The sequence below is a fragment of the Myotis daubentonii genome, chromosome 2 (genome assembly GCF_963259705.1).
Source record: "Myotis daubentonii chromosome 2, mMyoDau2.1, whole genome shotgun sequence".
NCBI lineage: Eukaryota > Metazoa > Chordata > Mammalia > Chiroptera > Vespertilionidae > Myotis > Myotis daubentonii.
This window is the reverse complement of record NC_081841.1, coordinates 161913508-162201865: the sequence shown is the minus strand read 5'-3', so window position 1 is coordinate 162201865 and position 288358 is coordinate 161913508. Positions and strand designations below refer to the sequence as shown.

The 288358-nt window shown below is 41.5% G+C and overlaps 1 protein-coding gene and 2 pseudogenes across 16 annotated transcripts; 2 read left to right on the top strand and 1 right to left on the bottom strand.

The window, feature by feature from the left end:
• Positions 1 to 45910: 45910 nt before the first annotated feature.
• On the bottom strand, positions 45911 to 272047 carry LMO7 (LIM domain 7). Of its 16 annotated transcripts, none has more exons than XM_059684851.1 (32): positions 271746 to 272047; positions 192642 to 192712; positions 176048 to 176117; positions 150525 to 150631; positions 108114 to 108144; positions 107127 to 107240; positions 102829 to 103027; positions 97482 to 97734; positions 96253 to 96531; positions 95775 to 95966; positions 93955 to 94674; positions 92917 to 92946; positions 85414 to 85531; positions 83219 to 83361; positions 81492 to 81924; positions 79351 to 79461; positions 69915 to 70029; positions 68741 to 68902; positions 67651 to 67838; positions 66453 to 66513; positions 64640 to 64696; positions 62725 to 62750; positions 62410 to 62514; positions 60913 to 61005; positions 60033 to 60535; positions 59081 to 59146; positions 56935 to 56987; positions 54398 to 54611; positions 51083 to 51358; positions 49169 to 49277; positions 47973 to 48075; positions 45911 to 46654 (listed from the first exon to the last, which is right to left on the bottom strand). In XM_059684851.1, the coding sequence occupies exons 1-32, from the start codon at positions 271803 to 271805 to the stop codon at positions 46632 to 46634; spliced, it is 5085 nt and encodes a 1694-aa protein (XP_059540834.1). In that variant the 5' UTR covers positions 271806 to 272047; the 3' UTR covers positions 45911 to 46631. The 16 variants fall into 16 exon arrangements, with proteins under 16 accessions (XP_059540834.1, XP_059540828.1, XP_059540831.1 ...); XM_059684845.1 differs by having other exon boundaries at positions 79351 to 79659; positions 271746 to 272046; XM_059684848.1 differs by having other exon boundaries at positions 67651 to 67757; positions 79351 to 79659; positions 271746 to 272045.
• On the top strand, positions 119684 to 119784 carry LOC132228898 (U6 spliceosomal RNA; annotated as a pseudogene).
• Positions 156202 to 160058, top strand: LOC132225912 (elongation of very long chain fatty acids protein 6-like; annotated as a pseudogene).
• Positions 272048 to 288358: the final 16311 nt, after the last annotated feature.

Sequence of the window (288358 nt, the reverse complement as noted above, 5' to 3'; positions counted from 1 at the left end):
ACCTAGTCCTGACAAAGGTGCAGCTGGAGATCCAGCAGAGCCAGCCATGTCCAGAGTTTCCATTCCATGTTGTCCAGAGTTTCTGTTCCATGTTGTCCAGAGTTTCTGTTCCATGTTGCAGCCAGGTCCAGTTCAGCATCAGGCAGATTCAGTCTATTAATCCATTGTGTAGTGTCCACATGGCTGGGGGCCACATGGGCAAATACAAGGGAATGTGCCCCCTGCAACAGGAGTCCCAAGAGAATTAGAGGGCCAAGAGCAAAGAGAGAGAAACATCCTTTGTCTAGGAGTTTAAATATTTAGATTTCACATGCTCACAGTGGCCACGCCTATTCTGGCCACTGACTTGTTCCCAGGTGTAACTGACAGGCTCCTTCCATGTCACCCAGCTTACTGGGCATGCATCCACTGTCCAGTCCCTTCCCCCAGCAATTTGCAGGGAGCAGTCCTAGAGAGGGTTAACTGCAGCTTCCTGGCAAAGCTGTATAAACGGCATGCCTATATTATCTAGTCTCCTCTTTGCTCCTTTCCTGTTAAATGATAACAAGATTATTACAACAGTATCAGAATCATGCAGTCTATACCACCGTACACATGCCCCATCTCATCCAATTGTTTTTCTTTTATTTGCTTAATTTAATTCATGTCTGGTTTTATGTCTAAAGTCTGACTATTAAAACACAGGGCACAGGGCACATCTGCCTCACCAAGCTTACAATGCACCCAGTGTCATTTGTAAAAGAAATATTGCCAACTGCAGAGACACATTTGGAAGCATCCAAGCCCCACAGGTAGCCACAGGCCCCATCCTAGCCAGGCTTTCCATTTCACTCCCATGGCATTGTGCCCCAGAGCCCCTTCTAACTCAGGCTCCAGGAGGAACATTGGGAAATGAACGCATCTCCCTGGGGGGCCTTAGGTACAAAGGTGCCAGGGATATCTGCAATCTCATGGCCCAGTTAGACCATAATTTTATGCCCATGAGGGTTTAAAGTCAGAATCCAATCTTATCCAGAGAGTAAATCAGCCCTGCTGAATGGGCAGTGGTGTGAAGGGTAATTATAGTGAAAGGCAGCAGCTCTCCTTGGGCCCTGGAAGCCAGGGCGATTTTGAACAACTCACCTCACACCCATTTGTCCCGGGAAGAACAGAGGAGCAGGGAGCTAGTAGGGATGATCCTGAGCCTGCACTTCCCTCTGCACAGCTGCTGCCTGCACCATTTGGGAGACCAGCTGGGGAAAGGACTCTGATACTTTCTGTTAGCTGCTCTGGCCTTGCAACCCTGCCAGGTTAGTCTCTGTGGGAGCCAGAGTGCAGAGAGCCTCCCAGCACAAAGCAGGCATTATGCGCGCATCTGTTTCACCAACTCAGCAAGGCAGCATGGTTGGAGATAAATATATTTGGCAAACAGTATAACAACGGCTGCTACCACATATGGACAGAGTACAGGAGTACCCCCTTATCCACGGGGCATACGTTCCAAGATCCCCAGTGGATGTCAGAAACCACTGATAGTATGAAACCCAATATGTGTGTGTTTTTTTCCTACACATACCTATAATATAGTTTAATACCTTTTCCACCTTAACTACGCACTTATCACGCACTGTAGCCATAATTTCGTAGGTTGAGGTACGATAGCAAAACTAAAACAATTTTTTTCCTTCTTCACACTTTCACAGATAAAAGATGTTCTTACCATAGATCTTAGCAACCTCAGCACACAATTCTTTTCTTTCCCAATTAAGTTGAGAACTTTCACCCTTTCACCTAATGAAAGCACTTTCTGGCTTCTCTGTGGCATATCCAATTTGTCAGTATCACTACTCGTACACTGTGAGGCCATTATTAAGTAAAATAAGGGTGACTTACAAGCGCTGACACCTCAACAATCTGATAACACCTTTGGCTACTAAGTAACTAATGGGTGGGGTGAGTAGCATGGAGACATCTGACAAAGGGATGAGTTATGTCTCCTGCTGCTGGAGCTGGATGTTTCAAGATTTCATGGTGCTACTCAAAATGTGTGCAATTTGAAACGTATGAATTGTTCATTTCTTGACTGTTCCATTTAATATTTTTGACTGCAGTTGCCCCCAGGTAACTGAAGTCTCAGAGAGTGAAACCAAGGGTAAGGGGGAACTACTGAAGTGTTTGAGCAACACGTATAAATGACTTGGACTTTGAAAAAGAAGATTCTTAACTGCAAAGAGGCTGGTCCTGTGAAGATGGATGGAGGCAGTGAATGAGCTGAGCTGGTGGCTTATATTTTGCAGTGCAGGACGAGGCTCCGTTCCTCCTGGGAAGCTTTGAAGAAGTGGAGCCACCGCACCCTGACTGGTGTGACTCAGTTGGTTGAGCATTGTCCCAGGTACCCAGAGGTCACCTGTTCTATTCCCAGTCAGGGCACATGCTCAGGTCTCAGGCTTGATCCTCAGTAGGGGGCACACAGGAGGCAGCCAGTCAATGTTTCTCTCTCCCTCTCCCTTCCTCTATCTCTAAAATCAATAAAAACATATTTTTTAAAACAGAAAGAAAGAAGTGGAGCCACAGGAGAGCCAAGGTCTTTGCTCTGGACCCACAGCAGGTGCCAGGGTACCTGGGTGAGGCAGAGAGAGGGGGCTTCCCTCCTCAAGCCCAAAAATCAGCTTTTGCATTCAAGGTGCAATGCATTTCGCAAAATCATTTCTTCTGAACGTTTGCTTTTCATTTCAAGTCAGCTCCCATGACCTGTGCAGAATTTCACAATCTCTTTGAAGAGCAGAATTCACACATATTGAGAAGAAACCTTCAACTTGGGCAGACCTAGGGAGTTCTCTCCTCAGACAGAGGCCAACTAAATATATTGGTGGAATTTGGACCCACAAACTGAAAAGATCAAGAGGTGTGTGTGTGTGTGTGTGTGTGTGTGTGTGTGTGTGTGTGTGTGTGTGTAGGTATGTGAGCATGTGTCTAGGTATGTGAATGTGTTTATGTGTGAGTGTGTACATGCGAATGAGTGTGAGTGTGTATGTATACCCCCCTCTTCTTATTGAAACAAAAGAGACACTTATCTATTCAGATCTCTGACAAAGTATTGAAGCTGTCTTGCTGAGAGCAGTGACTGTTGACTCCATTTATTATAGATGAAACTAACTGCGCATGTTTTGAGTTTCAGAATGGAAAGTCCTGACAGAAGCCCATCAGTCTGTCCAGTGCCCCACAAAAGGACTTCAAAGACATGCCTCAGGCTACTCCAGTTCTCTCCCTGAAAGTCTCTTTTTCAAGACTGACCACTTTTCTCCTCGGAAATGATACTGCTGTTGCCAGGACACCTCCAAACCTTCTGTTCATGATTCCAGTTTGCAAAAGTGAGCTACTAATTATCTGGAATGTCCATTAACCTCTTGTCTCTTCATTTTTCCTGAAATTTCACCTCCTTGTCATGGTGATTTGAAAGTCAACAGTTTACCTGACTTCTCCATGCCTTGACTTCATATACCAATGAGACCATTTCTCCAGAACAGCCTTATTCTTTGACATATACTAGTTGCTGTGAGACACATGAAGTGTTTATTTCTAATCCTCTGAATTAAACAGACAATAGAGCAAAGAGGTTAAGAACACATGAGTTTCCAAAGTTTCATAATCCCAAGTTCTCCATTAGTCATGTGGATTTGAACTAGTAACTTCATGTGTCTGTGCCTCAGTTTCTTTATCTGTAAAATGGGAATAATAGCAGTACCTATGTCATCAAATTTTTGTGGAAATTCAGTGAATTAACATAATTTAAAATGCTTAGAAACGGCTGGGCACATAGTAAGCATTCAATAGCTGTTACCACTTATTACCCACATAACAACTTTGCAAGGTGGGTGTTATTCCAATATTCAAAATGAGGAAGCCGAGCCTGGAGAAGTGATGAGGCCACACAGTAAATACTAAAGCTGTATTTTAAATTCAGAAATGTCAATCTCCAGAGCTTATGCTCTTGCCACACCCTCCCAGCTCAGGTACACTTGTTCTGAGCATTTGTTCCAAGCCTTGGTCCTCTTGGGCATCATTAAAGGTAGGCAAAGTAACAGCAACCGTGGATGATAATAATTATGGTTATAAAGCCTTTTTCTCTGCTTTAATGACAGCACCCTGCACACCTCTCCATCACAAGCCTTTCCAACAAGAAAGATCCCATTTTTCATGACTTCTGCATAGAGGGGGAAAAGAACAAAGTAATAAAAGTGAGTTAGGAAGTAAAAGACAGTTTGTAGAGAAGAAAACTCATGTTCTTAAGAGAAAAATGTCTTATACTTTAAAAAAATCTTTTCCTATGTGGTCATTTTCTTTTCCGTTTAGTTTTGTCCCTAATTTTTTTCTGAAATTTTGGAAGAATTTTCCCTAGTTATATACATATCTATGACTTTACATAGTATATTTTATCTTCTGTTTCTTTTAAGGAATAAAAGTTTTTCAGATTTATCACAGGTTATAAATAATTCCTTTATGGTTTGTGCTGTGGGATCCTTTTGAAGTCACAGAGGTATTTACTTTTCCCCAATTATGGAGTTCATTGGTGCATCAACTATTTGTTTTGTTCTCAGAACAAAGTCAAGCAGAGGGTGAACTTCCATGCCAGCCAGTGAACCTTGTTTCCGGTTTTCTAACAAAGACTTTGGTCTTACACCTCAAGGTGAGGCCTTACCTTAGAAAAGCACACAGACTTCTGGGATCTACCTGCATGGATATCTTCTCTCTAATTCCTCCCATCCCTCTGTTTGATCACCACCATATTAATACTACTTCACCTACTTTGTTGTTTACAATGTATGCTATCTCCCACTTTTATTGAAGACAGATTATGTTTCCATTTCTCATTCCTTTTGTTGTTGTTGCTTTTGAATAAGCCAAAAGGAGAAGAAAGAAATGCCAACTTCATATCATTATTTAAAAAATAGAAATCACTAGTTCTCCTCATCTGAACACTAATTTTGCACCTAAAGTGATTTTGCACCATCAATCAATAACTCCTCATTTCTCCCTACCAACATCCCCTGGCCACCACCATTGTGTTCTCTGCTTCTATGAGTTAAAATCTATGGCAATGCTATCGGATATCTAGCATCTGTTGCAATGACAGGTGTCTGGGACTGGAGATAACCTCTTTATTATCAAACTATGCCAAAAAGATGATTTAGTCATGGTGTTATTGATTGATGGTACAAAGTTCAGTTGTGCAAAATGATTAATTTCTACATATTTGCTGTATGATATACTGCCTATAGTTAATACAGTATTGTGTGCTATAAAATATGAGGATAGATTTCATGTTACAAGTTCTTACTACAAAACACACTCACGTGAGGACATTTTTGGAGGATATATTTAGTGCCTTGGTTGTGGTTCTAGTATCACAGGTACATGCATTGTCCAAATTCATCAAGATGTATAGATTTTTTTGTTTTATCAATTATAACCCAGTAAGGCTTTTAAAAAAGCTTTTTAAAATAGCTGGTATAGTATTGAATATATTGATTTTTTAAATAAAATTATAAAGTAAGAACACCAAATTATTTAAGAGGGCAGGGGGAGCTAGTTTATACCCATTTACAGGTGTGTGTTTTTATTTGTTGGTGGCAGAAAAACTGGTGAGATGAGAATTTTCACTGCAGAAAGCGTTACAAAATTAGCTGTCACACTTGACATGTTAATTGTGGACAAACTGAATTTTCTGACAGATTCTCTGCAGCCGATACTTTAGTAAAAGTGCTCTGCTTTGGAAAGTCAAGAATGTCAGCTAAAGGTCGTCTCCCAGGGCATTGAAATGCCCCCTTTCTGTAACAAGATGTTAAAATTGGACTATTCCTGCTTCCGTTGAGTACTGGAGAAAGCAAACAAAAGATACTAAAATGCCCTTACATTATACAGTACAGGGCAAGACCACCTCTGCAGAATTTGCAAAGGAAATGATAAGAAATCAGTTTTGCCACAATTCACTCATCCACCAAAAAAGGATTAAAGATAAAGGGATTCAAGAACAAAATTACTGCAGCAAGTTCTAGGGGCGGGGCGGGGGGCGGGGAAGCTTCCATTTTCTCATCCCATCATAGAGGAAAAGAAGAGGGCAAGTAAAAGAAGTTTCTAGTGAATGGCTAAGAGAATTTGACCTTGATTTCCTGGCATATGTGGGGTCCAAGACTGATGTTAGTTAGACCGTGCCTGAAACAATTCTGAGGCAAGATGCGAACGCTCACAGCTCCACAGTAACACCTCCACTGGGAGCAATCTGCGAATCTTTGTGGGACGATTACTTGTGTCTTTCTGTGGTGACATGTGTGCCATATGGGGAAGAAAGCTGACCTGTTGCTGCCTTAAAGTGGACTTTGCTTAGGCGACCCTCCTGACGGTGTGATGGAACCTCAAAAGAGAGGATGAGCACAGGGTGGACTGCAGGATATACAGACTGAGGCTCAAATCATGAGAATGACAGAGAGCTCCAGCAAAAGTATTGCCATAATAGCACTGGAAAGAAAAAGAATCAGCATTGGGAACCTGCCATGAATAGAGGGCATCAGTGCCAGAATTTCATCCCTGTGCGCATGAATATCACCATAAATTACTTGTACCTGTTCTAGACCTTGATATAAATAAATTCATACAATATGTACTCTTTTGTTTCTGGCTTATTTCACTCTGAATAATGTTTCTGAGATACATGATGTTGCATGTATCAGTGTGTTATTTTTTTATTCTTTTTTAAATTTATTTTTTGTTTGTTTGTTTTAATTTTATTGTTTAAAGTATTGCAAATAGTAGTACATATGTCTCCTTTTTTTCCCCAATGACCTTCCCCTGGCCTCCCCTACTACCTTCCCCTGCTCCCAGCACATGCCTTCACCCCCCACCCCTAGTATCTTGCGTCCATTGGTTTTGCTTCTTATATACATGCATACAAGTCCTTCGGTTGATTTCTTACCCACCCCTCCCCTGCCTTCCTGCTGTAGTTTGACAGTCTGTTCGATGCTTTTTTGCCTCTGTATCTATTTTTGTTCATCAGTTTATAATGGTCTTTATTATCCATAAATGAGTGAGATCATGTGGTATTTATCTTTCACTGACTGGCTTATTTCACAGCATATTCCATTGTGTAAATATAAAATTTCCAGGTGTTTATCTGGAGGCTCTATACATTCTGTTTTACATTTAAGTCTATCCTCCAACCTGAACTAATGTTTTATAATGGTACAAAATATGAATTGAAGTTTTGTTTTCTTTTTTATTTTTCTTACAGATATCCAGTTGTTCCTGCACCATTTTTTCAGACTCATTTTTCCCCATTACATTATAGAGTTACTTTCGCTGCACAGCAAACTGCCACAGAATTTAGTGGCTTAGAACAAGTCTTTTATTTTGTGGGTCAGGAATTTGGGAAAGCTCTGCTGGGCAGTTCTGAACTTGGAATTTCTCATGTGGATACATTCAGATGTTGCATGGGACTGCCGTAATCCGAAAGCTCCACTAGGCTGGATGTCAACTATGGCTTCCCACATGACTGGCATGCTGGCTGGCTGTTAGCCCAGCTGACATTATCAACCAGAATATCTACACGTGACCGTCCCAGGATGGCAATCACAGGGTAGTCTTACGTAGTGACTGGCTTCTCCCAAAAGGACTGTCCCTAGAGAACATGGCAGATGGCGCATAGCCTTTTATGACTGACTTTCAGGAATTACAGAGTACATCATGTTCTTTTGGTCACAGGACCATCCAGAGTCAAGACAGCACCACATGCTGGTGGAACATGCATCTAAGAATTTGTAGTCATCTTTAAACCAAAACACCATATAGGTATGGGACTATTTATGGACCTTTTTTTTCTGTGTTATTGAACATGTGCAACCTCCCATCTAAAAATATTTTGATTAGAATAATTTAAAGTAGTCTTGAAATCAAGTAGTATATGTTCTTTATTTTTTAAATTGATTTGGCTACTCTAAATCCTTCACATTTCCATATATATTATCTTATCAGTTGTTACTAAAAAAACACACACACACACACACGCACACAACTCTGCTTAGATTTCGGTTGCCATTGTATTGAATCTAGAGAAAAATTTGGTGAAAGTTGATTTCTTAATAATATTAATTTTGCAATCCATAAATGGTTAATTTTTCCATGTTCTTAGGTCTTCTTTCATTCTTTTCAGCAATATTTTGTGGTGTTTCTTATAGAAATCTTGCACATCTTTCATTAAAGTTAAAACATATTTCCATGTATATTGTATTTTTATGTTATTAGCAATGAAACTGACTTTTTAATTTCATTTTCCAATTGTTTCTTCCATGTATATAAAAATGCAATTGTTTTTAAATACTGAGCTTGAATCCTGCAACCTCACTAAATTCACTTATCATACCTTATTATAGTGTATACCTCCAGTACAATGTTGAAAAGAAGTTTTAAGAGTAAACATCCTTGTCTTGTTCCAAAATTTAGGGATCAAATTTGAATTTTTAGTAAATATTTCTTTTTTTCTTTTCTGCTTCAATCTCACTCTTCCTTCTTGCAGGCTCTCCAATTACACACAAGTTAGACTGAGTGTTGTAGCCACACAGATCTCTGAGGCTATTCCTTTTTTCAGGCTCTCTTCCTCTGATTCAATTTGAACAGTTCGCTGATCTTTTCTTTGCTTCTATAGTGTTCACTCTTCTGTTAAACTCATCCAGGCAATTTTCTATATAGATATGTCCTAGTGTTTTTATTTAATTTTTTTTTATAATTTCAGTTTCTCTACTGAGATTACTTATCTGTTTATTAAGCACTAGGGGCCCAGTGCATGAATTCGTGCACCTTGAAAGGAACTGTGGGCCACAAGGCTGTGGTGGGCACAGGGGCGGGTCTCAGCCCACCCTCCGTGCACCCTCCCAGCCCCTCCTACTGTGGCCCCCAGTCCCCTGTCTGCTGGCAGCCCCACTCCCACCACCACCGCTCCCACACACTGATGGCACCGGCCCTGCTCACACCCGCTGGCAGTGCAGAGTGATTGGGGCTGGCGCCAGCAGTGGGTATAACCAGCAGCTGCTGCCCAGATTGCCTCTCAAAAGCAGGGGGAGATGGAGAAGCCCTCACAGGCAATCGGGGCTGGCAGGTGCCGCTCGCACCCACTGACTGCGCTGGCCCCAATCACTCTGCGCCAGCAGTCAGTGCAAGTGGGGCCATCACCCGCAGCAGGTGCAAGAGGTGGCTGCTGGCCCTGATGGCCCCTCAGGAGCAGGGGGAGGTAGAGAAGCACTGAGGGGCTATCGGGGCCAGCAGCTGTCGATCACACCCACTGATAGCACTGAGTGATCGGGGCCAGTGCCAGGTGCCAGCAGCAGGTGCAAGCGCTGGGCAGGCCCGCCATGCACTGGAGCAGAGGCTCACCCCAATGACAGTGACCAGCACCCTGCCTTGGTCTGGCGCCCCCGCTCACCTGCTCCACCATCCCGCCATGGCTGATGCCCACCATGTTCCATACACGCACCCTGGTGGTCAGCACACATCATAGCGACCAGTTCAGTTGTTCTGCTATTCGGTCTATTTGCATATTAGCCTTTTATTATATAGGATGACAATCTTCTCCTTTAAATCATTAATATACTTATAATAGCTGTTTAAGTTCTTTCCTGCTAATTCCAAAATCTCTATCATCTCTGAGTCTGTTTCCATTGATTATTTTTTTTATTGATTATAGGGCACAATTTCCTACTTCTTTCTCTAAGGATAGAAGAGCCCAACATCTGAGTTGTGGCCGCTCAGAGATTTCAACTGAATGCCTTAAGTTTCAGAAAGGTCTCTCCACCTTGGCTAGTTAGAATTCTATTGCCACCCTGAGCTATGTGATCTCCAAAATCTCAGGCAGCTCCTACTTCCTTAAGTACCTTTTTGCTATCCAACCTTACAGGGTCTCTCCATAGGCATGTAGCTTAGTATTTGGCCAAAGATTAAAGGGGACCTCTATGTAGATTTCTGAAACTCCTTTTCTGTCCAGCTGTCTCCTTTCAGATATCCATCCTGGAAAGTTCCAGCCTCAGCAGCCCCAAACTCTGCTTCCTCGACTCAGTGAAACTGCTGTGCTTTGTCTGGGTTTTGAATTCCTGAGCTATGACCTGAAAGTGCCTCCAGTGAGAAATCTGGGGTAATCATGGGGCTCATGTGTTTTCCTGCTCTCGGGAATTACATAGTCCATTGCTACCTGTTGTCTATCACCTGAAAACCATTGCCCCATATACATTTGTCTATAGCTTTATAGTTATTCATATTGAAAGAGCTAGTCAAGTACCAGTTACCATCATGGCAAAAAGGTCATGTTAACATTTTATTCTCTAAGATTTCCTGGAGACATCAGAAGCTGGCTAAGATTTCATCCCAGTTACAGAAATAAAATATACACACTGTTTGAAAGGATAATAATAAATTGGTTTTCTACTTGCACCTATAGAATTCAACTATTTCAACATATCCATTACATTACCATTCCAGAAATGTATACATTATATCTATATGTGTGTGTATGTGTATGTGTATATAGATATATATACATATATATGACTAGAGGCCCAGTGCACAAAAATTTGTGCACTCGGAGGTCCCTCAGCCCAGCCTATGCCCTCTTTCAGTCTGGGACCCCTCAGAGGATGTCCACCTGCTGGCTTAGGCTGCTCCCTGGGGGGATCAGGCCCAAACTGGCAGTCAGACATCCCTCTGGCAGCCCAGCAGCCCTCGGGGAATGTTCACTTACCAGCAGGGAGCAGACCTAAGCTGTAGTCGGACATCCTTAGCACTGCTGAGGAGGCGGGAGAGGCTCCCGCCACCACTGCTGTGCTGGCAGCCATCAGCCTGGCTTGTGGCGGAGCAGAGCTCACCCTGTGGGAGCACACTGACCACCAGCGGGGCAGCTTCTGCATTGACATCTGCCCCCTGATGGTCAGTGTGTGTCATAGTGACCAGTCATTCCCAGTCGTTCTGCTATTAGGGTCAATTTGCATATTACCCTTTTATTATATAGGATAGAGGCCTGGTGCATGAGTAGGGGCCAGTTGGTTTGCCCTGAAGGGTGTCCCAGGTCAGGGTGGGAGTCCCGCTGGGGTGCCTGGCCAGCCTGGGTGAGGGGCTGATGGGTGTGTGCAGGCTAGTCACATCCCCTTCAGGGTGGGGTTCCCCACTGGGGTGCCTGGCCAGCCTGGGTGAGGGGCTAATGGCTGTTTGCAGGCTGGTGACACCCCCTTCAGGGTGGGGGTACCCACTGGGGGGCCTGGCCAGCCTAGGTGAGGGGCTGATGGCTGTTTGCAGGCTGGCCAAGCCCCACCCCCAGTGGGGACCCTCACCCCATGGAGGTTTGGCCAGTCTGGGTGAGGGGCTTAGGGCTATTTGCAGGCTGGCCAAGCCCCCCGGCAACAGAAGCTCCCAGCCACTCCTTTTTTTCTTTTTCTTTTTTATTCTGGGATTTATTTACCTTCTATAATTGAAACTTTGTAGCCTTGAGTGGAGCTCAGAGCTGGCCAGGGTGGGCGGGAAGATTGGCTTCCTCCATCGCCAGGGGCAACCCAAGCTTCCTGCTCGCTCCAGCTCCATGGCCATGGCCGGCTGAAAGCAGATATCTGGGGTTTATTTATCTTCTATAATTGAAACGTTGTTGCCTTGAGTGGAGCTCAGAGCCGGCCGTGGCAGGTGGGAAGCTTGGCTTCCTCCATTACTGGGCAACCAAGCCTCCTGCTCACTCCAGCTTCGTGGCTGCCGGCTGCCATCTTGGTTGGGTTAATTTGCATGTAGTAGCTCTGATTGGCTGGTGGGCATGGCTTAAGGCATAGTGCAGGTACAGTCAATTTGCATGTTTGTCTTTTATTAGTGTAAATATGTATATATACATATATATGGAATAAGAAAGAGAATAGGTTTAGAGTACATAAACACTGTCCTTTAATTAGGTAATGGAGGAAATGGTGATGTGTGAAACATTGATTATCTATCTATCTGTATATATATGACCATTATGACCAAACGACTGATCAGTTGACCAGTCGCTATGACATGCACTGACCACCAGGGGGCAGATGTTCAATGCAGGAGCTGCCCCTGGTGGTCAGTGTGCTCCCACAGCCAACCTCGGGCAACCAGCCAACCTCCTGCAGTCCCTCCCTCCAGCCGGCCCCAATCTCTGGCCAGGTCAAGGGACCCCACCCATGCACAAATTTGTGTACTGGGCCTCTGGTAAAGAAATAAAGTTGGAGTACTTTGGAACAGGAGGAGCCCTGAGTTCAGATTCAGTCCCAGCTCTGTTCCTTATTAACATTATTGAGCAAGTCCTTTCACCTCTCAAATCAATGTCCCCTACTATTACAGCTGGATTATAATATGGGCCCCTCATTTTTGTCATGAGTAGCAGATGTGAAAGTGTTTGAAAACTCTCTATAAGTGCTCATTTTAATTAATATCAACTTGATTTAGGCATTATAAGAGGTAGAACAACAAAACCTGTATCCTAGAATGTAGATACAGATTCTGTTTTTAACTCTGTCTTCTGCAAGCATATATAATAATATGAGAAGCCCTTATTTATTCAGTGCCTACTCCACACTTGGCACTGTTTTGGAGATTTTAGCTTATTTACTGTCTACAATAAACTTTAATAACAGGCATTAACATTGTGATTTTGCAAATCAAAAAACCAAGGCAAAACCAAGTTAAGAAACTTACTGCAGGTCAAATGGCAAATCAAGAACTCAAACTTAGCCCAGCTGGTGTGGCTCAGTGGTTGAGCATCAACCTATGAACCAGGAGGTCATGGTTTGATTCCCAGTCAGGGCACATGCCCAGGTGGTGGGTTCCATCCCAGTGTGGGGTGTGCAGGAGGCAGTCAATCAATGCTTCTCCCTCATCATTAATGTTTCTATCTCTTTCTCCCTCTCCCTTCCTCTCTGAAATCAATAAAAAAGTTTTTTAGAAAGAACTTAAACTCTTGTGTGTACAAAGCCTACGTTTTTGCTACTGCACCACCCTGACCATGGACAATTGTCATTTCTCTACGCCTCAGATCTCTCCTCCACGAAATGAGGACTTTGAGCCAATTAATAAGTATTACAATCTCTTCACATCTAAACATGCACAACTGAAGCATGATTTTCTAATCTTATTTAACCTCCAGCATAAAGAAGACTTATCTAATTCCAAGTCCATATAACTTGGAAATGTTGAATTTGAGGAGTATGTTTGGTCTGGTTTTCATACTCAGCTTCCGATCTGAATATGAAAACTTCAAACTGAACAATGATTCTCTTGTCTTATTCTAATCAAACACACAAGATGTGGTTGTCAACTTTTCTCCCCTCTATGCTGGTCTTATACACTGCATTTCTAGCTGTATCCACTGTCACTGCTTGTCATGGAGGTGGAAGAAATGCACCCTAGGTAGGTATATTTGAAGAAGAGTTCTGTACTTATTCTGATATGCCCTCTGTCGACCTGAAACCCTTGTTGTACATCTGTTTGTGCACAGCTCAGCTCACATTGCAGACATATATTATTTCACGCTATGCTCTTTAATACTAATCATCATTTTATCTCTTTATTTTTAATGCATACAATCCAGGGCACTAAGATTACCACTTGGCAGAGTTGGCCTGAAAAGTGAGAAAAGAGAAAAAAAGCTTTATCTCTATGTTTTCTTTGATAAGATTTGAAATGGGAACATGGTGGGAGGAAAAACACACTTCTGCCCCCCACGCAGAAGCAGGGAGCCCGGGCCTGTGACAGCGAGGTCATTCCACAAGCATCTGTGGACTGAGGGCACATTTGAATACGCACATCAAATAGACACATCAAAGAGACATTCCTCGCCTCCCATCACCACTCTGACAGATGGTACGGCTGGATTTGCATTGTGTATGTGAAATGCACTGACGTAAACACTGAGCACTGAGGCCAGTGAGGTTGGTTGTATGATGGGATCAGAAAGAAGAGGAAGCCGCTTCCAAATATTTATGCTATGCATAGAGAAATAAAAAAATTACTACCGGGATCCTTAGGGCAGATTTCTCCTACCGCCCATGGATCCAATGGGGATCTAAACCCCCAGGATTTTCTTGTCCACTCAGTTCTTGACATTCTTTAGCTTTAGCTCCAAAAGGGGATGAGAAACCGACCAGTAGTGGTGCGCTAACTTAGATGTCATTTCCAAATTAGTAACTTCTCTTCCTAAATACCAGTTACAAGGGTCACTTACAAATCATCTGGCTGAAATGCAAGCTTTTAAGGTGTTCTGCCTCCTACAGAATCAGTCTCCAGCTCCAAGTTGACATCCTTTTCAATCTCTTGAATTTCAAATTAATGCAGCATCACTGTTGACTGCATGATTGAAAATTCCAAACTCTGAAATGTAATCATATGCAAAATGTTAGCAGGGCAAAAGATCAAGGGCGTGTATAAGACAATTTGACACATGCAGAGGCCAAGTCAGAAAGGCCAAATCAGAAAATAAATTGTGACTAGCAAGGGCATGAAAGAGCAGCAGGGCCAGGCTTTATAAATACATTAGCACTGTACTCAAAGGGTAGGCTCCTTAATTATTGTGGTGGGGAGGGAAATAGAACAAGAGATAACAACGAAATGGTATTAAGCATCTCTACCGTCATATGATGTCTATCAAGTGCTTGGAAAGTATTCGTTTGATTTCAGTTTTGAAGTTAAAAACAACAATAAAAAACTCCAATAATCAGAAGCCTAATTTTTACAGTACTTGAAAGAAAAAGGAAAGTCGGCCTGATTAGAAAGTGTTTTATCAACTGCTCACTGAACATTCCTGGATGTTTCAAGTCACTGCAACAGAGCCCATCCAAAACAAAATTCATCACATTCCCATCAAAGAGCTTCCCTCTCCCCAAATGCTTGCTGTCCCTGCCCATGGTGCTACCATTCATCTCCCCAGATCTTCAAGCCTTGAAACTTCTGAGTTATCTTTGACTCATCTCCATCCCATCCTTAGTGTTTATTGTCACCAACTTTAGTTGTTCTTTTTCCCTCTAAGCATCCTTTGTCTGTTCCTTTCTCCTCACTCACTGCTTCCTTTTGATTTCCATCTCACAATTTAACTCTTACATCATCTGTGCTCGCCTCTCAGGATCCGTTCATTTGGATGCCCCACATTTATCATGGCAGTTCTTTACCAAACCACGAAGTTCCATGTTTTCTGTCTCACCAATTCTTCACCCACCGGAATAGTTTACACAAGATGTGAAATCTTGTGTCATGTGATTTGCCACCTCAGTTCTCTTATCTCTTCTCTAGTCAACACCAGCCCTCTCAGAATTTCAATCCTCTCTCCCCATCCACAGTGTACCATTCTTTCAACGATCCAAACAGGCACACACACTGAACATGAGCTGTGCTTTGACCTGTACCCAGGGAGCCTGTGCTTCAGCACTTGCTCTGGTGTCCTGGTTTTGATTATCATTAACAATTTAAACACCTTTAGGTTCTGGTATTGAAAATAAAGGGGAGAAGCAGGGGAAACAGCAGCAGCAGCACTGACACCTTGAGCAGAATTTAACTTGAGCTCTGGTGCGTGCTTTTCTTTGAGGATAAGTAACCTTGGCTTATGTAACCAAAAGCTCGCATTCTCAGTGACAACACAGGGGTTTATTTCTCTCTCATGCTATAGTTCAACATAAGTCACAAGGCAGGTTGAGGAGTGGGGAGCAAAGAGCAGTGGATAATAGGGGGACCCAGGCACCCAGACTCCATTAGTTTTGAAGTGCCACAGACTGCCAAAGTGGCAAAACAGAAAAGGGGTCATAAAGAAGAGCTTGTTATGGGGCAGGTTGGGAAAAGGCAGAAGTCCCTTCCACCCATATTCTATTAGACCAGTGGTTCTTAACCTTCTGGCCCTTTAAATACAGTTCCTCATGTTGTGACCCAACCATAAAATAATTTTCGTTGCTACTTCGTAACTGTAATGTTGCTACTGTTATAAATTGTAATGTAAATATCTGATATGCAGGATAGTCTTAGGTGACCCCCTGTGAAAGGCTCATTCGACTGCTAAAGGGGTCGCGACCCACAGGTTGAGAACCACTGTATTAGACAGACCTTACTCAAATGGCCCCAAATTAACTGCAAAGGATCCGGGAAATGTAGTTCAGGTGTAAGCCCAGGAAGAAGAATAAAAGAATAGATATTATTGAAGACTAGAGGCTTGGTGCACAAAAATTCGTGTACTCATGGGGAGGGGGGGTCTCTCGTCCCAGCCTGCATGCTCTCACAATCCAGGACCCCTCGGGTAGGGTCAAGTCCCATCGCAGCATGGGTCTGGTTCCCCAGGCCTGTGGGCCGGTGGGGAAGGACCAAGATTCCCAAATCGCAGCATGGCTCTGGTTCCCCAGAGCCTGTGAGCAGGAGGAGGGACCAAGAGGCCAGTCTGATGGCAGCATGGCTTCGTTCCTACAGCTCCCTCCCACCACCATGCTGTGGGTGGCCAGGACCCAGGACTGACTTCCGGCGCACCGGACGGGATCCTAGCCTGGTGGTCGGTCATCCGTTTGGACGTTTAGGTCATGACGAACCCTGGCTCTTTATATATTAGGACTAGAGGCCCAGTGCCCAAAAATTTGTGCACTCAGGGGGGTCCCTCAGCCACCTGTGTCTGGGGTCCCTCGGGGGATTACCACCTGCTGGCTTAGGCCTGCTCCCCCGGGTATTGGGCCTAAACTGGCAGTCAGACATCCCTCTGGCAGCCCAGGAGCCCTCAGGGGATGTTCACTTGCCAGCGGGGAACAGGCCTAAGCTGCAGTCGGACATCCTTAGCACTGCTGAGGAGGTGGGAGAGGCTCCCACCACCACCGCTACACTGGCAGCCATCAACCTGGCTTGTGGCTGAGCAGAGGTCCCCCATGTGGGAGCACACTGACCACCAGGGGGCATCTCCTGCATTGAGCATTTGCCCCCAGGTGGTCAGTGTGTGTCATAGTGACCAGTGATTCCCGGTCGCTCTGCTGTTAGGGTCAATTTGCATATTACCCTTTTATTATATAGGATAGAGGCCTGGTGCATGGGTGGGAGCCAGCTGGTTTGCCCTGAAGGGTGTCCTGGATCAGGGTAGGGGTCCCGCTGGGGTGCCTGGCCAGCCTGGGTGAGGGGCTGAGGGCCATTTTCAGGCTGGCCACAGCCCCTTCAGGGTGGGTGTCCCCACTGGGGTGCCTGGCCAGCCTGGGTGAGGGGCTGATAGCTATTTGCAGGCTGACCAAGCCCCCAAGCGGGGACCCTCACCCCATGAGGGTGTGACCAGCCTGGGTAAGGGGCTGATGGCAGTTTGCAGGCTGGCCACAGTCCCTTCAGGGTGGGGGTCCCCCCTGGGGTGCCTGGCCAGCCTGGGTGAGGGGCTGAGGGCTGTTTGCAGGCTGGCCAAGCCCCCCAGCAGGAACCCTCACCCCATGAGGGTGTGGCCATCCTGGGTGAGGGGCTGATGGCTGTTTTCAGGCTGGCCACGGCCCCCAGCCACCCAAGCTCCCAGTAGAGGCTGGCTGGAAGCAGGTATCTGGGATTTATTTATCTTCTATAATTGAAACTTTGTTGCCTTGTGCAGTGGCCTCAGCTGGCCAGGGCAGGAGGGAAGCTTGGCTTCCTCCATTGCCGGGGCAACCAAGCCTCCTGCTTACTCCAGCTCCGTGGCTGCTGGCCACCATCTTGGTTGGGTTAATTTGCATATATTCATTCTGATTGGCTGGTGGGCGTGGCTTTGGGTGCAGTCAATTTGCATGTTTCTCTTTTATTAGATTAGATGAGCACTTTCTACCCATTTCCAAGTCTCCACTCTTTTCTGGCTGCCTGGAACCTTTTCTTTGATTTGCCCTAAAACCCATATTTTCTTTCTCTCAGCTGAAATTGCTAATTCCTGCAAAGGAACCGATCCTTTGAACCATTTTTATTCATTTTATTTGATCACATGTGTTACACTATTTCATCTTCTGGATTTTGCCACCTCTGTTTGGCTTTAATTACTTTAGCTAAATACTGTGACATCTTGTGACCACATGGGGGCAGCCAGCTTGTGACCACATGAGGGTGACCATCTTGTGACCACATGGGAGCAGCCAGCTTATGACCACATGGGTGCGGCCATCTTGTGCGAGGGTGTGACGGTCAATTTGCATATTATGTCTTTATTATATAGGATTGCCTACATAAAATGTCTAATAGAACAGGCTTTGCACTCAGGGAGAACTGGGTTCAAATCCCATAGGGCTCTGCTACAAGGTGACCTCACAGGGGTATTGACCTTCCCAAGCTTCAGTTTCCTTATATCTAGAATGGAAATATTAATGTCTACTTTCTAAATTATAATTTCTCTGTTTGAACCCTGGCTGATACAGGTATTATGATTTTAAAGAACGTCAGCTTGGTAGGGCTTAGGACAGGGGTGGGCAAACTTTTTGACTCGAGGGCCACAATGGGTTCTTAAAGTGGACCGGAGGGCTGGAACAAAAGCATGGATGGAGTGTTTGTGTGAACTAACATAAATTCAAAGTAAACATCGTTACATAAAAGGGTACGGTCTTTTTTTTCAATAGTTTTATTCATTTCAAACGGGCCGGATCCAGCCTGCGGGCCATAGTTTGCCCACGGCTGGCTTAGGAGCAGGTTGTTTTCAATAGGATTGTCAAATAAGTCTCTCCAAGGAGGTAACATCTGAGCAGAGACCTGATGAGGTAGTTAATGAGGCCTGAGAATACCTGGAGGGAAATTATTTCAGCAGAGGGAACAGCAAGTGCAAAGGCACTGCATCAAGAATAAAAGCCAGCATGTTGGAGACACAGGAAGGCCCATGTCACTGGGTCAGAGGAGGAAATGACAGCCTAGGCAGTTAGACAGGCATAAGCAGAGCATGAATGATAGGCCAGGTGTGTACATACGGAATGTCACCAAGGGACCAAGAAGGGGGGGGGGGGGGGGGGGCAGAGTCCTAGCAAGGGGCAAAACTACAGAAAACAAAGGTGGCCTTTCCTCCCCAGCATGTTGTTAGTCACATGATACAGAACCCCTGAGAGGAGAAGCCAGAGGGCTGGAGAATAGCCTCATAAGATTCCCGTACAAGCCCTTGCACAGCACTTTCTTACGCATTAAGCCCTTGGGACAATGAGGTTCTGACCTGCATCAAACAATCTTAGGGATTTGGTCAAACTAGAGGTAACATCTAGGCCCCAGTTGTGTTTCAGCTCCAGGCCCAGAAAAGCAGCAAAACCAGCTGAAACAATGCCATGGCTGACCTCCAGGCCAGATTCGATAAATAATGACCCCCTATCCTAGCACCAACCAGTCAGGAGAGAACACAAGCCTGAAGAGACACACCTGAAAAGCTGATGACTCTTTTATTGAGGTTCGCCCATAAGACCTCCCCTAATTTTCCTGCCTTTAGAAAACAGATAAAAACCCTTAAGGCAGTGGTTCTCAACCTTAGCTGCACATTAGAATCACCTGGGAATCTTTTTAAAATCCTGATTTCTGGGCCTCATCCTCCGGAAATTCTGTTTCTTTGTTACTAATGTTGTGGCCCCACCTCATAACAAAGAAACAGAATTTCCAGAGGATGAGGCCCAGAAATCAGGATTTTAAAAAGATTCCCAAGTGATTTCTACTGTGCAGCCAAGGTTGAGGACCACTGCCTTAAGGCAAGGGACCCTGTGCATGTGCTCTCTCTCTCTCTCTTATGAGCACCCCCATGACTTTCCCCCACTCTTCTTCCCTCAGGTGTGTACCTTGCTTTACTGCTTTTAAATGCCAACGGCCCTTCTTTTGCCTCTGTAACTTGTTTGCTGAGTCCACACAGCCCAGCTGGCTCACTCCTCCCTGTGACTTTCTAACTCCAGGGTGGGGAACATCCAGTCCACAGGCCATAGAAAGCCGCAAAAACATTTGGTCTGGCCCTGCCCCGGCATCAGAGGTGAGTTAATTAAATGTTTGACCAAATATAGCAGGCTAATTTTTAAGTTGGTAATCTTGTATGGCCTGCGAATGATGTTATAAATATCCAAATAGCCCTTGAAAGAAACAAGGTTCCCCACCCCTGTTCTTCCTTCATTAGACTTCTTGGCTCTGAATTCTTTCTGAGCCGAACTCAAGAAGTGAGGTCTAACACTGCTGCTAACAGGAACACTCTGGCTACTGGGTGGAAATTGACTGGAGAGAATGAGTTGGAAATGGGAAGTCTGGCCAGGGGCTTGAACTACGTGGTGTTGGTAAAAGTGGTAAGATGAGTCCTGATTTAATACATATTTTGCATGTAGCACTGATGGGAACTGTAGATGAAATGGGTGTGGGTGTGAGGAAAAAAGAGAAATTAATAATGATTCTTTGTGTTTTCCAGTGAGAAACCATATGCTAAGCCTAGGAGGATCCAAAAATAAGGCATTCACTATCCTCCAGGAAACAGTCTGCACACAGCCCACATTCAGCATTTCCTTCCTCTCCAAACTCTTCCCAACTCCTCATTTGAATAATTGTGTGTCTTCCATCCTCACCCAACCGTGAGCTCCACAGGAGCACGGATTATATTATTAGATTGTTCTTATTCAACTTTCTTTTCCCCAGTGCAGTGATTTGTGGAGAATAGAGTTTATTTAAAGTTTTTTGCTTATGTTAATTTTGTTTGAAAAATATCTAAAACACATAAACTGTCATAAGCTGCCCTAATTCCTTGAAATCATATCACAAAGTGGCTTTAAGACTTGCTTTTTTGAAAAACCAACATCTGCATTTATTTGCATGTATTAATTTTTTTTTTGGGGGGGGGGGGCAAACTTCAGGGATTTCAAATATATGCCAGGAATCAAAGATTACAAAAGAGGAAATCCTTTTATTCCTGCCATTTACTTGACAAAAGAATTAGAATTTCCTTTACAAAGTACATTCATTTATTAGACAGATTTTAGGCAACTAAATTCTCATCGAGCCAACCAAAGCCAACTCAATATCTTAAACATGCTGGGTATTAATTAACAAAGTTAATTAAAGCAATTTAAAATCTCCCTTTTCTGATTCCATTAGCAGTGGATTTTTCAAATAAAGAACCTTTCTTAAGTATTATAAATTATTATGGAAATCACAAATTGCAGAGGCATTTATGGAGGAAAAATAATTTAATCATTAGTTACTAAAATTCACTGACCATAAATTTCTCACCAAAATAAAACTGTGGCACTTATCCCCAGATGCACTCATAAACAACTAAATAATTAAACTCACAGCCTCTGAACAAAGCCACACAATGGGCACAATGAAATCCAAATAAGTATCTCACAGGACAAAATTAGAACATGTAATAAAAATTATGTTAATCTATAATGACCCCTCCGGAGCTTTTATGCTAGGAGTTTCCAGAAATTTCTCTTTGTTTTTCACAACTTATTTGTTCACTGTCAAATAAGTTGACAGTTAAGAGTGACAAAGTGTTTGGAGCATCCCAAGGCAGATATTGTCCCTGTCAACACGGTATAGGTTTTGAGAATGAGGATTGGGGTCTTCCAGTTCTCAAAGGACATCCTCCACTGGGCATAAAACCTCCTCTACTGGGCATGAAGCCAGGGAATAGAAAGAGGGAGAGAGGAGGACCATCATTTATTGAGCACCTACTATTCAGTAACAGCTGCCCTCACTACCTGGTTCAAATACACTTATTTATTTTGCCCCATTCTAATTTTTTCTCTATTTTCAAAAAACAAAATTGATACTGGAGCATTTAATTAGATTGCTCAAAATCACCCAGGACAAGATGTTTTGTACTCAACTCCTGACTCTGAAGCACTTCAAGTCTCTAATTTGCACCCAAGCTCTGAAGCATCCTACGCAGACAGTCCTGGTGCGGCCTGCAGCTCTGTGTTGATGTCACCTGGATGCACCAGCCAGCTCAGAAGGCAGCAGCTCCCTTTTGCATCAAGCTGTTCTCCTTGGCAACTTCTTTTCTTTGGAACGAAAATTAATGTATTCATAGCAAAACAAAGACCTCTGGCATATTGGAAACATTTTGACTATTAGATATTACATGCATGTACTATGTTCTTTACTGTTGCATGAAAATATGGGGACAGCATCAATCAGAATCAGTGGAGGAGCTTGGATGATGAGTCAGATATGAGAAGAGTGAATAAATGCCCCCAAAATGAACAAATTCCTGGGTCTTCCTACCCCACTAGTTTTCTATCAAAATAACTGGGCTGGAGTCCATAGAACTTTAATTCCTCATCCTTGCCCTCCCAATTACTAGCAAGCTAAGTTCCTTGCCCAAAACGTTTACCTCATAGAGCCTCTGTCTTCTCATTTTCAAAATGGTGTCAATAAAGTCAACTTCAAATAGTTGCTAGAAGCTCAAATGAGTCTGTGTGTATCTGAAAAGGAGTCAATAGGGTAAGTGTAGCCCACATATATATTTCATTTAAATAGAAGAACAGTTTTTTAAAAAATATATATGAATTTGGATTTAAGAGGGTAATGCATGTCCCAGTTGGCCACAGTCCCCACCATACCCTATTGTCTTATTCCAGGCAGCACCACCCATTGGCACTATCTGCCTGACCCCTGAGATATTTAAGTTTGTATCTGATATAGTCCTCTCTGAACTATAAGGAAATATATGAATAACGTAAACATTATGTATTTCTCCTAGGACAACAATCATATCTCAATATCTTCATGTCATGATAATATACAACAGAATGCCAGGCAGATACTGAACTCTAAACAGAAGTTTCTGGAAACACAATCTTATTGGTGGTGTCTTGGTAGAAGTTGTGGCACTCTCTACAGAGAATTCGTCCTCACAAACATGATCAAACTGCAAACACCGATTTCAAAGGACCAAGACACTAACCAGCCTTCTTTTTTGCTTTTCGGACAACACTCAGATTCTTCTAAAGAAAGAATGTTTGGTTTGGATTGAAACTTGTATTTGTATTCTGCTGCAATGGCTCAGGTCATGGACACTTTTCAAGGAAATCAAATAAGTAAATCAATAGTACAGCAACTGTTTACCCCAGGGCCCATCTGCTACCCTGTGGTTCATTCCAGTACTTAATGTTGCCATGATTAGAGTTTCTCCCTTGTGAGTTCAAGGAATAAGCAGTATTTTGAATGTATGAAAAGTTATTATGCATTCATCTAAACCACTTCCAAAGAATCTTTACACTCCACTGAGTCTTGGGTATTGCATGGCACTGAGGCAGGGTGGGGAGAAAGGGGGAGGACGGGGGAGGAGGGGCTCAGCCAAAGCCTGAAGCTGAATTACAGGTCAGGCTAGCTACTGGAAAGGAAAACAAAAGGAATCGCTATTTCAGTCCCAACTTTCTCTTGCAGGCTAGGTGTCTTTATTTCTGCCTACTAACAAAAAAATAAAACATATGTAAGAAAATTTATGTACTGGTCCTCTTATGATTAAATTGTGTAAATGGGGAAAACCCCACAAGTTTACATCAGTTCTACTTCTTTATCCATAATTGGACAGTTTTCTCTAATGGCTTAAATAATACCACTCAGCCAGAGCGTTCAGATTGTTGCTTCTTATTAACTTTATTCCTCTCAGTCCCATTTGAGCTGGGTTAATTACAGGAGCACTGACGTCTTTATGTTGCACATAAAAAGGGAGACAAAATGATTAACCCCAAGTCCCAATCCAGCCCTAAAAACTGGCCACTCTCCCCCGGTTCTCTTTTAGCCTCACATCATATTGTTGAGATACATGCTAGGATTTCCAAAGACCACAGGCGGCAAGTTTGGCTCCACCAGGTGTAAATAGTGGTCAACACAGACATAAGTAGGATAGAATACATTTCAGCCAGGAGACTCTGCACAGTGCATCTCTGGGAGAGGTTAATAAATCACCTATTATTTTTGCTTTTCCTCTATAAAGTAGTAATCCCAATTAGGGATCACCCAGAGATTTAAAGAGCTAATTAAAAGAGGGGTGGAAGAATCTATATTTTCAAAGCATATATCCTCAAACATTGTCTGTAGATGGCATAAGGTTTTTGTACATATGGCTTCTATTATTTTTTAATGTTTCATTTATATGTGCTGTTCTGATTTATGACATGCCAATGACTTGAAGTGCTATTAAATTCATTGTGGTCTTGTAGTTATGCATTGCCACAATTATATGATAAAAATACAAATACTATTAGGGGAAAAAGGGAAGTTTGGGGACATTTAAAACATTGAGGTCCACTACCTGAAGGATATGCTCCAGCCTATGTTACAAAATAATTGATACAAGAAACTTTGTTTCTTTTTGAGTAATGAATAACTTGAAGCAAAATTTTCACCCTTTTATTCTTTCTACATTTTATTATTTCTAGTCATACCTTCATGTGCCCATTCTTAAAAAGTGTTGCTTCCCAAGAAACATCTATTAAATAATTCCTTATTTGATATTTTCATAGCAGACATATGCTCTTTATATTAGGACTAGAGGCCCGGTGCACGGATTCATGCACAGGTGGGGTCTGGCCAGCCCGCCTTAATTGGGGCCAATCGGGCTGGGCCAGCCAACGGGAGAGGATGCCCCCAATTGGAATGGGGAGGTGGTGATCAGGGGCAGGGCCAGCAGTGGGGGAGGGGCCTCATGTGGTTGGCCAGCAGGCCCCAAGCCCCGGTCGAGCTCCCAGTTGGTCCAACTCCCACCCGAGGGAACAATTTGCATATTAGCCTTTTATTATATAGGATTCTTTTTAAAAAATATATATTTTATTGATTTTTTTACAGAGAGGAAGGGAGAGGGCTAGAGAGTTAGAAATATCGATGAGAAAGAAACATCAATCAGCTGCCTCCTGCACACCCTCTACTGGGGATGTGCCTGCAACCAAGGTACATGCCCTTGACTGGAATCAAACCTGGGACCCTTCAGTCCGCAGGCCGGCGCTCTATCCACTGAGCCAAACTGGTCAGGGCATATAGGATTCTTTTTTAAGTTCAGTCTCTTTTCCCTATTCATTTTCAATTTAGAGACTCCTCGTTAGAAATTGCAGCTTTGACATTTTGTTTTATTTTGATACTATTTTTATATTGATCACAGAATGTCCAGCAGTGTTTTCTCTGCTTTGGAGTCTCTGATAAACACATGTGCATCTAATCACCATATCTATTTTCAGCACTTTCTGACATTCTGCATCACTTAGTTTAGTAATAGTACTATAACCAGTGACAAGGTCTTTGTTTTGGAACTGGCCCCAAGCCCGGTAAGTATGATTTATTCCTCTGCAGAAAGAGTTTTATTTACCAGGATTACAGAGGTAATACCCCAGCAAACTTACAGGCAATACTGATTCAGTATAGACCTCCCACTGGCCCACCTGTTGACTAAAACACTGCTGCCTTCCAACAGAGAACCTGGAAAAGGGGCAATTGTCATGAAAAGAATTGTATGTTTTTTTCTATTGTTGGGAAGTCTGTGAGAGACTAAAAGCTCAGAAAAGAAAAAAATCACAACTCTCATAACCTAGAAGAATAAAAATATACCTGAGGCTGACTGTGGGATTAGGTAAATGCCTACCTACAGCAGCCATGGACTTGGCAGTGATGGGCAATTGACAATGTTGGGGTGGTTGACATGTATCATCATCATTATTATAATCATTACCATTGTAGAAAAAATGAAACCAAGGCTTAAAATATCACATGTTCATTGGGCTTCATTATAAACATAAAGACATTTCAAATGCATTACACACACACACTCTCACACATACACACACACACACACTGTAAACACATGCTGTAAATCCTACTGAACTCCTTATTCACTTGTCCTTTTGCTCGGATAATTGACATTTGTAAACAGGGGAAGAGTCCTGGATCTCAACCAGGAAATGAGGGAGAAGTCTCAAGAAAACGTCAAGAACAATAATAGAACATTCCCTCAAATAAGTAATTTCTCAAACATTATTAAAATCACCCGGGAAATTTTTACTTTGTAAACGCAGCTTCTAACCCTCTCTGATGAAAAGTTCAATGGGCCTGGGGCAGAGCCTAGCATCTGTATTTCTTTAACCCACGAGGTAAATCCAATAATCATCCAGGTCTGGATACCCATCACCTGACCTTCTGTTCTTGGGATGTCTTATATCATTTCATGGCCCCTAGTTATTCCTCAGCACCCACCCATAGCCCATGTGGCCATCAATCCCAGTCTTCCCTGCACCTACAGCCCTTCCCCAAGTGACATCACCACCTCTTCCTTGGCTGCTGCAAAGACACAGTGAAGTACACGCTTGGACTAACCATATCTAATATTTGACACTTGCCCTCTACACGAGTTGTGTATAAAGATCAACTGTGCTGATGGTCCCTACATGCGCCCGTCCAGTTGTACAAAATTGTCAATGTCAACACCAATGCCAACCAAGTGAGGAGCTTGGGGCCATTTTGAGTAGTAAGCTTGTTAATAAAATAGAACATAAGGACTAAGCAAAGGCATGTTCAGAGTTGAGTAGTGATATTTAAGGAAAACATTTTGGAGGAGATATTTTGAACTTGACATTAAAAATGAGAAGTAACCTATACGTGGTGAGTAAGAGAGAAGGGTATTTCAAATGCTAGGTAGCATTAGGAAACATATATTGATTTTCATGCTTGGAAATAGCAAGTCCATGCAAAACCCTAGCTATGAGAGTAGGGCGGGTGCAGAACGGTGAAGGTTGGATGGGAGAATTTGTGATGAATCCTCCTCTGGGCATAGGCAGCTAGGCTCAACTCTCCCTTGGGCACCAGGACAAGAGCTGGAGAAGCGGCAGCCTGTGTGGGAATGTGGGGTGGGCCTCAGAGCTACCTGGGATGCATGGAGACAGAGCCGGTGAATACAGTAATGTTCCATAAATACTGTCATGCCTTAATCTCTTATATACTAGTGATTTCAATGATTCAATGAGATCAGAATCGCTCATACAGAGAGAAACGTGACCCCGTGACTCTCTGCCTCTGGGTGACCTCCGTGAGGAGTGGGCTCTGTGCACACACTCATGAGGCTGGGAGAGGAGGGAGCCGTGGGAACACGCATGAAATAAAATCAGGGTGTGGCTTTCCAGAGTTATATTGAATCCTAGTGTTGCCAGCTGAGTGATCTTGGCCAGATTACCTAACCTTGCTGAGTTTCAGGGTCCTTCTGGGAAGGCGTGTACAATACCCACTTTAAAAAGTTAGTTGTACAAGTTAAAGGTAACATGTTCATCACAGTGCCTTGCACATATTAAGCACTTAGTAAACGCTAGAACTTACTGTGATATACGGTACAGGCAACTGAACCCAAATAACATGAAGTGTGTAACCCAGAGTTGAGAGTCCGCAACGACCCTGAAACCCTGTATTTTATTTTATTTTTAATAATTTAAAATTTATTTACATTAAAACTTTTTATTGTTGACTCCTGAGTGACAAATATGCACACACCTCAGGGGTTGTATTTGCCTGCCCCCTAGTGGTCACACAAACCCACTTCAGGCATGAGGCAAAATATTTCATTTTATTGTTAAGAAACCAGAACCTGGAGAGGTCAAGGTTCCCAAGGTCACAAGGTTTTAAAAGGCAGAATTCAAATCCAGGTCTCCCCATGCCTCTTCATGACTTTTCTAACCTCCGCAGGACTGGAGAGAGCTGATGCAAAGTACTGGTCTCCCTATATTGCTCTTTTCCTTTGATCACAAAGGGGTTTATGTTGCTTGACCGCCTATAAAGCCAGGTGTAAATGATGGTTGAAAAACAGCAGGAGGCCTGCCATGCTAGCGGTCAGGTAGGGCTGGGCTCCCAAGGACAAAAGGAGCCAAGTCAAAGTGAGGAGACACAGGGAAGCGAGGTAGTCAGGAATTGGGACCGTGGGGGTGGGGTGGGGGAGGAAATAGAACCCGAAAACCCAGCTGGACAGAATTACTAGGACAACCCAGCTGGTGGGGAAGGAAGGGTGCATGCAGGAACCAAACTTTAAAATGTATAGCTGTTGCTAAGACAGGCAGCTTGCAGATAACCAATCACAAGACAGCGAGGCATATAACCAATCCCAAGGATGTTATTAAGGCAGAATTCTTTGAGAGGACCAATCAGGAGCTAGCAAGACTGTACCCACTCCCTAAATTAAAAGGCTGTGCTTCCTTTCACTCTCGCTCCTCTCCCTGCAGGCATGATGTTCCTGATGTTCATTCCTGTGGCGGGGAGCACAGCCCTGCACCCACGTGGCGTAAGGCCATGCGGGCCTCCACACATGGACCATTAGACTTTAATTAGCTTGGATGCTAAACTACTCCCGACTGTCACATGGAAAGGAAGCTCCTGGAACCCCAGATGCTCCTTTTCCAGGACTGGCTTCTCCCAGTAAACTTTGGTTCCATTCATCGTTTTTGTCCGAGACGTCATTCTTCAATTTCGCAGACAAGAACTCAGACAAACAAACACCCACATTTTTTGGTATCAAAAGCATATGAAGAAAATTCTGATTTAAGAGCCACCAAGAGTATTTTCTACCAGGAAACTGTGGGGTGGGGCCGAGGGCTAAAAGCCCCCTCACCTGGGGAGGTGTTTGGCTGAGGATGGCATGATGGGCTTGCAGCCAGATGAACTGGTTGAAATCCTGCTCATGTCTCTTATTTGCTCTTTGGTCTTAAACTAATCTTCAGAGACTAGAGTTTGTCATCTGTAAAAGCCTGGTCTGAGAACCAGTCATTGGGAAAGTTAAAAAAGAACTATATCTGATTACTGAAGGGGTTCAGAACAGGCCACCCCTTGCAGTGCCACTTGGGCATGTGGATTATTTTGAAATGAAGGCAATTGAGACCCCCCAGGCTCTTGAGAAACTTTTACCTCTCAAAGAATCTAAATTGGGGACCATGTCCATAATTAGCATTATTACCAGAGATAATATTCTATGACCTATCTCAAGGGCAGGCCAAGCGTCTAATTACTGAATATCTGCTCTTCTCATCATCCTGCAGTGACCTTCCTGCCCTCCAAAGCCCCAAGGCACCTTACCTCATCCTTAGCTCAGAACACTGTGTCCACCTCATCTTAACTTTCTGTCTCTGAACCTCTCCTGTACGTGGGGTCCCCAGACATATGCATGTAATTAAATTCTGCTATTTATTTTCTCTTGTTAATCTGTCTCATGTTGACTTAATCATTAGCCCAAAATGGCATCTCTCGATACCATGATACCAAATCTTGACTTCATACCTGACCTAACGGCAGTTTTGACCTTCCCCAGAAATGTAATCTTAGTCAACCAGTCTGGAATTTTCTGGTCAACACCAGTGAGGTAATTAATGTGTCACTTGGACCCTGTCCATCCTTCAGGGAAAGAAGAGGCAATCCGCATGACAAAGCCCTCGCTGTTCCCTTCCCCCTTGCTGTTGCCTTCCCCACCAAAGATCTCTTGGTCTAAATCAAATTATTTCTTTTCTTTTGTCAATAGCTCCCCTGCCCCACCTTCTCCCTATAAAAAAGCCTTCAACCTCTCAAAGTACCTTTCTAGTTTCTAGATGGGATGCTATCTGTCTGATTCATGAACCCTTAATAAAGCCAGTTCAATCTTGAAATTGATTGTTTGCATTTTTGTTTTGTTAACAGTAGCATAATGTCTAGATGTTCAATAAATATTAGTTGAAGCTAAAATGAAAAGAGGCAACCCTCAGTTTTTTTTTCCCCTGTCATCATCCACCCTAAAACCATAAAATACACCAGGCAGGAACTGTGGTAGGCAGTTAGACATGAGCAGAGCAAGGACGATGGGCCAGGCACAGAAGGTCACCAGGGTGGAAAGCCCTGGGTGCCTAGCAAAGGATAACTATAGGGTGGGACTCACCCCCAGAGTGGCCTTTCCTCCCCTAGCCTATCGCTGGTCACTCGGTTTGGACCTTCTGCCCTTTCCTCCCTAGAGATAATATGTAGTTCTTAGTTGTATTTCAGCTCCAGGCCCAGAAGAGGCCAGCTGCTTAGATAATGACCCTTTGCACTGGGGCCGGCCAAACAATCAGTGGAGACCATAACCCTGAAAGGACACACCCAGAAAACTGCAGAATATGCTATTGAGATCTTCCCTGGGGCCTCCCCTAAAATCTCCACCCTTAAAGCCCTTAGGACAGAGGACACAGGGTGCTTCTCCCTTCAGAGAGCACATACTGGGACCTTCATGTGCAGGGGTTTTAAAGGCTGGGTGTTTAGGGGAGGTCTTAGGGGCAGATCAATAGAATATTCATCAGCTTTATGCTGATGGGCCAACATGAGATTTATTTTCTTAATTTGTCTTCTCCTTGGCTATGGTTGGCAAATGGCATTTAATTGGATTTTTGTTATCTGTCTCCCTGAGCAGGGTGATTTAAGCTATTTACCCTCCGGTTGGGGAGAAGTGCAAATCATTTACTCTTAAATGTCCTTGGTTTAGGGAAGATAGGATTTACTAGGTGAACCCAAACTGCTGTTTAACTGTCTGTCTCAGCTTCCCTATTCCGTTTGTCCTGGAATTTTCCTAGCTTCTTACTATTCTATAACAGAACCAGAGAGGAAACTCTGATCAGTCCATTTGACAATTTGGTCAGAAGTTTGGTTGACACAAAGATTATGATCCTGTGGGTTTACAGATACTAGTAAATAAATCACCCTCAGTAAACCTGGCCCCAGCAACATGACAAGGTGGCATGGCTCTATTTAGAAAAATCTGCCTTTCCTTTTGAAATTTAGGAAAGAGAATTTGATGAATTTCCAAACTGTGTTCTATGAAAGTATAAGATTTGGAAGGGTTCCCAGGTCCCTGGAATAGAGGGATAATAATATATAAGGGGGACATATATTGGGGCTTCTGGGCCCCCACTCTGGTTCAACACGAGCAGTCATATTTTATATGATATTATTTGGAGGGAAAAGTTTCTGCCATAAGACACTTAAAAGTATGACAGGATTAGACCATGGCTCTCAGGAGGTCTGGTGGCAATCCCTTCCTGATTCATTGGCCTCCGGACAGGTTCCAGGAGGGGCACTGTGAATGCCAATGACTTGTCTTACCAGAGGGGATGGATGATGGCAGAGGAAAGAGGCTGAATAGGAGGCAAATGGAGAGATCATTCAAGTAGCTGACATGTACTGCTCACTTACTCTGTGCCAAGCACTGACTTACACCAAAAATTAATTCAGTTAATGCTCATTACAACTGCATGATTTATATGCTTTCATGATCCCCATTTTATACAGGAGTGTGGAAGGCAGTTAAACAGACATGAGCAGAGCAAGGATAGTGGGTGAGATACAGAAGGTCACCAGGGTGAAATGCCCCAGGTGCCTGGCAAAGGACGACTGTAGGGTGGGACTTCGCCCCCAAGGTGACCTTCCCTCCCCTCGCATATCGCTGGTCAAGCGGTTTGGACCCCTGACCTTTTCTCCCTAGAGATACGTCTAGTTCTCAGTTGTATTTCAGCTCCAGGCTCAGAAAAGCAACAAAACCAGCCATGGCTGACCTCAGGACCAGCCGCACGGAATGAATGACCCCCTGCCCTGGGGCTGACCAATCAATCGGGGAGACCTAGACCCTGATAGAACACACCAGAAAAGCTGCTGAATATTCTACTGAGACCTTCCCCTGGGACCTCCCCTAAGATCTCCACCCTTAAAGCCCTTAGGAGGGAGGACCCAGTATGGTCTCCCTCCCAGAAGGGGCACTGTGAATGCACGCGGAGCCTTTCCCTCCCCCAGGTGCATTACCATTAGCTTCCTCATTCCCAAGCTCCAAGAGCCCTTCTTTTAGCTCTATAACTTGTTTCCTAAGCCCATGTCTTCTACAAATTACTTCTTTGACCTCTGTACTTTTCCAAATAAATGTTCTCTTATAGTTTGAGTCTTGACTCTGAATTCTTTCCTAGCCAGAACTCAAGTACCAAGTTTGCTGAACCCAAGTCTGGTCTGACCCCACCAGTCTAACACCTGGTGCCAGTTCCTGCCACCCAGAGCAGGAAGAAACAGAACCATTAACCGACCAGAAAGTGAGTGGTGCATCCAGGTAAAAGGCACAGTTTGGCATCAAAACCTGCACTCTTAACCTCTGTGCTATAATGCTTACCCACACACAATCAGGTGAATAACCATAACTGAGAAGAAAAACAATCAACTCCAGTGTTGTCAGGAGTGTCCCACAAGGGAGCACAGGATATTACAGGATTGCCGGAGTCCAACCCCAGCAGGTCCAGGGGTTCCCAAAGGTGTAGACGGAGTCGGCGAAGAAGGAAGGACACGGAGACAGTGTTCAGTTGATCAGCAGCCTAGCCAGGATCTCCAGCCAGGATCTCCAGCCAAGTTCTGGTCTGGATCTCCAGCGAAGTTCTGGTCTGGATCTCCAGCGAAGTTCTGGTTAGGATCTCCAGCGAGGTTCTGTCCAGGTTCTCCAGCCAGGTTCAGTCACCAGGTTCTAGTCAGGTTCTCTTGCCATGTTCTATAGTCAGGTTCAGTCCAGGATCTTTTGCCATGTTCTCTCGCTAGGTTCTGTCTCTAGGTTCTGTTGCCAGTTTCTGCCCAGGATCTTTTGCCATGTTCTCTCCAGCAAAGTTCTTCTGTCTCTAGAGAACGTTCTGTGTAGGTTCTGTGCCTAGGTTCTGTCTCCTAAGTTCTGTCTCTTGCTGTCTTGTTACATCTATATTTATACCAGTTGATTCAATCCTATCAATCTCTATTACAAAGGTTAGGGCGTTTCTTATATCCATTCCAGGGAGTAAAGATTATGTAGCTTAAGCATGATTGTTTGTAGTTAAAGTGATTAATTACCCACCTGGCACTTAGTTGAGGGGTTTTATTCCCTCCCTAACTTCAGGGGAAAATCCCTACCTGGGGAAACAACCTTTCTCAGAGAGGAGACCTTGGTTAAAACACATAGTGCCAAGAAGGTGAGCAAACATTTTAAGAACAGTATGCCATATATGCCAGGTCCCTTGAAACAGCAAGGATGGACCGGCTCCCGGCACAGGATGAAACTTTTAGTCTAAATACACTTCCCTAAGTGTCCTACTGGGGAAGTCCTACAACAACAAGGCTGTATGGTGATGTCCATTTAGCAGTCAAGGGAGAAATTCTTCTGGAAGCTTGTTTAGCCTAAAAGTTCACATGCGATCAGCATCTATAATAATAAAAGCGTAATATGCTAATTAGACTGGATGTCCTTCCTTTAGGACAAAGCCGTGGCAGGCGGGGGCTGAGGCAGAGGCAGCCGCTGCCTCGGCGGGGGCCAAGGCCCTTGCATGAATTTCATGCATCAGGCCTCTAGTACTTTATAAATGGGTTTTACATAATTTAAAAATATTTCAAAATTGAAATGACTAGTAACTTAGTAAAATGACCTAGTCCCCACTTTCCCTTCACTGACCACCACCACACACCCAGTAAAGTCACCATCCCCAAAGCTGCCAAGTTTATCCCGGGGTCTCATCTGACCCTGTTGCTGAAGCACAGAACACAAGATGAGAACACTGTCTGACACAGCCTGTTGAGTATGTTTTGAGTTTGATTATATTAAATTATTCTCCCAAACAAATCCCACACTCCTGGACCTCCTTTTCCTTCAATGACCGAACAGTAGGGCAGGTATATCTTCCAAATCGGGAAGAGGTGGACTTACCATGGACTTCGTGAAGCTTGAGGTCCGGGCACCTTACTTGTACAGTAATGCATTGACATCGTCATAAGATTTTTGTAGTTTGAAAAAAATACTTTAATCAGAATAAGTTTAAGTCCTCTTATCTCTTTCCATTTTTCCTTTTTCCTCTTGTCAGAAGGCAACGGAGGGGCCCTGAGCATTTCTGGGAGCTGGCTAAGGGGAAGTTGACTCAAGGAAATGTTCTTTGTGTGCGATGTACCCGTGTGGCATGCAGTCACTTCTGTGTGTTGTTCGCTATCTTAGCACAGGAAGGCCTTCCAGGAAACGCCTGCCCTGCTCCGAACTGACCCTCCCTAATGTCATGATATGAAGCTAGGAGGGCAAAAGTCAACTGAGAGGAGAATGTGGTCCCCTGGCACCCAGCTTCAGAAGTGTTTGGTAGTAGGAAAAAAACAGGGTTGACAATGAACCAAAACAATGATCTCTGTGGAAAATCCTTTCCAATCTTACAGCTCATATTTGAAAGAAATTTTTGAGGTTTTTCCAATTTTGAGATTCTTAGAAATTTACATGACATAACCAAAAAGAAGTGTGAAGCTGAAAATTTATAAACTGTCAATATTTTGCTTAAGCATAGTAAAGACTAAATTATCTTTCTATTATCTCTGTAAAAATGTATTATACCATCAGTCACATGAAGAAGCAATCAAGAGTAAGCAGCCAAGCCCTAGCCAGTTTTGGTCAGTGGTTAGAGTGTTGGCCCATGGACCAAAGGGTCCTGAGTTCAATTCCTGGTCAAGGGCAGGTGCCTGGGTTGCAGGTTTGATCCCCTGCATGCCCAACCCCAGCATAGGAGAGGCAACCAACTAATGTCTCTCTCACATTGATGTTTCTCTCTCTCTCTCTCTCTCTCTCTCAAAATCAATGGAAAAAATATCCTCAGTAAGGATTAACAAAAACAATATTTGTGGGTTGAATGAACAAGAATGTGTGTGTGTCTGTAGAGGTAGAGAGATATATGCTCAGATTTAGAGAAGAGTTGATCTGCCTCATGGGAACTCTTTTGGCTCAATTAACACTTTCAAAATCCTGTTCAGAGGAGAAGCTGGAGCAGTCAGTCACCTCCCTGTAGGCTCTAGGTAGTAGGCCTTTGTCCCTGCAGGTCAGTTGCCTTTTATTTTTTCATTTTAACCGTTATGACTCCAGCAATCTACTCTCATCTTTCTCAGAGAAACCCCCAGTAAAAATCTTAAAACAATAAAAAAAAAATTCTTTTTAAACTGCCGGTTTTTAAAGTCAGGACATAAATGTTGTGGCAAACACTTGCCTCTCCTACAGTCAGTCAGAAATGACTGCAGCAAAATCCCACCGCAAAGTGTAGTTGGCTCATTAGCTGAGGAAAGGGGGGGGGGAGATGGGGATCCTGAAACAGGACAGCCTCCCAAAGCTGCAGCAGCGCGCTTCCTTACATCTACTGCAGTGCAGAAGCCCTAAGGCCCTGTAACCACCTGAGAGAAATAAGGCCCCGCTTCTCCACGGTGCAACAGCCCGGATTTACTCCGTCCCAGGCAATGATCATTTAACGTTCCTGTTAATCCTTCAGCCTCTTTCCTGTAGGACTCAGCGCTGGGAGTGCCCAGACTACTAATATTGAGCTGATCCGTGATTCAAAACTTATCTAGAAAGTTATAAAACAGGAAGGGGAAAAGGAAACACTGGTGGGGTGTTGTTTTTTCAATCTTGTGCCAACAGTGCCACCTAGTGTTCCACATACATAAAAGGAGCGCCGCGAGTAAATCCGTGCAAAGAACTGCAGGGCTAGGAACACAATTGCATTCCATGCTATTTACGGTCTATTTTTCTAAAAATCATCTTTTTCTCAAATCAGCTTTTTCTGAAAAGCTGAAATGCCGTTTTTAGACGATAGCTTATTTTTTTAAAACTCCGCATTCACCATTCAGCTCAGAGTTAACATGCATCGTTCGGTTCTATTTGCCAGACATTTTCCAAGAGCTTTTTCCATGAATTGACTCTGTTCCTGGTCACAAGAAGCTTATGAGATCTATAAGCCCCGTATTAACTGTGTCTTACACATAAGTGAGGCACGGAGAGGAAAAGCAAGGTTACACATGTAGTAAGCAGCGAGCCACAGACCATGTGACTCTCAACACTCATTAAACCAAACTGCGCCTCATTCTAAGCACTAATTGCCATTAACAAAATAATTAGAAAACAGAATTACCAAACTTTTCCATTAACAAAATAATTACAAAACTTGAAGTCAACCACCAAGGAATTGGGGAACAAATACAGCTCTTCATGGAAAATGCAAAATTCAGGGTGAGACCAAGGGTTTTTATCTGATTAACCACAGCTTTTCACTTGGAGATTTGCATCTCTGGAAGTTCAAGTTTCTACCCAGGTGTATTATAACCAAACTAACAATAGAATGAGATCCACTGCTAACGTTCCAATTCTCCAACAGGTGTAAAGGCGTTTTAGCGCAATACCCTTCACCTAGAGCAGTGGTTCTCATCCTTGGCTGCACATTAGAATCACCTGGGAATCTTTTTAAAATCCTGATTTCTGGGCCTCATCCTCCGGAAATTCTGTTTCTTTGTTACTAATGTTGTGGCCCCACCCCATAACAAAGAAACAGAATTTCCGGAGGATGAGGCCCAGAAATCAGGATTTTAAAAAGATTCCCAGGTGATTCTAATGTGCAGCCAAGGTTGAGAACCACTGACCTAGAGTAATAAAAACACATTAAACGGATGTAAGATAGGAAAAGCCCAAACAAGGAAAAACCTAAGTTCTGGTCTGAGATGCTTTCATCAATTCACTTCACTTCATTGGGTTCAGTTGCCAGGGCTGTAAACATTTTTAATTCCACCTTTAAATAATGTATGACCTCAGTTTAGAAAACTTAAAATGAAAGAGAAGCACATAGCCCCCGATATTAATATTTAGGTATAAATCATATAAAGCAATATAATAACCTGTGTACTTACTAAAATATGCTAAAAAATAGAAGGTAAAAAAGATGTATGAAAGGCAGTATTTTAAATTATTGGTATAAAAAACTGTCCTCATAATTTTTTCTAGATATTTTTTGTGAGCACAGTATAATTGAATATCCTCTAATTTTCAAAAAATCTTGGTGACAAAATGATTGGAAGGTTTGATTGGAACGAGTGTACGGGCGTCTTTGGATTGCATGGCTGTCACAAAGGGACGGTGGGAAGAGTTTGTGCTGGGCTGCTTTAGGTCATGGCACTCACGGCTCAACGCCATCTCCCATGCAGACAGACCCTGTGTTCACAATAAGCCGGTAAATTTCCATCCCACTACAGTCACTCACGGACTCTTCCTTCTGTGTATAATTAAACAAATCGGTTCAAACTCTGCTAAAATATATCATTTGAAAATATTTTTCAACATATTTGTTTCCAGTGAGAATTATGTGTGAAATATTGTTGTTTTGTAACAAAACCATATAACCATGGAAACTTTTTAATCATGAATTTTCAAAATATTCTCTCTACAGCATGTATCTCTTGCAAGGAGCAATTCTTTATTCATTTTTAAATTATCGCCTTTATTGTACAATATTGTTAAGTTTATGTTTTTGTACTTTAAATGTCTACTAGGAAAACTATAGCTAGCCACTTATAAGGGAAAAGGTCAACAAATTTAGAACCCTTTTTAAAATTTTTTTCCCTTTATTGATTATTAAGATATGACAAATGTGTCCTTATCCCCCCAATGTCCCCTCATCCCCCCAATCCTGCCCTCACCCTCACCCCCTGTTGTCCACATCCATCACTTTTTTTTTTTTTTGCAAGGAAAATAATGCATAAAATCTTCAAGTTCAACTACTGGCAAACAAAATAATGAAAGCAAAACCATCAAACTGTGTTGCCATCAAGTGTAACAAAAAAAAAGAGACTTTCATGGTAATTCCCTATCTCATTACAAAGTTATTCTACTCTAGTAAAGGTCTGGTTTTTATAGCATAAAAAGTGTTTGCTAGGGGTTGGGGAGTGGGAAAACAGGGAGAGGTTGATAAACGTTATACATGTTCAGTTGTAAGATGAATAACACCTGAGGACCTAATGTATAACATGGTGATTATAGTTAATAATACTGTATTGTACAACTGAAATTTGCTAACAGAATAGAGCTTAAATGTTCTCACTAAAAAAAAGGGATAAATATGTGGGGTGATGAATGTATTAATTTATCCAATTAGGATATCCTTTCACAATGTATACATGAATCAAATCATCACATTATATACTTTAAACATTTTCTAATTTTTTAAAATATATCTTTATTGATTTCAGAAAGGGAGAGGGAGAGAGAGATAGAAACATCAATGATGAGAGAGAATCATTGATCAGCTGCCTCCTGCACGTCCCCCCACTTGGGATTGAGCCCACAACCTGGGCATATGCCCTTGACTGGAATCAAACCCTGGACCCTTCAGTCCGCAGGCTGAACAGGCCACTGAGCCACACCGGCCAGGGCTAAACAGTTTCTAATTTTTAAGCTGAAAAAAAAGATCTTCTTTTTATAAAAGTAACCACATTTGTACTAGTAAATATCTGGCTATAATTTCTTTGAGGCTAAACTTGCAATAAATGATACATAAAAATAGTTTAATGATAATGATAATATAAGACTCTGTAACCATATTCTAGAATGTTTTTTATTCTAAAACTAGAGGCCCCATGCATGAATTAGTGCACCAGTGGCGTCCCTTGGCCTGGCCTGCGGGATCAGGCCAAAACTGGCTCTCCAACATCCCCTGAGGGGTCCTGGATTGCAAGAGGGCACAGGCCAGGCTGAGGGACCCCACCAGAGCACTATCAGGGTGGGGAGGGACACGGGAGGTTGGCCAGCCGGGGAGGAACGGCAGGAGGGCTCCAGGGCAGGTCCAGCCCATTTCGCTCAGTCCCTATTGGCCAGACCCCAGCAGCAAGCTAACTACCAGTCAGAGTGTCTGCCCCCTGGTGGTCAGTGCACATCACAGCGAGCAGTTGAGCGTCCTTAGCATATCATTAGCATATTACACTTTGATTGGTTGAACAGATGACCAGACACCATATTAGGCTTTTATCTATCCTATCTAATAAAAGAGAAACATGGTAATTAGCCATACCTCCGCTACCCTTCCCATTGGCTAATCAGGGAGATATGCAAATTAACTGCCAGCCAAGATGGCAGCCAGCAGCCAGGCAGCTTGAAGCAAACATGAGGCTTGCTTGCTTCAGTGACCGAGGAAGCCAACATTCCCCGCCTGCCGCTGCCGGCCTCTGAGCTTGCAGTTTGAACATTGTTACAAATATAGAAGCTAAACAAAACCCCAGAAACCTGCTTTCAGCCAGCCGGGATATCAGAGCTGGAGTTGAAACAGTGTTTCGATTATAGAACCCAAACAAACCAGATACCTGCTTTCAGCAGCGGAGGCCTCAGAGCTGGAGCCAAGCCTCAGAGCTAAAGCTGGCCCAGAATAAAAAAGAAAAAAGAAAAAAAGGAGCCGTTGGGAGCTTCAGTCACCCGCCAGCCTAAAAACAGCCCTCAGTCCCTCACCCAGATTGGCCAGGCACCCCAGTGGGGACCCCCACCCTGAAGGGTGTGTGACCAGCTGCAAACAGCCATCATCCCCTGACCCAGGCTGGCCAGGCACCCAGCAGGACCCCCACCCTGATCCAGGACACCCTTCAGGGAAGACCAGCCGGCCCCCACCCATGCACCAGGCCTCTATCCTATATAGTAAAAGGGTAATATGCCTCCCAGCACCGGGATCAGCATGACAGGGGGCAGCGCCCAAACCCCTGATCGCCCTGCGGCTCTGTGTGTGTGACAGGGGTCGGGGCCACAACCTCCCTATCTGCCCTGCTCTGTTCGTGACAGGGGGTGGTGCCCCAACTCCCCAATCAGCCCTGTTCTGTGCCTGATAGGGGGGAGCTCCCCAACCCCCTGATCGGCCCTGCTCTGTGGGTGATAGAGGGTGGCGCCCCAACCCACACCCCCCACGGGCCCTGCTCTGTGTGTGACAGGGTAGAGCTATAACCTCCCCATCGGCCCTTCCCTGAGTGTGACAGGGTGTGACGCCCCAACCCCCTGATCCACCCTGCTCTGTGTGTGACAGGGGGCAGTGCCCCAACTCCCCTATCGGCCCTACTCTGTGCGTGACAGGGGGGAGCTCCCCAACTCCCTGATGGGCCCTGCTCTGTGCGTGACAGGGGGCAGCACCCCAACCTCCTGATTGGCCCTGCTCTGTGCGTGACAGGGGGTGGCGCCGCAACCTCCCCATCGACCCTGCCTTGAGTGTGACAGGGGGCAGTGCCCCAACCCCCCAATCGGCCCTACCCTGAGCGTGACTGAGGGTGGCATCGCAACCTCCCGATCCGCCCTGCTCTGTGCATGACAGGGGGTGGTGCCCCAACTCCCCATTCAGCCCTGCTCTGAGCCCGACCAGGGGCTGCACCTAGGGATTGGGCCTGCCCTCTGCCACCTGGGAGCAGTCCTAAGCCAGCAGGTCATTATCTCCCGAGGGGTCCCAGACTGCTAGAGGGCACAGGCCGGGCTGAGGGACCCCCCCTCTCCCCCCCCCCCCAAGTGCACAAATTTTTGTGCACCGGGCCTCTAGTATATATATAAAGAGATAATATGCAAATTTGTCTGGGATGCCTTAACAGTCATGACCAGCTCCAAGCCTTAATAGTCACAACCGGAGCAGCAGACACACACAGGGCTGGGGGCCTGCTCCCAGCGGCCGCAGTGTGGCTCAGAGCACACCCCCAGCAGACACACACAAGGGGGCCTCTGCGTGTGAGCTGCAGAGGAAACACCTTTTCTGACTGCTCATTGGCTAAGCTCACTGTACACCGCCACTAGCAGTGTTCTTGGTAACTTGGGTAATAAGAATCCAAAAGGTGATCTAGGGTTTTTCCCCACACTCCTGGAGGAAAAAATGAAGGTCCACTGCTGGAGGGGCTAAGAAATGTCATATCCTGCCCTAGCCGGTTTGGCTCAGTGGATAATGCCTTGGCCTGAGAACCGCAGGGTTCGGGTTTGATTCTGACCAAGGGCATGTACCTAGGTTTCCGGCTCCTCCCTGGCCCGGGGCCCAAGTCAGGGCTCATGCAGGAGGCAATCAATCGAAGTGTCCCTCTCACATATGTTTCTCTCTGTCTTTCCCTCTCTCTTCCATACTCTCTAAAAATCAATGGAAAAATATCCTCAGGTGAGGATAAAAAAAAAAAAAAAAAAAAAAAAAAGGAAGAAATGTCATATCCTATGAAAGACACATCATGAAAATGCCTAAAGAAAGTTGTCATTTTTTTCGTGGTGAAGGGACTGGAGTCCGTGTTGATGAAAACACCTTGGTGGCCGGCAGTGATCAGCAGCAGTGGGGTGATGGGGGTGGCACCTTCCCCTGATCAGCCCAGTCACCTCCTGCAGAGGGAGGCCAGACTGCGGCTTAGGCCCGCTCCCCATAAGCCGTCAGTAGGACATCCCCTGAGGGCTCCCAGACTCTGTGAGGGGGCAGGCTGGGCTGAGGGAACCCCCACCCCAGTGCATGAATTTCATGCACCGGGCCTCTAGTTATATAGAATAGCTGTTCCGTCAGTGGGTAAACATACATAGTTTAGCCATAAGTTACTATTTTTAGTAAAAGTAATTTTCTGTTCTATTTGATGGTTCATAAAGAAATAGTTCTTGTATTTCATCACTAAAACCACTTAGCAAATACAATAAGCTGAGATGTGATGGAGATACCTAGACTAAGTAGCCAACCTCCCACACTGTATTACTTGTTCTCATACTTATTTCTTCTTAACTTCAGTGATGTTTCTTGTGCCGCTTCCAGGAATATTTGCTGATAAAGGAATACACTTGTATCAGTTTCCATGTTATTTTCAGTATATTATTTCAACCATTTTCAACCTCAATAGGAAGAACAAGGGTATTTGCCTTTCTACTATCTACAAAAGATGCTTATAAATATTTACCATTGTATGTAGTATGTAAAAGATGGGTTAATTCTTACTTGACTTTAAACATCACTGGAAAAAATTGTAGAGGTTCTTCATGCTCTTCATACCTAGTTTTTAAATCTGACTTGCAAGGTGATGCCACAAGAAAATTGTATTACATCACAACATGCAAAACAAGGGCACCACTGTCACCCTCCATAGTGTGAAACTCTTCAGCCCTCAGGAGGTCTCATGGTGTCTGTGCTACATGTGACTAATTTAGCCATAAAGACAGGCATGTTTGTGTCAACCCTTCCATGATATATTAGAATAGCTTAATTTTTTTTCAAACATAAAAACATAAATAAATGTTCTAATATGTTCTTCCTACATGCACCTCATTTTAGAGACCACACATAAGAAATGAGTTACACACTGGCAAAACAGGCAATGTAGAGGTCATTGGAGCAACCACTATCTCATTGAAAATCAAGTAGGCTTGATATTATAAATGCCATTCGTTTAGTGATGAGCACACATTTATAAATGCAATTTAAGTACTTTAATATTTTTAATCAGAAATATCCTAGTGTACTTCCTTTATTTATTTATTTAGTTAGTTAGTTATTCCTCCCTGGATTGATACTTTTTCCATTGATTTTTTTTTTAAGAGAGATTGGAAGGGAGGGGGAGAAACAGAGAGAGAAACATTGATCTGAGAGAAACACATGGGTTGGTCGCCTCTCACACGCTCCCCAACTGGGGCTGGGAACCGAGGTTGCCATCGAGGTACGTGCCCTTGTCCAGAATCAAATTCGAGACCCTTTAGTCCATAGGCCTATGCTCTAACCCAGCCGTGGGCAAACTACGGCCCGCGGGCCGGATCCGGCCCATTTGAAATGAATAAAACTAAAAAGAAAAAAAAGACCGTACCCTTTTATGTAATGATGTTTACTTTGAATTTATATTAGTTCACCCAAACACTCCATCCATGCTTTTGTTCCGGCCCTCCGGTCCAGTTTAAGAACCCATTGTGGCCCTCGAGTCAAAAAGTTTGTCCACCCCTGCTCTAACCAGTAAGCCAAACTGGCCAGGGCCTAGTATACTTTCTCTAAGTAAACAGAGGCATGAGGGCAGGCTATTAATTTCCGTTTTTAGTTGGTAAATATCAAAGTAACTGTCTTGTGCTGAATAATGTCCCCATCCTAATCCCTGGAACTATAAATATGTTACCTTATCTGAAAAAGGGGCTTTGCAGATGTGATAAAGGACCCAGGGACAGAGATGACCTTTGGCTGACAGAGCAGGCCCGATGACCCGAAGGAGTGCCAGGTTTGAGGTGTAGGGATGGATGCCGAAGCTGAACACTGGACAGGCTGTGCTGCACAGATCTTCCAGGCGCTGACCAACTGGAAGGTGGACACCCCAGTGGATGCCATCACAAAGGGCTAACGAGTACAAAGACCAGACAATAGATGCTCCAGTGAGCCAGGGAGAAACCAGGGAGAGCAACGCGCTCCGCAATGACCCCCCACAGGGCCATGACTCCATCACTGTGTAAACAAAGGCCAAAGGTCAGATGCCAACTTCAGGGAAGAAGAGGGGCTAGGGAAAATCCTGATTTGACTGTTTGTATTTTCTTTCAACTATAAAAATGTTAATTTTCATAGTTGAACTTTATAGTATGAAAATACCACACTTGTTACTGTGTCCCTAATAAACCTGGCACACAGCCAGTACCCAATAAATACTTGTCCTACCTTCTCTCTCCCATCCACTTTCATCTGGCCTCCTCTCCCGCTATGAGCTATATTCCTGAGACTAGAATTTAAACATATTCAGAATGGAGGCCTCATGGCCATCCCAGACCTCATTATACTTCTGAACTTGAATGTATGACTAAGGGATTCTGAGAAGCTAGTCTGATTTGGAGGTAGAAATAAATTTAAGAGCACATGACTTGCAAGCTTGACCCGGGCGTTCTGGCATCTTTGATGGATGTTTTCCTGCTGCCAGAGAACAGGCTGAAAGGGAGAATGAGCTTCTGACAAATGTTAACAGGAACTCTCTATTTAGCCTGAAATGGCAACAGACAGATCAATGCCTCACATGCAGGTCTGTGACAGTGAATTCATTATAGATCTTATAAAGCATTTAGCTACAAAAAAAAAAAAAAAAAAGGTAACAGCAAGTAGCATGCGAAAATATGTAAGTTACAAGCCTGAATGGAACCTAGAAAACACTGCTGCACCATTTTTCAGGTTCTAATAGTCCTTTCCTATGGAAATGCTGTTTTTCCTCCAGTCTAATTTTAAGAACAAGAAGTTTTGATAATCTCCCACAGGATTGTGTTATAAAATTGAAAAATACTATCCATGAAGCGCTTTGAGGATATTTATAGTGTAAGCATTAACAGTTGTCAAGCAGAAATCATCAAGAGAGCTACTGAGTCCCCTTAACTGTGTTCAAAGGTGTCTTGGGATTACAGTGTATAAACTCCATCATCTTAAATTTAAAATTTAATTATTAAAAGGTGAGTATTTAGCACATGATTTCCTTTCATGAATTTTTATGTAAGAAACTTGAAAAAGCATGAGACTATTTTTCATACTTTACATTCACAAAGTGTTCACGGGTATTCTCAAATTATTCAGGTCCCTGGTTTGATTGTTTTTTTTTTTTACTTCAGCACCACCATGAGCTGAGCTTTCTTTTACATTTGCTTGAACAGATCAAATTTTCTACCAACTTTTTTCCCTCAGGTAATCCCTGTTGGGTACAATTAAAGGAAATATTCTTGTCCACTCTCCTGTTCTTTCTATATTGTTCCTTAAGAAACCCACTAACTTACAAGGTTTTAATTATGAAAGCACTGGGTCTAGAAGAGTGCAAATAATGTTTGAGAATTCATTAAGGCTAACTATGATAAGCATTGTGGTTGACTCTCCAACCCTGACTCCATCAGACTCCCATTAATTATCAATAGCACGATTTGGAAGTTTATTTCCATTAAGGAGGTTCTGATTGCCAAGAGATGAGATTACCCTTGGTTCAAAAATGGGAAAATCACCCAAGTTTGGCAAATGTGAAAAGAAGGGTTTTGCTAATGGCTTCTGGGAAAGTTCCCTTACACATATAAGAGCCATGAGAAATCAGTCTTGCAACCATGGTAGTGACAAGCCTTTGGATCAGGCCACAGCTGTAGGTGGCCAAACTGCCTGAGATAAATGACACAGGTCTTCAATCACATTATTGAACTGCTAGATGAACCGACCTTCTTGACTTCCTCTCAGGTGGTAAAATAAACTTTCATTGAAGTCAATTCAAACATGCAAACAAACATTAATAGATGCCATTTCTTTCTCCTGCGTATACTCAAACACTTCTCTCCAGTTACTGTTAGGCACTTCTTATATGGCAACCCTGCAATATATCCAGAACAGAGCTCATCTCCCTCCTCAACAATATCAGTCTCTAAACTACCTAAACTTGAAGTTCCAGAGTTACTCTTTCACTTCTGTTCAGGTACCATCATGGTTTCGAGTCATGATCTCATATCATCTACTATAGTTCTAACCTATTCCAATACAGTTCTCATATCCTGAAATTATCCATCCACTCCACTCTCATTATAATAGAATCAAGCAAGTTTATATTTTTCTCAAAGCATGCTTCAGTGTTTTATTCTTTAATTCCCACTCCAGATTACAAAACATTAGAGATATCAGTATTTTTACTGTACACATTTTCTAAACTCATTGTTATATATTTTTTAAGAGAGAGAGATAGAGAGAGAGAGAGAGAGAGAGAGAACATCAATGAGGAGAGAGAATCATTGATTGACAGCCTCCTGCATACCCTCTATAGGGGATCGAGCCCGCAACCAAACCCTGAGATTCTGGCTCATAGGTCAATGCTCAACCACTGAGCCATGCCAGCTGGGCTCATTTTTATCACTGAGGAAGCAAAAGAATAAAGATTTTATGCAAATGATCCAACAATTCACCATTCACTTCACCTCTTACCATAAAAATGTACTGCATTCAAAAACAGCTTCCCATAAAAAATAAAGTTCCTTGTTAAAATTTTTTCTATAAAAACAATATCAAGAGTGTGGTGATAGTTTCAGAGGTATACATTTATGCCCAAACTTGTCATATTGTACAGTTTATATATGCAATTTATTATGTCAATTTATACCTCAGTAAAGATGGTAAATAAAACATATCACAAAAAGTCACATACTGAAATATGACTAAAGTACTTGGAAGGTAGACACACAAAAAACACACACAAGAAAAATAAATAAAAAAAGAACCACTCCTTAAATGCATCAGCAATTTTATTTACAAATACAGTTGGACAGAAAGGCTCACTACTTCCTGGTATACAATTTTTGGTATACAAACTATAGTGATTTTTCATTAATGAAAAGCAGCAGCTTTCTATTGAAAACTGGCTAGTGACAATTCTAAAGAAAACAGGGCTCCCCTCATCAAGCAAATAGCATTTCATATAAGCTAATTGTTTTCAAATCATTATAGCTGAAAAGAAGGATACAGAAAGCAAATTTGGGGGTGCATTTTAGTGACATTTTCCATATGGTTCTGTATTAATTTAGCATACGTTACAATAAACAGCAAATGCAATTATATATTTATATTAACTATTTCAAATAATGTTTTAGAACCTTTAAAAAAAAAACAATAAAATAACCCTCTTCAAAACCCCACTGATCATTATCAGCCTCAAAAATATTTTGAAGTTCTTTTTACCCTTGTGCTGTTAGGATGCTGAACTCAGAAAGTAAATACTGCACTTTTCCCCACACATAATTACCTCCTTATAAATAAACAACAACAAAAATACAGGTTCTACCAAGTCTATACTGCTCTGATGTAATCTACAGAGGTAAAAAAAAAAAAAGTGTTATTCTTTAAAAAAAGAGAAAGAGAGAAAGACATACAACATATATTTATAGATCTACATCAGCAGCAACCAACTCTTCTTCTATCTGCAACAGTGCTTTCGTATGGAGGCTTACATCACATGGCGGTTGGCCGTCCAGCTGATCAGGCAGGGAGAGAAGAAAGAACAGCGCTTAGATTCAGAAACTCTGGAATATTGCCATTTGGGATGCATAGCAGTAATCACTCAGAGAATGGCCTCTCGAGGCAGAAAGTCACCTTGTCACTCACTGAGGATAAAGCGAGGCAAATCACAGCCTCTGGACACTAGAAGTCTTGGAACTGCTGGTATAGAAGTAAGTTACACTCAACTCTCTTTTATTTGTGTTGGAGAAAAGGCATGGGTACTTTTTCCATGGTGAGTCCCCCAAATATAAATTCTATTTGGCTTTGAAATTTGATTGAAGAGAGAAAAGCACACACACATATACACACTCCCCCCCCCCCCCCCATTGCACACCCAGCCTTGACATTCTCCAAGCTCAGTGGCAGCATCCAGAGAAGGACTGGGCTGCTGGGGTAAGAAGACTCAGACCCCGCTGACAGATAAAAGAGAGTTGACTGGGCTGAAACCATTTCCAAAGCACTCTTCACATAACGGGCCATATAAATACCTCTGAGTTCAAAAGCAAAGGGATTTGCTGATACCACTTGTAACACCCTTTCACATTGGGAAGAAACACATGTTACCAGCATCAAGGTTCAAAACATACACGGCAGTAATGGCTGTCTTCGTGGAGCTATAAGCAATACGCAACCTAATCACGCTACCCGCAGTTTCATAGCACACTTAGAAACAAAAACATGATTAGACGCAAAATAGCATGTGACGTTGAAAAACTCAACTTTTCCGAAAATAACAAGGAAATGCCATATAATCAGACTTCATGCTCTCCTTTTAAAAATGTGTATGTTGATATCTGGTTACGTAATAATGAAGGATAAACTGACTATTCTCTATGACCTTTCAAACCACAGTTTTTAAAACTGATCATATTCTAAATCACATAATCAGAGCCCCTTGTTAAATAATAGAAATCAGCTAACGGCTAATGATGAGAGAACACTTGATGACAGTCTACACCAAAAATTCATGTTCACTGTGTTTCGGTTTGTTCAGATCCTCAGGTCATTGGCAGTTTCTCCAGACGGAGCAGACCCCACAGGACATCGTCCTGACTTGGGCACACGCCCCTCTCCAGTTCCTCAGCCCCACACCCACCCTGTGTGGCTGCACTCCTGAGCTCTGACCCACCCACCGTACCCTCTTGGAATGGGTGGGCCACACTAAGGTTCCTGAGACCTGGAGTTCTAAGGCAGGGAGCTCGAGGGGGAGATGGACGCAGGTTCAGGGAAATGCATGGGAACGCGCGGTTTCCTTAAAAGATTAGAAATTTTCTCCCTGATTTGCTCTCTTACATTTGAATCGGAGATAGCAGTTGTTGCAGTAGAGTTGGTTGTTTCGGATTCTGACTTCGGCTCCTGAGGAAGAGCCTCCGAGGTCACACTCACAGGCAACACACTGAGAACAAAAAAAATGCACATGCGATGAGCTCAAGAAAGGTTGGGACGCTCCTGGAAAAAACAACTGAGCAAAATGCAGCTAATAAGCTCTTAGATATATTTCAGGGGGAAAAAAGCCAAAAGATAATTAGTAGATTAAAATCAAGCCTGCTAGATGAGACATTAAAGAATTCATAGAGCCAATTTTAAGAGCCAAGATGATCATTCTAAATATACCAAAAGAGCAAAAACAATTCATTGACTGGCTTACAGAAAGCGAGTCTTCTCTTCTCACTGGGGAATGAGAGAGGATAAAGCACCACATGAAAGAACCGTGGGAGTGAATGGATGCTGGGGGTCTGGCACTCGGCTCTGGCGTGGGACTCGCCCAGGGCTCCCACTGCACCAGCCTGGCAAGTGTTCGCACCTCAAGGCTGGGCATTTTGGTTCCAAGTGCTCCAACACTAATAATTGTGACTCATTCTGCTTTCCCTAGAAACAGCCCACGCCAGCAATATACAAGCTTAAACAAGCTGTGGTCTGTGGGACTCTGGGATCAACAACTGGAATCACTCTATGGCCCAACACAAGATCAAGAATCAAATAGATGTGTCTCTAAAGACAGTTACCGCAAAATAAAGTCATTACAGCCTTAGTTCTTTCTCATGTGTAAGCAACCATCAAGTGCAAGCAGCTGTGCAACTGTAAAAATATTTCCCATGCTTTTCCTTAGTCAAAGCTAGGCTTTTAGATACTTTTATAATTGCACGTCCCATCCCCATGCTGTTAATGACATTATTAAATTACATTTCAAATATGCCGAGGACCGCATGACAGAGAAAGCATTTATGCACTGTAAATTTTACTAATGGAATCTTCACAGATTGGAGATGGGGAGTGCAGAGCATTTCTACAACTTTTGAAGCCAGGTTCAGGATTTGAGAACTAAGTAGTAGCAAGCCATTTGCAAATGATTCCAAATGCAGCACAGATCGACAAATACAGCAGCACCTAGCTCGCTAACGGCACGTCCATCCCCAGGGCGCAAAGCAGCCATGCGCTCTCCAAGCAAAGCTTTGCAGGGCAGCAGCGGCTGTTTATCTTAATCTCACCTTAAAACAATATAAATGATAACAAAGACCCAGGGACTCGATGATCATGGCGGCTCCTTTGCCCAGAATGTTATTACAGTAGGAGCACATGCGCTTCCCACTGACTGACCTAGATGCAGAACGAGAGTGGAATGGAGGCTTTCATCTGTGCAGCTCAAGGTTATTATTTTACAATCACACTCGGGTGTTAACAGTAACAATTTGGGAAAGTCTCTAATCTGTGGGAGGAAAAGTTTCACCAGCCAATCAAAATGTGCCCTGATTCTATTATACCTTGAAGGATCTCTGTGATGGTTCAGAAATCCTTGATGCCTATTCAATAAATGAACAATTTTGGTGTAATTAGTGCACTCTGCATTTCGAGAGGCTACCCTCCTTAGATCAACTTGTATTCAGCGGTCGTCTCCCCTCTTCCAAAGCACAAGTCTAATCATGTCATCTCTCACCAAAAGAGCAGCCCACCACTTCTTCCGAAAGGCCTTGGAAGCTACCCCCCCAACCTTAGTTTCCCATCCTCTTTTTCATTCGCCCAATATTTCATTTAAACAGAAGTAGCTGCTTTCCTTACTGTGCCTCTGGCTTGAGGACTGCCTCTGGAGAGAATGAAATGGAAAATGCCTGTCAGCTACCGTTTAGATACGTAAGGAGAGTTTCTACCTCCCTTTGGATACAAGTCTCACCTTTTCTCCAAGGCGGGAAGGGGTAGGCCACTTCTTACCTCTGGATGCCACAGTACTAGCCTAGCACTTCGGTGGCACTGAAAGTGCACAGCTGTGGAGTGCCTCATGTCACAGCACCACCTCCCAGACACAGGCCTTTTCAGGCAGAAAAGCCCTTGCCCGTCTCCTGTGTGTTCTCCCGGGGGGGGCTCTCAGGAAATGGGTACTGTCTCCCCCACACATGGCCTTCATCTTCCTTTATAATTGACCATAAATTCTCACCCCACCTTCTCTCAACTCAAACTCCCTGACACATTTTATAGATCCTGGTACAAGCAACATTTTTAGATGCATCTAAAATATATTCTCTTAAGAAAAACCCCTTATTTAATGGGTAAAAAAATCCCAATATAAATCATTGTGTTTCTACTTTTCAGTATTTCATTTGCACGAGGAGCAGTATACTGGTACGCTAGCAGCACTACCTTTGGGTAACACTAGAAACACTGCTGTGTGTGGCTTCATGAAGCCTCAGTGATCAGTGGAGAAGCTACGCAGATCTAAACACCCAATGCCTGCTGCTATCTGAGCTTTCCTCCATAGCAAAAGGCAAGTTTTTATTCAAGACCTATGGTTATAACTCCTCCACAGTTCCCATGGCATATGATCCACAGAATCAGTTGATGTCGTCTGAACAAAATGTCAGCAAACCAGTAAGAGGCAGGCAATACTTTTGAAAATCAAGAGCCAAAAAAACAAAAAACAAACAACAAAAAAACAGTATCTAACTGCTTAAAAGTTCCATAGACAATGGAGCTTGGTTACAATGCTTTCCTTTTACACTCAGTTTCTATAAAATGAGTTTGTATTGTCTCATTAAAGCAGTCAACCCTTTTACAAGACTACTTTTGCTCATAAATTTCAAATGCATTCATAGGCTACTGTGTATCTGTATGATTGCATATTGAGAACGATCCAGGTACATCTGCACCCAAGTCACTGACCACAGCACTGGCCAATGAGACAGCGGCAATGATGCTGGTATTTGAGAGGTCACCAAGGGCTTCGGGAGACATCCATCAATGCTCTTAGAAAGCTATGAGGAAAGCCCTTTGAACTGATCTGACAAAAGAACACAACTTGATACATTCAAAAAGGCATGGCTTTCTTTGGGAAGCTTGGACCAGATTTGGAGGGAATTTTAATGAAAAAGTACCCCTGAAATTAAGAAAAGGAGAAACCCAAAGGGCCTCACCTGTTGCGTGGCTGCGATGGGGAAGCGGAAGGGCAATGGCTGCGTGGAGTGGGCGACGGTGCGGGGCTGGTCTTCACGGGCCCCGCCGCAGGCGGGGGTACGCTGGAGGACGGATTTCGCATGTAGGCACGGTTGGACGTGGACACCAGCTGAGGGGGTGGGCGGCTGAAGTCTTGGACAGAGGAAGAAGCATAGACCCCAGTGGACTGACTGAGCCAAGGGGACTGTCTCCAAGAATTGGACCTTGGGGACTCCAGGTTATCTAGAGATTCGCCTCTGAAACAGAAAGGATTAGCCACAATTACATAACACAGTCAACCAGAAATTATTTAACATTACAGTCACTAAAACATCACTTTTATATATTTTATAAGCAGGTGTTAATCTAACAAGTCCAAGTATATATAAATCTACTTTTAAAACTGAAGTTTCTCTTCATCAGAGGCATCCTGGTGTTTCATATTCAGTTAACCTTCATTGATTTCTATTTTTATTTACTTGGTGCTTAGGTTAAAGAATAAATACCAAAGTAGAAAGGAAAAGACAAAGAAAAGTATTTTTAAATAAAATACTCAAAGACCACATATATTTGCCCTTTAAATCTTTAACTGTTTAGACATACCAATCTTCATTTTTAGACCCCAAACAAATGAAACCACACACATCTTTTTAAACACCTAGATATGTCCAGTATTAGACTAAACACTGTCACAAAAATATTGAATTTTTTAATCTTCACAATACTATGTACAAATATATATATAATCTCATAGAAGTTAACTTGTCCATAATAAAAAGAGCAAGCCAGTGGTCGACTGGCTTTCAAACCAAAGTCTCCCTGATTCCAAAGTAATCCAGGCCATTGCTACTGTGTAGCCCTCATTCATTCACCACCAAAACCTCATGCAAATACAAAGTTTGGGAAATCCCTCTTAAATGAAGTAATATACTTACATTAATTCTTATCTATTAAAAAAATGACTCCAAATTATGAGGGTATGTTTCTACCTAGTCAATTTTGTTATTATTTTTAAAACTTTATCTCTTATCCCAAATTTTAAAAATATATATTTTTTCTTTTGAAGTTATATAAGTACTACATCATCATGATGAGAAAGACCCACGCAGTAGACAAGGGTATCTGAAGGAATAAGGTTTTCCCCTCTCTCACCACAATTTACTTGTGCTAATCCCAAAAGTTACCATCATTAACTGTGTATCCTTCTACAAATTGACATATGTGAGTATAGCAATGTCTATAGTCATATGCAATATATGTGATATGTTTACCATTCTTAAACAAATAGGATTATTCTACAATGCATATTCTTCATTACTTTATTCCATATAATATATATGGTCTTAGAACTATCTTCATGTCAGTTCATGTGATATGACACTTTCGTGGCGCCCCCCAATGAACCCTCCCTCCTGGCATCTGTGCCCTTGTGTAGTCCCCTCTCACTGATTCTGGGCTTGGCCATGTGACATGTAGACATTTGGGACATGAGCAAGCATGATACAAATGGAGGTTTGCTAATAAGCATTAGGGCTTATCCTCTTGCAAGGTTTCCTCTTTGAATCCAGGTGCTGTGTCATGAGGCTGCCCAAGCAGCTATGTGGAGAGCCCACATGGAGAAAAGAGGCTCCCAGCCGAGTTCTCAGTGGAGCCTCTCCCTCAGGGGCCAGCAAATCACAGCCACGGCCAGCCTATGGACAACTTGTGGGCGAAAGGTATTTCATATTTTCAGTCATAAAACAACCAGAACAAAGAAAATCTGACAAAGACTTATGTGGCCTACAATGTAAATTATTCACTATCTGTCTTCATACAAAAAAAATTTGCCAGCCCGGCTCTGAATGACTACAGCTGTCCAGGTTCCCTGACCAACACCATGTAAAGAACTGCCCAGTTGACCCTCAGAACTGTGAGATGCGAATCATTATTTTAACCCACGAAGTTCTGAGCAGCAATATGCTGCTTTCTATTCTTTAATAGTTGTATCATATTCTACCTAATCTGTGAGCCATCATTTATTTAATGAGTACTAGGGACACTTTTTTTTTTAAATTGTATATTTAATAATATTTAAGTACTAGAGGCCCAGTGCATGAAATTCTTGCCGGGGGTTTGGGGTGGGGGGGGGCTGACCCTCAGCCCAGCTTGCACCCTCTCCAATCTGAGATCCCTTCACAATCCAGGACTGCTGGCTCCCAACCGCTCACCTGCCTGCCTGATGGCCCCAACCGCTTTTGCCTATCAGCCTGATCACCTCCTAACCACTCCCCTGCCAGCCTGATCGACGCCTAACTGCTCCCCTGCTGGCCCAATTGCCCCTAACTGCCCTCCCCTGCTGGCCTGGTCACCCCTAACTGCCCTCCCCTGCTGGCCTAGTCACCCCTAACTGCCCTGCCTTGCTGGCCTGGTTGTCCCTGACTGCCCTCTCCTGCCGGCCTGACCCCACAACTGCCTTCCCCTGCAGGCCTGGTCCCTCCCAACTGCCCTCCCCTGCAGGCCTGGTTCCCCCCAACTGCCCTCCCCTGCGCCCCCAACTGCCCTCCCCTGCTGGCCTGATCGCCCACAACTTCCCTCCCCTGCCAGCCATCTTGTGTCCACATGGGGGTGGCCATCTTGTGTGTTGGAGTGATGGTCAATTTTCATATTACTCTTTTATTAGATAGGCGAGGCCCTGGATAGGTAGCTCAGTTGGTTAGTTGGTTAGAGTGTTGCCCCAGTGAGTCAAGATTGCAGGTTCAATCCCCAGTCAGAGTACACACAAGAATTAACCAGTAAATGCATAAATGGGTGGAACAACAAATCTCTCTCTCTCTCTCTTCCCCCCACTGAAAATCAATAAAGTAATAATAATAATAAAGTATATATTCTTTGATTCATTATCTCATTATAAACAAATAAACAGAAGCTTAATTTTAAGTCCAGCATCCAAGGAAGCACCAAGAACTGCATGAATTATTTAAGTGCCCAAATCACACTTCAGACTTTTACATCCAGCTCTGAAACCTATTAGTCATTTGGTTTTGTCCACATGTATTCCCTGCTGGAGCCACAGTCTCCTCATGTGGAAAACAGGGAGCTTATCCCTGCCTCAAAACATTTTCCCCAGACAAAGCAACTGGTACGGGTCTGGCACCTGAGTGCCCAATGACATTTGCTTTACTTCCCTCTCTCCCACTACATCTTGGATTAAGAGAAGAAATTATGACATCTCTTCACCCAAAGTAGCCAGCATGTCTAGAAATTAAATATTTGCCTCGCAGCACAGAAGAGGAAGTAATTCCTAAAATGTCTCGCACCTTCTCATAATCCCAGGCAGACAAATGGGATCTTTATTGACGCTGGAACTGCGCTGACGGATCCAGCTGCTGTCGGTGTGAAGGGATGTTTTCTTCCTCATTTCTTGAAGGATCTGTTGCCTCTCCAACTCTGCTCCTGATGGACCTGGCTCCTTCTTGGCGCTCCTCTGTGTTGAGCTACCGTTCCCAACTCGGTCTAAATATTTATGGCTTCCTAAATTAAAAACACACCCAAAGCTGCAGGGTTAGCACATTAAAAAAGGAAGAGTGGATGCATCTCCAAATAGAAGGTAGCAAAAAATGTGCCATTGTGCACATATGCTAACATTATCAATTCTCAATGAGGCTGCTGCCTGGGAACCTACTCCTGGAAATTCCAATTCCACACCCAGAGGCACATCACAGAGCGCACTCAGGAAAACTAAGGAGGCTGCCTGAAAAGGAGACAACCACACTGATTTCGGCGATAGGGAGTTACTAAATGCTCATCCAGAGGCGGTTTCTCTTCCACTTTTCCCTTCCTTACTAAATTAAGTCCATTGAGCTCATGCTCACTGAATGTTTGCTGTGACAACTCTACAGGGAGCTGGGTGTTCTCTCAAAAAACTTACACGTCCCCTGGGGAGAGAGTGAAGACATACAAGCATGCATCTGTAGATGCCATGACTAGAGCCTCCATGGTATAAGTCTATGACTTTAAGTCACGACCAAATTGAAGAAATAAGAGCATATTCAATCACTCCACTGGCTTTTGTGAAACTGGAAAATAGCCACGTCGCCCGAAGGATAACCAAGGGATGTTATGAGACTTGTTTCTCTTCTAAGAAACTGACAAAGCGACAAGACAAATTTACGAATGAAAATTAAGTCAAGTTTTATCCTGAAGGCTTTGTCTCATTGGGTTTGCTGGTTACTTTCTGGTTTGGTTAGAACATCCATAACTTTGAAATCCTCCCCACCTTGATTTGGATTAGGAAATTTCACCTAATGATATATTTTATTTTCTTTCCAGATTCACTGCTATTGACATTCTTTCGAAATTCATGATGTGTCTCTGCCTTAGTTCATCTTCAAGTAAGCCATGAATAAGGCAGCCAAAGGTTCCTTATGTACATCTATGTTTTTATTTGTGTATCACACAACTCACCAATTTTGTCAGATTTGAAATGAAAGGTTTTCTATTTTAAAAGTACCTTATTGGCATAACCAAGTTTTTTAGTAAAATATTTGATAACTTCCACTACCTGCGATTCATTTAGTTAAGGGGAGAAGACATACATGCCAGAATAATCAGGTTAACACCAGCCACAGATACCAATGAGTCAATTTCAGAGAGTCACACTTGCCATTACTAACACGTCATGTGTTTAAGTTCAGGAGAGAAAATGATCAATGCAGGTTAACAATGTTTCACAGCAGACAGAAGTACTTAAAACTTCATTTCCAGGGTGGTTAGTGGCAAATTCAGGGGAGAAGAAACTAGAAATCCAAATAGGTGAGACCAGGAGAACCAGGTCAGAAAGCATCTGGTAAGTTGGAGGCTGAGAGAGAGAACACTTAGGTTATAGTTAAGCGTTCCTAATGGGAACAACAGCAAAAGAGGCTGGAAAGATAAACTAGGGCCAGATGATGAAAAGGAAAGGGGTGATCATAGAACCTAATAAAAACTGTACATTCTACAAGTTTCAACAAGAAGTGACAAACTGACCATTCGGACCTGTACATGTGGTTTGGCTCACAGAGGGTTTTACATTTTTAAATTCCTTGTCAGTGCTTAAAATATAACACGAAAATCCAGAGTTTGTGTGTTTGTCTTACTTCTCTTGCAACAGAAATGGTCAGTGATCACAGGCTTGCACTCTCCCACTTGGCAGTAACAGGCTGGAGCGGGTAGGAGTGGCTGTCCACTTAGATGGGTGTGTTCATGTTCACCAAGCTCACCTCAACCCTCACCTGGACCTCCATTCGTTTACATAACTGACCAAAGCCCTGCTTCCACAAAGCCTGGTATGCAAACCTTGCTTAAAATGATGCCTTTCTCTTAGTTTTTTTCTTAGTTGTATAACATCAGCTACATGTGTGCCTAGCAAGGCACTCTATACTAGCAATATCAGGTTCCAAATTGTTTTTGCCAAGTTAGTAAAATCATTACCACTTTGGGTTTTTTGACATCTAAATGGTACAATTTCTACTTCATATGCAATTTTTAAGTCCTCTAGGATTCTGCAGAAAACTTTTCTGCCATTCCTTTAGCTACAAGGTGAAATCTACTATACAAACCTCTATCAGCAGCACTTGTCAAAATTCCCACATATTTCATTAGCTGTTTAAAACCATTTTAAGCTCCCAGTACTCCCCCCCTTATAAAGTAAAGCCAAAATAAGCAAAAGATAGTTTTGTTTTTAAACACAAATGCTAAGAATATTCGGTATTTTAACTATGTAATCTTAATGAACCGGAAATATCTTGACCTTAAAAATACTGATCGTAGCGTGTGATAGCATAAATAAACAATTTTGGAAAAACTTCACATTTACCATTTTTATTTGTGGGGAAATCATCCAGCTCGGTAGTGGACCTGGATTTATTCCTAGAACACAGAACACAGTGTATTACACATGTCTCATTAAGAACATCCCTTTCATATTTATGAAGAACCAAAAATATAACTTTTTAAAGACGCAATTTATTTTCTATGTCTGTTGAGAACATTTATTTTTATATCAAGGATTTTTCATGTTGCACAAACTAGCAGGAAACAGTGACATCTCTAGAGGAGAGAAGAGCTTGATGCTAGAAATATATAATCATGTGAAAATCTCCTGCATCTTGTATGATGACTAAGCTTACGATTTGACCCAATTATGTACTTCAACTCTCTTCTAGACCCCAGTCTTACCGGATGTACAAAGCTTTTGTCATCAGGGTTCCTAACATCAGACGGTCCTACTTGCTTCATACTGTCCAAGGGTCAAGAAGTCAACTTTTGGGGCACTAGGGTGCTACTCTGAAAGAGCAACTCACCAAATGCTATCCTAGCATTCTAAAGAGGCACTGAAGTGCGCTGGCAGAAGCAACTTCCGAAAATGCCTGACTTGGTAATGCCAACTGTAGGTCTGCATAGCAATACTTGCTGACCTCATTCTCATTCTACTAGGCACTTTAACTTCAAATAATAGTAATAAAAATGAGTGATGATATATGTTACCATACATATGTACGCTTGTGTATGTATACATTTAATAGTGGATAATACATAATAATGTAACATGACTGTTAGCAACATTTATGAATGGTTTCATTAGTATTCACACAGAAGAAAATACTTTTATGACACACTCCTTAATTCCTTGAGGGCATGCTACATCACAAATGCCTAAGTATTTCATATTTTTGAGGATTCCTTAAGTTTCCTATCTCTGCAATCTAATTATTTTCTCCAGGTAATGAGCTATATAATTAAAGCTTACTTAATTATACAAAGAAACCCATGGCTTTAAAAAGGAGATATACATATTTTAATCATCTACAGGTACCCAGAATCACGTATTATAAGTCAGGTGATTCACCACTAGAGCTTTTTCCTGCTGACTATCAGCCTGTCATTACCTGTATAGTCCTCTTCTTTTCCTATCTACTCTGAGTCCTAGTCAGTCTCCTGACTGCCTATACAGATGAGTCTTTCCTTATCTAGAAGGCAAACTTCCTAAAGAAATTTCAGCTCTGAAAACACAAATCAATGGTCATACACTGGATATTTTTATTCTGTGTAATGATTTCAAAAGTGCAACTCATTTTTTAAATTATTTAAAAAACATTAAATTTAATGATTTAGGAAATTTTGAAGAAGCACATATAACTTTTCAGATATCTGAAATCCTATCTGTATTCCCCCAAAACTGACCAGTAGTTCTAATCAAATTAAGAGAGGGGCCACATTTCTCATTTCAGATGTCCTCATGTAACTTCATTTTGGGCAAGCCTATGCCATGGCTTATAATTGCTTTTTAAAAAATTGTTAAGGTAGATTGCAAAAAATGAACACAATTCTCCCCCTGTGCCCATTCCCCATGCATTATGGCCCCTCCCACAAAGAGGCAGAGTTCTTCTCCTCTCTGTGAACTTGGGCTGGCCCTGTGACTTTACTTGAAATAGTAGAATGAGGCAGAAGCAATGGTGTGCCAGGTCAGAGCTGAGACTGGGAGGTGCCCGGCATGCTTAATTCTCCTTAATTCTCCTTAACACACTCTCTCTCTCTCTCTCTCTCTCTCTCTCTCTCTCTCTCTCTCTCTCTCTCTCTCTCTCGGCTCTCCCAGCCACCACGTATGCAAGGCTGCACTGCTTTGCTGCATGTTGAAAGCACACGGCCCAGTTGGGCTCATCGCTCCAGCTGACAACCAGCCAACTCCCCAAAAGTTACCTAGTAAACTGGCAGTAGACACATGATGAGTGCAATCAACTAAAAGAACTGTCAACTGAGTTCAGCCCAAAAAGCTGACCCACAAAATCACAAATTAAGTTACTACGTTGAGGGGTAGTTTTACATATCAACCAGCAAGTTCTCTTTGCATCCCACAAAAGATCAAGAGCTATAGTAGTTCTACAAAAACACCTAGGCAAGCCCTCAGAAATTCATATGAAGTCAATTACTCCTACCAAATTACAAGGAAATGTTCTACACACCTGTCACTAGGAAGCAAACCTGAAGATTCTTCCTCTCCCTTTGGTATATCATAGGAATCAACAGGCCTGAAAGATGGAAAAGGTTTATGATAAAAATAAAACTTTGATGCCTTCCCTGGGTTTAAGAAATAGATAACAAAATTATGTTATTCTAGCACCTGTATGAGAATGCTCTCTTGTTTGAAAACTAAACACACAGAAGTATTTCAATCAATCATTGAAGAAAACAGACCTACAGCTACCAACAGACATTTGCAATTCATTCCACAAATACATGCTGTGTGCCTGCTATGACCCCGTAGGGTTCTAGGGAAACAAAACAAACTTATTGGCCTCCTAATGCTTACATTTTAAAGGGGCATGCAGGCCAACCACAAGCGAATAAATGCATATTATAAAGCAGAGAAGGGCACACGGAGGAAAGGGGTAGGGAGAGCCGTGTTTCTTAGATGAGGCATTTTAGAAAGCCTGAGAAGGTGACATTGCATCGGAGACTTAAACAAAATGAGTAAGACAACAAACATGTGAGGGAACACTTCTCCAGGCACAGGAACTAGAAAATGCAAAAATCCAAGGGGCAGAATACGTTGTGCATTCTCCAGATAGGAAAGGGATGATAGTGCAGCTATGACACACCAAGTGAGGGGAAGTCAGAGGAAGGTAGGTAGACCAAAGGGCCAAGACACTTCATACAAGCCTTCTCAGGCCCCAGAGAGGAGTTCAGGTGGTATTCTAATGTGAGGGAAGCCATTTGGAGACACTGAGCAGGAAAGTAAGGTGATAGGCTCAGATTTACAATGGGATCGGTTCACTCTGGCTGCTTGTGTTCACTTGTGTAGAGAATGGATGGTAGGGAGCAGGAAAACCAATTAGGTGCCTTCGAAGTGAGGAATGGATACAGCTAAGCCAAGACAACTGAAAATCACATGTACCCATTGGCAAGGGAACAGACCTTCTATACTGGTATATTCTGACTGACGTCTCCCGCTCTCTCTCTGCCTGGTGCATCTGTTCTTCTGTGCGACGCTTCTGCTCCTCTGCCTGGAGCCTCTGCTCCTCGGCCTGGCGCCTCTGCTCCTCGGCCTGGCGCTTCTGTTCTTCTGCGTAGCGCTTCTGCTCCTCTGCCTGGCGCTTCTGCTCCTCAGCCTGGCGCTTCTGTTCTTCTGCGTAGCGCTTCTGCTCCTCGGCCACAGCCTGACGCCGCACCTCCTCCTGCTCTTCCTCATATTGTTGCTCCTTCAGTTCCCTCTCTTTCTCAATAGTGAGTTGTTCCTGCAGCTTCTTTCTTTGGTCCTCAATCATCCCTTCCTCGTGCCACTGTCTCCTCTCCTCTTCTCCTGCTCGGGTTCCTTCCCTGTCAGAAGACTTGGACCCTTCATCCCAGGTGGCTTCCAAGGTGGCAACAGTAGGCTCCCGTGTGGTCAGAGCTATGTTTGAGTTCAGGACCATCAGCTCCTGCACAACCAGGGGGTGAAATTTGATTAAGATATGTCTATATTCAGTTTTTTATTATATCTATTGTAGTTGGCCCAGAATTCTATTGAAATAATGTTAAATTTTATCACTAACAAAGCCACACATGGGTGATGGAGATGTAACTTAGAAGAAGAAGATACACCTAGAGTCTGTAGATAAAATAATTTAATTATTGAGTAGAGAAACTAGGAGAAATGTTGAAACATCAAAGCAAAGTTCTGATAAATCAGAGCTCATTATATTTTTCAAAGAGATATGTTGGCGAGTGTGTGACAAAAGCCAAGTGAAATGGACAGTCTTCCATTTTTCAGCAGATTTCATCAAGACAGAGAAGGAAGAACATGTTCTAACATTACCTCATTCAAGAACTTGTCATTCTCTCTCTCAGCCTCCTGCTGAGCTCTTTGCCACTCTTCCCTTAGTTTCTCCTGCTCACGTTGGTATTTTTCCTATAAAAAAATGACAGCATATTGATTAATTAGCTAATTACTAGCCTGATGTTAATCTTTTTCATTAGCAGTTTTGTTAGCCCCACCTTTCACCTCAATCTTTAAAGACAGAGATATTTATTTTAACCAATCAGATTTTAGTCCTCAAAATAGAAAATACCATATATTGAAGTAAAATGCAGGTGCTGAGAAAGGGTAGACATTCAGAATTATACCCAAATGCACCCTTTACCATGGTTGTAATTCATTAAAGACCCTAAAGCTAACTGTAAGGGGGACTGAATTTCTCTGCAATAAACTGGCAGTAAGCCTCACAAAGCCTCTTACTCATACAAGAATCTTATGTTCACTGCAGCATTATACACTATGGCCAAAACATGGAAATGTCCTTCGATGGATGATTTGATAAAGAAGATGTGAACATATATTTACTTGAATACTACTTAGCTATAAGAAAGGATAGAATATTACCATTTGCAACAGTATGGATGGATCTTAAGAGTACTGTACTAAATTAAATAAGTCAGAAAGAAAATGACAAGAACCATATGGTTTCACCCATATGTGGGATATAAAACAGAAAACAACAAACAAACTAAAGATACAAACTCATAGACACAGACAACAGAATGGTGGTTAACAGAGAGGAAAGGGATGGGGGGAGGAGGAAGAGAGTAAAGGAGGCCAAATATATGGTGATGGAAGGAGACCAGACTTTGGGTGGTGAGTACACAATGGAATATACAGATGATGTATTATAAAACTGTACACACAAAAATTATAAAATGTTATTGACCAGTGTCACCCAAATAAATTTAATTTAAAAAATAGTACATAGAAAAAAAAAGAAATCCAAACTAGAGTGCCTCATATTTTCTAAAAATAAACACAAGGATTAATAAATGATTTTAAAAGGAGGATTCTGGAAATCGTCAAATGAAAGGTAACTGTCTTTGCGTTTTAATAGAAAATTATTTTTAATACAAAAAAATAATAATTGTATGTTAATACAAAATGCAATACCTATCAAAGTATTTGTTAATTATCAGGTTACTGGCTTTTTAAATTTATATATATATAAATTTATATATATTTTTATTTATATATATATTTATATTTTTTTTTTATTGATTTAAGAGAGGAAGGGAGAGGGGGAGAGAGAGAAACATCAATAATGAGAGAGAATCATTGACTGATTGCCTCCTGCACACCCGCTGCTGGGAATCTAGCCCACAACCCTGGCATATGCCCTGACCAGGAATCAAACCATGACCTCCTGATTCATAGGTCGATACTGAGCCACATGGGCCAGGCGAATTTCTTTTTTAATTTGCTTCTCAGTACTAGTGGCATTTACAGTAACAACAGGCCTACTTCCTGTTGCTCCATGTTATTCTGCTCTACCTGCAGCAGGCGGTCCTGCTCCTTCTGCCACCTCTCCTGCCGCTTTCGCTCCTCCTCTTGATCCCACGCCCAGCGACTCGGGGCACTGATAGTTGGAACTGGAAGCTAACCAGTTATGAGAGAAGAGGTGCAAACAAAGAATATGTTACATCATTAAGTCACCTATGGAAGCATATTTGCATACATAAGTTATTCATATCACCCTGTGTCTAAGCTCTACTAAAGGACAGTTGGCTTTATATTTCAAAGTAGGTCGTTTCAACTTAAAGAGACTGGTCACCTTATTTATTCCAAAAACAAGTGAATGCTACTTACATCAGGAACCACAGAATCAGAGCTTCCTGTACGGCAGCATATGGGTAAGGAAGAAAAAAACACAGTATAAGACTTTCCATGTCTACGAAATAATTCCTTTCAGAGAGTTATGTCACTAGCTGTTTCTATGCCAGTATACTAAGTGACATCATTTTTTTTAAACAACAGGAGTAAATCCTCCTTTTCATCTTAAATTCCATCTGTTTGTTATCCATCTTCCAAATTCAAAGTCAGTTTAAAAGAAAAAGAAAAGAAGAAAGGGTCAATCATGGGTGCTAAGAGTACAACCAATTCTAGGTACAAGCGCTGGATCAATCGTGTATTTATGAATAAGTTAGAGGGTTTGTTTATTAATAGACTGGGGTGCTATCTCATAGTTTGGCCTACTTAAAAAAAAGAATTTCAAATGTTACAATATCTACCAAATCTAATTTTTACTTGTCACTATTCAATTATAATGTGAGAACTCTAAGCTAATTTTCTTAAATAAGCCATCACATCAAACATGTTCAAGAAACCTTTCCTTTTCCTCTACTATTATTTGAAACATAAATATTCAAACTTCATATGTATGGCATAGTGTTATTCTTTTACTTTTTCACGGTGTTATTCTATTTAGTCTTAGGGGGGTCTACATAAGTGTGTGTCTGTCTGTAGTACAATGAATATAAACAAGTAAGCAAATTTCATAAAATACGTATCATATAGTACCTTTAAATTTTCCTGAAACCTCAGCTGTCAAATAAATTATTCACTTACACAATTATATTTTTAAGAAAACTGTTTTGAGACTTAGGAAAATATTCTTCCCTAAAATAGCGTGCTGAAGAAAAGTGAGTAAAAATTAGGATAAAGGAGGAAAAAGATTTGCTTTATTTTAGTCAATCTGAGCTAGAAGTATCATACTGCATCAATTAAATTACCAGGAAAAACAGAAGTTTAACAAAAATATATCGAAACCACTAAGAATACTGACACAAGTAAACCTTGCACATGCATAGCTGGTGAACTATTTCTATGTGTGGTCAAGAGACCGTAATTCAACAAAGGAAGACTACTAGGAGATTGACAAAATATAAAAGTCCAGTAAACATCGTGTTACAAGGCAAGTTTGTAAATCTTTGATCATCTTAAAAGTAAGAAACCATAACATTTTAGACACCAACAGCACACACTCCCCACTGACCGTGCCATTGCATCTCAAATGTTTGGATATTACTTTTAAGTTCTTGACAGTGAAACACAGAGCTCAAACTGCATTCATGAGACAGAGCATCAGGCAAACGTGAGAGGGAAGAAGATGCCACATGCATAGCACATCGTAAGGGAGCATTGCCCAACTACACCAACACAGAGAACCTCAAAATTCACTTGTTCACAAACGTCACCAAAATTTATTTACTTTTAATTTACTTCTAAGTCAACAGAGCAGTACTATCAATACACCAAAACTGCCATCCCAATAATAATAAACCACTCTGCTTTTTTCTTGGGAACATTTTCCAGAACCAAAAAGCAGAGGTCTTTAGAAAGTTAGCCAATGATATGTTGGTGTAATCTAAGATTATGCAATTTGTAGGAAGTAGTAAGGCTTAAATGAAATGCCTCATTTCTTACTGTCACCCAGTGGGGAAAAAAGTGTGTGTTTAATAGCATCTCAATTTTTTAATTAAAAAAGAAAAAAGAAACTTCAGAGGTGCAAGGGACACGCAAAGACCCATTACCACAGAGGTAGACCCATGAGCTGTAAGAAAAGCCTGATGACCCTAGGGAAAGAATGGAAATGGGTTATGTCGTTGGTCACGATGACAGCGAAACCGAAGAGGCTCAGTGCCCAGCACCACAGACCATCAGGAAAGGTGGAGGGTGGGAACAATTCCATGAAAATGCATGAATTGTTAGCTTGGTGGTTTACCTTGTTCAAAAAATTGTGATCGCCTTTTTAAGTTTTTCAAAGAAATAGGTTCAGATGCTAGTTGAAAAATACAAAAAAAAAAAAAAAATCAATAAGATGTCATTCATTTTAATTTCTCACCACTGGAAAACTAAATGATACTTGCTATATATATATATTCCTCATCTATAGCAATATTATTTTTTAATAATAAAAATGACAAAACTGATAGCCACAGAAGACATGTATTATTTCAATGCACAGAGACACACATATTTTTAGTAGTCTATGCTATATTCAAATTAGTAAAAGGAACTAATATTTTGATTAATAAATTTTAGCAGATAAGCAGTCTAATTTCACAAAAGTCAAAACAGCTTTAGGAAAGTAGAAATTAAATATTTTTGCTTAGGTCAGTAAAAAATCTCTTCTAGTACAAGGAAAATTGTTTGTAACTAAGAGTCTTCACAATAGGAGCTCCAGTGGCGCAATCGGTTAGCGCGCGGTACTTATAAGAGTCTTCACAATACAGGTGAGTAAAATAGAAACTAAAGAATAATGGGGAAGAGGACAAGAAAATAAATAATAACCAGAGAAAGAGAAAATAAAAGCAAGTGCTAAACCTAAATCATTCTCTTCTAACTAGAATGCTTTGCCCTCATTTTCAAGATCTTTCAGCCTCCAACTTTAAGTAAAACAAATGGAGTCCTGTCAAATAGAAATGAAAAGAAAAAATTCTGACTTCTCTTATGGGTTTCTCGCGAGATTATGGCAAATGATTATCATACTTCAATATATTCATAAAATATAAATGCAGTTATTACTTGATACTCATTATTGTTTACTTATCTAAAGAAAAAACTGAAATGACAGACCTGTGTAGTGCCACAGTCACTAAGGAGTTAAGTGTCTTATCAGTTTGCTTTGCCTGAGTCACTGGCAGAACAGGACCCGGATGACTTATATTTAAGATCATGAAGAAAAATAAGCCATGCTTTAAAAACTCCTTTGATAAAGAATGCAGTATCAAACAAAACATAGTCACTTCTGATGGTCAGAAACTAAGTACAAAGATAAATAATCAATAAAGAGAGGGAAATTTATAAACTTAGTTTGGCTTTGACATTGGACTATGAACTGGCAAATGCAGATTCAAAGCCACCAGCCTGCTGAGAAAACCCAGGCCGATTCCTGGCAGTCTAGTTTCATGTTAAAAGAAATTGCACCTTCTGTGGGTCGCTTTCCCGGCCTATTTCTTTTGTATGCCTATGGAAACATGTGGCAGCTAAATTATTTATAGGCCAGCAGAAGGAGGAAGAGAATGATAACTCCATAAAGCAAAATTATCCTCGATACTATGCCTGCTTTTTTATTACAAATGGGTACTTTTGCTAACAACTGTTTTTTGCCCTTGGCATTTCCCTATTAATACTAGCCGCCTCCAAGCTTGTCCCTTTCACAACACTAAAGGGAGAAAGGAAACCTCATTCATTGTTTTGTATTTAACCAAGATTCCCTTTGGCAGCATCCCATAGCAAGAAGGCTGATGGCCTGGGCAAAACCAGTCTTTCTTCATTGGCTCAGGCACACAGGCACTCAAAGCTCCTGGACATGCTGCCAAAGCTTTGTTTGCAGTGCCTGCACCATTCTACACGGGAGCCCAGAGAGAGCCCTTCCACATGGCTGCAATCCGATCTGGGTGCTAACCTTTTAGTTTCAACTTGCAGCGGATCAGTTTTTCTTTCACTCACAGGTATTAATGTTTATATTAACAGAACTGCGGTGCTATGACTTTTCTTACACTATAAATGTAAGTTATAATGGTGATGTTTACCTTTTAATTCAAAAGTACTGCTTTCATCACGAATTCCATTGATTTCCTTGGACTCGGTATTCTGGAAGGAATACAAATGCCAGTTAACAACATTCTCTCCAACTGGACTTTGGGCTTAAATAATGCATTTCCTGTTAATGCAAATATCTTTTAGTCAAATGAATTGTTGAGGATATTAATGTATTCTTTACAGCCTTTTACATATACAGTGGGGCCTTGACTTACGAGTTTAATTCGTTCCAAGACCGAGCTCCTTAAGGAGCTCGTTAACTCAAATTACTCTATCAACTCAATGCAAAAACTCGGAGGAGAGACAGCTGGTATCTCAAAACACTCGTTAGTCGGGACACTCCTAAGTCAAGGCTCCACTGTAATAGTTACTTTTTTTTTACTCTTTAAAATTTGGAAGGATTAATGACCAGCTGCAAGCATGGATGCCTTTAAGTTCAATCAGTCATTAATTTTCTAAGAAACAAATAATGATTAGTCCATTTGGCTTGTATTTATGAGTAAGCAACATAGTTATATAGGATTCTCTAACATTTATACTTGTCTTACACGATGTAGCAGGACCTCCTTATTAGATAAAAGAGGGTATCATAGGATAACAACAATACATCTAGGGAGTCAATATAAACGTTTATTTGAAAGTTTAAATCTAAGTATTCCTCTGATACTTAGAAAACTTTCTACATTATAATTATTTTAATCAATTAATGTAACAGGGTATCTTTTAACCACATACATAAATCTACCCAGCAAATTCACCTACTCAAGATTAAATATGCTTCATGGGGTTTTAAATTGCACACAATTACTATACTTATTTTACCAGTAAAGACCAAAGAAAGCATAGAAAAGCCATAGTATATAATTTTACATAATTAATACTTCACATTCACAAAGATCTGAGAAATGGGTATAATGATGAAAGATTGGTAAGAAACACCTGCAAAACACCAGTATGGGATCTTTTGATTTTACCATTATATAACTCATTATTACTCTAATTATTAATGAGTAATGCTCATGATGTTTAAAAATACATTTTACTCTCATTACTATAAATGATCTTATTTAATTATGTGGTTTTTAAAGTAGCATCAAAATTGTTCAGACAAAATAAATTCTTCTCCCCCAACACACATTTCCTACAGTTGCTTTGCTCTAAAAAAATATTCCTCCTCAAAATACTTACAGAATTCTGAAGGCTTTCTGAGAAATCAGTCATTATTGATAGATTTGAAGATCTGTCTGAGTTGTAAATTCCAGAAGTTGCATCAATCCACTTTGTTTCAGGTGAACCTATAATTTTGGTAGCCATACTGGTGAGATTGAGGGTTTTATGCCGTATAAATGGCAGGGAAGGCTGGTCTTTGCCCCAATCTGATTGGCACGTGAAGATCAAGAAATGAGTACACATAAATGTTGAAGTGGAAAGAACAAAGTTACTGAATGCACACATACAATATGCACATACACAAGATAGACAAACAAATCAGGCAGTGTGTGAAAGAAATGAAAAGTTTAAGGATTGTTACCAAGAGACCACCTTCCGAAAACACAAGGGTTAGATCATGTTAATAATGAAAAGACTAGCAAATTTGCTGAATCTTTCTGTAAACCAGGGCTGGAAATTAGTTTTTTTATATCAAAAGTTGGTAGGTCTGTGGTGGTTGAATGTCCACTCCCATCTAACTTCTGTAACTAAGAAACACAATAATGAAGTGTATTTTGAAAGTTTCTTGAGAATGAAAGGCCATCCCCATTTCACTTCTATAAATAAGAAATATAATAATGGAATGTATTTTGAAGGTTTCCTGAGAATGAACAACAGGAATATGGCCTACCATGTTCTCTCTTACACCGGTTACAGTTTTGGTGCTGTAGAGAAAGTCGAGTCGTAGTCTAATTCTTAATACTCAACATAATTACATGACTCCCCAATGCAGATACAATTACAATAGCCTTCAAAAAACATGAGATATTTGAACGAATTTTTAAAAAACAATAATCTTCAGTTGATATATGCATTCAAAGTCAGCCAAGCATATAAGTCAGTCACTAAATAATGTAGAATTCAGTAAATTTGCTAGTGAAAAGTTTTCAGACAGACTATTCAAGGAAGTATTACTCATGATTTGTCTTGACATAACCAAAAAAATATCTTTAAGCAAAAAATTCAAAAAACTAAAAGAAAAAATTGTTATTGAAGCAAATTGTTATAACCACTTGCCAAAGACCAGTTCCCAATTTAAAAAGCCAGACACGATGATAAACCAACTCACCAGACTTTCCATACCGCCTAATATCCATTACTAGGTTTCCAGTTTCTTGAGCATTAGCCATGGCTTCTTCCCACTCTTTTGTGTCCTTATATGAAAACTTGGTATTGTTGATGGCAATAATTTCATCATCTACCTGTAGCTGAGAAAATTCTGCTGGGCTACCTAAATAGAGCAAAATAAACAACCAATTTAAAAATTAAAGGTCCTACAGCCATTGATTATTTAAATTAAAGAATAAATGACTTTTTAACCTCAACTAACCATTTCTCATAATTTTTTAGGTGAAAAGGAGTCACAAAATTTCTTAGTTATCAAACATTTGAGTATCAACAACACACAAAGCACCAGAGGCATATTTTATTATATAGTATATGTCATCTTCATTAACATTTAAAGGACAAATGATAAGTTCATCTGTTCAAAAAAAATTTTTATTAACCTCCTAAGAAAAGAGAAAATGTTTATTTTAAAAATTTAAATGTGTAATAAACTGCATTTTAGTTGAGCTTCCAAATCCATATGTATTTTGGAACAGAAGAAAAGAGGGCCACTTAAAACTGATGAAAATTACTACTTACCATTATCTCATTGGAGAAGTCTAGAAATTTCAAAGGAAAAGCAATTTAGCATGCAATTTTATGTAGTTAAAATATGCAAATGAGGAACTCCTCTTAAATACCATAGTTTCCTTTTTATTTTTAGGCCCTGTGGTAAGAGTTCAGGGCTTGACTTGGCATAGTCCTGGGTGGGGGTGGGGCAATCCTTTTGTAAAAGTCCCTGAGCATCCTGAGGTCTCCATAGGCCCTAGCTGTATTAGGACGCTCAGAAAACACCATTTAATTATACAGCACAGAGAGATCTACCACATACACAGATGATTGGGTTCTATTAGCATTTTCAAATATTAAGCCTAACATTTTGACAAATAAATTCTGTAAAAGTCACAAAAATAAGACTCTTCAAAACTACAATTAGTTAGGCAAGGAGAACAAACAACATGTAGTTTGTAACTCAACTATCAGTCTCAGGGAAGAGGATGTATCTTCTCGTTTTACTGCTGCATTTTCCACATGTGTGCTCTCCTGTATCAAATAAACCAGTGTCTGGGGGTTGGGGGGACAGCATAGGGTAGCAAAGGAGAAGAAATTTCAGTAAAGCAAAATCTATAAATTACCTGCTTCCACTGATGCTATGAAGATCCCGGAAATATCCCATTTTACTGTAAACCCAAAGTCAAGGCTGTTCCCAGGCGTCTGGTTTATGCTGATTCTCATATCACTGAACTGATCCTGAAAACAAACATGAAACGGTGTGATCAGGTGTCCCTGGCACCCACGTGGAGGAAAGTCTATCCATGAAAGAAGGGAGGCTGCAGGCAAGGGACACTTCAATTATTTCATGATCAACTGGGAGCTTCATTCTTTTTCCTGTGTTTGGAAAAACTTTCATTTATATAAATATTACCAAGTTTATTATTTTTCTTCTAAATTAGGGGAAATTTATATCAACAGATGTTTTTCTTCACATTAATATAATAAATCAGTTGGCCATTGATAAAGCTTATGCTTTTGCTCACCATATAATTGGGTCTAATGTAAAGACTATTTGTTTATACCCAGGAATGCAGTTGAGAGAGAAAATGTGTGTGTGTGTGTGTGTGTGTGTGTGTGTGTGTAATGGAATATTCTTAAGTCCTGAGAAAAGGAACATTCTGCCGTTTGCAACAACATGGATGAATGAACCTGAGTGTACGGTGCTAAGTGAGATAAGTCATGCAGAGAAAGACAAGTACTGTATGATACCATGTATGTGTAAAATATAAAAACACCCAACTTGTAAAAATAGAAAATGGTGTTTACCAGGAGATGGAGTTGGGAAGGATAGGACAGATGTCGTTAAGGGTACGCACTTACACAAAGTCATTAATAAGCCCTAGAGATATAATGCACAGTAAAGTGAACATAGACAACATATTGTATTAAAATCATCACACTTGTTAGAGAATAGAACTTAATGATTCTAACCTCTAAAGAGAAAGAGTAATTATGTAATGTGATAGAGGTGCTAATTAACACTACATTTATATAGATATAAATGTATCAAATTAACATGTGGTACACATTAAATTTACAGTGTTATGTCAAATTCAATAAAATGTCAGTTTTGAAAATGCAAACAAATATGTAAATAATTTATTTTGAAAATGTCATTATGCTTATAAAAAAAAAACTTCCAACATTGAATTTAGCTGAATCATTTCAAGGGGTTTACAGACACATAATTCAGCGACCAGCAGCATGCTTATCTAGGACAGGTACCACCCCTAAAGAGCATTTGAAATTTGGCAGGGCATTTCTGCTTGCCCCACTGCCACATGAAGACAGAGCTGCTAGACAGCTGCAAGATGCTGAACTATGTGATCTCTGAGGAACCATCAGTAAGATGCCAAAACACCCACTCTGAGACACCCTGAGCTGTAGGCCACCACTTCCTTGAAGTGACATTAGCTCAATAGCCACTTCGACAATAGACAGAATTTTATTTCTGTGTCCATCATTATACTACACAGCAACAAATTCTAAGTTGCACAGACTTTCTTAAAGCCATCTTCTAAAACAAACATTTTAAGTTTTACAGTATCCTATGCCTGTGGAAATTTAACTATACTTCATCATTTGTTTTGGGTACACAGCAGACATGAAGTTTAGCATAATGAGTTTTCTGGACTAGTGTTTTAGTTCTTTGATTCATAATCTTAAAGAACTTAGACTTAAGAGTTTAAGATATATATTAAAGCCACTGTATTTTCCAGAAAAATACCTACAACTTCTCCATTATAATTTGGCAGTTAAACTGAAACTTAGGTCCTACTGAGCAATTGCTAAAGCCTTATGTTTAATTTTTTTTAACCTCTAAAACAGGTTTAAAATCCAAGTGACAATATTCTGAGAAAAAATTTCTCATTATCTAAGAATTAGAAGGAAGACAGTAAATAAAGGATTGAGAGCATATTATGTAATATGGGCACAAAAGTTAGGTGCTATAACAATACTCACTTATTCATTTGCTCAACATTCATTATTGTACATCTTATTCTGTATATGACACAGTGCTTAGCATGCTAGGAAATACAGATGGATTAGGCATGGCTCTTGCTCTTGAGAAATAATTACTGACTCTTCAACAGTGGGTACGGAATTTTTTAAGAAAAAGTTTGTCACCAATAACATAAAAAGATTTCATCAGAAAGCTTGTAAAGCAGTTCAAATGTGGGAACTCAGATGCAGCTAGTGAGAACACTCATTAATAATCAGCCTAAACACCAATCCCCAGAATAAAACTCTGCTATGAATAGACAAAATTACTGGTTAGTTCTACTCCTTAACTAAAACCACCATACACTTAGAGATGACTCAACAAAAATAATTGGTCATCTTCACCATTCTTACCCTCCCAAATTCCAACTTAAACCCAATTAAAATGCAGAATCTATTGCTATATAAGGGCAGAGAGGCAAATGATAGGTTAGATATTCAAGGCACTAACTGAGGTTTTTATCATGAAGAATAAAAGACAGGATGGAGACTTAATAAATAGTCTCAAACTACATAAAGAACACTTTGTGGGAGACAGCAAGTGAATATTATCATTTTCTGGCAAATATAGGACAAAAGTGAACAAGTTTAAGCCACAGACCGAAGTCTCCCAATTATATTAGACTAGAAGAATTATCTCACAAAGGGCTGCTCTTACCTTGGAAATAAATCTCTACTTGAACATATTCAACAAAAGGGCAGATCACCACCTCCCCGGAAGTTAACAGAGGACAGCCCCACTGTGGCTACACCTGGCAGACTGTTGTGTGTGGATCCTTGGGACTGTACACAGGCAAAGAAGAAGAACGAACCACCTGGACAACTACAGTCCATTCTGTCAATAACCAGGTGACCTCAGGCATGTCACTGCGCCTGACAGAGCCTTCTCTCTCACAAATACATTGATTTTCAAGTTTTTGTTTTTTAAAACCCTATTTTCAAGTGAAATCCTGATGCATAGCATGTCCCTTGGAAAGCAATTCATAGAAAGGATTAAAGTGGGTGGTTATAGTTTCAGGTTAGGGGCCTCAGAGCCCCACCTGCATGGCCTCCTCATGGCAATCCCTCAAGCAGCTCTGTGGAGGTCAAGGTTATTAAACTAGGTTATCCCTGAGACTTCTTACAGGGCAATAAAGCTATAATTATAGTCAAGCATAAACTATTCAGCAATGATTTCACTTAGAATTTCTACTTCCATGTTTTTCTCTGCATGATGCATGTCACATGAGTATTCTACAAAGGATCCATGCTTCAGAAGATAATGGAGAATTACCTTTTGAATTGGATGGAACTATGAATATAAATTATGGGGGGGAAATCTAGATTCTTGATGGCTGACAAACTACTATCCCAAGTAGTTTAAGTACTCTATGCCAAGAACGGTAAAATATAGTTATTAACATATCAGCACTTAAAAATGAAAATAATTTCCTTCAAATCAGGTATAATTTGAACAGAAATATATACTGGAAACTGTGATTTTTAAACAAAAACATGATGATCTGGAGTAGTAATAATAATATTTATTTTTATGAGATCTAGTGAACTAAGATTCTCATATATCACCACAGATGGGAATTAATGAAAAACAGGGTCAATCTTTCAAAATAACAAGAGTTATTCTCCCCAACTTTTCCAATTAGATAAATGTTTACTTAAGGGAAGCTACTTAAATTGATAAAATTAAACACTAAAAGTAGATTCAGACTATAAAGTGAGAAATGCCAGAGGACATCAATAATCTTGGGTTTCTGTACACATGGCATTTGCGTGTCTTTTTTTTCCAGGGTCTAAGGTGAGCCTTCAAATCATGGATCTGATCCGGCACTGGACTAACCTCCTTCACCAACGAGACTGTATACCTCCTTCCTCCACTTCCCCATTCCAAAGACTCAGGGCACTTCCAGCTCTGCCACTTACTCAACCCTTTCCAAGCTTATCTCCTACACGCCCCACACTGGGGATCAAGCCCACAACCTGAGCATGTGCCCTGACTGGGAATCAAACCCTGACTCCTGGTTCATGGTTCAATGCTCAACCTCTGAGCCACACTGCTGGACACCAACAACTATTTTTGCTTCTAGGAAATAGTCTTCCAAGTCATCCATTATTTCACTTTGTCTTGCCTTTCTCCTCCATCTCTCTGGACACATCAGTTTCATTAGTGTTCTTCTCTCCATTTTCATTTTGTTGTTCCCTCCGTAGTCCCCCATCTTTGTGACTACAGGCTTTCCAGAGTAACCTCCTTCACTGCTATATCTTCAGCTACTAACTAAACCCAACATTTCCAAAACTACATTCATTAGCTTCCTCCCCTCACCTGCTCTTCCACCTCTTGTTTTTTATATATTGGTTAATTACATCACTATCTAACCAGATGCCTATGTTAGAGACACCAGCTTCTTTCTGGGGCTCTTCCTCTTTTCTTCTCCTAACTGCCCCCCCGTCCCAACTCCACTCAATGATCCTCACCTGCACTATCCACCACACACACATGCATTTAATAGTGTGGTCAAGTCCACAATCCATAATTCCACCTGGAGCCACCCCGTCCTTCCATCTTCCTTCAGGTTATCGTCTTAGTTTGGTGTCCCCTCTACACTACTGTGGTCGCCTCCCAATAGGCCTCCAGTTTACTTTTCCCCATCTTCCACACAGCTGCCAGAACTTGAGTAAAGAACATGGCAATTCTTATATTACACCTTATTTAAATGCGCAGAGCTCCTTACTGTCTACTGCAGTGATGGCGAACCTTTTGAGCTTGGCGTGTCAGCATTTTGAAAAACCCTAACTTAACTCTGGTGCCATGTCACATATAGAAATTTTTTGATATTTGCAACCATAGTAAAACAAAGACTTATATTTCTGGTATTTATTTTATATATTTAAATGCCATTTAACAAAGAAAAATCAACCAAAAAAATGAGTGTGCGTGTCACCTCTGACACGCATGTCCTAGGTTCGCCATCACTGGACTCTACTGGGTAGATTTTAAACTCTACAATTCAGAAATAATTCAGCTCTGATACATATATACCTTTCTCAAAACAATCTTAAGAACTATTTTATCTTTATAAACCAGAAGGTATTTCCGTCCCTGTGGGCTCCAAAATTGTAAAGACAGGGCAAAGTTAAAATAAGTCAACATTTGGTGTTTTTCCTTAAGGCAGTTCTCAAATTTGAGCCTGTCATATTTCATAAACATTAAGGTCAGGGAAATCATAATTGTGGCCTGATCATTTAACTGGCCTGGAGCATGAATATAACTTTCAAATCTAAAGAATTTCACTGGTAATAATGTGGATGATACCACCTACTTTGCAAGGTTATTGAGAGGAACAAATGAAACATTTAAAAGGTGCCAAGGCAGGTGGTTGATGCTTAGTAATTACCTTCTTTTTCCCATGGAAACAATGTTGTCCATTACATATATGCTGGTTAAGCAATTAGAGAAAAATCCTATTAACACTCACAAACATAGCTATGAAGCCAACAGCACTCACAGCATTCAGCAAATACAGATCCAGGCACTGTGGCAATAGCGAGCAAGAACGGCTTGTTTCCTGCCTTCACACAAAGTCAGCTCTAGTGAAGGTGACAAGCAAATAAAATGCATGGTAGAAGCTGTGATAAGAGAAGCCCTGGGTGTTATTAAAAGGGGCATTTAATAGGCTCGGGGGTAAGGAAATGGACATGTAAAAAGCTTCCTTCCTGCCCTAACCGGTTTGGCTCAGTGGACAGAGCGTCGGCCTGCAGACTCAAAGGTCCTGGGTTCGATTTTGGTCAAGGGCATGTACCTTGGTTGCGGGCACATCCCCAGTAGGGGGTGTGCAGGAGGCAGCTGATCGATGTTTCTCTCTCATCAATGTTTCTAACTCTCTATCTCTCTCCCTTCCTCTCTGCAAAAAATCAATAAAATATATTTTTTTTAAATCTTCTTTCATTCCATACCTATCATCCTACATCTGGGTACTGATTTAAAATAAAAAAAAATCTGGGGAACAGATTCCAAAATGTGGGCTTGGATGGGATTTGAGAATTCAGGGCTCTGACTGGACAAAATAACGTGAAAACGTGTAGGTAACACCAATTTGGGGGGAAAAATGAAAGCCACATCTGTGGGAGGTTTGAAGAGGATGAAGGACTCTCTCCCCTTGCTCAGGGTCACCCCCAGAATTGTCCCAGCAGCCTGGACTGGCAATGGAAGCAGGCGACGGAGCAACACAAAAAGAGAAATAGGGAGAAAAGGAACAGAGAGGACATAAACCCCAGAGCTCAGCAAAGGAGATAGGAAAGAAACCCCTGTAGGCAGGAAATAAGGTCATATTAATTTCTTCCCTTCATTATGCCTTTTCTTTTTTATGGCATAAACCCACAATTCTGTGATAGGTTCCTAACCAGTCTCTGCCCCAGACTTCATTTCCTTAAAATAGTTCTATGCAACATCACAGTGCTTACGTTCCTAAAACACCCATTAACCTTAAAATTCCCACATTAAAGATCCTATAAGGACCTAAGTTACCTGCTGGATCAAGTTTATACTTCAGTCTAGTAATCAGGGCCATAAATGCAAATAAAGTCAGTAAACACTTCCAACACTGTGCAAAGGCTATGGAGGGTATAAAGAATACCAGTGACGAGACACAGTGAATGCATGGAACAGGAAGAATTCAGCAGATGAAGCTTTCAAGGGTGGAAAATTCAATTCCGACTTGGGGAAGAAGATATTTGTATTCGCAAAGGAAATGACCCTCCTGGGCTGAAAAGAACAGGAGGACTTCTTTAAAAGACAGAAATGGGTGAAATAAACAATTTCAAATGAGGTGACAATAAAAACAAATATTTGATGTGTTCAAGAAAAAGGAAGCAGTCTCATTTGGTTAGGTCACCTACTTCCTTTCTCTTTCCCACAACATAGTGTGCTATAGGTAGGTAGCTTGAGTCAGACCGCCTGGGTTCAAATCCTGACACCACCACTCAGTACCTTGCACGGCCTTGGGCAAGTACTATGCTCACTCCGTGCCTCAATTTCCACAACTATAAAGCAGTGATCCCAAGGTCACTGAGGACTAACTAAGATAATGCCCTGAGACACCTGGGGTTGGCACATGGTAATCCCTCAATAAACAGCTGCTAACTGCAGTACTAAAGGAGTTTGAGATCAGTGACGAGGGACCTCAATACTCCCCCTGAATGCCCTGAACTTCACTGCACAGATCACTGAGGCTTTGCAGCTGAGAGATTAGTCCAACCTGGCACCACACGGGTGCCTCCGATGCCAGCCTCTGTGGAATGCACAAACACACATGACTATTTACAAAGCATCTGCATTAGTGGGGACAGGCCTGAACTTCCACTGAAGCAGGGAGAGAAAAATATAACATCAAGGAAGATTCTGGAAGAAGAAAGAAAAGGACATTACTAGCAAAAGTGCAAGTAAAGAACAAGAATGAAGGCCCGAAGAACAGCTATAAAACTACCAAGACATCAAGTTCAGCCACGCACTATGCTTTTATTTTTCCATTCTCTGAACTTCTGGAATTATAGTTTGGCCAAGAGCTTGGAGGAGTGTTCCATATGCCTTGACATATTAATGACCAACTGTTTTAGGCCTTCACAATGTTTTCCCCAAGGCAGTGAGCCCCATTTCAGTGACAAGGGCAGGGGGATGCTACATAAGCTACTTTCCTCAGAGCGCAGAAGTGACACACCAGGCATCTTGGTGATGGGCAAGTGGCCATATGACACATACCTATGTTCAAGAATTCTAATGGTCCCACTTGTTAAATGAAGCCTAATTTTGCTTGGGAGAAGATCATTTCAAGTTTGGTGACAAAGAAGCCTAAACCCATTAAGGGTGAAACCTGACACCATGCCATGTTAATTCAGGTTCCTCTGACCTGCACTAACCTGGACACACCCACTCACCACACTTAGCCTCTTTTTCTTAATCCGTGGATGCAGCTAGTCAACTGTCGCCCTGAGGGAGTTGGGTGCACCTAGCGCCAACACACTAATCAGGCTGCTTGTTTGGATTTGCTGTTTGAAAGGGGGAGGCTTACATGCAAGTCCATAAAACAAAAGACACCTGGCTGCTGTTTCTATTATTCATCTACTAGTACCTTATGTTCCCCAAGTATAACACAGGCTATTGTTCTCATCTGAAACTCATAATGCTAATTAATATTTCCAATTCTTTAAAAATGAAGTTAAACACCTGAAACTGATACAAAATTTCATTAAATGTAAACTGTAATTGAAAAATAAAATTTTAAAAATAGAACAAAATAAAAATAAAAAGTTATAAAAGTAACTTACAAGTAATGATTTTAGCAAGCTGCAAAAATTTCTTTTAGATATAGGTTTGTAAATATGCATGGGAAAAGCTGAAAGAAATATACCTAAATACTAACAAAGGTTACCCATTAATGATGGAATTACTTTCCTGCATTTCCAAATTTATGCAACTACATAGTACTTTATAACCAGAAGAAAAAGCTTAAAGCTGGAAAACTTTATAGAACTAATAAAAATCCAATATACCAAATAAATATGTTATTTCGAATTATTTCACATGAAGTCACTTCATGAATATAACTTAGGCCAAGTTGTATACTTCATGTTGTACCTTGGAAGACAAATAGGAAGGAACCAGAGAAATCTACACTAAGCTAAAGAACCACAAAAACTCCTCCATGCAAAGAGATTAATATATTAAAGTGCTTACGAAGGGTTTTTTTTCTAAAAGAGAAAAGCTTGATCCAGACAACCAATAGCTATATAGCCTGCATGTAAAACATACTAAAAGAACAGTCATTACTTAATAATTCCGTTGTCATCTTTGGGGATTTGAAGAAGGAAAAACTACAAATACCTTTAGTCATTCTTCATCTGATGGTATATTTGTTTGGATTCCAAATGTTAAGGAACACAATTGTCATACTATAACTAAACCTCAATATTACCATTAGGAGACAGTGAGTGGTTCAAAATTCTAGACTTTCTAAAGTATAAATGAGCATTGAAAGTCACTAGAAGGTTAATATGATAGAGGAAGAAATGCCATGTCCCTAGAGGCCCGTACCTCTCGTGTGCACCAATTTCTCCTTGAGGTCAGTTAATGTCCCTGAAAAGGGGCCTTTATTACCCATTTATCTATTAGACCTGCATCTAAAGCTTCCTGAGCGAGTCCTGCACCTGAATCCAGGACTGCTGTGCAGCGTAAAGGCAGCAGCTGCTGAAATGGGCGGTAGAACTAACACCCAGATAAACCCCAAGGAGACTGGCCAATGGTCTCAATACACCCAAGTCACAGGGTCATCTGAATCCATAAACTCAGAGTTGAAAGAGACCTACTTCCTCCCAGATCTGCTCAAAATAAATGCAATCTCACATTCCACATTATCAGCCCACGTAACCAATTACAACGCCTAGAAACATGGGCTAGAGGTATGGGTTCCAGTTTAAATACTTGTGTTTCTGAGCCTGGATGATTAAACGCCTTCCCAAACTCACCTTTGATCGTGACACCTCTGTCTGTGGTGAGCTTCTCCCTTCTCCAAGATCAGACATTGAATTGGGGCCAGATACTGAAGACCAGGTAGCATTAGAAGTGGCAGCCCAGTCCTGGGAGAGAGATGAGAAGGGGGGTGTAGGAGAGGGCAACCTCATCACACCCTCTCCTGATGTCACTGCCTCTTTTTCACCAAAGGAGCTGGAAGCCAGCTGGCTTGGGTCAGATTTTTGCACAGAGGTGCTGACCGAACTGTACTGAGTTCTCTTAACGCCTTCTACATCTCCATTATACTTCCAAACGTCATCCATCTAAATAGGAAACATCATTTTAAACTTGGTATTGTTAGATTTCTGTTTTAAAATGTGTACAGTAATATTTTAGTAAAAATTACTAAAAGCTTGGAGCACATTCTTTCATACCAGCGTAGGAGGAGGAGGTGTTGTTTTCATAAGTGTTTATATTATAAACAGACCTCTAAAATTTGCTTTGCTCATTTACATTAGTCCAGGTCAGTAGATAGAACTCTACTCTTTTTAACTGTTGAATACTCTGTAGTATGGGTATCTACAATTTATTTATGTGACATGCATTCAAAGCTGTTCAAAGTTTTCTGTAACTTCCAAAAACATTGCAACAGATACCCATATATCTTTATAATCAGAATATTCTTATAGCACAGATTTCCAAAGGTGGACTTGCTAGACCACCGGATATTTATATATAAATATAAATTATATATAATATCTTTTAAAAATTATAGCAAAGCAATGTATAAAAACGTCTGTTTCACCTGGCCAGTATGGTTCAGTGGTTTAGCATCAACCCATGCACCAGGAGTTCACTGGTTCGATTCCCAGTCAGGACACATGCCTGGGGTTTGGACTTGATCCCCAGAGGTGGTGTGCAGGAAGTAGCAGATTGATGTTTCTCTCTCATCAATGTTTCTAACTCTCCCTTCTCCCTCTCCCTCCCTTTCCCTCTAAAAATCAATAAGAATATTTTTTTTAAAAAAAAGAATGTTTGTTTTTCTGTATCCTTGACAACACTAGACATTTTGAATCTGATGAATGAAAAGTTGTACACCTCATGCTTGTTCTAATGAGGTTGAACATGCACCTGAGTCCTTTATGTTATCAACCATTTAAATCCCCTCTCTCTTGAATTGGCTATTCATTTCTATACCCATTTTCCTACTGATTTATCTTTTCCCTACCAATCTGTAGGGCCATTTTAAACCTTAGGGATATTGACCCTATATTTATAATACATTCTACTAATATCTTTCCAAGTCTATAAATTATCTCTTGACTATGATAAAAATGTCTGTCACATAAATTTAATTTTTGTGTTGTCAAATTAAGATAATGATCAGGAGTTCTTCCTGACTATTTAGACAAGTTTTCCTCACTTCAATTTTTTTTAAATCATATTTTTTCTCCTTTAGATTTTAAGATTCCACATTGGCAGAGAAAAAAGAAACTTGAATATTGATAGTAAGAAGTGAATTGCTTCCTTTTACATAATGAAACTTAGTAAACCTACTTTCAAGTTTGTGATACTGCTTTATTCTCAGGGCAAATGATACCATGTTTTTAAAAATACTAATAGGAATAAATATGCAATTTTTGAACATAAGATACATTTTAATAACTACACTCAAACATATCAAGTTCTAATGAAGTAGAAAATGGGGGGAAATAAACATTTGTACATAAGAACTGAAAATATTTATGTCAAACCATATGAAACTGCTGTTTTGTAAGTCTAAAAGAACTGACAACTGGCAACTTCATATAGTTCAATCTAATACTTTACAAAAGCTATACCTGAGAAAATTTGATGTTAAAAAATAAATTCTCTGCCTTAGAATGTAGCTTATTCATTCTTCAAAATGTATCAGTTCTCTTTTCTTTTTTTTTTTCCATTGAATTTAAAACTTAATCAATTCTGCATCACTGCTATATTTTAAGCATTAAGTAGCATTAAATATCTATGGGATCTACATTGGCTAAAATAAAAATTGCGTTATATATGTTATGTACGTTTTACATATTAAATATACATAACTCAAACTTCTGCACAAGCACACCAACAGTTTGCTCATGAGAATAGAGTATATGAACTGAGAACACGTTTTTACCGTGTAGGATCTCGGGAGCGATGAGATTCCCCTTGAGTGAGAGCCAAAAGGTCTCGGTGTGACCACAGATGTCAACCTAGCTGTATCAGTTTTCTGGTAACTTCTGGGGAGAGAAGCTGAAACTCGAGTCGACTCCATTTGTGTAGTCAGTGAACGCTGGGAAGACAAAGAGGCTGGGTGTTGTTCTTCCGTGGGGCTTTTCGAGGGAAGCCGAATTTCAGCTGGTAGAGGGGCCTCTCTTTTCACAACAGTTGTAGAATCTTGTTTAGGAATTTCTGTAGGAAAAGTTGTTCCTTTCTCTTCTACTCTCTCACCCTGGTGACTTGCTTCTGACATAGTTAGTGTCAGGGGAAGCTTGTCTTCATTCAATACATCATCAGAAGAATATATTCTACTCCTCGATGTAATTGTAGACGTCTCGTTTCGGGATTCCCTTAGCAGAAACACACCATAGCCGCAAAGTTATGCATTTGGCATTCAAAGGTTGGGAGACAGATCTCATTTTGGTAATTAGCATACAAAATGAGCTGGGAATAATGTGCAATATAGTACTAACTTCACACAATGTGCAATATAATACTAACAGAATATGAGGATAAATACATCCAGTTGTTTTATGCCACACTAAGAAATATTGTAAGAGCTCGACTTTTCAGAGAGGCTCTCAAATATTTCACAGAGATTTTTTTTTTAAGTTGTAAAGATAAATAAGGAAATGAAATTTTAATAAGGAATTATTCACCAAACTTGTATCCACAAGTTTGTAACTCTTCCAAAATTGACACACTATACATATAACTGCCTGACAACCAATTTGAACCCTCCAAAGATGTAGATTCCTTATCAGCCCTGTATTTCCTGTACATGATTTACAATAATTTAGTAAAAATAAAAGACTGCAAAAGACACAGACTTCCATTAAGTTCAAGTTATTACCTAGTTTCATACAGTTTCATAGAATTTGCACAGACAGTTATTACAGATTAAAAGTCACCATTCATACGTATGGAGAAAATGATGAAATAGCCTCATCTCTAGCATTTAGTAAGGAGTGCCTCTGAAGCTGACAGTTGCATTTAAGTGAATGAAACTGTGTTTGCAGTTGGCTTCTGGGGCATAAAGGAGCTTTGTGTAATTTCACCTGACAGCACATTTCCTTTTCGACATTCTCCTTAAAGCATATTTGCCGTTTCCCTGAGCTGTACATATCCCAAGGTTTCACAGAGTAACTGCTCTAACAGGAAATTTTAATTTGACCTTTATTCTGTTATGTTTCAATGCAAAAATAAACCCTCACGATTTCTTTTTATATAGTCTTCCTTTAAAATATAATGTTAATTGTACCACTGAAACATGAAAAATAACTTATATTTTATACAATTTAGTTGAGTGTGAGAGCTGGTTTTATTTGACTATTCCATTCCTAAATTCATTTTAAAAGGAGAAAAAATAGTTCCTTTTCTGTGCCAAATATAGCCAACACCACCCAATTCTGCATATGAATACTCAATGTAAAATGAAGAAATAATGTATATCTATTTAGTACAAATTTCTTTTGTCAATCCAAGCCACTATTTATCATAGCAATACTTTGCTTTTTCACAGCTAAGCAAAATGCCGAACGTTTCATTGCATATTTGGTTATAGTTTAATCACCCTGCACATGCATAAAATGTCCATTTCTAACCCTGATCTCTCTGACCAGGAGATCTATCCAGCCTATTTACCTGTCCTGCAGCATTTCCTTAAATGTCTTAGAGCTTTTCTCAGATTTCTCCAGTGCCTGCTTTTCAATTTCTTCCCTCTCTTCTTTTTTCTTCTGCAAGTCTGAAGTGTAGCTTTTTCGACGATCTTTCCATTTTGCAAGGTCCTAACAGAAGAAAATCACATCAGCACAGGCGTACCTGAATTGCTACACACACTTTCTAGCAGAGCAAGCATGCCAGCGGATCCCATTACATCGCTGAAACTATTCACTCCCACTTGATGCCAAGGTGCCCTAATTTTGCTTTTTATAGCCAGCGTTTCTGTACCAAGCCTGTATCTCATGTGTCTGCCTAAAAAACCTGACCTAATAAGATAGACCCCATTTTTGTTTTCCTGCCTCGTTGCCCATTTCACAAAGAATGCTAAATGCTTGTAATTAGGTGCCAGGTCAGAAAGAGCAGGAACTGTTTCAAGTTCATTTTCATCTCACTCCAAGAATCTGGCTGCTGTATGAAATGGCATGTCTTCACCAGTAAAACTGGAAAAGAAGATGACTATTAAATGGTTAAGTGTGGGTGCACACGGGGTCTTCCATTGAATGAACCCTGAGCTCAGTCCCCGCTTGGAGGCAAAGGGTGAATAAACACAGATAAATCTGATGTGCTCCCCCCTCCCAGGAACTCTCAGCCTAGAAGGGGAAGACAGGCATGTAAATAAAAATTCAGCAATGAGTGCGATAGGGTTGCTGAGAGAGTCGGGGTCCAAAGGAGAGCATGGCCTACCTCAGGCAGGGGTTTCAAAAGGCTTTACTGGGGAGGCCAGCCTCGAGTACTGACTTCTTCAGAGTGGAAAGACTTTACATAAGGACAGGGCAATAAGGAAGATCAAACAGAACAAGGGGACACCTGTTCCCATATTCCTAGGAAGGGAAGTCTCTCCCAGCCAGGTGAACCCAGGACAATCAACCTAGTTCACCTTGACATTCACCCTGGAAGTCTAAGCTGGTTCTGACACCCAGGGTTTCGAGGCATTTTCAGTGGTACAACCTTTTCTATGTCTCCCAAACAGAGAAGTCCCATACTAAGACCTGCTAGTCATTCCAGCCCAAGTAGGAGCCTCTCCAAGTTCTCAGACTAAATGGAATCTCACCCCTAGGACGTGCAACGTTAAGTTTGGTTTAAACCCTCTGGGAGCAGACCAAGCTACTCTGCTTTAAAAACAGCCTGAAACCTATATGAACTATTTGCAGAAAGAGCAAAAACAGTGTGCATTTCGTCCTACAGGATCACAAGCATGCATTTTTATCTCACCTAACTTAATTGATAACTCCTCAATACTTACTATTTTCACACCCAAACAGTTACCATGTATGTTGGCAAAATGACATTGAATTCCTGTTTCCTGACAATTAAACTGAGTCCCCCAACTCAAAGAGGCACTGGAATTTTGAAATGTGGCCACAGCAGGGGGTTTCTCCTTCATGAATTAGACCTTAATTCCTTTGAAAAATTAAGATTTACTCTCTCTGGGCCTTTTGTTCATGCTACCACTCAACTCTATCACCATAAAGATGTCCTCAAACATCTTTGGGTTTGCTTTCTATAGCTTATCATACTTATACACTGCTTTGGTTTATAACAATTACCCCTTTCAAAATAGGCCAAGCTCCTTTCTGTAGGAACAAAACTATGACAGTTCTGTGAAAACACCTAACTTTGATTCAGATTATATGATTACATTTTCAACCAAACTATTTCTTCTTAAATCTCCTCTACTAACTCTAAGAACCAGTTCATCTCTCCATGCTGATGCCCAGACTCTACTGAGCCCCTGCCCCTTTGCTTCCCAGACCCTGAGCAAAGCTTCTTCCTTTCACAAGCATCAGTCCCACCCGAATTCAACTACCAACGCACGTCAACAAGTTAGCAACACTGCCAGGAAGGAGCTTCTCCTATAGGAGAATTCAGAGAATATTAGAAGATAAACAGCCTGTTGCGTTTTGCACAATGGCCTTTAAAATATACAACAGTAATGGACCAAGAAGGTTTGAAAATCTTCTTAAAGGAAGATGGTCACATTTTCTACAAGCCTGAATTCTTTTATAGCAAGGAAAATCACCTCTTGAGTACACTGACTTGCTTTGCAGGGAAGCAAAGAAAAGTCAAACCCACACACCTGCCCAGTCTTCCCATCTCCCAATACAAAGCATACTCACATCCTGCCATTTCTGATCTTGCTCTTTTAATTGGGATTTCATCTTCTGCATCTCCTCGTAACGCAGCTGCCGCAGGTTCTGAACATCCTCGGCGCTGACATCGCTCATGGACTTGCTCCTACAACAAAAATACCCGCGGTAACCAAGGTTCACATGACTGGATGTAGAGTTAAAACTGGGAGGTTGGGCTTAGACTTGGAAATTCCATCTAAATTTCTGCCGTACTACCTAGATGCTTTAGAGATAATATCACAGAAATAGCACTACAGAGATAAATGGTGTTTTTCCAAAACGCAGAAACAAGAGCCTTGCATGCAACTTAAGTGTGAATTCTTTCACAAAATGGCTAAATGAAACCTCCTAAGTCTGAAAAAAAAAATCCAGTGCTCATATTTAGAGTGATCTCTGCATAAAAGAATTGTTTCAGAAAAAAAGTAATTATTATTAGTCACTAGAATCATTTGTCTTTTTCTATCTCTCCCCAAGATAATCTTTTAAGGTTTGGCTGCCTTTTCTGGACACTTATTAAATAATTTAATGATTACCTGATATTTTCTCCTCAAGTTCAATAGCATGAATAAGTGTGCTGCCTTTTCTCAAAGATTGTATACCACCTGCCCACCACTGCACTGGACTTGTTCTCAAAGCACCACAGGTAGTTTCTAATACCCAGTTATAAGATAGCCTCCATAACTTTCTTTTTATTAAGGCAGCTCTCATGTCTTCCATGGGTGCCCCCTGCCATGAGGATGCACTGAGAGTTAGCTCTCACAGAGCTCAATCTAGAGTAGAAACCAATGAACAAAGTTGGGTGTCGGACACAAGGCACATGTGTGCTACATACATGCACCCATAAAAAGTTGGGGTAAACTGCCCCCAGAGATGGTGAAACTGAGGGGGGAAAAAGAGTGGAGTCAGGTTTAATATTGAATAGCAGGTAGGAATGAGTGAAGAGAGAGAGAGACAGAGCTACCTTTATTCATTTAAGTAACACAACACCTCCTTCTTGGGCCCCTAAACTTTGCCTTCCCCTAGATCTTGCCATCACCACATTACTTAGCTCAGGAATTCAATTATAATCTATATAAATGACTCCCAAATCCACAGACAAGGACTAGTCCTCTCCTTAGACTCAATTCTAATTGCTCATTAAATAAATATCTCTGCATGGACATTCCCTAACCATCTAAATTGTAAAAGGACCAAATGAAATAATATCAAAAAGGATTCTGTAAACAGTAACGCACTAAACACATGGTTATTGTTAATGTAGCCAAACTCAATTCTGTCCACAACCCTGCTTTTCCTACTATAGCTGTTAGTAGTGTTACCTGCCCTCCAATCGTCCACATCTGAAACCAAAGAACCATTTTTCACCTTTGCCTCTCCCTTCTCCTTACTTTCAATTAGTTATCAAGTCCTCTTACTCAGTCTCTCTTTCTTTCCATTTCTATTGCCAACACCCTAGATCAGAGCACAGTCAACTCTTAACTAGACTTTTTAAAAAGCTTCTTAAATTATCACCCAGTCTCCAGATCCCATGATGGTCTTTCCTGAACTGTTCCCTCCACTCAAAAGCCCTTCCCCAGTATATATGCCTTTTCAAATGCCCCTCTGTCCTCAGGAATCCTGCTAGACTAAACTCCAGATGGGTGTAAGCGATGTCCACTTGGAAGTCTAACAGGTTACTCAAAGTTGTCACAGACCAAAACCATGATTGTTCATTCTACTATCTGCTCAACACCCATCTTTCTCATCCCAATAAAAGTCAACACAACGTTCCAGATTGTAGGCCAAAACTCTTGGAGTCATCCCAGACCCCTCTCTTTCTCTCATACTTGTCACTGATCTCCTTAGTAAAACCTGTCACTCTACCTTCTAAATATATCTAGGCTACAACCACTCCTCATCACCTCCTTGCTCCAGGCTATCATATCTCCTGCTGTATTATCACAATAATTTGTCTCCCTACTTCCACCTCTTCCTGCCCAACAGCGTATTCTCAACATAGCAGACAGAGGAGTCTCAAAATTGCACTCAGATCATGCATCTATTCAACACCCCAATTCCTTCCCATCTCACTCGAGTTTAAAACAGGTCCTACCAAGAATTACAAGGTCCAACCATGACCTGGTCCCCACCTACATCTCTGCATCCTGAAATGTTCTCCTCCACTCACTCGGCTACTGCCAACTGGCTTCCTTGTGCATGCTCACATATAAGCTCTTCACCCAAATATCCATATGGCTTACCTCTCACTCCCAGTCACCTGCTTAAATGTTATCTCAGTGTTTCCTTGCAAACATAGCATATGTCCCTCTCCCCTGGCCCACCTTTCTCCATAGCATATATTGCCATCTGAAATGTATGCTTATGTCAACATCACCTGCCTTGTCCTATAAGATTACAAAGCAGGAGTTTTATCCGGTTTGTTTACGGCTATATCATCTGTGCCTCAAAGAGAGCCCAGTCCATGCATGTGATCATAAATGTATTAATGATCTAGATAATATTCTGCCACTTTGATAAAGTCTTCCTAGCTCCTCCATGCCAAAAATGGTCTGTCTGTCTCTTCTCCCAACTTCTCTAGGGCTTTAGTTCTACCTTTCTCATGGTATCTAACAATCAGCATATCATGTGCATAGTGTGTGCACAAGCATGCACAAGCATGTTTGGCTTAGCTCCCTCACAGGTTCACACGTTGCCTGGGCGGAAAACATAGCACAAGGTATGCAGGATACATGCATTTAACATCTGTGAGAAGAATAAGTAATGTTTTATCACATTAATCAAGCAAAATAAACTTGAAATGTTTCTAATATTCTGTAAGAATGTATAAGTCCTCCCCAAAGTTTTATAAAGAAAGCTTTATAGCACTTATTAAGGAATACTAAAGAATTACATACAGGAAATACATGAATTTACATATGAAATTATATATTGCTCTAGGAATGTAATATTACTTAACTAGGTATGACTATATAAAACTGATCTGTGTAAATTTGAGGATATAAATTTACTTAACTCACAAACTGCAAAGAATTAGGCTATTTCAGCTAATACTATAACAGACTCACCAAAAAGAGGCAAGGAAAAGTGTTCACGATCAAGACATGAAGGGAATCTGGATACTTAAAACACAAGGTTACGAAAATTTCAGAACAAAAATGGAAATGCAAATATGATAGTAATATTATGGTGGGGGGACAGCTGGCTGGTCTCAACTGGCCCAGACTTCTACACCGGAGCTCTTTGAGACCTCACCTCCTGCAATGCAGAACCTGAACTTGTGCCTTTTCAAAAAACATACTCATCATGGGCAGGGCAGCCTCCTGAGAGCCCACGCACAGAACCTGGCACACAGGCAGTGCCCAACGTGAACAAAGTGCGCCAAACACTATCAGGAGCTGACAAGTCCCTGCACAGGGCAGGAATGTGAGCGCCTTCTGTTCCCTGGGGAGCATAAAGTTTCCTACATAAGCCTGAGCACTTTCCATACAGGCTGAGCCAGGCACTGGAATGAGACAGGAGGTGGGGGCTCCGGGCCTGCCCGTGGCAACAATTTTCACCCCATCCTAACATCGTTTCACTTCTCTGAGCCTCAGTTCCCCATTCAAGAAAGGGATTTTTATGAGACTTGGGTAGGTTATGTGGACTGCATGTCAACAACCATCTCGTGCTATACACCAACTCTTCTTATGAAGACAAATGTAACTGTGTGGGATCTTCTGAAAACTAACTCCCAAAGCAGTTTCAAATTAGAGAGGTCATCCCAGGCCACACTGATAAAATCTAGAACTTTTGGAGTGCGGGAGTGTTCTAGCCAGATCATGAAGAATTCTTTCTTTCCTTATCAGAGTTGACAGCATAATAAACTTCTGAGGGCTTACTGTGAGCCAAGCAGCCTAACCAGGATTATCTCATCAGACAAAACCTCAGTCCGGTTCTGCCACTCGCTAGCTGGACGACCTTGGGAAAGCTGCTTCCCTTTCTCCATGTTTCTAAAATGCATATAATACCCACCTGTCTACCTTACAGAAATGAGATGAGCACCAGAGATAGTCTCAGGAAAACTGCTTGGGAAACCATAAAAGGCTGCGCGCGCTACGTTCACTAGCCAATCCCAATCCTTACAATTCATTTATCTGCCGCCCTTAAATCTGGAGAGGCTTCCATTTAGAACTGCTTTGGATTTTTTACAAAAATGAAAATACAGTTCTAATACGTGGCATTTTTAGCTGAATCGACTTTTCTTTAACAGCACTTGGGGTGAAGAGAGAAAGAAGGGGAAAGGAAAAGGAAAAAGGTATAGATTATAAAACAGTATTACTAAAATCTTAACTCTCTTCTCCCATGATACTGATCAACTGCTACTCTCCTGGCACTTTATGACTAGTTTTATGATGCATATTATTTTAGAACTCAATTTCAGAAAACTTATAAATGAATATCTAAGGAGTGAGGGATCAAAAAGGACCAGTATATAGCAAAATTTCCTTACTATAAAAATCACTGATAGCCTCATGGGGCAAATAGAACTTCTATGACACTAAGTTAGGGGGCCCCAACCTTCAGAGGAAGATATAAATATACTTATTAATGCACCTCCAAATACAGAGTGGGCGAAAGTAGGTCTGCAGTTGTATGTGAGGCACAGAGTTTATTCTTGTACTATTATTATTGTATTATTTTCCATATGAACAACTGTAAACCTACTTTTGCCTTACCCTGTATACCTCCATTAGATGTTGCAGGAATTCACTAAACTAAAGGGTAATCAATACTAAAACCAGGGTAAGAGGCGCTAGAGCTGCCACAAACTAGATTGATAAACAATATAAAGGAAACTTTTCATATATAGGTTTATAGTCTAAGTCAGGGTTTCTCCACAGCAGTGCTATTGACATCTGGGGGCCAGAAAATTATCTGTGGTTGGGGGCTATCCTGCCTTCTGAAGGACATTCAGCAGCATCCCTGCTGTAAAGGAACTAGATGCCAGTAGCAATGCCTGCCTCCCCCGCCCCTCCAAAGGCTCACCCAGTATGACCGTCAAAAAGTCTGCAGATATTGTCAAATATTCCCTGGGAGCATAATCCCCAGAAAGTAATTCACATCAACATTATTTTCCCTTCCTTTTTGTTGTCTTGGCAATAAAAAGATAATTGGCAGCAGATTCAATGGCTTAATCATATTGCAAAATTATAACTGTATGTCCTTACATATTTGTCCTTAGAGCGTCCACCAAGAGCATAAAGGCATAAGTCCATGCAACACAAAAGCACACATGTGAGAAATGACTGCCACACACAAAGCGTCTTACTAAAAATACACAAGTGACAAGTGTTAAATGCCAAATAAAAAGCAAGCCAAAAATTAATCTAAGATTTCAAAATCTAATACACATTTCTCTTTAACCTGGTTCTTACCAAAAAAAAAAAAAAAAAAAAAAAAAAAAGCATTCATTATTTTTCAACCATAGGATGTTGAACAATAATGATTTTCTAGGTAACATATTATGTCCAGAGAACTATCACCCAGGAATATCAGTTGTTTTATCCTTATAAACACTTATGAACATCTTTATAAACATGAAATAAATTCCAGATTAAAAGCCTATATTCAATCCAATTTTTTGTTTTCATTGCAGATCAATTTAAGAAAAATATCAGTAACTGACAGAATGGGGGGGGGGGGAATACCATATAATAGATTTTTTATTGCAAATGGCCTAAAATGCACTTGAGTTTTGTGAGAACATATTTGTATTTGTGTTACTTTCCATTATTTGGCAAGGCAAGCATTACTAGTATTCATCAGTCTCAATTTACAGACAATCTTTATTTGTGTTGTTCCCTTGCCACTAAATTGCCTTTATAACAAACATTATACTAGGCAAACAACAGTCTTGAAATAATCTACAGGAGGCATTCGCTCCTGCTAGTGACAGCCCAGAAAAATCCTTTGCTTTCTGAGTCTTGGCATTTGGGTTTCTCTCTTTTCTTAACCCAGTTATATAACGTATCCTTTGAAATAGCTGTACATGTTTCCATCCCTCACATGACTTGTACTCAGGATACTTGTATCCACTTTAAGAAAAACAACCTATTTACATTATAAAGTCTTATTTACCAATGAAAATTCTTCTGAAAATTATCACTCAAAATGCTTGAAGCTGCAAAAAGATTTTTCATCAAGTTACAACAGCTTTGCCTTGATGAATCAAGATGAGCAGGTGCTTAAGCATCTTGTTGAAGTTGCCGTGTTCATCCTCCCTGATGAGAAGGCTTTAACACCTGAGGAGCTGGGGCGGGAACAACGTGTCCTTGCATGGCATATTCAAAACAGGCTGGGAGCCTGATTTTTAAAATCAACAACTGAGAAGTACTTGCAATGATGTGCCTGTGGTTCAGTTACACCTTTGACATCCAGAATAGTTATATTGCTTTAAACAGCAATTTTAGCAACTTTCAAGACCTCTACACTATCAAATTATCAAAACTAGAGAATCTTCGAGATGAATTAAATCTTAGAGACGAATTAAGTAGGGAAAGATACTTAGCTACTCAATCTTAGGCCTTAAATTTAAGATACTTGATTAAAGATTAAAATATTTAAGTTTTCTTCTTGCTCAAAAATGTTAGCAGTTAGATTCACAACATCAAAGAAAGTTTGATGGAAAATATTTATATGTAGCCACCTGGTTATTTTTTACTAAGAATAAATGATTCTATACAGTTAGTATGTAGTAAAAAGTGAAAGTAGTATTTACTTTTAACTCTACTATTCTGGAAATGGAAAATATTTCCGAAAGTTATTTTTATAATATTTATGTCTATCGGGAGACTAAAATTAAAAAAAAAAACAGACAAAAATTAAGAATTAGTTATAAATACAGTCTTTGCAATAATACTGGAAACTACCAAGATTTTAATTTGTGCAAGTTTTGGAAGGCTAATTTGACTCTATAACATAGAATGTTTCCAAATCCTACTAAGGGAACATTAATGGCATTCACCAACCAAACTAAGAAAGCCCCCATATGTAGGAGTATTTAGACAATGCCAACCACATGTATTCCAACCTCAAAGTAAATGCTAATGTCCTCTTTCCATCACAGATTTTTCTAAAATGCAATTATGCAGTATCCCACATCCAGAAAGGAGAATTTAGATCTATATAATAATCAAATGCCAAAATAAATATACCCAATCTCAGGTAAGTGTTTTTGTTACTTTTAATCAACTCCTTAAAAAAAAAAAAAACACCTGAATTTTGAACCATTAAAACAATTCTATTGTTGTGATATAGCAGTTCATGCACTGAGCACTCAGACACACTACCATTAGGTTGCTAAATTAAGAAAAATCTCCCATTTTAATATCTCATGCATAGCACGCAGCATCCACGTTTAGTCACATGCCAGGATAGAAGTGCAATGACACATTACACAAAGGACAAACAACGTGCAGAGATTTCTTTTTTGCTGCAAACCACAACACTTACCCATTCTCACCATAAATCTTTTGAAAGAGTCTAAGAAATCAGAAAACCAAAAATTAAAAGTCACTTCTTCCAGTGTGTTATTTTTTAAATGTTCGACATTTTTAATTTGTGTCTAACAAGAGATGGACAAATCTCAAAAGGTTGCTTTTCCAGTCACATTCTTGATCATGTCTCAAATTCTCATTGATCTCATATCTCAAGGAATTCACATTAAGCAAGATCAAGAGTTTCCAGATTTAGCTTGAACTAACAAATCCAAAAGAAAAAAGCTTTATTAGTTGCCAGGAACTAATAAAAAAGTTAGATTTGCATCTACTAAGTTTATTCAACCTAATCACATTTGCCCATCCCAAAGTTCAACAAACTGAACATTCATTCATCAAACATCAAGTTGCATAACACATAAATGTGTTCATTATTCTAAAAATGGTCATAATTACATACATGTAAAATTTAGCAGGCAGCAAATAATATTCATGCATTTTAATCAAGTTTGCACTACACTTTGAAACTATAAATTTAGAAATTCACACACTTATAGTCCAAGAAACCTAGGTCAAAAACAAAAGTCAAAAGCAAGTTAAATGAAATTTGCAATGCCATATTTTCAGGGAAATTTTTACACAAAAATCACACACTCCAAAATGAGAAACACATAAAACCACACTACAACCGGACTGTTTCAGAAACGCCTGGACACGAGAATAAAAGTCTGTAAATGTAATCAGAAAACATTTTCATGAAACACCATGTCGCAGAACAGTACCACAGTCTCTCCGTAAGGCCCAAGGCAATGACTGTGTACACACTTTCTTAAACAGGCCTCGAATAGGCGATTCAGTGATGTGCAAATATGGAATTGCACTTTTTCCATGAAATGTGCAAAGGTTTCTCAAAGCAAAATAAATGTTTAGAGGATGCTTCAAAATGGCTCATGACATGCGGTTGGACAATATGATGCCGCTTTCTCACACAAGAAAAGTAACACAAGACCATCCATTCAGTACAAGCAAAGTCCTTGCAGAAACACACTCTGACCTCTCAACCATCAGCCGTTTCCTGTGCCTAAGCCTGCTGGCCTCCCGGATGGCCTCCCACTTCCGTAAGTCCGCCTCACTGCAGGGACCAGGGATGAAACTGATGGGAGGCACAGAAGTTCCCAGCTTCCAATACTGGATCTTACGGGTCAACATGTCGTCTGTCTTCCGCCGATACGAAGGAACTAGTCCTCTACAGCTATTACTTTTCTCTTTGGGTGGGCGCGTCCTTTCCAGTACACAGAGAAACTTTGCTTGAATTTCTGGAGGAAGAGCCCAGGGCTCGGGGAAAGGGATTGGTTGGTATCTATCTGGGGCCCCCGAGAGGGGCACCTCTTTCTTCTGCGCTGGAATTCGGCGGACAATCATATCATCTTTCTCTAGATCTGGAAGTACGAGTTCACCTTCTCTGCACTGCAGAATTATATCCCGCTCTACAGGATCATCTCGCCCAGAAAACCTTCTGCAGTCTTCGAAAGCTCGGAGGACACATGGATTGGCATGGAAAGCCCCAGTCTTTCTGACAAAGAAATCGTCATTCTCTAAGTCAGGATCGAGGGCTGACATCTCAAGGTCACCTCTTCTATACCCTGGTGCATAGGAGAGATGCCTCCTGCGAGTTATGAGCCTTGGGCCAGCAGTGGGATCAAGTTTGATATTTGTTTCAGAAGATAAGATGTCATCAGAATATGTTTGGAGGGCCTGAAGTAATAAAAACGGACTGAAGCACAGAAAAGAAAAAGGAAGGGAGAATCTTATTAAGTGCATTAAGGAGAACAGGTAATTAGGTAGCAGACCAACTAGCCATTATTGTTTAATTATAGGAGGCATGGGAAGGACTCTTGTGTGGAAGAAAGACTGGCATTGAATGCCACCACCTGTGCCTTTCCTGGGTACCACTTAAAGAAACAAGAGCAGAGGATACAGCTCAGGAAAGGTGGGCACCAAGCAGGCCAAGTGACAGGGCTCGAACTGGGAAGAGTACAGCTCCCTGAGATACAATGCAACTCTTGCTGTCACCTCTTCCTCATTCCATGAGCCACAATGACCTCATTCTCATCCCAGAGATGCCGGAATGATCTTGAAAGGTTTTAGAGTTGGTCATGAAGCACTGTATGCAATAGGCACCGGTAGGAAGCAGACATTTAAAAACGACAATGCTCTGAAGCTGTACAAAAGACCCTGATGACTCTTCTCTTTGCATTTTCCCACCAGACTTGCCTGTCCTCCTGTCCATCTGAAAGTTATTTCCTTTATATCTCCACACATAGCACAACTGTAAAACTAGGTCCACTTTTCTTTTTCTTTTTTTAACATATTTTTATTGATTTCAGAGAGGAAGGGAGAGGGAGAGAGAGATAGAAACATCAATGATGAGAGAAAATCATTGATTGGCTGCCTCCTGCATGCCCCCTACTGGGGAGCAGGCCCGCAACCCAGGCATGTGCCCTTGGCCGGAATTAAATCTGGTACCCTTCAGTCTGCAGGCAGATGCTCTATCCACTGAGCCAAACCAGCTAGGGCGATCCACTTTTCCAAAGGCCTTTTAGAAATGGTTTTCCAAAAGAACTGGCTATGCCACATGTAACTCCATACTATTTTATACATGACTATGCTAAAGAATACTTAATCCTATAGACTTCCAAGCTTACATGTCTGCACAGAAAGCAATATGCTATACATTAGGCTTTTATACTAAATATTAAGTAAGTATAGTTTCATGATTCAACGCATCATGGTGAGAGGTTAATGGCGCAGCAGAAGCCGGCTGGGTGTTGCATGCCAGACTCCAAGCAGGAAGGCTCATGCAGGCAGGTACACCTGGGCTCCTCCGAAGCACCACTGGTTCTCCTGGCTGCATGGGTGTCCCATGTGCTCCTGGCTACTTCCATCAGGAGTGAACGTCTTTGGCAGGTGCCGTCTAGCCTACGCTCTGCTTTCTGCATCCTACTAAGAATGGCAGAGCTTCTGTCAGAGCCTGAATCCTCATCCTCAAAGTCTGGGCTCCATCTACTGTGAAATGAGGCAGAGAAAGGAAGGAGAGAGGGAAGAAGACAAAGAATTGGAGAAAAACATAACTAAATAGTGCCAAGCTCTGACTATGTATAGAGGAGGATGTGTTAGGATCCAGATCCCAACTTTTAAATTTAAATGATTTTTTTTTTTTTTTCAGTTACAGAGGTTCTATAGGTGTTGGAAGGAAATCAATCTGTCTCTTTCATAAAAAGCACACACAGAATGCACCCAGCCAGGGCACTGAATGAACACTAGACTGACAGAAACAGGCATAAAGACAAACCTGAATCCCTGAAATTCTTTATACCATGGCTTATAAGTTTCCCTTTTTATTCTTTTCCAGTTCACATCTTCTGGGATCCAACATTTGGGAAGAAACTGATCAAAAGTGTTCCCTGGGGTTGGCATGATGGGGCTTAGCTTTCGCACATAAAGGTCATCCTTTACAGTGTCGGGGATGCTTGTCCTTTCTTCTTCCTCCTCCAAGTAACAGAAGGAGTCTGAAGTTCCTTGTACTGCTGTCCAGTTCTCCACATGTGTGCCCCAAGTTCTCCTCTCGTTACTGTTCAAAACATCCAACCAATTAAGATACTGCATGATCAACGTGTGACAGAGAACACAAAAGGCATGCTTCCTGGCTCACAAAGTCTATACCACTGTGAATGAAGCAAATTAGTGGCCCTTCTCATCATTATCGCTCCTAGAACAAAATTACGGCAGCATCACAGCACCTCATTTTAATTAGACAATAGCTTGATACACGAGGGCCGAAGATAACAATCAGTGCTAAAAGGAGACAAACTGCAAACAGTTTGGGGGATTACTTTATGTAGCACAATCAACAGGATAGACATGTGGCCCCAGGAGAAATTTTTCTGACCTCGTCAGTTCGCATAGCCCGGTGGCTACCAGGTCAGCAGGAGAAAACAAGTGTGAACAAGAGTTAGGAGAGAGAGTTTTTGAGATGAAACTCTCTGGGCTCTTTCTCACCTGGAATCTAGGGTTGGCTAAGTCATCCAAAACTACAGGAAGGCAAAAAAAAACAACAACTACAGGAAGGCAACCTTTGCTCATCCTCGGCATCCGATCTACTTTCGGGACCGAATGCCCCCTTCTGATAGGAAGCTGGATTTAAAAAGTCACACTCTGCTCTGCTAACCTGATGAGAAATCAACAGGGGGGTGGGGGCGGGGGTGGAAGCAGCTGCACAGCCGAGCTCCCAAGGAATAATGTAAGTCACCCAGTAAGCTGCAAGATACCAATAATGCTAAAGGCAGGCATCTAAAAAAAGAACCAGCAAATCATATGCTGACATTTTTAAATGGAAGAGATAGCTTCAAGATATGAATGACTAAAAATATAGGGGGGGAGAAACATTTTCATTAATGAAGTTTAAAATATTATCTATGAAATACAGGTTAAGGACCATTCCTTTTACCACATTTAAATATCCCAGCACATTTGCAAACACAGGAAATTTTAAAGCTCAAGCATCAGATCGCATCCCAGTACCTTGGAAAGGTCCCATCAGCTTCTGTGCCGACCGGGCTTGCCCAGCTTCTTCTGTTATCCTCATGTCTGTCCGGCTTCTTCTTCCTCAAGGGCGCCGGCACGTAGGAAGGCTGTCGACTCTTGTTGGGTAAGAAACGATTGAATGGTAAAGCAGACTTTGGTTCAATGGCCGAAATCCTTCGATAGGACATATCATCTTTATTATATTCCTGCATTTTGAAGGTAAATTCAGAATCTGTGTCGCTTTCGCAACCTGTAAAAATAAAAAGGCACAAGAACTGGCTTTATTCTCCAGATTACTCGTCTCGCTGAAACCCACACGGCATGCCTGCTTCGTCTTTCCCTACTGCTAACTGCGGGAAATATTTTTAGAAATTTGTCATGAAGTTGCGATAAGATCCATTAGGAGGAACTGGCTTTGCCTACTGGAGGCGCCTGCGGTACATTCTTTCACTGTTGCACATTCTACGCAGAAAAAGTCCCAAATTACAGCTGAAACCCTTTTCTTCTTGACTCTCCTTGCCCATATAATTTTTTCATCAAATTTGTTGATGGAATACACGTCAATAAAACCTAACAATACATGTCCATAAAACACACTTAAAATGAGATATAAAAATAATTCTTGAGAGACAGTAGTTTAAAATAAAGCATGCAACCATCTAAAATTTGTGTGAGGTAAGAGATAAGGGAGGACACAGAAAAAGTAGAAAGCACAGAAGATCTTAAAGGGGGTCGGTAGACCATTCTGAGACCCCTATCAGCAAGAATCACACATTAGGTCTGAGACAGGACCAAATGTCTTCTAACGTCCCATAGGAATGTCAAGTCTCATACCTTAATGAGAACACAGAAGTCAGGCTTTTTCTAAGGGTGGCCGTGGGAGTTACATTTTTGATACAAAGTCATTTAAACACAAATTCAAAAGACTACACCTCAAAGTCAGATCCATACAAATACACTCCGCTCTCTTAAAACTAACTAAATAGATGTGCTCTTTTAAAGATGGGAGAAGAGGTACAGAACACTGCTATAGATCCGGGCCAAGTTGTCACCGGCTCCTGCCCTTTTTTCCTTCCTGCCTCTGCGTATTTCTACTAGTAAAGGAAGTTTGCTAATGTGGCTTGCTTCCCACCCAGGCTGACTACCTGAGCACTGCACTCTCTCAGCACACAGAGCAGAGCGCCTGCAGGGTTAACCTGAGCTACAGGCGGTCTTCTCTCCTCCCTCCTGCCTGGCAGGAATCTACAGTAAATAACAGGGAGACTGGCCTACAGGAAGTGGTTTAACACACAGCTATGTAAGCAGGAGACCTGAACAGGGTGAAGGAGAGGAACAGCAAAATGGGAGACATTTAACCAGCTCTCACCAGGAGGATTTATGGTCAATCATCTGGTGCTCCGTTTGCTTTTACCACCTCCTACATAAACAGTACATTTTTTTGGAAATGAGAGAAATGTCTTAATTCTTGCCAAAATTTGTACATGTGAAATCTTAAATGCACAAAAAGATTGTGCTACTCGGAAATATTTTCCCCATCTTTATTGAGATATAATTGACATATAATAGTGTATATGTTTTTGTTTTAATATATTTTTATTTATTTCAGAGAGGGAGGGAGGGAGGGAGGGAGAGAGAGAGAGAGAGAGAGAGAGAGAGAGAGAGAGAGAGAGAGAGATTGAGAGAGAAATTGAGAGAGAAGCATCACTGATGAGAGAGAATCATCGATTGGCTGCCTCCTTCACACCCCCCACTGGGGATCGAGCCCGCAACCTGGGCATTTGCCCTGACTGGGGAATGAACCATGACCTCCTGGTTCATAGGTCAATGCTCAACCACTGAGCCATGCCAGCCGGTCAATAGTGTATGTGTTTAAGGTATCCAGTATGATTTGATTTAAATATATTATAAAACAATTACTACAATAAGTTTAGATAATGATGGATAAGTTTAGTTATCCATCATTCTTATACAGATACAAAAAAAGACCAAAAAAAAAATTCTTGTGATGAGAACTCTTAGGATCTATTTTCTTTTTTTTAATATATTTTTATTGATTTCAGAGAGAAAGGGAGAGGGAGGGAGAGATAGAAACACCAATGATGAGAGAGAATCATTGATCAGCTGCCTCATGCACACCCTCTACTGGTGATAGAGCCTGCAACCGGGGCATGTGCCCTTGACAGGAATCGAAACCTGGAACCCTTCAGTCCACAGGCCGGCGCTCTATCCACTGAGCCTAACCGGCTAGGGCAGGATCTACTTTCTTAACAACTTTCAGGTATATAACAGTGTTAATTAACTATAGTCATCATGTTGTTCATTTTATGAATTTTTAAAGTTATCTTTTTATTTTTGAGTCCAGTACAATGCTCTATAGCAGTGATGGCGAACCAATGACATGCATGTCAGAGGTGACACATGAACTCATTTTTTTGGTTGATTTTTCTTTGTTAAATGGCATTTAAATATACAAAATAAATATCAAAAATATAAGTCTTTGTTTTACTATGGCTGCAAATATCAAAAAATTTCTGTATGTGACACGGCACCAGAGTTAAGTTAGGGTTTTTCAAAATGCTGACACACCATGGTTTGTCATCACTGCTCTATAGAGTAGGCAAATATATTCTTGATATAGGGAGTTTCATATAAACCTAAGGAATTTGACCTTGCAATTCTGTTAACCTAAAAACATTATCCTAAGTTGTGGTGATCATCAATTTTGGACTATAACCTGGTGGGTAGCAGAATTTTAATATACTAATCACAAAAAACAAACAAACAAAAAAAAAACGTTTATCATCCTGGTGGCCCCCAGGCTCTTTTATGACCCCCTAGTTATAATTACCAAGTCTTCACTTCCACACCCTTTAACAAGGTCTGTAACTCCTTTTCCGAGATCAGGAAGCTGTGTGACAGTGGCCTCTGCTCTTGGTCACACGGGCAGGCACCAGTCCGATGAGAATCGGAGAAGACTTGGAGTCCACACCACAGGACCACTGCATCTGAACTGTCTCAAGTCTGCGTATTCCCACAGTGCCTCAATCTTCCTCTCTTTCATTGTTTGCTGGCCAGATATAAATTTAAACTTTAAATGTTTTCACTTCTCTGGTCAGGACAGAGTAATATAATGAGTTCAGAATTTCAGCCTGTTTTTACAGCTTTAAATTAAAAATCAGATTCCATTTCTTTAAAACTATTATAATACTCATCTAGACTATAAAAGTGTCACACCTAAATAGCAAACAGCCAACAACTGCAGCAGTAATTATAAAGGTTAACTCTTCCCTAGCCATTCACATTTTTTACTGTTAGTTTTTAAATGCCATTTTTTGTGACCATGCTTGACACTTTGCTGATTTTTATTTTTGAAAGACAAATTCATCGTACTTTGCATTTATGTAAATTTACCTAAGAACAACAAATAAAGATTGAACTCTAGTTAATGACCTGCATGCTAAAGTATTTAGGACAAGCGTAATGTGCTCTGAAATGCCTCCAAAAAATAAGATGGATAAATTAATGCAGGGAGAGGCGGGATAGGTATGTGATGAAGCAGATATAATAAAATGTTATGGTAGAATTATGTGGTGGGTACATGGGTGTTCACTGGAAAATTCTTCCAAACTTTGATGATGTTTGAAATTTTTTATAATAAAAATGTTAGAAAAGCCACTTAATATTAAAATAATAATCAAAATGAACAAGTAAAATTCCTAGCAATCTAGTACAAACTCACAACCTGAACGCTCAATTTTTTTCACATTAATGGTAGAAGCACAAAAATACTTGAAGCAACTTTACTCATGGTTCCAATCTAGTCCAATTTGAATTGCTAGAGGTATACATTTAGGAATTTCTCAGACCACCCAACATTCACAGGAGTAAGACTTAGCATTTAATTAACTGATCTGACCAGGACACTGACATTTTGAAAGAAGTCTCCTCCCCAAAACAGGATGACTTTCATTAACATGCTCCTTTCACACTTACTCTGTCCTGGATTAGCTCTGACCCTTACAGAATCAAAAGATGTTTTTTAACACCATGCTTATATTGTTATTTAATCAAAGTTTAGCACAATGTTGTATCATGATAGATATCAATCATTTCTTCTCTTAGAAATCATTAAAAAGATGTCTGTCTTGTTCTTTTTCTTGATAATTTTCTAAAATCTTTTTTGGGGGGGAGTAAGAGAAGGGAAATAAGAAATTAACTCAGGAATTAGAACAAACTTTTTAGGATCTTTTTTATGTTTAGATATACCAGTCAATAGGCCTCATAGGCACAGATTATTAACCCTGAATCTGGAGAGAAAATAATCAAAATACATTATCACTGATAAAACAGATCACAGTTAACTGTTCCTCTTGTCTCCTCTGAAAATGGGAAGAAGGAAAAATTGAAACCACTGCCCCTCTAGTGGTGATACAATGAGGAAGGAAAAAAAATTTGTTTTCAATTACACTTCAGTCCAGCCGGTGTAGCTCAGTGGTTGAACGTCAGTTCATTAACCAGGAGGTCGTGGTTCAATTCCCAGTTGGGGCACATGCCCGGGTTGCAGGCTCGATCCCAGTGTGGGGCATGCAGGAGGCAGCCAATCAATGATTCTCATCATTGATGTTTCTCTCTCTCTCTCCCTCTCCCTTCCTCTCCAAAAAAATCAATGAAAACATATTTTTAAAAATTAAAAATTACAATTTAGTCTCTATTTTCTTGGTGAAATTTTTGCCCTCAATAGTTCTCACCTCATTTTTCTACTTTCTCCCATTCCCAATTTTTTCTTTTTTTTTTTTCTTTTTTTAAAAAATATTTTATTGATTTTTTACAGAGAGGAAGGGAGAGGGACAGAGAGTCAGAAACATCGATGAGAGAGAAACATTGATCAGCTGCCTTCTGCACACTCCTCACTGGGTATGTGCCCGCAACCAAGGTACATGCCCTTAACCAGAATCGAACCTGGGACCCCTGAGTCCGCAGGCCGACGCTTTATCCACCAAGCCAAACCGGCCAGGGCTCAATTTTTTCTTAACATGCAAACAAATTCAAATAAACTGCCAGTCAAAACTACAACTCACTTTACCTAGCAGGTTTTGCTCAGTGGATAGAGCATAGGCCTGCGGACCAAAGGGTCCCTGGATTTGATTCCGGACCAGGGTGTGTACCTTGGTTACAGGCTCCTCCCCAAACTGGGCCCTGGCCATAGCTCATGCAGGAGGCAACTAATCTATGTGTTTCTCTCACATGGCTCTTTCTCTGTCTTTCCCTCTCTCTTTCACTCTCCCTAAAAATCAATGGAAAAATATCCTCGGGTGAGGATTAACCAAAAAAAAATGCAACTCACCTTCACGCCCACCCCTCAGCGTGATATCAGAGGAGCAGCTTGTGAAGGACCTAGAGCCCAGAGAGTCCAAGCTTTCAAATGAATCTTCTCTCCTATGGCTGCCTGGGGGCACAGGGAACTCTCCCCGGTCAGCACACCAGATGTCTCCGTACCCACTGTCCCTGCCACTTCGTTTCAGGCAGCTGGAGTCTTCAAGTGCCTAAAAAAATTTTTTAGAGAATAAGTTAGCATAAAATCCCAAACTGCAGTCAGTCATTACTTGTTTGTTTGCATAGCTCAAGTTGTGCTTCATTTGATAGGTGAGGCAACAAGGTCTCCTGTTAATCACAAAAATCTGATTTTAAAAAATCAGAAAATAAATCTGCGTTCCCACAACTAATAGTTGGTCCTCATATAACAACAAAGAGGTATTCATTATTATTTAATAAAGTAGTACAATCTATATAAAATTAAGGGAGGGGAGACATTTTAATACGAAAAGCTACTGACTAAATTAATATACTAAAATCAATTATTATCTAGAGTTATTTGGCAATAAATATGGAGTTAAATAGAAAAATCAAACTGGACTTTGATATCCAAAAGAAGACAAACAAATTAATCATAACCATCCTACATTCTGCAAATAGTTGAGGAGATATATGTTAAATAAAAAAAGTAGTTAAATTTTTTAACAAAAAGTTTAAAACAGAGAGGAGCAAGTACAGCAGGTATACACGTCACAGAATTTATCACTTTCATTGATTAAGAAACCTAGATCTGAACCAAGAAAAGCAGACTTGTTGGCTGACATACAAAATATTTTCCCTGAATCTAAATTAAATATTTGTTTGGCTCATGTAAGAGGTGCACAAAAACATGGCAAATGTCAATAACTATAGGTTTATAAATCACATAGCATTTACACAAAATCCGTATTTCTAATTAGCATTTCTCTATGAAAGTACATAGCAAAATACAACTGGATTTTTTAAAATTAGGATTTAAGTAAATGTATAAAGCCCTTAGCAGAGTCATGATACAGAGTAATAATTAATTAATGAATTAATACAGAGTAATAAACTCTTAATGTTTTAATATGGTGAATGTAACTCTGTCATTATAGTAAAAGTCAGGAATGTTAGCTTCAGGTGACTTCACTAAAACAGAGATGGTTTAAAGAACCTAGGGATTCCCAACAACCAAACGTAAGATGTGGGCCTTAATTAAATCATGATCCTCACAAAAAAGCTATGAAACAGAGTTGGGAGATAACTGGGAAGATTTGAATATGGACTGAATATTAGATAATGGGGTATATTTATGAATTTTCTTAAGTATAATAGATATTGTGGCTATATGGGAGAATTTCCATATACCAAAAATAAAAACTCTTATTCTTAAGACACGCATACTAAGTATTTAGGGGTGAGATCTCTGCAGTTTACTTTAAAATGATTAAGTAAATAAAACATAGATGGATGAACAGATACATAAATAAAGTCAATACGGGAAATTTTTAATAATTGAATCTGATGACATATTTGTTGTACTCTAACTATGAGCATATTATAAACATTCTCAACATATGAAACAATCGACAAAAGAACATTTACAATGAATAACCAGCAGCTCCATCAGGCATACTTTTGGCTAAGGCTGGATTTGTCAATCTGTAGTTGAATTTTTGGACAAGTGTTTGAAGAACCAATAAAGTCGAGTAGAACTAGATTTTTACATGCTTTGGATGCCAGACAAACTGGTGTTAGAATTAACATCCTGTCATGAAAATGTAAGCACCTACCTTGTACCTTATTTCTAAGCAGATGGGGAAGCTGGGCCTAATGCTGGTATCACCTAGATATGTCTCATAATATAAAATGATTAAAAATTTTAAGTAAATCTTTTTTTTAATTGATTTCAGAAAGGAAGGGAGAGGGAGAGAGAGATAGAACATCAATGGTGAAAGAGAATCGTTGATCAGCTTCCTCCTGCACACCTCACACTGGGGATTGAGCCTGCAACCCAGACATGTGTCCTTGACCGGAATCAAACCCGGGACCCTTCAGTCTAAAGGACAACCCTCTATCCACTGAGCCAAACCAGGTAGAGCGTAAGTAAATCTTTTGATCCATCAGGCTTCTATAGACATACTGTTGTAAACATAGGGTCCTCTCACTACACAGCGAGATGACTTTTGACCTCATAAATGTTAAAGTATTTATAACAGGCCACCACAGTTATAAAAGAACCTGAGTCTGACCCTGGTGCCTGGTTATGTAGGACTTCTCTCTGACAAGTCACCTGAGTCACCTCCAACTTACAGGGTAACTCAGGTGCAACAGCTTATCCCAAGTGTTTTTTTTTTAACTGATATCTTGGATTGGCCATTAATCATTATCTACTTAAGTTGGAAAGTTTGATGAACACAATGGTTTTGATTTTTAACAAAACAGATGCCAAACAAGTTACAGATCCACACTCCTCTTATGGCTATTCCCACTCTATAATAATGAAATAAAACCACAACTATAGTTTTTAAGTATCAAAAAAAAAATTTAACTGACGAAAAATGTTTACCTACTTCTGGTGACAGGAAACAGCCTGTAGAGCATTCCCAGCACATGCACTGCACCAGCCTGATTCAGCCTGAGTCAGACTGCCATAAAAAGGACCAAGGGCTGTTGAGAACACTAACACAGGGGCCAAAGTCCCATATTGTTTTTAACTGGATGTTTTTTTAGCTGAAATAACTGAGGCAAAGCTATGATCATGCCCAAAGCCCCCTGCATATTCCTCCATCAATCTTACCCTCCTCTACCCTCTTCCACTGCAGTGACTTATCTGCTCATCTGTCTCCAACAGACAAAGATGGATTCTTTGTCTTGTGCATTGTCCCAACACCTGCTACAAGGCTTGTGCATGATAATATCTCAAATATTACCTAAATTAACTGTTTCAAGGAATTTGAATAGAGTGCTATAAACTCTTTACAATTCAAAAATAACAAAAATAAGCTCTGGCTGGTGTGCTCAATCGTTAGAGCATTGGTCCATGCACCAAAGGGTCTTGGATGCAATTCCCGGTCAAGGGGATGTACCTGGGTTGCAGGTTCAATCCCCAGCCCTGGTCGGCTCATGCAGGTGGCAACAATGTACCACTCTCACATTGATGCTTTTCTCCCCCCCGCCCCCCCCACCACTCCCTTCCACTCTCTCTAAAAATCAATGAAAAAAATATATATCCTTGGATGAGGATTAAAAATCATCATCATCAAAAAGGAAGACCTTCTAAACTATATAATCCCATCTTTCTATAATGTAGATGGCTAAACTTGGGCAAAACTAAAGATTAGGGTACATATAAGGCCTGGTAATCATTTTCACCTTGGTCTAAAATTACTATCTTCCATTCATGATAACTATTTTCATCCTGATCTACAATTCCTATCTTCCATTCATGACAACTAACATTTATTACATCTTTACAATGTGCTCGAGACTAATACTGAATGCCTTTTTGGTAAAGTATCACTTCATCATCATCCATCAAAACCTATGGAGCAACTACAATTAATTAGACGGTGATATATTATTTTGACTACCTATTTTCTTCTGAGCATTGCAAACTCCCCTAGACATATATCCCCTAAGAGAAGTTAATTTTCCCATTTGGATCTTATAAATGAAGATTTGGCAGAACTACAGTCAGACCTGGCACTCAACTCTCCTCAAACTGTCCTTAAACAATCAAAAGCATTACAATAAGCATTCTAATTTTAAAAAGCCATATCATGTTTCATGTAACAGCATTCACTACTCCTTAGGAAACAGAAGCAGTATGTAGAATTGTGGAGATACAGAAATATAGGCATTAGAGGTAATCCTCCATGAATAAAAGATACCAAAAATTTTTAAAAATTGCGTAGCTTCCATACATTTTAATAACCCTGAAGAACCTTTCAGGGTTGATTGAATTCATAATGAACATAGAAAGATTTAAGTATACAAAGTATCTAAGAAAGGAAACGAATGCCCATTGTGGAGTTAGCTAGAATTAAGAGATAAATGCCTATACCCTGGACACTGTTCTGAAATAGACTCACTCACTCCCTAGTGGTGGCATACAAAGCCAGCCAATGAGCAACAATCCTCTCTACCCATCCCAACCTAGACCAGAGCAAAGATAGTCAGACCTTCCACATTTGCTATAGAGAAGGAGAAGAATGAAATGGAAGGAAAACCGAAAGGGGGAGGGAGAGAAGAAGAGAAAATAGTATTAGTTATAGTGATCATCTCATACAGATATAGTTTCCTTACCTTGGTCAGAGCTTGTCCCAAAAGATTCTCAAATGCTTTCAAATTAAGATATGGACCATTATAGTAGGGGTTACTTTGTGCTTTTCTTCCCAGCCAGTACAATGTTATCAAAACCTTTCAAAAAAGTCCATAAAACAAAAAGATCAGTCTATTTATAGCAACTAACTGCAATCTCAAATGCATGTGAGCACTCCGGATAAAAGAGCATATCTATCTATAGCTGAAAGATTTTTCTTTTAAATTATGGAAAGGAAAAGAGTCTTTAAAAATGTGATTCATTCTTCCTAGATTTCACAGTTAGATTCCTGGTCAGGGCACATGCCTAGGTTGCGGGCTCAGTCCCTCAGGTGGGGGCATTCAGGCATTCTCTGAGCACATTCTCAGACCAAAAGCCCAGATCCCAACTTCATATGTATAGTAGAATTCATTCATGCATTCTACTAGTACATATGAAGGGGGGGGGGGATTAAACCTTTAAAGCAATAAATATTTTTCTAACAACAAACTTAGTAAATGGACACTTAAAATCAATAAGTCTCAGCTTTCCTAAAGGTACTGAGCTCTTATGTTTTTAATAAGCTGTCACATCAGAAATTCTTCTAATACATTAGAATATTATAGATATTATATAAGTCCACATTGAATAATCAGCTAGAGTTCTTAAACATTCAGTGTTGTTCCTTAAAGTCTGATTTGATGGTTTCTGACTTACTCCCCTAAAAATCCTAACATGTGTTTATTTGCCTTTACCACATTGCTAACATATGAAAAACCACTTTCTAAGTTTAAACTATCCTCTTATTACCATGAAGATAGACAATATGTTTTAACCATATTATAACATATTTAGAGTTTGTGACTGGTTGGTTTCTAGCAAAAATTTCATTGAAAAAAATACAACAGAGAATATCAGATATTTTTAGATCCCACTGCCTTATTACATAAAAAGTAAAAAAAATCTATAATATTCCATTAAACATATCTTACATTTTTCACTCTCCTATCGGTCTCTTCTTGCCTGCAAAGAAAAAAGAGAAAATATCTATTAATATCTAAGAACTTTAAATTATTAATTATTAACTGCAGCTCATTCCTATGAATATTAATACCACCTGGAAGTTCAAAAACTTCAGAAAAAAATTTCCTGCATTCATTGATTTCATGAAATATAAGCGTCAGTTTCTGTTAAAAAGGTTGTATTTTCTCATTTTATTCATTACAATCTGGTTTCTAAAACGCAGTATTTGCATTTTTTGTATTTATTTTAAACAATGCTTAAACCGAGAATCCTCCAGCTATGCAGTCAGTGTCATGGTTCTCCACCAGGTCTGAGATCTGAGCCCCTACCAACCCTGTCACAGCAGGTGAGTTACCGACCTCAGCTAAGGCAACTGAACTCACAGTGCCAAGAAGCTTAACGTGGACAGAGAGATTTCCCTTTCTTTTTTTTTTTTTTACAGACAAGCATATTAAAGGGGTTGATTTTGCCTCTCAGTGTAGTTTTGGCTGAATTTCTAACATTTGGATTCGTGGTTTGGTTTATTTTTAAATGTCTAACCAAGCTGATTTCCTGACCAACCCCCACTTACTAATGAAAACATCTTAACCTTGTTTTTATTTCTGGAAATTTTAAATATTCAGTTTGTATCTCTTGATTGGTCTGAAACTCTTCCCCAAAAAAGGCGGCAGTCAGCTATCATGCTCCTGAGTAACTACTTCCCAGTGAGACTGGAATGAAAGATATGGGTGCTTCTGAGATGCTTGTCCTAGAGCAGTGATGGCGAACCTTTTGAGCTCAGCATGTCAGCATTTTGAAAAACCATAACTTAACTCTGGTGCCGTGTCACACATAAAAATTTTTTGATATTTGCAACCATAGTAAAAAAGAGATCTATATTTTTGATATTTATTTTATATATCTGGATGCCATTTAACGAAGAAAAATCAACCAAAACGATGAGTTCGCGTGTCACCTCTGACACGTGTGTCCTAAGTTCGCCATCACTGTCCTAGGGCCTGCAGGGGAAAGCTACGGCTCTGTGGTCACTGAATGAAGGTCCTGGGTTCCATTTCAGTCAAGGTCATATACTGGTTGGGGGAATGAGCCCTGGCCCTGGTCTGGGTACTTGGGAAGGCAACCAATTAATGTGTCTCTTTCAATAGAAGTTTCTCCCTGTCTCTTCTCCTACTTTCCAATCTCTCTAAATATCAATGGAAAATATATCCTCGAGTGAGGATTAGCACCAACAACAAAAAAAAAAAGTTAAAATAAAATAAAAATTAAAAGGCATGAAAAAAAAATTGTCTAAGAGCCAGGGCAGGATGTCCCTTGGAAAATCTCCACTGTCAGCACCACCATCCAGGACAGGTGCCCGAGGTGGGTACTAACCATCACACCTGCTCATAGAAGAGGAACAGGCCTGGGGGTGACTGACCCAAGGTCACACAGGGAATGAGTCCTGAGCTGGGATTTGAAACGAAGTAGGGTGCCCTGGGCATGCCTGCTCGGCCCTGGTTCAAAACTGCCTCTCCCTTCCAGGAAACGCCAGCAGAAGCCCAGCTCAGAACTCACTGGGCACGTCTGCGTCTACAGTGCATTTGGCTCATGGGCCCACATGTGTGTGGTTATGGTGAATTTGTACTGCAGACAAATTCCATGATTCCTCGTGGAGGCAGCCTGGGCTTGTGCTGTCCCTTTCCAGGACACCACTGGCTCCAGACGTCAGCACTCACCAGGGGCCTCCACTCATCACTCCAGAGTCTGTTCAGTGGTGTTGTCTTCTCTACGTGACTCAGAGCTCCCCAGAGTCAGAACCTGGCACACACACTGGGTGCTCAGGGGTGTCTGTGGGGTGAGTGACTGACAGAGAGGAATGGAAGCCTAAAGAAGGCAGTGCAGGCCAAGAGCTCCACATGGAGCCGAGGGCTGGCCCCAGTTGGCCTCCCTCACACTGACAATGGCCACCCATTCCTTCCACAGAGATCTAAGGAGCCATGATTGCTCCCTGGCTTCAAAGAGCCTCTGGTCCAGCAGACAACAGGCTGTCAGACAAATACAAAACAGAGTGATATTGGGGAACAGGCTTACTGAAGAAGGGACCTGAGGGTCGATGGTCATAAGGGAAATCATTGGGGGTGTGGTGAAGTGAAGGGGTGTCATGAGGGCAGAAATGGGGCCATGGAAACACTATGTAGTGAGGGAAGGCACTTGCTACCTGGGAAGGGTTCTCTGTGGAAGAACCCTGACCCACAGATAAACGTCACCTCGTTGCAGCTGCCATGATGTGACAGGGTTACGTGTGATTGGCCCATGTTTATTTCTCTCCCGGCTCCAAGACCCCAAAAAAGTCCATGCATCTGCCTTCAGTGCCTCTCAGGCTTGAAAATGTCTAACTCCCAGGCCTGACCTCTTTCCCTCTAATCACATTCTTAGATTTAATCTTCTCCATCCAGTTGCTGAGCTAATCTCATCTTGCCCAGAGGAGACCCACCCTTTTCCTCCTGGGAGGGACAGAAGATGGAATCCCTCCCTGTGCCCTCTAGGATGGCACTGTCTGCCCTCCAGCTTGTCTCCTTTTAAATTCTAAATTCACCCAGAGAAGAGTCTTTCCATCTCTCGGGTTCCATTAGCATGGCTCAGCCCCACACTGCACAGCCCTGACCCCTGCTTCTCATGGTGATTCCGTCCTGACCTCCCTCAGAGAAGCCTTGTGGTCTGAAGGGCCCCCACATCCTCAAACAACCACTGCTTGATCCCTGAAGGAGCTCATGATCTGCTGTGTCACCTGACATAAAACCTAAGTGACAACTAGATGCATGGACACATTTCTTTTTTTCTTGGGAATGCCACCATTGTCTTCTCACCTGTTTTAATTGTGGATAATTTGGTTTACTCTAATGTGGCTAAAGATCCCAGCAACCATGCTCTCAGGTTGTGTTTTTTTCCTTTCTAACGTCAGGAATGCATTTCACCCTTCACTCTCCCACACCAAGTATGATAACTATGGGCCATCCATCAACCTTAGTCAGTGCCTTTGGAAGGAATCAATGAGCCAGTCTTCAACCTTGCCCTTCCCTAACTTTCTCTTTCCTAAACAGATATCTGGATCAATCAGTTAATAGGGAGAAACACAGAAATCCCATTAGGATTATGGGATTTAGACCAGGGGTTCTGACTGGATGTTAGCATTTGAGAAGGTGTATAAAAACCTCAGGCACCAGAGGAGAGATTCAGAGTTCTCCAGCTCTGCAGTCAGTGCCATGGTTCTGTACCAGGTCTGAGATCTGAGCCCCAGCCAACCCAGTCACAGCAGACGTTTCTGCAGGATTCCTTTCTGAGCACCTTGAAGATGAGCATCCGGACGCCACCCACACTCCTGGAGCTGGCAGCAAAGCGCCTGCTGAGGGACCAGGCCTCGGCCATCGCAGCTCTGGAGTACCTGCCCGCCGAGCTCTTCCCGTACCTGTTCGTCTCGGCCTACCGGGGTGGACACCACCGCCAGCTCCTGAAGGCTTTGGCCCAAGCCTGGCCCTTCACTGTCCTCCCTCTGGGGGTCCTGATGCATCTGCCCCCTGATCATGCCCCAACCAGAGCCGTGGGCTTAAAAGCCGTGTTTGACGCGCTTGACGTTCTGCTTGCCCAGGAAGTTCAGCCCAGGAGGTGCAAACTGCGGGTGCTGGATTTAAGGAACACGGGTGCCAACTTCTGGGATATGTGGCTTGGAGTCAGCACGGAGAATTGCTCACCGACGGGACCAGTGACTGTGCACAGCTCCAGCCCCAATAGGAAGCATTCCCTGGCTCCCTTGGAGGTGTTCCTAGGCCTTAACTTCAATGAAAGGGACCGGGATAAGTTTTTCATGCACATCATCCAATGGGCCCAGCAGAGGAAAGGGTTGCTACACCTGTGCTGCAAGGCACTGAGGATTTCTGAGGTGCCCTTCCAGAGGGTCAGGAGGGTCCTGGATAGGGTGCAGCTGGACTGCATCCAGGAGGTGGAAGTGAACTGCACCTGGGACCTGCCCACCCTGGGGACATTTGCTCTCTACCTGGGTCAGATGAGTAACCTGCAGAGACTCTTTCTCCCCTACATCGATGTGTTGGCTGAGGAGGATGAGGAGGAAGAAGACGAAGAGGAGGAGGGGGAGGAAGGAGAACAACAGGAAGAGGAGCAGGAGTTGAGGGAGGAAGAGGAGCAGGAGTGGGAGGAAGAGGAGTTGGAGGGGGAGGAGCAGGAGAGGGAGGAGGCAGAGGAGCAGGAGGAAGAGGAGCAGGAGTGGGAGGAAGAGGAGTTGGAGAGGGAGGAGCAGGAGAGGGAGGAGGCAGAGGAGCAGGAGGAAGAGGAGCAGGAGTGGGAGGAAGAGGAGTTGGAGAGGGAGGAGCAGGAGAGGGAGGAGGAAGAGGAGCAGGAGTGGGAGGAAGAGGAGTTGGAGAGGGAGGAGGAGTGGGAGGAAGCAGAGGAGCAGGAGGAAGGGGAGCAGGAGTGGGAAAGGCAGGAGCAGCGATCCTTTTCCCAATTCCCCTCTCAGATGCTCAGGCTGCGGCACCTCCAGGAGCTCCACATGCATTCCTCCCTCCTTCCTCCGAGACCGCCTGGACCAGATGCTCAGGTGCCTGCAGACTCCCTTGGACCTACTCTGCCTAGCATATTGCAAGTGGCTGACGCATTCAGACCTGACACACCTGTTCCAGTGCCCGAACCTCAGGCAGCTGAAGATCCTGCATCTATGTGGCCTCAGCCTTGCGGATTTCAGTCCCGAGCCCCTCTGAGCTCTCCTGGAGGCAGTGGCACCCACACTCCAGGGCCTGAGTCTGAATAACTGTGGGATGGTGGACTCCCAAGTCGAGGCCATCCTGCCTGTCCTGAGCCGCTGCCACCAGCTCAGGGACTTCACCATCTATATGAACAACTTCCCCGTGGCCACCATTGAGAAGCTGCTGCGCCACACAACTGGGCTGCGCAGTTTAGAGATCGAGGTGTACCCCGTCCCCCTGGAGTGTTACGGGACCCAGGGGACTGTCGACCAGGAGAGACTTGCCCTGATCCAGGCTGAGCTGACAGGGACCCTGAGGGAGTTAGGACAGCCCAGGACCATCCATCTTGCTACCAAGCACTTTAGACATAGGAAGTTTTATAAGGTGGCATTTTCATGACATGGAGCCCGTGATGGGCCCCTGTAGTGCCCTGCTCACTGGGTGCACCAGCAAAGGCTTCTTTCTGGGCCTTTGGAAGCTGAAACCTCGGACCGGGGTGCAGTATGCAGATGCCACTCACATTTCAGGTTCATGCTCAGTGTGAATGGGGAAAGGAAGGGACCAGCCCGGGTACAGGATTGCAGGGGCAAAGGTTGGGGAGTTCATGGGACCTCAAAGGCAAAGTGTCCTACAATCAGAAACATGAATCTGATTTGCTTGGAGACGGGGAGAGGTATTTGGCCTCCAGCTGCATGTGTGGGAGTCAATCCTGGGTGGATAGTTGTGAAGGAATGTTCAGAAATAAAGACAATTTCAAAGGCAAAAAAAAAACAAAACAATGCTTAAACCCTATCAAAAGGGGGAAATGTGCTCATGGCAGGGGCATCAGGACACAGGAGAAAGAAAAGCTATTTTGCACTGAGTTCTTATCTTCATCGTCCACATGAGTTTTCTCACCCAAATTCCCCAGAGCAAACTGCTGAGACCACAACCCTGCAGATGTTGGAAGCAACATTTAAAAAATAACTGTGAGACTAGCCAGCATGGCTCAGTGGTTGAGCATCGACCTAGAAACCAAGAGGTCATGGTTACATTCCTGGTCAGGTCCATGCCAACGTTTCAGGCTCGGTCCTCACTGGGGAGCATTCAGGAGGCAGCCAGTCAATGAATCTCTCTCATCATTGATGTTTCTATCTCTCTCTCCCTCTCCCTTCCTCTCTGAAATAAATAAATAAATAAATAAATAAATAAATAAATAAATAAATAAAATATATATAAATATAAGTATAAATATAAATATAAATGTAAATGTAAATATAAATATAAATATAAATATATATATTTAAATAGCCATGAATCTCCCCCTGAAGAGATTTTGCTCTATTACAAGAATCATGGGTGTTTTTTATGGGGGAAGTTAAAAATAGGCTGATGTCACCACAATGTTGAAGAAGCAACAATATGAATGAATTAATAAAAGGAACTTAGGTTGCCCTAAAATAATGTGTTTTCAGTCGTTAGAGACACTTCAGCAGGATCAATGTGAGTTCAGAGAGACTTTAGAAGCCTGAGCTGGATGACTTCTAAGGTGGCTTTTCAGTCTAAGAATCTATAAGGAGTACATTTGTAAGATAAAATATATATACAAACACATTATGTGTTTAAGTCATACATAAAACATATATAAGACATAGGAAGACAGAAAGAAAAGAGGGAAAAAATGAGTGCACACATATTTAATTTAGCTTTCCAAGACTCAATGAGACAGCTATGACCATTCCTTTCCATAAAACAAACTTGAAATGAAATGAACCTAAGAACCACATTATACCTCCCATCTACCCCCAAAACACCATATCAAAAATAACATTTACAAGCTTTCACACTATTGTGAAAACAGAAATTGGTACAACTACTTTAACTTTTAGCCCACTCAGAAGTATCTATTCAAGCTGAATATATTCATATTCTATGACCTAATAATTCCACTCCTAGGCATATACCCAACAGAAATGCATACATATATTCACCTTAAGTCATATATAACAATGTTTGTAGAAGCACCGCTTACAATAAGCTGGAAGCTACACAGAATTCTTTAACAGTAGAATGAATAAATTGTGGAATATCCACACAATGAAATATTATATAGCAATTAGAACAAATAACCCACAATTGCATTCAACCATATGGTTCAGCTTCACAAATGGAAAACAAAAGAATCCAGACACAGAGAGTATATATATTGTTACCAATCATTCATGCCAAGTGCAAGAATAGGCAAAACAAAGACATGATGTTAAAAGTCAGGACAGTGGTTACCCGGGTTGGAGAAGATGTTGCAAGTGATTGAAAATGTGGGGGTTTCTAGGATAATTTCTTGTACTTTGATCTTGAAGCTGACTACTTAAGTGTGTTCCATCTCTACAGTCTTTGAATTGTACACTTATACATCCTTTCTGTATGTATATTATCTATAATAATACAAGTGTAATATGCTAATTAGGCCGGTCAGCGGAACGACCTCCCAGGCGTCCTTCCAGATGACCTTCTGGACGAAGCCAGGGCTGTGAGGGCCGAGGCAGCCGCCGCAGTTTCCAAGGGCCAAGCCCCTTGTGCATCGGATCTCTAATAACGCAATAAAGTCAATAAATGGAATTTCACAGCCCAAGTGCTCAAATCATAGTTTACTTCTTGAATAAAAAAAGAAAATCACCTTGTAAAAATTAACAACATTTAATTTTGGAAGTAATAGAGGCAAAAGTCACTAGAAACTACCAATAAAAAATAGTACATAGAGTTGTGAAATATATAGCTTCTTTTTTAGATTAATGACCAACATACACACCTCAGATATGGAATTAGCCAAAGCACAAAAGAATAAGCAATACTCAATGCAAAGGATATACTAGGCTGAAAAATCACTACCCTATTAAAAGTGGATGCTTTGTGTTGAACGTTATCATAAGCACACTGAGGGCAGAAGAACAACAGAGCTCTCTTGAACCCCAGACTTTCCACAGCCCTCAATAAAGGTTCTAATCCAAAACACTCATTTACTATTCACTTTTTATTATGATAAAGTAATCGCTGTAAATACAAGGTATGGCCTCTTCTGTCATAAACAGGCACAATAATCAGTGAACTTGGCACTACAACCTTTCACTCTACGTTCCCTTCTAAATATGGGCATTTATAATGTGCTCTTGGACATAATGCTACATAGGCCAGCCAACTTAGTGTCCTATCACTGAACTGCAGCACCAGGAATTCAAGTAGTCAATGATTTGCTGGAGTCATGAGACGCCACTTTCTGACACACAACAAAATCATCCCTCTGCATAGAAGTCGGTAACCAGGCAGCTCCTCTGCCTACGGGGACCAGGGCACAAGCTCAAGGCCTTTTAAATAGAAAAAGCACAAGGGAGGAGGCTCATAACACAATACTCTCCCTGAGCCAGCCAAGCACTGCCCAACCAGTCAGAACCAAAATTAAGGTAGCCTTATCTCCAAAGTTGGCTAACTCCTCCATAACAAATATTTCGAGAGTTGACTTAGCAAAAACACTGTTTAAGAGCAGGCCTTGGGTCTGATCTGAGTCCCACTAGCCATGTTTGTCTTGGCAATTTACTTGTTTCTCAAACCTTCAGTTCCCATTCTGGAGAAACTGGCGATAAGATCCTCTAGTTCAGCAGTTCTCAACCTGTGGGTCGCGACCCCTTTGGCAGTCGAATGACCCTTTCACAGGGGTCGCCTAAGACCATCCTGCATATCAGATATTTACATTACGATTCATAACAGTAGCAACATTACAGTTATGAAGTAGCAACGAAAATAATTTTATGGTTGGGTCACAACGTGAGGAACTGTATTTAAAGGGCCAGAAGGTTGAGAACCACAAGTTCAACAGAGTAGCAGGAAATGTACACAGGTACTTAGCAGAGCCCCTACCCTCCTGGCAGGTGCTCATCAGGAAGCAGTTAATAACACTAAGCTATGTGAGAACAGAGTCCATCTTATTCACCAAGCTACACACAAAGGCTTCCCAGCAAAGCCATGTGGGACCCCAGTATTTAAAACTGCAGCCAGTCTGCCTGACACACCCATCTCTCATCGCTGCTTTATTTTTGTATTTATAACCATCTTCTGCAGGCATTCATTTATTAACTCTTTCCTACACCCAAATCCAAAAGAATTTTTGTGGTGTTGTTTACTAGCATATCCCAAGTGTCTTTAAGACAGAGTCTACCACCTGGCAAGCACATAAAAATATTTTATTAAAAATATCTAATACAACCCAGCCAGTGTGGCTCAGTGGCTGAGCGTGACCAGGAGGTAACGGTTCAATTCCCAATCAAGGTACACGCCCACGTTGCAGGCTCGGTCCCCAGTGTGGGATGTGCAGGAGGCAGCTACTCAATGATTCTTTCTCATCTTTGATCTCTCTCTCCCCCTTCCTCTCTGAAATCAATAAACTTATATTTTTAAATAAATAAATAATGTCAAGCACAGTGCATGGCACACAGAGGCTCTCAAACACTGACTGAACACATTTATTTAGCTTAAAGAAATGTAATTTAGCAAAAGATACCCTGAAATAATAAAAGCCAGGGAGATTCCTAATAAATATTCATATGATGTCAAAGAACAGTTAAATTGGACTCGCTTATTAAAATATACCCCAAAAATAAAAATAAAATATATCCAATTTTGATTCAAATCATATTGAGATTCACAATTGGATTTCTTTTTTAAGCTACTATCTTGAAAATCGCAATAAAATGAATTCTTTATAATCATACATCAGTAACCCAGAAAAGGGCACAGACTCAAAAACAAAGACCAACTTCAAAGCACTGAGTAAAAGGTTAACTGCTAATCTCTCAGAAAAAACACTTCCCAGCATCCTGGCAGGTGTGGCTCAGTGGTTGAGCGTGTACCAGGAGGTCACGGTTCAATTCCCAATCAGGGCACGTGCCAGGTTGTGAGCTCGATCCCTAGTAGAGGGCATGCAGGAGGCAGCCAATCAATGATTCTCTGTCATCATTGATGTTCCTATCCCTCTCCCTCTTCCTTCCTCTCTGAAATCAAGTTTAAAAAAAAAGCACTTCCCAGCAGAGTTCTGAAAAACAGAGGCCAAAGAATCCAAGCCTACCTTGAAACCCGAATCTAACATAAAAAGGTGCAGAGATAAAACATTAATAGTTTGAAAAAAATGACTATGATCAGTATGTTGCTAGTATTCCCTGCATATCACACACTAATTTTTATTTTTTTCAATTACAGTTGACATTCAATATTATTTTATATTAGTTTTAGGTATACAGAAAAATGGTTAGACAACCATATAATTTACAAAGCAATCTCCCAATATTTCAACTACCGACCTAGTACCATACATAATCATTACAATATTACTGTCTATATTCCCTATGCTGTAGTTTTCGTACACTAATTTTTAAATATTATATTTGATATTCAAGAAATAGCAAGTATAGCATAAATATAATCTTCCACTCTGTTAATGGAATAGCTCTGGTAATTTCTTCACTACCTGACGAAGCCTAGAAGATATACATGCCCATTATAGACCTCAGAACTCTCTGTTAGAGGTCAGAAAGTGCCACTAACTGTCAAGTGGGCCCATCAGTAAACACATCCATCTGTCACCATCTTATTCTAACAGCTGTCAGGTATACTTGCAGCCACAAAGCTCTGGGTCTGATCCCTTCTGTATTCAAAGCTATTTTAGAATACCAGTACAAAATATTAATGAAGAAGTACCACGGCTAACCAAAGGCCAGGGAAACAGAATCCATGTAGGTGCTCTGGCTCCCTGCAGGAGATCCCATGCCAGGCCCTTCCCTGAGATGACAGCTTGGCTAAGAGGGCAGGCTCTGGGGTCAGACTTCCTGGGTGTGAATTCTGGATTCATTTTGATAAGCTGTGAGAACTTGCTCATGTTTTCTTAACTCTGTGTCTCCATAGTATCACCTGGAAACAACATACCGATCTCACTGGGCTTACATGAGAAGTTTAAAGCATGCTTAACCCAGGCAGATCAAGTAAAGGAGATGTTTCAAGACTATCCTCCAATTACCCATCTCAACCAACAGTATGGAGGAAGGGAAGTAGCCAGAAGACAGCCAGGTTTCCCAGCACAAAGTATTCCCTCCAGTAAAGACATTTCTGTGAAGCGCAATCCATCATTCATATTATGCTTTCCTTGCCCTCTTGTTATGCAAGATTATGAACAAGAAATTATTTCTAGAATAAGGGCAAACAAAAGGCAAGGCAAACTGGGGTGATATTTCTGTCATTGACCAAACATCCATGTTGATCCCAAGCCAGCCCTCCTCACCCACCCTTTGTCTACCAGGGACTGCTCCTTGGCCAACACCCTACATTTTCCAAAAGTTCAAAATCTGAGGGGGAATAATGTGCATACATTGCCAAAATCTATCTCCCTCATATCTGAGAGCATAGTTTGAAGACAAAGTATTGAAGGTTGGGATTATAGTTTCATTATAGTTTGGGACAGCCAGTTGTGTACTAGGGCCTCATCAAAATATTTCCAAATACCTTCTGTTTATCGAAGAGCTAACCCAAGAGCCCACATGCATGCACCCACAACAGATGTTCCTAGAGTCTCCTCTGGTGGACTGCAAAGAGCTGGAACCATACCTGACTCATGGTTACATCCCAGAATTCAAGGGCTAAGGGCAGCAAAGCATTCAGATGTTCATGTACAAGTTGCCTACTGCCACTCATGGAGCTAGTCCAGCACAGCAAGGGCAGAGAAAGATGGAGGGTATTTTCCCAAAAATAAGATAAAGCTTCATGGAGTTTGAAACACAATCCTTGTGCTCGCTTCGGCAGCACATATACTAAAATTGGAACGATACAGAGAAGATTAGCATGGCCCATGCGCAAGGATGAAACACAATCCTATTTCTCTTTTTATGTTCCTCTCCCATACTTGACATACCCTTTTTCCCCTCAAAGTACCAACCACCTCATTTGCAACTCTGCAGGGTCCAGTCTCCTCATGTTCTGCCCCAATATCATAATAAAGAATGGAAATCTCTGTGCTCCAGAAGCCTCTTTCCTTCTCAAATCCCAACTCCCAACTTGTCCAATCCAACTTCTGTAGACATCAAACACAATGATCTTATCAAACCACCATCTGAGGAAACATATGATTAAAAACTCATGCTGGAATTTCTGATAGAGGAGAAGTATTTCCACCCCAGGTACCATGAGAAGTTTGGCTCCACCTGCCACCACCCCAAGCCTCTCTGGCTAACAAGGAATCTGGAAGGCTGTAAGGGATCCCAGTATAGCTTCCTACTCCACCCAGTCTCCTCCCTGCCACACACAGTCATCCTTCCTTCTACCTCAACTCCTACAGTCCCTATAGTCCCTATTTCTTGACCCAGAATAAGCCTCCATCTTTATTCCTCAGAAAAAATACATGCAATTCACTGGGTGATTATGTTCCCAGGCATTTACTTCCTGAGACTACTTCCCAGAGTAAAGCATGGATTCTTCCTAGGGACCCACCCCGTCTATAGTTAGTTCTAGCCCTGCCCTGCCCTGCCTTGCCCTACCCTGCCCTCCCCTCCCCTCCCCTGCCCCGGGTAGCAACTAGCTGAACTGAATGTTGCCTCTTGGGAAACAAGGTTGATGTTAGAGAAGTTGAGCTCACAAGTTCCTTGGTCCTTCTCCAAGCCACTAAGTAACCTCCCCCCTCCAGTTGTTGCTTATGAAGTCTGGCCACCTGTTCACAGCTTTAAAAAAATTTGAAGAAATGGGGTCCTGATTCATGATTTCATAACCTGTCAGATGTGTATGGGGTAAGGGTGGAGGTGTATATGTGGCCGTGGGAGACCACTGAGACAGTTCAAAGCCAATGTCCTCCTCATGACAGCAGTGGCATCATTTGTACATACGAAACAAGACAGGCTGCCTCCAAATGGGCGGAAAGGAGGAATTCCAAGCAACTGGAAGATCCTAAGTGAATTTTTAAGAAAGACTCTGCGAAAATTTCTAACACTACTTACTGTCTCTGAGAAAAAGGCCTGTTTTTATTCCAAATGCAGAAATCAAAGAAGGATATTAGGAATATATTAGGTAATGACTCCTTTTTCTATTAACGTAAGTTCTATTTTTCTAATAATGAAGCTCATCTAGTGCATTATTTAAAATTGAGCAAATACGACCACTTTTTTCTAATGACTATCAAATTATAAAAAGATTTGTGAATAAAAAGCTAAAGAGGAATTGTTAGAAAACTGAAGTTATTCCTTCCTTCTCTCAAAAAGCAAAATACATTTTAAAAAAAGAAAAAGGAAACTCTTCCTTTCCTCCCACTCCCTGAAAATGAAACTCTATTCTAATTGACAATCTTCCAGTCATGTTAGACATATATGACTCATGGATTTTGATCTGCCTTTGTTACCTGTGGAAACTGTAAAAAATAAAAAATTAAAAAAATGACACTTGAGAAAATAATACCACATCTGGAGGTAATCAGTGACCAGAAGTAGATAAACATGATGATTCCTGTGCTTAATTATGTAAGAAAAAAACTATTGGAAATTCAACAGCTTTTGCCTCGTAACACAGTGTTTATCACAAACATGACAAATGAGTAAGTACCCTCATGTTAAAAATAATTTGTCATTAAATTTCACACCCCTCCCACACACTACTAAAAATAGCTGTTTCACTTAAAGAGAAAGGAAATAAGCGCAGGCATTCGATTTGATGGTGGTGGCACACAGTTCCACTTAAATAATGAAGAAGAGTGCTGTTGTGGGAGCTGAAGGGTGGGTTTTATTTCTAACTTTCAACCAGGTTTTTTTTGTACTTCTTCTTTTCTACTTTGTGCAAAACGTTTGCTATTACATAAAACTGATTTCACAACTGAGACTCACACCTGTACGTCCCCTGTGAGATTGCAACCCAGAAACAGACAGTCACTGCATACGGAATTTAGCATCCGTTATATGCTCTGTGTACTAAATGGAGTTATGACATTCACTTCAATCAGATGTGTTGGGGAGAGGCTACAGGGGATGTCCATTATAGACTTACCCATAATTTTCCTTCTCTAGGTAACAATGCTAGGGAGCAGCAGCACTGGAAATAGTTGGTTTGGGTTTCAGACATTTTACGCTTGAGACACGTATCAGACAAAGTGGAAAGGTGAAGTAATTGATAATTAGACATACAAAGTAAGATGGTCAAGCTGGAAATCTAGGTGGAGATATAAGCTAGGGCAGTGATTTTCAACCTTTTCCATCTCATGGCACACATAAACTAATAACTAAAATTCTGCAGCACACCAAAAATATATTTTTGCCAATCTGACCAAAAAAAAAAAAAAAAGGTATAATTTTGGTTCACTCACACAGGAAGGCTATTTATTGTGTTGGCTGCTGTCGTTTTCTTATTTGAAAATTTAAGGGGAGAGAGGTCAGTGCTTGTGACTAAATAGTCAGGTCCTCATTGCATGTTTTAAAAATTCTTACAGCACACCAGTTGAAAATTGCTGACTAGAGACTTGTCAGCATGCAGATGAAAGGTAAATCCTAAAGCTAAAATGAGATCATCCAACAAAGACGTGTAGATAGAGAAGACGTCTAAGGATTGAGCCCAATGCAAAGGGGTCTACGAAGTAGAGGAAAAGCTGGAAAAGCAGAGAGGAGCGTCCAGTGTGACAGGAGTGGTGCTGGAGGGAAGGAAAGCAAGACGGAGGGAACAAGGGTCAAAAAGGCTGCAAGGGCCCTAGCCGGTTTGGCTCAAGGGATAGAGCGTCCGCCTGCAGACTGAAGGGTCCCAGTTTCAATTCCAGTCAAGGACACATGTCTGAGTTTCGGGCTCAATTCCCAGTAGCGGGTGTGCAGGAGGCAGCCAATCTGATTCTCTCTCATTATTGATATTTCTATCTCTCTCTCCCTCTCCCTTCCTCTCTCTGAAATCAATTAAAAAAATAAAATAAAAAGGCTGCGAGGGCTGAAGGATGACCACTGGATTATTTTCTTAGCCCTTATAATATCTTACAGATATACACAATTACTAATTACGTCTCCTCGAAGGAGGAAAAATAATGTATTAACACCAACAAAAATCTTGTCGAACCCCTGATATTCCTAAAGATGCAATTCAGGAGAACACTGCACTAGAAATCTCATGTCTCCTCCTCAACTTTTGAGCCCATGCTCAGCAAAGTTGCCGGAGTCCATTCATTGTCTTCACTAGCTGAGTTTAGACAGAGACCCCCCAAAAAGCTAGTAGCCCTTGAAAGTCCTAGCAAAGGTCAGGGCTGTGCACCACCCAATTAATCTAGGAACCACTCAGTTAATTTAGGTAATAATAGTTGAAGCATCCCCACCATAGTTCCCTTAATTCCTTAGATACTTATGTAGATTCTTGTTGATTATTGTTAATCAGATACTTTGTCTATTCCTGGAATTTGTTTGCTGATCTGTGTGTCATTGAAACCTTACCCTAGGGCTACCCCAGACAAACCTCCTCACCCTAGGGCTACCCTAGACCAAATAAAAGGTTGGAGCGGCCTGAGCATCAGTGGAAGTCCTTCGGGACTTGCCCCCCGTGGTCCCCCAATATTGCAAAATTATCTCGTCTCTTTTTCTCTCATTTGTTGTACGGCTCCTCTTTCAGATACCGAACCCTACTCCACGCAGAACGTGGAGGGAGTCTTACTCGACAAAAGTCAGGATGAAATTTCACTACAAGTAATAAATCTTTAGAACTTAACATCATGATTTTGGAACAACAATGACATGCCAGGTGAGGTACTTTTTTCTTTCTTTTTTTTTACCAATATAAATTTTCTGTTTATTTAAATAGGAATATTTCCCATCTTGCGACAAAAAAATCTATCAGTCACTGTTAACAAATACACATTTTTAAAATTGTGGACAAACATACCGGGTATGCCTCGAAAGAGCTTTGGAAAAAATAATGTAAAATACAGGCTGCTGTTTCTTTTTTTTTTGGTTATTCCTCACCTGAAGATATTTTTCCATTGATTTCCAGAGAAAGTAGTGCCGGGAGCCGGTCCATGCTTGCTGTTTCAAGGGACCTGGCATATATGGCATACTGTTCTTAATATGTTTGCTCACCTTCTTGGCGCTGTGTTTTAACCAAGGTCACCTCTCCGAGAAAGGTTGAATCCCCAGGTAGGGATTTTCCCCTGAAGTTAGGGAGGGAATAAAATCCCTCAACTAAGTGCCAGGCGGGTAATTAATCCCTTTGACTACGAACAATCATGCTTAAACTACATAATCTTTTCTCCCTGGAATGGAGATAAGAAACACCCTAACCTTTGTAATAGAGATTGATAGGATTGAATCAACTGGTATAAATACAGTTGTAACAAGACAGAAACACACAGAATTCAGAACACAGAATCGAGAACACAGGGCTTGGAAGACAGGACCAAGAGAGACAGAGCCTAGGCACAGAACCTACACAGAACTTCTCTAGAGACAGAAGAACTTCGCTGGAGAGAGCATGCTGGAGGATCCTGGACAGAGACTGGCCTCGGAGCCTGGAGGCGGAGCCTGGCGAGAGAGCATGGCAGGGGATCCTGGACTGAACCTGACTGCAGAGATTGGCAAGAGAACCTGACTAGAATCTGGCGACCAAACCTGGCTGGAGAACCTACAGAACCTGGCAATAGAACCCAACCATGCTGATCAACTGAACGCTGCCTCCGAGTCTTTCCTTCTTCGCCGACTCCGTCCACACCTTTGGGGACCCCTGGACCCGCTGGGGTTGGACCCCGGCAAGTAGAAGGGCAAGGGAGACACGAAACACTGATGTAAGAGACACATCGACTGGTTGCCTCTTGCACACACCACAACCAGAGCTGGGGATCCTGCAACCAAGGTACGTGCCCTTGACTAGAATCTAACCCGGGACCCTTCAGTCCACGGGCCATTGCTCTATCCACTGAACAAAACCGGCTAGGGCCAGGCTTCATCCTTCTGAAGTGGTATGGGGGAATGTTGAACTACTGAAAAGGCTTCTTCAATAGAAAGTCAATCAACTCTAAGAACAAGTGAACCTCCAGGTCATCTCTACCCACCTCCTTTTTTTTTTTTTTTAATTAAATCTTTATTGTTCAGATTATTACATTTGTTCCTCTTTTTTCCCCCCATAACTCTGCTCCTCCTAGTTCCCACCCCACCCTCCGCCCTCACTCCCCACCCACTGTCCTCATCCACAGGTGCACGATTTTTGTCCAATCTCTTCCCGCCTCTCCCACACCCCTTTCCCCCCCAAGAATAGTCAGTCCATTCCCTTTCTATGTCCCTGATTCTATTATGATCACCAGATTATTTATTCACTTGATTCTTAGATTCACTTGTTGATAGATGCATGTTTGTTGTTCATAATTTGTATCTTTACCTTTTTCTTCTTCTTCCTCTTCTTAAAGGATACCTTTCAGCATTTCATATAATCCTGGTTTGGTGGTGATGAACTCCTTTAGCTTTTCCTTATCTGTGAAGCTCTTTATCTGACCTTCAATTCTGAATGATAGCTTTGCTGGATAAAGTAATCTTGGGTGTAGGTTCTTGCTATTCATCACTTTGAATATTTCTTGCCACTCCCTTCTGGCCTGCAAAGTTTCTGTTGAGAAATCAGCTGACAGTCGTATGGGTACTCCCTTGTAGGTAACTGAGTTTCTTTCTCTTGCTGCTTTTAAGATTCTCTCTTTGTCTTTTGCTCTTGGCATTTTGATTATGATGTGTCTTGGTGTGGTCCTCTTTGGATTCCTTTTGTTTGGGGTTCTCTGCGCTTCCTGGACCTGTAAGTCTATTTCTTTCACCAGATGGGGGAAGTTTTCTGTCATTATTTCTTCAAATAGGTTTTCAATATCTTGCTCTCTCTCATCTTCTGGCACCCCTATAATTCTGATGTTGGTACCCTTGAAGCTGTCCCAGAGGCTCCTTACACTATCTTCATATTTTTGGATTCTTTTTTCATTTTGCTTTTCCTGTTGGGTGTGTTTTGCTTCTTTGCATTTCAAATCTTTGACTTGATACTTGCGCTCCTCTGGTCTGCTGTTGGAAGTCTGTATAATATTCTTTATTTCAGTCAGTGTATGCTTAATTTCTAGTTGGTTCTTTATCACAACATCCGAGGGTCTCATTAGATTTCTTGAGGATCTCATTAAGTTTATCAGCGGCTTCTAGACAGTTCTTGAGAGACCTTAAAAGTGTGGTTTTCAGCTCTATATCCTCCATTTCTGTCATTTCTGTCCTGTTTCTTTGTCTCGGCATTTTTTATGCTTTCTTGGTGCACCCCCTAGTGGTCTTTGTGCGCAGTCTTGTTGTAGATAAGCCTTGATTGTTGTAGGTATTACTGGGGGGATTTGGCCTCCATGCTAACTGGCTGTGAGAATCAGCTGTGTCTGCAGTGAGAGAACTTCTGTCCTCCGGGAAGGTGCTAATCTAGCCTTTGCCTGAGGCTATCCGGCAAATGCCTCTGTGCAGGACTTGGGCGGGGTGGGGCGGTCGCACGGGATCAACAGGGCGGAGCAGTTATGGCTGCTCTCAGTCCCGTCCCCAGAGGCTCTGCCTCTCAGAGTCCCAGCAACCGCAGCAAACCTCGGAGAGAAAGCTGCCCTCGAGTTCCGACCGAAGCCAGACAGTCCCACTTCTCCCGTTTGAGTCTGGGTCCCTAGAGACTCGCCCAGAACTGGAGCTCAGAGCCTGAGGCTCCCTCTGATTGAAACAGACAACCGCGCCCTCGGCCGCCAGCCCACTCCGCGCGCACCTCTGCACCTTTGTATTTTCCGCACTGCGCCTCCTCTGAGTCTCGGTATGCTGTTCTCTTTCCTTCTAGTTGAAGAAATTCCCCTCAGCCAGCCTTCCTGTGGTTCTGGGTGATGTCCGTTCCATCTTTTAGTTGTATTTTTGAAGTGGTTGTGTGCGGCAGCAAACTCCGGTGTTTACCTATGCCGCCATCTTGGTTCCTCCTACCCACCTCCTTACATTCCACTTTTAACTCCAGTTTTACAATCCTTTATTGCCATCAACTTGTTAACTGTTGTTGTCTGAATGTATGAGTGTATAGAATAATTTAGGATTCCTGTTCCCTCATACCAGTCAAGGGCATGTGCAGGAGGTAACTAATCAATGTGTCTCATGTCAATGTTCTCTCTCTCTCTCTCTCTCTCTCTCTCTCTCTCTCTCTTTCTCCCTTCCCTCCCCTCCCTCTCCCTCTCTCTCTCTAAAATCAATGGAAACATATCCTCGGGTGAGGGTTAAAAAAAAAAGGGAAAAAAAAGAATAATTGCCTTTATTAAGCACTTTATAGTAATCATTACATTGACTATTCAACATTAGCTCCTTCAATCCACACAATGATCTAATGATTTACAGATTAGGAAACTGGAACTCTAAAGCTTAAGAAACTTTCCCAAGGTCACGAAACTATTAAGACTTGATGTGATTCAGACTTTCCATAGACTAAGCTCTATAGACCAAGACCTGGATTTAGTATTAATGCAGTCATGCTTTCAGCATTAATGTATTTTTAAAATAATTTACTTCTTAATCCTGAAAAATAGTTGTCTCTGTAATATCCTGAAATAAGCCGTGAATATTCTTTCAAAGTGTTGGTTCAAAACCTGTCTATGGCAACAATAATTTCTGCTTAAATTTGTCTCCAAAAGACAATGACACACAAGCTCCCCATTACCACCATTTCTGGCAAATTTTAGATATGTGTTCCACTATCTTGAACATATAACTCATTATGGGGATTCCCCAGATGGAAAATTGCCAAAGCTCTTTTAAAAAGACATCTAAATGAAATAATCACAATAATTTCCATAGTGAGAGAACCACAAAATATAGAATTCCTGTGCATAACCACTGCTAAGCTTTTAAACAAATAGATAATAAATTAAGCATGAATAAGATTAAATATCAAGATCTTTGGGTTAGTTTCCTGAAGGCATATTTTCTTACCTTAAAAAAAACTATTATCTATACCTTTATGCTTGTGAATATTAAAATAGATTTGAAGTGCCTAGCATGTAAGCACTTATTTCTTTGCACACAAAAGTTCTCTGTAAAGCATAAGATGATATAAATTATTATTAGTCAGTTATCATTACACCAGTTCCTCAGGTGTAGTTTATATAAAATATATTCTGTGGGTGTAGAGTACATATTGTCAAAGTATTACAAACCAAACTAAGTTTTTCACATTATGTAATCTGAAGGTTCATAGGCGATATGAATTTAGAGTACGGTTTCTTGATCTTGGCGATACTGTCATTTTGAACCTTATAATTTTTTGTTGTGGGGATTATCCTGTGCATTGCAGGATGGAAAGCAGCATTCCTGCCCTTACCCACTAGATACCAGCAGCACTCTCCCCACCTGGGCAAGTCATTACACTCAGAATATCCAGACATTGCCAATATCCCCCTGGTGGGGGTAAGGATAAGGGGTGCCCATGGTTGAGAATCATGTATTAGAGATCTAAGAATTTAACTAACTCCCCTTAATCAAATAAAGCATACTCAAGGTTCCCATGGACCTAATATTAGCTGAAAAGGTCATTTAATGACTATAATCTAGAAAGAGATATCAAATACATGAGAGCAAAGCAAACAGCCAAGCAATTACTAAACATCTGAGAAGTTAATGAAAAACATATTATCAGATCCAAGGGCAAGACCTAGCCCAGTGCCTGAATTGTAATTGACATTCAGTAAATATATACTAAATGCTGAACAAATTATAACTTAGTGTAGCTAAGAGCTCAGTATTCTCATTACCTTAGGAAAAATGTATGCAAGCCCGCGTGTCTCTCAGACTTCAGGTGGTACAAAATGATGCACTGGGGCTTCATTTTTTTCCATTACAGCTGTACTGCGATATATCCCTTATAGAGTCTGACCAACTCAGATGCTCCTCCAATTAGACCTTATCTAAGCCATTATCTAAAATTTATAATTTTAGGTTCCAAATTCATGTACTCCAGAATGGTTAAGAACAGTCTTTAAAATACATCTAATAATAGACAAACATGGTAATTGACCGTACCTTCGCTATGCCTTCCATTGGCTAATCAGTGCGGTGTGCAAATTAACCGCCAAAAAGATGGCGGCTAATTTGCATACTGCAGGCAGGGCGGGCCAGCGTGAGCTGCCAACCGGGGCCCCGTGTTCCACCTAAGCCCCACCCCCAGCTGGGACCCCCATGTGCAGCCCTGGGGCGGCAGAGCTTGGCGGAGTGAACAGGCTGCCTAAGCCCCACCCCCAGCTGGGACCCCTGTGTGCAGCCCTGGCCGGGCGGGACCCCCATCTGCGGTCCTGGGCTGAGGGGCTTGGCGGCGCGATCGGCCCGAGGAAGCCCTATTGCAGGAATCCTCCTGCAATGGGCTTCTAGTCTATACATAAAATATATGGTATATGGAACATTCATGTTGTACTACCATAAATTTTTAGATTAGAACAATGCCATTTCTAATGTTTTATACCTGCTCACAATATTGATAATTTATTGAATCTTCTGGTAGGCTGAATACTGAACACACACCCCCAAAAATGTTCATATGTCCTAATCCCTGGAATTTTCTAATGTTACCTTATGTGGCAAAAGAAACTTTGCAGATGTGATTAAGTTGAGAATCTTGTGAGGAGGCTATGACTTAGATTCCCAAGGTGGGATCTATATGTAATTATAAGCATCCTTACTAGGGAGAGGAAGAGGGAGACTTAACTACTATACACAAAGTGATGTGACCACAGAGGCAGAGATTGCAGTGATGCAACCAGGAGCCAAAGAATGCCAGCTGCCTCTAGAAGGGAAAAGGCAACAAACTGATTCTCCCTCTGGAGCCTCAAGAAGGAACCAGCCCTGCTGACACCTTGAATTTAGCCCCTTAAGACTCATTTTACACATGTGACCTCCAGAACTGTAAGACCATAAATTCGTGTTGTTTTAAGTCACTACCAACAACTTGTGGTAATTGGTTACAGTGGCAACAGGAAACTAACAGAAGCACTATATCAGCATTGCATGACACATTTCACATGAAGCTTAACTTCACCTCCCACATAGCTCTATATTTCGTGGTGTCCCCATTTTACAGATGGAACACCAAAAGTTAATGAGAAGCGATCTTCTAGAAGTCACCTTTCTTATAGTTACAACTTAAATCCAAATCTATGTCACTTAAAAGCTTATTCATAGCAAGAAGACTGTTTGGCTAAAAAAGCACATCTACTGCTTATTCTCCATTTTAACCTTCATCCAGAGCCAGCCACCTGCATATAATTTGTGTTAACTCAATGCAAAGCTGAAATTTGTCACTAAATTCTCATATGAAATTATTTAATTCCAAGTTTTTATAAATCCAATAAGTTTTTTAAAATCTACAAAGATAGCAACTTTCCCATAGCAGAATTACAAATATGTAAGCAGTACAGGTGACATTAAAAAAGGAATGAGATAATGAAAACTTTTTCTTTCTTTGTGAATACATGAATAATTTCTCCAACCTCCCAAGATTAATAAAACCAATCTATCTCATGAGTCAAAATAAATGAAGTCTGCAGAATTGGCTAACTACTTAAGAAAGATAAAATATTAAATTAAAAACAAATAATGACTAAAAAAACACAAATAATGACTAATATTATAATTTGCATAAAGCTACCTATCTTTCATTAGAAACAACACCATGCATTATTTATAATTTTCTATTTACATGTACTACCTTTGATAGAGTTACCATTTCCTACTTGGCCTTCCATATAACACTGGAAATGTTGAATGTTATCAAAAACATCACCAATCACCCTGTATAAACCTTTGAGAAAAAATGCACATGCTTCTAAAGAATAATATAATTGGCTTCCAAATTCAAATTAACATATATCTCCCCACCTTTCAATTAATATACATCCAATACACATTCAATCTGGACATTCTTCAGACTCACATTTATTGTAATCAATTACAATTTTCCAATTTCATTTGTGAATACCTTTTTGAAACTTCTGAGATTAATGAATCTAATTGAGTTTTTTCCCTCTCTCCCCCCTTCACCATATTTAGTCCAAACCAAACTCAACTAATATTTCCCAGACAACTTTTCTCAGGAAGGTCCTTTACATTCCAACTATGAATATCCCAGATGAAAATTTAAAATTTAGTAAGTGCAGGCATCATCTAATCTCCAAGCCTGTTCACCCTTCCATATGCTCTGCCTGGTGCAGGGCCTCAAGTCTCAAGGCCTGAAAGCTACTTCCTCAAACTCTCACTTGCCCACCAACCAAATCCTATCAATTTTAGCTCTTAAATATCTCTTAAATTCACATCTTCTTTCCCAGAGGTAATTCATTTCCTTTCTTCAGTCTTTTCCCACACCTCAGCCTCCTTCCTCCCTCCACAGAGATGCCTCAAGAACCTTTCTAAAATGGAATCCTCTCCATAGCTTCCCCCTTAAAATCCTGACTTCTGTGGCACTTATTTCCCTTGAGCAGTGGTTCTCAACCTTCCTAATGCCACGACCCTTTAATACAGTACCTCATGTTGTGGTGACCCCCAACCATATAATATTTTCGTTGCTACTTCATAACAGTAATTTTGCTACTGTTATGAATCATAATGTAAATATCTGAAATGCAGGATGTATTTTCATTGTTACAAATTGAACATAATTAAAGCATAGTGATTAATCACAAAAACAATATGTAATGATATATGTGTTTTCCGATGGTCTTAGGCGACCCCTGTGAAAGGGTCGTTCGAACCCCAAAGGGGTCGCGACACACAGTTTGGCGACCCACAGGTTGAGAACCGCTGCCCTGGAGGAAAGTCCACAATGTGGCATTCACATTCATGATCTGACCACTCTTAGACACCTCATTTCTTGACCTTCCCCAGTATAAACCCAAACCTCTGTCCCTGAAACTCTATCAACAGCCCTGTTCTCTCCCATCTTCATATAAGGGACCTAAGAGGTCTTCTCTTCCCAGAAGGCTCTTAACTGTTCTCTCCCTCTTTTGGACTATTTCATCCTTTCATATATATTAAGCTCACTAGTCTCTGAAGCCTTCCTCTCCTCAAGGCCTCACCCATATGAGCCCCTGGGTAACTCAGACTGCTTTAAAGCATCCCACTCTATTATGATGCATCATGAATACCTTCCCAGCCTCTCCCCCTAGACTGAGAACTCCACAGATTCAGAGATAGAATGCATTTATCTCTGGCTCAATACTTAAAACATAGGCACTAAAATACTACTGAAAAGAATGTACAGATTAATCTTCAGCCCCTCTCTTTAAATATCTAACCCAGCAAGCATCCAGAATCCTTTTAAGGAGCCATTTTGACCCTGTCTTTTACTCCCTTTTGTTGCCATTAAATTACAGGGCTCCCCAGGCTTTAACCTGAAATTTAACTGCAGTTATATCCCCCATTCCCATCTTGCAGCCATTTCCCACTGCATCCCATCCTGTTCTGACTTCAGTCAAGCACAACAGAACTTGTTTACTCTCACTTCAGGGCCCAATGTGCCAGTCCTTGAACCTAAAATGCCAGAATCTGTCACACATTTAACTCTCAAATGTCAATTTCCAGGAAATTCCCACAGACAACAGCATGTAGCTGAAACACCACCCTTTTAGAGACCAAATAACTCAACAAAATATGGAGCCGCACCATTACTCATCCATACGTGTCCATTACTGATGTCTCACCACCTCCAACGGAACTTTGAGGACTAATCTCATTTTCTTTTCTCAAACATTATTCATAAGCTGGAGATTTTGTTAAGTATCGATGTAAGCGGAAGTAAAAATATTCTTAGGATAATACATTTGAGTTGGTCCCACTGATTTATCTCCTACTAAAATATAGGTTCTCAAACCATGGTTCCCAGATCAGCAGCATCCACGGTACCTTAGTACTTGTTAGAAATGAAAATTCTCAGGCTCTACTCCATACCTACTGAATCTCAGGAGTTAGTGGTCCAGTAATACCATCTCAGTGCACCTTCCAGGGGATTCTGATGCATGCTAACGATTGAGAGTCACTGAAATATACCCAAGTTAAAACGGCATCTTAAGGGAAACTACAGCTTCAACTAGTGGAACTGCTTCTTTGAAAAAGGAAGTTAAGCTGAAACATAATTCCTCTAGCCTTTCCCAATTAGAATCTAAAACAAATAATAAAAAGCACAAAGAAACTCGAAGTTAAGCAAAAGCCTGGAACTAATGTCAATAATTTTCAAGTGTTGACTAAAAAAACTCAGTGTGCTTCATTGTACTTGGGCATAATTAAGAGAGCACCACACACAAATGCACTCAACTTGCCACTGTCGCTGCACCCTTAGGATGTCTTGGTCCAGAGATCTAAAGGACGGGAAAGGTCACTGAGTTCATTACTTAACACTACACCAGCACCAACACTCCACGGGATCCCGTAGAGAACACCTAACAAAAACAAACATGCATGAAGTCCACAGAACAAAATATTTCAGGAGCACAAAAGTGATTTCTTCTGTAAGTTTTCTGAAAAGTCAACCACTGCCAGCTTTAAAGGAATGCTCTTCAAAATGTTAATTTTGTTGCAGTCATCTTCCAATTTTCTCATAATATCGTACAACCCTGTTTTAGGTCTTTGAAGAAGGAGAATTCGTGAGAAACCAAGCCTGGATATATTTGGGAATTACCTAATCTCTAATGTGTTTGGCCCAGTTAAAAAGAAAGTCTGAATTAAGTAACATTGGACTAATTTGTCTGAATGTGGTGAGAGATTAAATGACCGTGAATATAAGGCCATCTTATTAGAAAATTCTAAACACAAAATTATAATCCAAAATTGCTTCCATAAAAATAGTTGTGTATAAATAGAATTATAAGGCACCCCTAGCAAACATTAGCGCAGACCAACTTGTTGAAAAAAAGTACAAGTCATGGATAAAGGAAAAAGTGCACTGGCTGCACAAATTACCATTGGTAAACTTCTTTATATTCTGGAATGCGAAATAATGTGAAGATATTCTGGTCTGAGTAACACAGGTAGTAGTTGCCTCTGAATTTAAGTCTTGCCCTTATTTTATTCAAGTTACTAAATCTGAAATAGAGCAATAAATTAAATGTAGATAGAGTAGCCATATTGTAGATGTCACTTATTGATACAAGAAATGAGGTTAAGCCCAGCCAGAGTGGCTCAGTGGTTGAGCATCGACCTATGAACCAGGAGGTCACGGTTCAATTCCCAGTCAGGGCATATTCCCAGTTTTCGGGCTCGATCCCCAGTGTGGAATGTGCAGGAGGCAGCCAATCAATGATTCTCTCTCATCATTGATGTTTCCATCTCTCTCTCCCTCTCTCTTCCTCTCTGAAATCAGTAAGGAAATATTTTTTTTTAAAGGATGAGGTTAAATCTGGTAAAATGAAATATTAACCTCATCTCAGTCTTTTGTTGTTCTGGTTGAGCTGGCAGTGAGATACAGTGGAAAAAAACTACACCCAGCTCAGTGGGTGGCCTCGCAATAGCCACCTGACCTCCACCGGACCACTGATCCTCTTTTGTGGAAGGACTACATGGGATGAGATTCTTTCTAGTACCTTTCAGCTCTAATGTTCTGATTTTTACATCTTATAAAGGAGTATTCCCTAAAAGTATGTTTCTCAAGTTAAATATTCCCACTGCAATTTTAAGATTGATATGAAAGGCAACAGTTTTATGAGTCTCCCTAGAGAGCCTCTCTGGTTAAGTACCAATAAAACAGTCAGCAGTCACATCAACTTAACACATGACTAGGCATTCCAAACTCATATAAATAATGTTCCCATGTATTACATGATTTTATCATTGTGGGGTGATGTGCTCCAGAGTTGAAGGCTGACAACTTTTTGAATATAGTATTTACCTCCTCATATATGCTATCAGAAATTACTGAGTTATTAAACAATTCTCAAACAATAAAAAATAAATTTTCCAATGATGTAACCCCACATTTCTTCTTGGAATACAAGAAAGAGATCAAACACCAGAATATATACCTAAAAATGGTAAGAATGTCCTTTCCACTACAAAACTGAATCCCCAATGCCTAGAACAGTACTAGGCACACAGGAGCTCAAGAAACGTTTGTTAAACTCATTCATTTGTCCATCCATTTATTTATTCATTTATTGAATCAAATCCCTACTGACACACATGCCCTAAAATACTGTCATTTGCCCAACCTTGATGGATAGAAGTAGAAGCAATTTTTGGTTATAAAATTGTGTCAAGCTGAATCTAGTGTTGTTTTGCAGTCCATAGCTTTGTTTTTAGTGTTATTTGGGAGTAGGTTTGTTAGGACTGGTGGAAAAACAGAGAGATAATACATTTTGTTGGAAGCAAACAAAATAGTCTGCCTAAAATAGTCTGTTCTGTGGGGAGCTGTATGTATTCTTGTCTGAATACTTGTTTACAAAAGATGCAGAATTTAGACTTAAAAATGACAACAAGAGAGAAAAGCAAGCAACAGCTCCTACTTGTGCTGTATATCCGAGAATGTACAAAGCAAAACAGTGGGGTTGGGCATGGCCAACAGTGGCCAGAGCTGTAGATACTACACAGTGGTATTTATGATCAAAGGACCCAAAGCTAGGACATATGATGATGTTGGATTCTCTAAGCTGATGTGAACACCCAGCTGGGTCCAGAGGACAAGCCCATGGTGATTCCCTCGAAGGGGTGACATTCCCACTACTAGTTATTCCAAAGCTTCATAGTAGTTTCTACGGGAGGAATCAGTCCTAACATTTCCAGAGGGCACTAGAGGAAACAGAATTTGAACTTCAACAAAAAGAGAGGATTTTTATCTCACTTTAAAAGAAGCGGGGGGAAAGACAATGTTCCAAGCTATGCTCATCAAAACAGTAAGCAGTACTGGCTGAATGGAACAGAGCAGTCAGAAACAGATGAATGTTTACATGGACAATCAAAGCAGGGGGAGGGAGGGAGTTCTTAGCCACCTACTTCTCTCTCCACCCTCTCTTTCACTGAGCTGGGCTTCATTTTCCTACAGATGTCTATTACCGTCTCACAGATGACTCCCCAATGTAGTACCCAGGCACAATTTCTGAGTAAATACACTGACCACTCCTACATTTTCATTTGAATGCCCTCTGCCATGTCCAACCCACTGTGTTAAAGCCTCATCCCCATCTTGCCCCCCTCCACCTCCGTCAGTGGTCTTTCCTGCTTCTGCTAGTGGCACAAGCTCAGAAGCTGACTCTTCTTGCTCCTTCCCTCTAATCAACCCCCATCCTGTCATACTTCAAACACCTCTGGCGTTTCTCCTCATTTACATTTTCACTGTTCTCAGCAGTTGGCATCCTTATCCAAACACCCAGGAACTTCTACAATTTCTGCTACAATTTCCTAACGTCTCTCTAGCCCCCAAGCTGATTCTCATTCAATCTACTTTATATACTATCCAATACCCCAATCTTTATAAATCTCCACTTTTAGCATTTTTACTTCCTGCTCAAAAGCTTTTGGTAATCATCCCACTACCTGTGAGATAGTGTTTAAACTCCCAGCCAGGATACTCAAGCTGGTCCCATCTTACCTGTCCATCCTGCTGACAAACTAGACTACAGGCTGCTGCCTTATGTTTCCCCTCCCCACACACACACACAAAGTGTAGTCCTCAAGAGTGGCTACCTTACTGGCTTTACTCATTGCTTTACATCTAAGAGGCTCTGTAAAATATGGGACCAGAACTTCGCGCCTCTGTGCCTTTGGATGTGCCAGTCTTCTTGCACAGGTCTTCCGCTTCTCACGCAAATCCTACTCAGCTTTTAGATCCACACTCAAGCCTGACATCTTCCCCCATCCCTTTGTTAAACCCTCACTCCTGTGTGTGATCTCTATTGTGTGCTTTCTATAGATCAAGTAACTTTATTTACAAAATATTTGAAATACATGCTTTTACTTTAGTTTATGATCACTATTGTTTATTGCTTAAATCCTTGTAGCTCATAGTGTGGTCCTCACTGGCATGACCGGGAAGCTTGCTGGAAATACACAATCCCAGCCCTGCCCAGACCTGATGAATGTGAATCTCCATTTGAACCAGATCCCAAAGAGCTGCCGGGAGCCGGTTCATCCTTGCTGTTTCAAGGCACCTGGCATATATGGCATACTTTTCTTAATATGTTTGCTCACCTTCTTGGCGCTGTGTTTTAACCAAAGTCACCTCTCCGAGAAAGGTTGAATCCCCAGGTAGGGATTTTCCCCTGAAGTTAGGGAGGGAATAAAACCCCTCAACTAAGTGCCAGGCGGGTAATTAATCCCTTTAACTACGAACAATCATGCTTAAACTACATAATCTTTTCTCCCTGGAATGGAGATAAGAAACGCCCTAACCTTTGTAATAGAGATTGATAGGATTGAATCAACTGGTATAAATACAGTTGTAACAAGACAGAAAGACTCAGAACTCAGGAGACAGAATTCAGAAGACAGAACCTACACGGAGCCTAGAGACAGAAGAACTTCGCTGGCGAGAGCATGCCAGAGGATCCTGGACCGGGACTGGCCTCGGAGCCTAGAGACAGAGCCTAGCGGGAGAACATGGCAAGGGATCCTGGACTGAACCTGACTACAGAGATTGGCAGGAGAACCTGACTGGAACCTGGACACTGAACCTGACTGGAGAGCCTGGACAGAACCTGGCTGGAGAACCTAGCGAGGGAACATGGCTACAGAACCTCGCTGGAGATCCGAAGCAGAGCCTCTCTGGAGATCAAGACCAGAACTTGGCTGGAGATCCTGGCTAGGCTGCTGATCAACTGAACGCTGTCTCCGTGTCATTCCTTCTTCGCCGACTCCGTCCACACCTTTGGGGACCCCTGGACCTGCTGGGGTTGGACCCCGGCAAAGAGCCTTACGTGGGCACTGATGTTTGTGAGACACTTGTTTAAAGAATTCTAACTCTCAAAGTTTGGGTAATCTCTCACCCATAGTTTCTAAAAATGACAAAATCCTCTGTATCTCCAGACCTTAACATTCTGCACAACCGACTTCATGGAACTCAGGTCTGACAGATATGCATTAACATGTTAAAGAATTCCTTCATCCAATCTTGTTATCTTTCATTAGGATACACTTAGAGGTTGAGTTTTATAACAAAAAGAACACTGGGCTTGGGGTCATAATAAGGGTTCCCACTTGCACTAGGCATGTGACCTTTAGCAAACCACTGAGCCTTTCAGCTTCCATATCTATAAATTCAGGCAACCACCCTATCTTCTAACATGGTTGTAATATTACACAAGGCAGTAAGCAAACCATTCAAGTGTCATTTGCTTCCCACTCTCCTCCACTCCCACTCTCAAAAGCAGAATTTTTCCCTCCTTTTACATATTTAACAGCCTTAAAACAACTGTGTTCTGTTATTGCATCTAAAAACATCGTCCTTGTTTGTGTTCTTCCACTATGTTCCTATCTTGGGCTCCTATTAGTTTCATGTGTCTTTGGTTCTCTAAACAACACATCCATAATTTTAATACATTTCTCTTCCTTGTAATGAAAGGCAACCATTTCTGATGGTCTACATTTAACCACTACCAGGAAATAATTTCCAATGACTTGGGTAAGAGAAGACATGATCACTCCATTCATTGTAAGTCTTGGTAAAGAAATTCTTAAAGTGTTTCTGTGCTTGAGTCATTTCTTGGACTTTGCTTTTCTGAGTCACTATCAGATGTGCAATGAAAGAGGAGTTTCATCTTACTGGAATTAGACGATGCTATTTATTGTTACACTTGATGCTCTATGCTTATCACCTGTTTCAAACCCTCCAATGACTACACTGATTGCAGAACTTTGCACCATGTACTGAATTAATTTTTATTGTTTAATATACTATGTAACAACATGACTACAACTTATCTTTTTGCTTATAGTTTGGGCTTCAAACAAGATTTCAAAGTAGCATTAAGTCTTTGTATGGAATTTAATATACAATGACCTAAATTGCAACAAAAATAATAACCCATTTTGTATTTTTTGAATAAGTACTTATTCCCAGCCAACAACATTTTGAGGAGAGAATCATGGTTTGGTTTGGTTTTAACAATAGTAAGTAAAATAGAGAATCAAAAGCTGGGAAATAAGAAATTATTCCATATAAAATATATTTACCAGTTATATTTTTTATTATTAATCCTCACCTGAGGATATTTTTTCCACTGATTTTTTTTTTTTTAGGAAGAATAAAAGGGATAGGGAGAGACAGAGAAAGAGAAACATCAACATGAGAAAGACACATCAACTGGTTGCCTCCTGCACACACCCAGGGACTGAGCCTGCAACCGAGGTACATGCCCTTTGACAGAAATCAAACCCAACAGGCCAACACTCTAACCCCTGAGCCAAACTGGCTAGGGCACCAGTTCTATTTTTAAAGACAGGTTCCACGCCAGTGCTATATAGTGCAAAGTGTAGTGGTATGATTCTGGGCAATTTAGATTAGGAAGGTTTGCAATCTTCGTCATCTAACAGGAATGCTCCATTAGCATGGAAAATATAATTGAACAGTTATAAATATCTGCACAACAGTCATAAAACCTATCAAGGCATATGTATACATTGCAATAAAGTCCAAATACTGTACTCTGTTATTTCTCAACTAGCCAGTGTTATAAGACCACACATGTAGCCTATTTCTATTCTGAGGCACACATGTGTTCATTTAACATTCCTAAATTTAGGAGGTCTCGAAATCACTGATCTTAGATTTGGAGGCATATTGTATGTTCATTTATAGTTACTTAGTTCACAAAGTAGGAAAAACATTTTAAAATCATAATGCAAAGATATTTGCTATATATCAAATGGGATAATATCAATTATAATCACATCCATTTTAGGTATAGCTGGCCTGATTTAAAAGCAACTCATGACAATTTCAGCTGCATCGCACTAGAAAGAATTTCAGTCATTTTTAAGGTTGCTGAAGTCTCTTTGACAATACAGTGGAAGGAGTCCCAGTTTTGTAGGCTAAGCCCCGCCCACCCAAAATAAAATCCTAGCTCTATTACTTACCCAAGATTATATAAGGCAAGTTACTCTTCTCTTTTCATTTCAAGTATCTGCAGCAAAATGGAACTAACATGGCTGGGCTATTACTAAGGTAGAAATAACTACTGTAAAACCCCTGACAGTGCCTGCCAGCACTTACATCCAGGTTGTCTAAACCTGATGGAACAGCAGTGACAGGAGTCCCTCTGACACACTCCGGCACCTAGTCCAGTGATTTTCCCACCTCGCTGCTAGTCATCACTCCAGCATTTCCTTAGAGTTGTGAACTAGAAATCATTACGATGCTCCTTGAAACATAAAACATTACAGCTCCAGAAAGCGTTTCATCTTCTCCACTGGGTGACAGGAGAGGAGAAGGTCTTATTTCTCTTCTACCCACCCAGGATTCAGGATCTATATCTGGTGAATATTAAATACCCAATGAATTTCACTGATAAGCCACAAGGTAAAAGGTCTACAGGTGCCCAGCCAGGGTAGCTCAGTGGTTGAGTGTCGACCCATGTATCAGGAGGTTGGGGTTTCATTCTCAGACAGGGCACATGCCCAGATTGCAGGCTCAATCCCCAGTGAGGAGCGTGCAGGAGACAGCCGATCAATGATTCTCTCTCATCATTGATGTTTCTATCTCTCTCCCTCTCCCTTCATCTCTCTGAAATCAATTTAAAAAAATTTTTTTTAAAAAAATGGTCTTCAGGTGAGATGATTCAATACCCCTAAGTTAGCTTCACATGCCCACGCCCAACCCCACCGTCAGGACTGTGTTGCTTCTATCTGCCCTAGAAGCAGTCATTTCTGGTCCCAGCAGCCCAAGGTTTACATCAATTGATGTCAGTCTTTAATTAAAAAGATTTTTTTCCTGCCTCTTTCTTGTAAGTAGAATGAAAGGAGAATGGAAATTCTGAGAAAACACACAGAGCTCTATTTCTTAGTAATCTGGGAAAGACATTCTCTGGATACCCATATTTAATTATCGTATTATTCCTATTTGCCCTCCAAGTCACAGAACAAAACCCCTTTGGTGAAATGAGTTCTTCACCAAAATAACCAAGGATCCAAGGTCTCTTCAGATCGGTGCCCAATACAAAATTGGTGCCTTACACAAATTTTCACATATGTTCTTTTTTAACGTGTGTGCTCTCTATTGGACAATATTTTGAAGGTGAATGCACACTACTAAACACAAAATAAAGCACGAGATAATAACTACCTGGCAGGGATTTTCCCTTTTCAATATTAAGCCAAAAGAAGATCTAGTAACGTCAGCCAAAATGTTTACCCAGATACACTAACTGTTTTACTTCTTTCCTGACTCCAAAAGTGGAAGATTATTCCCATATCTCAGTAAATTGAAAAGAAAATAATGCAGAACAAAAGCTTTTCCAAAAAAATCTAGCAGCCATCATTACTATGATAATGTAATGGAATAGTGAAATGAGTTAACAGTGACATTTAATATTTATTTAGGGATTTTCCCCCCCCAAATTGCTCAAAGCCCAGAGCAAACCCTTGCTAAGTTGATAGCGGTTACTGTAAACAGAGCTTAATTCAAAGCAGCTGCTTCGCCCAGCTGACTGGATCCCCCACTTTTTCCTTTTTTAACTTATGAAAAACTGGCTAACCTGAAGTTCATTCAAAGCATGTTTTTAATCTACTCCCTTTTAATGGAATTTTATAACACTATCACTTACATTTAAGAATAACATTAAAGCGGGTTATTTATATGGCAAATTTACTTTTTATGTATCCCTAAAATTAATGGTCTTTCACTAACACTATTGGAACATGTTTTCATGGGCTTACTGTACATATTTTGTGTCTAAATCAATGGTACTAAGTGTTTCAGAAGAAAAAAAGTGATGACACAGCACCCCACCCACCCAGTTCAGTAGGGATACTCAGAAAGGTATATCTCTCTGAGGATGGAGACTAAGTCCATCAGCAACCAATTCCACCTTGGATGCTGCTCACCAGGTAATTATACCAGCATCCAATTGACAGGAATTATACCAGGGCAATTACCCCCCAAACAGAGCTACTTCATTAACCCAAAGTTTTAAAAATAAGCAATAAATAGTGAATAAACTTTTACATAGTCTATTTAACACCTGATAGGCTCTACTTTTTCAAAGGAAAAAAACATCAAATTTATAATGTAATATCAAATCACATTAACACAAGTATACTACCTAGTTTGACATTTTTTTCATTGTAGACAAGAACAACTGGAAACAAAGAAGCAAGCCTTTGACCTCATAAACAGTGCCTATTGCTATTTATAACTTTTTAGTGCCACAGATGTTGATAGTATTATCTAAAAGACATTTTTATGTCGTTTGTGTAGTAGTCTTTTGATGGACAAAATAGATGGGGACACCCAGAAGGGGCAGCTAAGTCTTCTGCCCAGAAACCATGGCGGCAATGCGCACTGGAGGTCAGTCAGGGCAGATTATGAACACTTATTCTAAAAAGAATAATTCATAAGCCCTGCAAAAGCCTTTTAGAGAAGAGTGTGTGCTCTTGCCTACCTGCAGGATATATATAGCCTCCTCATGACTGAAATGACAGGAGGAAAATGGGATAATAAAATATATACATTAAAAAACCGAGTGAAGTCTTAGATTTGGGTTTGCTGTAGACTGATTGGTTGTGGTTTCATGAAAGTGTTTTGGGGTTTTGTTTGTTTGTTGTTTTCTCTTTTTTAAGTATGGAAATAAACAACTTTTTAAAAGAAACAGATCCAAGTCAAATTAAAATATTTATAATATGTCAGAAAATACACAACATGTTGAGGTCTCAAAAAAAACAAAACAACTGTATTGGTTCTACATACACATGGGCAAGAGCAAAGAACCTAAATGTCTATTCTCTGGTTTCCTGCTTTGCGAGGCTGACAAAATAGGTAAATTGCCAAAGGCTGACTAAACAGAAAAATGTCAGAAAAATGTATCTGTTTTATGGAGAGAAGTTTAAATGGCCTACAATCCCCTAAAAATAAAGAGCCTATAGTTCATCATCATAATTTAAGTAGCCAGAGGCCAGATCCTTTTCTTAAATGTTCTTCTACAGGGAATACATCTTTATAAGGTCAAGAAGAGAAAGCCAAATTATGAAAATGATCAGAATGATAATTCAAATCATTTATTGAGCACTACTATATGCCTAGTGCCCATGCACTTCACATACCTGTCCTTGTGTAGTCATTACAACATCTGTGTGAGGCAGGGCTATACCCCGGAAGGTATTATTTGCAAAGCTCCAAGAGAGCAGCAACTACAGCTTTGTTCACTGAGAAGCAAAGTGATCACGGGGAGGAAAATAACCTTTCTTAGCCTTTCAGCCACCACATGACTGAATGGGATGGGAGTTGTAAACCCATGTTCCCGGACACCTAAAACCCCTGCTCTCATCCAAGATGCTTATCTGTTTATGGCAACTGATGCACATCAACTAAACTCCAGCCAAACTCCTTGTTCCATCCTGGGGAGTAGACAAATAGTTCAAATGAATGCTTAAGAAATCTGCTCAGTTATATTCTTTTTTTTTTTTTTTTAAATCCTCACCTGAGGATATGCTTGTTGATTTTAGAGAAGGGGGAGGGGGAGAAAGAGAAAGACAAGCATCAATGTGAGAGAAAAATATCCATCAGTTGCCTCCCGCATTCGCCCCGGCCAGGGATAGAACCTGCAACCTAGGTATGTGCCTGACCTGGGATCAAAGTTGCAACCTTTTTCGGTGTAGAGGATGATGCTCCAACCAACTGAGCCACATGACTAGGGCACTTAAAATAGTTTTTATCATGACAAAGTCAAAGGTAATTTGTGGCTTTTTTGGAGGGAGGGGGGAGGGGGCGGGGCTTTGATGTTTAATGCTAGGCTAAGGTAAGAGGTACCAAGGCAGGTATCTTGACTTTAGAAGGCTTACTGTAAACTTGTGGGTAAATTTCATTAAATTTTAATGTTTCCTCATTAAGAAGCCACCTCTATTATAAGGTCCTGCTGTTAAAATTTTCTATTCATTGTCCTTGAGTTTCTACATGATACTTCAACTACCTATATAACCATTATATTTTTCCACCCAAAAGTCTTAAACATGAATGTAGATTAATTTCACAAAATGAAAAGTGATTGGTGATGATATGAAAACATTAAAATGTTTCTAGCCCTAGCCAGTGTGGCTCAGCTGGTTGGAGCATCCTCCTATACAGCAAAAAGTGGCAGGTTTGATGCCAGTCAGGGTGTGTGTGGGAGGCAATGGGTCAGTGTTTCTCTCTCTCTCTCTCTCTCTCTCTCTCTCTCTCTCTCTCTCTCTCTCTCTCTTCCTCTCTCTAAAAATCAATTTTAAAAAAGAATCAAATGTTTCTAAAACACTCTTAGTATTTATCATTTGCATATCAACATAAAGATTAAAATGTGCACCATTTGAGAAGCGCATGGTCCAAAGTTCCAATTTTATTTATCACTCACACATTGAGAGGAGACACACATTCTTTTAGATTGTGTAAATTTTAGATTATGTTGCAGTCTGCCCGCCCTATCATTATTCTGAAATGATAAGGGAAAGGCAACCAAAACCAAAAGTTCAATGACTGCTTTGCCAGATCTGCTTTGCAATTATGAAAGATGAGAATAGAAAGAGGAAGGCTTGGCAAGGAAAAACCAGTGCTCATGTTCAAAGCCTATTCTAAAACCTCAGGAAATCTTTGTAATGAAAATATAATTTTCAAATACACATTTAACACTTCAAGTGTCAGAGACTAAGGAGATAAAGGGAATGATGTCCTGTCCTTGTTCTCGGCTGGTTTCAAGCCGAGGGAAGAACTAGATGTGATGAACACAGTGAGTGCTCCAAAGTCCGGAGGAGAAACCAGTGTCACTTTCAATGCAAAGTGTTCCCTGATTAAAAAGTTGAAATGCTCGTGCAACTCCATATTCCCAGAGAACCTGTGCGTTTATCTTAACACAATGTATTCTAACTGTGAATTTATGGGGACATTCCCTCAGTCATAATGGAAAGCTCACCAAAGGCAGGATCCCATCTCATGTATGTCTGTGTAAGTATATGCCACAGAGAAGACGCTGAATCAATGCTCACACGACAAACAAGTGAACGATTTCTCTGAAACCCAAATCTCCCCTTCCTGCATTAAGTGCCATTTACTACTCTGTGGCTCTGGAAATAGATGTGAGGACACATACCTCACACGTATATCCTCACACAATCAACTCCATCAGACCAGAATACAGCATGACACTCAGAAAAACAATGCTTAGCACCTCTAGTCACTGGTGAAGCTGTCATTTTCGAAAATGACTGACTGGATTACAGATATTATAGTGCACGTTATTATTAAAACTTTGAGTAATTCAACATAGGCAGCCCTTTAGGTGATAACTAGAAAGACAAGAATCCCCACAGGAAATCTGAAAAACAGAAGACTCTCTTCACAACAAAAACATCTCTCTGCTCGGTTTAACCCTTTTTGAAAGACGTTGCTATAAAACAAACGCTATCTGGTCAGAAGAAGCAAATTCTAAATTCTCCCATGACCTGACTCATAACTCTAAATCAGATGAGCCCCCAGGTGAGACCCTTTGGAGCTATAAACACAAGTCGGGTTCCTTGTGAAGGTAAAGACCCTGCCCAGAAAAGTCCATAACGTGGAGAAAGTAGAGAGCTGAAGGAGAGCTGGTATCCAGAAACTTGTTTATCTGTCCATGAAACAAATTAAGAACTAGAAATGGAGAGAAACAAATACCAGATAAAACTTTAGTTATTCTACAGTCTGTCCCAGCAACAGACCTGCCTCACTCCCACAACCTTTCTCTGAATCTAAGCTGACTCTTAGATATTCCAACTTTACAATTAAAGAACATTTGAAAACATGGCTTTCCCTTTGCACTGCTGGCGTTAAACAGAGACTTTGGCAACCCAAAAGAGTTAACATTCCCCTTTCAGCACCTACCTGACACCAGGACTGGGTGGGATAGAGATGTGTGTGGTGCAGCAAACTTCCTTTCTGTTTTACTCTCTCCCAATGGCTTGGGAGGAAGGGCACATCCTAAAATAGTAACATGAATTGACAGGTGGAAGTCCCCATGCTCAAGTTACAGATCCAAGTTTGGATACTATGAAGTTTACTTTAAAAAAAAAAAGATTAAGATGTCGAGCAGCTCCTTTGAAAGACATGAAAGAAATGTAAAACCAGGTTTAAGTCAGAAAAAAGTAGAAATTACATCAGTCAAAGCAGCTGCATTTTTACCTACAAGAATAAAAATCTTAATCGATACACATAAACACATTAATATCTCAAGCCCAATTTGGCAGACTGCTAACAGTGTGCCATCTGGGAACCCAATTCCTAAGAAATAACCTTACAGTATTGCCTTAAAATCAAGCACCTTTTTGAGGCTTTAGAGAACAGTTAAATCCTTAAAATACAATTTTGAGCCTCCCTTATTCTCACGAAGGCAATATGTTAACACTAGTTTTGTTTCCAATTACTATTCCTTTGGCAACTAACATGTGTAAAAATAAAAAATAAATAAAAAGATTTTTCATTTCTGTACCCTCCATTTGATAAATAGATCTTTTTAAAAAACTCAGTCAATATCAACATTTAAAGTTACATTTTAAACCTAATATTAATACCCTAAATAATGAAAGAGTGTACTAGAAAAGAATTTTTCTTTGCATGACTGAAATATTGTGTTCAAAAACACTGCCATCCTGTAACTGCATTATGAACAGAATGTATCTAAGAAGTGCTAAAAACTGAATTGGAATGATAAGTAGACAGAAAAAAACATGTTGAAAATATGTCAAATTCTCAGCTTAAAATTTTCAATATAATTGTTTAGAGCAATGGTTTAAATACAGGACTTAGTTTATGAGTCAAGCTGCTGTACATAAAATCAAAACTTTTAATGTTCAGACATATGTAATACTTTCAACAATAAAGAATTTTTAAAAATTTAATGTTCAACACTACCTTCCTGCCAACTTCCTCCCTCCAATATAGGACCTCTGGACGACTCTGTTGGGTTGCTTTTATAACGTGCAATTGCCATGTGCCTCTTCATGGCTAGCAGCACCATAGAGACCATGACATGGCCATCGGAGCTCTCCAGTGTCTGTGCCTGGCACGGGGGTCGCTATGTTTGCTCTCATGAGGCCTTCTATAGAGAGTGTGCAGGCACAGCAAAGTGGGAGTCACACCACCTCTTCTCTGTGGGTTGTGTTTGCTTCTGAGTTCAGTGTGAACATACAACATGGTTTATAATAATGATGCAGCTATTCGTTCATACAGAAGGTAAATGTCATGGCCTCAGTAAACATCTGGATGTAAACATCTCAAAAAACCACTAGGAAAAGTTTAACTTCAATGTACCATTCATGGAGATGGAGTCACAAATTTATGTATTAGCCTTTTTGGGAAGAAAAGTAGTAAAGATGGATTCTACCCATTAAAGTCAGGGATGTCAAAATTAAAAGTACCAACTGACTTTTGAATACATGAATCCCAAAGGAAATGCAATAATTCAAACATACTTGGAAAAATTTAAGCTACATCTTGCAAGAAGTAAAATAATCCATTTAGAAAGTTAGATCCCATGTTACTATGCATATTTAAAGAAAATTATGTCACATATTAATATGTATAATTACAGAAAAATGAAGAATACTCTAGTTTGATTTGACTGGTACAACGTTGTTATTGCAAATTAAATTGTAAATCTCAAATTGTTGGAAAGTTAGGGTTTATGGTTAGGGTCCGGATTATCGACATTACTCACTAGCAAAGGATCTTTAAATTGATTGCTCCTGCTACTCATTCTCACCACACACAACTCTCCTAGGCTCCATATGCCACTATGTTTTTAACACTCCTGTCCATTAACAAAAAACGCCTCCCATGTGCCAATGTGGAGAGTATAAACTGCTCTTTTCTCTCAGTGTGTCACACAAATATGTATCTTAGATGGTACTTGCAGCAAGACCAACGGCAAGTCTATGAACTGTTAATGCAGTCTTAGACATTGAGTCTTTATAGAGCATTTAAAATAATCAAATATTTTGCCACATCTTTGATAATTTTAATGTATACAGATGAGCAAACTAATGCCAAAGTACTCACATAACTGCACGCAAATTATAGTAATCCTTCCATTTTAGATGGACATACTAGCACAGAAATATATAAATTATTATATGTTAATAAACAAAAAGTTACATTTTAGGAAGACTGTCAATCAGTATCCTTCCTTGCCCACATGATTATCTTGCTGGCAGACTAGAAATAAGTAAGGAACTCCAAGTCTAAGTCAGGGTTTGTCAACCTTAGCGCCACTGATATTTGGGACCAGAAATTTTGTTATGGGGACTGCTCTGTTCACTAAAGAACATTTAGTAGCATTCCTGACACACTAAATGCCAGTAGCGCGCGTGCACACACACACACACACACACACCACCTTCCCCCCAGAGCTACATCAACCCTAAGTATCTCCAGGTCTTGCCAAGTATGCCATGGGGGACAAAGCTGCCCCGAGCTGAGAACCAGCAGTCTAACCAACTCCAAGTCCTTTCATCTATAATAAGGATAGGGCAGGATTTGACCAACGGGGGACTCCACGTTATATAAGAACAAAAACTAAAAAGAAATGCATTACTATTTAGTTAAGCAATCATTTGCTTTCCTTTAAACCTGCTTCCTTTGTGTAAGAATGCTATCTCAGGGCATAAGATCTGTGGCCAACATTGTTTAATAAGCCAAATGCCAGCGTTTCCTAACCCCCTGATTCCATCTCAGCAGACCCAGGGTGGACGCCGGTGCCGCGCCAGTCCCAACAAGATGGAGTGGTCAGGGGAACTGTTCTCCCTCAGGGGATCTGGCCAGTACTCCTCAGGCACACCTTCGTTTTATGGCCTTGTGGTTTCAACTGAAACAAGTTGTTCTGCATACTTCCTACTACAGCTGTAACTGTGACCTCTGGTTTCAGTTTGTCAGTAACTTCACTGATACCTGGGCCCAGATATGATTTTTTCCAAACACTTTAGACCCAACATTCCACAAGGCTCCAGGGCAAGATTTGCTCAGAGCACCCTTGGAACTAGGAGCCAACAAACAAGTTTTGCCTAGTCCCCAGCCTACTCAAACATCGGCTATCCAGTTTCAAAACAGTATGATTTTAAGGGGAAAAGACATTCGACAGCCACAGCTTAAAAAGAATTTCCAAGTCAAAAATCTCTTTGCCCATTAGATAGGTCTTATGAGAGAATGACGATTAGGAAAAATAAAGCAAGTTTTTCCAACGTTATTGTTCAAGGAAATTAAACATGACCCCACATACTGCAGAAGTAAAAATACCACACTGACACTGAAACTTAGGATAAATCAACTACTTCAATGAGTCAGAATTAATCAGAAATGCAGACCATTGCATCCCTGCCATGCACATATCATTGCTCTGTAGCTTAGAAATGCGTATTCAACAGAACTCAAAGCATATAGGTTCAAATGGCTTGTTCATTTAAAAATATGTATTGTTAGGCTCTGAAGAGATTAATCCCACCTGGGATTTTAGGTTATACTTCTAAAAGATATGTATATATAGGGTTACTTTTCTTTAGAAAAAAATGTTGTCCCCATTTAAGATTTTACAGTCAATTTTTTAATAATTATTGAAGCTACTACAACAGGGATATTAACCACATAAACTAAATCTTTGCTTGAAATCATAGAAACTAACTTTTTTCCATTTCTATTATTTCTATAGATAAATACTTTATTCTATTTTTCTTCCTTGGGAAAAAAATGTTTATTAGGTTTAAGAGCCATACTATAAAGAGGTGGTCATCATTACAAAATTAAGTCATTTTCCTGTCACATTTATCTGATAATAGGAGTTTATTCTGATTCACTGAAAGCAGATTTATAGGGAAAGAAATCTCACAAGAAGCTCAAAACCAGATTTCCCAAAATCATATGAACACATGAACACCATTTTCCACCTAAAACCCAACAGCATCACCTGCACACGTTTTCACCGCCCCTCACTTTCACTTTCTCATCCATACAATTAAAACAGTTCATCTTTTAGAAACCAGCCACAATTAACAAGGTAAGCTTTGCTTGCTGGTCCTAGGCGCCTCTGCTTTATCACTGTCCCTCTCTCATTTTTATGTTATCAGTTAGGTCTCGATTCCAAACATATAAAAACAATCTTTAAATAAGTATTTTTACTCTGCAAGTTCTTACATAACTTTTAAATTAGCTTTATAAGTATAACAAGCAGTGTCACCATTAGCAACTGAACACCACCGGGCTGGACAAGCATTCAAATATAAACTGCCATTTCGGTTAGCAGGGAGATTTAAAATAAGGCATGGCTTGTTATCGATTACAGAGAGCTTCCCCGTCTCAGTCCCCACGCTATTTTTTTTAAGTAGCCTATTTTGGAAAGAGAACAGAGGAAGACAGAGAGAGAAACGATCTTTCAGTAACCAGGAACTCTCGGGAATCCTTTTCACTTAAGCCACAAAGCCCTAAGTTTAAAAAAATATATAAGCAGCCAGGGAAACTTACTTGACAGTGACTCGATTTGATAAATCCTGTAGATCCCCAGGATGGAAAAGCTGGGCTTCTTTCAATCCAATCTGTTCACAAGCTTTCAAAAAAACGTTTATATTATCCTGTGAAAAAAAAAAAGTGGAAAGTGACTGCTTAGCCCAGAGCTCTGTCTCAGACAAAGGTTACAAAATTTTTATGATACAACTTCCAAGCTTCAAAGTCCAATGACAGCCAGCAAAAAAAGGAGACAGCAAGACCGATGAATAAATGTATTGAAAAAAAAATACACGGGCATGTATAGCCTTTCAGTCCTCCAGAGCATAAACGGTGGTGCTATCACCGGCATACGCCGTTTCTGTGATCTTTGTGACTGGCACGTTAAACATTACCTGTTACAGGACAAGTGCCTAGCCACTGAGCAGTAATCTACACTTTGATGTCAGCTCTGCTCTGCAAACAAACGCCCTCTTCCCAGCTTTGCACGACAAGCCTCACCTCTCCTCTTTAAAAATAACTCCAGCTACTGACATTCACCCACCCAGAAACTGTTGGCAGGGAGGAAATAAGAGGAGGAACATTCTGTTTCTATGATTACAAATTACAGAAAGACTGTGGAATACCACACCTGGAATCTGGGTTTGGTTGCTGAGCCGGCTCTTGACAGACAGGGAAACCATACTATAGGACCCAGGAGAAGCCTGGTTTTCATTGGCTAAGTCACATAGTTTGGGTGTGGCACATTACTCAACGCCCTGCAACCTGCCTCAGGAACTGCCTCCAAAAAAATAAAAATCTAGGTTGTCCTCATATCTAATTTCAAAGCCCAAACCATCCATTTACAAGCGAATGCTTTCCATTTACATGAACTGCTACACAGACACCGACTACAGTATATTCTATGCTACAGTAGGCTGCATTTCAGAGACACGTATTTGGTGAGCAGAATTAGCATGAGCTTTCGTCCACCTCTACTCTTCCTAAGAAAACCCTTTACGGGGTTGAACTTGTGATGATCCCACGTGAACTCTTGACCTTCACTTTGTTAGGGTTCTCAGGCAAGAGAACAGCCTCCTCGCTTGCCAACACGTCTGTTCACTTACACGTGCTGGCAACTCCATGTCTACGGTGTGAGCCTCAGAGCCTCCCTGAGCCGGCCAAGACAAGTAGGGACAGAAGACAAGCTGCACTTGAAGAAAGGCCACTGCTCCTTTCCCATGTTGAGAAGCTCATTCTCAGAGGGAAAAAAGGCAGGATGGTATGGCAAAGTGGGAGGGAATGATAAAGAGAGAAAGATGAAGGAACTAAATTTAATAGTTTGCATTTGTCAAGAGTGAGGGGATTTAGGGAAAAGGCAAGGAAATATATAGCAAGAGAAGAGCAATACTGGTTGCTAGGAAACTCAGGCACTTTTTTTTTTAAAGCTTTGTAAAGTCTTTATTCTAGTGTACTATCAGTAAAAGGCAGTGTGAGCTAACCAGGGGAAAGCTCAAATCCATGATTCATTTTAAATAAGAGGTCAAAGATTAAAGGAATGTATAAGTCAAAAGTTAAATAGCTCAATTAAAGGCATTTTATATGATCCTATGTGGGGGGAAAAAAGGGAAATAACGTTTTGGCAAAATTACAGGGGGAGCAAAAGTGGCCATTTTGTTGGTAAGCTCACATAATTTCTAGAAATCATACTATTTGTATACCAAATGATTCAAATTCATGGTTCTACGACTGACTCTCAGACAAGCAGACAAGAGTAAGTGATTTGGTATACCAGTACCCCAAATCCTGTGGGATGCAAATCTCCTACCCAACAAGGAAAATAATCCATAAGAAGTCTTCCCACAAATTCAATTTGGTTCTGAAAATTTTAAATGCTATAAACATTAAAACAAAGTTAAATTAAAAGTAAACTTATGTAACTGACAGCCAAACTTACTCTTCACATATTTTATAGAAACATAATCACATTCATTCAGTTGACAAATATGTACAGGCTGATAAATGTGTACATGCCTCAAAACCCATTCAAAGTATTAGAAAGGAACCACTTAAAATATAACATGACTAAACTTCATTGGAGACAAAGAAAAAATACAATTAATAGGAATAAATTCTAATTTTAAATAAAGCCTGTACAGTAAAAAGCAGAATCTTTTAAACAATTTGATGATGCTCAAGTATAAAACAGACAAAGTTCATAAACAAAGTCACCCATGTCCTAGGCAGCAGGAACAGGTTGGACTGGAATCAGAATTGTAACCTAAATCATGCTTACTGGACTAGAGCCCACTGGTAATTTATTTTATGCGATTTCAGAGAGTTGCCTAAGGGGAGATACAAAATTATAACATTTTCATGTCTGATGAAACATCAAGAAACCACACCCAGCTCAACATATTCGAAGGGAAGCATGTAGTCCTCATCTAATGGAATCATTTTTACTTGGAACTCACAAAGACAAAGTAAAAACAAAGGACAAACCTGAAACAAATCTTATCTCACTGAACAGGTAGCCAGGACTCCAAGTTAGCTCTGTCAGCAACCAACTATGTGGCTTTGGAAATATTAACCTTTCTAGCCCCATTTTCCACATCTGTGATTAGTTTGTGGATCTGTAAGCCGTTACCAAGGGCACACGCTTGTATCTGCAAGGGCAGGGAAGCCCAGCCGCTCCAAGCCCAGCCCTCCACACAAATACTTCATAGCCCAGCTTACATAAAATACTTCATGTCAAAAGCCTGTTCTAAACATCGGTAATTCCTACACCTTGAGGACCAAAGGTGGCTTCTTAAAAACAAGCCCCCCAAAAAGCTGATCCCTGAAGATCTGATATAGCTCCTTTTAGGTTTAAGTTCTTCTATGACTATGTATACAAACAAACACTACATAAATAGAAATAGCAGGATGGCTGAAGATTTTCATATTCTCTCAAATCCCCTCTCCACCCTTTGGCCTTGAATCAATTATGAGGGCAGTCATGAACAGGTGTGGGGTGGAGGGCAGAAGGGTAAATTAGAGAGAGATTAATGAGTCAGGAACAGTACTTGCTATAACAACTGAAGCAAGAGGAGGAAGCCACAGAAATTTACAGATTCCCAGAGTTATATTAGTCTGCTGTAGTATCTCTACAGATTATCTACTGCTGCAGAGCAAGTTGTCCGAAAACTCAGCAGCTTAAAACAATAAACATTATGATTACACACAGTTTCTGAAGGTCAGGAATTTGGGAGTGGCCTAAACGTGATGGTTGTGGCTTGAGAGTCTGTTGGGTTGTAGACAGATGTCAGGTGGGGCTGCAGTCATCTGAACGCTGACTGGAGGCTTGAAGAAGCTGCTCCTAAGGTGGCTGCCTCAGACAGCTGGCAAATCAGGGCTGGTTGTTGGCAGGAAGCCTCGGTTCTTTGTGGAAATGGAGATCTCCACAGGGCTGCTTGATAGAGTGAACCATCCAAGAGAAAACAAGATGGAAGTTGCAATGCCTCATAACCTAGCTTTCAAAGTCACACTCCATCACTGCCTCATGTCCTGCTGGTTACACAGGTCAGCCTTATTCATTGGAGGGAGGACTAAGAATATAAAGAGCAGGGGGTGAGAATTATTGGGGACTATCTTAGGGACTAGAGACCATAGTTCACTTTCTGGCTCCAATGATTCATGCCCTCACTAACCCTTCCCAAGGTGCAGAAAACTCTCATCCCTTTATAAGGTGAGCTCACAACCTGGAATTGCATCATCTAAATCAGATCCAGGTACTCATGCGGTGCCTCAGGTATAGTTCCTTAAGTATAGCCCTTGAGCGCAGCTCCTCTCAACTTAAATGCCAGTGAACTAATAAAACAAGTTACCTAACCTGCCCCCCACCCCCAATAGGTATAGGGTAACTCCAGTTCCAAGTGTGGAGAGATGAATGCCACGCAAATCCTGAAATCCTGCAAAGCATAGATTAGTGGGGTGAGCCACTCATTAGAATTCCAGGCCAGGAAATACTTCTTCATGCTTTTTTGCTTTACCCTCTGAATGCTTGGTTCACCTTGAATATCATTTTTCCATTTCTTTGAAAAGCAGCTTCTGTTTGCATCAGTGTTAGCTTTCTCAGTCAGCTTCCTCCCCATTAAAATTTGGGGAACTCTAAGTCTCTTAGTTTCACAGTCCTCTCTCCCTTTTAGTTGAAGTTTGGGTGTTTCTGAAAATACAATTCTCTCAAAAATATCCTGTCTTCTGTGAATGGTATTGGACTTCATTGGATACACCAAAAAGCCACACCCACAAATCCCTTCAAAAGAACACCTTTTTCTATCTCGGTCTGCAGAGATGACTGAGGGACACCACCCTTAAGCTTCTTAGAAGTCCCATTGCTGGTCTAGATAAATTTGTAAGGCAACACTTTGAATCTTTCTAAGATCTTAAAAGAATTTTACAGCCACACCTTCAGCTTCATCTTCTTTTAATTTAAATCTTTATTGTTGAAAGTATTACATATGTCCCCTTTTTTTCTCCCATTGACCCCTTATTGACCTCGCCCACACCCTACCCGAGGCCTCCACCACCCTATTGTCTGTGCCCATGGGTTATGCATAGATGCATACAAGTTCTTTGGTTGATCTCTTCCCACCCACCCATCCCTGCCTTCCCTCTGAGATTCCACATCAGCTTCATCTTTAGACCTTGTTTTCCAGGCAGAGCTCTGAATTTGATCTTTGCCAGAAAGCCATGTCTCAGTTCTAGCATCAACTGACCAAGGAGGCTGATAATTCTCAAAACCAGCAACTCCTATGCCTGTCATGTTTATCATCCTAACCTTCACTCTCCTGCACTTTACTGTAATCAGCAGGAGGAGGCCAGACAGCACTTTGACATTCCACGTGGAAATCTTTTCAGATCACCTAGTTTATTAGGCACAATTTATAGGTAAAAGGGAATAAATATCAGGTGAGAATCATTGGGACCACTTTAGAAGCTGGCTACAATGCTTATACAATAAAGAATACACAACAGTCATTAATTTGTAGAAAATAAACTGTTTTAGAGATGTTGAGTTTCAGACATCCATACCGAGATGTCCAGCTAATAGTACTGGTACACTGGATTTAGAGCCCATGAAAAGTATCTGATCTTAAAATATGGTTTGGGGAATCAAAAACTCATTGGTAGTTGTTGAAATGAAGGATGTGAATGAGCCCTCTAAGGAAAAGCAAAGCTAAAGAAGGATGCACAGACACCAATATTTAAGAGGCAGTTAAAAAAATAAGAGGAAAAAAAGAAAGGAAAGAGGAAAGGAAAGAAGAAAGGAAAGGAAAGGAAAGGAAAGGAAAGAAAAGGAAAGGAAAGGAAAGGAAAGGAAAGGAAAGGAAAGGAAAGGAAAGGAAAGGAAAGGAAAGGAAAGGAAAGGAAAGGAAGGAAGGAAGGAAGGAAGGAAGGAAGGAAGGAAGGAAGGAAGAAAGAAAGGAAAGAAGAAAGAAAGAAAGAAAGAAAGAAAGAAAGAAAGAAAGAAAGAAAGAAAGAAAGAAAGAAAGAAAGAAAGGAAGGAAGGAAGGAAGGAAGGAAGGAAGGAAGGAAGGAAGGAAGGAAGGAAGGAAGGAAGAAAGAAAGAAAGAAAGAAAGAAAGAAAGAAAGAAAGAAAGAAAGAAAGAAAGAAAGAAAGAAAGAAAGAAAGAAAACATACCCAGCAACCAGAGAAAAAGCAGAAGTGAATAGGGTCATGGAAAACAAGGGAAAAGAGAGTTTCAAGATGGAAGAGTCAGATGCTACAAAGAGTTCCAACAAGGCAAGAATAAAAACAGTCCAAAGAATTTGACAATCTAATGCAAATCCTTAGGGAGCATGAACTTCAAGGGGTTAAGACGTGAATAAGTGACATTGAAGATTGGAGCAAGAATCACTCACAATGCAGAAGATCTCCTTCTTAATGCCATCCTAATAGTCTTGCCTCCCACTCAAGTTTCCCATCACTTCTCCAAAAGCTACCATCTCCCTCCGGTGCTAGAATGCTCCATTTCTAGGAGGAGAGGAGGTGGGGAGAGCACCACCCACTCTCATTCTCCTGACCCCAAATGTAGGAATATGTTCTACTTCCTCCCAGCATTTTCTAGTTTTAAACATGAACAAAATTATACATTTCTAGGGAGTCTTAACTCCTATCTCCATTATAAATCTTGAAAAGAAAGTTGTGAGAAGGACAACATGAGGCCAACACAAATATTCTAACACTAGATTCATAGGTAACATAGGTGTCCAGTAACACTTCCCCTATCAGAGCCTTTCATTCCACTTTCCTTGCCAAAGCACTTATGCAGTAATGGATTCCCACATCGTCTAGGCAGGTTTCCTTGCTCTTTTATCAGGAGTGGAAGTAGCTGAGAGTGTCAGGGGCCCAGAGTCGAATTAATCATATTTTAACAAGCTCTTATCGATCAATATAAAGGTTCTCTCTCTTTTTTAAATATTTTCTTCCTCACTCCATACCCTCATTCACTCTCACTTCTCTCCATGAAAAGATGCCTTCTCCCTAACTATATCCCCTAAAGAATCAAAGTGAGATGTTTGAACAAGTACATGCACAGGCATACCTTATCTCATTGCACTTTGCTTTATTGTACTTCAAACATGTTGCATTTTTTACAAATTAAAGGCAAGACCCTCCACAAACTAAAAGATCACAACTTACTTTACTGTGATGCTCTCATTATAGAGGTCTCTAACTGAACCCATATTTCTAAGGCATGCATATACATGCATATTGATAGCACTATCCACAATAGTCAAAAGGTAGAGGCAACAGCTAAGATGTCCATTAACAGATAAATGGATAAAGAGTGATATATCTATATAATGGGATATTACTCAGCCATAGAAAAGAATGCAATAATGATACATGCTGCATCATGGATGACCCTCTAAAACATTATACTAAGCAAAATAAACGAAACACACAAAGGTCACATGGGATGTAAAGATGAAGCTGATGTTGAATCTCAGAGGGATATCCATAATAGTTAAGTTCATAGAGACAGGATTCAGGTTGGTGGTTGCCAGGGTTGGTGGGAACGGGGAAGGATAAAATGGGGAGAAACCACGTAATAGGTAAGAAGTTTTACTTGGGAGTGATGGAAATGTTTAGTGGCTGAACACTGTGAATGTTCTAAATGCCACCGAGTTATTCACCTTAAAATGGTTAAATTTATATGTTTCATCTCCATACATTATTTTTTAAAAGGTGCCTTCTCGCCCTAACCGGTTTGGCTCAGTGGATAGAGCGTCGGCCTGCGGACCGAAAGGTCCCGGGTTCAATTCCGGTCAAGGGCATGTACCTTGGTTGCAGGCACATCCCCAGTAGGAGGTGTGCAGGAGGCAGCTGGTCGATATTTCTCTCTCATCGATGTTTCTAACTCTCTATCCCTCTCCCTTCCTCTCTGTAAAAAAATCAATAAAATATATTTTTTAAAAATAAATAAATAAATAAAAGGTGCCTTCTCTAATGTTCTTAAAGTGTAAATGTCCTTTAAAGCGTCAATTTATGTATGTAATCTAATTTACATAAATAGCATTACAGTCTACATTTTTCTCTTCCACATTAAATCATTTTGTTACACAAAAGACTAAATCCTCATTAAAGTGTATACTACACCACCTGCGGCTCTTACTCAACCCAAGGTCACTTTCATTTTTACTAGAAGGAAGTGTGATGACTTCCAACAAACAAGGAACTCTCTACTTGTGAGATCAAACCAATGAGACCCACTTATGCAAAAGTTTCCTGCATGTACAGGTCAAGAGCTATCATAAACAAAAAATGGCTTCATTATGATCAAATCCTAACCAATTCTGAAAAACAGCAAAGCTGTGCTCAGGGCTGTGACCTGAGGGCCATGCAGGTAACACCTTAAACCAAAGCTGCCAGAGCATCTCCAGGAAGTGCTCCCCGTCAACGAATCCCACGTTTTTCCTGCACCCACTTTGGTCTGTTATTCCCAGTGAGGTCCTATGTTCCATGCCCACTTCAGATGTTTTCCATTAAAAAAGAGAGTGCATTATGCCCAGGTCCTCTGAATCTGAGCACAGATCAATTTATCCGGAGGCCAAGAGACTTGCTGACCTCAGTTCCTTTTCTATTTATGACAGGACACCAAAGCCCCAACCTCCTCTTCCTCTGGAATGGAAAGGGCCAAAAAGTTAGCAAGTATGTGCCAGCAATCAAGCGGTTGTCACCATTGTTCGAGGCAGAGAAACTGAACCAAGTTTATGCTTTAGAACAGCGGTTCTCAACCTGTGGGTCGCAACCCCTTTGGCGTCGAACGACCCTTTCACAGGGGTCACCTAAGACCATCCTGCATATCAGATATTTACATTACGATTCATAACAGTAGCAACATTACAGTGAAGTAGCAACGAAAATAATCTTATGGTTGGGTCACAACATGAGGAACTGTATTTAAAGGGCCAGAAGGTTGAGAACCACTGCTTTAGAATAACGGTCTGGTCACCTCTACCAGAATCACCAGAGGGAGCGTACAGAGTCAGCACTCAGGTGATGCTGATGCAAAAAGTGGAGAACAGCTGCCCTGGCCTCTTGCTACACAACGTGTGGTCCACGCACCAGGAGCACTGACATCACGAGAGAGCTGTTGGACATGCAGACTCTCCAGACTCATTTCCTCCTTGGGTGGAGGCGGAAGTTGGGAGAAGGAGCCCTGGGAGTGGAGCACAGAAAACACAAAATGACTCTGAAGATCAGCCCTGATCAGACCCGATGAATCCGTGCTGACTGTACAAGAATCTGAATGCGAAAAGCAGTCCAATGAGAATGAAGCCATCCAATGGATGCAGGAAAACTGGAAGAAATCTTTCCTGTTTTCTGCTCTGGATGCTGCCTTTATCATGGGTAGTTGTCACCTAGTAAACAAAGGAGGCCACATTTGAACTGAGGAAGCCATTAGTGCTCTGGCCTCTGACCCTCGCAGTCTTGGGCACATTCAATGCTCTTGACTGCTGTCTATATGGTGTACATTTTGATGACCAAAGGCCTGAAGCAGTCAGTTTGTGACCAGACTTTTTACAATGGGCCTGACGGCTAATTCTGGGCTGTGCATTTGGGCTAAGCAAAGCTCCCGAATTAGGAGATACAATAGTCATCATTCTGAGGAAGCAGGAGCTGATCTTCCTGCACTGGTGCCACCCCATCTCTGCGCCCCTGTTCGCCTGGACTCCTGCAAGGACATGGTTGCCGGGGTGGCTGTGTCATGACGCTGTGACAGTCTCTCACTAGGCCTGTGAGCGATGGGTTTCCGAGTCCCTGGGAAGTTTGCCATGTTCATCACCTTGTTCCAGATCACCCAGATGCTAACAGGCTGAGTCACTAACTTCTACTGGGTGCAGCATGACCACTGTCTCTCTCACTTTCAGAACATCTTCTGGTTCTCACTCACGGGCCTCAGCTACCTTGTGCTCTCCGGCCAGTTCTTTGAGGCCCACGTGGGCAACTGGGGAAAACCACGAAAAAGGGATAGTGTGGGAACTGAGGAGGAAGCCATAGCTCAGGGTCAGCAAGAAAAACAATAGACAGAAGAAAATGGCCCAAGGAATCACACATAGGGTGCAGCTGCAACAAAACAAAACAAAACATATGAGCAAACACAAAACCCAAGGCCGCTTAGGGATAATTAGGCTGATGTAACCCAGTAAGCCTATGACCTTTTTTGGGGTGAGGACTCAGTGAGTGCACCTCTATCTCAATGGACCGCTGCTAGAAGACCCCGTTCCCTCTTTACCTGTCAACTTTAGGGCAAATGAGAGCAAAAGTGAGCCAGAGGCAGAGAGAAGGAGGGAGACAGAAAACAAAGGCTATTGACACTGTAGGAAAAGTATGTACTAAGTGTTATATTTCTCTAAGAATGAAAGAAGTTTACTTAAGAAACTGTGAGCACAAGCATACACAATCCTTTCTAATCTTTCTGACACTAAACTAGAGCCAACAGAATAGAAAAACATGGAAGAGGCACAAGGTGTATGTCTAGGGCATTAATGCTTTTGCAAAAATTAAAGCCTTTGAAAGGAAGGTTAGTACTTGTAGCCCCCATCAAAAAAGATGTCTTAATCACCTCTTACAAAAACAGATGTAAACAACTATATTTCAACTAAGAAAGGCTGGTGTTTTTCCCTTCGCAGCACGCCTCAGGCTAGTGACTGCGCCAAAACCAAACAGGCCAATATTTTTCCAAGGTTCTTGCTGGGAGGATGAAAACAATGCAGCTCAGTGCTGACGGGGGCAGCTCCATCGCAGAGCATCTCTGATCATTAAACTGTAATTTCTACTCTTAACTGAGATGAGATATCCTTGCATCAGGTGCCCCAGAGTTTTGAACAGAAGAGTAAATACAGAACAGGAAAGATAAAACTCAACCAAACGGTCTGAAAATGGATTCTGTACTACATGTAGGTTCAGCCTAATCCCATTCTTGAGCTAGGAAAGGGGAAGTGAGTCAAAGATCAATAAAATGTATACCCCTCCCTATTTAACTTCACACATACTAACAACATTCTACATGAACCCCTGTGGTACAGTCCAATTATATAATTGATGAGAGAGAGAGAGAGAGAGAGAGAGAGAGAGAGAGAGAGAGAGAGAGAGAGAGAGAGAAAGAGAAAGGAAGGGAGACAGAGAGGAAGAGAGGAATAGAAGGAGAGTGTGAGGAGAGGAGGAAAGAGAGAGAGAGAGAGGGAGGGAGGAGAGAGAGAGAGAGAGAGAGAGAGAGAGAGAGAGAGAGAGAGAGAGAGAGAACAATTTATTGGTGCACTTATTTATGCATTTATTGGTTGCTTCTTGTATGTGCCCTGACCAGAGATCGAAACCACAACCTTGGCATATCAGGAAGACACTCTAATCACCTGAGCTACCTGGCTGGAGCCCGTATTTTCTATATTTTTGTGAATTTCAAAAAGAAATCTTCAGGGCTCTTTCCTGATAACTGGGTGAAAACTGTTTCAGCATCATCTGTGTTTCTCCCTTAAGCAATGTAAGGTGTGTAAAGTGCTCTCTGCTGGTTAAGTAGAGATACTTCAACAAACACTTCATGGGAGTTTGGTTGGAACAATTAACAAAGTGTTCCCTATAGACTTACCTCCAAATTTTAAATGATATAAAATACACATCATACTTTTGGCCAAATCAGAAGACATTCTTCCTGTTTCAAGCGGCTTCAGAAGTGTTTTAAAAGGGACTTTTTCTCTGGGACTCAGAAAAATCAATTTATTAAGAGCCACACTCTTTAAAATAAAAAGCTTGTGAATATATTATTGGAATATTTCAGTCTTTTACAAGCCAAATAAATGTGTAAACATTCCTAGTATTTCAAAGAGGCAATTATGTTAACTTGTTCAATGTGATATATTAGTATCCCAATTGGTTAAGTGGCTTAATGATTAGACAAACTAGTTGAAAAGACTGGGGACTACTACACTGCATAGATTATATACATGTAACTACACATGTATACACACACATGTGGAGATACACTGAACTTCCAAGCCCAATTAAATAGAAACACTTTTTCTGGCTAGCAGGAAAAGAAACTATTATTTATCTTTCTTTTTTAAAAAATACATCTTTATTGATTTCAGAGAGGAAGAGAGAGAGAAACATTAATGATGAGAGAGAATCATTGATCTACTGCACGCCCCCCACTAGGGATTGAGCCAGCAACCTGGACATGTGCCCTTGGCCAAGATCGTACCCAGGACCCTTCAGTCCGCAGGCCGATGCTCTGTCCACTGAGCCAAATCGGGTAGGGCTGTTTATCTTTCTTGCTTTATTTGAGAGTGGACCAAAACAGGAACTTTCCCCAAATTTTTATTTTAGCTTTCATTATACTGTCATTCATGAGCCAGAGCTCTCTGCTTCTCTGTCAGAGAAGACAAAGGCTTTCTCAGCATCTTGTTTATGTGTGGAACTTAAAAGAATAAAATTTTATCCCATTCTGTGTGAATGGTTTGAACAATGAACAAAGAATCCACACAGAAGCTGTTACAGCTGTGCTAAATTATTGAGAACATCTATGATGGCTTGACATTGGTTCATAGATGTGAAACAATTGATGGAGGGAGTATTATTATTATTATTATTGCAAAAGCTGGCATGAGTTGAAAAGATAGGTCCTGCTATTGCAACTAATAGGTCATTAGGATACAACTAAAGTTATTTTGAGCTTTGAAAATACATGACACCGTGCAATAAGCTTTCTTTTCCTTATAACAGAAAATAAGCAGAATAATTAAAATGGAGGAAAGGTCGCATAAAAAACAACGCAGACTATCCAGCCCCAGTCCAGACCTGCTGAATTAGAACCCATAATTCTAAGAAGATCCTCCAGGTGATTTGAGTCTCTGTACTCATAAGTTTTCTGGTAAAGAACAATATAAGAAAAATATTTCCAAATATAACTTAAAGCAGTGCTTCTCCTTAGTGTGAACGTGAATCACCTAGGTGTTAGAGAGTTCCCATTAGGCCATCATCAGAAGTACTTGAATTTGGTTCTTAGGACACACTGAAGGTGATCACTCAAAATTAACAACTCCCTAGCAGCAGTGTAATAACTACAATACATCCAAATTTGCATTTTAATTACACAGTTTCCCATTAAGAAAGCACGGTAGTCACAATTTTGATCAGCTGACACTAGCTTTTTTACTCTTTTGGAGAATTCATCCTCTATTTTATGGCTTAGCTAATAAACGTAAGCTGTGAAGTAACACCTACATTTTATAACTATGTTATGTAGGCCAACACTCAGAGATCTAACTTCAATAGTTATTTGTGAGAAAAATAAGCAGCTAGTACGTTTTGGGGGTTGGCTTGTTTGTGTGCTTTTGAAGGTTTTCCTTGGGTCCTTATTTCTCTACAAAGACACACTGAGCCTAAGGAGAGCGGTAAGCTTTTGTCACATATGAAAACAGGAATAGGAACCAACCAGGAATGCTTAAAAGGAATTGCCAAGTGACACCCAGGAGATTATCCATGATAATTATGCCAGAAGCTTGGTGATTTGATTTTCCTCCAGCACTGCTTGGCAGACCAGGAGCAAAAACCAGACCAAGAGAGACAGAATTAAGATTGGCAAGATAGGGCAGCAAAGGAATGAGGGCTGAGGGTTCTGATTAAATGCTAGCTATTCAAATGCTTAATCAACTCAGGTGACAATTAACTACACAGAAGCAATAACAGGCTTTGTCAAATTGCAGCATGAAATATGGCACAGTCTTGCATATTATTCAAATTAAACTTTATATCAAAAGTGAATTCTAAAACGTAGTCACTCTTTTAAAATATGCTGAAATCGATGCTTAAGAAATTCTGACTGAGCACAGACTGGTGGCTGCCAGAGGTGGAGGGGTGGGGGTGGGGAGAAAGGAATGGGAATAAAAGAGAAAAGAGTTCTGACCTCAAATTATTCATGTTTTATGTTCCAAAGTAAAACAAATAAATAATTGCTTAAAGAAATATGTCATAATGGCACTAACAGGCATAGTTTATGAAGCAATAAAGCATGTCTAATGAAGAAAAACAACACAGTAAAACTAGCTCACTGAGAATTCGCGTTCCTTCATGCAGCAGCTCCCACCTCCCTTCAGAGAATCGCTTTTACAAGTGATGCATCTGGATCATCAGATTAAACTTTTTCAGCCTCAGGGAATCTCTACTTTATGAGGCTGACTCACTTTTAGTCCTTTCTATGTCAAGAAGGTTCCAAAATTCCCTCACTGTAATTGTAAGACATTGTCCCCAAGTCTAGGTGATATGGAGGCTGAGAAACCCCAGTCTGCCCATCAGCAAGCTGGACACCCAGGAGAGCTGATAGTCTAGTTCCAGTCCTCATCCAGAGCCTGCGAACCAGCAGAGTCAATGTAATGGTGTAAGTTTCCATTCAAAAGCCAGCAGGCTCAAGACTCAAGAAGAGCTGGTGCTTCAGTTCAAATCTGGAGGCAAGAAAAGACCAATATCCCAGCTCATCCCTTCAGGCACAGTAGTTTCCTCTTACTCAAGGAGGGTCACCTTTTTGTTCTAGCCAGGCCTTCAACTAATAAGTTACGGCCCACCCACATGAGGGAGGGAAATCTGCTTTACTTAGTCTACCAGTTCAAATATTAACCCTCACTGACACACTCAAAGTGATGCTTGACAAAATATCTGGACACCCCGTGGCCCAGTCCAGTTGACACATAAAATTAATCATCACAACCACTGAAAGTGTTCTTTAACTGGCTCTCCTGTTTCTCTTCTTGATTTGCTTTAGTCTATTCTTCACACACCAACTAGTGATTCATTTACATTTTTTTTTTACATTTTAAATGCAATCTACTCACCAAAGTCCATGAAGCCTTATAAAACCTTGAGGACTACCTCTCCACCTCACTCTGTTTCAGACCCACAGTTCTCCTCGCTGGCCCAGCTTCATCCTGCCTTGATACCCCTCTCTTCCTTCTGACTGGAAAATTTTCACCCATTCCCATATCTTCCCGCTCCCTCACTTCATTCACACCCTGATAAATGTCAACTCCAGAAATGAGATGTCCCTGAGCACCTTCTCTAAAATACTTATCATGCATGCACTCAATCAATCTCTACCCATTGACTTATTTTTTCAGTGTAATTATTGGTAATGACAGGTATTACATATTGCTCACTGTAGTGATTGACATCTAACAGATTATTATTGACTTATTGACTGTGCTCCATTAGAGAGGAACTTTCTCTGCCTTATTTGTGGGCATGTCCCAAATTCCTAGAACAGTACCTGGCACACAGTCAGTGTTCAATAAACACTTTTAGGAAGGGAGAGATAGTCATGGGCCTAAAAACCATCAAGTAACCAAGGTCCTCATACCAGTCTTACACTGGGTTCTACTTCTTATTACCTCATTTGCTTTTTCCTTTCTAATTTCTACATAACAAAAGGTGCCTAAAGAGAAATGTTCCAAATGTTTTTGTATCTGCATAAAACCAGATATAATCCTATGTACGATATACTCCTATTCTGAATCATTTTTTTTAAAAAAAAATACTCCACAAGTTAATTATAGTGCTGCTTTAAGAATTCTAATTCATTAATGTTTAAAAACAAGATTGCCCTCAAGGCTGAAAGTTGGCATATAAATGTTCATCTTAGATTTAAAAACAAGTAAGTTTTGGCACTCTAGGGAAGAGCTCTACACTTGTGTCAATGCCATGACTAAGAGATTGTGGCTGGAAATAAAACAGGAGTTTCCCGATCTACTGTGCTGCATCATTATGTGGGCATTGGAAACAACTTCAAAGTTGGCATTAAGCTTTTAAGTTTACACCCTTGGTGATACTTATCTGTAATTGGGAGTTGGAGAGAAGTAGAGAAACAAGGAGACTCTGGAAGAAACCTCCTAAAAATGCTTTCTAAATAACTTCACCATTATTCACTTATTTATATGCCACTTATGTGGAGCTGTTAGACATTTGGATATTTAACATCTAATATTGGTTACTTTGAAGACAGCCAATGCACACTCCCCATTCCATCTATTTATCTCAGACTTACTAGTAATTATTGGATAACACCAAACTATTTCAAAATACAGGTGGTAATCCACAGAAATTTCAGTAAAATATACATTAGAAAAAAGATTATTAAAATACAACCATGGAAAATGTCATTTGCATAGTGTAGCGTGGCCTTATTTTTAGTTAATGCCTAATTTATAAATATAATTTCTTGCACAAGTGTAAACAATACATTAATAATGGCAATACTATAGGACTCTCCTATATCTTAATTAAGAAGTAAGAAAAAGTACTCCCTGTTTATTGTTACTGGTGTTTTCTTTATAAAGAAAATAATGAAACTGACATAAGAGTGTTTTACATTTTAGTATTTGAGGCATAATTACATAAGTTGTCGCAATAGTTTAACTTTCCTTTGAAATAAAAACATTTCTTTAGCATAGTTTTAATCATGAAACTACAATTGAGCAGTTGTAATCCAGTTTATTGATATCGTTTAAACTTTACTATCTCCATTAGGAAATAGAAGAAAAGGAAACAAACCATCTTTTAATTCAACAAAATACCAAGATCTGATCCAACACATATAAATTGTCCCAATACAGTGATATGTATGAAATGAACAAGCGTTAAAGAGAATGGTAATTTATAGAAACAACTAGCTTTCATTATGTATCAGTTGTGAGGAAATCAAGAACATGAAAACTAAGTCAGAGTTGAGGCAGAGTAGTGTGATGAGAGGGGACCTGCAGGTTTGTTCCCCATCCATTTGGAGATGGGGATCATGGCAGCCAGAATCAGCTCTGTATGGACGCTGCTCTTGTGGGCTAAGCAATCAAACAGGCAAGGATGAATGGATCAAAAAGAATTTGCTTGGTGAAAGCCCTTCCCAAATTTGCTATGTGAAAGATCTCCTCAAGCAAATGTATAAAATCAGCAATAAAATTCAAAAACAGAGAAAATACTACTGATCTTACCATTAAATGGTTATTCTAAACTAGCTCTACAATACCATCTTCCCATGCTGTCACTTGTTATCAGTATTTTCTATACATCAACATCCAAATACATTCACAAAAATATCTTGCTTATCATCAACTATATTCCCTCTGAGACACATACTGGGTTTGGCCCAACAGAGAAAAACTCTCAAATTACCACAGTGGTAAGCAAAGCATATACTGGCTGCTCATCCAATTTTATATTCCATTCTTATTCCTTGAGTATTTTCTCTGAACCATACAGAATCTATTTCTGCCTCCTACCCAGAAAAGTGCTATCCTTGAATGAAAATAGTAATTATATTTGTACTTCTTATATTATTTCAACTTGGATGAGAAAGAATAGGAAACAGAAGGGGGCTTTCCTTCCCCCCTAAAAACTCTCTGTCTTGAGGTTTCACATTTTATTTTCTTATTTGTGTTTATTTGATTTTATTTATAGAAAGAGCTCACAAGCTCAGCGTCCAACAAACCTCTCCTCTTCCCACCCCCTCGGCTCCTCTACCCCTGAGGAAAGGAATGGGATAGAGTCCCTGCCTGAAAATGTGTTTTTTCAAATCACATGATAAAATCTTGATAAGAATATTTAAATTACATAGCTGATTCCTCAGGTGAATTTTCTATCAGTGCTGCAAGGGAAACACTAGATGTTTCAACAGTGACCTTGACACAGACTAGCTCGCACTACCTGCTGACACCCAGCACAGGTACAAGAACGTTAACCACTAATAACCTTGTGAGAAAGGGCAGTTAGAATGGACCCATAAACTTGCCTTATAAACTGACAAATCCAGCCACTGACGCTGGCTGGTATCTTGGCATTTCCTGCATTCCTGAGTGAGGAGACAACCTGCCCAGCCTCTACAGTCATACCTTACACATTCCACTCTCCACAGTAATCTGAAAGAGGAACCCTTTAGGCAGGGCAAAGATGTTCAAATTCAGCCCATATTTTTGATGCAAGTGTGGGTATACTGAGGATTTTTCTATTGAGTCCACGGATAAGACACAAACATTCACACAAATGAATGGCTCAAACCAAGTTTTCTGAAATACCACTGCTTTTCAAAGGGAATGACAAGCATGAGGTCAATGAAATCTATAGTCATTCAGCAAACTAGTCCATGTACTAGTAAAGGGGTACTGTTTACTTTCTTGATTCTTTAGCTCAGTGGTTCTCACCCAGGGATGATTTTACCCTATAGGGTCATTGGCAATGATGAGATATTTTCAGCTGTCACAAATGGGAGGGGGGGTGGGGCATGATGCTACTGTTATCTAGTGAGTAGAGGCCCAGGATGCTGCTAAACATTCTATAATGCACAAGGCAGACATCCACAACAAAGAGTTATCTGACCCAAAACATCAAAAGTCATTAGGACCAAGGCTGAAAAATCTTGCTTTAGCTAAATACAAATAAGTCATTGCAGTCAATTGACTATAAGTCATATAGTCAATTGACTATAAGTCATATTGTATTTCATGCACACTAACACATCAGATGGCAAACATTATTCTGGTTCAACAGTTTTCACCATCAGAATATCTTGTTTGCACAAAATAATACTAATGTAAAGTGTAATTGAAAAAAATTAAAAATAAAAGAATTATCTTGCCTGCTTCTCATGGTTTTGTATTGAGCTTGAATCTTTTTATTCCCAAATAAAATTATCATTTTGAGTTTCAATGATTTAAACATACCCACCATTAACACCAGCTACGTTTTTGGAAGACTCAAACTCCTGAGTTAGAATTTTTTTTTCTAGTATGACTTTGTATAGAATAGGAAGGACAGAAAAGATAAGGGAAAACATATATATATATATATATATATATATATATATATATATATATATATATATACATATACACACACACACACATATATGCATGCACCTAAGCAATCGTTCAACGGTTGGACTGTTCGCTATGGAATGCACTGACCACCGGGGGGGGGGGGGGAGATACTCAATGCACAGGCATGGAAACATGAAACAGACGGATGTATCTCAGAGGGAAGCGGGGAGGGGAGAGGGTGGGAAGAGATTAACCAAAGATCTTATATGCATACTAAAGGCCCAGTGCACATATTCGCTGGGGCGGATCGGGCCAAAACTGGCAGTCTGACATCCCCCGAGGGGTCCCGGTTTGCAAGAGGGTGCAGGCCAAGCCAAGGAACACCAGTGTATTTATAATATAAAACTCACTCAAGAAGAACTGCATCTCTTTGGTAACATGTTTACTGTCTTTCCAAATAAAAAAATAATAATCATGAATACTTCAAGCAAAGCAGTCAATATATTTCTAAATTATCTAAACATCTCTTCCTGTATTGTCATTGCTTATGTTTTTCACACAGGCCCATGTGCACAGGTAAATCCATTGCCTTGGCTGCCAAGCCAAATATACATGGTAACTGACATAAAATGGACACATTATAGCTCCAGGAAAGAAGATAAGAAAGGAGAAATGGAAGAGGGGGATTGGAGTACTACAATCACTCAGGTTAACAAACTTACACAGAAATTGTGTAATTCTTACTGTATTTGACGTAACTTGATGTATCTACCCCACACAAGCCTCATTCACAGAACCCATGTCAATCCACACACATGAACTAAGTGGGCCAAAGGGAACCAACACTCCTGATCACAGCCCATTTGGCTAAGACGACTTCTCTTCTCAAGGAACTGGTCGTGCACAGGCTGGCCATGATATCGGTAGCCCAGAATGAAAAAGTAACCTGATCTATTCAGATTTCTCTCTTGAGAATCTCAACTAGGAGACACCATTCCCAACAGGAAAAAGGTAATCATGTGGAATGCAGTTGCCATGTTTATGCTGAGCACTGGAGTAACAGGAGAATTCTCCCAAAATCCTTACAATAGAACACTCTACATCTCACTTAGCTTGAAAGCATTACTAAATAAGCATTAACTGCATGCAAAACTGGTAAATTTTGATCAATGCCTTTGGATGTATCAATGTCAACTTCCTGTCTTTATTCCTCCAATGTCCTTACCTTTCTTTGTTCCTCCAATACATCCCTATAAACTAGAAAAATGCCAGCCCCAATAGGCACTCCATTATTCCTGGTTTTACTACTGTACCCATAGTTAAGCAAGAGGTTACCATCTGGGGGGAAATAGGTGAAGGGCACTGGTTGTTTGGTTTTTTTGTTTTGTTTGCAACTTTCTGTGAATCTACATTTATTTCAAAATAAAAAGTTTTTTTAAAGCATGTGTTAACTGAGACATTTACCTGTCTGTATTAGTTTCCTAGGACTGCCATAACAAAGTACCACAAAATTGGTGGCTTCAAACAACAGAGATTTATTGTCTCACAATTCTGGAGCAAGAAGTCCCAAAATCAAGGTATCCCCAAAGCCAGGCTCCCAAGGAAACCTGTTGGGAAATTCTTCCTTGCTGTTGGTGGTTTGCTGTCAATCTTTGGTGTTCCTTAGCCTGTAGATGCATCATTGCAATCCTCAGTTGTCACACCGCACTCTTCCTATGTATCTGTCTTCATATGGCCATCTTATCATAAAAACACCAGTCATATTAGATTAGGTGCCCACCCCACTTCAGTATGACCTCATCTTAACTAGTTACATCATTTGCAACAACCTTATTCAAAAAAAAGATCACATTTTGAGGTAGTGGGTTTTAGAACTTCAATATATTATATCTTTGGAGACAGAGTACAGGGGGCACAATTCAACTTATCACACTATCCCATTAAAAAAAAACCACAACTAATTTTAGGGCCTATCATTTTTCACAATGGAAATCATATTTATTCATTAATTTAAAAATCTTTGATCTCCTATATGTACCAGTCACTATGTTATATGCTGTGAACACAAAAATTACTAATATGAAGTCTGGCTCAGCTTCTTCAACTTTCTTTTCTATAAATGTCAAAATCTAAGCCTTCTGACTTACTCCTTTTTTTTTTAAATGATTGATTTTAGAGGGAGGAAGGGGGAGGGAGGGAGAGAGAGAGAGGGAAAGAGAGAGAGAAGCATCGATGTGAGAAACATCAATCAACTGGGGATCAAATCCACAATCTGGGTATGTGCTCTGACTGGGAATCCAAACTGCCCCCTTTCAGTATATGGGACAACACTCCAACCAACTAAGCGACACCAGCCAGGGCTGACATACTCCTTCTTAAAGAATTCTTCGAGGTCAATCTTCATAGTCCCACTATAACTGCTCGTGGATGTCAAAGTCACAGTCTACTGTAATTCTCTGTAGAACATTTATTATCTGATGCTTTCTTGCTCATTTGTCAATTAATTTGCTTGATCCCTATTCCCTATAAGCACTTTGCAGGTAAGTCCTTACTTGTCTTTGTTCCTCCAATGCATCCCTATAAACTAGAAAAATGCCCCAATAGGCACTCCATTATTTATTAAAAGACTGAATGTGCTACCAAAGAACATTCATTGAATATCTGTGTGTCAGACCATCTATATATCATCCATTCCCATCCTCATAACAACCCTACTAGATAGATACTAGAGCTCTAATTCACACTTGAAATTAAGGCTTTGGGGTTTGCCACAACCATTATTCCACACAAGCATCAGAGGAAGGAATCAAATGAGGCATGATAACAACTTCAAATCAATTGAGCTTAGTCCACTTCTGAGGCTATGGTCACACTTCTACTCCTACACTCAGTTGAAAATGCTCATTGTCCTGTATTTGGGAAATCATCCAATTTAATATGCTGGAAATGCATTTCATTTTAGTTTCTAGAGATAAAATCCAAACCAGATAGAATTTCTGATGCTTGAAATAGAAGTATTTGGAGAGATCTTTGGATTTAAAATTACATTTGTGATTTCATCTCATCACAGAATCAGGAGACTGAATAAAGCCTCTGGGACCAACAACAAACCACCACAATTCGAGCATTCCAAATAGGAGGGTGTTTGAGATCAAAAGCTAATTTCATTTAAAATGCATGTAATTAACCCACGAAATGATGATTTAAAGTCTAAGCATTAAACTAAGACTAGCTTAAGCCATTGGAGAAGACAGAGAATACTTTCAATACAGTTTGAACTTTTAATTTTCACAGAAGTTATTTTAATATAAAGTATATTTAGTTTATTAAACGAATATTCTTAGAAAGATTTCAAAAACCAAATTTATTTAATTTATTCCTTAATACCTTGCAATGTACTCTATTACTAGAAGTAATTCATATATATTCATATGATACATTCATATATAGCTAGACAGATATTTTCTAATAAAAATACTCTGCAAATAGTTCATCTCTGTCAAAATTATGATGAGATTTTATTTTAGTTATTTTTCAAATTAAATTTATTGGGGTGACATTGGTTAATAAAATTATACAAGCTTCAAGTGTATAAGTCTATGATACATGATCTGTATATTGCATTGTGTGCCCACCACCCAAAGTCAAATCTTCTCCCATCACCATATATTTGACCCCTTTTCCCCTTTACCACCTCCCCACCCCCCTGACTCAATTTTTATGACAACTGCAAACCCAAATATTTTGATATTGGTACATTTAATTCTTCATGCCTTTAACATCTGCATACACATCATAGCCAAACAGAAGGTTTCTGAGAATATTATAAGCACAACTTAACTATTCTAAAGAATATTTTTTCCTTTACATTCTAATTATTAGCTCTTAAACTTAGTGTTTTTTGAAATTAAATTTCTTAACGGAATTCTAACATCAACCTTGATTTTTAGGTATTTCTAACATTTTCAATATTATCCATCATTTGCATTTTAATTATAAATTACTTATTTCCAAAGACATGGACCCACCTTATTATTGGTCTCTTCAGTGTTTTTTTTTTTCTCCTTTCTTTATTTTTAATTGAACTTATTGGAGTGACAATGGTTAAGAAAATTATACAGGTTTCAGGTGCAAAATTCCACAACACATCATCTGTACACTGTATTGTGTGTTCACCACACCAAGTCAAGTTTCCTTTCATCACCATCCATCCCTCCTATAACCTTCCCTCCTTTCTTTTTTTTTTTAAATTTTATTGTTCAGATTATTACAGTTGTTCCTCTTTTTTCCCCCCATAGCTTCTCTCCACCCGGTTCCCACCCCACCCTCTGCCCTTACCCTGCACCCACCCCCCCGCCACTGTCCTCATCCATAAGTGTACGATTTTTGTCCAGTCTCTTTCCGCACCCCCACACCCCTTTCCCCCCGAGAATTGTTAGTCCACTCCCTTTCTATGCCCCTGACTCTATTATATTCACCAGTTTATTGTGTTCATCAGATTTTTTATTCACTTGATTTTTAGATTCACTTGTTGATAGATATGTATTTGTTGTTCATAATGTTTATCTTTACCTTTTTCTTCTTCCTCCTCTTCTTAAAGAATACCTTTGGTGGTGATGAACTCCTTTAGCTTTTTCTTATCTGTGAAGCTCTTTATCTGACCTTCCGTTCTGAATGATAGCTTTGCTGGGTAGACTAATCTTGGTTGTAGGTTCATGCTATTCATCACTTTGAATATTTCTTGTCACTTCCTTCTGGCCTGCATAGTTTCTGTTGAGAAATCAGCTGACAATCATATGGGTACTCCCTTGTAGGTAACTAGCTCTTTTTCTCTTGCTGCTTTTATGATTCTCTCTTTGTCTTTTGCTCTTGGCATTTTAATTACGATGTGTCTTGGTGTGGTCCTCTTTAGATTCCTTTTGTTTGGGGTTCTCTTTGCTTCCTGGACTTGTAAGTCTATTTCTTTCATCAGGTAGGGGAAGTTTTCTGTCATTATTTCTTCAAATAGGTTTTCAATATCTTCTCTCTCTCTTCTTCTGGCACCCCTATAATTCAGATGTTGGTACGCTTGAAGTTGTCCCAGAGGCTCCTTACACTATCTTCATATTTTTGGATTCTTTTTTCTTTTTGTTGTTCCGGTTGGGTGTTTTTTGCTTCTTCATATTTCAAATCTTTGACTTGATTCTTGGGATCCTCTAGTCTGCTGTTGGATCTCTGTATAATATTCTTTATTTCAGTCAGTGTATGCTTAATTTCTAGTTGGTCCTTTTTCATATCCTCAAGGGTCTCACTAGACTTATTGAGGGTCTTACTAAATTTATCGGCGGTTTCTAGAAAATTCTTGAAAAACCTTAAAACCGTGGTTTTGAACTCTATATCCAATAGTTTGCTTTCCTCCGTTTCTGTCATTTGTGACCAGTTTCTTTGTCTCCGCATTTGGGCTGCTTTCCTGTGTTGATAGAGTGGTTTTCTGTGCTAGGTGTCCTATAGGGCCCAGTGGCTCAGCCTCCCCAATTACCTGAGGTGGACACTCTTGGTGCACCCCTTTGTGGGCTGTGTGCACAGTCTTGTTGTAGTTAAGCCTTGATTGTAGTTGGTATCACTGGGAGGAATTGACCTCCAGGCCAATTGGCTGTGAGATTCAGCTGTGTCTACGGTGGGAGAACTTCTGTGCTGGAGACACCCTTCTGGGGCAAGACTTGCTTCAGTGGGGCTTTGGTGCTCACTGAGTCTGCCCACTGAGTGTGTCCCTTATGGATCTGAGGAGTTGTAATCTGGATGGTCCCACTCTGACCACTGGGTACACTGGCACTTGGATCTCTAAGGAGGTGCTAATTTAGCCTCTTCCTGAGGCTACCCAGCAGGAGCTACGGAGAGATCTGCAGATTCCCCTTCTTTGTTTGGGATTTGGAGGTGCCCAGATGAGGCCCAGCTGTGAAGCAACGCAAGCTGCTGTGGGGCCTTGGGCCTTCTTTTGGATGATCTGGGTCTCTCTGACCCAGCTGCAGTTTGTTAGGTAATTTTCAGATTGCAAAAGGCAAGCCCATTCATATGCAAAAGCCTCTGCGCACAGCTTGGGTGGGGCGGGGTCTCAGGGAATCAACAGGGCGGAGCAAACAGCTATGGCTAATCCTCAGCCCTGCCCTAAGAGGTCCCGGGTCTCAGTGGCCCAAGGTAACTGCTGCAAGCACCTCTGAGAGAAAGCCACCCTCGAGTTCCGAGTTCTGCCCACTGCCAGATAGTTCAGTTTCTCCCCATATGAGTCTGGGTCCCCAGAGACTCACCCGGAACTGGAGTCAGGGCCATTGGGAGCTTGTGTCTCCCTCCCAATTGAAAAAGACAACTGTGTCCTCAGTTGCCAGCCCTTTCCACGTGTGCCTCCGTACCTCTGCACTTTACTTCCACACCTCCTCTGAGTCTCAGTGTGCTTTTCTCTTTACTTCTAGTTGTAGAATTTCCACTCAGCCAGAATTCCTGTGGTTCTAGATGATGTCCGTTTTGTCTTTTAGTTGTATTTTTGAAGTGGTTGTGGAAGGCAGCAATTTCAGGTGTTTACCTATGCCACCATCTTGATTTCTCTCTTCAGTGTCTTGACCCACCAAAATATTTATATAATGACAGTGTGGGGTATTTTTCATATGCAAAATTCTAAATTTAAAGCTAAAAATCTAGAGAATCATCAGTAGCTATGGATAATATTACTGAGGAAAAAAAAAAAAAAGACATGTCCAACATCACGCAGGATGTTGGTAGGAAACCTATTACATAACGTAAACGAGCCAGGAGGTCTTGGGCATTTTATAAATACACTCCAAGACCCCTGTGCTGTGTGAGGGTAATGCATAAGCAGGAAGTACCAGAAACGGAACAAAGGGTAAACATTGGACAGTTTCCCTAAACTGTGGTCAACTAGCAAACAATGTATGCAGGCTGAGCTTCAAAGGAATGTGATCACAAACAAATGCAATTTGTAGAAGAAATAAGCCAAGAAAGGGGATATATGAGGTTTGAGGGCACAAAAATCAAAACAAACAAAAAATAAATTAAATAAAATCTTCCAGCTGAAGGGAAACAGAGAGAGGTACTAAAGGTGTGTGGAGGACATCACAAAACATGCTTTTTTTGAGCAAAATATCCCAAACCTAATTTCTATAATAATTCCAGATAAGAGAACCTGTCATTTCAAAAACAAAGAAATCTAGTTTTGAAGACAATTTATTACTTACCAAGCCTGCTATTGGTGTGGACAGTCTATTGATCTTCTTTATGACACCAGGTTTAAGCTTATTAATCAAACTGAAAGTGAATAAAGAAACAAGATAAGCAATTACAAGAGTGCCAATATCAATTTAATGTTCTTTTTAACATTCTCAAAAATCATATATGTCACTATTCCATCCCCAATATGTTATTCGGAGCTAAGAGCCCCACAGAAAACAAACAGCTGAGAAAACAATTCCAGAGTCAGAACAGTCTTCCAACAATGGTAAGTTGTTCTCTTAGACCAGAGACATACTTCTCCATCCAAAGCCAAGTCCTTAAAATAGTGAGCTCCCCATCTATTAAAGAAAGGTAATATTTGATTGTTGCAAACTGCCAGTTTAAGAATTGCTTCAATATAATTTAATTCACTTGGTCCTAAGAATACTGTTTTCTATTAACCATTTTCATTGATTCTTTTCTCAAACCAACCCTTTTTTAATTTTATTTATATGAAGATTGACAGTACTATTTATTCCTATTTACCCTTTTATATGAAAAATAAAAAACAAAAATAAATTAATGCAGCTATAAGTAATAATGTTCAGAGGCTCTTTCTTAGAGTTCAATATACTATATATATATATATATATATATATATATATACACACACACACACTTATGTAAACATTTGAATGTCTGAATGTAAACAGATCCCTATTTTAAAAGTTAATTTCAACGCTATATACTATTCTGTCATATTTAAAGGGTGCAGTGGGAACTCATCCTCATAGCCAACTAGTTCTTATGGGTAACTCATTCAAGTCCATGATTGATTGCTTTGTTATCATAGCAAAATGACTGAATGAAAAATTAAATTAACTGTGCCAGAACTCCCCAAAATAACCTGAAAGTTACCTCAAACTCTAACATTGAACAAATTTAAACTGCTATGACAATCTACAAAGATATATGTCTCCACGCTCTAGAATATCAAAATAGAACACAGCTTTGATGACTACAACTTGGAGTACACTTTTTGGTTCTAAATCTAGATTATTGTGAATTCTATTTTTTTGTGGTTCACTAGTACAGTGCCAGGCCACAGAGAAATTTAATACTAAAAGAATGCTTTTATATTAGTTCTAGTGTGGTTAATTAATCATTAATTACTGCCATAAAGCAGTAACTTGAAACAATGACTTTCCACCCACAAAAAATAAATAAAAATTATTTATTCTGTAACTGAGCTCCACTAGGAAAGCAAAGAAAGGAGAAAAAAAATCAAACATTATTAATTCACTGGTCTCCTCTCCACAATAAACGACAGGAAAAAAAAAAATCTGACACTTGTGGAATGTCACTCGTTCAACATTCCAGAGATTTATATACACACTTGAGTGTGCTAAAAATAAAAAAGACAAAAGTCTCAATTTAATGACCTTCAGAATGTCGTTCAACTGGATTCAAAAGGGTGGATTATGAAGACTTAGTCTGGTGAACAAAAGATGTTTTTCTGTTTTCATAGTTTCTTGACACAAAGATCTTTAGAAAATTTAATAAAACCATCTCCTTGACTTGAAGCATTTTCTAGAAGTGTTAACTCCTTGATTCCTAATTTCTTATTTATTCACTAAAAGCCATGTGGGAATTGAACAGGCTTATAAGAAATGAGAGTTCCAAATTAACTATTCTAGCTGTTCCTTATTAACCAGGTATTTCTAAATTCCATTAAAGGTGGCATTCTTACAAATGCATAGAAGTAACAACTGAAACTTTACTTAATAGGAACATATTCTGCACAATATAAGTCAAGAAACCTGTGGCAGTTGACCCCTAGCTTGGCAGTGACTTTCCAACAGTTAACTTGGATCTTAAAATATAACCTTCCATTGACATTAAATGTTGAAGACCAATATGAGACAGGGCAACGCAGAGATAGAATGTCAGGGAAGGCTAACATTCATGGTCCTTGTTAGAGGAAGAGTGTCATACATCCCGCCTCCACCCATTTGAGTCACTGGGGACTTTGTCCAGATCATTCCACTTACCTGTTTACTTCACTGATTATTTTTGTATTACAGTGTTAGTAATATCAAGAGCACTTTTTAAAAAGACAGTTTCTGGGATGGATAATACTCTCAATTAAGTCAGCCAGAGGAAGTAAGGGATTGAGGTAAAGAAAACAGCAGGATAAATATTGTCTCCCTGTAATGAGTTGACTCCTCCCTCATCAGAAGGTTCCAGAGCTATTACTTAGAAACAACAAATGCACAGTGGACTGGAGCCCCTCTCCACTCCTGAGCCTCCTAGTACAGGTACAAACTCAGAAATAACCAGGGGGACAAACCAACACTCTGGATAACACACAAACTACCCTCTAAAAAGTGTATCACTAGAGAAAAAGGCTGTTTTATCTGTCAACTGTTAAAACGACATCAGTTCTAAGCACTAGGATATGGAGAAAATGCAGTTTGAGCAAATGCTGACCATCCATAAACAATTATTTTCATATACAATTAAAGGAAGACCTTCTAGGAAGAAAAATAGGTTTCAGAAAATTTAAATTTCTGTGACATTTAAATATATCTAAAGGAATGGGGCATAGTCTTATGTCAAATAAAACACAAGTATCATGCAAGAGAAATACTGTTCTCTTTTGCAAATAAAACTTCTTTGTATAATAAGTGTTCTTTGATTATATATGTTTCTAAAGGCAATACTGACTTCAGGTGACTGGCTCTATTCATGAATGAGCTAAAAAGATAACCTCCCAGATTCCTCTGAGCACAAGGGACCATTTCCTCCTCTTGCATCCCCATATCCCATCCCTCTAACCCCATGTAACATTACACAGCCACCTTGGCAAGCCTTCTCTCAGGCCATGGCAGGAACCTGGTGCTGTGCTCTGAGAGCTCTCAGAGGTCTGCTCCTTTGGTGAGATTAAAACCAGAACAGAAAACACTGAGTCATTTGGTACCCCCCACAGTAGATCGCTCTCACAATTCGGCCTGCAAACCTCTCCTTCAGCTCATCGTTCCAGTTGTAGTCTACTTCCTTTCCCTTTCTTCCCCAAAACACCACTCCAAGGGAGTTCAGTTGCACAACAGATGCGAGAAAGGGGCTCTGTTCCAAACCCTTGTCGCCGGTGAATGTGACATAACATGTAATGAAACTCAGAAGTGAGACTCAGAACTGCCCATGAAGCTCAATGTGATGTCCAGCTCAGGTATAGGTTTTAATCAGAATTTGATGCTCGGTCTGTTAGTCTCCGGAAATTAGTTTCAAATGGCAAACCTCATTTCCCCTCTTATCGGGAAGCTCCTCAGCAGAAGTGCAAAATGTAGGGACATCTTTGACTTCCTATTTCCAAAGATTTTCCAAATGCACCAGAGAGACTGACATCAAAGAGCACGTCAATCCACTGAGAGTGAACTTTTAAACTATAAATTATTTGGTTAGTCATTCACACATACATTACTAATATCTTTCTGTCAGCCATGTTTTTTAAATATATATACCCCCACAGTAGTCAAACTTTTCCTATTGGTAACTAAACTTTTTAAAGATATAACTAAGAGATTACCCATTTCCTTACAATACTTGTTTTACCCATTATTTGACATTTTCTCATTTGCCCAGTTTTCTTCTAGATGCCAACTTTGCTCAACAAGCATTTGAATGCTTCCAAAAGATTCTAGACAGTGGTCAGCCAGAGAGCAGCCAGACAGTGGCGGTGCTATGCACACACAGGACTGTTCTCCCAATGCAAACAGCACCTCCTAGCACCGAGCGAGCTGCCTGGCATTTAGCAGGTGCTTTAAAAATACTGGCTAACGTCCACTAACTTTTAATGCAGAATTTTTTTTGTTAATAATTCAAAACCTCTATCTTCTTTATAGAAATAACTTTACTAAAAACCTTACCGTTGGTTTCATTCAAATGCTAGGGATGCTTTTTTTGCTTCTCCCAACAAGGACACCTCTCATTTTTCTGTTGGCAGACAGAGGAACTTCAGTGTTCTCTCCTAATTGTCAAATGTTGATCAAGAGAGTAAACTCTTTATCAGATAAATTAACTGGATTGGTTATCTTTTTTTATCATGTAAGCTGCTTTTTACTTTATTATATTGTCCACAGAAATAATATACATCTATAGCATAAATTTTCGTGACCTGCGTATAGTCCCTTCTGTGGATGAATCAGAATGTACGTTAAAATGTTCTATAACTGCTGGACTGATTATCTTAAATAAATTCCTTACTAAGATTTTAAATTAATTACTTCCTTCTAAATTCTTAAGCTGTAATATTTTTTAAATTATATTGTTGGGGGGTGCCCTGGCTGGTGTGACTCAGTTGGCGGAAGCATCATCCCACGCACCGAAGGGTAGCAGGGCCTGGTTGGAGCATTGGTCCTCAGACCAAAGGGTCACGGGTTTGATTCCCAGTCAAGGGCACAGATCCCCCTCAATGTTTCTTTCTCTCTCCCCCTCTCTCTTTTCTTCCCTCTCTCCCTTCCTTCCTCCTTTTACCTGGAATCAATAAAAAATAATAATAACAACAACATTGTGGGTAGAGATGGAAGATGAATGGGAGATGAATGGTGATGGGAAATAATAATAAACAAATAACAGTAGTTAGTGATGACATTCCCATGGATAAAGTACAAGCAGATTAATTTTAAATTTCGAAGTGTAAAAGCATTCGGTATACATATTTATGATAATTTTTAAGACAAGTAGTAAAATTAATGTAAGTTCAATTGGTAGAATTCCTGTGGTAGTAATTCTGGATACTGCTGGATTACTTACCACACAAATACATAGTTACTGCATGCTAAAATGGGGAAACGGGCGAAACAGCACCAAGTCAGTACCAATAAAATTTATAATCATCACTTTATTATGACTGGACTTCCTTATCTTGCCTCACTGTTATGCCTGAAGCATCCATCCTGCAGTGAATCCAGCAAAACTTTAGGCATCTGACAGCAGGTTTCCTATTTCGAGCAACCTCAATAGTTAAAGTACTAATGGATCTTGCTGAATAGCCAGAAATTTCCCAATACATAACAATAATAAAGGGCATCTAGCAGAGGGGCTCAGATTCCTGTCCTGATTCTGCTTTTTACTGTTAAGTAACATCACATCGCTAAATTCCGCTCCATCCCTTCATGGAAACGAGAGTGACATGTCATTCCCTTATAGTTAGACTTAGGTTCTCTCCAATTTTTGCCACTGTCAAAATGTGCTTTTTTTTAAATACATATATTTTTTATTATTTCAGAGAGGGAGGGAAGGAGAGAGAGAGAGAGATTGAAACATCAATGATGAGAAAGAATTATTGATTGGCTGCCTCCTGCACGTCCCATGCTGGGGGTCGAGCCCGCAACCTGGGCATATGCCCCGACCAGGAATTGAACCATGACCTCCTGCTTCATAGGTCGACACTCAACCACTGAGCCACGCCAGCCGGGCAAAAATGCTTTGATGTATGTTTGTATGTATATCTTTATCCATGCTCCTCACCATTTCTTTCTTTATTTTTATTTAAGTACTAGAGGCCCGGTGCACAAAAATTTGTGCACTAGGGGGGAAGAAGGGGTCCCTCAGCCTAGCCTGTGCCCTCTTGCAGTCTGGGACCCCTCGGGAGATAACCACCTGTTGGCTTAGGCCTGCTCCTGGGTGGGAGGGCAGGCCCAATCCCTAGGTGCAGCCCCTGGTTGGGCTCAGAGCAGGGCCGTTTGGGGAGTTGGGGCGCCGCCCCCTGTCACACTCAAGGCAGGGTCGATGGGGAGGTTGCGGCGCCACCTCCTGTCACACACAGAGCAGGGCCAATCAGGGGGTTGGGGCGCTGCCCCCTGTCACGCACAGAGCAGGGCCCATCAGGGGGGTTGGGGCTCCATACCCTGTCACGCACAGAGCAGGGCCCATCAGGGGGATGGGGAGCTCCCCCCTGTCACGCACAGAGAAGGGCCCATCAGGGGATTGGGGAGCTCCCCCCGTCATGCACACAGCAGGGCCCACCAGGGGGGTGAGGAGCTACCCCCTGTCACTCACAGAGTAGGGCCGATAGGGGAGTTGGGGCACTGCCCCCTGTCACACACAGAGCAGGGCCGATCAGGGGTTGGGGCGCTGCCCCTCTCACACTCAGGGCAGGGCCAATGGGGAGGTTATGGCTCTACCCCGTCACACACAAAGCAGGGCCCGTGGGGTGGGGGGGTTGGGGCACCGCACCCAGTCACACACAGAGCCACAGGGCGATCAGGGGATTGGGGAGCTCCCCCCTATCAAGCACAGAGCAGGGCCAATCAGGGGGTTGGGGCACCTTCCCCTGTCAGGAACAGAGCAGGGCCGACAGGGAGGTTGTGGCCCCACCCCCTGTCACACACAGAGCCGCAGGGCAATCAGGGGGTTTGGGCGCTGACCCCTGTCACGCTGATCCCCGTGCCAGGAGGCCTCGCGGCTCCGCTGATCCCGGTGCTGGGAGGCATATTACCCTTTTACTATATAGAATAGAGGCCTGGTGCATGGGTGGGGGTTGGCTGGTTTGCCCTGAAGGGTGTCCTGGATCAGGGTGGGGGTCCCCACTGGGGTGCCTGGCCAGCCTGGATGAGGGGATGATGGCTGTTTGCAGCTGGTCACACACCCTTCAGGGTGGGGGTCCCCACTGGGGTGCCTGGCCAGTCTGGGTGAGGGGCTGAGGACTGTTTTCAGGCTGGGACTGAGCTCCCAACTGCTCCTTTTTTTCTTTTTCTTTTTTTATTCTGGACCAGCTTTAGCCTGGCTCCAGCTCTGAGGCCTCAGCTGCTGAAAGCAGGTATCTGGTTTGTTTAGGTTCTATAATCAAAACTCTGTATCACTCCAGCTCTGAGATCCCAGCTCGCTGAAAGCTGGTTTCTGGGGTTTTGTTTAGCTTCTGTATTTGTTGCAATGTTTCTTAAACTGCAAGCTCAGAGGCCAGCAAGGCAGGTGGGGAACGTTGCAGTCCTCCGTCACTGAAGCAAGCAAGCCTCATGTTCAGTTTAAGCTGCCTGGTGGCCGGCCGCCATCTTGGCTGGCAGTTAACTTGCATATCGCCCTGATTAGCCAATGGGAAGGGTAGTGGTCATACGCTAATTACCATGTTTCTCTTTTATTAGATAGGATAGTTGGCATACGATATTGTATTAATTATATTAGTTTTGGGTGTACAATTCAGTGATTTGACATTTTTAGACCTTAAATGTGATTACCCAAGTAATTCTAGTAATGATCTGTCACGGTGCAGACTTATCACAATATTACTGACTACATTTACCATTTCTTATATTTTATTTCTAGAGATAAAATCATCAGTGTTCAGTTCTTGATCATTCTTAGGAAAGGGATGTGGCAATATTAATCAACTTGCTTTTGCACCCTGGGGCAGCATTCCTCCACCCACCTCCTGGCATGATATAGCAGCGACACTTCACACTTTCAGTAGCAGCGACACTGTTTCCCTCTACCTGTCAGCCACCTACTTACTGCATGACCTTCCATGGTGCTGCAGCTTTTATAACCACCACTCTTAAGGGATGTAAAAATTTTCACCAATTTTACCTATCACATTTTAGATATTTAGGTTGTTTTTAATATATGAAATGCTTTATACATATCTTTTGCCCATTTTTAGTCTTTTCTTAGATTCCCAAAAGAACAATTATTGGGAAGTCTTGTCATTTTTATAATACATAAATATAGGTTTATATTAATAAATAAATTAGTTAGTTATTAATGTACCAGCTTATATTCAATTGGTCATTTTGAGAATATTACAGAATATGTTGCCTCGATATAACCAATATTTTATAACAGATTTTAAATTATTTACTAGTTTCAATTAAAAAATAGTGTCTGCAGAGAACACACTGACAGCTGTCAGAGGGGAGTGGGGTCAGGGAGCTGTATGAAGAAGGTGAAGGGGTTAAGCAGTACGAATTGGTAGATGCAGAATAGCCACAGAGATACAGATAGCAGTATGGAGAATATAGGCAATAATGTTGAGATAATGGGGTACGAGGCCAGGTGGTACTTGGGGCAGAGGGAGGATTAGAATGCATGGTTTTCTGGCCACTTTGCTATACATCTGAAACTGATGCTGAATGGTACTGAATGTAAACTGTGGTTAAAAAATAAAATAAATAAAAGTAAATAGTATCTGGTTCTAGCATAATCTATAATAATAAAAGCATAATATGCTAATTAGACCAGATGTCTTTCCAGACAACCTTCTGGGTGAAGCCGGGACTGCAAGGGAACCCCGGGTCTCGGGTGCCTGCTGGCAGCCTGAGGGAAGCCGGTGCCGGCAGCAGGGGAAGGAAGGCCTACTCTTGCCCGAATTTTGTGCATCAGGCCTCTAGTCTATAATAATAAAAGCATAATATGATAATTAGACCAGATGTCCTTTTTCCAGACAAAGCCGCAGCAGACGGGGTCTGTAGCAGAGGCCCCCGGGCCAAGGTGGCAGCAGGCGGGGGCCAAGGCCTGTGCACAAATTTCATGCATCAGGCCTCTAATTCTTAATAATAAAAGTGAATAATTTACTGTTTATTTCTAGTAGTATTTTATTTGTGAATTATTTAGTCTTATCCTTTGCTCACTTGTCTACTGAAATTTTGAAATGTGTATCTTACCAATTTATTTGAACTCTGGATGATCTTTAAGTCATTTTTGTTTAAAATATTTTCTTCAGAATGTTATTTGCCAGTAAATATATATATATATATATATATATATATATATATATATATATATATATATGTATATATGTGTATATATATGTATATATATATGTGTGTGTGTGTGTGTGTATATATATGTGTGTGTGCATATATGTATATATACATATATGTATATGTGTGTATATACACATGTATATATACACACACATATGTGTATATATACACATATATATGTGTATATATGTATATATATGTGTGTGTATATATATATGTGTGTGTGTATATATATATTCAAATCTATTTTTCCTATTCCTTCTAAAAGATTTTTAAACTGCCTCCAAACATTTTTTAACTCTTCAATTATATTTTTCAGCTCATTAATTTAATTTAGACTATATTCTGATATATGATGAGTTTTAAAATTAATTCTTACCCAATTATTTATCCCAATACAATGAACTGAATGTTTCATCTCTTCTCCATTTTCTCATATCTTTTATCACAAACTCTTATGTAAAATAATGTATTTCTGGACCTTGCTCTCACATTCATATGTACATTTATAAAGCAACTCATAATTATTAAATACTGTGTTTTGTTGTACTTTATCATATGTTCTAATACTAGATTAGAATCATTCCACAAAAATTGTATTTTTAGAATTTTTCTTATTCTCATTTGTCTATTATTCTACATAAATGTTAATTCTTTTTCTAAGAAAATTTGACATTTTATATAGATATTAGATTGAAACTATAAATTAATTTTTATATCTATTACCTTATACAGAAATGTACTTTATTATTCTATTTCTTAAATCTTGTAACTAACCATTTTTCCTACATATAAAAATAAAAGCCCAACATGTTTCTCTAAAGTAAACAATGTTCTAAACTTTATCACTTGATAAACTTTATCAACTTGATATAGTACTTTTTTAATGATGTTCTGCTATATATTATTACTTTTATCCAGCTAATATTCTGATTAGTGTTACTAATCAGAATTCTAGAGACTAAGTTTCATATAAGGCAATTACTCTACTTTTAATTTATGTGATACAGTATATTTCTCCTTTTTACAGTATTCATTCCCCTTATTTAATTTCTTTCTCATTGCACTGAACAGAATCCCCATACTTTCATCATTTTACGGCCAACACAGTGTTATCCACATGTTCACATGAGAGCCTTCATTACATCAAAAACCTACTTCAATAACTTTCCGCCGATCAACTTTAATATAAATTATTTATATCACATAAACTGAGTACATCCATTTCTATCTTTTATTTTTAGTACACCATCATTCTCATCTATTTCTCAGAGGCCCCATCACTGAAATCTTTTAAGTTCTCCTTTTGGTAACTTACGTTTAGGGTGAGAAAGCCCTGTAGACGGTACATGCAGGTTCATAAAACATACATAAGCTTTCTACCTTCAAGTTTGAGGCCACAATATAAAAGACTTCTACAAAATTGGCAATGAGCCTGTACAGTGCGATTGCCTTAGCAGAAGTAATTTTTAAAATTAATGTTTTCCAAGCTCACCTTCAACTTTTATACTACTCTTTTTTGAATGATGTTCTTGCTACATATAGATATAAAATTATGGGGGCGGGGGTGGGGTGGGGAGATTGACCATGAAGCTGAAAAAGAAAGCATACAGATGATAACCATAAAATACTGCCATGAAAAAAAAGTTTAAATTTTTTAATTATCTATATGAAATTGAACACTTGTATCTTTGTTTATGTACTGTTAGATTATCAAATAATATGGAAAACATCAAAGTTTATATTACTTTAAGAAAAAATAGTTTTTATTACTTAAATTTCAATGGCTGTCATATGGATCAGGGTCAATATTTATGGAAGCAACTGTTCTCAGGAAATTCAATGCCAGAAAGAGCTCTAATAAAAAGCCCTCAAAGACATACAGCTTACAAGATTTACCATTTATTTAAAAGTCTGGGCTTTTAATATCTGGCTTCTGAACAACTGATTTTGCTTTCCTTGTAGGCATTATAACTCAGGCATAGCTGTGATCAAACAGAGGAATGCCTGCTAACAGGCCAACCAGGTAAGTTTTCTTCAGTTTTGGATTTATACAGAATAGTCACCTGGACTTTTTTCCCAACACTACACCTTTTAGATTAATATTATCTCCATTAACCAATGGCTATACATGTGACTCACAATTAAGAGAAAGATTATTTTAATACAAATATCATGCAGTGTCCCACAGAAACTACAATTGCTGATTATCACAGCTGAATGTTTACTTAGGCGCCTTTTGGAAAACATTCATTTGAAGAATACTAGGTACTAAACAGATTGATTAGACTTACATGGTAATGCACCATACCTCAAATTGGTGTTATTTCAATTAGGAGACAATCTAAGAATGAGCTTTTGGAAGTTGTGAATTAAAGTGACTTTTTTTCATTTTTATTTAATTTATTGGGGTGGTATTGGTTAACAAAATTGTACAGTTTACAGGTACATAATTCCACAACACATCATCTATATACTGTTGTGTGTTCACCACCCCAAGTCAAGTCTCCTTCCATGACCATTTATCGCGCCGAAACCCTCCTCCACCTTTTCCCACTCACCCTACCCCAGTAATCACCACACTGTTGTCTGTGTCTATGAGTTGTTGCTCTTTTTTTTTTGCTCATTCCCTCCACCACGAACCTCAGCCTTCCAAACACACCCACCCCCAGCTGTCAGCCTGCTCTATATCTGAGTCTCTGTGTTGCTTGTTAGTTCATTTTGTTCCTTAGATTCCACATCTGAGTGAAATCACATGGTACTTGTCTTTCACTTAACATAATGCTCTCCAGGTCAAAAGCCATTATGTCTCTAAACATTCATCAGAATGTTTGCTGTGATCATTAAAGTAGAACTTATATATTTATTCTAAAAGTACTGCTTGTGGTCAAAATAGTTTTTCATCAACTCTGAATATTCTCACTAGAAATAGGTTGGATATAGTTTTCAGAAATTACCTCAAGTCGATCAGACCCCAGGCTGGTGCCTAAATTGCATTTTAAATTAAAAATAAAATAAAATAAAATAAAATAAAAACAGCATCACTATCAAGTATGCTTAATGACCTAGTTATGGAAGCAATGCCCCAAATGGGGGGAACTCTCTAAAAAATATTTTGAATAATAGTTCATCACTGGAAGCATATAACCACAAAGTGACTTCTTTGAAAACATCACCTATTTGGACTATATGCTGTCATATGTCTGAAAACAATTCCATAACTCATAGGCACACTTCCTACATAAACCTGCCTAACTCCTATCCTGTGTTGTGGGGCTTACAATTGATATCAAAGTTATTTGGCTGTGAACCACTAAATAGTGTATACCAGCGATTTTCAATATCGGTGTGCCACAGTAATTTTTAAAACATACAATACCTGACTTTTTGGTCAGGGGCACTGACCTCTTTTCCCTTAGATTGTCAAATGAGAAAATGACAAAAGCCAACACAACAATAGCCATACAGTGTGAATGAATCAAAATTATACTTATTTTTTGGTCAGGTCAGCAAAAGTATTTTTTTGTTGTGCTGCAGAATTTTAGTCATTAGTATATATGTGCCATGAAATGAAAAAGGTTGAAAATCACTAGTCTATACTCATAGCAAAGTAGTTTTCAGATCACAGGCGTCTTTCTAACAATCATTTTTGTCCTTTCATGTTCTGAACACAATAGAACGCATCCCATATAATAAAGAGTTAATATGCAAATTGACCATCACTCCAACACACAAGATGGCCACCCCATGTGGTCAAAGATGGCCACCCCCATGTGGACACAAAATAGCCACCACAATTATAGAGAACAACATAGACTAATGAAAAGGGACAGACCCAAAGACTGAGAAACAGCGATCAGGCTATCAATCCCCAGAAGGAAAGTAGGGGAGGGCAGGGGTAAGGGGAAGAGATCAACCGAAGGACTTGTATACATGTATATAAGCCAAACCAATGGACATGGACAACAGGGGGATGGGAGCATGAGTTTGTGTGTGGGGGGGAGGTTGGGGGTTAATGGGGGGGATGAGGACACATTTGTAATACCTTAACTAATAATAAAAAATAAAAAAAAATAGCCGCCACAAGAAGGCCAGCTGGGGAGGGCAGTTGTGGGCGATCAGGCCTGCAGGGGAGGGCAGTTAGGGGTGACCAGGCCAGCAGGGGAGGGCAGTTGGGAGGGACAAGGCCTGCAGGGGAGGGTAGTTGGGGGGAACCAGGCCAACAGAAGAGGGCAGTGGGGGTGACCAGGCCAGCAGGGGAGGGCAGTTGGGGGTGACCAGGCCGGCAGGGGAGGGCAGTTAGGGATGACAAGGCTGGCAGGGGAGGGCAGTTAGGGGCAATCGGGCTTGCATGGGAGCAGTTAGGCGTCAATTAGGCTGACAGGGGAGTGGTTAGGGCAGCCGTGGGCAAACTACGGCCCGCGGGCCGGATCCGGCCCATTTGAAATGAATAAAACTAAAAAACAAAAAGACCGTACCCTTTTATGTAATGACTAGAGGCCTGGTGCACAAAAATTTGTGCACTCGGGGTTGGGAGAGGAGGTCCCTCAGCCTGGCCTGTGCCCTCTCACAGTCTGGGACCCATCAGGAGATAAGGACCTGCTGGTTTAGGCCTGCTCCCGGTGGCAGAGGGCAGGCCTAATCCTAGGTGTAACCCCTGGTCGGGCTCAGAGCAGGGCCCATTGGGGAGTTGGGACCCCGCCTCCTGTCATGCACAGAGCAGGGCGGATTGGGAGGTTGCGATGCCACCCTCAGTCATGCTCAGGGTAGGGCCGATTGGGGGGTTGGGGCACCACCCCCTGTCACACTCAAGGCAGGGTCCATAGGGAGGTTGCAGCGCCACTCCTGTCATGCACAGAGCAGGGCCGATCAGAGGGTTGGGGCTCCGCACCCTGTCACACTGATCCCGGTGCTGGGAAGCCTCGCTGCTCCACTGATCCCAGGGCCAGGACGCCTCTCGGCTCCCCTGATCCCTGGCCCGGAGGCCTCTCGGCTCCGCTGATCACCGGGGCGGGAGGCCTCTCTGCTCCGCTGATCGCGGGGCCGGGAGGCCTCTGGACTCCGCTGATCACCAGGGCTGGGAGGCCTCTCGGCTGATCACCGGGCCGGGAGGCCTCTGGACTCCGCTGATCACAGGGGCTGGGAGGCCTCTCGGATCCACTGATCACTGGGGCCGGGAGGCCTCTCGGCTCCGCTGATCACTGGGCCGGGAGGCCTCTGGACTCCGCTGATCACAGGGGCTGGGAGGCCTCTCGGCTCCGCTGATCACCGGGGCCGGGAGGCCTCTCGACTCCGCTGATCACCGGGGCCGGGAGGCCTCTCGGCTCCGCTGATCACCGGGGCCGGGAGGCCTCTCGGATCCGCTGATCACTGGGGCCGGGAGGCCTCTCGGCTCCGCTGATGGCGGGGCCTCCGACTCCGCTGATCACCGGGGCTGGGAGGCCTCTCGGATCCGCTGATCACCGGGGCCGGGAGGCCTCTGGACTCCGCTGATCACTGGGGCCGGGAGGCCTCTCGGATCCGCTGATCACCTGGGCTGGGAGGCCTCTCGGCTCCGCTGATCACTGGGGCCGGGAGGCCTCTCGGATCCGCTGATCACCGGGGCTTGGAGGCCTCTCGGATCCGCTGATCACCGGGGCTGGGAGGCCTCTCGGATCCGCTGATCACTGGGGCCGGGAGGCCTCTCGGCTCCGCTGATTGCGGGGCCGGGAGGCCTCTCGACTCTGCTGATCCCAGGCCCTGAGGCCTCTCTGCCCTGCTGCTTCAGGGCTGTTTGGCTTCGCTCTGCTTGGAGCCTGAGTATGCAAATTAACCGCCATCTTTTAGCTTCTATAATTAAAACATTGTATCTTTTGGAGTTGTTGCTTCAGGAGCTCAGAGCCCCGCAGCTGCAGGGATCCTTGACTTTCTCCATCGCTGGGGCAACCAAGCCTCCTATTCTCAGCTGCCTGGCTGCCAGCCGCCATCTTGGCTGACAGTTAATTTGCATATCTCGCTGATTAGCCAATGAAAAAGGTATCGGTTGTACGCCAATTACCATTTTTCTCTTTTATTAGTATAGGATGTTTACTTTGAATTTATATTAGTTCACACAAACACTCCATCCATGCTTTTGTTCCGGCCTCCGGTCCAGTTTAAGAACCCATTGTGGCCCTGGAGTCAAAAAGTTTGCCCACCCCTGGGTTAGGGGGTTATTAGGCTGGCAGGCAGAAGTGGTTAGGGGCAATTAGGCAGGCAGGCAGGCAGGCAGGCGAGCGGTTGGGAGCCAGCAGTCCTGGATTGTGAGAGGGGTCCCAGATTGGAGAGGGTGCAGGCTGGGCTGAAGGACACACACTCCCTGTGCACAATTTTTGTGCACTAGGGATCTAGTTTAAATCATATAGTTTTCAAATCCAAACAAAGTAATTTCCAATCTGTGACCAATTGGGCTGACCATATCACCTACTAAAATTAGTTTAACACTATTTAGCAACAATTCAGAATGTGACATCAGAAGAGGTTCAGATGCATCCCTGAAACCTTCCTGTGGCCCTTCTTCATATGCCTGTCCTACAACATATCAGCTGGAACCACATGAAAGTGACATTTCTATAGGTCACAGATGGTTGAATAGCAAAAACTTGATATGGCTTAACTTAATAATATTGCTCTACAGAAGTTCAAACACCCATCAACAGAGCTGATAAAATCAGATTGTTATCTACATGTCCACCAACCTATGTATTTCTACACAGTTTGATAGTTCACAAAAACCTATAAAGTTCCATATATCTTACGGAACTTTGCAACCCTGTAAAGTAGGCAGATTAGATATCCTGACCTCCACTGTACAGGTGAGAAAATAAGGCTCAGATGTTAAGTTACTTGCTCAAATGTCCAAAAGTAATGGAGCAAGGAATCAAACCTACACCCTTTGACTCCTGTTTGCTGCAAACAACCTTCCTTTAGAAGAATACTCGAAATCATCTAAGTGAAAACACACACGCCCAATGCTTACTTGTGGACAGATTCCGTCAATACCTATGCAGTAAGTGTCTGCATCGAAACACTTAAATGCTTTCAAAGCTGTGAGTATGTACTCAAGTACATTCCTATAATGTATTGACTCACTTCTGCAACCCGTACCCTCACACGTTCATCCTTACATCCCATAGGCCGGCCTGCCCCTTACCCTCAAAGGTCATATACCAAGCTAACTGCACTACACATCCACTGAGGAACAAACCATTACACTAAACACACAATGTAGGCTTCATACCATCTATCATGGCACAAGACTATTTTACTTAAAGACAACCAAAGCCTAGGATGTGATTCTCAATATATGTTAATTAAATGAATGGCCCATGACTCCAATTGATTGTGGTAATGTAATGACTCCACTTACAGCTTAGAAGAAACATTTGCTACTGCCTAAATTTGTTCTACAATCATCACTATTTATGGATAAAAGAAAAAAGATTTATATAAACTTCTAATACAGGCAATTCCATACATTAAAATAATCTGAGTAAGTGACAGCTGGTACAATGTAATAAGGCTTTCTCCTCAACCACCCACCCCTACTGGCCCATCAAGCTATAATAGAATCTTTCTTGTTTACTAATTTAAAATAATATATATTTCACCAATGCTATCTTTAGATACAGAGAGTGATAACCCCTTCTTACTGTCTGGAACTATGGGGTGTCAATTTGCAGGGATCAAATCTCACTTGTTACCAAGAAAAAATATCTGTGACTATTGTAGCTAGCCATGGAGAAGGGCGTGAAAGTAGACATTCTTCATAACATGCACACACACACACACACACACACACACCTTTGCTTTTAAATTGTTTGTAAATGCTTTAAATACTTACTCACACAACAGAACACCATTCTCTAGAGAGGCTCGAAAATCCTTTGTTTCAAAATTCTTCTCTGTTACTGCCTGAAAGACAGATTTGGGTATTAATTTTCTTTTAAACAGGAATAAGACACAAGTCAAATTCAGATTAAGTGATATGATTCTAATATTATCACTGAAGGATGTGCATATATCAAAAGCTGTCCCACAAAAGAAATTATATGAGGCTCCATGTTACAAAGAGAGAGGTTAACCACTTTAGTATGAAAAAATATAAACAGGGAAAAAAAACACAATGAGCATTTTCTGTAATGTAACCATTTTATGGGTAATAAAAGTTGGAAGCTAAATTTTGAACATATTTTGTATTTAAAAATCTATGGGTGATCTATTTTACTAAAAGTAAATAAAAACAGTAAATAAACTTGAAACACCAACTATATATGCACATAATTAATTTCAATTCCATCCTTAAATTCCTCACACTTCATTACAAAGATAAATAGCAGAGGGCCTGACTCTCCTTAAATGTATTCATGAAATGGTCTGTGTAAAGAGCTATTTTCTGAAATATCCGAGGGAGAAGACTGTTAAATCCTAACACAGAGAAACAAAAGATTGAGAGAGGGTAGACGGTAAGAATTTCAAGCACATGATTCCCCACTTAAGACTCTTATATATGAGCAGGCCACCTAAGGTTACTACCATCAATGTTCTTAGTAAAACTGCTGGGAAAATCTCTCCAGATTCTGTCTCTTGAGGATAGCGGAGATGAGAGGGAAGGGAGTTCCATAGGGGAAGCAGTAGCAGAGAAAACAGTGGGGGGGAAACAGCTCCAAGGACAACTCTTGGGACTGGATCCCCAGCTAAGGGTGTGGGCAAGAGAACCACCATCTGCTAGCAGGAGTCCTTGTTCCACCTGCCACTTCAGGAAGAAATATAATCATGGGGATTGTTTTGGAAGTAATTCATCTTAAATCCTAGGTGGGCCACAGTGCCCCTCTGTTCTTATTCACCACTGCTAGCTTTACTGTCCACCTAGAATCCCTATTATGTCTTCTGCATCTTTTCCACAATGCCCAACATAGCTCTAAGCTAGACATACTACCTGTTAACTGACAAAACAATGGGTAATTTTAGAATTAAAGTTAGTTTCTCACGAGATGGTTCTATAAATATGGACAGAAGCTAAGGTGACACACAGAAAAGCAGGAGCATCCTGTACATGGTGGGGGAATTCTTCCCTCAAGAAGTTCACAGCCGCGTAAGTAAAAGGCAAAGTTTAAAAGCACAGTAAATGCAAACAGAATGGTACGTCTGGGGGGAGATAACCTTGAGTGGCCCATGGATTATCTCAGGTAATCTGTGTAGCACAGACTCTTATTTTCCCCAAATAGATCCAATACAAACTCAAGATGAGCATTGATCCCAACTAGTGAAAACACAGTGATATCTAATCTTTCTGGGAACTCCTACCCAAAGCCAAAAAAGCATAAAAAGGCCCAGGAACATCAAAGTCCATTTTCTCTAGTCATAGGAAAGCCACTGAGAGCCACCAATACTTAATTGTCCTACTGTGAAATGGTCTAGCAATTATTTTTCCAAGTCAATTTGGAATTGATTAGAAGCAGTGGTTTAGAAGATAAAAAGAGCTATGTCCTACAAACACATGGAGAGCAGTAAAGAGTAGCAGTCAACAACACTGAATGGTCCAATCCAGAGGGCAGAGTGTAGCAAGTGACAAAATGGAAAGAGAAAGGGCTCAACTCAGGCAAAAGTATATTCAAATCCCACTTTCATTACCTAATAGCTGTGTGATCTTAAGCAAGTTAGATAACCTCTCTGAACTCCAGTCTACTGATCTGAAACAAGGAAAATATCACCTACTTATTAGCTTGTAAAGATCAAGATACTGTGCAATCAAATAGCTGAGGGTAGTTAACTGCAGTATATGCTTAACCTCATTACATGTATTGACCTTCAAGGTAACACTCTGACAACACACTCCAATAATTAACCCTCAAAGGAATACCTCTGTACCATATAATCAGAATATTAATTGATAAAACAGAAATAATGGAATTTACAGAGCTATTCAAAAAACCCAACTATCCAGAAAGTTTCATTTTCCCCAAAAAAACTCTAGAAAGTCAAAGCCACAGTAGATTTAGACCACCCTCCTCCAGATATCAAAATATTACTGTACTCTTGTACATTTATACTTACCAAATCTAAATAATTATGCTATAATACAGACCAATTTATACAGTTTATAAAGAAGACGATAAAAAGTAAACAAAGATTTTTAAATAACAGCCTATATTGTGAGTTCATGGGAATCTGGCATGTTCTGTACAATAGCAAAGGTTATATACAATGATACCACAACTCTAGAAGGCAATTTGTGATATGTATCTGAAGTACTGAATATGCTTCTTCCAGACATTATGTCCAGATCTAGGAATGTACACCCTGACAACAAGAGAACAAGAAATAAGAAGGACTGCTTCACAGCACTGAGTATAATAGCAACAATTACAAACTGCCTGAATGCCCAACAATAAGAAGTTGATTACATTCTGATATAACTGTAAAACAGAAGTTTGCATGAAATTTAAGCTCATGTTACAAAAGTAGATTTACTTGTAAAGAACCCTTAATGCATTAGTTATAAAGCAATTCATTAAATAATACATGAGTAGGATCCCAATTACTATAACTCTGCAAGTATGCATTATATAAATAAATATTAAATAATTATTTCTAAATGGTAGAATTATAGCTAATATCAATGTTTATTTTTTATTATTAATATTCTGTATCAACCACAGGTGTTTCCTGTGTCATAGATATACAATTAATATTTTTTAAAAAAAACAGGCAAGAGAGATCAGAATCCATCAGATTTAGGTCAATTTCTGTGTCTTTTATAGCTAAAGGATAAAAATCCACTAGACTACCTTCTGTGTCCTGGAAACTGTAAAAATTATAGAGATCTATAAAGGACCTCAAAATATAGTGAAGACAGTTTGCTCCAAAAAAATTAAATCGTGCTTTAAAATGTGAACCCATCTTTAAGAATTCAAAATACTGAACGAAATTTAAGAATTTTCAAAGAACAAGTGTTTGTCTAGTAGTTCTAACCTAACAATTACTCACTGCGTTTTCAATAATTCTGAGCCTTACTCATTAGAATGTTATTTGAGGTGTGACACATTTTATGTAATGAGGTGAGTCACAGGAACTCTAGACCACGTGTTTCCCACTTGAGTTATCAAAAGTCAACAACAACAGGAGTAATCACTATGTAGTCAAGAGCCACACCTTGCCTTCTATAAAAACTTGGCTATTAAAAAAAAAACTTGCCTATTTTCCTCTTCCTTGTCCCTTTCCATAGTTTTTAATACAATTAAGTAAAATCATTACCACCTGAGACGTACATCAGATGAGACCTGCAATTCAATCCTGAACACATCTTACTCTACAGACTTTTTTTTCCCAGAGAGGAAGGGAAAAGGAGAGAGATAGAAACATAAATGATGAGAGAGAATCATTGATCGGCTGCCTCCTGCACACCCCACATTGGGGATCGAGCCTGCAACCTGAGCATGTGCTGTGACCAGGAATCAAGCCGTGACCTCCTGGTTCATAGGTCGATGCTCAACCACTGAGCCACGCCAGTTGGGCTACGAACTTCTGATAAGTCACTGCTCCATCCCCTACTTTTAAAGGGAAAGAAATATTTGCCCAACCCACTTCACATTACACAAATGATACGTGAAAATATTTGACCCTTTCAAAAAAAAAGAAGATGAAGAAGACTACACACTATACGCAGTGATGGCGAACCTTTTGAGCTCAGCGTGTCAGCATTTTGAAAAACCCTAACTTAACTCTGGTGCCGTGTCACATATAGAAATTTTTTGATATTTGCAACCATAGTAAAACAAAGATTTATATTTTTTATCTTTATTTTATATATTTAAATGCCATTTAACAAAGAAAAATCAACCAAAAAAAAAAATGAGTTCACGTGTCACCTCTGACACGTGTGTCATAGGTTCGCCATCACTGCACTATAGTCAGGGCTACTGCTTCTTCCAGCCATGCAGCCCTGGGTGCTGATGAGTCGTCCTGTTGGAAAGAAAGCTAAGAAACTTACAGGGCCAAGGACTCTTCCTGGGAAGCTGTAATTACTCTCCCAAGCATATTAAGGGCGGAGCAGCGTGCGGAAAACACACCTTACACAATCACGGCTGCCAAACCTGTCCTACCACCTGTAGCCTCTGGAGAAGCCCTTGATACGAAGCTTTTAAAGGGCATATTTTGTGAAAGAAAATATCAGCCACATAAATATATAGGCAATAAGGGCCAAGACCACAAATTTCAAAATAGCCATTGCTTCTCCTATGAGAAGTATTAATTTAGTAAACAAATGGGAATTAGCATCACACCCTTTTTGTTAATGGTTTTATTTTAATCCTCTCACTGGATGAGATTTCCCACCAATATAAGCAGCAAGTTTCTCTAAAGCTGCATCTCTCAGTTCCAATTCTGACCACATAATCAACATGATTTAAATCCCAGACATTCTGGGAACATCTCGAAGACCACTTCATACCAGACGGGTTATCAGCAAAACACCCACTAATGCAAGTCAGCAGGCACTCATCTTGTTTAAATTTTTCAATTCCTGTTAAGCAGTCATTTTAAAGACATCTAGAATCCCAAAAGCACTCTCTACCATATTTTTGTGGGAATCACAGTGCAAAACCAGTGCCCATTTGAACTGTTTCAAAAGAGAGGAGATGTTTGCCAACAAAAAGTAGGCTATGAGCTTCCACCGGGCTCTAAGTTGGTTCCAAATTAAGTTACTTATTGATTGATCAGCTACTGGACCATGATATTTAAGACACATGCATACCATCATCATCTTGCCTATCATTTATTTCAACATAAGTAATGCAACACAAAACAAACACAAAACACAAAGAACATTTACCATCAGAAGCCACTATGGAACACAGGTACCCCTTCATGAAACAATTCCCCAAAACTGGCTTTGGCTTAATTTTCCATTCAAGGTGTCAGCATTTACTAGGTAATAATGTGGATTTTTTTCAATAGATGGCGTTACACATATGTTGATATATATGCGATTTGATATGTATGCTATTTTGTTGTATTGACAGCAAGCTTCAAAACTTCATATGTCAAATTTGCTGAAGATGTTAACATCATAGATATTTTTACGCTTAAAAATGTCGAATTTCGTGCCAAAAAAAATAAAAAAAGAACATTTGCAGGAAGTTTTAATTCATTACTTTATTTTGAAGAAAACGTTAGCATATACTTCAGGAAACTTACGGTGAACATGCTCCATCTCAAGATATTTGTGAACGCTGGTTTAAACGCTTTAAAAGTGATGATTTCAATGTGAAAGACAAAGAACTCCCAGGTCAACCGAAAAAGTTTGAAGACCAATAATTACAAGCATTACTAGTACTGGATAAAGATGCGTGTCAAACTCAAAAACAACTTGCAGAAAGATTAAACGTTGCTCAGCAAACAATTTCCAATCATTTACAAGCAATGGGAAAGATTTTAAAGGAAGGAAAATGGGTGCCACATCAACTGAATGAAAGACAAATGGAAAACCGAAAAGTCATCAGTAAAATGTTGCTTCAATGGCATGAGAGAAAGTCTTTTTTGCATCAAATTGTGACTGGTGACGAAAAGTGGATTTATTTTGAGAATCCCAAACACACAAAATCATGGGTTGATCCAGGTCAACCACCAACATTGACTGCAAGGCCAAATCGCTTTGGAAAGAAGACAATGCTCTGCATTTGGTGGGATCAGGAAGGTGTGGTGTATTATGAGCTTCTAAAACCAGGTGAAACGGTTAATACTGATCACTACCGACAACAAATAATCAATTTGAACCATGCTTTGATCGTAAAATGACCAGAAAGTGCCAGAAGACATGGCAAAGTAATTTTGCTTCATGATGACGCACCATCACACACTTCAAAACCAGTTAAAGAGACATTTAAAGATCCTGCCTGGGAAGTATTAACCCACCCACCATATTCACCAGACCTTGCTCCTTCAGGTTACCATTTGTTCCCATCGATGGTACACGCACTTTCTGAGCAGCACTTCAAAACATATGAAGAAGTGGAAAATTGGGTCTCTGAATGGTTTGCCTCAAAACAAGAAAAGTTCTATTGGGACGGTATCCACAAATTACCTGAAAGATGGGGAAATATGTAGCTAGCAATGGACATTACTTTGAATAAAGCACTTTTGACGTTTCTCTTGAAATTATCAGGTTTTTTCTGATTACAAAATCCACCATTATTAACCGGTAGTAAATGAAAGAGGCATTGTTTCTGTAGCGAGGAGCCCCGGGCCCGCACACTTCAAGATGCTGGGTCTTTTCAGGCAGTCTCTAAAACTGGCAATGAATTTAAAACACCCCTTTCTCCTTTCCTCCATTAAACCTCATTTTTGAAGCAACCATTATATGATCACTATGATTCCACAAAACAGGACCAATTTTTACAGTGAATTCTGTGAAACGTCTCTGTCACTATTTATACTGCAATATCTCTGTCAGATCTCCTTGAGCACTCATGCCAAAAAGTTACAAATGCAAGGATTATGGCACACAGTCAAAAACACCAGGTAAAAACTAAACATAATTTAAATAGAACAAATGTCTACCTCCTAGCTCTTTCCTTTCCCAGAGTGAAATTATTGAAAAAGTCATTTATGATGTAGAGAAGCCAGTTCCTCCCACAGGAATGGGCTAAAAATAAAAAAACAGGAAGTTGGCCCAGCCAGTATGGCTCTGTGGTTGAGCATCAACCTTACAATCAGAAGGTCAAGATTTAATTCCCAGTCAAGGCATATGCCTGGGTTGCAGGTTCAACCCCCAATGTGGGGCGTGCAGGAGGCAGCTAATCAATGATTCTCTCTCATCATTTATGTTTCTATCTCTCTCTCTCTCCCTCTTCCTTCTTCTCAGAAATCAATAACAATATATTTATTTTTTAAAAGGAACTTGGAGTCAGAAAAGCTAAAACAAAAGTATCAGACTCCTTCCTTGGGTAATAGACACAAAGTCTCCCAACTTCTCCAGGCCTCAGTTTCCTCAACTATAAAACAGAAACCCAGATTATGACAACCAACACTTACTCTTTACTTGTTCAGAATCTATCTTAATTTTCATAGCAATCCCATGTGGTAGGAGCTCTTACCCATTTATACAGGAGGAAACTGAATTGCAATACAGTTGCTTGAGCTAAAACCATGTCAGTAACTACTAGTAGCTCCCTACATACAAGTATTGATCAAATGAAAGTGTCTGTGAAAGCACAGAGTGAACTCTACAATGAAATTAGCAACCTACCTCCCTATGCTCTGGGCATCTGAGTCTACACTGCTTACTCTGGGTGGGCAGGACGTTTTACCCAACTTCTCATGGGCTGAAATGTGGTTTACACATACTAATCACGTATGTTAAATCTAAATACTCTTCCTATGAACATTTGCACTACAAATATCTAACCAAGGAAACACAAAACTAAAATAAAGACAAAAATGATGGTTACATTTCAGGGGTAAGAGGGGAGGGAGGATTGATTGTGTTCTGATGGAAGAACCTCCCTCAGTTCCTGAAATCACTTTATTAGCCTTCTACTGCACAGGAGTGAAATCATCCTAGCTTTGTCCATAGCTCAACAACAACAGACAAGAGTTTGTGGAAACATGTTACTCTAGTTATACACCTTTTTGAAAGGGAATATTCTTAGACAAAATCTTTAAAGTTAAGAGCTTGTCACTACTATTGATTGCTACATGCAAGTTTTTCCAGGCTAAGGAATATGCTAAAATTCAACTTTCCTTTTAGGTAATCTGTCCTACTTTTATAGAAGATAATAAGGAAGTATTCATTTATTCATTCATTCCAAAATAATGTAATGAAAACTGCTATGCGCGTACCTGGTATGATATTTGGCAACTGGAATATAAAAAGATTTAACAATACTTAAAAATTCCTCTTTAAAAGTCTAACCCTGTTTTGAAATGTTTGGTCAAAATGGCATTTTAAGCCTAAGCATCTCTCAAAAATATGGTTAACCCTCTGAATTATAGCATGTTCTTGGTTACCTTATAATCAGCAAATTAGTGTATAATCAGCAAATAACATTGCTCTAAGTGGAAGAATTCTCAAGTCACTGGCCTCTCTTAAAATTTGGCATTGTACTACATAATACCACAGAGTACACCAGGACTATGTTTGCCAATACTAATATCACTTGATAGCTAAACCAAAGCCAACTCACAGATTCCAAGAGCGTGGTCATCAGAATTGCACAGATCGCTGAATTCTAAATGGAATCCCAAAAGTCTCACAGTGGTGGAAAATCTAAACATTCTTCCTGCACCACCACCCCCCTTCCAGCACCACTGAGCCCTTCATCTCAATGTCTAGTGTAAATTACATCTCCCACTTCACCTTCTCTTGGGAAGGGCATGCAAGTCCTTACACAGCCAGGAAGGAAAAACAAAGAGCAAAATGCAAAGCTCTCAGTTGTATACCTGGATAATTATAATCCAACTGTCTTTATAAACATTCAAAATTCTCACTCAATCATCATTAGCTCAAATGTCAACCACACTCAGATTTGAGGGAGGGGACTCACACACACACACACACACAAAACACAGAGTTTAAACATAACTTCTGGTCCAGAAGTGGCCACTTCCCTATACCATTACCAACTTTTAGCTTCCAGCCTCAAATTATTTTTGCTAAACCACAATTATTAATAAGCCAGGAATGAAAAACAACTGGAAAGAACTAAATAAAACAAAGGGAAGAAAGGAAGATTTGCTCCAGGGTTATAATGTACGTGCCAGGTTTCATCTAGACATGAAATCCAAGACAACCTGAGCCCTATTGGAAGCTAGTTAAGTTCACTGAAAACATCACACTCAAAAATGCACTCAAGTGTTAAGCTACACTTTGTTCAGCTAACAATCACACAAACTACTTATACAGGGTGAAATCTAACACACATTTATAGACAATAAATACGGGTTCATACTCCAGCGTATGCTGTTGCAGACAACCGGGAAAATAATCCAAGGGAAAAGTGTAACACAGGCCTAATCTGGGCATTAATTATTATTTTTTTTCTAGATCAAGAAGTTTTTAAATAACTAGCACACAAGGCACACATAGATGTGAACACCCATTATCAGGATACTTTAAATATAGTTCAAATGCTTAACATAATCATGGGTTCTCAAGAGTCAAGAGGTGTCATTGTTTTTTGCAGAAATGTCTCACACAGATTAGCAAGTCTCAACAATTACCTGCGTATCTCTCTGTGAATTACTGTGAGAGTCATCACTATGGGAAACATTCATTTTGGGAAACAGTATGTCTATATTACAAGTGAGAGCCACTACTTATTTCATATGAACTTCAAATTGATAGTTACAACCCTGATACCTCAGATATGTTTAACCCTCCAGTCTAAGTTTGGTATTAAGGAATGAAGTTGAGGCAACCTATAACACAGGAGTGCCCTAAATGATTCTTGATGGATTTCTACTGCAAGCTGACAATGCATTCCTGTTGATAACCACTCATCAGCCTTCCTTCCATTCAACAATGAATTTCTAGGTAGCAAAGAAGAGTTACAATTCTAATCTTAGGTATATAACCAAGAGAAGTAAAAACATACACCCACACAAAAATTTATACATGAATGTTCATAGCAGCATTACTCATATTAATCAAAAAAAATAAAAACAACCCAAAGTTCATCCACTGATAAACAAAAGGTGGTATAACTATACAATGGAATACCATTCAGACATAAAATGGAAATAATAGTACATGCTACAACATGGATGAACCTTGAAAACATGAGGCTAAGTGAAAGAAGCCTGACACAGAAGACCACATATTATAAAATTCCATTTATGTGAAATGCCCAGAATAGGTAAATCCGTAGAAACTGAAGGCAGATTTCTGCTTTCCAGGGGTTAGGGAAAGGCAAGAATTCTTTACAGAGAGGAAGGGAGAGGGATAGAGTTAGAAACATCAATGAGAGAGAAACATCAATCAGCTGCCTCCTGCACACTCCCCACTGGGTATATGCCCGCAACCAAGGTACATGCCCTTGACCGGAATCGAACCTGGGACCCCTGAGTCCGCAGGCCGATGCTCTATCACCTGAGCCAAACCGGTTAGAGGAGAATTGTATGCATTTTATTCAAATTCAATAAAGATGCCTTTTAAAAGCCACAAAGGCCTGCAATACCATCTCATATCTCATACAGAAAACTAGTTCAATATAAGTTAAGCTATTAAAGTAATTTCTGTACTCAATGTGCCTACCCCCCTAAAAAGTTATACATCATTTTATAGGGATTGGTCTAAAGTTGGCAAATGGAATTTCCAGCCCCTCTACCTCACACACAGAAAGTCTTACTATTAAATTATAGTATTTCTTTTATATATTTGCATCTATTTTTGTTTCAAATGTGTCATCTTTGCATCATATCTAAATAATTCCACAACACTAAGTTTTCTAAAGTGTATTTATGGCCTTTTTTCAAAATAACTTTCCTTAAATGGTTTCAAAGCAGAAAACACACTTCAAGTGTAACAAAGCGGGTCCTGGGAGACAGGCTTACAACACCTCCACATTAACTCCTGCTGTAAATTAACTGCAGTCCCTATACCCGAATGGTTAAGAAATCAGTTTTCCTAAAACAATTTAGTATAACAAACCTTCTAATTTTGAGACATAAAAACACAGATATGCGTGTTCTCGGGATAACAGGTGAAGGACTCTGCCCATTGAATGAATGAGTTTATTTTCCCCCAAATAAATATTGGTGACCTTCAGAAAGTCCGCCTGACCTCACTCAAGCAGTGTTGATGTCTCTCTCTGCCCCTGCTGCACCTTCTACTCTTGTCTACCCATGACTTCCCCAGCACTGTATGGCAAACGTGTATTCTCATTCCTGGCTACCCTACTGGCCTACGTTCCTAAAGGAGAGATCCAGTTTAAAGGCTGACTCCAACCTGTAGGCCTGTTTTGTTTGGTCCACACAGTATGCTGAAGTTGGGAAACAGAAAACAAAGATCTAGATTGCTAGCTTCTCTTTAAAAAAGAAATACTCTGGCAATGCTGGGTATGCATTACCTCATAGCACAGCTGCCTGCCCTTGAGTAGACAACTGGCCGCTCTGAAGTAACACCCTCTCCATATAGTGACAAACCCATTGGCTTCCACCCACCTGACTGAACCAGTAGGCATGCCAGTTTGAAACTGCGGGAGTTTCTTCCTTGTATCCTCAAGGCCCAGCACAACTCCTGCCCTCAGGAAGGACTCTCACTTGTTGACTCAGAATTTAGAGTGTAGAAGAGTCACCTGCAATGCTTGTAAACAATAAAGGTTCTAGGCCTTCCTCTAGGTCTAAGAGATCCTGATTCATCTGCTAGATTGGCACCTGGAAGTCCACATTTTCCAGAAGCGCCCCTACTGAGCCTTGCTAAGGATGGTCTCAGGTAAACACTGTTCTAGTGTTAAGTACCTAGGAATCTTATGAGTCTTGATTTCCTCACAAGAAAAAAGAATTTAGACGAAATAATCACTCATCTCCTCACAGCTCTAAATACTTTGGTTCTTTTTTTTATTATTGTTGTTGTTGACACTGCGACAGATGTCCCCATCTCCCCCTTGCCCACCTGCACCCAGCCTGTTGATAAGTTCTTTTTTATTATTATTTATTTTATTTTTTTCATCACCATTTATCCCCCCATACCCTGTTCCACCTCCACCCACCTCCCTCCCCCAATCACCACGCTGTTCACCAAGGCCATGCATTCTTTCTTCTATTTTTTTTCCTTTTTGCTCAATCTCAACCCCACCCAACACCCCCTACCACCACCAGAGCTATCTGCCTACTCTCTCTGAGTCTGTCTCGATTTTTCTTGTTAATTCAGTTTGTTCATTAAATTCCACATGTGAGTGAAGTCATATGGTACTTGTCTTTCTCTGACTGGCTTATTTCACTTAGCAAGATCTGGAAGCAGCTCAGTGTCCATCAGTAGATGAGTGGACAAAACAGCTATGATACATTTACACAATGGAATACTATTCGGCCATAAAGAGGAAGAAAATATTACCTTTTGTGACAGCATGGATGGACCTGGTGGCATGTTCTTGATATTGCAGATGGATAAACTGCAACCCTGGGACTACTGCGCTCTATTTTTTAATGTTTAGAACCAGATACATCAAAAATACAACAAAAAAGCTTAAAAGCACATCAAGCTACATTTGGCAAGAAGAAAAAACAAATATCTTACCATTTTACTTGTCAACTCTACCTCAACAAAGCTGAATTTTTTTTGACTGAAAGTAATATAATACCACCAGACTGTCACTTTATTAATGCTACAAGAGCTTCTGCTATGTTCCTACAAAACTGGTTTTCCTAAATACATCACACAAATAGATCTTGAGACTCTCTATGGAACAGTCTACACATTAAAACACACAGTTTGTTTAATTGTAGATTTGGGACTCACTACATGAAACAACTTTCTACCATAATAAAGAGTTCCAAAATGAAATAATCTGCATTTTTGGAAAAAGAAAACTCCTGGTATAGAAAATGGTCATGGGCCAAACATATGTAATCTGCCTTGATTGGGTGAGATTTCTAAGATTCCTCTCAATACTCTGGATCATTTCTCTCCAGTAAAGCAAGCATCAGGGACTCATGAGTCTGGGTTCTATGAGGCTCCTGAGTTTGGGTTATACATGGATTCTGCTCTCCATACCTAGAACTGTAGTTCAGAGGGAGGTAACATGGGCAGGCAGCCAATCATAACACATTGAAAATCTTTGTTTAGGCAAAACCCGAGAAGAGTTGGGTGTGACAGAATGAGTGGGAGGCAGGAGAAAATGGGTTAATCTGGAAGGCTTCCCAAGGATGATGACTTCACCCTCCTCGAAACTGTGAATCTTGACCTACCAACCACTCCCTTCTTCTAACTCTCCCTGAGCTCACCTATCTGGTGCTCTTCCTCCACCTTCTAAACTTTAACCATTTAAGTACAAACTCCAAGCAGGTAGCCCTACACTTACAACCTGCTGGTCCTTCACCCAGGCATCCCTCCAGCCTCACATTTACAGCTGGCTGCTGAGCATTTCCTCTTGAGCACCTCACATCACCACAAAGCTGCATGTAAAACAGGCCTCACCCTCTCACCCATGACTGAACTGCCACACCTCACTCTATTGAAATCCTGATACTAACATTCTCCCCGCTGTCCAGACTCAAAGCATCAGAGTGAACTTTCCTTGTCCCTGAAAATCTATACAATTCTCTCTACCCCAGTTCTAGAATTCTCTCCTAGCAGATGTAACACTTCAATAATCTCCTAATTGCTCCACCTTAATCTTCTGATCTACTCTGCATTTCAGTGCCTACCTATCGTTCCTTAAACATCAAAAAGGCTTTCTCCCCCGCTCTTCTTAAGGTCCATTTGGGCAGTAGAGTGGGCCTTCCACCGTTCCATCAGGCCTTTCAGCCCTGGATTCTCACACAGGAGTCCTTGATTCTCCTAAACACAAGAACTCAATATCCTCCAATACTCTCCTCTCTCCATCTTAGCAACTTAAACTATGCATCTCCAGTGTGTTCCCCAAACACCACTGCCCCCAAAAGCTTCCTTCTCCCTCCACATCTTCTCTGACACTGACTTTCTGAGCCACTAATTCAGTAGTTACCCCATTCTGCTGAAGGTCATCATTATTTGTTCTTCTTCTCTTCTGTCCTAGATTGAATCTTTATCAAGTCAGGAACCTCCATCAAGGGTGTACACATCTTCCCCTGCCCTCCTCTGCTGGGTAACATATATAACAATAAGTATTTGTGAGTAATTTAAAAAATCTTATTTCATTTCTTTGAAAGGCAAAGGGGTTAAAAGAAAAGAGAAATTGTGGCTTGAGGTATTCAAAGAGGTTTTAATTCTGATTCAGAGACTCAAAGCGCACAGCTCAGAAAAAAGATTTTGACCTGAAAAAAAAAAAAAAAAAAAAAAAAAAAGCACGTAGGTGTGATGTGGTGGAACCAGATTAGGAAGCTGCCTGACATCTACAAGAGGCCTCCTGCCTGTCCAGCCACGAGTCAGAAATAGGAGTCCCAGATTAGACAGATGGTACCTACACCGTGGAAAATGCTCTGAAGCCTAACCAATGTCGTCAAGGGGAAGGGAAAACCCAAAACCCAGTGTTAATGAATATTTTCCTCCCCTAACAGAATAAGTTCAGGTATTCCACATCCTGGCCCAGAGAATAGAGTCAGAAGACAGAAAGCTGGAGGAAAGGAATAGCAGAGTCAGTAAAGGTAGGGAGGAGGACCTGGGAGTGCACATGAAATAATTATCACCCAGCCTGAGGCAGAGCCAGATGGCAGCCACGGACCACGGGCCCCACGCAGATATTAATTCTTGATGAGTCCTTTAATGGCCACACAATGAAAGCCCATATTCCAGAAACAGGCTAATAATAGAACAAAGGTCACTATCACACAAAAATACTTAAAATTGCCTTCTTTATTTGCTCATTGTACATTTTTCAAAATGTGTTTATTTAATAAGAGCTTTCACTGATGAAAACAATGATAGTTCATGTCCTGAATACTAATGTTTTTTTGAGCCCTAAGCTGATGTTCCAGCCACTGTGCTAATTGAATTACCACAAAAGGCCTGATAATACAGCCACCCACACGCTTGACCCAAAATGACAGCTACAGTCATGGATTAGGGAGAATTGTACATGCCACTTCCCAGCATCTCAACTTGAGAAATCAAGCAGAGTAACAGCTTCTCTAACAACAAATTCTTTTTATTTTAATTAAGGCACACTGTTAGCCTTTTTTAAATTAAATTTATTAGGATGACATTCACTAATAAACTATATAGGTTTCAGGTGTATAGTTCTATAAGACATCATCTGTATTGTGTGTTCACCACCCCAAGTCAAGTCTCCTTCCATCACCCTTTATCGCCTTTTCTCTCCCCTGACACCTCTTTCCCTCTGGTAATTACCAAACTGCTGTCTGTGTCTATGAGTTTGTTTTTAGGGTTTTTTGCTCTATCCCTTCACCTTTTTCACCCAGCTCTCCAACCCCACCCTCCTCTGACAGCGGTTAGTCTGTTCTCTGTATTTATGAGTCTGTTTCTATTTTCTTTCTTAGTTTATTTTGTTCATTAGATACCACATATAAGTGAAATCATATAGTATCTGTCTTTCTCTAACTGACTTATTTCACTTAGCATGTTACTCTCCAGGTAACTTTCTATAGACGAGTAGTATTCCATTGTGTAAATGTACTATTCCTTTTTTTAAAAAAAATGTTTTTATTGATTTCAGAGAGAGGGTGCGGGAGAGAGAGATAGAAACATCAATGATGAGAAAGAATTATCAATCGGCTGCCTCCTGCTCGCCCCGCTACTGGGGATTGAGCCTACAACCCAGGCATGTGCCCTGACCAGGAATTAAAATGTGACCTCCTGGTGCAAAGGCTGATGCTCATCCACTGAGCCACACCAGCTAGGCTATACTACTGCTTTTAAATCCACTCATCTACTGATGGGCACTTGGGCTGCTTCCAAATCTTGGCTATCGTAAATAATGCTACAATGACCATAGGGGTGAATATGTCCTTTTGAATTAGTGTTTCGGTCTACAGCCATACCACCCTGAATGCGCCCGATCTCGTCTGAATTAGTGTTTCATATTTTTTTTACTATATTCCCAGAAGTAGAATCACTGGGTCATACGCAGTTCCATTTTTAATTTTTTGAGGAAACTCCAAACTGCTTCCCACAGTGGCTGTACTAATCTGCATTCCCACCAACAGTGCTTGAGGGTTGCCTTTTCTCCACATCTTCACCAACACTTGCTGTTTGTTGATTTATTGATGAGAGCCACTCTGACAGGTGTGAGGTGATAGCTCATTGTGGTTTTAATTTGCACTTCTTTGATGTTAGTTGAGCATCTAGTCATATGTCTATTGTCTCTCTGTATGTCCTCTTTGAAGAAATATCTATTCAGATCCTTTGCACATTTTTTAATTTGATTGTTTGTTTTTTGGTCTTGAGTTTTATAAGTTCTTCACAAATTTTGGATATTAACCCCTTATCAGATGTATCATTGGCAAATATGTTCTCCCATTCTGTGGATTGTCTTTACATTTTGTTGATGGTTTCCTTTGCTATGCAAAAACCTTTTAGTTTGATATAGTCCCATTTGTTTAGTTTTCTTTTGTTTCCCTTGTCCAAGGAGATATATCAGAAAAAAATATTGCTATGAGAAATGTCTGAGATTTTATTGCCTATGTTTTCTTCTAGGATTTTTATGATTTCGAGTCTAACATTTAAGTTTTTAATCCATTTTTAATTTATTCTTGTGTATGGTGTAAGAAGTTGGTCTAGTTTCATTTTTGTGCACATCTGTCCATTTTTCCCATCACTTATTAAACAGACTATCTGTACCCCATTGTATGCTCTTGCATTCTTTGTCAGTATTAATTTACCATAAAGGCATGGATTCATTTCTGTGCTCTCTATTCTTTTCCATTGATCTATATGCCACCCAATTTCATTAGTTGTTCTTATGTCAATATCATGCTGTGTTGATTACTATGGCCTTGTAATATAGTTTGATATCAGGTAGTGTGATTCTTCTAACTTTGTTCTTTTTTCCCAAAATTGCTGTGGCTATTCAGGGTTGTTTGTCGTTCTGTATAAATTTTTGGAATTATTTTTTCTAGTTCTGTGAAATATGCCATCAGTATCTTGGTTGGAATTGCATTGAATCTATAGATTACTTTGAGTAATATGGACATTTAAATTATGTTAATTCTTCCTATCCATGAACATGGTATACTCTTCCACTTATTTGTATCTTCTTCAGTTTATTTCTTCAGTATCTTATAATTTTCTGAGTACAGGTCTTTAACATCCTTAGTTACATTTACTCCAAGGTATTTTTTAATGCAATTGTAAATGGGATTGTTTCTTAGTTTCCCTTTCTGATAGTTCATTATTGGTGTAAAAAATTGCTACAGATTTCTGGTTATTTTGCACCCTGCAACTTTACTGAATTCATTTATCAGTTCTAGTAGTTTTTCGGTGGCATCTTTAAGGTTCTCTATCTACAGCATCATGTCACCTGCAAATAATGACAATTTTACTTTCTCCTTTCCAATTTAGATGCCTTTTATTTCTTCTTCTTGCTTTGATTGCTGTAGCTAGGACTTTCCAAGACTATATTGAATAAGAATGGTGAAAGTGGACATCTCTGTATTATTCCTGATCTTAAATGAAACACTTTTAGATTTTGTCCACTGAGTATGATGTTGGCTGTGGGTTTGTCATATATGGCCTTTATTACATTGAGGTATGTTCCCTCTATCCCCCTTTGTGAAGAGGTTTTATCATAAATGGGAGATGATTTTTATCAAATGTGTTTTCTGCATCTATTGATATGATCATGTGATTCTTATCCTTCTTTTTGTTTATGTGGTGTATCGCATTTATTGATTTGCAGATATTGTACCAACCTTGCATCTCCAGAGTAAATCCCACTTGATGATGTTGAGTGATCTTTTTCATGTATTATTGGATCCAGTTTGCCAATATTTTGTTGAGGATTTTAGCATCTGTGTTCATCAGGGATATTTGCCTACAATTTTCACTCTTTGTAGTGTTTTTATCTGGTTTTGAAATTAGGATAATGATGGCCTGGTAAAAACAACTTGGGAGTCTTCCCTCTTCTTGAATTATTTAGAATAGTTTGAAAATTATAAGCATTAGTTCTTCTCTGAATGTTTGGTAAAATTTACCTGTGAAGCCATTGGTCCAGGACACTTGTTTGTTGGGAGTTTTTTTTTATCACTGCTTCAATTTCATTCGTTGTAATCTGTCTACTCAGATTTTCTGATTCTTCCTGACTCGGTTTCAGAAGATTGTATGTTTCTAGGAATTCATCCATTTCATCTAAATTGTCCAATTTGTTGGCATATAGTTGTTCTATAACAACAAATTCTTAATTCTCAAAATGAGCAGACTGATTTATATAAGAGTATGCACAGTGCCTTATTAACTCTAGCTTATCTAAGCTAGGCAAGATGCTTCTAAATTGTTTCACGTTTGCCCAAAAGCTCATCTTTAGCTCCCCAATTAAAGTCAAAATAAGACTAAAAGTCATTGGTGTTGTGTGCCTTCTATAAGAGCCTTGACAAAATAAGTTAAATCTCCTAGAGAGACCGTATTCTTCAGGAAAACATTGTTTGAGGAAGCACAACCATGTGATGACTGGTTGAAAGAGCTAAAACCTGACTAGATAACCTGGAAGGAACACGAGTAGCTGTAATCATTTGTACGGGATCACAGGAAGGGAATTTATGGAAATGCAGCACACCTACAGGTGTTAGGGAGATACCTCTTAAATAACAGACACTGAAGGACTAACAACCCTGAAACTAGCTGGGTCTGGTGACTGATGACCCACTCCACAGAACTAGAGTCTGGGCGATCAGGAGCTAGTGCAGATCAAGAAGACCTGAGCAGACTGTCAACAGCTAGGTTCTCTTAGGTAGATGTGTAAGAACAATAAAGCAAGTTTGAGGATATTGTCAAGAAAGTGGCTTAGCATTAGACTGTGCACATGACACTACACAAGGAAGGAAGCAATGACAGGAGGCTGGTAAGAAGGAAGAGTAAAGATATTTTGACTAAGCAGGTTTAGTTGAAGCTGCAAAGTAAGATGTTGGGCAAGCTGCAGAGTGAGGTGTTGGGATTTCGTAATGCAAAAGTGAGGCCCTCAGAGGAAATAAGTATATCCTGGGTTAGGATGTTAAAGAAAATGGTAAGAGTAGAAATGGAAGTCAAGGATTGGAAGAGAAGAGAAGCTGATGGGCTCTCCTGGTCTCCACTGTATTCTCCCAGCATGATGGCAGGGTGTGTGGGGGGGAAGAAAACACTGAGGCAGGTGCTCAAGTCTGCCCTGAATAAAGCAGAGAAATGAGAGGTCAGAATAATAATAAGAATGAGAGCCTGGCTGGTGTGGCTCAGTGGCTGAGCATCGACCTATGAACCAGGAGGTCATGGTTAGATTCCCGGTCAGGGCACATGCCCGGGTTGCAGGCTCAATCCCCAGTAGGGGGCATGCAGGAGGAAGCCAATCAATGATTTTCTCTCATCATTGATGTTTCTATCTCTTTTTCCCTCTCCCCTCCTCCTTAAAATCAATAAAAATATTAATATTAATAATAATAACAATAGGGAGGAGATATCTTGGATAGTTTAACCAAGTGGTATAAGGCACAGATATTTCTATATGAACATTTCAGGTTAACTGTCTGGAAGTGGCACTTCTTCCAGCTCTGAGGTTTACGGTGTATGGGAAAGACAGCAAACGCCACTGGGGAAGACTTCAGGAGGAAAAAGAGGACTGGGTTTTTCTAACAGCAAAGTGGCAAACAGAAGGTTTAGGAAAGGGGTAAACATTGGGGCGTTCACCACAGAAGTGCTCCAGAAGGCAGAGTGGAAAGCTCTGGGAGAAGCCTGGGCACTGGCCAGAAAGCCAAGTGTAAGCACCATGACCGAAACTCCTCCATCGTGGGCAGTAACGTAGGCCGACAGGAAGAACACATGAGGTTAGAGGGCTCCAAGAATGACTTAGAAATGACAGTAAACATTTCCTCATTCCACTTAACAGTAAGTCGTGACACTAAGTCAGCGATGACCATACAAATCTTGCGCTTTTTTCCTATTATAAATACCTTTCTGCGTTGTGAAACTAAACAAACATCTTCTACTCTACACACACCCAGAAGATTGATGGGATGAATAATACTTCAAATATTAGATCATTGGTCTATAAACATTGAGATATTTTGGCTATATTCACATTACCTGAAGCAAAACTAATTTCTTTAAAGCATTTTTTAAAAACACTCTTCTTAGCTCAATTTGGCTTAGAAAAACCTGCCAGTTTTGCTTGAAGAGAACATTCCAAATGGACTTATCAAAACTTTCATTTACTAAAATCAAACCTCCAGTTTTAACTACAAAGTAAATATTTACACGTACAACATACATGATCCCTTACGTGGCCTCTGAAAACTTCCTTGAAGCATTATCAGAAAAAGTAGCTGTAATTATTATTCAGCCTTTGGAAACAACAATTCATCCATCCATTCTACATAAATTCATGTACTTTATGCATTTGCTTAGTGCAATGTTAAAGCAATATGGTAGACAAAATAACTTATAAACCTAATTTTATGTTAAAAATTATACCAGGCATGGGCCAACTAGGGCCTATGGAACAATCGCAGGCCTAGCACTTGTTTTTATAAATAAAGTTTCACTGGAACACAGACTCTAATTGATTGCAATGAGGCTCTTCTTACAATGGTCAGAGAGAGGTGAGTAGTCCTAACAGAGACTCCATGGTCCATAAAGCCTCAAGAATTTACTATCTAGCCCCAGACAGAAAAAGTTTGCCAACTGTTGTCACTGAAGAATTATCAAGTGCTTTCATATATTCATTCAAATACATTAGTGCCACGTGCTGAGATAGATAGAAATAGACACAGAACACCCTGCTCTGGAGAATCTCAAAAATACAGGACAAAACACAAAATAAACATGGGCTTGGGCTGGTCTGGAGGGCCTGTCAGGGGCCCAGCAAGGTGAATCGGGTCAGAGAAGACCCAGCCAGGCCCATACTTTTCTCAGGAGGGACAGCTCAGCATCTTCACAGTTTTTTTGGTGAAAGGAGGTTTCTCTGTCCCACACCAACCAAAGAGAGAGGGAAATGGACTGTGTTTGCAATCGCTGTAGCCTGGAAAACACCTACAGTTCATGGAAATGTCAACAGGCCAGAATCCTACCTGGTTCTTGAGCTCATAGTCCTGTGCTCAGAAGGGAATGTTTGCCACTGGGACTGGGGTGAAGCTCTGCCCCAGAGCCCCAGGCAGGAGAAGGGGTGCCTTTCTAGAGCTACCCTCTCGAAGACCTGAACTTTAAGAAAAGATATGGAGTGGGCTGCTTGCTCCTGGCCTAAGTGCTATTGCTTTGAACTCAGAAGATGAAACCTAAATTCACAGGAAGTGAAAAATTGGATAATTACAAACACAAATCTCAGACTTCTCTACAGATGGACCAAAAACTGAAACAAAGGCAAATATAAATGCATGTGAAGCGTGTCCTTCTGGAATTTCCTTAAATATGTGGGGAAAAATGCAAGAATTACATGAAAAACATTCCAAACATAAAACCCTAACCTCAAGATGGGATTGGGGGGCGGGGGGAGAGGGGATGGAGGGGGTGGAGAAAAGAGAAATTCTCCAGTAAAGATACACTAAAGAATGAATGGGCATCTCATAGGAAACAATCTATACTAATAAAAGGATAACATGATAATTAGATTGGATAGACCGGACAAAGCCGTGGCGGCTGTAAGGGCCGAGGACCGGCAACCGCGGGAGCAGGCCTAAGCAACAGTCTGGCCTCCCTCTGCAGGAGGCCAGAGGCAGCAGCAGCGGAGGGGTGATGGGGGCAGTGCCTTCCCCTGATTGGCCTGGTCGCCTCCCACAGAGGGAGACCAGACTTTGGTTTAGTCCTGCTCCCCACGGGGATCGGGCCTAAGCCAAGCCGTCAGTAGGACATCCCCTGAGGGCTCCCAGACTGTGAGAGGGGGCACGCCAGGCTGAGGGACACCCCCCCACCTCAGTGCATGAATTTTCGTGCACCAGGCCTCTAGTCTTCAAATAAAGCCCAGTGTAAGGAATGTATTCAATATTTGAATCAGTGATAGGTTTAAACAAAAAAAATTTTTTTAATAAATCAGGTGTTCGAGAGCACAGACCAGGACAACAGAAAGATGGAGAATGCGGAGGAAAGTGGCAACCAGCTGTCAACCAGGGAGCTTGGTATAAAATGTGTCAAAGCTCTTGCCAGATGCAACTCTGTAAAAGGATGCTGAAAATCCACAGGTTGTTCGAGAAAAGAATAAACGTGTGGGGTTGAAGCAAAAAAATAGGTGGGAAACCAAAACAATTTGGGATGTATGTAAGTTGGCTGGTATATATTTGTGAGCTCCAAGTACTCAATTTACAGAAAAGATTTTCCTGCTTGTGTTAAATGTGTCAGGAAATTGACAGAAGTAGAAGAAATAAGCATAATATTTGGGAGATAATTATCAGATCTTTTCTATCTTTTTTCTAAGGAGTTTATTCTAGTGAAATGAAGATTTATGTTCCTTGTACAAGACATGTAAGCATCCCCAAAGAAAATATAAGTGCTACATAAAAATATGTACTGAATGCTGTGAAATAACTCTGCCTGGAAGAGAAAGAACAAGTTTGAGAGGAAAAATGATATTTACTGGAGGTAGCCAGGTATAGGAAAGTGGGGGTGGGGGGAGCATAAAATCAACACAAAATTGTCTTCACTCTGCAGGCTGCTCTCCTTTCCCACAGTTCTCAGTGATACTCTACATGGAGTTCAGTAAATATTTGTTGAATACTGCCCTCTGGTGGCTCAGAAGTGCCATTGCCCACTGTCTCCCATATTACAAGGATAGCTCAGTTATTGTAGGTGCAGTTCCAGACCACTACAAGAAAGCGAATATTGTGACAAAGAAAGTCGCCCAAATTTTTTGGTTTTCCAATACATATAAAAGTAATGTTTACATTATGCTGTAGCCTATTAAGTTTTCAAAAGCACCATGTCTAAAAAAACTATGTACACACCTTAGTTTAAAAATACTTTTTTGCTAAAAAATGCTAACCACCATCTAAGACTTCAGTTGAGTTGTAATCATTTTGTTAGTGAAGGATCTTACCTTCAGTTTGTGAAAAGCACAATATCTGTACAATGTGAAGTGCAATAAAATAAGGTATGCCTGTACCGAAATTGTATTTGTTGTTCTAGAACTTTCCCAAGTCCTTGTCCTTCAATACCAGCCCATCGTCTATTCTGGTCACTTAAAGACTCTAATCTGACATGACAGTCAAATATTTCTGACCAAACAGCCCCTCATGCAGTCAGGTTTAGCCCTCCCATATAACGGGTAGTCACCTTGTAGAAACAGCCTGGAAACACTACCAATATATCCGGAACGGGAACAACGCCTTCAGCAGGCTCAGCCTGTATGTGTCCGCATGCCCCTCGGTGACTAACTGCACATGCATCTGCCTTCTCCCGCAGGTCCCCCAGATCTTTCAGGGTAAGGATTCGTTTCCAGACACTGCTCCCACAGATTCTGCCTAGACCCCCTGTCACACCGAAAACCTCCACCCACAAAGCCAATTGCAATACATTTTATCCATTATAGGGGTTACAAAAAGGTAAGAGGGAAAATTTTGACTTGATGGGGCCTCATGTCCCAGTAAATTGATATAACAGAGTAGCCATTTCTCCCTATTCATCACCTCTTATTTCATATACATAATGATAGATGACAGTTAATTTGTATATTGGGAACCACAAAACAGAAGCCACCCCAGTAGCCCAAATCTACATGAGTCAGCCTGCACTTACAGGAAACTCCTCCCAATCACAAGATCACAATCCTCCAAGATCACTTTCGCTAGCTCACTGGCTGGCCTTACAAGGAACTACCCAGCCTCCTGTCAACCATGCCCTATTCCCAGGATGCCTCCTCTAAGGCTCCACTCGCTCTCCCCCAAAGTCCCTCAGGAACCACTGCTTGTGGGGTGCTGTTTGTCCCAACCCACAGACTGTTTTCCCTTGAATAAAGGCTATCAAACTCATTACTAAATTGTTTGTGGGGTGTTGTTGTTTTTTTCCATTGGACCCAGTCCACAGATACTTCCTCTATATTCAAGCTGCTAAAAGCTTCCTCCATCTTTTCTCATTCGCAAATGTTTGGATCTGTCAACACCAACACGGGCCTCTGAGGGCTATGCATTCACAGGTGAGGCTGAAAGCCCGGGTTTCCTTTCAACGTGTTCTTCACGAGCCATTTGGTACAAACTCTGAACAGCTGAGTACTGAGTCAGTTTCCATAGGACAAATCCAAGTAAATATTCCACAGGCTCCTCCGCTTCCTCTCTGACAGGGCCTGGAGGCTTCCTCTCTGACAGGGCCTGGAGGCGACACAGGATGGGCAGATGTGAAGATTAAAACGCACTGCCAGGCTTTCATCTGTTAATTGGTTTCTTTCTTTGGCATTCTTTTGGAAGACAATAGTGTGGGATGAAGCTTTAGTTTCCTTCCACTTCACACAAACAGGAGTCAAGGGGGGGGGGGGGGGCGGGGGATTAGACACTCTCACATGCAGCTTCATTCCCAGTGACCACCAGGGTCCAGAGAGACTGTGAACCAGGTTCCTCCCGGGTCATGACGCCTTTTTCAGGATGTTTACTAAGTCTGTGCAAAATGAAATGGCAAATTCCATGGCATCTAGACAAAAGGACACTCAGAGGAAAAACCTTTTCTGCTCATCTAACAAATTCTGAAGAAATTACCTGCACGATTAAGGAATGGAACATTTCTAGTATCACTGCTTTTATGTAATAATTTACAAATAGCTGAAGATAAGTGGAATTTACCAGAGTTCAGCCAATAAATCACAACATCAGAGAAAATCAAGTCTTGAAAGTTACCTAACAGCTGATATCTGAAGCTCTCGGTAAACTGTAAATCGTTATATATAAGATGAGGAAACAAAAACTCTCTGAAAGAGGCAAAGAAAAGTAAAAGGGTTCGTGAAGAATGGACAGGATACAGGAACAAGCACAAGCTTTGGGTCGGACACCCTGCTGTCCGTTCCGGCTCTGCCGCTCTCTAGCTAGGCTACAGATTTCTAAGTCCCTATTTTTAATTTTATTGAACCGAATTTTAATAAGGTTGGACAACTCCTATGTCCTTTCCACTAGACTTTCTGCCTTCCATTGTAAAAAAAATTTTTTAAAACTAAGATATTTCACTGTTGAGGAGAAACCAAGATGGCGGCATAGGTTAACGCCAGAGATTGCTGCCTCGAACAACCACTTCAGAGATATAACTAAAGGACAGAACAGACATCATCCAGAACCACAGGAAGGCTGGCTGAGTGGAAATTCTACAACTAGGAGGAAAGAGAATATCATACCCAGACTCAGAGGAGGCGCAGTGCTGAAGTGAAATACTCAGGAGAGGAGTGCATGCAGAGCAGGCTGGAGGCGGAGGGCGCGGTTGTTGTTTTCAATCGGGAGGGAGTTTCAGACTCTGAGCTCCAGATCTGGGCGAGTCTCTGGGGACCCAGACTCAAACGGGAGAAGCGGGACTGTCTGGCTTCGGTCGGAACTCGAAGGCAGCTTTCTCTCCGAGGTTTGCAGGGGTTGCTGGGACTCTGAGAGGCAGAGCCCCTAGGGACAGAACTGAGAGCAGCCATAACTGCTCGCTCCGGCCTGCCCTGTAGATCCCCAGGGACCCGCCCCGCCCAAGCCCTGAGCAGAGCCATTTGCCGGATAGCCTCAGGCAAAGGCTAGATTAGCACCGCCCTAGAGATCCAGCACAGAAGCTCTCCCACTGCAGACACAGCTGACTCTCATAGCCAGTTAGCCTGGAGGTCAAATCACCCCTGGTATTACCGACAACAATCAAGGCTTAAAGCTTAACTACAAGATTGCTCACAAAGACCACTAGGGGGTGCACCAAGAAAAGATAAAAAAATGCGGAGACAAAGAAACAGGACGCAAATTTCAGAAATGGAAGATATAGAGCTCAAAACCACACTTTTAAGGTCTCTCAAGAACTGTCTAGAAGCCGCCGATAAATGTAGTGAGATCCTCAAGAAATCTAATGAGACCCTCGATGTTGTGATAAAGAACCAACTAGAAATGAAGCATACACTGACTGAAATAAAGAATATGATACAGACTCCCAACAGCAGACCAGAGGAGCGCAAGAATCAAGTCAAAGATTCAAAATGCGAAGAAGCAAAAAAAACACCCAACTGGAAAAGCAAAATGAAAAAAGAATCCGAAAATACGAAGATAGTGTAAGGAGCCTCTGGGACAGCTTCAAGCGTACCAACATCAGAATTATAGGGGTGCCAGAAGAAGAGAGAGCAAGATATTGAAAACCTATTTGAAGAAATAATGACAGAAAACTTCCCCCACCTGGTGAAAGAAATAGACTTACAGGTCCAGGAAGCGCAGAGAACCCCAAACAAAAGGAATCCAAAGAGGACCACACCAAGACACATCATCATTAAAATGCCAAGAGCAAAAGACAAAGAGAGAATCTTAAAAGCAGCAAGAGAAAGAAACCCAGTTACCTACAAGGGAATACCCATACGACTGTCAGCTGATTTCTCAACAGAAACTTTGCAGGCCAGAAGGGAATGGCAAGAAATATTCAAAGTGATGAATACCAAGAACCTACAACCAAGATTACTTTATCCAGCAAAGCTATCATTCAGAACGGAAGGTCAGATAAAGAGCTTCACAGATAAGGAAAAGCTAAAGGAGTTCATCACCACCAAACCAGTATTATATGAAATGCTGAAAGGTATCCTTTAAGAAGAGGAAGAGGAAGAAAAAGGTAAAGATACAAATTATGAACAACAAATATGCATCTATCAACAAGTGAATCTAAGAATCAAGTGAATAAATAATCTGGTGATCATAATAGAATCAGGGACATAGAAAGGGAATGGACTCACTATTCTTGGGGGGGAAAGGGGTGTGGGAGATGCGGGCAGAGACTGGACAAAAATCGTGCACCTATGGATGAGGACAGTGGGTGGGGAGTGAGGGCGGAGGTTGGGGCGGGAACTGGGAGGAGGGGAGTTATGGGGGGAAAAAAGAGGAACAAATGTAATAATCTGAACAATAAAGATTTAATAAAAAAACATAATAAAAAAAAAACTAAGATATTTCAAAGTGTCATGGTTTGGATACATGGGAAATATTCTTTTCCACTACTCCATACTTCTAATGGATGTATTTAACATACTGCCCATGGGTTTAGAAGTACTGGAGAAGAATGGCATAGTTCAACAGGGATCTGTTAAGAAAATAGAAGTACATGATTGCGACAATAATTAGTGCTGGGATACAACTACTCTTTGAAAAACAGTTAAGTGAATTTAAAAAAATCAAATCCCTGGAAGAAAGTTTTGCAAAACATTCTTTTATATTGTTTGCAACAATAACTGGCAAAGGACTTGTATCTGGAATATAGAACTCTAGAAAACAAACGACCCAAATTAAAAGATGGACAAATCATCTGAACAACCACTTCATCGATGAAGATACATGGATGGCAAATAAGCGCACACAAGGGTGCTCAACATTATGAAGGTATTAAGAGAAAGACTCTAGTTTTGGTGTTAGCACTCTGACAGCTTTCAAGCTCCCAGTCCTCCCCTCTCCTCTTTGCCCCACATCTGGCCAACAGGATAAGTAAGTCCATATGCACCATCAGTCCCTTGGCACCAATGGAAATTTCAAAGCACACAAGCCTGGCTGACAAAGGGCCCATCCAGGCTCCATCCATAAACCACAATAACAATCCCAAATCACTGACCCCTTCCTTACTATGCTTCACTTCAGCTCCTGGTTATAATGCCAAAGAGTCCTCTCACTCTTGCCTCTTCCTTAAGCCCTGCTTCCTGATGAATCCTTTTGCCACTTACTATGTGAGTAATAAACATCATTTTACATCCCTTAGTTCCTGTGTGTCATTTCTCCTGACCTGCATACTGTTCTTAGGGAGGGAAGGGCTATCGCCTAGTGTCCACCAGAGAATGCTAAGTACTCAAATAAACCAGTCATTAGGAAAATGCCAATTAAAATCAGTAGGAGGTACTACTGTTATTGTCATAATTGTCTCATTATTAATATCTATAATAATAAAAGCATCATATGCTAATGGGATCGGATGTCCTTCTGGACGACCTCCGGACGACCTTCTGGACAAAGCTGTGGTGGCGGGGGATGAGGCCACCATGGCAGGCAGGGGCTGAGGTAGAGGCAGCCGCTGCCAAGGAGGAGGCCGAGCCCCTTGCACAAATTTTGTGCATCGGGCCTCTAGTTAATAACAGAAAGAGAGCAAAGGGGAGGCCAGACATTATTAGCATGGTCATCCGGGCAGCTTCACCAGGAAGCTGCAACTTTACACTCGGGTCCATTCCCTGCAAATCATGGGGGAAAGGGATCAAACAAAGGGGGTAAGGGTGCCTGTGCCATGAAGGTCCTTGCCTGTCAGTGTAACCTGGGAACAAAGGTAATTAGCTAGGAAGACGCAGTCACTGCAAGCGTGTGAAATCCTCAAGGGCTAATTGGTTAAGCTCCTGGCTATAACGCCAAAGAGTTCTCTCGCTCTGGCCTCTTCCTTCGCTCCTGCTCCCTTGCACTCTCTTGCCCCCTGACCTACACTCACCCGTGCCCTAGCCTGCCATGTGACCTTAGCAGCCGCATGACCCATGGCCATGTGGACCCCACACACAATGGAATGCACCTGGGAGCACAAGGTAAGCTAGCCAGGTGCTAGACTGGACTGAACTTTAATATGGAGCATAAACTCTGGGCAGTGGCCTTAACTCTTGCACTGCTGAAGACAAGATTGGACTTTTTCCATGGCGAGACAGAGGGAGATGGGACCTTGGAAGGAAACCCCCATAATTTTACATCATCAATAAAGCTTCCTACAATACCTCATCCTCCTGTGGGAGCCTCAGGGAATTCTTTTCCCTGTGGCACCCCAAGAACTCCACTCCCACCAGTAACAGGCGGAGACACAGAGGGCACCCCACTGATAACACTACTGCACCTACAAACATACCACAACTATATTTTAAAATGGCTAAAATTTTAAGAACTCACTATAACAAGTGTTGCCAAGTGTGCAAAAGAACCTGAACGCTCCTACACTGCTGATAGGAATGCAAAATGGTGTGGCCAATGTGGAACACGGTTTGTCAATTTCTGATAAATTTAAACATATACTGACCATCGGACCCATCAATTGCACTCCTCAGCATTTACTCAAGTGAAATAAAAAACCAATCATGAATGTTCATAGTGGCTTCATAGTTGCCAGAAACTAGAAACAACACAAATGCCCTTCAAATGAGTATCAATAAACCATGGTGTGTCCATTCCAGGAATACTACCCAGCGGTAAAAAGGAACGAAGTACTGATGCTGACAACACTGACGAGTTTCAAATGCGTATGTTTAGTAAAAGAAGCCAGAGAGTCTGAAGTCTACACATAGTACGATTCTAATAAAAAGAAGAGAACATGAAACATAATAGACAGGTCGCCATTATATGAACAGATATTAAAAATAGAGATTCTTTTTTTTTCTTTTTCTTTTTTATTGTTTAAAGTATTACATATGTCTCCTTTTCCCCGACTGACCCTCCCCACTGCCACTCCCTCCTCCCAGAACAAGACCACACCACCCCAGTGTCTGTGTCCACTGGTTATGTTAATATGCATGCATACAATTCCTTTGGCTGATCACTTACCACACCACACATCCCCCAACCTTCCTCTTTGAGGTTGGACGGTCTGTTCAGTGTTTCTTAGTCTCTGGATCTATTTTCATCAGTTTATATCATTCATTGTATCCCACATATGAAAAAGATCATGTGGTATTTATCTTTCTCTGACTGGCTTATTTCACTTAGCCTAATGCTCTCCAGGTCCATCCATGCTGTTGCAAATGGCAAGAGTTCCTTCTTTATTATAGCAGCATAGTATTCCAGTGTGTAGATGTACCACAGTTTTCTAATCCACTCATCTGCTGATGGGCACTTAGGCTGTTTCCAAATCTTGGCTATGGTAAATCGTGCTGCTATGAACATAGGAGTGCATATATCCTTTCTAATTAGCGTTTATGGTTTCTTGGGATATATTCCCAGAAGTGGGGTTATTGGATTGAATGGGAGTTCCATTGTTAATTTTTTGAGGAAACTCCATACTGTTTTCCACAGTGGCTGCACCAGTCTGCATTCCCACCAGCAGTGCAGGAGGGTTCCTTTTTCACCGCACCTCTCCAGCACTTGTCAATAGTTGATTTGTTGATGATAGCCATTCTGACAGGTGTGAGATGGTACCTCATTGTTGTTTTGATTTGCATCTCTCGGATGATTAGTGACTTTGAGCATGTTTTCATATGTCTCTCGGCCTTCTATATGTCCTCTTTCAAAAAGTGTCTAAAATAGTGATTCTTAAACTGAACTGAGAATTAGGGATTAACAGGACCAACTGCTAATATTTCAGATTCCCCCTCCTCCTGCATTCATGAGTCCATGGTGCAGTCCATGGGAGTTGGGAATCTCCAGCTGTAACAACCATCCTAGATTATTTTAATGCAGGTGGTCCAAAAACTACACTTTGAGGGTGTTTTGCAGCATTATCATGGCACAAGTGCCCCTCATCTGGGTAAGTCTTGCTCCTTTCCAAGGCTCAGCACCTCTAGCTGCTCTGTTACAAAGACAGAAACAGCTGTGAGCAGAGAGAACAGGGCCTACTACTCCTTGGAGGGAGTGGGCATCATAAATATGATCAAATATCAGCTGCTGCATAAGGACTTTTCCCAGCTTTCAGTTCTAGGAGAGCTATGGATTTCTGATAATCATCTGTTTAGTGTCCTGAACCCTTTTATCAAGCTGGCAAGACAAGAAAGAAATTAAACTCATAGATGAGCACAGATTAATATGACAACAGAGGTTAATCACAGAACATCTAAGCCACCATGGTTAAGGCAAATTTCAAAGAGAAGAATAATTATTTTCTAATATTGATCCACTTCTTTATAACCCAGAGTAGTACATTTATTTTTAAAGAAATACCATGCTGAATTCCCATGTGTAAACTGAAGGGAACAGAGCTGGTCTAATAAAAAGGGTTTAGGGTGGGGAGTAGGATGGCATTAGTTTCTGAACATCACTGAAAAGCCATATAGCCCGTAAATCCCATCCCTACCTCACTTCCTGCAGGTCAGCATGGAGAGCTGTGCCCTGCAGGGCCCCACATTCCACACACACACAAAAATGAGGTTGCAGGGATAAATGCACTGCCTTCTGTTAGGACTCACAAGAAATCTAGCTCGTTTCCACTATACGATTTTCAGCAAATTCAGTATATTTGGCTGAATTATGTAATAACATGAGCACAGTAGCTATTCTATATCCCAAACACCTAAAAAAGTCACTGACCCATAGTCAGTACTCAAATATATATTGAATGAATGAATATCTAAACATAAAGTAGCTGCCCAACCGGCATAGCTCAGTGGTGGAGCATATGAACTAGGACAAGCATGTCAAACTCGTGGCCCGTGGGCTACATGCAGCCCACAATGAATATTTTTGCGGCCTAGTCAATATAACGGTATGTAAGAAATGTTTTAATAAAAGTTTCGTAACTTAATTTTACAATATCCTGTTATACATAACTAGAGGCCTGGTGCACGAAAATTCATGCACTCGGGTGGGGGGGACCCTCAGCCTAGCCTGCACCCTCTCACAGTCCAGGAGCCCTCAGGGGATGTCCTACTGATGGCCTCCCTCTGTGGGAGGCAACCAGGCAGGCCAATCAGGGGACAGCGCCGCCCCATCACCCCACTGCTTCCGCTGCTGGCCTCCCTCTGCGGGAGGCAACTGGACGGGCGATCAGGGGATGGCGGCAGCCGGCACAACCCCACCCCCGCATCGCCCCTCTGCCGCCGCTGGTCGCTGCTGCCTCCCCCCACCCCCATCGCTGTTCCCTCCCTCTGCCTGCTGGCAGGTGCCTTGGTTGGCCTGGCACCACCTGTTCACCGGCCCCACCTGCTGCCAACTGGTCGTTCCACCATTCAGTCTATTTGCATATTACGTTTTTATTATATAGAATTATTAATAACAAACTACAATGTTCTTTAATGACTGATTACTATAATCATGTTGCATTCATTTCCCTTACGCGCCTTATGCGCAGAAGCACTATTTATCTCCACTAATACTGGCAGCGAATATTTTAGCAGCCAATTACCACGTCTTTAGTCTTGGACTTGTTTGGTGTGCGCAACAGGAAATATTTCGCTTTCATAGAACAAGAAAAATAGGTTTATTTGCATTGCGCTTATTAATTTGTGCAGTTACTCAGTATCTGGTAAGTTAATGTTCCAGAAAATATTAATTTTTATTAAAATGTTCTATTATTTTATGTTAATGATTACTCATTTATTTCAGCCCTTTGTATTCAGCATGTCTCTATTGAAATAAACCTACGTTTCTATGAAAATTAAAGCTTTTGTTTTTTTTGTGGCCCACATACACTTAACCCGTGTTTATTTGGCCCGTGTTAGCCTTTGAGTTTGATATGCTTGAACTAGGAGGTCACAGTTCAATTCTTGATGAGGTCACATGCCTGGGTTGCAGGCTCAATCCCCAGTGTGGGTCATACAGGAGGCAGCCAATCAATGATTCTCTCTCATCATTGATGTTCCTGTCTCTCTCTTCCTCTCTGAAATCAATCAACACTAATAAAAGAGAAAAATGGTAATTGGCGTATGAGCTACCCTTTTCATTGGCTAATCAGGGCTATATGCAAATTAACTGCCAACTAAGATTGGCAGTTAACTGCCAACTAAGATTGGCAGTTAACTGCCAACAAGATGGCGGCTAATTTGCATATGTAGGCACAATGCAGGGAGGCGAAAGGGAAAGCAGGAAGAAGCCCCCTGCCACTGACAGTGATCGGAAACCCAGGGGGGAGCTAAGAGCTGGGGGGCAGGGCAAAGGCGGCCCTAGGGCCGCCTTTGCCCTGCCCCCCAGCCATGATCGGAGAATCAGGTGCCTTTGCCGCCCTGGCCAGTGATAGCAGGAAGTAGGGGTGGAGCCAGCGATGGGAGCTGGGCACGGTCGAAGCTGGCAGTCCCGGGAGCTAGGGGTCCCTTGCCTGGGCCTAAAGCAAAGCCCATGATCGCGGGGCCGCTGCAGCTGCGGGTCCCCGCTGCCCGGGCCGGATGCCTAGGCCAGAGGCGTTAGGCCTGGGCAGGGGCGGAGCCTGCAACCGCGGGGAGCTGGGGGTCCCCTGCCCAGGCTTGACACCTCTGCCAGAGGCCTCAGGCCTGGTCAAGGGGCCGATCCAGTGATTGGTGATCGGAGGGTGATGAGGGTCAACTCCTCTGGCCAAGGCATCAGGCCTGGGTGGGGGGCGGAGCCGGGGATTGGGGGGATATGATGGTCCCCTTGCCCAGGCCTGAAGCCTGGGTCAGAGGCATCAGGCTTGGGCGGGGGGTGGAGCAAGTGATCAGAGGGAGATAGGGGTCCTCTGCCCAGGCATGATTCCCGGGCCAGAAGCCTCAGGCCTGGGCGGGGGCCAGAGCCAGTGATCGGGAGAAGATGGGGGTCCCCTGTCCAAGCCTGATACCTCTGGCTGAGGCATCAGGCCTGGGCAAGGGGATGATCAGGCGATCGGAGGGTTATGGGGTTCTACGCCTCTGGCCGAGGCATCAGGCCTGGGCAAGGGGCAGAGCCAGCAATCGGAGGGGTCTGGGGGTCCCCTGCCCAGGCCTGATGCCTGGGCCAGAGGCATCAAGCCTGGGCTGGGGGCAGAACCAGTGATGGGGGGAAATGAGGGTCCCCTGCCCAGGCCTGACGCCTCTGTCAGAGGCGTCAGGCCTGGGCAAGGGGCCGATCCTGCGATTGGAGGGTGATGGGGGTCAACACCTGAGGGCTTCCAGGATGTGAGAGGGGGCAGGCTGGGCTGAGGGACACTCCCCCCACCCCCCCCCACACACACACACACACCCAGTGCACGAATTTCGTGCACCGGGCCCCTAGTAAAGATATATTTAAATATATGTATGCTTAATAAATACATACATACATACACACATATAAAGTAGCTTATAAGCATCAATACAAAACATACCCCAGTGTATTCAAAATATGATTACAGATATTGTTAAGAACTGAATGACAATGGTTAATTCTCCCAAAGGAAAAAGGCATTTTTTAAAAACCTTAATTACATAAACCTCTAATTCAGTGGTTCTCAACCTGTGGGTCACAACCCCTTTGGGGGTCGAATGACCCTTTCACAGGGGTCGCCTAAGACCATCGGAAAACACATATATAATTACATATTGTTTTTGTGATTAATCACTATGCTTTAATTATGTTCAATCTGTAACAATGAAAATACATCCTGCATATCAGATATTTACATTACGATTCATAACAGTAGCAAAATTACAGTTATGAAGTAGCAACAAAAATAATTTTATGGTTGGGGGTCACCACAACATGAGGAACTGTATTAAAGGGTCACGGCATTAGGAAGGTTGAGAACCATTGCTCTAATTAGTTAAAAGTATTAGAGTAGATTTCTGTAAAGGACTTTCCATGGTCTATATCCGCCAGCAGCCATGCTATCACTCCAATGCGCCAATCCTTATTGGTGTTTAATTATATTACTGGCTATGTCGCGTCTCAATTGAAGTCAGAAAAACAAATCCAGGACAAAAGTATTCTTGGACTCCTTCTATACCGTTAGTAAGGCTTTAAAGGTATTTTCTTTTAAAAGGTAAGCTGTTTTAATCTCAGGCACAAAAATAGAAGTTGTACTACCAAGGATTTGATTCAAAAAATCTCACATATCAACAACTTCAACTTAAAGTTGTAAGTCCAAGTTATAGTTTCAAACAGTTAATAGATTAAAAGCCTTTTAAGAAAACTTTATGTGCCATCATTAAAGAATTGTCACCTTGTTACTGAGGAGCACCCCCAATAGTTGTTTTTGTTTTAGAAACAATGGGGAGGGTTGTCCTCAAGTTATTTACCTACCCAGCACCCCTCTTAGCAGCCAAAAGCTTTAATAATGCAATGCCTTCTCGTCTTTGTTAGCTAGTGAAACAAGGCTTGAGTTTCACATTCAATTGGTAGCTGCTGTGGAATGCATTAAATAAGGAACGTTTTATCCACAGCAGAGCAAACCTAATCTTCAGGTGTGGATTGACACAAAGAGAGGGGCATTCACAGAATTCAAGAGAATCGACACCTAACAAAGTCTAGCGCCCCCGCCCTGCTGTTACCTTACCTGCTACATTGCTTTCAGGTATGAAATATACCCCTGCAGTCAGAGACGCGGGGAAGTAGGCGTTCACAGTAATGTAAAGAAGCCAGCTGCTAATGCTTGATTTCTTTGTACATAATTGAGATACAAGGCAAGTTCTGAAAAATCTTTTTGTTATTAACTGTAATTGCACTAACAATTACATAGAGATTAATGAGTAGCAACAAGTCAGTCAAATATTCAGGCTGGAGAAGCTCACATACTTAAAAATTAATATGCTGTACTTGACAGCATAATTTTATTGATCCATTCTACCAATATTTACTAACTGTCTACTATGCTCCGGGCAGCAGAATGCTAAGGATACTTTTAACAGGAATGTGACTGCACCTAACAGTGTATACATATTTAATAGTCACTTGGTTTGTATGTACAGTCTTTCACAAATGTGTGCAATGTTAGGGAAAACTTTGCAAATTTTCCAGTAAGTGTGTGAGTGTGAGTGTGTGTGTGTGTGTGTGTGTGTGTGTGTGTGTGTGTGTGTGTTTTACCAGGAGGAGAAATTTATGAACAGGGAGATCAATTTATAAAATATTCTTCAATTTTATGTAACCAGTATCATGTCTCATTGACCACCTTCTTCAACTAAGTTAATAACCATTCTTTGTCTGTTTAGTAGACAATAGCATTCCAGCAATGAATGGCTGGGTAACATTTAGACACAGAGCTAGCTCTCAGAGAGCTCACCCACAACCTCAGTTTGCCTCTAGCAACAAAGTTGTCTTGGGATTTGCCTCCTTGGGTCAGACTTCCACCAACACAATAGAGGAAAGAATATCTGCCAAAAGAGCCTGTTTATTTATGAAGTTAAAAGAAACTACTAAGATTAGGATGGGGGAAAAGGTGTATCAATCTGAAAAAAGATGAAGCCTAATTTCCTAAACAAGTTTATTTAAATACTGTTTTATGAAAAATACTAGAGGCCTGGTGAATGAAAATTCATGCACTGGAGGGGGGTCCCTCAGCCCGGCCTGCCCCCTCTCACAGTCCGGGAGCCCTCAGGAGCGGGAGGCGGCCCGGCGATCAGGGGAAGGCGACGCCCCATCACAACCGACAGTCGGACATGCCCCTTGCAATGCTGTTGCTGCTGCTGCTGCTGCTACGTGGCATCTCTCTGTACTGTGGTTCATACTCGCCATGCTGGGGTTGCAGCCCGGGTTCATGATGTTCAAGGCCTGGCCCTGGGGGTTCAGGCCTCCCATTGCTTGCTGCTGCGGAGAAACAGCAGGCCATGGCCCACTGGCTTGCATGGCGTTCAGGTTCAGCAGGCTGGGCTAGAGCTGAAGGCCGAGCTGGCGGCCACCTACTTGGCTGTGTGCTATTTGATGAGAGCTGCCATCAGCTGAGGGTTTGACTTGAGGATGTTGAGCATGTGCTGCTGCTGGGGGAGCTGGGAGACTTCAGGGTCCACAGCAGGTCCTGCAGGGCACCTGGAGAGATGCTCTGAGGTGGCTGCAGCTTGGGTCTGGGCATGCCTCACATTGGCTATTGCTGGGGGATGGGTGCCAGCTGCCACTGCCGGGGCTCTGGATGGGCGGGGGCAAAATACCAGGCCCACTGACCTGGTGGGTCACATTCAGGCCCAGGGGGGCCACCTGGCTCTCGGGAGTCACTGTGCCTCAGGGGTATACCGCTGTTAGTGCTCACCCAGTACAGTTGCTGCTGCTGCTGCTGCTGATGTGCAATCAGCCGGGCGCCTCCACTGCTGCAGGTGGGCCTGGGTGGGGGGCGGTGGGGCTGGCACCTGGTTAGTGGGCTTCCCAGTGGTGGGGGTCTGAGTTCTGGCGACGCTGGAGAAGCTGGCTAGTGACACGCTCACAGGCGAGGGCCGGGGCAGAGTTGGGGGCTGTGGTGTCCAGGGTGTGCTGGGATGCAGTGTCGGGGGCAGGGTGGTGCTGAAGGAGGGGAAGGCAGACTCGGCTGAGGCACGGTGCGGGTGTTGATGGTGGCATCCGCTGGCGCATGAGCTACATGTGCTGCCGGCGGTGCTGTGTCTTCTGCTGGCGGAGCTTCTGCCTGATGTTGAGGTAGTAGGGATGGGGCATGTGTTTTCCTGGCAGTGTTTGGCATGGTAGCAGCAAAGGGCCATGAACTGCTTGCACACTCCGCAACCTCCACTGGTCTTCTGCTGGCAGCCCCTGGTGTGCTGCACAAACCACCTCATCTTCTGGCAGGATGGCTGCGGGCAGTTGGCGTTGCGGTCCTGGCGGGCATGCCTCAGGGACTGGATGCAGCACTGGATGGCCTGGCGCTGCCACTCCCAGAGGCTCCTGAACTGCGGCTCACCTGCCACCGCTGCAGGAGCAGAGGCAGCCACCGCCCCCCCCCTCCTCCACTCTGGCTCCACAGCAGCGGTTACCGCCTTCTCCCCAATGACTCCCTCAGTGGCATCAGCGCTGTTTCCTGAGCAGCCAGCAGACGAGCTCTCAGGACCCTCTCCTGCCCGGACTCACCAAGAAACAGGCTGTTTTGGAGCCAACTTTTATTGTACTTGCCGCAGCAACGAAGCAAGCATGTCACCAGGCTGCTCACACTGCCGGCTCTCAGCGGCCACCCCGGGGACTGGAGGACTCCAGTGGGGCTGAGAGGACTGGGCGCCACCATCTTGTGGCGGAGTGATGGTTAATTTGCATATTTAGGATTTGTTTTATAATCAAGAAACCTGACTTAAATTTGGTTTACAACAGACTTTATAACTAAGAGGGGAATAAATGCAGGGTACAAATACATTTGAACTTTCTTCTGTTAAAATTTAACCTGAAGATAAAATTATAAATAACAGGAATAGGGAGTTGAAATTGACGCTGAAATCATATACTCACTACAAACTATTTGCTGTGCCTGGCAGATTTAATTCAGTAATTTCAATGAATTATTACCTGTATTTTCTTTACAATTAAATCTCTATTTAAAAAAAAAAAAAGACTGCCTACTACTTATTCCATTACTCTAATCAGAATATTATCCATACACTGAAACCAAATGGATCATTTCTTTTGGGCAGGTTTTCTCTGACTTTCAAAAACGCATCTAAAACCCAGCGAGAGAGAAAAAAAATGCATATATTGGTTTGAGATGCCATCATCTGTCAGTGTAGTTTTGTGTATATCCCAACTCTCAAGTCCAATTTGGAGAATAAAAACTGAGAACCGAGTCCTTCCATTCAGTAGCATCCTCCCATTCTACTTCCCTCTGCTTGGAGTCTACCAACATACACATGCACAGAAGCACTCTGACCTCTGCTGCCAGACCCTGGAACTTTTCCACAGGTGTTTGTACTTCTGTTATATTTTTCACAATTACCTGTGCGATTTTCACAGCATCTATAGAAATGTTTCTTAAAGGGTAATCCACAGTGATTCCCACGGTGACCCACGAATGCTGGACATCTGTACATCCTCATTCAAATTGGAAAAGAGAGTCAGGGTAAGACCAAAGGGTTGTGCCATCAGTCAGTCCCTTTTTGCCTGCAAGGCACTAGCTCCTGGAAGCTCCATATCCCGGTCCTCGGTGACTCATGGCCACCTCAAAGGTGTCTGAGAAGACAAAACTTTTTATCTTGATTTACGAACATTCTCATGAATGTCAGGGTGGTGAAGAGAGAAGAATGGATATCAAGTGAGCAACCTTTAATGTCTGCCAAAGGTAGATCATGTTCAATAACAATAAAAAGGGAATCACCCTATCAGAGAAAAAATAAAATTGTATCCAACGTTCATGCCTTAGATCAGGGGTGGGCAAACTTTTTGACTCGAGGGCCACAATGGGTTCTTAAACTGGACCGGAGGGCCGGAACAAAAGCATGGATGGAGTGTTTGTGTGAACTAATATAAATTCAAAGTAAACATCATTACATAAAAGGGTATGGTCCTTTTTTTTTTTTTTTTTAGTTTTATTCATTTCAAACGGGCCGGATACGGCCCGTGGGCCGTAGTTTGCCCACGGCTGCCTTATATGAAATTAATTCCAGGTTGATCAATGACTTTAAGGCACACAAGAATACAGAATAACCTAAAGAAACTGAGACATTTGTTCTCTGGGAATGAGAAAGGTCTCTATATATAAAACCCAGACACCATAAAAGACAAGCATAATAAACTCAACTACATACCAATAAAAAGAATTTCTTCCCAGAAAAACAAAACACAAACCAACACACACACACGCAATTTGCACTTCATATATGCTAGACAAAGAGACAACTTCCTTAATTAATAAAGAGCTCCTACAAAGCAGGGGTGCAGGTGGGAGAGGGGATGAAGAATTAACAGAAAAGACACAAATTGTTCTTAAACATATTAACAGATTATCAATCTCACTTACTAGACCGTTACAAAATCAAAACCACTAGATACTACCGTTATCTTTCTGATTGACCAAGAATAAAAACAGAGGTAACGGATCCTCTCCTAACTGGCTGCTGGGAACATAACCCTCTAGAGAGGAAAACCAACAAGTTGGCAGCTGGGAACCATCCTACAATTATAACTGCACACATGCAAAATAACCTATGCCCAATGTTATTCGCTGAAACATTGTTTATAATTTAAAAAATAACAAACTTAAATATCTATCAGAAGAGGACAGGTTGGGTAAATTCTAGTTCAACTCTTGAATGAAACACAATAATTACAAATATTGCAACTGTAAAAAGAAAAACTTTTTAAAGCCTTTGATGTGCCAACATATCAGGGCAGTCCAGCTATACTGTTAAGTACCAAAACCAAGGAACAAAATAGTATACATACTAAGTTTCCGTTTTTACTTTTAAAATTTAAGCAATGGAGAGAACCAAGATGGCGGCATAGGTTAACGCCGGAGTTTGCTGCTTTGAACAACTACTTCAAAAGTGAAACTAAAAGACAGAACGGACATCACCCAGAACCACAGGAACGCTGGCTGAGTGGAAGTCCTACAACTAGGAGGAAAGAGAAACGCATACGGACACTCAGAGGAGGCTCAGTGCTGAAGTCAAATTCTGAGGTGCGGAGTGCGCGGAGCGGGCTGGCGGCGGAGGGTGCGGTTGGCGTTTTCAATCGGGAGGGAGTCGCAGACTCTGAGCTCCAGATACAGGTGAGTCTTTAGGGACCCAGACTCAAACGGGAGAAGCGGGACTGTCTGGCTTCGGTCAGAGCGAGTGCAGCTTTCTCTCCCAGCTTTGCAGCGGGTGCTGGGACTCAGAGAGGCAGAGCCCCTGGGGACAGGACTGAGAGCCGCCATAAGTGCTCTCTCCGGCCCACGCTGTTGATCCTGTTCGACCCACCCTGCCCAAGCCCTGCACAGAGGCATTTGCCGGATAGCCTCAGGCAAAGGCTAGATTAGCACCTCCCTAGAGGACAGAAGTTCTCTCACTGCTGACACAGCTGATTCTCATAGCCACTTGGCCTGGAGGTCAAACCCTCCCTGGGATTAGCTACAACAATCAAGGTTTAACTATAAGACTGCGAACAAAGACCACTAGGGGGTGCACCAAGGAAGCATAACAAAATGCGGAGACAAAGAAACAGGACAAAATTGTCAATGGAAGATATAGAGTTCAGAACCACACTTTTAAGGTCTCTCAAGAACTGTTTAGAAGCCGCCGATAAACTTAATGAGATCTACAAGAAAACTAATGAGACCCTCGATGTTATGTTGGGGAACCAACTAGAAATTAAGCATACACGGACTGAAATAACGAATATTATACAGATGCCCGACAGCAGACCAGAGGAGCGCAAGAATCAAGTCAATGATTTGAAATGCGAGGAAGCAAAAAACATCCAACCGGAAAAGCAAAATGAAAAAAGAATCCAAAAATGCGAGGATAGTGTAAGGAGCCTCTGGGACAGCTTCAAGCGTACCAACATCAGAATTATAGGGGTGCCAGAAGATGAGCGAGAGCAAGATATTGAAAACCTATTCGAAGAAATAATGACAGAAAACTTCCCCCACCTGGTGAAAGAAATAGACTTACAGGTCCAAGAAGCGCGGAGATCCCCAAACAAAAGGAATCCAAAGAGGACCACACCAAGACACATCATCATTAAAATGCCAAGAGCAAAAGACAAAGAGAGAATCTTAAAAACAGCAAGAGAAAGAAACTCAGTTACCTACAAGGGAATACCCATACGACTGTCAGCTGATTTCTCAACAGAAACTTTGCAGGCCAGAAGGGAGTGGCAAGAAATATTCAAAGTGATGAATACAAAGAACCTACAACCAAGATTACTTTATCCAGCAAAGCTATCATTCAGAATTGAAGGCCAGATAAAGAGCTTCACAGATAAGGAAAAGCTAAAGGAGTTCATCACCACCAAACCAGGATTATATGAAATGCTGAAAGGTATCCTTTAAGAAGAGGAAGAGGAAGAAAAAGGTAAAGATACAAATTATGAACAACAAATATGCATCTATCAACAAGTGAATCTAAGAATCAAGTGAATAAATAATCTGATGAACAGAATGAACTGTTGATTATAATAGAATCAGGGACATAGAAAGGGAATGGACTGACTATTCTTGGGGGGGAAAGGGGTGTGGGAGATGAGGGAAGAGACCGGACAAAAATCGTGCACCTATGGATGAGGACAGCGGGTGGGGAGTGAGGGCAGAGGATGGGGCGGGAACTGGGAGGAGGGGAGATATGGGGGGGAAAAAAGAGGAACAAATGTAATAATCTGAACAATAAAGATTTAATTTAAAAAAATAAATAAATAAAATTTAAGCAATGAATGAAATAAGCAGACTACCCAAGGCACTCAGATTTCTCAGAAGCCATTTGAAGACTTATGTCACTGACAAGGCACAGTTAGCCTGCACTTTCCCACCGAGCAAGGCCAATGCAACGTGATGCAGAGCCCTCACAGAGGAGAGCAAGGCTGCAGGCTGGCCACGGAGCTGCAAGTCCACAGCCTACTTGATATGTTTTACTCCGTGAAAAGAGGCTGAGCAGAGTAGGGTCCAAAATGCCTTTACCACAAATTTAACCAACTATCAATCCATTTTTAAGCAAATTTCTATTATAAGAATTGGATACTGATGGAGAATTGGCTCCCATTTAATATTTGATGAAATATCTTCACCATTATCTGGTACAGAGGCCCAGTGCACAAAATTTATGCACTGAAGGAGGGTCCCTCAGCCCAGCCTGCATCCTCACAGTCCAGGACCCCTTGGGGGATGTCCGCCTGCCAGCTTAGGTCGGGGACCGGGCCTAAACCAGCAGTCAGACATGCCTCTCGCAGTTTGGGTCTCTCGCAGTCTAGGACCCCCTCGCTCTTTACCGCCCACCTGCAGTGGAGGTGGGAGAGGCTCCCACCACTGCCGCTGCACTCATCAGCCATGAGCCTGGCTTCTGTCTTAGCGGCGCTCCCCCGTGGAAGTGCCGCTCAGCCAGAAGCCTGGCTCGCTACTCCTTAGCACTGCTGCAGAGGTGGGAGAGGCTCCCACCACCACCACTGTGCTCACCAGCCATGAGCCCAGCTTCTGGCTGAGCGCACTGACCGCCAGAGGGCAGCTCCTGCGTTGAGCGTCTACTCCCTGGTAGTCAATGCGCGTCATAGCGACCAGTCGTTCCGCAGGTCATTCTGCAGTTTGGTCAATTTGCATATTAGGGTTTTATTATGTAGGATTAGAAGCACAGTGACACGTGACAGCTTCGTTAGGCAAGGAGGACAAGAATAACTGTGCCAGCCCTGACCGGTTTGGCTCAGTGGATGGAGCATCGGCCTGCGGACTGGAAGGTCCCGGGTTCGATTCCGGTCAAGGGCATGTGCCTTGGTTGCGGGCACATCCCCAGTGGGAGGTGTGCAGGAGGCAGGTGATCGATGTTTCTCTCTCATCGGTGTTTCTGGCTCTCTATCCCTCTCCCTTCCTCTCTGTGAAAAATCAATAAAATATATTTTTTTTAAAAAAAGAATAATTGTGGTAAATTAGCTGACTTGGGTGAGGAGGGCCTACTGGGAAGCAGGGAAATGTCTACTTCTCGGTGGCAGAAAATAAAAGAAGCAGGAATGAACCACAATAGCTCATGTGCAACTTTAACTTAAAGGACATTAGGCTGAGTCCAGAAAGATACCGAATCTCAATCCCCCCTACTTCAGGTTACCTTTCTGATTCCCACACTATTTCAGCCAAGTATCTTCCCATCTAATCACACTTCTCTCCTATGAAGAAAAGAGAACCAAAAAGGGGATTGTTAGGATACACTACCCCTGGCCTCTCCTGTTCGGACCTGTTTTCTGAAATACACTGTGATAAGTTTTTTCCATAGCTTGAAGCAAACAGCCTGCACATACAGAAGATAAGGACACTCCCCAGTCGACTCAGGCACTCACTCCCCTCTGCCTGAGTTGTGCGCCCACCAGACATCCTATCTTCCAAGGACGTCCTGCTGTTCAGGCAGCTACCCCGGCTGGCTGGACAACCCTGAGCCAGTCCCTATGTAAGAGAACATAAACACTCCCTCAGGGTGACACCAGCACACTGGTCTCAGCCCACTGTGAGAGAATGTAGTAAAAACTTCTTAAATTCTCACAGTGTCTCTTGGCCTGGCTCCTGTTGGCACGGACCTAACCGGGATTATACATTCTATATTTTCCTACTTCTCCTGGACAAAGTTCAGGCCTTTAAAGGATACACCTTAGGAAGTCCAGCCTATGGTGTATACAACAGCAATCCCTCCAGGGACCTGGGACTATCCAGGCATAGCTGTAAGGGAAACCTTGCACCAGAGATGTTCTCTACACCCTTGGCACTGGGACCCCTGTTTCCACCAGATCGTGGACCTATCCCATATCCTGAAACCTTTGCCAGGGAGCCCCAGGAAGCCCTGACTTCATGCAGATACAATAAAAGTTGCTATAGGAAAAGAACACCCTAATAAAGAGAAAAATAAGTCCTGCTGTCATGGCGCTCATAACCACTTTGGGATCAAAAGCTATGAACGCACGCATGCCAGCCCACACGAGCAGTCCCTAGAGTTTCACCATAGAGCAGCTTTCACAAGCTGCACTGGAAAACTCCGAATAGAAGCACAAAGGAGATAGTATGGCAAGTGGCCTGGACAGACCAGGCCGGGCGGGGCAGAGCAGTGCTTTCCTTAATCTTATTCCTCTCTATCAGGCAATCTCCCCCCATCATCCAGACTTCCTGAAAGAGAACTCTATACTCCCTATCCTTGCTCTGCATCTCCAATTTACTTCTCAGTGACTCCAACTTGTCTTCCACCTTCACTCTGAAATGCTCTAAGCCACTAGGGAGCTACAAATTTGCAGATTAGAGATTTTTCGGTCACTTTTCTGAACTTCAATCTGATACTGCTCATTTCAAGGTTTAACTATTTGTAGGTCACACAACTTTTTTGGAAATTTAATGAATGGTATGAACCCTCACCCCAGAAAAATCATCCACATCCACATCCACACATACACACACACACACACACACACACACACACACACACACACGGTAGAGGGTTCAGAAACCCCCTGAGATTTTTTTCTAATTTATTTTTATTGTTGACAGTGTTACAGATGTCCCCCAATTCCCCGCTTTCCCCCCTCCATCCACTCCTGCCCCACCTCAGGCCTTCACCTCACTACCGTCTGTGTCATGGGCTATGTAGATATGCATATAAGTTCTCCGGCCCCAACTAGATCAGTAGATCCCAAGTTAAGAACTGCTGACCACTGTGATGTAAATGTCTAACCCAGTGATGGCGAACCTTTTGAGCTCGGTGTGTCAGCATTTTGAAAAACCATAACTTAACTCTGGTGCCATGTCACATAGAGAAATGTTTTGATATTTGCAACCATAGTAAAACAAAGACTTATATTTTTGATACTTATTTTATATATTTAAATGCCATTTAACAAAGAAAAATCAACCAAAAAAATAAGTTCGCATGTCACCTGTGACACGCGTGTCATAGGTTCACCATCACTAGTCTAACCTCTATGCTGCACACCTGAACCTAATATAAAATAATACTGAATGTCAACTGTAATTGAAAAAAGAACAAAACGAAACAAAAAAAACCACTGCTGACCACTAGCTTGGTTTCTGTCAAACTTTCTTTTATAAATTACTCCACTTAGATTTTGAATTTCCTCATTGGTTTCCGCTTCCTAGGCCTACTTCTTAAACATGGCTGCTCCCCTGGGCTATGAATTCAGGTCAATGCTTTCATTCAAAACACCCCTCCACACCTCCTCACTGTCTCAGTCATTAGCAGCATGCTTAGAATTCCTAAATCTGTATCTCCAGCCCAAATCGCACCTCTAAGGTTCACACACCACAACTACTACCAGCTGGATAACTCCACCTGGGCTATGAGCATACTCAACATGACCAAAATTGAATTCATCCTCCTCCTCACTTCCCCACCACTCCCACTTAATTAAGTTGTTTTTATCATCTTTTTTCTCAGTTACTAATGCCAACAAAATGTCATGATTCCATGTCTAGGATGACCAAGTACCTCCTATCAGACCAACTCTCCCACAGATAAAGACTATAAACTCAGGACTCAGAGATATTTTTGTTTTTGTTTATTTTTAATTGATTTTAGAAACAAAGGAAGGGAGAGAGAAACACTGACTTGTTATTCCATTTATTTAGGCATTCATTGGTTCATTCTTGTTCGTGCCCTAACCAGTGATCGAACCCAAAGCCTTGGTGTATCAGGACAATGCTCCAACCAACTGAACTACCCGGCCAGGGCCTTATCAATTTTTTTTAATTTCGGAAAGCACTGGAGAGCAAATGAAAGCAGGCCATTACTGAGTTAACATGCAGAAGAAGGAACTGCACTAGAGGAGTTTCCAGTTTTTTTAAGGTTTATAGCCTGAGGACAAGCCCCAGCCTGTGCCATGCAAGTGGCTCAAACTTTGGTTAAAACCACACACACACACACACACACACACATCTCACTAGGCTCAGAACTAGAGGACAGAGTCCAGGACAACTGCAGTCACTGGAAAATGAGAGGAAAATTCCAGGCAAGAGAGAGGTAGAGAGGGGAAGTATAAACTCCTCCCAGAATCTCTCGATGGCCCCTGAGGCGCAGATGGACAGCCAGTCTCCAAGCGTTCTAGCTGCGCAAACGAGCTGCACTGAGACCTAAGCAGTCACCGCTACAGGAAAAACAGAATTTGCAGTCTGAACCCAGCCAAACTGAGTGCCTGCTTTAACCAAGAAAACAAGCAAAAATGCAATTTTTTGGCAAAATGTAACAAAATTGAGCGTTCCCACAACATGTCCCTTATAATGTCCAGGATACAATCCAAATTACTTCAGATAAAAGCAGGGAACTGGGGCTCGTTCCTAAGGAAAATGATAATCAAGACACCACGGTGTTCCAGGCGTTCTAATGAGCAGGCAAGGATTTCAAAGCGGCTGTCATTCCAATACTCGGGTACAGAAAGGAAGAATGCTCATCATTACAATGAAAGGAAACCTCAGCACAGCAATGTAAACTGTAACCCTGAATAACAACAACAAACGTGCCAGATGAAAACTCGAGCACTGAAAAATAAAGGATCTGGAATAAACCCTTCACAAGATGGGATTGACAATGGCAGAAGCTGACAGGAGTCAGTGAACTCTCAGACGACAGATCAATATAAACTATTCAATCTGAAAAAAACAGAAAGATGAGAGACTGACACAGTGAATCTCAGGGACCTGGGGAAAAACATTAAAACGTCTAACATTGCCCTGGCCAATGGCAAAAATATCCTCAAACACTAGGGAACGCATTTAGCAATTCAATACAAAACACAAATCACTAAGATAAACAAAGAAATACAAAGAAATGATATCAGACGGCTGCAAACTACACGTGGAACCAGAACATCTTGAAAGCAACCAGAGAAAAATGACACATTGCACCCAGGAGCGCACTGATGGGAACGACAAGCTCTTCCCATCAGTGACAAGGGAAGCCAGGGGCTGCAGCACACCTTCAAAGGGCCAGCGAAGAAAGCTGTTCACTCGGTAGGATAGCACTGGCTGCCAGTATTCCACGTCAGAAGCCTGGGAGCCAGCCGCCTTGTTCCTCATACAAAACTTCCTTCCGGGACTACTGATCCTAGATATTCAAGATCTATTTGTATCACCACATCTATGCAGACAAAAAGCAGCTTGAGCCCTCGGGTGTCTCCTGAGTGACAGCAGGAGCTGTCTAACTAGTCTCTCTGCCCCAGGCTGGCCCCTATGGCTGGCCTGTCTCACTTTACCACCCAGGCTCAATAAAAACACCCTTCACCTCATCCTCTTGCAAAAGTCACTCAGAACCCAAACTCTTAGAGCTGCATTCTCAGTCCCCCGGTCTCAGGACCCCTTGAGACTCTTAAAAACTACTGACGGCCCCAAAGAGCTTTTGCTTATGGAGGCTTATCTATCAGTATTTACTGTTTCAGAAATTCAAAGTGAGAATGTTTTCAAACACAAGAATCCACACGTCCTCATCCCATTAACCATGAGAGCAATGATGTCATCACACATAGCCTCTGGAAAATTCTCAGCATGCGCTGGAGAAAATTAGGGTGAAAAAGGCAAGTAAAATCTTAGTATGTTTTGAACTTCTAGACACCCCACCCCCTACTACCACCACCACCACCACCAGACGGTTGAGCTGATTCTCTGCGCACAGCCACTTTTCTAAGCTCCAGCTAAAGTTCAGGGAGCTCCCTGAGAACAACACATTCCCTCCTCATGTTCTACACAACCTGCCCCCTATCAGATGAAAAGCCTTTCGGTCCCACATTCCCAGCTAACACCTACTAATTCCCAAGACTTGGATTGAGTACTGCCTCTTCAAAAAGCATTCCTTACCATTCCCCAACAGTCTGATTCTGATGCCTCGAGGGCAGACATTCTAACCACTGAGCAGAATCAGCCAGGGCTCAAGGCAACTTTTATTTGTTTTTAAGATTATTTATTAATTTTTTAAGATTATTTATTAATTTTTTAGAGAGAGGGTTAAGGGAAAGGGAGAAAGAGAGGGAAACATTGATCAGCTGCCTCCTGCATGCTTCCCCACTGGAAATCAAGCCCACAGCTCAGACATGTGCCTGACTGGGAATCAAACCAGCAACCAGGTGTACATGACAAGACCCAACTAACTGATCCACACTGGCCAGGGCTCAAGGCAGTGTTTAGATTAAAAAACAATATTTAAGAATTCATCAGCAGACTTCTTTATATTCACCTTTCTTTATCCCAAAACCCCATTTACAGAATATAAAAATGTTTTTAAAAATTGGAGAGCAAAGAGAAAATATCACAGAATATAACACTGGGCGGGGGGGGGGGGAATTTGGCACAGGGGTAGAGCATTAAGAGAATTTCTAGAAAAAAAACTACCTAAAAAAAAAAAAAAAGTCCAGAAAGGAGTCTACCCTAAAAAATAGATAAACATTTTCAAAATAAACTTATTTTACTTTATCAGTGTGTTTAATTCAACAAGAATTAAAAGTCATAAATTTACATTTACATTTTCACAGTGCAGAAGGATTTCTATCTAAAATGGAACGGGAGGATATGAAACGGAGATCTCATGCATGCACTATCAGAACAGAACTTAAGAACCCACAGACTGGTTTCCCGGAAGTGCCTGGTTCACAGGAGTCCTTGACCTATCTCTTGGCTAAGAAACATCGGCCAGCAATCCCAGCCGACCTCAAGCCAAAGCGCTTACTGTCTGGACTCCAGCTGGACTTCCGCCTTTGCACTTGACCATAAATACAGCCCATCCCAAACCCTCAACAGATTCTCCTGTAGCTGCTACCGCATGCATTTCCCAAATTACAATTCCTCTGCTATTGCTAAGTAAATTCAATTTCTGGCCATTTGTTTACCTCTTATTTAGGTTGACAACAGTAATCAAATAAAAATGAGACACATAAATCATTTTTCTAATTGAAAACTCTACTTTTCAGCTATCAACCTCAACCATGAAACACATTTTTCCCAAGAAATTATGAGCGGGAACACACATATATAGTTGCCTTACAGAGATATTTATAAAGACTCTTCCAAGGACCAGAAGTTATCTAAATTAAAATCAACCTTGTTATTGGATTCCAAGGTATCATGAAGAGTTAGTAAAAGGAAAATCAATGTTTTATTTGGCAAATACAGACACGAACACATGGGGACAAAGATATTAATTGTTCCCTAGTCATTATGTTACTTGATTTCTATTATATAAAAAATCATATTCATGCCAAGACCGGTTTGGCTCAGTGGATAGAGCGTCGGCCTTCGGACTGAAAGGTCCCAGGTTCGATTCTGGTCAAGGGCATGTACCTTGGTTGCGGGCACACCCCCAGTGGGAGGTGTGCAGGAGGCAGCTGGTCGATGTTTTTCTCTCATCGATATTTCTGACTCTCTATCTCTCTCCCTTCCTCTCTGTAAAAAAATCAATAAAAATATATTTTTAAAAAAATCATATTCATGTAAATATTTCAAATTTTTCTGTATCACTGGGAAGTGATACAGAAGTGTTTTGTGTCTTAAACATTGGACATGAAGACTAGAAATAACCCCAAAACTAAAATATACTAGTATTCACCATTAGTGCTGATGCTGCACAAGATTTTGACACTATAAAGATTTTGATTTAAACATTTGGAAGTCCTGCCCTAATTGGTTTGGCTCAGTGGATACAGCGTCAGCCTGTGGACTCAAGGGTCCCAGCTTCGATTCCAATCAAGAGCATGTACCTTGGTTGCGGGCACATCCCCAGTGGGGGGGTGTGCAGGAGGCAGCTGATCGATGTTTCTCTCTCATTGATGTTTCTAACTTTCTATCCCTCTCCCTTCCTCTCTGTAAAAAATCAATAAAATATATTTAAAAAAAATAAAAATAAAAAAATAAACATTTGGAAGTCCTATTTTGATTTTTAAAAATAAAACAAGCAAAATAACTAAATTTACAGTACAGTGAATTTTATGTCACATTTTTTTCATCACACCGCAGAAGAATTTTGTTGTTGCACTTAGGTTTATTGTTGTTTTTACCTTTCAGCAGTATGCAATGTCCTTATCCTGTGTCCCTCAGCATAACAATTGGTAAATGATTAGCTTAAAGACAATTAAAGGTAACTCTAAACCCATTTTCTATTACAATTAACATTTACCCCAATCATGCTAAGACTGGTAGGACTAGCTCCACCAAACCATTACCACAGAGAAGTAAATAAAAACATCAGCACTTTATTTTAGTAACTTCAGTATTATTATGTACACTATTTTTCATTCAGATTTCTTAAGCTAATATTTTAAAACATTAAAATTCTGAAATTTTAATTCAGAACTGTACCTGAAATTATATCAAATTAAAGAAGAATGTACTATACACAGGAATTTATGCCTGGACTTTGAAAAAAAAATGTATGACTAGGTTTTTTAACTTGAATTTAATATAGATATCGCAGAAAATTCTTTGATACCTAAGTATTATACTAAGCAATTAAAACAAATGTACTATATTTGCTATGATCAAATACACTATAAAAAACAGTCATGAAGGACATTTCAAAAGCTCATTAGTAATCTTCAATATTCGTGTCCCCATATAACAATTCATCTCAGTTACTGTCAGCATCAAAAGCACATCAAAAATTAGATGCATTGGTCCTTTTAAAGACATTATTTAGCTAGCGCATGCTACATGTGCTCCTTTAAACTCGCAGCATTAAAGTCAGAAAACTTCCAAAAGGGAAAAACTGGGTGGTGAGGTAATTAAAGAGAATTAGTAAGAAGTTCCCCTCTGTGAACAGGGTCAGGGCTTGGTTTATTCCACAAGGCCGGATGCTTTCCTCACAAGGACAAGTTCTCCTTTCTCCTAGGCAAATACCAGAAAATAGATAAATACTCACTGGTTGAAATTGAATATTAAAAACTTTGCCTCTACTTTTAATTAACAAGTAGAATAACCCATGGGAAAATACACTCAACCTATAAATGGTATTAGGGTCCAGATCAGAGGCCCTTAGCTCCACCATTTGGAAGATGTATATAAATCCCTTAAGTAGATTTCACTTTCCTCATCTGTAAAATGGGAACTTCATTTGCTACTCCTAAAGGAGAACCTTCCAGGATTAGACGAGAATAACAAGGACGTACTGAAAAGCCGGAAAGCACGAACATCAATATGAGAGGTGTGAGCCTGGGACACCTAAATCACCATCGTTGCTCACACAGTCCTCTTTAAGGGCTAATTACTATCTCCTCACTGGTCCTCACAGGGTAATTATGAACACAGCCCAACACTTTAAAAATGTAAAGGTAAATAAGAAAACAAAAAGACAGCTGAAAATTATAGCCCTTGTTAAATGATCAGTTTCTAAAAATTCCATGAGTGCCACACAGAAGAACCTTTGGAACATTAAGAAATTTAGTTTAACACATGATTAAGGGTGAGGCACAGTCAGGCATGAGTAGCCATTCAGTTTAACCGTGTCACTTTTCACTTGCTATTAAAATAGCAAGTGAAAAAGAATTTTGGTAACAAAAGAAGAAAATTAAAAATGGCAGGTAAAGAAGAAAAAAACATTTACAATCTCCAGCAGCAGAAAGGCACACCCATTTAAATAAAGATTGCTCAACTGCAAAAGTAACCCTACATCATTATGACAAAGGGGGTGGGGGCGGAGGTGGGATGCTTGAGAATCTTTACTGAAGCACAAGACTTCTTTGAGAGCCCAGCCAGTGTGGCCCAGTGGCTGAGCGTTGACCTATGAACCAGGAGGTCATGGTTCAATTCCCTATAGGGGCACATTCCCAGGTTTCGGGCTTCATCCTCACTAGGGGCCGTGCAGGAGGCAACCAATCAATGATTCTCTCACATCATTGATGTTTCTATCTCTCTTTCTCCCTATCCCTTCCTCTCTGAAATCAATAAAAATATTTTTAAATACTTTTATGGGAGGTAAATTATACTTCAATAAAGTTGTTAAAATATAAATAAAATAAAAATTAAGTACAGAAGGAGAAAGTGGAGACGCACTCTGGATGTGACAGTAGCAGCACAAGGACATTTCTCATGCCAGCTGTACTCCACCAGCAAGAGGAGGAGGAAGAGAAACTAGAAACAGGTGGCAGTGGTTGGAAGGGTGTCTGGTTACCAGTCACTGTCCTTCCTTTGTGCACTCTCCAAGGTCTCCGTTACCTTCCTGGAACGTGGTGCTGTTCCTCACTTCTGGTGGCCACAACTCTTTACTTGCCTTGTCTCATCCCCCAAGCCCCATGAAGCAGGTTCTACTACCATTTTGCAATAAGAAAACTAAAGCACAGAGAAGTTCAGACACTTGCTCGTGGTCACATTTACAAAGCACTTTCAGACATGTGAATTTTATTCTTGGCTGTCCAGTGTCAAGAAGCTACCATTTCTTTCTCACATCAGTATTTAACAATAGTTAGTTCAATACACCTCAACCATTTTGGCATCTACTATATGTACACAGTACTATTGGAAACACAAAGATGAAAAAAAAAACAGGGAAAATGGAAGACAAAGCTAAGCAAAAATCATTATTTTAAAAGAGATGGTTACTAGTATATATACACTACAGGTAAAATTAAAATATTGAAATAATACTAGAAGGAAAAAATATTGCTGGAGAAAATAACCAACACTTCTTAGAATAAGTGATTTAACATGAACAGTGAAAAAACTAAATGTGAAAATATATAAGTTTGCAAAAATGTCTGTGGCCTTGCATTAACATCACTCAGGGGGACTCCATACTCCCTGCTAACATTCTTAAATGCCATTAACAAAGTACCTTTCTTTTTTTATATATAATTTTTATTTTTTAAAGTATTACAAAGAGTATTACATATGTCTCCTTTTTCCCCCCCCCTTGACATTCCCCCGGCCCCTCCATCCCCCCCCCCCCCCGGTGTCTTGTGTCCATTGGTGAATCTTATATGCATGCATATAAGTCCTTCTGTTGATCTCTTAATCCCCCCCAAACCCTCCCCAGGCTTCCCACTGTAGTTTGACAGTCTGTTCAATGTTGCTCTGCCTCTGCATCTACCACTGTTCATCAGTCTATACTGGTCCCCATTATCTGTCCCAACCTCACTGGAGCAGTCCCAACCTCAAAGGGGCCGTCTCAGCCTCACCGGGGCTGTTTCAACCTCACCGGGGCTGTTTCAACCTCACCGGAGCCATTTCAACCTCACTAGGGCCATGCCAACCTTACTGGGGTCGATTCAACCTCACCAGGGCTGTCTCGACCTCACCGGGGTCGATTCAACCTCACCAGGGTCGTCTCGACCTCACCAGGGCCGCTTCAACCTCACCGGGGCCGTCCCGACCTCACCGGGGCCGTTTCAGCCTCACCGGGGCCGTCCCGACCTCATCGGGGCCGTCTCAACCTCACCGGGGCCGTCCCGACCTCACCGGGGCCGTCTCAACCTCACCGGGGCCGTCCCGACCTCACTAGGGTCGTCCCGATCTCACCAGGGCTATATCGTCCTCACCGGGGCCGTCCCAGCCTCACCGGGGCCGTCCCGACCTCACCGGGGCCGTCTCAACCTCACCGGGGCCGTCTCAACCTCACCGGGGCCGTCCTGACCTCACTAGGGTCGTCCCGATCTCACCAGGGCTGTATCGTCCTCACCGGGGCCGTCCCAGCCTCACCGGGGAAACACGAAGTTTGGCCCTCTGTCCCCTGCTGGGCGGCTCTCCCCAGACAAAATCTCCAGGCGTTCCTGGTGGCTGAACATCCAGCACTCCTGCTCGGACCACGCCCTCCTCCAAGTGCACAGACTGCCTGTCTGCTGTCCCCCAACGCCCCACGCGAGACTGGAACCGGTGGGCATGTTTGTGCGCCTGCTGGTACAGCGGTTCCACAATGCCAGCCCAGCCAGGCCCAGCCTCGGCCTGCCCCGAACCCGACTACGCCCCCCGATTGCGTCCCTCCCGGATGCGAGGAGCTGAAATCTGCAGCCTGCTGGGTTGGGCTCTGTACTTGGTGCCTCTGCACATCCTACTCAGTCTCAATGCACTTCTTTCTATGCGGGGAGTTGAAATCTGCAGTTTGTTGGGTGGGCTCTGTACTTGGTGCCTCTGCACATCCTACTCAGTCTCAATGCTCTTCTTTCTATGCGGGGAGTTGAAATCTGCAGTTTGTTGTGTTGGGCTCTGTACTTGGTGTCTCTGCACATCCTACTCAGTCTCAATGTTCTTTCTTTCCTTCCAGTTGTAGAGCTTCAACTGGGCTGACTTTCCCATGGTTCCGTATGATCGCTGTTTGTCCTATAGTTGGTAGTTTCAATGTTGTTGTGTGAGGCAGCCCGCACAGGTCTCTTCCTTATGCCACCATCTTGGTTCTCCTGGGTCTGCTTCTTGAGTGTGTCTCCCATGGCTGCGAGCAGTTGAAGTCTGCAATTTGTTGGGTTAGGCTGCAAAAGCGTAGGTGGGTCTTTTTGTGCACCTGGCACAGCTTGGATGGGGATGTAAATTGATTAGGGCTGGGTCTCAGGGAGTTGCCATGGCAGAGCAAAGAGCACTGGCTGCGTCTCCGCGCCCCTCGCCTCTCCAGGACACCAGGACTTCGCGTCCCCAGTGCCGGCAAGCAGCCGCGCGTCAGAGCTTCCCTCGCTCTCCAACCGCTGCAAGGCCGTGCCCTCTCTCCCTGTGGGGCCTGGTACCTCAGAGACCCGCCCGAACCAGCTCAGTGGATTTGAGAGTTTGTAAAAGCACAGTCATTTCCTCTTGTGCCTCTGGCACAGCTTGGATGGGAATGTAAATTGAGTAGGGCGGGGTCTCAGGGAGTCACCAGCACGGAGGTAATAGCAATGGCGGCGTCTCCGTGCCCCTCACCTCTCTGGGACACCAGGACTTCGCGTCCCTCAGTGCCAGCGAGCAGCCGTGCGTCAGCGCTTCCCTCGCTTTCCGACCGCTGCAAGGCCATGGCTGCCTCTCCCCGTGGAATCTGGGGCCTCAGAGACCCGCCCCGAGCAAGCCCAGAGGATTCGAGGGTTCATAACCGCCTCTGATTGAAAAAAAAACGCGAATCCAGTTGCAGCCCGCCTGGCGTGTGACTGCATACCTCTGTTTTTGGCGCCTCCGTAGCTCCCACTCAGTCTCACTGTGCTTCTTTCTTTTCTTCCAGTTGTAGAACTCCCACTGGGCCAACTTCCCCATGGTTCTGAGTGGTGGTTGTTTGCCTCATAGTTGGTAGTTTCAATGATGCTGTGAGAGAGCAGCACGCACAGGTCCACTCCCTACGCCGCCATCTTGGTTTTCCAACAAAGTACCTTTCATCCAACCCTACCTCATACCTGAAACTTCTGACAAGGGATAAGGCATCTCTACTACTCAGAAATAAAATCTCAAAAAACTCCAGAGGATGGGTTTCTAAGGGTAGAGACCAAGAGATATTTAAGAGAGAAAATGCCTTCTACTCATGGCGCAGCACATGCCTACTCTACAGCCTCCTTAACACCAAGGTGCCCCACCACCGCTGGGGAGCAGAGGGACCTGAAGAAAGCAAAAGTAGTGAAGACCCTGAGAGGAGAGAAGGGGAAGGACACAGAGAGTCACTCTGCACAGTTACTGAAGGCAACACACCCCCATGTGAGGCCTACAGGAGGCAGCCGTTCAATGATTCTCTCTCATCACTGATGTTTCTATCTCTCTCCCTCCCCCTTCCTCACTGAAATCAATAAAAAAAATATTTAAAAAAAAAACTTCAGCATATCTTTTCTAGGAGACACAGTTTAACCCTTAAGAATAAGGACAAGAGGTAAGAAGAGAGAAACTTATCCAGTGCTAGACAGTGTGTAGCTGTGGGTATCTCCTGGAGGGCAATCTGGCAAGTATTTAATGGTTAAAATAAATGTGTGCATAGCCTATGATCCAGCAATCCCATTCCTGAGTATACACCATTGGGGTCAAAGCAAATGAATTAACCAACATAGAATACACTTATCCCTCTCTTTCTCTCTTCTCCAACCCAACTTTAGGTCTAGACTGAGAATTTTCCTTGCAGGATTTTGACCTTAAGAGTCCTTATTTAGCCCTGAATGGTGTGGCTCAGCTGATTGTCAACCCATGTACCAAAAGGTTGCCGGTTCCATTCAGGGCACATGCATAGATTGCTGGCTTGCTCCCCAAAACGGGGGGTGTGCAGGAGGCAGCTGATCAATGTTTCTCTCTCACTTAGATGTTTCTCTCTCCCCCCTCCCTGCCTATCCTCTCTCTCTAAAATCAATAAAAGCTTTTTTGTTAAAGAGTCCTTATTTAGTATTACATATCTGTTTCATTACTCTTGGTGTATTATTGTTTCTTCTTCCCTTCATCTTCTATCTCATAACCTCTGTTTATGCTTAATTATATGTATTTCTTATATTCTCCTTAGATCCCACTTTGGATAAAAAAAAACTATTAGAATCTTTGAGATCTGAAAATATCTTCCTATTACCTGATAGGTAAATGATTGCTTGTCTGGCTACAGAAGTTTTAGATTGCAGACTTTGTCCCTCTGAAGTCTGTCCCCTTCATTAGAGAAAAACAAATCTATTATCACTTGTACCCTAATGATTTCAAATAGTATTGGAAGGCAGGTATAATTTTTTTAAAGTAAAAATGATATCCATCTTACAGAAGCTCATGATTGCTTAGGGATTAAAGTTATTATTATTTTTTATTTAGCCTCCTGGCTTTAAATTAATACTAATGACTCCAGATTTGTATTCAAAACCTGGATTTCTTCCCAGAACTATAGACTCGTATTTCCAATTACCTCCTAAATAGTAACAATAAATCACAGGATCCATTATTAGAAGAGTTAATAGGATTATAATTTGGGTGGTCAGTGAAGGTTCCCATGAAAGACTGGCATTTATACTGAATTTTGGAAAATGAATACAAGGTGAAGTTGAAGTTGGGCTGGGAGAAGGGGACTTTCAGGGGAAAAGAAACAAAATTCAGCAAAAGCTTTGAGCCAGAAAGAAGCATAGCACATTTAAGGAATTGAAAAAAGAATGTTGTGGTCACCTGTGAGCACACTACAGGAAAGTGGTATAAATAAGGCCCAATAGGTGTGTAGCCCTTTCTTTAAACCTTGCTAAAGATTTTTATTTTCATCTCAATAACAATGAGAGGTGATTAAAGAATATTCAGCAGGGTTACTAAATGATCAGATTTTGATTTGGAAAATATATTATTTTTATTAAAATTATTGGGGTGACATTGGTTAATAAAATCACATAGGTTTCAAGTGTACATTTCTACGATACATGATCGGTATATTGCGTTGTGTGGCCATCACCCACAGTTACATCGTCTTCCGTCACCATATGATTAGCCCCCTTTTCCCTTAACTACCCTGTACCATACTGCAGTCTGTGTCTATGAGTTTCCATTTTATATCACACAGATGAGTGAAATCACATGGTTCTTAGCTTTTTCTGACAGACTAACTTCGCTCAGCATTACATTCTCAAGGTCTACCCATGTTGTCACAAATGGCAGTATTCCATCTTTTCCTATTTCCTACATCTCTACTGAAGGACACTTTGGTTGTCTCCATGTCCTGGCCACTGCGAATAATGCTGCAATGAACATAGGGGTGCATATGTCTTTGTGAATAAATGTTTTCAAGTTTTTCAGGTAGATACCCAGAAGAGGAATTGCTGGGTCATATGGTAACTCTAGTCTTAATTTTTTGACAAACCACCATACTGTTTTCCATAGTTCCTCTACCAGTTTAAAATTATTATTAAAGTTTTTGTCAGGCGTACTAGTAAGTAGCTTTGACGAAGACTCAATTGAAATTTCCCGGGGGGGGGGGGGGCGGGGGGGGGAATTGAACAAATTCCATGCTTTGCATGTAATATTGGTACTATTAATTCTTATTGAAAGAGAGCTGAGCCTCAGTGGCTTAGACATGTAGCATCTGGAGGAAAGAAATGCTGAGTAAGAGAAGGAAAGCCATCAGCCCGACTGGAAGCAGTCTGCCACGGCCCCTGGTATTTTGTGGTTAAGGGGGTATTCTCCAGGTCTCTGACAGAACCCAATAAATAGTTTGTGTTATCCTAGTGAATTTAGACCTGAAATTCTGTTAATCAATAGGTAATTCACAACTTGACATTAGGAATCCTATCTAATAATAGACAAACATGGTAACTGACCGTACCTTCGCTACAGCTCCCATTGGCTAATCAGCACGATATGCAAATTAACCACCAACAAAGATGGTGGCTAATTTGCATACTGCAGGCAGGGCGGGTCAGCACCATCCTGCCTGCCCTGCCACCATCCGGGCCTGCTATTTGCCACCCAGGATGGTGGGGTGGGATGGCGCCATCCTGTCTGCCCTGCTGCCATCCGGGCCTGCTATCTGCGCCCCGGGGCGGCGGGCGTCCCGTGTGCAACCCGACCCAGGGCAGCCAGGCGGGACAGCATGGTTCCTCTGTCACCCCAGCTTCCTCATCACAGCTCCCTTGGGGGCCTAAGCCTTTAGTCGGACATTCCCCAAGAGCTCCCTGACTGATAGAAGGATGTGTGACTGCAAGCTTAGGCCTGATTCCCTGGGAAGTGGGCCTAAGTCAACAGGTGGACATCCCCCAAGGGGTCCTGTACTACAAATGGGCACAGGCCAGGCTGAGGAACCCCCCCCCCCCAGTGCACAAATTTTTGTGCACCAGGCCTCTAGTATTAGCCATATTTACATACTACTCAAACATAAACTTAGGTCAAGTTGTACTAATCACTTAATGTATTGTGACCACAAATTATTAAAATTCATTGTGTACCTTTCTTTCTCTGCAGCCATAGTGGATCTCTCCATGGCGAATATTGAAATCATAAGACAACACTGAATCTAGTTTCTTCCATATAAAAAATGCACCTTCCTCATTTTCATCAATACACTATCCTCTGCCCTTCCCCGAGAAAAGAAATTTGGACTATAAATCAGGATTCTAGCAGGAAACCGATCACACTTCACAGGATTTAAATGAAGAGGCTAAAGAAGGAAAGCTCTTACAAATGCATATCAAGAAGGAAGGGAACAAACTAGGGATGTCAAGACACAGACGGTAGCAAGAGTGGGAAGGCATCTTCCTGAGTGGCTGAGAAGGTCAGAGAAAGAAATACTATTGCTGAAAACCAGAAAAGAAATCTGGCCGTTGAGGACAGGCAGATGGAGTTTTAGTTGTGAAGGTTCTTGAGAGGCAGTGGGAGGGAATGAGGAAGAAACCTCTGATCCTTCTGTTTTTCTTCCTTATCTCCATCTGACACATCCTAATGGTCAAATCCAACGGAGAGGTTAATTGGCTAAACAGCCAAGATGATGCAGACCTCAGGGGTGCCCCCGTGGCAGGTGGCACAGGAAGGGAGTATGATCAGATCTAGGAAAAGCTAGAGAATGCATTGGGGTGGGCTGTGAAATTACACTGGACAATAATTGTGACTCTCACTCAATCCACATTTTTTCTACTCTTTTATTTTATGATGCACAACTAAAATATACACACATATATTAGACTAGAGGCCTGGTGCATAGATTCGTGAACTGGGGGGGACGGGGGGGGGGGAGGGTGTCCCTCAGCCCAGCCTGCATCCTCTCGCAGTCTGGGGCCCCTCGGGGGATGTCCGCCTGCCAGCAGTCAGGCATCCCTCTCGCATTCCAGGCCCCTCGCTCCTTACAGCCCACCTGCAGCAAAGGCGGGAGAGGCTCCCGCACCACCGCTGCACTCACCAGCCATGAGCCCGGCTTCTGGCTGAGCGGTGCTCCCCCTGTGGGAGCACACTGACCACCAGGGGGCAGCTTCTGCATTGAGCATCTGCCCCCTGGTGGCCAGTGCACATCATAGCAACCAGTCGTTCCGCAGTTTGGTCGATTTGCATATTAGGGTTTTATCATATAGTATTTCTGGTTAAACACAATGAACTGGCTACACATCTCTCTTCGTTGCCTCCCAAAACCCCACCAAAATGACAGCATGAAAATTTAAGGCCTTTATCCACAAGAACAAAGGGAATCAGAAAAGAGATAATAGTAGAAGAAAACTTAACCAAAACTTTTGGGAAAAGAAAGGAAATTTCAACTTCAGAACATGCAAAGGGATACTTTAGAGGCAAAGCAGATGTTCTGGTAGAAAAGACTCAGAGTCTAGAGCAGTGGTGGTGAACCTTTTGAGTTCGGTGTGTCAGCATTTTGAAAAACCATAACTTAACTCTGGTGCCATGTCACATATAGAAATTTTTTGATATTTGCAACCATAGTAAAACAAAGATTTATATTTTTGATATTTATTTTATAAATTTAAATGCCACTTAACAAAGAAAAATCAACCAAAAATATGAATTCGCGTGGCACCTCTGACACGCATCATAGGTTCACCATCACTGGTCTAGAGCCAACAGGTCCTTCGGGTAGAAGAGGGGTCATAAGGAAGACGGCTGGATATAAAGAGATTGACAGAAAATCTAGAGACCAATAGGACAAGGATCATCAGAGATTTAAAGGAAACTTTCAAAAGACCAAAGCCAAAAGAGAAAGAACCAAAAAAAACCAAAAAAACCTTGAAAGAAACACAGACAATTCATGGAACAAAAGACTTAATAATAATATACTATCCTCAGAGAGCTAAGACACTAGATTGCAATCATAACAAAGCAAAATGCTATGAGAAAGGAACAATTGGAAAATAATTGCAGAAACTTCATTGTCAACATTGTCAACATCTTCCTCCTTTGTCACAAAACCCCAATATTGCTGGGAGCAGTGATGTGTCCAGCTGAAAACATTTTCTAGATTCCCCTTGCAGATAAGGGTGACCAATGAAAAGTAGAAATATATAGGTGCACTTACAAGAAAGTTCTCTTTTACAGCACTGGCAGGACTTCGAAATGATCTCCTTCCAGCCTGGACCAGCCACAGCTAGTCCAGAAATGACTGGTACTTTTGAGTCCCACATTACACCAAATGCTGAGAATGCCACATCATAAGTTTGTACCCCAAAATGACACACCCAAAATGCAATTCTCCCCCAAAGTGTTTCGGTTTTGCAAAGGATTTTAATGTCACATTGGTCATGACAAGCACAGAGAGGGTTGCTGTTAACTAAAATGAATGATGAAACCTGAATTTTAAATGACTTGGTAATAATCAAGGAGCCAGAAACTCATCTGGAATTTATTAAGCAAAGTAGATTCATTTCCTTACACAAAAAAGGATTACTGTAAATTGCAGTGTAGCTGTCAACCACATTCTTTTACCAGAACTAAGGCCACATTTCAAAAGTATCAGCAATTTGGCAAGTTATACCTTTAAGGACTTACAAGCGTTTTCCAAGTCTAAAAATGTTTGCAAATTGGCTTAAAAACAGCCAGTTGTATAAACCATCCTTTGAACAAAATTTTTTTTAAATGCATTTCTTTTTTTCTTTTTTTTCATGGAAACCACAAAAGCTTCTCTTTTCTAAAATAGCTCATTAGGCTAATTTTTAGTATGACATCATAAAAATGTTCTTGGAAAGATCTTACAATTGCCCCTTCCAAATTGAATACAGCAGAAGAGCTAAATTAAAAGGATGACTCAAAGACACACAAAACATGAAAAGTAACTTAATGGACAGAAAAGATGCATAATGAACAAAAAAATTTGAGATAATTTATTTATCTACTTATTTATGTAATGAAAAGAAGAAACATAACACATTGATCTACACATCCCCTATTCTCTAATGTGAAACTTCAAACAGATACTAGCTAAACAGAAGAGAAGAGTGAGTACAAGAACATATGACAATGTTTTCAACAGTGTGATAAATATGGAATTCTTTTCCTTCAATTTAAAAAATCTCAGGTAAGTCAGCTAACCTTAGATTTACATTATAAGTCCATTGACAGAAAAGAATCAATAACAAAAAAAGTGCTAAAATGACCATGAGGATCCCTAGAGAGAAGATGACAGAAGTGCCATCAAGAAATAGAACACATTACTCTTAAAGTATTTGTTCATCCCAACCTCAGTTTCTCACAGATTAAAAGATTTTTATGACAGTTTAAGAACAATATAGAAAGAACTTAACAAAAACCCACAATCACAAATTAGAGGTTAGGATAAACAGTAAGTTATCTAAGTGCACTGAGGGATTCACACACACACACACATATACACTGGACCTTAAAAATCTGCCATTCTAGGAAACACAAAAACACTCACCACTTAATAGTGCATTTTTTTATTATATACAGATTTGAGTAGACTAATAAGAATCAGAATAATGATGGAACTTACTATTTGCTGAGTACCTACATACATCCCAGATTCTTTTCTACAACTTATCACCACTTTGCAATCTTCACTGAATAGTTGTAAGAATTTAGGCCTGGGATGCTACATGCCTTGTCCACAGTCACACATTTTAGTCTGGGATCTGCCATGTACAAACTGTGCCTGTGCACCATGACCCCAACCCTGCCACTCCTGCCACTACACCATGCTAGAACACACAAGAAACACAAAGACACAACATGCCAAAAATGTACATTTTCATGGCAACGATGTGTACCTATATTTAAAAGTTAGAAATGTTTTATTTATTTTCTTATTAGTATCTGTTTCCAGATTAATAGGACTGGAAGCTTCATAGAGTCATTAAATCAAGCTAAGATACATGTATGCTAAACATTAAAAAAAAAAAATCTCTTCACCAAATTATTATCAGGTAAAAACCCTGGGGACAGAAGAAACATTTTCCCTGTTTAGAAAAGAGGAAATAAATCCAAAAGATTAAAGTGACTTCCAGATGATCTTTAGCATGTCAAGGTCACAGATTTCTAAAATATAGTAGAGTACTTCAACTTTAGTACTTTATTTTTTGTTGTTATTGTTGTTTTTTTGTGTTTTTTTTCTTTTTTTTTTCTTTGTTTTATTTTTAACTTTAGTACTTTATATAGCAGACCACAATGATTCTTTCAGACCTCTTGTCCTAAAGTATTCTTCCCTTGAATATGATGGCTTTGTACTTCTAATATACCTAATAATGTAGGCTGGGGGGTAGGAAATGGTTTTATTAACCCAAATGAAGAGACTATTGATTTCTTAGTAACTCTTCTTACCTGTTCTCTCATGGGGCACCTGCTCCTATACTAAGGCTTTCCAGACGAATTTTCTGAACCTTGGTTTGGCTTTCAAACTAACACTCCAAAACTGCACTGTAAACAAGTGAGAGACTGCTATCTTTCCAAGTTCAATGGCCTTGTTCCTAGTTCCTTCCCCCTTTATCAATTCTTCTAATCCTGAACACTGTTGACAATCCTCTTCCTCGCTATCTTTCATGAACCAAGGGTTCCTTTAGGATCCCTAACACATTCTTGGGTATCTGCCTAGCTTTTAGACGAGGGGTGGGCAAACTTTTTGACTCGAGGGCCACAATGGGTTCTTAAACTGGACCGGAGGGCTGGAACAAAAGCATGGATGGAGTGTTTGTGTAAACTAATATAAATTCAAAGTAAACATCATTACATAAAAGGGTGTGGTCTTTTTTTTTTTTTTTAGTTTTATTCATTTCAAACTGGCCGGATCCGCCTTTGCCCAAGGTTGTTTTAGACCATAACCTCTCTTTCCTCTTCCTGCTCCCTTAATAGAAGACAGCCCGAGGCTAAGTCTTTGTTCCTCTCTCTATGTGATATGCCTTTTTCCCTCCACCGACCCATTCTGTCCCATGGGTTCCAACATCACCTGCTATGGCAATTACAGAAAACAATCAAAAGTCTTTATCTACAATTTGGCCTTGTAATTCTCATTACCTTCAAATAAACACCTTCCATGCTAACTAGACTTCTAGCTTCATTGTCCTGCAACAGGAAAGCGTATTGGAGCCTTGCTCGTGCTAGTACTACCACTGCCCAACTGAATTGCCCTCCACATTACTTTCCACCCATTGTCTTCCTGGTCCAGCTCAAAAAGGATCGTCTCTAGTAGCTTCCAAATGGTTTTCCCATCCTCAGACTTCCTGCAGATCCGCTGTCCAACACGTCCACTTTCATTCCACGCAGCCCTGAGACCGTCTCCCCCTGTCAGGACAAGCCTCAGAAAGAACCACCGTAGCCAGTGTCCTGAGGGTCCCCTTCCTTGCCACACATGCACTGCTGATAAGCTCATCGCTTCCCAACAATAGGAAGTTACAGTCAAACCTCAGTTCTCGAACATCTCCCATCTAGAACAATTTGGTTCTTGACCAATTTGTTCATGGGAAAAATGTCTTGGGTGTCAAATCAAACTTAGGTCTGCGACCTAACAACCATTTCATGCTGATATCTCGGCATGACAGAAAGCTTCTCTCAGTCAACAAAGGAAAGAATGCTTTTGTTGCTGGCAAAATCGAAGATTAACACAATTTTAAAACATAACAAGGCCATCAAGAGTGCTAATGTGCCCTACCAGTGAGGCTCAGTGGTTGAGTGTCGACCTATGAACCAGGAGGTCAAGGTTCCATTCCGGATCAGAGTCCATGCCTGGGTTGCAGGCTCAATCTCCAGTAGGGGGCGTGCAGGAGGCAGCCAATCAGTGATTCTCTCATCATTGATGCTTCTATCTCTCTCTCCCTCTCTTCCTCTCTGAAATCAATAAAAAAATATTTTTCCAAAAAGAGTGCTAATGTTGCTAAGGGTATGAAAGAAACAAGGATCACAGGTAATTGAAGAGGTAGAAAAACTGCTGTTGATTTGTATAAAGGAAAAGCAGTTAGCCAGTGACAGCATTTCAGAGGCAGTGATATATGAACAAGCAAAAATGCCACATGCTAACCTGAAAGACACCCCAGGAATGAGTGCTGAAAGTGATTAGTTTAATGCTAGTAGGAGGTGGTTTGATAAATTTAAGAAAATAAGTATTTATCTACAGATTAAACAGTACATTAGACATGTATGGTATATAGAAAGGTTAAAACAGGAAGTCATTTGTGGGTCTTGAACAGATTAATTAAATTTGCATTCTTTCTAATGGGGAAAAATTACTTAATTTTTCAAACAAATCACTTCTGGGACAGCCTTCTGGAACTAATTAAGTTCGAGAACCCAGGTTCCAATGAATTCACATCTTCATGTGAATTTATACGGTGCCTTATATAAAGTCTAAGCCAGTGATGGCGAACTTTTTGAGCTCACGTTTCAGCATTTTGAAAAACCCTAACTTAACTCTGGTGCCGTGTCACATATAGAAATTTTTTTTTAAAATATATTTTATTGATTTTTTACAGAGAGGAAGGGAGAGAGATAGAGAGTTAGAAACATCGATGAGAGAGAAACATCGATCAGCTGCCTCCTGCACATCTCCTACTGGGGATATGCCCGCAACCCAGGTACATGCCCTTGACCGGAATCGAACCTGGGACCTTTCAGTCCTCAGGCCGACGCTCTATCCACTGAGCCAAACCGGTTTCGGCTATAGAAATTTTTTGATATTTACAACCATAGTAAAACAAAGATTTATATTTTTGATATTTATTTTATATATTTAAATTCCATTTAACAAAGAAAAATCAACCAAAAAAATGAGTTCGCGTGGCACCTCTGACACGCGTGTCATGGGCTCACCATCACTGGTCTAAGCACTTTCCTATGCTTCTTAACTAAGCCCTAATTGTGAAATAAGAAAAGTGGGGAAGGGGGGGAGATGTGAAAAGAGACAGAGGCAACATGTAGCATAGCTAACAGCATAACAGAGTGTGTGTGCCGAAACAGCCGGTACAACCATAAACAGGGAGGGAAACAGAGGAAACTAAACAAAGTGGTTGAGAGCTTGAGTTTTTGTGTTAGAAAAATTCCAACTTCAAATACTGGTCTATCAGTATCAGCTGTGTGGGTTTGGGAACGAAAACTTCTCTAAGCCACTCTTTTCTCATCTATATAAAATACATATATTTATAAAAAGAACAATATCACTTAACTCATATGACAGCTAAGAGGAGTACCTTTTTTTAAAAAAGTTAAGTGAAAATTGGTTTTAACCATAACAGAGAAGGAGTTTTATCTTCCCTTTTCCCTCGTTTCTGAACAAAGCTCTTTGGCAGCCTCCTCTCCTCAAGTTGCGTGTGCCATTTCAGCACTATTCCTGACAAAATGGAATAAACTGCAGCACTTTGGAAGCATGAGGTAGGCCTCTGATGTTCGAGTTGGGGCAGAGGGAAGGAATGTTCCTGTTCTCAAATTTTAACTTATTTTCTTCTATTTCTAAACAAGGTAAAGCTATTTCTTGCTTCTCTATCTCCAATTAGCACCTAGGTATAATCCATTCTCAAGCTAGAGCTCATTCATCAGTGAGTTGTAAGATGCTTTTATGACTAATCCTCAAAGTTTCATGACAGTGTATTGTCCCTAGTGCAGAATACTCAGCTAAGAAGACTCATCTTCAAATTTTCTGAGATGTTTATTATCCTATATAATAAAAGCCTAATATGCTAAGTGCCCGGTCATCTGGTCATCCGTTCAACCAATCAAAGCCTAATATGCCAATGATATGCTAAGGCCACTCAACCACTCACTATGACATGCACTGACCACCAGGGGGTAGATGCTCCAACTGGTAGGTTAGCTTGCTGCTGGGGTCCGGCCAATCAGGGCTGAGCTAGACGGGCTGGACACGCCCTGGAGCCCTTCTTTGGTCCCTCCCCGGCTGGCCAACCTCCTGCATCCCTCCCTGTCCCCAATCATGCACTGGTGGGCCCTCGGCTTGGCCTGTGCCCTCTCGCAATCCGGGACCTCTCAGGCGATGTCAGAGAGCCAGTTTCGGCCCAACAGCGGAATGACTGGTCTCTATGACACACACTGACCAGCAGGGGGGCGGACTCTCAACACAGTAGTTGGCCCCTGGTGGTCAGTGTGCTCCCACAGAGGGAGCACCGCTTAGCCAGAAGCCAGGTTCACAACAGGCAAGTGCAGCAGCAGTGGCGGGAGCCTCTCCTGCCTCTGTGGCAGCACTAAGGTTGTCCGGCTGACGGCTTAGGCCCACTCCCTGCAGGGTTGAGTGGTTGAGCAGGGAGCAGGCCTAAGTCATCAGTTGGACATCCTCCAAGAGCTCCCAAACTGCAAGAGGGCACAGGCTGGGCTGAGGGACGCCACCCCCCCCCCCCAACACACACACACACACACACACACACACACACAAGTGCACGAATTTCGTGCACTGGACGTCTAGTCTCATGATACTTGTTTACCTTGGGAATCTTTACAATTGGATGAACAACGCCCATTTCTCATAGTTTAAACTCCCTTTGTTAAACAACATGCTTTAAACAATCTAGAACTGAACTTGAAGTAGAAACCCTAATAAATCAAAACCAACTTCTCTTGTTGAATGAAGCACAGCCCGCAAGACAGTCATATCACAGGGGTAAAAAGGAAGAAAAATCCAGAGGACAACTGAAGGACATGTTTCCAGAAGGGAGGTGTCAACTGTGTCTGATGCTATTGATAGATTGACAATATTTGTTTGGACAAAACTTCCAAACTGATTGCACACCACTCAAGAAGTAAAGGTTAAATGTTTATTTTTTCGTTCCCCGGATAGAATGAAAGGCTCTAAAGTCTAATGAGAAAGAATTCCAGAATCAAAGTTTATAATGAGATTGGCAATGACTGCCCTTCCTTTGGATATTATAAATTGGTGGTGTGAAAAAATAATTCAGTTATTTTCTTCCCAGCTCAGACATCTAGGTCAAATATCAATCCAGTCAAGAAGGCAAAACCTTTGATTATGGTCTTTACTTCAGTACTTACATGACTAAAACACTAACTAGAAAGTATCCTCATCAAAACATGGCATATATTTTGAAAACACTGTGCAATAAAAGTCTGTAGTAACTGTGCTAAGCCATGGACTACTAGATCATATAAAAGAAGAAAGATCCTATCAAATAAAGAGGGAATATGCTAATTGACATTGCTCACACCATTGCAAAGATGACAGTGCACACCGCCAATAAGGAGGGAATATGCTAATTGACTGCCCCACCCTCAAAGATGGCGGCGCCCACAGCCAATAAGGAGGGAATATTCTAATTGACTGCCCCGCCCTCAAAGATGGTGGTGCCCACAGCTACAAGATGGCGGCGCCCAGTCCCCTCAGTCCTGCCAGGGCATTGCCACACGCCTGCCTCCAGATTCCCCCAGTCCCCTCAGCCCCACAGCCACCCAGGGCCGGCCCAAGGCGCAGGCAAGTCTCTGATGGCAGCTGCCCAGCTGCCCAGGGCCGCCCGAGGCTCAGGTAACCAGGGCCGGTTGAGGCTTGCGCTGAGGCAGTGGCAGCAGCAGAGGTGTGATGGGGCATCGCCTTCCCCTGATCACCAGGTCACCTCCCGCCCCTGAGGGCTCCCAGACTGTGAGAGGGGGCAGGCTGGGCTGAAGGCCCCCCCTCCAGTGCATGAATTTTCATGCACCAGGCCTCTAGTACTTTTATAAGTGGTAATAATATAGAAGAAACTAGTTACATAAAATTTATCTCCTACTCCAGCTCAAAATATAACTCAGTGGCACCATATAAAAACACTTCTCTTTTAAGACACTTTAAATGGTTTACTGAGCACTAATCCATTCACTTAGACCAGTGGTCGGCAAACTGTGGCTCACAAGCTACATGCGGCTCTTTGGCCCCTTGAGTGTGGCTCTTCCACAAAATACCGACTTCTTCCTTCTGCGCATGGGTCACGAAGTTTCAATCGCACTGTACGTGCGTGCCCGCACGTGGTATTTTGTGGAAGAGCCACACTCAAGGGGCCAAAGAGCCGCATGTGGCTCGCGAGCCGCAGTTTGCCAACCACTGACTTAGACACATAACACATACATCTAAAGCTTGCAATTGCTCAGAGTGTCTATCAGCAGCTCTGTAGCTTATATAATACTGTAATTGCTCATCACGTGCACTCCAGGCACTAACATCACAAGATAGAACCTGTTGTGTGCAGGACTAGTCAAAAATGGAAAATAGCTGGTCTTACCACTTTCGGTGGAATGAAGGCCAGGAGCCCATTCTCTTCCTGACTTAGAAATCGTTTACCAGGATTACTGATCAGTGTCACTCGCCCAGGCAGTTAAGAATGTAGGGATTAAGAAGTGAGGCTATGGAATCAAACTGTCTGGGTTCAAATCCCCAACTACCACTTACTAGTTCTAGTGTTCCTTGAACAACTTATTTTACCTCTCACTCTGCTTTTGCCTCATCTGGAAAAAATGCCCTGAGGTAATAATGGCCCTTGGTTCTAAGGGTGTGCATGTATAATACACTGGCCACCACCTATCCTGCACATGGCGGGGGAAATAAAAGCAACACCAGTTGCTCCAATTGTCAGTTACCTTCTCTTGTAAAACCTTCACTAGTAGGTATCTCACTCTTCAAGTCAGCCCATGCTGGTGTAGGGCAGCTCTTTATTAGCAGAAGGGTCTTGAAAATACTTGAGCCAAATAAAAGGTCTCACTGTAACCAATCAGTGATGACCAGTTCTGCCCTTTGAACGCACACATTTTTCTAACTTCTCTCCTTAAGAAAATGCCACTCTATTTAAAGGCATAATGCCTGGTGCTGTGCAACATCATCTACTAGTAAATTCACTCAAGCACCAAACTGAGCATACTGTACCCAGAAATTAGAGCCAGTCTTCAAGCACCCCATCGGGGAAGAAGTTACAATCTGGGAAGGCTGCTTATGGGGCTGTGTTCAGATTCATTTACAGAATTTGCTAATGTCCATCTCCTTAGAGCAGAGGGGCAGACTGACAGCATTAAATCTCTGTTCTCCAAGTTGTGCACATGTGACAGCTCTTACCCTGATTAAGAGCTTTGGGTACATCCAAGGTGCTTTTAAAGAAACACACCCAATAATTACCTTCAGAAACTAAAGAGTAAGCACAGGTACGCATAATTGATTGTTCCTTGGACTCAAATACATTTGTGACAGACACTTAACAGGCTTAAGACGATCTGCAAACATCAGTTAAATAAGCCAAGCTTTTTGACTGGATACAAAACGTTCATTCCTTCAACAAGAACATTCTGTAGGACAGGGGAACAATGCAAATGGCTCCATCTGCAGAGGGTAACAGATGAAGCAGTTCACCCTCCAAAGTCTAGTTTCTCCAAATTAGAAGAGTCAGGCAAATTGGTTGAAGTTGTGTATTTCTTAACATTCTCGAAACAAGTGCTTTTCTAGAACTCAAATGCTGTTATGCTGAGAAGGAGTTTAGAAAGGAAGGGGGAGGTCAAAGGAACCAGTTAGTCCCAAAGCAGTTCCTTAGGGGCCAAAGCACCCTGGCATGCAGAGGGAGACAGCGCTCAAGCACTGCATGGAAGGACAGGAACCAGATGGGCTGAGTAAGTCAGGTCACGCCCTGCCACACATCAGGGCATGATTCCTCTCAGCCTGGGAGAAGCTTTAAGAATTTCTAGGCCTTACAAACGGATGAAGAAACATCAAGGTGCTCTGCTCCCTCAAAACGGTCAACTGTTCCATTCCTCATCTCATCATTTTGTTGAGAATTCCAAAGGTCCATCTCCAAACAACCCAAACAAAAAGCAAGACCACCCGGGACACTTCCTGAATGGCCCTCCCATATCCATGACCTTGGAGACTTGGACACCAGGACAGACTCTGAGCCTTTTGTGATCTCCTTTAGAAGGGACAGAACACACCTTGTATCAGCTTCATCCTTCCTCACTGGGGAAACCCAATAAGCCCACCTCTCTAATGGGTTCAGGGACACTGTTTCATTAAAGACACCGTCCTTTAAAACAGGTCCACTTTCAGCTCTCAGTGCACCAGCACACTGGGAGGATCCAGAATGACTGACACTGTGCTGGAATCCTCCCAGTTCCTCAGGAAATACCTTGACTTATCTGTTTATACTTCCTGTAGTCAGACCATTTTAAAGGCATCCCTACCCTGGTTCCTATTTGTGTGAATCAGTTCCTTCCCAAGAGGATTTTTTGAACTCCCTCTTCCACCACCCTTCCTGTCCTAGGATCCTTTCTTCCGTGTTTGCCAACCAAAGAGGTGTTTAAGTGATAGTAAAATGCTGCTAAAGTAAAAAAGGAACAAACTGATATCAAGACATTGTATGGCTGTTCAAAACTACAATGAGATACTCTAGCCAGTTTGGCTCAGTGGATAAAGTGTCAGCCTGTGGACTGAAGGGTCCTGGGTTCAATTCCAGTCAAGGGCATGCACCTGGGTTGCAGGTTCCCCAGCCCTGGTCGGGGTATGTGCAGGAGGCAACCAATGGATATATCACGGTCACATCAATGTTTCTCTCTCTCTCTCTCTCTCCCTCTCCCTTTCACTCTCTCTAAAAATCAATGGAAAAATATCCTCAGAGGAGGATTAACCAAAAAATAAATAAATTTTTTTAAAAAAAAAACTATCCTAAGAAGCTATCAGAAAGAAATCAGGAGAGTGGTTGTCTGTATGAGAAGTAGAGACTGACTCCTTCTAGAAGGGAATTTCTTGAGGGATAAGAAATTTTTTTATTGATTTGAGAGAGAGAAAGGGAGACAGAGAGAGAAAACACGCATCTATTTTTCCACTTGTTAATGCATTCATTGATTGGTCTCTTATGTGCCCTGATCAAGGATCAATCCTGCAACCATAGTGTATCAGGATGATGCTCTAACCAACTGAGCTGCCTGGCCAGGGCCAAAATGTTTTATGTTCTGATTGGGGTGCTGGGTACATGAGTATATATATTTGACAAAACTCCTGCAAAAGCACACTTAAAATATATGCATTCCACTGCATGGAAACATAATCTAAGTAAAAATAAAGTACCCTGAGCAATTGCTAAAAGTTGTGCTGAATGCAACTTCAAGATCTCGCAACTAGTTATAAAGCCACGAAGTCCGAGCCCAGTGGGCAAATGTGTTAGCCCCACTCCAGCCTCATCTCAAATGCTACCTCTTCTGTGAGCCTGCCTGGCTCACCAGGCCGACTCAGGCTGCCTCCTAAATGCCTTCACTACACACTGGGCAAACTTTCATTATACCAACTGTCCTTAAAGCCCCATTTTTAAATTGTGTTAAAGCTGCAGTCTTTTTATCAGACACCATGCCAAAGCCTCCCGCTAAAGATAAGATACTGTTCCTGCCCTCGGTGAGTTTATAATCTAAAATGGAGAGATGGATAGAATTATACCACAGTATGCAAAAAGACAGATTTACACAAGCAACAAAGCAGAGGAACAATGGGTGGGGTGAAGGTTTGGTGGTTCAGAAAAGGCCTCACATAAAGGTTGATTTCAACCCAAGTCTGGAGGAATGAGAGCGAGTAATGGGTATTAGGTAAACGAGGAATCAGGAGCAGTGGGGTCACAGCAGGCTGGAGGGGGGGGAAAGGCATCCTGTGCGTGAGGAACCCATGCAGGGACTGGGGAGCACGAACTGCGTTTCACGGCACGACCACCGGGGGGAGGCTCAAAGAAGAAAACTGAGGCCCGCAGGAGAAATAGCAGAGCCAGGACTTGCACAGTGATTTGATTCCAAAACTGTGCTTCCTCCTTACTTTTTTTTTCCAGTTATTGAGGTAATTGATATACAGCTCTAAGTCTAAGGAGTTCAGCATAATGACTTGACTTACATACCAGTATATAGAGAAATGAATACCATAGTAAGTTCAGTTAACACCCATCTCCTCATGTAGTTACGCACAAAAAACATTTTTTTCCTTGTGATGCAAACTTTTAGGATCTACTCTCTTAGCACCTTTCAAATACATATACAGCAGTGTTAACTGTGGTCACCCGAAATTGGCTGAAAGTAGTCAAAAGATACAAACCTCCAGTTAAAAGATAAATTAGTACAGGGGCCTGGGCTGGGTAGCTCAGTTGGTTGGAGTACTGTCCTGTACCCCAAAAGGGCACATACCTGGGTTACGTATTCAGTCCCTGGTTGGGGCTCGTATGGGAAGGAACTAATACTGATCAATGTTCTCTCTCTCTCCCTCTCTCTCTCTCTCTCATCCTCTCACACCCTCTCTCACTACAAACCAATAAAAACATATTGATTTATTGGATTTTTTTTAAAAAAAGGAAAACCATCAATAAACAACAAGAAAGGCCACTGCATGGGAGAACATATTTGCCAAAGTTATCTCAGAGAAGGGTTTAATCTCCAAAATTTACAGGGAACCCATACAACTTAACAAAAGGAAGATAAACAATCCAGTCAAAGAATGGGCAAAGGACGTAGACACTTTCTGAAAAAGGACATGCAGAAGGCCAAGAGACATATGAAAACATGCTCAGAGTCACTAATCATCCAAGAGATGCAAATCAAAACAATAAGATTCCATCTCACACCTGTCAGAATGGCTATCATCAACAAATAACAAACGACAAGGGCTGGCCAGGATGCGGAGAAAAAGGAACCCTTGTGCACTGCTGGTGGGAATGCAAACTAGTGTAGCCACTGTGGAAAACAGTATGGAATTTCCTCAAAATGTTAAAAATGGAACTCCCATTCGACCCAGTAATCCCACTTTTAAGAATATATGCCAAGCCGAAACCGGTTTGGCTCAGTGGATAGAGCATCAGCCTGCGGACTGAAAGGTCCCAGGTTCAATTCCAGTCAAGGGCATGTACCTGGGTTGCGGGCACATCCCCAGTAGGAGATGTGCAGGAGGCAGCTGATCGATGTTTCTAACTATCTCTCTTCCTTCCTCTCTGTAAAAAATCAATAAAAAAATATATTAAAAAAAAAAGAATATATGCCAAGAAATCAGAAACACCAATCAGAAAGAACATATTCACCCCTATGTTCATAGCAGCACAATTTACTGGTACAATAGCTAAGATTTGGAAACAGCCTAAGTGCCTATCAGCAGATGAGTGGATTAGAAAACGGTGGTACATCTATACAATAGAATACTACACTGCTATAAAAAGAAGGAACTTTTACCATTTGCAACAGTATGGATGGACCTGGAAAGCATTATGCTAAGTGAAATGAACCAGTCAGAGAAAGATAAATAGCACATGATCTCACTCATTTGTGGAATATAATGAACAACATAAACTGATGAACAAAAATAGATCCAGAGACAGAGAAACACTGAACGAAAAGTCAAACCTCAGAGGGAAGGCCGGGGGCGGGGGCAGCTAAGAGATCAACCAAAAGACTTGTATGCATGCATATTAGCATAACCAATGGACAGGGACACTGGGACGATGGGGGCTTGTCCTGGGGGGTGGGAGTGGCCGGGGAAGGGTCGATGGGTGAAAAAGGAGGCATATGTAATACTTTAAACAATAAAAATAAAATGAAAACTGTAAAAAAAAAAAAAGATTAGTACTGGGCTGTAATATACAAAACTGTTCTCTTAATCTCTATGCTATCTTGCAACTACACAAATAGTTATGGATAAACTGGCTTCAAAATAAAGCTAGATATGTGAGCAGAGACTAGATTATAAAGTGTTGTGAAATGCTACACTTTATGGCATTATGTAAGGACTAGAGGCCCAGTGCATTAATTAGTTCAGGGGTGGGGTCCCTTGGCATGGCCAGCGATTGGGGCTGATCAGGGGGCCAGCCGGCCCTGAGAAGGGACTGTGGGAGGTTGGCTGTGGGGGCACACTGACCACTAGGGGGCAACTCCTGCATTGAGCATCTGCCCCCTTGTGGTCAGTGCACATCATAGCTACCAATCGACTGGTCACTTGTTTGCTTAGGCTTTCATATATATAGATTGCTGACTTTAAAAATCTTCTCATGACTCCCCAAAAAACAAGGATAACAAAATCAGGTTTTTATTCTAAAAACATAATTTTGACAGCAACAGCTAGTATAAAAATTGGTTGGGGGTTTTTTGTTTGTTTTTTGGTTTTCTTTGGTTCATCCTCTCCTGAGGATATTTTTCCATTGATTTTATTGAGAGAATGGAGGCGGAGAGACAGAGAGAGAGAGAGAAAGAGAGAGAGAGAGAGAGAGAGAGAGAGAGAGAGAGAGAGAGAGAGAGAAAGACCAATGTGAGAAAGACACATAGATTGGTTGCCTCCTACATGGGGATTGAGCCTGCAACTGAGGTACGTGCCCTTGGCCATGATCAAACCCGGCACCCTTCAGTCCACGGGCCAATGCTCTATCCACTGAGCCAAACTGGCTAGGGAAAGAATTGCTTTCTAAAATTTAAAATGTTTAACAAATATTTACCATCATAGGATTTTCCATTTTAATTTCCGTTAGTTGAAATTCTATTGTAATTACCCAAAAAAGTTCTATGAATTCAGTAACATTTTCCAATGAATGTTTGTCACTCTCCATACATCTGGAAAGCAACAGTACAAAACCATGAGAGCTGCATCTACAGACAACACTGGCATGCACAAGGATTCATGTGCACCAGGCAACCCCTTTCAGACCAGACACTAGGAAAAGGGAAGCAGTTTACAGGAAAGAGGAAAACCACTCGGAAGGATTTTGCCTATATCAATGAGGTATCTGCACAGTGCAATTCTTTCATGATTCAGCACCAAAGTTAAACATAGGTGGTGACTAGAACATCCCTGGAGGATAAAAATGGGGGCTGGTGGAGAAACAGACCAGCCGGAAGCACTAGGGAAGGATTCATATTCGGTTGCCAGGCATGGCAATGAGCTCTGTTGGCATCCCCTCAGTCCTTCTGCAGGGTGACAGTGATACCAAAGAATCAAACCCAGAGATAACAGGAAGAGCAGGTGAGCAGGGAGGTGGTGAAGTAAGTTAGCCTCTTCTGCTCTAGCCATAAATATAATTACTGTATTTAAACCTCAACCTAGACAGGTATGTTAACTCACACACCGGAAACAGGCGACCAACCAATGCAATGAGCCATATACCCAGTGTCCAATCTCACTGGTATTTTGACTGATTACTACAAGGCATGTTAATGCCTCAAAACAGAGAGACAGAGGAAACTATTAGGCACAGAAAATTAAAAGGTGCTGCAGAGAAGGACTAAAATTAGAGGCTTCGCGCTGCATTTTCTACCACTGCATCACCCACTCCATGACCTTCCTGAAATCAAGCTTCCCCTCTGCCTTTGCCTTCAAACCACTACATATTTGGTTTTAAACTAGTGTTTAATCATAAACCAGCTCTGCTACATTATTAATATTCCAAACAGCATTTTCAACCAGATAATATCCAACAGAATTATGTTGAATTACCTCAAAGAGAAGCATTCCTACATTTGTTTAGAATTGAAAACTAAACTAACCAGAGGTTAAGTATAAATATACTATAAAGTATCTATGTACAATTTGAAATAAATAAAAACAAGAGTCATAAAATGATAGTATTTGGCAGAATAACAACCACTAGCCCTTACCTCACTCCTTTGCCTTCCCTCCCATGATAAAATAAATAAAACTTTAACTCTGATGTGGCAATAATACATTAGCTATGTAAAAATCACAGATGGAGGGTGGAAATGGCAAGGACATACTGACATGGACTCTGGTCACCAAAGTTTTACAAGGTTATTGGAGTTTCCTGACCTTGGGTTATTCAAAGGAGCAGCTAAGAATAAAGATAGAAGATCATATTATAGATAATGTACATATTATATAATGTACTATTATATAATGCATATATGTCTATATACATACACACACACACATGAATGACCCACTTATGTTTCAATATATGTAAAGTATAGCAGAAAGGAAAAATGGAGCAAGAATATTAGCAAGCAAGAGAAAAATTTACACTATAATCTTCCTCACTTTCCAAAATACTTTATAAAATAGGCTTTGGAACCAATATTTTATCTTCAAATTAGGGGTTCTCAGAGTTAAAGAGGCTGTGGCCATGAGAGAGTCATTCGTTCGGCTTCTTTTGGCAAAAACAATACTTTAAATTATGTGTTTTGGTTGTAAAGGCAAAGCTAAGGAGACAAGTAAATCTGGACACTGAAAATAAACCTAAAAGTGAACACACTGCTGTCGCTTCAAGTGCCCACAGCAGAGCAAAGAGTATGTAAATATATAAATCCATTTATTCACATATCTGCAATAAACACACTGCCTCGCTCCCTGTGGCACCAGGGGAAAAATCGCTTATTTTAGCTTGATTAATTATATTAAAATCATATACCAAAACCGTTAAAAAGATTTGGCTCTCTGCTAATGATGAACAAAATACTAGAGTTGCCACATCATTGCTGAAAAACACTTTTAGATGGGGTGGGATGGGAGTGGGAAGATGAGCACATTTACCATGCACTATTTCTTTTATCACAAAACACTTCCCCAACTTCTTTAAACATAACTTTCTCGCAGAAGTCCTACACAATTATGAGCAAGCTACAATAAACCAGGAATTTCCAGATTTCAGAAGTATGCATACTAAAAAGAAAATGTGTGAAATCATGCATAGCCTCAGATTTCCTGAAGCAAATACACAACATGCAGATACAAACTCCACACGGGAGCCATGTGTGACCAAAAAAATGTCCCCATATGTCTTCCCTTCTCCCTCCCTCCATCCCCAACACTCAAATACAAAAAGGGGCATTTAATTTCTCTTCTAAAATTATGCAACACAAACACTACTAATGGGAAATTACCTTTAGTAGCCCTGACTTTTCCAAGTTGATGAATGAGGTAAGTTACTTCTCTTAACTACATTACTGGAATTTTTCCACTCTCAATTCAATTCAAAATACCGTGTTCATTCTTCTCCCAACCTCCTCATACACACCCCCACTTCACATCTTTCTAAGTCACCTTCAGATGCTCAAAGTTTCAGTCCAGAAAAGACACCAAAAGTTAATTTCTTAGACTTTCCCTACTGTCTAATGGATAATGCTACTCACATTTCACATTCCTTTATTTAGAGTAAAAAGTCTAATGTTGAAAGTTATTTTCTTTATTTTTTCAATGTAAGTATATTTATTTAAGGATAAATGAATTATTTTTCAGCCCTTTGCTTTGGAATTCTTGAATATGGTATTTCCCATAGCATAATCTTTAAACCTAATTTTCATTTTTAAATACTTTAAGACATATTGAAATATAAATGAACTGAATATGCATTATTAAATTTGAACTAAGAATAAGCTAACACCTGACATCAATAACTCCTCAATGACTTCAAGGCAGGTGCAGGCAACGATTGCAATTGTTCTTGATTCACATCTGCTGGGAAGACTTCTTTAGCGTCAGTTAGAAAGTCACCTTTTTCATCCAGAATAATGGCCAGAAGCCTGGAGTTAACCTTCAACACATGGTAACCCTAAGATGTTGATGCAGAAGCCTCTAAAAGGGCGTCTTCTTTTTTTAATGGGAAAGAAGGGGATGGAAGATCTTGCCTCTGAGGCACAGCTGGGAAAGTAACAACCCTTTAGTGAGGGACCCCAGGATAGCTCATCTCATCAATGCAGACTTGGAATAAATACAAGCCCTGACTATCACCCACCCCACCCCCACCCCCACGCCCATCCCAGTCCCCAGGGCTCTGGATTCCTCAGAGAACGCACCGCCCCAGAGCTACACTCCCCCACCAGCCCTCCCACCCAACACACGCGCCCGTGCAAGCATGCGTCGGGCATCTCCACATCTTCCACAGAAAAGCACCGCAGGACCCGGGGCCGGCTCCGTCCCTCAGGGAGACACCCCGGGGGCCCGGAGCCATCGTGGGCTGGTCCACAGGGATGCGCAGTCCCGGCACCCGGGTGGGTCGGCGCCGGAACGTGCCCTGGCAGAGGAGCTCTGGGCACCTCGGCGAGACCGTCGCGGGGGAGGGCAGAGTTAAGCTTCGCTGGACGTTAAAGAATCGGAGAAGCAGAACTTCCAAAGTCCCCCAGCTGCACGCGCAAACCAGCCCGCAGCCAAGCGCCCGGGAAGGTCCCGGGAAGAGGCTGAAGCGCCCTCGCCCCGGGACGCCCGCAAACCCGTGCACCCAGGACGGGAGTAAAGGCACTCACCTCCACCCATCTCTGGGCTTCGGCGAACGCCACGGCGCAGCCGGCCTCGTCCTCCTGCATCGCTGCCAGGACCGGGGCGACAGGGGGAGAGAGACGCGTGGGCGCGGGGAGGGGCCGGGGTCGCTCGCGGTCTCGGCCGCAGCCCCAGCCTCGGCTCCGGCTGCGAGGCGCTCGGGTCCTCCCTCCCTTTGTTGCGCTCCGCAGATCGGGAAGGTCTCGAACCTACAAGAACTTGAAGACGTGGCTCTCTCCGGACTCTAGAAAACTACCCCGGTTCCGCCGGACACGAGCAGCGGGGAGGGCGACCCGTGGCGGCGCGCGGCTCCGACAACTGCTCGGACTTCAAAAGTCGCTGCAAGTCGCTGGGCGCCACTGCCCTCCCCAATGGCCCCGCCCCAGCCCACCCCGGGCCGCCCAGTCTCCGCTTCCGCCCGCCCCCCTGCGGCTCCCCCGGGCTCCCCGGCCGCCACTGCCTTTGTGGTCAGCCTGTCTGGGCCCGGGGATGCCACGGGCAGCCAGGGACCCGGGTCCGGGCCAAGCTCCCTCTCGCGCTGCCCGCCTGGACCGCAGCTCCACCCCGAGGGGATGCGCCCCCGCGCCCGCATCCCTCCCGCCTCCGCCCGCCCGGCCGCCTTCCCTCTCCCGGGGCCGCTGGAAACGGCGCCCCCGCGGCTCGAGGCCGCCTGAATACCAGGAATAGCTGCACACAATTGCACCTTTCCCGGCCAAGAAACTTCCCCCGCGGGCAGCGCGACCCCGCCCAGCCCGCCGCCCGCACCTGCGGCCCGACCCGCGGCGCGCGGCTCCCGCTCCAGCCGAGCCCGCGGTCACGGCTTCGGCCCCGCGGCCAGGTGCGCGGTGGTCCCCACCCCAAGCTTCCCAGGCCCTCCTGGCGGCAGGTGAGGGTAGTGGCCTGGGCACACGCCGCCCATTTCCCCCAGCCTAGCGCGCTCCGCCCTGCTTCCAGGTGGGTGAGGGGGGTACCTGCCCGCGCGCAGCGGGTTGGAGTGGGGGGATCCGGCTTTTCTCCCGCCCCTTGCCCACTCCGCCTGGTTCGGATCCTAGGACCGTCCTCACCCTGAGCGTCCGTCCGTCTACCCGTGGTGGTTTGGGTACACTCAGGGGCCATGAGGTGACGTATCCCCAGCGTCCCTGGGTAGGTGCACAGTGCTGGGGGGTTGGCTCGCTTGAGTTCTTTTCACACACAAATCAGATCCTAAAGGAGCCTGCTCACCTGTCTTGACTCCCGTGGGACCGCACTCAGATGCTGCTGAAACCCGGTAATGGCAGCAACCTTGGAGGAATGTAAGAATGGATTCTTCCTCTTTTAAACCCCTTTTTCTTTCTCCTGGTTGATTGTTTACTCTTTATGATGAAATACGACACCAAATATTTAACGATTGTTTACACTTTGCCTTATTCATCACCTTTTCTGCTGAAGTTTTTTTTAAATATATTTTATTGATTTTTTACAGAGAGGAAGGGAGAGAGATAGTTAGAAACATCGATGAGAGAGAAACATCTATCAGCCGCCTCCTGCACATCTCCCACTGGGGATGTGCCCGCAACCCAGGTACATGCCCTTGACTGGAATCGAACCTGGGACCCTTCAGTCCGCAGGCCGTTGCTCCATCCACTGAGCCAAACCGGTTTTGGCTCTGCTGAAGTTTTAAAGCAAAGATATTGTGATATTTCACTCCTCAATATACATCTCAATTTTAAAAGAACACTTTCTACATAACCATATTACCATTTTCACAATTAACTAAAGCTAAAAATAATTACCTAGTATCAATTGTTATAGAACGGAAAGTGTCCACCTACTAGCTGAGCCAATCACTAGACACTAAGAATTGAAGTGGAGAAATGTTAGCTTTTTTAAAAATATGCTTTTATTGATTTTTAGAGAGAGAGGAGGGGAGAGAGAGGTAGAAACATGAATCAGCTGCTTCCTGCCAGCCCCCTACTGGGGAATCGAGCCCAAAACCTGGGCAGGTACCCTGATTGAAATCAAACCACAACCTCTTGGTTCATGGGTCTATGCTCAACCACTTAGCCACACCAGTCAGGCACTGTTGGCTATTTTGTTAGGGAAGAGTTAGGGAAGCTAATGCTCAAAAGCCCGATGGAGTGTAGGTTACAGATTATATAGGGCAAAACCACAACACACCATGGGTTGTGGGGGTTCCATTGAGTGGGGAGCTGATTGGTGTGAGGTGAGGTAAAGGTAATGAATTATTTCTTCAGGTCTGGAGGACAGCTCTGAGTTCTGTTTCCAGTGTCCCTGTCAGGTCTCATGGGAAAGTAGGCAGGGTGGTCGTTCCAGCTTAGGAAGTGAAACCTAAAGATGTTACCTTTAGCCTGGCAGAGGTCCAGACCTTTGGACCTTTAGTCGGGTCCCAGCTGCTGTCTTCTGCTGCCTGGAGGGTCGCTGATTATCTGGGGGAAGGCTAGGTCTCTGAAGAAGGGGAAGGAGAGGAAAGAGAAAGGGAGACAGAGAGATGATTTCTAGCGTTAGGATTTAAAGTTAATCAAACTCATACGGACCCTCGGTTTTACAATTTATAGCCAATCCAGACTCAAATTCCCCCTGCTGATCCCAATATGTCTTTAACAGCTGACTATGTCAGACCAGGCTCCAAACAATGACCACACATTGCATTTGTTTACATCTTTTTTTAACCCAGACTAGCCTCCCCCATCTCCCTGCCATCTATTTTTAGAATGATGTTGTCTTATAAAAGAAACAGAGGTAGCCTTCTGGATTTATGTTATGGTGTCTTTGTGGTGTCTTCAACATAATTCTATTTCCTCTGTATTTCCTGTTACCTGGAAGTTAGCTCTAAAGCAGAGGTTCTCAACCTGTGGGTCGCGACCCCTTTGGGGGTCGAACGACCCTTTCACAGGGGTCACCTAAGACCATCAGAAAACACATATATAATTACATATTGTTTTGTGATTAATCACTATGCTTTAATTATGTTCAATTTGTAAGAATGAAATTGGGGTCACCACAACATGAGGAACTGTATTAAAGTGTCGCGGCATTAGGAAGGTTGAGAACCACTGCTCTAAAGGCTGGATTACAACCTATTTACTCTTCTGAATAAAGATTTCACCCACATTGTTCCTGCTTGGGGTGACTTTTTTTTTTAATAAGTTACATAAATTCTGGGTTAATTTTATTTTTTTAATATATTTCATTAATATTTTACAGAGAGGAAGGGAGAGGGATAGAGAGTTAGAAACATCAATGAGAAAGAAACATAAATCAGCTGCCTCCTGCACACCCCTACTGGGATGTGCCCACAATCAAGGTACATGCCCTTGACCGGAATCGAACCTGGGACAGACTGATGCTCTGTCCACTGAGCCAAACCAGTTAGGGCTGGGGTGACTTCTTGAGAATGATTTTTATTTGTAGGTTTATTTTTGGGGTGACTTCCTGAGGATGATTTTTATTTGTAGGTTTATTTTTGTTTATTTTGTTCAACCATTTTTTTCATTGGCACTCTGTAATCAATGGATATTTTTTTTTAGCAGAGCTGAGAATTGTTCTTGCTGAAGTGGGAGGCCATTGACTCGGCCATCTCTTTGCCTCCTGGCTATACTGTGATCAGACCAAACCAAAAATGAGAATGAAAGGATAACAGAAAATATTTTTCTCTTTCTGGCTATTCAACATCTATTCTGTTAAATATTTAGTGACCACTTTATATATGTAAAGGGCTAGATGTCATAAGTGATATAAAATTTTTTAAAAAAATTTAGACACTGAACTTCATGTACTTCCAGTCTAGTAGAAAGACAGACATTCCTCAATCTTCATGAGCGTTGTTATGACAGCTACTGTACAGGTATATTATACTGTTTAAAGCTGCTGCTCTGTGACTTGATTGATAGCTTTGGGGACAGCAACCCAGAACCACAGGAAGTGCCCGGGCTTGGGAGTCTGACTGACTAAGGTTACCAAGTTACCAAACTCTCTGAGCTTTAGTTTCCGCATCTGAAAAATGTGGGAAATAATATCTACTTCAAAGGGTTCTTATGAGAATTAAATATCACGGTATATGTAAAAGCTCAGGGAATTGCTGCTATGGAATAGACTCTCAAGAAATGATGGTTATTTCCCATTAGTGTCTCTCTCTCTCTCTCTCTCTCTCTCTCTCTCTCTCTCTCTCTCTCTCTCTCTCTCTCTCTCCCTCTCATAGTAATGTGTCAAATATGGATTTTTTCCTAATAAATGGGAATTTCTTTTGTTTTCTCAGATACTCACATGGAAAGAGCTGCAAGGTACTGCAGATTCTGTTTCAAGTCAATTCTTTGCCTCCTAACATCAATCATTAGAGTGTTTTATCCTTCTGGAAACTTGTATATAGAGACCTATAGAGAAAGGTAACCTGCCTTGGAAGTTTACACAATAATGAAACATGAAGAATACCATTTATTTTCCAAAGAAATGTAAGGTATTTTTCAACATTTAAAAACAGTACATATGAGGTCACATATGTAATACCTTAATCAATAAAGAAAGATTGAAAAAAATAATAAAAAATAAAAACAGTACAGTTGTCATGTTCTTATCCATAAGTGATGAAATGAGCTGTTGGTGGGAGAAAGTGGTACAATCTTTAAATATATATATATTTCAGGGAGAAGAAAGGAGAGGGAGAGAGAGATAGAAACATCAATGATGAGACAGAATCATTGATCAGCTGCCTCCTGCACAGCCCCTACGAGGAGTTGAGCCAGCAACCCGGGCATGTGCCCTGACTAGGGATGGAACCTCCTGGGTTCATGGGTCAACACTCAACCACTGAACCACGCCACACCAGCTGGGCATTACAATCTTTCTCTAAGGTAATTTGGCAATACATATTAAAAGTTTTTTAAAGCACCCGTGGGGGTCATGCAGGAGGCAGCCAATCAATGATTCTCACCATTGATGTTTCTCTCTCTCTCTACCTTTCCCTTCCTCTGTGAAATCAACAAAAATATATTTAAGAAAAAAAAAGGTTTTAAAAGCCCATGCTCTATTGCAGCAATCTCACTTCTGGGAACTTATCCTAAGGCTATGAGCAAAGATATATGTACAGAATGAACATCTGTGGTTTGGGCATTGAGATGCAATAGCTAAACCTCCCTTTACAGGAGGAGCGTGGTCAGCAGACAGCCTCCATCTGTCAGCACCTGTGAGGTCTGCCTCAGCTGCAGAACACAGCCGCACAGCCCCAGAGCAGCCCCCATGCGGTGACTGAGTGACATAAAAGACATTCCCACTGGAAGCAGGACAACTGTGATGGGCCCTCTCCATAGAGATGGCTTCTGTGAAGGCTATAGGCCTGTGTCACAGTTCCGCTTCTTCCTGGCCCATTTCTGCTTCCTCCCTCTCCGGTCCACTGGGATTGATCCTTAGTAAATACCTAACACTTCAAATACCATATGCTGTCTCTGGAGGACTCATCAGTGATGGCATCAAGCAGGATTTATTACAAATAAGAATCCCAAAGCAATCTAAACCTCCAACAATAGGGATGGTGGGGTAAGTTATGGTTTTTCCATAAAGCAAAAAAAACTGTGCAGTCATTAAAAATATAAAACAATAGCCCTGGCCAGTGTTGCTCAGTGGTAAGAGCACTTAAGGATCACTGGTTCCATTCCCATTCAAGGGTAGGTATCTGGGTTGCAGGTTCAATCCCAACTGGCTTGGGGCAAGTATGGGAGGCAACCAATCTCTCTCTCTCTCTCTCTCTCTCTCTCTCTCTCTCTCTCTCTTTGCCCTCTCCCCCCCCCCCTTCTACTCTCTCTAAAAATCAGTGGGAAAAAGTGTCCTCTGGTGAGGATTAAAAATAATAATAAATAGATAAATAATAAAAAAATATTCAATGACACCAGGAGATGTTTCAAATATATTGAAAAAAAAGTGTATAAAGCACCCTAGTTTATGATTGTATTTTTAAAATGCATAATTTTCTACATAGAACAAATTGGGGGGGAAACTTCACCCAAATTTTGTACTGGCTATTTCCAAATGGAGATTTTGTACTTCTCTAACAAGTGGGGGGTTTTGTTGTTGTTTTTTGGGAGGGGGGTTGTTTTGTTTTATTTTGTTTGCAAAAGACATGTATATTGCTTTTATAAATGAAAACATTTTGTATGACACAAAGATATGTCCAAATTTGATTTCTATCTTGTCCTACCAACTTCACCCTCTTCTCTGATTTAGTAAATGGTACTACACCTGAAATTGGGGAGTTATGCTGGACTTCCTCATCTCTCATTCCCATATCCAACTATTTCTAGTTCTGTCCACTTTTATCTCCTAAATATCTCTCCAATTGGCCCTTCTTCCCCATCCCTATTTCAACTGCCTTAGTTAAGGCCCTCATTAGCTCTCACCTTGATTTCAGAAACCATATGACCTTTCTAACATGTAAATCTTACCTTGCTACCAACACATCCCCCCAAAATTTACTCCTCATTCACAGCTCATGGTGCCTGTCAGGACTAGCTGATGGTTGCCAGCAGTCCACTCCTCTAACCATGTACCTTGACACATGTTTTTCCTTTTGTAGGAAATGTGCTTCTCTTCCTTTCTTTATCTGGCTTTCTCCTGTGTATTCTTCCATGTTCAACTCAGGCCTCTTCTCAGAATACTTCAAAGAAATCTTACAGATCATCGTGGGCTAGATTAGGTATCACTTCTTTATGCAGTTATAGCCCCTTTCACAAGGTATAAGATCATCTGTCTTCCTCCTTGAACCATGAGCGACTTAGGAGTGCCTGGTTCAGTGCCTGACACATAACTGATGTTCAACAATTGTTTATTGACTGGAGTGTGTGAGTATATAAAACTTATAATTCAATGCAGAGAAGTAAGAAAACATTGATAGTAACAAAGTAAAAAATATTGTCTACTGCAGCTAATATGAGAATTTCTTTTTAGCAGGGTTTCTTAACAGAAGTTGATAAACTATTATCAATTTGGGCCAGAAAATTTCTTGTTATGGAAAATTGTCTTGTGCATTGAGGATTGTGTAGCCTAATCCCAGGCCTCCACTCACTAGATGCTGGTAGCACTTCTATAAATGTGACAAACAAATATGTGTTCAGACGTGTCGGGGGTGGAGGGCAAAAATCACTCCCAGTTTAAGAACCACTGCTCTACAGGGAGAGACTGGTTTTGTTAGTTCATGCTTTAGTATAGTACTGTGGTCGGCAAACTGCGGCTCGTGAGCCACATGTGGCTCTTTGGCCCCTTCAGTGTGGCTCTTCCTAAGCCTTAGGAGTACCCTAATTAAGTTAATAATAATGTACCTACCCATATAGTTTAAGTTAAAAAACTTGGCTCTCAAAAGAAATTTCAATCGTTGTACTGTTGATATTTGGCTCTGTTGACCAATGAGTTTGCCGACCACTGGTATAGTAGAAGTGTAATTCAGGCTGGAGTTTTCTTTGAAGCAAGTGTGTAAAGCACAACAGAGAGGAGTAACCATGAACTGGGGGGCAGGGAGGGCTATTCTGTATTATAAAGGAGGAAGGGGCAGAAGAGAAGTGGGCTGGATGATGACTGGGGCAGATTATACGAAAGAAGGGACCTGGTAGCTGAAAAGAATTGGAAGAAGACACAGGTATACTGGGAATCCTATATAATAAAAGGCTAATATGCAAATCTACCGAACACTGGGACGACCGGTTGCTATGACACGCACTGACCGCCAGAAGGCAGACACTCAACACAGGAGCTGTCCCCTGGTGGTCAGTGTGCTCCCACAGGGGGAGCGCCCCTCAGCCAGAAGCAGGGCTCATGGCTGGTGAGTGCAGTGGTGGTGGCGGGAGCCTCCCGCCTCTGAGGCAGCGCTAAGGATGGACTGCCTAAGCTGTCAGTCGGACATCCCCAGAGGGCCTCTGGACTGCAAGAGGGTGCAAGCTGGGCTGAGAGACCCCTTCCTCCACCCCAGTGCATGAATTTTGTGTACAGGGCCTCTAGTTCTTCTAATAAAAGAAATGAAATTTTCACTACAGTTGGTAATGGTTCATAAAAGTGTCAGCCTTTTTGAGTTCAAAGATAGCCAATATCTGAATTGCATGTATACGTCTCATGTTATATAATAAATGTATTAATAGGAAGAATTACTCCAGAAGGTAGAGGGAAAAAATATTAAATAGAATGGAAATTGTCTTGTTTTGCAGATGATATGATCTTATGTAGAGAAAATTCTAAAGACCTCATAAAAAAAAACTTAAAACTAAACAAGAATTTAGCAAAGTTGCAGGATACAAAGTCAACATACAAAAATCAGTTGCATTTCTATACACTAACAATTATCTTAAAATAAAATATTTTAAAATTCCCTTTTATAATAGCATTAACAATATAAAAATGTATGAATAAATTTAACCTAGGAGGTAAAAGGCCTGTACAATGAAAACTCTAACACATTGATGAAAGAAATTGAAGAAGACACTAATAAATAAAAAGTATTCCATGTTCTTGGATTGGAAAAATTAATATTGCTAAAATGTCCATACTACCCAAAGAGATCTATAGATTCATCCCAATCCCTGCTAAATGGCATTGTTTACAGAAACAAAGCAAACAATCCTAGAATTCATATGGAATTACAAAAGCCAAAACAATCTTAAGAACGAACAAAGGTGGAGGCATCACACTTCCTGATTACAAACTGTAGTACAAAGCTATAGTAATCAAAAGGGTACAGGAATAAAAACAGATACATAGACCAATGGGACAGAATCCAAAGCCCAGAAATAAACCCAAATATATATGGTCCACTAATATTTGAAAAGCGATCCAAGAATAGTCATTGGGAAAAGGATAGCTTATTCAATAAATAGTGTCAGGGAAACTAGATATTCACACGCAAAAGAAAGACATTGAGCCCCTATCTTACACCACTCACAAAATTTAACCTGAAATGGATTAATACCTGAAACAGTAAAACTCCTAGAAGATAACACAGGGAAAACCTCCTTGACATCAGTCCTGGCAATAATTTTTTAGATATGACTCCTGAAGCACAGGCAACAAAAGCAAAAATAAACAAGTGGGGTTACATCACACTAAAAAGCTTCTATACAGCCAAAGAATCCACAAAATAAAAAGAAAACCTACAGAATGGGAGAAAATATTTGCAAATCACCTACCTGATAAGGGGTTAAAACATAAAATTATATACACATAGATATATACCAATAGCAAAACAACTACCCGATTTTAAAATGGGCAAAGGACATGAATAGACATGTTTCCAAAGAAGACATTCGAATGGCCAACAGTGTGTGAAAAAGTGTTCAACATCACCCATCACCAAGGAAATGCAAATCAGAACCACAATGGGACACCACCTTACACCTGTTAGAATGGCTATTGTCAAAAAGACAGGAGATTACAGCTGCTGGTGAGGATGTGGAGAAAAGGGAACCTTTGTGCACTGTTGGTGGGGATGTAAGTTGGTACAGCCACTACTGAAAACAGTATGAAGGGTCCTCAAAATTTTAAAAATGAAACTACCATATGATCCAGCAATTTCACCTCTGGGTACGTACCCAAAGGAAATGAAGTTACTGTCTTGAAAAGATATCTGCAATCTCATGTTCATTGTAGCATTGTTTACAATAGCTGAGACATGGAAACAATATAAACATACAACAACAGAGGAATTTATTTTTTTTTAAAGTCACACACACACACACACACACACACACACACACACACACACACACACTGGAGTATTATTTAGCCATTACAAAAAGAAGGAAATTTAGACAGTATAGATGGACCTTGAGAGCATTATGAAGTGAAATAAGTCACGCAAAGAATGGCAAATAGTGTATATTCCAATTTATATGTGGGATATAAAAAAGTCAAACTTGTAGAAATAGAAATGGAATGGTGGTTACCAGGGTCTAGCAGGTGGGGGAAATGAAGAGACATTGGTCAAAGGGTACAAACTTTCAGGTATAAGATAAATTCTGGGGATCTAATGTAGAGAATGGTGACTGTAGTTAACAATACTGTATGATATACTTGAAAGTTACTAAAACAGTAGATGTTCAGTGTTATCACTGCAAAAAAAAGAAAAACTGGTAATTAAGTGATGTGATGGAACTGTTAACTAACCTTATTGTAGCAATCATTATACACCTTAAACTTACACATTATATGTCAATTATATCTCACTAAAGATGGAAAAAATAAAAATTCATGTAAATGAAAAAGAATACACATATCCTATATAATAAAAGCCTAATATGCAAATTGTCCCCTCAACTGGAGTTCCGCTAGGAGTTTGACAGCTCAACCAGTCACTATGATGTGCACTGACCACCAGGGGGCAGATGCTCCAAACAGTAGGTTAGCTTGCTGCTGGGGTCTGGCCAACCAGGACTGGGCAAGACAGGAGAGAGACAGGGCCAGACATGCCCTGAAGCCCTTCTGCGGTGCCTCCTGCAGTCCCTCCCTGGCCACCAGCCCTGATTAGCCCTGATCTGGACTGGGTGAGATGGCCCTGATCGGCCCTGATGGCCGGCCAGGCAGAGGGACCCCACCCGTGCATGAATTTCATGCACCAGGCCTCTAGTCCTATACTAATAAAAGAGAAAAATGGTAATTGGCGTACAACCGATACCTTTTTCATTGGCTAATCAGTGAGATATGCAAATTAACTGTCAGCCAAGATGGCGGCTGGCAGCCAGGCAGCTGGGAATAGGAGGCTTGCTTGCCCCAGCGATGGAGAAAGTCAAGGATCCCCGCAGCTGCGGGGCTCTGAGCTCCTGAAGCAACAACTCCAAAAGATACAATGTTTCAATTATAGAAGCTAAAAGATGGCGGTTAATTTGCATACTCAGGCTCCAAGCAGAGCGAAGCCAAACAGCCCTGAAGCAGCAGGGCAGAGAGGCCTCAGGGCCTGGGATCAGCAGAGTCGAGAGGCCTCCCGGCCCCACGATCAGCGGAGCTGAGAGGCCTCCCGGCCCCGAGATCAGCGGAGGCCAGAGTCGGCCCAGCCCCGCAATCAGGGAGGCGAGAGTCGGCCCAGCCCCGCGATCAGCAGAGCCTAGAGGCCCCCCAGCCCCGGTGATCAGCGGAGCCGAGAGGCCTCCCAGCCCAGGTGATCAGCAGAGTCGAGAGGCCTCCCAGCCCAGGTGATCAGCGGAGTCCAGAGGCCTCCCGGACCCATGATCAGCAGAGCCGAGAGGCCTCCCAGCCAGGTTATCAGCAGCCGAGAGTCCTCCTGGCTAGAGATCAGCGGAGCCGAGAGGCCTCCAGGCCCCAGTTATCAGCGGAGCCGAGAGGCCTACAGGCCATGGTTATCAGCAGCCGAGAGGCCTCCAGGCCAGGGATCAGGGAAGCCGAGAGGCGTCCTGGCCCTGGGATCAGCAGAGCAGCGAGGCCTCCCAGCACCGGGATCAGTGTGACAGGGTGTGGAGCCCCAACCCTCTGATCGGCCCTGCTCTGTGTGTGACAGGGTACAGAGCCCCAACCCCCCTAATGGGCCCTGCTCTGTGCATGACAGGAGTGGCGCTGCAACCTCCCTATGGACCCTGCCTTGAGTGTGACAGGGGGCGGTGCCCCAACCCCCCAATTGGCCCTGCTCTGAGCCCGACCAGGGGCTGCACCTAGGGATTGGGCCTGCCCTCTGCCACCCGGGAGCAGGCCTAAGCCAGCAGGTCATTATCTCCTGATGGGTCCCAGACTGTGAGAGGGCACAGGCCAGGCTGAGGGACCTCCTCTCCTAACCCCGAGTGCACAAATTTTTGTGCACCGGGCCTCTAGTATAATAATAAAGTCCTAATTGTCCCATCTCTATTTGCAAAGATAGATCCTTCAGTGTTAGTAATTAGAGGATTATGCCATTCTCAGTCCTTACATAATGATATTCAAGCAGGTAGGTTCAATTCTATATTTGGAAGTGGAAGCCAGAGAAAAAAGAAGCCAAAAATGTTACATATAATGATTAAAAAAATGAAGCTAGGAGTGGGGAATGCAGATGTTCCAGGAAGCAGAAGGGGAATGAAAACAAGGTGAATCCATGTTTTACCACTCCCCCAAGAGGCAGACAAACGTTGAGGACAGTTTCAGTACAATCTTGGGATGATGAGTGCTTTGCTCAGTGGATGAATCCTCTGGATGGTTAACCAAGAAGGGATAGACAAGAAGCCCTTGGTTCTTATCAACCATCCCCCTGTGTACTCAGACATCTCATTATGAGATCATCTGAGATGGTAACTTTCAAAACATGAACCAACCCCATAATTTGAATGGCAGTTGGTTATTTTCTTCCTACTGCAAACATTTTAAAGGTTTTGGTTGGTTTTTTTGTTTTGTTTTGTTTTGTTTTTTAACAAGTAGAAGAGTTTCCTACCATTGAACTCAAATTATCTAACATAAAACCTAAGACCTTTTTTTTTTTTTGTAAAGTCCTGCATTCTAGCCAGAATTGCAAAACTACATTATAATTCTTTAAGTGATAGCAATGAGATCAAAGGGACTCACCCTAGAATTAGCTTTAAAGTAAATGACTGGGGCTTCCAGGAAAGGAGAGAATGTGTGTTTAGTAACCTTCTCTCCCTAAAGCCCAGTGAAATGAGTAAAATAAACTGTCCTTTCCCTCAAAGGATATCTTTAGTAATGATAATCAAAGATAATAATAGTCAAGTTCAACTTCTTTAAAACTTTTAATTCTTTTCTTCTGGCTTTTCTGTTTGGGGACAAAAGTTCTACCTGACCTCTCATTAAGTTTACTTGAAAGAAGCAACAACCTTACTATCTGTTCAAATTGCTCCGCTAAAAATAACAGAAAAAAAAATAAACACAGTGTCGTTTACTGTCTTCTTAATACTTTACAACTGTAGCAGCCATTTTTGTTTACATTTTGAAACTGGGCCCAGAGAAGAAAAAGCCCATCCATTATAGGAAGCTTCTAAAAGTTAAAAGTACATGTTTTTCTAAGTAACCCTTCATTATTCCTTCCTATTCTGTGGATATTGGATGGTGCTGATAATACAGGGATGGGCAAAAGTAGGTTGACAGTTCTGAGTGTGCAAAACACAGCATTTATTCTTGTATTATTATTATTTATTACGGCATTGTTCATTATCATTATTAGACTACTTTTTCCCACCCCCGTATATTAGCTTCAACAAGGAAAGGATTCTCCTGGTTGACATGGCTCAGTGGTTGAGCATCAAGCTATGAACCAGGAGGAGTCACAGATTCTCGGTAGGGCACATGCCCGGGTTGGGGCTCCATCCCCAGTGTGGGGAGTGCAGGAGGCAGCCGATCAATGATTCTCTCTCATCATTGATGTTTCTATCTCTCTCTCCTTCTCTCTTCCTCTCTGAAATAAAGAAAAAATATATTTTAAAAAAATAAAGAAAGGGATTCAAAAACTACAAAATGGACTGGAAACAAAGGACCCCAGCTGTGCTCCTAGGTTTACTGCTAGGTTCCCCCTAACAAGCCTCACTGTCACCTTCATGCAGAATGAGGAAGCCTTACCGACAGCCACGGAATGACGCCTTGGCTGTTCTTCAGAGCCCAGCATGGCCACACCATCTCTATCATCAGTGACGGGTCTGGTGCTCCCCGCACGCTTGGAAATAATCCCGAGAGAGGCCAGCCTTGGACCCAGCCCAGCCAAAAGTTCTGTATGAAACAAGGCAATGGCATTTCCTTGAACGTGGGCATCAGTTTAGAATGCTCACAGGATCATGAACAAAACCACATGGTCTCTGAGGTAAACCATCAAAGTCTCCCCGGAGTTCTTGCACTAAGAATGCCCCATCCATGACTCCACTCTAAACTTCTTTAATCCTTGTGGACAGAAATAGACCAGTCTGGGCAAACCAATTCGATCCTTTGTAACTAAATTTTCCTTTTTTTAATCCACGATATTGGGACCATTTCAGGACAGAGAGAGAAGACATCTACCTACTACTATTCGATTTTGCTTCAACAAGGATCAAGGCTGCACTCACACACACACACACACACACACACACACACACACACACATCTCTTCTTTTGTTGGCTCTTTATAGTTAGGGCTACCTGGCTGTGTTATTTGAAGAAGTATTGTAATCAGTGTGGCGAGGCGGCACGGCCATGGCATGCTCAGCCCCACGTTGGGCACCATATGTGCTGAGCCAGCTCAGCCAGGGTCGGTGAGCCTGAGAGGGGATGGTGAAGGATTGAGAAAAGACAGACAAGAGAATAAAAGCTTGGTCTGGTTGGGAGGCTCTCCTCTATGATGGAGAGCTAGCGATAGCGCCATGGCCTGTAAACCGTCTCTTTATTTTATAGCCAGATTCCACGAGGCAAAGTAAGGGCATGGTTACAATGTTCCTGTGGGTTTCAAATCTACTCAATTACATGCACCTGATCAAGCTTTGTTTACTTGCTGCACCTCCTGCAGCCCATATCGCTTAGCCACGCGGGACCACAGGTTCGGACCATAGGTTCAAGCTTACAAGTATAGCCTTTGGCTATAACTGAGTTGGGAGGGCTTTGCTCTCCAAGCTGGGACTTGCACGTGGCCATGAGAGAACTATGTCCTCTCATTGAGGCTTGAACCTGTCCAAACACTGTAGCTGCTCTCCACAAATCAGCTCCGTTTTATTTTTGCAGAGAAAGACCTCAGAGCCAAGTCTAGATAATGAGAAGAATGTTGGGGGTGGGGGGGTGGATAAGACCTGAAACTTTCTTCTGTAAAATATAAAAGGCTATTCGTTGTGAACAGGGAACAGTATTTGAAAGATATTCTGGCTTTAAAGACTTGTTTCCTTCCCTTAATGTGGATTTAAGACTGCCCAATACCTGAGAATAATTGTTTGACCTTGAGAGATCTTCTGTGAATGTGTGTTTTATCTAAAGGCACCCAGAGGAGATCAACAGACATTAAGAAAACTAAGAGCCGTAGCCGGTTTGGCTCAGTGGATAGAGCATCGGCCTGTGGACTGAAAGGTCCCGGGTTCGATTCCAGTCAAGGGCATGTACCTTGGTTGTGGGCACATCCCCAGTGGGGAATGTGCAGGAGGCAGCTGATCGATGTTTCTCTCTCATCGATGTTTCTAACTCTATCTCTCTCCCTTCCTCTCTGTAAAAAATCAATAAAATATTTAAAAAAAAGAAAGAAAACTAAGAAAAGTCATGTTTACTTCCTGTATTGTTCTGCTATACCTATGTACCCCCATTCCCACCACTTCTCCCATAACTCAGACTGGGAAAATGAACTACTGTGTGCATTCTTGTGTCTAAGGGTGTCTAGTAAGTCCTAGAGTGAAACCAACTCCTGTAGGCAGTGAGTGCAATATTGTTAAAGCAGAGTACAGATAGGCCCTGTGAACAATGCATAAAAGGTGCTCTCTCCAACAAATACAGCAGGGCAGATGGAGGGCAGAAAGGCAGCAAGCTGGATATACCTGCAAAGGGTTTAACTTTTTTGCTCAGATTCCAGAAATAGTTATATTCAAAGCATAGGCTTATGGTAGTAGTGGACATTCTGACAGGTGTGAGGTGGTATCTCATTGTTTTGTGTGTGTGTGTGTGTGTGTGTGTGTGTGTGTGTTTGTTTTAATATATTTTTTATTGATTTTAGAGAGAGAGGAAGAGAGAGGGAGAGAGAGAAACATCGATGTTAGAGAGAAACACTGTTCAGTTGCCTTCTGTACATGCCCCAACCAGGGATGGAACCCAAACCCAGGTATGTGCCCTGACCGGAATCAAAGCGACAACCTTTTGGTGTACAGGATGATGCTCAACCAACTGAGCCACTCTGGCCTGGCTCTTTGTGGTTTTAATTAGCATCTCTTTGATGATTAGTGACACTGAAAATGTTTTCATGTTTATTGGCCTGAAATATGTCCTCTTTGAAGAAGTGTTTATTCAGGTCCTTTGCCCATTTTTTTAATTGGGATGTTTGTCTTCTTGATGTTGACTGGTAGCCTTATGCTCTCTTAATAGCCTCCATCACTCAGGCATATTCTACAGTGCAAGAGACCTCTAATCCTAGTGATTACAAAATTGTTAAGAAGGGGCTAAATATTTTTCATATTGAGGCTACTGACAATATAAGTTCAAGTTAAATATGCCTGAGGATACTCTGCAAAATGGACTTAATTTCATCTCCACTGGAGTTACATATGCCTGGGGATACTCTGCAAAGTGGTTTCAATTATGTCTTAATTTACTTCTTAACCTGCTACCTACATTCTTTTTTATATGCATATGTTCTTGAAGAAAGCCACATGGAGAGATTATGCATTATTGCTTTCAAAGCAACAATATAGTAGTCAAAGAACTATTATCTTTTGTGCTGCTGGCTCCCTCCCAGCCCACACATGCCCAGACATGAGCACTGATCAGTTGCCTCTACTTTCCAGAACTCAGAGGTCTGTTCTCAGCATAGGAAATCCAACTGTAAAAAGTAGGTATATTGTGCCCTGGCCAGTGTGGGTCAGTTGGTTGGTTGAGAATCATTCCATGAATGGAGAGGTCACTGGTTCTATTTCCAGTCAGGGCACATGCCCAGGTTGAGGGCTCAATCCCCAGTAGGGGGTGTGCAGCAGGCAGCCAATCAATGTTTCTCTCT

Bases quoted from the DNA above. Each gene is read 5' to 3' on its own strand.
- LMO7 (XM_059684845.1), bottom strand. From the start codon at position 271,805: ATGCAGGAGGACGAGGCCGGCTGCGCCGTGGCGTTCGCCGAAGCCCAG. The intron at 85,532-92,916 runs GTAAGTGTTGTG...TTTTTGTTGTAG, and splicing joins AAGATTTATGGTGAGAATGG to GAGCAAGTCCATGAGCGATG. The intron at 51,359-54,397 runs GTGCGAGACATT...TTTCTGTTTCAG, and splicing joins CTGCCTGGGATTATGAGAAG to AGGCGAATCTCTAGATAACC.